Source organism: Eschrichtius robustus, chromosome 5 (genome assembly GCF_028021215.1).
Source record: "Eschrichtius robustus isolate mEscRob2 chromosome 5, mEscRob2.pri, whole genome shotgun sequence".
In the NCBI taxonomy this organism is placed as follows: Eukaryota; Metazoa; Chordata; class Mammalia; order Artiodactyla; family Eschrichtiidae; genus Eschrichtius; species Eschrichtius robustus.
Genome location: NC_090828.1, coordinates 56,165,626 through 56,453,983, shown reverse-complemented (window position 1 = coordinate 56,453,983; position 288,358 = coordinate 56,165,626). Strand labels below are relative to the sequence as shown.

At 37.1% G+C, this 288,358-nt stretch overlaps 2 protein-coding genes across 2 annotated transcripts; one reads left to right on the top strand and one right to left on the bottom strand.

Moving 5' to 3' along the window:
* Positions 1–134,483: 134,483 nt before the first annotated feature.
* AGPS (alkylglycerone phosphate synthase) lies at positions 134,484–278,373 on the top strand. The gene is made up of 20 exons (XM_068544862.1): positions 134,484–134,761; positions 170,076–170,165; positions 180,238–180,328; positions 182,171–182,291; positions 182,387–182,461; positions 187,227–187,298; positions 188,797–188,876; positions 190,070–190,150; positions 199,274–199,399; positions 201,945–202,053; positions 214,099–214,226; positions 224,206–224,257; positions 228,882–228,958; positions 230,823–230,935; positions 236,752–236,821; positions 237,671–237,732; positions 244,034–244,123; positions 254,834–254,933; positions 257,061–257,118; positions 272,731–278,373. Exons 1-20 carry the CDS (start codon positions 134,499–134,501, stop codon positions 272,850–272,852), a joined length of 1,980 nt encoding a protein of 659 aa, XP_068400963.1. The 5' UTR covers positions 134,484–134,498; the 3' UTR covers positions 272,853–278,373.
* Positions 278,374–285,673: 7,300 nt separating this feature from the next.
* LOC137764847 (intraflagellar transport protein 70B) lies at positions 285,674–287,683 on the bottom strand. The gene has a single exon (XM_068543894.1). It carries the CDS (start codon positions 287,681–287,683, stop codon positions 285,686–285,688), a length of 1,998 nt encoding a protein of 665 aa, XP_068399995.1. The 3' UTR covers positions 285,674–285,685.
* Positions 287,684–288,358: the final 675 nt, after the last annotated feature.

Here is a 288,358-nt window from a genome sequence, read left to right as displayed (position 1 = left end):
GGCATGTCTAGCACTGGGCCAGACCTAAAGCATCAGGTATAAATTTTATTTACATGTCAGCACCTTATTTTTGGAAGAGATTTAATAACCCAGTTTATTAATGATAATAATTATTTCATGTATTTTATAAACATTCCCTACAAATCATGGCGATGTGACTAGGCCCAATATTATAAATCAAAAGACTGCAAAACAATGAAATGAGTTGCTCATAGCTCAAGAAAATTATTTTATCTGAAACTGGCTGGATCTAAAGCCCAGGCTCTGTCCACTCTAGGTCAGGTCTGTGCAGAGTTCCTTGGCTGTGCTGTATTTACTGAGAGTACTCACAGCAGAGCTCCCTGAAGATTACATTGTTTCACATTTCATTCAATTAATTCCCCATAGATGGAATGAGAAAGTCTTTTTCACTAGAGAGAAAGCTTGCAAACAAATATGAGAACAGGATTTCTACATTTAAGAACCTCAAAGTGAAGTGTAAGGAGAAACTAAATGGGCTATTTGCAACTTCAGCCTCCCCACCTAATGACAAGGTTTTAATATTTCTGTTTTAATGAAAAGGTCTAAGAACAAGACTATAAGCTATTGTAACCCTTGTACTTCTTCCAATACATTAAATTTCTCTGGTTGTATGCTTCTAAAAAGCCTAACATGCAGGTAACTTCAATGTCAGTTTAGAGCCATCTCTCCTCATAAGATTCAGGTACCAGTTCATCACATTTTCTTTCTCCTGGTGAAAAATAGATTATTTCAGTCTTTGGAGTTCATAAACTTTCAAAAGTCTATGATGGTAAATGTACAAATTCACTTGCCTTTTTGAGTTTTGACTATGGGCCATGCACTGTATATGGATTACTCCATTTAATTCTCTCAGGAAACCAATGACATAGGTATATTATTACCCCCTTTAGAAATGAGGAAAATGAGGCTTAGAGAGGCTAGCTAATTTTACCTATGCTCAAGCAGTTAGCAAGTAGCTGAGCAGGTCACTCTGGATTTGAAGTTCTTAAGCATGAAGATTTGCTGTCTCCCATGGATGTTTAAAAAAAATGTCAAGGGTTAATTAATTAGGGAATTTGGGAAGAAATGTTTTCTGAAATGTTTTGCCAAAAATTATCCAAGTAATCCACTCATTTAAAAAATAACAGTTAAAAAAATAAATAAATAAAAATAAAAAATAACAGTTGATGAAGTGTACCATGCTGGGCGTTAGAGGGAAGACCAAGATGAGTTAAGCTTGGATCCTGCTCTCAAAGTCCTTATAGTCCCGTAATAAAACATTACAATTGACCATAGCCAAGAAGTGGTGAATGCCACAAGAAGGGCCGACAGTCAATCTACCGAACTTAACGGCAGACGGTCACAGTTGTCTCTTCAGTTTTAAAGAAAATTGACACAATGATTTTTGTAAAACAGCTTTACTGAGGTATAATTGACGTGTAAAAAATGGCATATATTTAAATATACAATTTGATAAGTTTTGATATATATGTGTGAAGCCATCAACACAATCAAGATAATGAACCCATCTATCATCCCCCAAAATTTGCTTGTGCCTCATTTAACTCCTGCTTCTCCCTGTCCGCCAACCCATCCCCAGGCAACCACTGATCTACTTTCTGTAACTATTAATTAGTTTGCATGTTCTAGAATATTGTAAATGGAATGAGACAATATGTACTCTTTTTTTAATCTGACCTCTTTCGCTCTGCATAATTGAGATTCATATATGTTGTTGCATGTAACAATAGCTAATTCCTTTTTATTGTAGAGTAGTATTCATCGTGGGGATATACCACAATTTGTTTATCCATTCATATGTTGATAGATATTGGGTTGTTTCCATTTTTTAAGTTGCTAAGCCTTCATGTATAAGTCTTTGTATGGATATACATTTCATTTCTTTTGGGTAAATATCTAGGAGTAGAATAGCTGGGTCATATGGTAGGAGTATGATTAACTTTAGAAGAATCTGCCAGACCTTTTTCTAAGTGTTTATACCATTTTACAGTCCCACCAGCAAACTATTAGAGTTTCAGTTCCTCCACATCCTTTCCAAGACTACTTGGTATAGTCATTCTAATATATATATATATATATATATATATCAATATATATCACTGTGGTTTTATTTTTCATTTAATTCACATCTCCTAATGACTAAAGATGCTGACTATCTTTACATGGCACAGCAATTTTAATGTGTAACATAATGTTTTTTATACGTTGACTGAGAGGAAGGGATACATCCCTACAGTATGCTTCATTGTTAGTAACTTTGCTGTCAGATAAATCAAAGAGTTATGGTAAGAAAATATCATTAACCATTGATTTAAATGACATTTAAAAATCCAGAAAATATAGAATATGCACCTTAATGCAAATTTGAGTTATTAAAAAATAAGCTACAGAATACTAAGATTTTACTTTCACCTGGTGCCTGAGAATTTCTTCCACTCACCATGCATTGATGGACCCACTCATGGTTCCTGAACTGCACTGAGAAGCAACAAGTATTATCGGTTTCTTTTTCCTCCTTGACTCCTCTCCTTTTGAAACGCTAGTTGTTACCATGAACAATTTTAACCAAATTGGTTAAAATCATCTATTAACCATCCTGAAAAGGCACTGCAGTTTCATTATTTTTTTTTTAAAAAAAGGAGTCCTAAACACCAAATAAATAGATATTTTGTGACAATACTGATTTATAAAATAGAGGAAGTTTTTCCTGCACACTATAGACTTCTCCTTAAAGGAACATTACAGAGACATTTTTTGCTAAAGTTTGTCCATTCTAGTCTCTTGGGGAAGTAAGACTGTATAGTCAGCAGCAAGAAATATGTCCTTTCAATTTCAATTGTCCACTCTAGGAAGAAGGACATATAATACCAACATTTAATCTCCTTATAATCAATTCAATAAAAAAAATCATTGTGTGTACTGTGTGAGGTGCCCCATGTGAGACTTGCACTGACTGAAAACATACTATGTATGAGGCTCTACTTCCAGACACCTTATATGTATTATTACTAATCTTTACAACAACCATTTTACAGGTGATAAATCTGAGCTCAATCTGGTACAGTAACTTGGCCGAGACACACAGTTCCATGATTCGGTAACTTGGCTGAGTTTCCACAGCAGAGTTTAGGTGAAATCCTAGGTTATTTTTATTTATTTATTTTTTGACCGCTCCTCGTGGCATGTGGGAACTTAGCTCCCCTACCAGAGGTCAAACCCGTGTCCCCAGCATAGGAAGCATGGAGTGCTGACCACTGGACTGCCAGGGAATTCCTTGAAATCCTAGGTTTAACTCATTCCAATACCTTTGTTCTTTTCACTGAGCCAAGCTAGTCCCAAGATACCACCCAATTCTTTGTGAATAATTAAACAGTGTAGGGACTATAAGCTATACTATAATTTTTGCCATGGACCTCATTTAAGTGTATGACATACTTTGAAGGGTGAACCATAATTTTATGCTACTGGGATATAATAAAGCCATGCCATAATTTTCACATTGAAATTCAATTTAAGGTTTCCATGTATTTGTTTTCCTTTCTTGATTGCTGCTTACCAACCCTCTATTATTGATCTAAGTCTGTAAATACATAAAAAAGAAATTATAAGGGCTCCTAGAAACCTGTATTTGATTACTAGTGGCTCATAGGTGGATATGAAGAACACCACTCTAAGGAATATGATTCAGATTTTATGGTTTGATGCCATGGCCCAAGGTCTTCAAAGCCAACTGCCAATCAGTGTCAGATTCGATCATGGGACTGTATCAAAATTCTCTTTTACTACAGATCACCTTCATGATTGCAATAGTCTCTATTCTGTTTTGAGTGAGTTATGCATTAGTCCAGGGGTCCCCAACCCCCAGGTCGTGGACCGATGCCGGTCCATGGCCTGTTAGGAACCGGGCTGCACAGCAGGAGGTAAGCACCATGCAAGCGAGCAAAGCTTCATCTGTATTTACAGCTGCTCCCCATCGCTCGCATTACCGCCTGAGCTCCTCCTCCAGTCAGCATTATGGTGAGTTGCATAATTATTTCATTATATATTACAATGTAATAATAATAGAAATAAAGGGCACAATAAATGTAATGTGCTTGGATCATCCTGAAACCATCCCCCCACCCTGGTCCGTGGAAAAATTGTCTTCCACAAAACCAGTCCCTGGTGCCAAAAAGGTTGGGGACTGCTGCATTAGTCACTCACTATAGAGTGAATGTCTTACTTCTCAGAAGGCTTAAGTTGAGGAGTGTACTTATGAGGAAGAGATTGACATCAACGTGGCTAACAGAAGAAAAATCAGATACCTCTTAATAAACGTAATAATAATATAAAATAAAAATATTGTAGGATCATTAAAAATATAGTAGATTTGATATGGGTATTCAAAAGATGTAGAGCAAAAAGTTCAAAAAAATGAAAGATAAGGCTATAGGAAAGTTCAAGGATAAAAAGGTAAAGGAATATAATGGGGAAAAAAGTAACTTTATTTAAACATTGATCATTTTAATGCGGAGTACTGTAATGATCGAAACTAACAATGACCCAGTGTAATTTCATGGTCTTCATGAACTGACATTAAGGTACCCAGAAGTACATTGTGTTTACCATTATAAAGTGCTTTTCTCTAAGAAATTCTCTGTGAAGCAGCGAAGGATTTAACAATCAAATAACAATCATGTACTCTTTTTTTTAAAAATAAATTTATTTTTATTTATTTATTTATTTTTGGCTGTATTGGGTCTTCCTTGCTGTCCGCAGGCTTTCTCTAGTTGCAGCGAGTGGGGGCTAGTCTTCGTTGTGGTGCGCGGGCTTCTTATCGTGGTGGCTTCTTTTTTGCGGAGCATGGGCTCTAGGCGTACAGGCTTCAGTAGTTGTAGCACGTGGGCTCAGTAGTTGTGGCTCTCGGGCTCTAGAGGGCAGGCTCAGTAGTTGTGGTGCATGGGCTTAGTTGCTCCGCGGCATGTGGGATTTTCCCGGACCAGGGCTTGAACCCATGTCCCCTGCACTGGCAGGTGAATTCTTAACCACTGAGCCACCAGGGAAGCCCTACTCTTTTTTTTTTTTAATTGAAGATAGTTGATGTACAATATTATATAAGTTACAGGTGTACAATATAGTGATTCACAATTTTTAAAGGTGATACTCCATATAGTTATTATAGTTATAAAATATTGGCTATGTTCCTCATGCTGTGCAATATACCTTGTAGCTTATTTCATACATAATAGTTCGTACCTAATCCCCTATCCCTATCTAGCCCCTCCCTCTTCCCTCTCCTCACTGGTAACCACTAGTTTGTTCTCTATACCTGTGAGTCTGCTTCCTTTTATTTTGCTATATTCACTAGTTTGTTGTATTTTTCAGATTCTACATATAAGTGATATCATACAGTATTTGTCTTGCTCTGACTTATTTCACTTAGCATAATACCCTCCAAGTGCATCCATGTTGCTGCAAATGGCAAAATTTCATTCTTTTTTGTGGCTGAGTAGTATTCCATTGTATGTATGTATGTATGTATGTATATATATATATATATGCCACATCTTCTTTAACAATCATATGTTCTGAAAGGATTAGTACAAATTACACTTTCTCTAGCCTATATTTTGACAAATCCTGCTGGGTACTATGACAGAGAGAATATAAGCACTAGAGACAGATAGATCTGAGTTTGCTTACTTACTAGCTGTGTGATCCTGGGAAAGTTGATTTATCTCACTGAATCCGTTTCCTCATTTGTGAAATGAAGGTTGTTGTGAGGTTAACTGGCATAATGTATATAAAGTTACTTGTGAAGATGAAGCAGTTAGATCCTCTGAAATGATAACCCCAAACCAAAAAATTAGGATGTGAAAAGCATTAAAGTAATAATAGACCACTGCCAATTCATAAATATAAATTGTTTAGTTCTTCTCATAAATGCTTGATATTTGGCATAATGAAAAGAACAACTGGTCTGAACTTGGAAGACCTAGAGATTCTTCAAAATGAAAATAAAGGGGTTGGCTTAGACATAAGCTCCTCAAGGGCCAGAGACTTTGTTATTTTGTTTTATCCCTATTGCTTTTTATTTAACTTGTTATGGGAGATTCTTGATAAATATTTGTTAAATGAATAAACGATTGCATGAATAGACTTGTTGATTTCTAAATTTTCTTCCAACATCAACACCCTGCTTTTATAAGAAGATGACAGGAAAGAGAGTGCATTGTATAAACACTATTTTGTTGTGTTGTATTAGGGCACATGCATTAAAAATATCAGCTGCTGGTTTGGCTAAGACCTTGGTATTTATGTTGTAAAAGGGAGGCTGTGTATGTCATTTTGTACATTTTTTGTTAATAGATATTCATTTTCTACTCATCAAGGAATTTTCTGAGTCAAAGGAACATGATCTTGAGGGAGACTGTAACATGAGGTTTGCTTTATTGTGATGAGGGAATGTCAGATTCCGAATAGAAAATATTTTAAATAATTTTTAATAATGGCAGTGGAAAATAAGGAATAATTCTTAGTGTTCTCTGCAACTCTTTATGTTTGTAATTTAGGAGCCACTGCTGGCTGAATTCTCTGGTACTATTGCCAAGAATTTGAAGACTGCATAAACATTTTCATTTGCTGAAACGTTAATGTCTTAATTTCAAAACCACATAATACTTAGTCCATTAGAGCTAATGACCCCTACCATTCACTTTTACATTGCTACCTAACTCAGAAATATTTTCCAGTCCCAATTCTACATATGGGATTGAATGTGCTATTTAAGCCTAGTGGCTCACTGTGAGCCTGCAGAAGGAGATCAATATTGATCTCAGCTGCTTATTTTTGGTCTAAGTGGATTTGGCACTGTCACAACTGCATGATTTCAGGGACTCAGAAAATAATGCTTTCCTTGCCTACTATATACTATTTAAAAAGTTTCCTACCTGCTTCTCAATGACTAAATTGTTGGCACTGGTTTTCTCTGAGTGGTAAGTTTAGGAGTAGGGGAATGTTTACTTCCTACCTTATGTATTTCTGAATTGTTTGATTTTTTTTTAACAAGCACTATTTATATATTAATATTTGAATAAGTAACATACGCTCATAACTCAAATATTTAAAAACTATAAAAGGTGAAAGTCTCTCTTCCTTCCCGATCTCACATTCATTAGATCTCCTCCCTTTTTCTCTTCCCAATCCACTGTTACTGGTTTCTTGGATATTATTTCAGAGTAGTTTATGTATATGCAAGCAAATACTTATATGTATTTTTTTTCTTTTTATCACACAAAATGTAGCAGATAGATAGTGCATACTGCTCTGCATCTTGCATTTTTCATTAAATATAGCTTGGAGATTTTTCCATGTTGGTACAATATATAGCACATCCTCACTATCTTCCTTTTTTATTTCTATCTTTTTTATGGCTGAATAATATTCCATTAGTATATATAAGTGCATCATGATTTATTTCACAGGTTTTGTATTGATGGTCATTGGATTGTTTCCAAACTTGCTATTACAAATAATGCTTTACTGAATAACCTGTACCTAGGTCATTTTATGTGTCAAATCTATTCATAGGATATATTCAGTTAGAAGGGATTGTTGGGTCAAAGGGTATGTGCATTCATAAGATTGATTGATCTTGCCAAATTAACCTCTATGGACTTATTCCAATTTACAATCATACAAAGATAAGCAAACTTTTAGATTTTTGAAAATCTGATATGTGAAAAATGATATATCAGCATAGCTTAAATTTGCATTTCTTATGTGAATATCTTTTCATATATTTATGAAATTTTCCATGAGTTGTTATGATATTGAGATTTATAATAAGAAATATATATTTGGTTTTCTGGCACAGAGCTCCTAAAACCCTTGGAATTTCCTAAGTGATGAGAGCAGTAAAGGTGTCTCATGTTAGGTTAACTTTTGGAAAGCACCTAAGGTTGAGGGCTGGTTGACAGGGGAGCCAACGATGTGATTAGAGGGTTGGAACTTTCAGTCCCACCACCACCTCTCCACCTCCAGAGAGGGGAGATGGGCTGGAGACTGAGTTCAATCACCAAAGGCCAACAATTTAATCAATTATGCCTGTGTAACGAAGCCTCCTTACAAACCCAAAGGAAGAGCTTCAGAGATCTTTTTGGGGTGGTGACACATGGAGATTTAGGGAGAGTAGCGAGCCCAGAGAAGGCTTGGAAGCTCCTTAACCTTTCCCCATACCTTGCCCTATGCATCTCTTCCATCTGGTCGTTCCTGAGTTATATACTTTTATAATAAACTGGTAATCCAGTAAGTAAAACATTTCTCTGAATTCTGTAAGCCGTTCTAGCAAATGAATCAAAACCAAAGAGGGGCGTCATTGGAAACTCCAATCTATAGCCCTTCTTTAGAAGTACAAGTGACAACCTGGACTTGCTACTGATCTTTGAAGTGGAGGGTGGGCAGTCTTGGACTGAACCCTTAACCTGTGGGATCTAATGGTATCTCTGGGTAGATAGTGTCAGAACTGAGTTGAATTGTAGGATAGCCAGCTTGTTGGTGTGGCAAAACTCCCCCAACCCCACACCAGAACTCTTTAGTTGTTTATTCATTTCCATTGCCCATTTTTCTATTGAGTTGTCAAAAAAAAATTTTTTTTGGTCTCTTATTTATTTCTAGTAGTGCTTTGTATTGATATATAAGGGATATTAGTACTTTGTAATATGAGTTGAAAATACTTTTCCTGGTTTGTCATTTATCTTTTAAGTTTAATTATATCTATATATCTATATAGATCTATATAGACCCATATAGATCTATATAGATATACATATCATCATATATATATATATCACCACACAGAAATTTTTTTGTTTTTACATAACTGAATTTATCAGTTTTCAAATGGCTTCTGGATTTTGAGTCACATTTATAAAGACCTTCCAAGGTTATAAAGAAATTCTTCCATAATTTTCTTCTAGTAATTTTAGTATGTTTTTTTACATTGAAATATATGATTTCTTTGTAATTTATTAGACAGTGTGAACTATGGATCCAGTTTTATTCCAGATGGCTATCCAGTTATACCAACACCATTTATTGAATAGTTACTCTTTTCTCTGGTGATTTGCAATGTCACCTTTTTTCTTTTTAATTTTATTTTTGGCTGCATTGGGTCTTCATTGCTGCATGCTGGCTTTCTCTAGCTGCGGTGAGCGGGGGCTACTCTTCATTGCAGTGTGCAGGTTTCTTATAGTGGTGGCTTTTCTTGTTGCAGAGTACGGGCTCTAGGCACGTGGGCTCAGTAGTTGTGGCTCTCAGGCTCTAAAGCGCAGGCAGTAGTTGTGGCGCAAGGGCTTAGTTGCTGTGCGGCATGTGGGATCTTCCCGGACCAGGGCTTGAACCCATGTCCCCTGCAATGGCAGGCGGATTCTTAACCACTGTGCCACCAGGGAAGCCCCGCAATGTCACTAATTCCTTTATCTACTTGGGTGTGTATCAGAACATTCTCATTGGTTCCATTCATCTGTATGTTCATTTATGGACTAGTCCCACATTGTTTTAATTACTGAGGCTCTATAATGTGTTTTAATATCTGGCAAGGCTAACCATACAACCTTTTCTCACAAACAGATGTACATATTTCTCTTCTTTTCAGAATTTTCCTGGCTATTCTACCCCTGTCTCCAATATAAATTTGAGGATTATCTTGTCAACTTCAAAAGGAAAAAATTCAGTATTTTTATTGGAATTGTGTTAAAATTTTAAATTAACTTTGAGATAAGTGACATTTTAACAATTTTTAATTTTCCTATCCAGTTATGTCTTCTACCTGTTAAAATCTATTTTGGGTCTTCTTTTTTTCCTTTTAAGTTTTCTACATATAGGGCTTGTGCATAGTTGTTAAATTTATTCCTAGGTATTTTCTCTTTTTCGTTGCTACTTTAAATAAGATCCTTCATCCTTCTATCTTCTAATAGGTTATTGTTTGTGTATATATGAGATCAATTAATTTTGCATCCTTCTAATTTACTGAATTCTCTTTTTTTTTAAAGTATTTATTGAATTTGTTGTTTTATGTTCTGGTTTTTTGGGCTGTGAGGCATGTGGGATCTTAGCTCCCTGACCAGAGATCAAACCCACACCCCCTGCATTGGAAGGTGAAGTCTTAACCATTGGACTGACAGGGAAGTCCCTCACTTATTGTTTTTTTGGTTTTGTTTCGTTTTGTTGTGTGTTTTTTGAATTTTTGAATTTTATTTTATTTATTTTTTTATACAGCAGGTTCTTATTAGTTATCTATTTTATACATATTAGTGTATACATGTCAATCCCAATCTCCCAATTCATCCCACCACTACCCACCCCCCGCCACTTTCCCCCCTTGGTGTCCATTCATTTGTTCTCTACATCTGTGTCTCTATTTCTGCCCTGCAAACCCTTTCTTATTGTTTATAGTGATTTTTCTTGGGCTTATAGAGATAAAATCTTATCATCTGTACATAGTGACTATTTTTTCTTCCTTTCCCATTTTTATACTTGAAGTCTTGATCATGTCTGATTATGATTGCTAGTATCTTCAGTAAAATTTTAACTAATAATGGTGATAGCAAAGCACTCCTGTTTTATTCCTGCCTCTAGCATTTCCTTGTCAAGCAGCATGCTGGTTTGGGGGGATGATATTGATGTATTTTATCACGTTAAAGAAGTATTCATCTGTTCCTATTTTGAGTGCTTTTTATCAAGTTGTTGAAACCATGAGCATTTTAATAAACGCCAACTACAGTAAAGTTATCCTTCTGACCTATCTGTCTTCCAACCTCCAATCTCTTGCTGATGTCTCCCATTGGCTGGTCCTAACAGAAGACAGAAACGAAGGGAGTCCTAAGGGTCAGCTTCCCAGAGCACAGAGCAGGGTAGAGAAGAAGGATTACGTTAATTAAGCCGTCTTAATGCTTCCTTTTCCCATCATCACTGAGGGTAGACCTGGAAGAGCAGACAGGGTATATCCCATACAGAAGCCAAAAACAGATAACAAAACAAAAAGAAAACAAAAGATTAATTTCACTCTCTTCATTAATTGAAAACAAAAAGATTATTATAGGTGGCTGAAGCAATTCTCTTGAAGCTAGTAGCATTACCTTTGTTTATTAAAAAAGTAAAAGAAAGGTGCTGGGTCTCAGTCTTAGGCATTTTTACATAGAAAGCTGCTGGTACTAACCTTTTCTAGGTCTAATGTTAGCAGGCCCAGGGATTGCATTTCCTAGTCAGGATTGAGCTTCCTGAATGTAGTTTCCCTCTATGTCTAGTACCTTATTTTTAAAACCTTGCCACTCCCTCCCCAGATCTAAAAATAATGTTCTAGTGTGATGGATATTAGATGGGTCAGTTGTCCGCACCGGAACCAGACACTGTATCTTCTGGGAAGGACCCAGCAGAACATGCCCTTTCTACCAGCACCTTGGCCAGGCTCCAGGGGTATTCCGTTCAGGCCTACCTCACAAGCCCCCGCACATCAGCAGGCCTGGCACTGGGGGGCAGAGATTTCACCTGACTGTACCACATGATGCCCTCTCTGATGGACTTGCTTCCCTTCTGCCAGACATCTGGAAACTGTTCCAAATTCTGCAGCAATCCCGACCTCCTGCTGCACAGGCTGCATGTTCAGGAGACATTGTGGGTCAGAGGGTTGCCAGATAAAATACCAGACGCCCAGTTAAATTTGAATTTCAGATAAACAATGAATAATTTTTAGTATATCACGAATATTGCAAGGGACATCCTTATACTAAACTAGAAAAAACATATTTTTTTATGTGAAATTCAGACTCAACTGGGTGCCCAATTTTTCTCTGCTCAATCTGGCAACCCTTATCACAAATAATCCTCCACTATGCTTCTTATCCCCTCCCCCAATTTCAAAATCCCTCCACTGGCATCAGGTTCACTAAAGTGTTAAGACAACCTAAGAGGGGTATTAATTATACAGGTCATAGTTAGGATTCACTTTTGAGGCCTTGGCCTCTGGCTTTAACTCCCATTAACAGTGACTAGTTTTTCTGATCAGTAAATTTGTAAATTTGTTATTTGGGCACTAAGAAAGACATTTCAGTGGTGGTCGAGAACAAGTGTGGGGCATGAAAAAAGTAGATCTCAGCAGGTGTGTGTAGGAATAGGGATGGGGGCAGGGGTGTCCAGGCATAGCTTAAGGCAATGCCCAGAGGAAAGAGAATGTTGAAGCGAACCTGTACCATCTGACAATTTTGCCTGACTGGGATCCTTGCATTATTCCTTTCTTGCTTCCCCCTTTCCTTCTCCTCTCATCCCCACACACTCATCCCCAGGTGCAGGGCATGAGCTAGAGGCTGCATCCCAGCAGAACAGAAAGCAGGAGTCCTGGTGAAGGAAACAGCTACCAAGCAACCAAGGGCTAGGGGCAAAATAGGCCAGGAGGAGAAGTAAAACCAAGAAATATTTAAAAATTAGATGCTTGACATTTAAGGAAAAAGTCCAAAGTTAGCCAAGAATAACTGCCTACTGCAGGATTCAAAACCTCTGAATGACAAAACTTCTGAAAGAGGAAGTGATGGTAGCACGGGGCACCCCGCTGACCCTTCTCCCTGCCTGACCACTTCTCCATTCCACCCTCCACGCAGCCACACGGAGCACGGAGCACAGACAAGATGCAGCGGCCCTCTCCTTGCAGCCTCTGTGAACTGCACGGCTGAGGCAGACCTAGTGGCCCTCTCTATGAAGTCAATAAAGCAGACCACAGCCTTATTTTCTGAGACTGACTCAATCCACCCGGCTTTCCCAAATGCAGTTGGCCCAAGAGGCTAAGAGTTCAGTCAGCCATGAGGCAGACACAACCTTACCACACATGGCTGCTTCCATGTGGCATCCAAGTTCATGCCTGGATACTGACCGTTCAGGGGAGCGAGCCAGGGCTAAACTGTGCCGTGTAAGTTTGTGCTGCTGTCATTTCTCCACCTGGGGTTTTTGAGCTGTACCAAGCAGCCGTGGGGCCTTTGCCATCAGGGCTTGCGCAAATCTGACTTGCCCAGAGAAGCAGAAGAGTTTGGGGCTCCCAAGCAAGCAGAGTGGTCAACTCGTCCTGGTTTGTCCAGGACTTTCCCAGTTTGAGCACTGCAAGTCTCACACCCCAGGAAACCCTTCGGTCCCAGGCAAAATGTGGTCATTCCACAATCAAGACACCAAAGCTTTGGCACCTGTATATCAGTTTCTACGGCTGTAAAATGCTGGGATTGGCCAATACAGCTTCTAACGTTCCTGCTGCACCTAATAGTCTACGATTCACCCTCACGCTCCTGACCTTACCCGTCAGCTCCAAACCAAATTCACTTGATCCAGGCCCCGAGTTCACGTAATCTGATGATAAACTAATCATCAGTGTGTTAACAGGGGAGGTTGAGAGGAGTTTAACAATGGTTCTAGGAGGAAGGCATGTGGTCATAGGTGAGTGGTTCCAGAGGTGGTAGTTCAGCTGCGGAGATGGGGTGTATGCCTCTGTGCCATCCTGAGAGGAAGATACATTTAGGCAGGCAGGTTTGGAGGCAGCCAGCCTGACAGAGCTGGTTTGATGGGCTGGTTTCAGCTTCACACCAAGAACAATAGCCACAGGCAGGGCAGTCTTGTCTGGCTCCAGCCAACTTTCACACTATGACGTGAGTAAAGTCAGTAGTTGAAACCTCAGACTGGAGAAGAAAGGAAGTCATCTACTGATAGCACTATTTATTTATTTTTGAATGCATTTGCTCAGAGCCCCAGCCTGCCATCTGATATACAGATATGCAGCTACCATTTTGGGGGTAGGTAAGAGTTCAAACTCTGGAATCACAGCCTACTAACTGGGCAAATATTAGGCTGAATCATATGAACTTGCTGATATTAGACTTTTTTGACCTGCAAAAAACAGGAATTCCACATGGCTCAGGTTCATAACATCTCTTTTCCTTGGTTTCCCCATGTGTGGAATGCAGATCAGCACCAACCTTGAGGGGACGCAGAGAGGGGACAGGGAGACGCTCAGATAGCCCCTGGCTCACACCCCTGGCTCAGCAACGTCCACTCTACCGCTGCCGCCGCCTCAGCCTCTGCCGCCACTGGTGAGGAAGAACTCGGGGTCCATCAGCTGAATCCAGGGGGACCCAGACTGTTTCTGGGACATGTGACACTGACAAACCAAAGCAGGTTGATCATCTTAGCTGAATGTGGACCTTCATTCTAATCCCAGGGTTAGGAAAGAAGAATAAGGTTCATACCACAGATTTTTCAGGTCATTCTGAGAACGGAAGATTTTGCCTTTCCTCTCAGTCCAGAACAATCAGTTCCAATACCTGGCAAAGGGCTTTTATGATGGGGTTTTGCTGTAACAAAACTGGGCCCCACCTTTAACCTTACATCTGTGTTTGTAGCAACCACACAACGCATCCATCTTATTCAATTTAATTATATAGGCACACAAACACACACATTGGGAAGCACATGCAAAACAAATGAGATAGCCTCATCATTATCAGAGTACAAAAAAGTTACACTGGATTTCTTCTCTCAGTAACTAACAGGAAGCAATAAAAAGAGAGGAAACAAAACATTTTGCTGTGGTATTATCATCATAATTCAATAAAATTTATTAACTTAAGCAAATTCACTTGGCTTTTTATAGCTCCAGGAATCTAGGAAATAGCTTCCTTGCATATAATGAGGAAGTGCATCTTTAGGTCTCTTAATATGTTTCTTCCCTGTAACACTCCTGTGTTTTGTCTGTTCTCTTCGAGTTCATTCCCTTGATGCTAAAGCAATCTGTTCACACAAGAACAGGGAACACTACAATTCTTAGGTCAAAGGATAGCTGGGGGAGACTTTGGATTCCAAAACCAGCGCTTCCCTACTCTGTAGATCCCATAGTTATGATGTCACACATCTAAGAAAGAGAAGAAAACAACCTTGGGCCTGGCTTGGTTTAAATTCTCTCTCAAGCAGGCCTCCTTTACATGTGAGAAAGTTCAACTCTCAACATGTATTAACAAAAGGTGTTTACAACAGAACGCCTGGTTGTGCCTTATAATGGCTTTTCTCTGTGAATTAATTCCTTTGTCCTTCCTGGTGACAAAGGTTGAGCTCTGGAACTTCTGGGTATGGCTAGGCAGGGCATTTTTGCTTGGCGTGGCTCTCTTAAATGGGTAGAAAAGGCTTGGTTGGGCACCTGGTATTTTGTGGCCAGTAATTATACAACAGTTGTTACTGTGCATTACCGAAACTTCAGTTTTTGACCAGAGGCCAGTTGCACTCTAAAACAAACATCTTTTGAAAGCCTAGTGTGTTTTGAAATGATTCTAAAATCCACTTTGCAAATAGGATTTGGTACAAGTCAGATTTTTTTTTACATGATGCTTTGCTTTAAGGCAGCATTTCTTTGCCTGTCAGTTGGTCTGACTTCTGCAGCTCTTACAAGTGATCTTTCCACTTAAGCCGTCTTAATGCTTCCTTTTCCCATCATCACTGTGGATGTACCATACAATGACATGTCCTCCTGGGAACAGACTACCACTATGGTGCATGCTCATAACTGAGGTAGGGGAAGTGATAAACATTTAAACACACAGAGAAACAAATCCCCTTTTCCACATTTAGAAGACTAGGGAATCATCTATAGACAGGCTTTCCCAGCTGTGGGTTTTCCTCTGAGAAGACCAGGTCTTCAGTTCTTAAGTGAAAACCTGATCACCAAGATTGTCAGATCAATCCTTTGTGGGTGGAGCCATAGGGGACAAGGTGGAGGAGGGGGAAGGGTACATTTAAAGGCCAATCAGGCAAGAAGGGGTCTAACCTGCTAGTTCCCAAATATAACAACTTCCATCAATGCCTCTTCCCCTCACTGTTAGTTGCAGGAAAATGACACAGAGACTTCACTTCACAAGGACCTGCTGAAGTTACATGTGATACACATGTGACTGAGAAATGTTTTTTTTCTTGGTATTCCCCGTCCCCACCTCCATGCCTTGGACAGCAGGCCCTTGTATCATTGCCTCAAGGTAGGGGAATGATGTGACAGGATAAAAAGCAAAACAAGGACGAGAAACTTCTCTGAGTTGTGTTTTGTGTTATAAATGCCCTCAGAGGACTGGAGAGGATTTGGAGTATAGCCAAAGTTATTCGGAGGAAAAAGGTTTGGGGAGAGTGGGTTTTCCCTGAAAGATGAGGAAACACTTCCCTTCACTGGGGTGGGAGGAGAGATGGATGAAAAATGAGAGAGCAGAGGCCTGGGTGGGTCCTTCCCTCCTCCCCTCCCCTCCTTCCTTGGAAAGGCACAAGCCTGGAGAGAAGAATGGCTGTGCGGTGTGGGCCTACGAAGCTTCCCAGACCCTGGAGTGGCCCCAAAGTAGCAGGGAGCTGCTGGACACACATGGGCCGTGTGCACAGGAAAGAGGCACAGATGCATCACTATCAGTGGGGAGACTAGAAGGAACTGTAGTCATCTGGGTTGGTGCCTTCTCAAAGAGCTGACCTGAGGAACACATGGATCCCCCAGCACCTTGGCACTAACCCCTGCACCCCCACCATGTCCCACCCCAAACCCAGACACGCCCTTGAAGGCAGAGAGATACTAAAATGATGGGACTCGTTGCTGACACCTTCCAAGAGACAGCAGGGGCTTAAAAGATAAATTAGGTTGATTTATAGTAGAATAAAAATATATTTCTTGCACACTTGGATCTGTGCCTAATCTAGTTTGAGCTTCTGGGGTAGACAGGGTGGTGTAGTGGAGAGACTGCCAACCTAAGAGAGAGCTCTGTCACCATAGTGTGTGACTTTGGACAAGTCATGTGACTACACTGGGTCTCGAGGTCCTCAATCTAGAAAATGTGTGGAATAACACCCGTCCTGACAACTCACAGTGCTGTTGCGAGGAATGGGATGTTGCACGTGGATGTCACAGAATACAGCGCAAAGCAAGGAGGCAGCCTAAATGGTATCAAATGCAAAGCATAATTAGAAGAAAAATACTACATAATAACTCACCCTGGAGAAACTTGCAGGAAAGACTAGCAAGACACCCATCAATTTCGTTTTCTCTTCCTGGCACACAAAAGACATTTCCTGGCTCCCTTGCAGTTAGGATGGGACCCTGTGATTGGGTTCTGCCAGTGGGATGTGGCAGAAGTAGTGGACGTAGCCACAGACTTTAACGTACTCCTTTCTCCCTCGGTGGCAACTGTTGAGGCCAAATGTTGAAGCTGATGGCATTTTTTGTTTGTTCGTTTTGTTTGTGTTTTAGGCCGCACCATGCGGCATGCGGGATCTTAGTTCTCCGACAAGGGATCAAAACCCATGCTCCCTGCATTGGGAGCACGGAGTCTCAACCACTGGACCCCCAGGGAATTCCCAAGCTGATGGCATTTTAAGATGTAAGGAGCCTGAATCCCAAAGTCACCACTTGGAGGAGTCACCCAGGAGAGCCCCCTACCTACACTGCATTGTGGTGTAAGATGTAAACTTGTATCATGTTAAGTCAATAATATTTGGGGGTTATGTGTTAATGCAGCCTATCTAGCCTCTCCTGACTGGCATAGTACTAGAATAATAGGATAATAATATAATGATTATTATATATATACACATATCACGTATAACATATATTATGAGATGTCTCAAGGCATGAAGAAGTGGCAAGTCTATATCTTTCCTTCCATATTATAAAGAACATAAAATTCAATCTGTGCTGTTCTTGGGCAAAGATGTCACAAGCACAAGTTACAATGACATTCAGTCTATGGCTTGCTCAGCAGAAGCACATTCACCAATAGACCTGGGGGAAATTTCTCACCTGGAGTTGACAGACCCCAGGCCCTCTGCATCACCTCATCACAGCTGCTGAGATTTTACCTGCATGATTGCTGCCCTGTCTTAGCTGGGAGACAGCCCCCCTCCCTCCTCGGCTCATGTTCTCCATGGACACTCAGCATTCGAACAGGGAGGACCCAGAAGATGCTCTTGGATCCAGGCAATGAGGAAACCCATTCTGTAGGGAGCACAGCTGTTACAAAACATCTCAAAGCAGTAGGTTTTGTTTGTTTGCTTATTGTCATCTCCATTCCCCAAACAGTTCCAACACGCGCACATTTGCAGCTTAACTCCTGCTCAAGTCACCAAAGCAGGTGGTACTATTGACCAAAATTTCCCTGCAGCCCTGGAGGCTGTCCAACTGCAGACAGCAGGACAGTCATGCTATCTCCAGAAACCACACTCTCTTTGTCCAGGACTGGCAAGAGAGCCCAGTTATCTTGGAAGGTCCTGGGCTTCAAATTTCCTCTGCCTCAGGTCTGGTCATCACCCCCTCTCTGCATAAGGCTTTATTCTAATGCCTTTGACCAGAGGGAAGGATCTTTAGGGAGGGCTGGTTCCTTCATTCCTTAACAAAGACTACCCTCCTTTGGACCAGTTAGCTGTCTTTGATCCATAGCAGAGAATCCTGCCCAGTGGGCATGCATACTTGGGCCATTGGTCACACAGGATGAATGAGGAACCATGAATACAATGGGAAATTTGTCAGCATAATAGAATGAAATCTCAATGCTCCTATCCTACTGAAGGCAGGTAAGTGCAACTGTACCATGATCTTTGAATAAATGGTACTGACCTTCAGCAAAAGAAAGCATTAATATACTTTCTCTAGGTATTATTATTATTGTTATTATTACTGATGTGCTGAGAATTGGTAACCTGAAGGGTAAAGATACTTTAACTGTTTTTCATTGTTGCTTTCTAAAATAAATGCTTTTAAAAAAACTAATATGTGCTTGTTGTGGTAAATTTGCTAAATACAGAAAGGTATACAAAATGTTTTAATAATGTCTATCAGCTTGTCTTGTGATACAGTGAGCTATGTACATGTCTATCTCCCTTCTACACTGTATAGTTCTTGAGGGAAGAAATCATAGATAGCATTTCTTCATCTTTGTGTAGCCCAGGACACCTGTTGGTGGAATGAGTGTCATTCAATGAATTTGGGAAAGTTGGTGTTCTCACCTACCTTTGTGGACCAGAGTCTCCACAGTTGAAAACAAAATAAAAAAAGATACCTGTAATAAAGACTACCTACACCCAGGTGGAGTGGTGCATGACTGTGGTCTCTGAAGTCAGACAGACATGGCCTGGAACCCATCTCTAATCTTACTAGCAGTGTGTCCCCCGGCAAGTTATTTCAATGCTCTGAGTCTCTTGTCTGATGAATTGCCCTCATTCCTGGACCCAAGCTGATGGAATGATCACTACTTGAAACATTAATGCCTGGAGGTGGCCCAATTTTAGCGCTTTAAATCCCACACCTTGGAAAATTCCTTAATTTCAGGCAACCAGGAAGGTTGGTCACCCTACGGAGAAGTAGGACAAATCACACACTGGCTCTTAAAGCTTTTGTGTAGAAGCAAAACACAACACTTCTGTTTATTTCAGTGACCCAAGCAAGTCACATGGCCACAGAGAACTCCAAGGGGTGGGGAAGTGCCATCCTACTATATTCCGGGGAGGAAACCTGGAAATATTTGATTGCCAGCTCTAACGACCACCATATCTGCTTCACCCTTCCCACTCCCTTCGCGGTTTATAGTCCCCTTAGGGTGACATTCAGCTCTAGCACCTGATTTTAGCACATTTATCATCAATGGATTTTTATTCCCCAGCTCCACTCCAAGAACGGCATTTGTGGTAAGTTGGGCCGTGGATGCCAAAAGACAGAATCAGCTTCTCCTTCAGTGACATCCATTCATTCATTTATTGATTAGTGGATTCACTGACTAGACAAAACGCTGATTGAACCCCTCTTTTGTTGGAGGTGTGCTATGTAATATGATGTGATCTTCAGTACAAAATGTTTAAGTACAAGAAATGGTGAGCTGGTAAAATTAGGTTTTTACTGTGCCGTTTACAGATCTCATTTCCCCTATTAAATTATTTTGTGGATAATTTGATATTTTCTCTCCTGCCTCTTCTCAGTGTTCGCTAAAGACTGAATTTGTAGGCTTAAAGTAAGTAACACTACTAAAGGGCTCAAACTAATAAGCTCATACCTGCTTAGCCAAAGAGCATTGCCCACCCATGGCTCTGCCTCCTGGGTTAGGTGCAGGGTTTGGGGAAGGGGACGGGACTTAAAATTGGGAAGTTGGGATGCTCCTACATATTCGTTAGTCCCTGCAGCTTGATTTTATGCTCTGTGCCATTAGCCATTCCCAGATGCAGGGGACTGCTTCCAAAGGTCTAGGTCACAGTGGTTTCAATCACCTGGGGAGCACTGAAAAACTCATGCCCAGGCCACATCCCAAACCAATTAGATCAGAATCCCCAGGGTGAGGTGAGACTCAGGCATTGGTATTTTTAATGTTTCCCAGGTGAAGCCATTGGCCTAGGACTGTGGTTCTAAATATTAAACATATATCAGAATCAGCTGGAGGGCTTGTTAAAACGTATCCACTGGGTCCCACCCACAGAATTTGTGATTCAGTAGGCCTGGGCTGTGGCCTGAGAATTTGCATTTCTAACAAGCTCCCAGATGATAATTATGCTGCCATCTGGCGACCACATTTTGAGAACCACTGTTGTAAGAGACCTTCAGCATCCTTAACAACTGAATGGAATGGGCATGGGCTAGTGGCAGTGAGGCCTATTCTAGATGTTTATTACCTCTGGTGACTCCGCTCAGGTTGCATTGCAGACTCAGGTCTGCTTGTGAGCAATCTCTATAAGAAAGAGGTGAAATAAAATGGCCTTGTAGAGAGTTGTGAGGTTTAAGTGAGATAAGGCATACCAAGCCCTTACTGCGAAAGTGGCCACAAAGTAAGCACTCAAACAATGCTAGCATGCAATGCTAAACCATTTTTCCCCAGAAACCCAGGAGTGAACAGGAACATTGGAGAAGGGGCTGAAACCTCCATACCTCCCATGAGTCTTTCTTCTTTTCTTGCCCATTCTCTTTTAAAATAATTTTTGAAAGGGCAATAAACATTTATGATTTAAAATACATAATCATACAAAAGGATGAGAAGTAATTTTGCCTCCCCCAGAAGATCTCTAATCTTCCAAATCTGCCCATTCTCTTTTAAAATAATTTTTGAAAGGGCAATAAACATTTATGATTTAAAATACATAATCATACAAAAGGATGAGAAGTAATTTTGCCTCCCCCAGAAGATCTCTAATCTTCCAATTCTGCCCACAGATATAAGCACTAGTTCCAGTTTCTTACATATGCCTCTAGGGGCATTTTTTTTTAGCTAAAACTACAAGTAAGTATGTGTGTGTCCACCTCTTTTTTAAAAGTATTAATGATAGAGGGCTTCCCTGGTGGCGCAATGGTTAAGAATCCACCCGCCAATGCAGGGTACACAGGTTCGAGCCCTGGGCCGGGAAGATCCCACATGCCGCGGAGCAACTAAGCCCGTGTGCCACAACTACATGCCGCGGAGCAACTAAGCCTGTGTGCCGCAACTACTGCACCTGTGCTCTAGAGCCAGAGAGCCACAACTACTGAAGCCCGCGTGCCACAACTACCGAAGCCCGCGTACCACAACTACTGAAGCCCACGTGCCTAGAGCTGTGCTTCGCAACAAGAGAAGCCACTGCAATGAGAAGCCCGCGCACTGCAACGAAGAGTAGCACCAGCTCGCCAAAACTAGAGAAAGCCCACATGCCGCAACGAAGACCCAACGCAGCCAAAAATAAATAAATAAATAAATTTATTTTAAAAAAGTGTTAATGATAGCATGTTATATACATTGCTTTTGCAATTTTTAAAAATATTTATTTGGCTGCATCTGGTCTTCATTGTGGCACGTGGGATCTTGGTTGCAGCACGCTGGCTCTCTAGTTGTGGTGCAGGGCTCTAGAGCGTGCGGGCTTAGTTGCCCCGCATCATGTGGGATCTTAGTTCCGACCAGGGATTGAACCGGCATACCCTGCATTGGAAGGCAGATTCTTAACCACTGGACCACCAGGGAAGTCCCTGCAATCTTTTTTTTAATATACATACTTGTGCAAGCTTTTTTTTTCACTTAAGACTACATCTTGGGGATAGCTTCATATTAATGCATATAAATCTACATTATTCTTTTTCATGAGTCTGCATCATCCCACTGCAACTATGTAGCATAAATTACTTAAACAGTCTTCTATAAATGGATGTTCAGCTGTTTTCCTGTTTGTTTGTTTTTGCCATTATAAGCATTCAAACAGCCAGTCAAACAGACCTATCAGATAAATTCATTAAGGTGAAATTGTTGCATCAAGATGACGTCCAATTTCCCTTTGGATCCAAACTGCCAAACTCCCTGGGAATTTCCAAGGGGTGGTATAGTAGCAAAGGTTCTGCTGCCAGGCTGCAAGCGTTCAGCCACTGGTTCAGCCACTTACTAGTTGTATAACCTGGAGCAAATGACTCTGCATTCCTGTGCCTCAGTTTCCTCATTCACAAAGTGATGAGAGTAACAGTTCTTTCCACAAAGTGATGAGAGAAGAGCTGTGAAACAACACAACAACTGACAAAGCAAGTCCTTGGTAACTCTGACACAAAACAGAAAATAAAAGGTCAGAACAAGACGAGTAGAATCCCTGAGACGACGGTGGGTAACCCAGATTATCCCATCTTGGGTGGGTCTCTGCTTCTATGTAGCACCAATAGTTCCCAATGACCCCATATTTGGGGTTCAAGTAGGCTGCACTGATAGGGCTTGTGTTAGAGGGCGTGACATGCCCAAGGGGTCAGGCAATTTCACAAGGACCAATGTGACTTCCCTGAGGATCAGGCCCCTGCCTTTGCTTTGGGTCCTGTCACGGCAACGAATACAACTAAGTGCGGGGTTCCAGCACTAGAGCTTCCAAGGGAGTGATGTGCCAAGAGTGAGATTTAACGCTGACGACAGGTGCAGGAGGCTTACTTGGGGAAACCAATACTGCAAGAAGTGAAGCGACTTGCCCAAGATTACACAAAAGGAATGATGAAGGTGGAATTAGCATAGTAGAAAGCATCGTCTCTCAATGGTGCAAAACGGTCTCCAGCTCTCTCTCTCTCTCTCATTTAAGGCATGGTGTTGGCCATGTAAAGAAATGATGGTGGTGATAACGATGATGCCTACGACAACAGCAGTTAACTAACATGGATTGAACACTATGGGCCGGGTGCTGTGCTAAGCATTTTATATGGATTATTTTACTTAATTCACTCAACCCTCCGGTTGAGTGTTCACTATGTGCCAGGTGTTCTTCTAAGCACTTTATACATTCAGATTCATTTCATTGTCACAACAATCTCATGAGGTAGGTACTAATACTATCTCATTTTACAGATGATGAGCTGAGGGATAGACAGGTTAGCTAACTTCCAAAAAGCTAGTGAATAGTGGATTTGCAGTTCTGACCCAGATATTCTGGCTGTTTTTTGTTTGTTTTTCAAAACTTCTGATGCAGGAGGTTGTATTAATCACACTCCATAGTCTATAGTACCCTCTCCTCATCGGTCTCTGCAATGCCCCCCTCTTGTCTTATCAATCAGTCAGTCATCTCACTTTACTTGGGTCTCCCCCCACCCTCCTCCTTTGGCCTAGAAGCAACCATTCTACTGTACTTAATGTGTACCTTGCTGTTTGTGTGAGTTGCAAAATCTGTGTTGTAACACAGGTCGTGTTATGTTGTGTGCAGTTTCTTATTCACTGTTCCAAGGGCAGCAAAAGCCTGTGTCATCATTATGTAAGACCGCTGCTGCTAGAGGATGCCCCCAAATGCTTGAACTACCATACTAGAAAAGTTAACTCACACACTGCCCTCTCTGCTGATGAGCCTGACCCAGCAAGTGAGTCTGAGAGCATGGAAATCATGTAGTCTTGGTTCCATTTTCAACTAACACATTTGAGTTACTATAGTTACAATACATCTGGAAAGGTCAGCAGGATGAAAGGATAAACTAGAGATCAATGGACATCCAAAGGTTGGTTGGGAGTCTGGCCCCCCTTACTTCCAACAGCTCCCCTAACCCCAGGTCACCCCAAATAACAACAAACCATATAAACATGATGGGCTTGCCATAAAACATGGCTTAGGGCAAATCCCCTAGCCTCCCACTTCCAACCAAATTATCACCCCAAGTCTCTGCAGAGGACTGGGTCCATCTACACTGGAACTTTAAGAAAGCACCCAACTCATATATCCAAGTCAATTCCTGATGGAAAAAAAATATTCTAAAGCTAGAGGTGTAATTAAATGTGTATAAACCAATACAGTCATCTCAAACTCAGACTCATTTGCGGCGAAAAGCACTTCCACCATTCTCTAGTGTTCAAAAATTCCACCTACATCTCTGCCACACTGACCAGCCCCCATTTCTCTCCTCCTCCCCCTACCTACACTACTTTCTTTCTTGCTATCAGGCCTTTTATTGGTTGAATTGTATCCTCCCAAAAAGGAATGTTGAAGTCCTAACCCTTAATACCTCAGAATGTGTCCTTATCCATAAATAGGGTCATTACAGATGTAATCAGTTAAGATAAGGTCATTAATCCAACATGACCGGTGTCCTTATAAGAAGAAGGCCATGTGAAGACACAGAGATACATGGAGAATGCTATGTGACAATGGAGACAGAGATTGGAGAGATGCATCTACAAGCCAAGGAACACCTAAGAATGCCAGTCATCACCAGAAGCTCGGAAACAGGCATGAAACAGATTCTTCTACACAGTCCTCAGAAGGAACCAACCTTGCAAACACCCTGATTTTGGACTTCTAACCTCCAGAACTGGAGGAGTATAAATTTCTTTTGTCTTAAACAAACCAGTTTGTGGTACTTTGTTATGGAACCCCTATAAAACCAAACCTGGACAGCCCTTTCTAAGCCTGAGATCCATAGGGAGACATTCTAGCAAGGCTTTGACCAGCATCCCTGGTTCCATCACTGCTGCCCTCCCTATGCAGCCGATCCTGCTGATCCCGACTCTGGATAGGACACACTGTCTAATTTCTCTGCTCCTGTCCACAGGCTATCAGGTGATAGTGAAATTTGATGAATTGGTTATGTTGCAGAGTCATTGTCACCCTTTCCCCAATATGAGTGTACCCCAAGGACTCACCCTTGGTCATCTTTTGCCACTCTTTCTACTCTCCCTTGGTAATTTAATCCAGTCTTCTGTTTCTCCGTCTACTGGTATAACTTTGCAGGTCATCTGAAAATCTTTCCAGTCCTGAGCTTTTCTCCCAAGGCCCACATTTCTAGCTGCCTCCTGGACATCACTGCCCAATTGTCTCACTACTTTAAAGGGTTTCATGAAGTCTTGATCCAGCACCTTGACAGGAAGCAGTCTACCTCTAAGTCGGCTACCTCTCTTCCTAGTCAGTTTGACTTGAATACAGCTGTGAGATGTATACCTAAGGTTCAAATCCCTGAAGTTTGGCTGCCATCTAGGTAGTTAGGAGGATCTGGTATAGTCCCTTCCAAGGAGGTTCAAGGGCATTCTATGTTCTTGGTGATTCCAAATCAGAAAAGGGGGAGAAAATTGGAAATGTAGCAAGATATTTGAGGAAACTACAAGACTTTAGAATCCAGACCAGTTTATAGGTATATAGCAAAACCTTAAAGACAATTAACAGAACTAGAATATAATAGCTGCAAAGGTGCAAACATAATTTTTCTCTCCACAATTTCCCCCATTAAAAAAAAGATAAAGTTAAACCAATTTGTTTGCATTAAACTTACAGTGACTGACCATATAAACTTTGGTCATATCTGAGTCCATGTATATCTCTCTCAAATATGACATTCCAGTCAAAGCCTTGGTAATATAGCCAATGTTTCCAATTGTGTCCTGTTACAGGAGAACTGATTCATACTGAACTTACGCAAATAGCTAACTCTATTGCTGTGGAAGAATACTCAAGAATTTTCTAATTATGGAGAGATCAGGTAGGGAGAAAAAGTAAATGTTTCATCTGTGTTTACAAAGGTATACTTTACCAAATTGCTGCATGTCATGTATAAATTAAGAGAAAAGGTTTCCTTAAATCTGGGAAAAAACCCATTAAGGAACCAGCAATGTTTCAAACAAAAAGTCATAAAAAATTATAGTCATCCTCCTCAGTTCATTCAGTCCCACGTAATTAACACTTATTTTGCTTGAATCCAGTTTTTCCATTAGTTCTGGAAGTTCTTACCCAGTTCAGTTTTATGATCTTAAAGTTACCAGAAACCTGTACTTGTCAAAGTCCTTTCCATGAATCTCCTTAAAGATGAAGCACTTTTGCAAGAACACTTTTGAAAAAGCATCAGAGTAAAACAATAACTCTGTAAATGATAAAAGACATAAAAAATGGACATGGTTAAAGGTCTAAAAAAGAAAAAAGAAGAAAAGAAAAAAAAGATCTGATGAGAGTTTTTTACAATTTAATTGACAAGGAAATTCGCTTATTTCTGTGACATACACATTTTAAGATAATAATTGTGACTGGTTACATTAGACGAGAACATATCAGATTTCCAAGAATTTCTCTCATTTTCTGGAACACTTGTAACATATATCTATACAAATACAACATAAAGAAGGCTTAATATTACTTCTTATTTGACAATGCTTCCCATGTAATTTAACATATCAAATAAGCCTAATTAGTTTAACCTCTCCCTTTTTATAAGGAGAAAGAACAAATCTTTTGTGATTTTCCAGGGACCCTCTGGGAAATCCTAAAGTTAGTTATAAATCAAAAAGAATTTATTTAGAATTTGATTTTGGGAAGTTTGTAAACAAATATCAAAAGATTTTAAAACAATTGGTCATATAGGATCATAGGTCACTGTGAAACAATACTTAGCCATTTAACCATAGTGACAAAGACTTTGAATGCAAATACAGAAGGTTACATAGTTCTGAGCAAAACTTAGCTCTTTTAATAGGAAGAAGACTAGGTTTACTCAAGTAATCAAAGACCTGATAAAAACAACAAACACAGGAAAGTATTTTGATAAGACACAGAATCTTTGCTCTCTAGGCAGATCACTTAAAAGGTAAAGAAAAACCTTTGTTTACAACGTCATATTAAGAGCAGACCAACAATCCAAAAAAAACCTGTCCTTTCAACAGTGAGAAAACCAAATTTTAATATTGTACCAGCTTACTTTTGATATTAAAACTCATTAACTTAAATAAATTCATTTTAATCTTAGCCAGCTTGACTACATGTAAAATTCTATCCCCAAGATTCCTTTTCCACAAACCTTTACAATTTTGTACTTGTTTTTCCTCTTTCTCGTTCTGAAATAACCAGTCTCACTTTAGGACAAAATTACTTTCTTTTTCCTCAACAAAAATGCATCTCTATTCCTTATACCTTCTTTTACTGAAAACATACATCCTACTTTCCTTGCAGATGGAGATGTTTCCCTTATTATTTCTAGTAGCTTTAATTATATATATATGTAAAAATATATAAATGTATGTATATATATATGTGTAAACAATTGTGAACTGTCTGATATTAGCATTCTAATGACAAATTTATAAATACTTTTTATAATTTCTAGAAACATACGCTTTCTCATAGTAAAGTTTTCAGTGTGGCGTGAAACATGTTTACTAATAAATCCAAGTATCTTTAGTTCCTCTGGGAAAGGAAGCAAAAGTAGAAAAGCCTGTGTTCAGCAACTAATGTTTTAGCATTTTATCTCATTTGGAAATGATCTAGATATATAATGACTATCCATCATTTAATTTAACTTAGCAAAACTTTAAGGTTTCAGCTTACCAAAAAGATTTGGGGAAACTATTTTAAAAGTTCACCTAAAAACTTTTATCCTGTTTATATCTATTAAATTCACTTACTCTGGATAATTATGTTTAGACTACCTGCAGAAATTTCATGAGACATTAGACAAAGTCAGCTGTCATCCCAAGCTATTTTTCTTGCTGACAAATTGTGTAACAAAGATTACATGAACTTGTTTGACCAAGAAACCCAAGTAGAATAAGTATGCCTGCATTATTTTAATGCTGATAATTCTGAAGACATACCTCTTTTAATTAATCCAACAACCTTAAACTAGCTTTTATTTACCAAAGATTATTTCAAATCATGTGAACTTGAAAAGCATTTGGATTAGTTTCCATTATATTTTTGAGAGTTTTAGGAATCCTTAATTCATATAAGTGCTTAATTCTCTTCAAGCCAAGTAGAGTTCTTTTACAAATTAATTTTGGTACTACCATCCAAAGGTAGAAAATACTACACATCTATTACACACACACACACACACACACACACACACACACACACACACGCAAACATATAGACAGATGAAAACAGAGATATTATAGCTTCTGTTTTAAAATTACTGCCATGGGTCAGGTATAATAATACAAAACTTACTAGTTATAAAAGAAGTTGTATCAATGTTTTCTGGTAGATGAAATAAGTTAAGGTTACCTGCTCAGATTGCTAGAGCTTTTTACTAATATTTGTGGAGAAGACATATAAGAGATTTGTCATTTGCTTAAGTTTAAAATGACCTCCCCTTCCACTTTTTTTGTTCTAATGAGAATTACCTCCCTGAAGTTTATATTTTAAAGAGATGACCTAGATAAGAGTTCTTGGAGCATTTCTGGTTTTGTAAAGATTCATAAGAAAAGAACAGTTGTTTTTAATTCTTCAAGGAATTGGGTTGCAACTTAAATGACATCATAGGTTGCTCCACCCATCTTTAGAAGGTTTTTCTTTTTCTTTGTGTACATAGTTTTACTTTAGCTTAGTGGAGGAGGCCTAAAAAAATTCCTATCAGGGTCTGAATATCAACTTTTAGACTGGCCAATTTCTGACCACAGAGCTGCTTAAAAATCCTTCTAAATATCTTGTCCATTTTCAGCCAGGACAAACAGTAAATATTTCTGGAAGTGCTAAACAACTCCTTTTTTGTCCCCAAAGAAGGTGCAAAAGATATTCTATTTTTCTCTCTCTATTGGGTACTGTAGACAGAGATCTGGGAGAGTGGGCTCTGGTAAGTATTCTCCCCCTTAGCCGGCTTCTGCCAGTTTTTCCAGGACCACATCTGCAGGCTCTGAGAGGAGTTTAAAGTAGAGAGTGTAGCTCCAGTATCTACCAGAATTTGGCAAGGTTTTCCACTGCTTTTAATTTTAGTTTCCCTTGGCTATTTAAGGGAATAACATTAACAGTTTACCAGAAAATCCCTCAGAGTCTCATCAACTCTGGGAGGGGCCCATACAGGGGCCCTCCTTTGAGGGTCGATATGAGGGCGCTCATACCTACAAATCTGTTGAAAATTATTCATAGGCTGTTTGAGGACATTATCTTTTCCAGAGTCCCAAGTGACTATACAACTGAGACATCAACCCCTGAGTCAGCATTTGAATGATAGACCCCCTTAGGAGACTGTGATGTAGGGGACCCAAGCATCCAAGCTGGCCTTGGAGCTGTTATAACTTTAAAGTCAATAGCTTTGGTGGATTTTTGTTTACAATCTTGTTCCAAAGTCCTTTCAAAGTATTCAGCTACGGTCACAAGTTCAGTCAAACAGGTAGCCAGCCTCCCATCCCATTTTTTTGTCTTTTTATTAATCCACTAACCTCAGGACATAATCCATCTAAAATAGGGTAGCTAGAGCAGGTTGGGTGACCTCATCTATTGTATGAAACCCAGAAAGCTGTAGGAAGAGCGCTTCCAGATGAGCTTTAAAGTCTGTCACAGATTCATCTTTCTTTTGTTTGCATGTCTGAATAATAGACCAAGGAAGACTCTAGGAACGACTCTTAAAAGATCAGTTTCTACTTTGAGAGCATTTTATGGTCCATAGGGGACCATGTTGAAGATTGAGGATCTCAAATTATCATCCTCAGCGTTTTGCATTTTGCTTCCTTCATTTTTGTGCTTCACCAGATTCTACCAGCATGTGCACGAGCTGATAAAGATCTGTCAGACCAGGGTCATAGGCCCGATAATGACTCTAAATTCTTCAAAAAACTTTTGAAGTGCTTGTTTTTTAATCCTCTCTGGGTTTAGCAAATTCTTTAAGTATGGCCCTTAGTTCAGTCTTTGACCAAGGAGTGAAAGATACCTGAGGAGAACTGCCTGCAACCTTGGATGGTTTTATTTTAAACTGCTTAATAGCCTCTTCAGAATGGAAAAGCAGTTCAGACAGAGAATTAGTGGAACGTGAATACTCAGGTAAATGAGGATAGAGAGGAGCAGTAGGGGCCATGTCAGTCTTACAGTCTTTTATTTCAGGTACCTCTTGTGTCTTGAATTTTTTATTAGCCTTTGCAATGAATCTTTCAATGAAGTTATTTTGGAATCATGAAGCCTTTTGGAGCCTTCTGCATACCCATTAAAATACGTATCTCATTCTGTTTAATTTGGGAACGCTTGCTTTCAAGTTCACTTCATTAGATCTTGTCTAACTGGAACATTCCCCGTAATGGCCACTGTAATCCTAGCTTGGTTTTAGTAAGATTTTGCCATTTTTGTAAAAATCTACAGCTTCCAGGTCAATTTACTTAGACATAAAATAAGCAGGTGTGCTGGAAGGTGGTGTGCTTAACTCTTTAGAATTTTAGAATTTAAGAGTTATTAATTAATTTTAAATTTTATTATTTTTTAATTATTTATTTATGTATTTATTTAGCTAAGCTTCTGGAGTCAAACTAATATTAAGAAGGGAATGTGCTCCTTGGTTGGGAATTGTGTGGTGTTTTACAGTGTACTTAATTGCATGCAAATTTTCTTGAGGTTGGCTGGTGACCTAGTGTCAACCTACCCATTCTATGGCCAACTTATCCTAACACAGGAGTGTTAGAGTTTGGTGGAAGTACTCTAATAGCTTTTAAGTGTTCAATCCATGCCCACCAATTTTTGTGGCTTTTAGGCTTCCAAGATCCTTGTCAATAATAGCCTTTCATACAAAACAAAACAAACAAACATGTGAACCTTAATATACCACGCAGTAACCAAAGAAATGTTACTGCAGACTGGCCAACAGAAGGCACTGTGCACACTGCCAGCCATTCCCAATGTGGAACGGGGGTTGGGGAAAGAATTGAAACAAGAGACCCCAAAGAATGGGGACTGCAAGCTGATTCCAAACAAATGGGAAACTGCAGACTAAATTGCCAACAGGTACCAGTGTGGAATCTGGTCACAGAACCAAGGGCTAAGATTTCCAATTAAATGGGGAATTGAAAACTGAACCAAGGGCTAGGGGTTAGTTCTGGGTGGAACTGTCTGCTAGCTTAAATCGACCTGCCCTGGACTGGAAAACCAATTAAATCAGGAGCTCAATCCAAAGAGAGTGCTCAGAACCAAGAGGAACTTACCCATGGCCTTCGGAAATGGCAGGAAGATAGAGAACTCAGTGGGTTTGTGGAATACCATGCCTGTGTTTCTTGTTGTCCTGAAGCCATCAGAAGTTCACTTCAGATCCCAGTGCTGCCACCAAATCTGTTAAAAAAACAATATTCAACTGAGTAAATTTTATAGATTTTATTGGCTTTGTTCAGTGATTCATGAATTGGGTAGCATCCCATGTAGCATATAGAAAGGAGCTGCACAAAATGGAAGGCTTTTATAAGCAGAAAGGGGCAGGACAAGGAAAGAGCAGATTACCTCATCTTTCTCTGGAGGATGGAAGGGGTCTAACAAGTGGATTACCTCACTAGTGCTGACCAGGAAATTCCAGACTGACCAGTTAAGATTATGTTCCTGGGGGAGGTTGAAACCACAATTAAGTTAGGTATTAAGTCCTGATTGGTGACATGGCTTAACACAAGTGACTCCATTTGGGGTCTGTTGTCTCTTTTTTTTAAATACTAACAATGAATGCTTTGCTCTGCCCTGCCCTCCTAAGAAGTTCCTGCTCTAGCCCCTGAGTTTTCATAGGTCTTTATATATACCTCTCTTATGACACTGAACATTTCCTTTGTGTATCAAAGTTATTGGTATTAATAATAATAAACATTCTTTATTAAAAATGTAATGCATTATTTCATTTTATCTTCCTAATGACTCTATATCCCCATTTTGCAAGTTAGGAAACTGAAGCATGAAAAGGTTAAATAACTTATCCAGGAATGTGTAAGTGGTGGAGTCCGGGTTCAAATGAATAGAGCCTGGAGCCTATACTTCTAACCACTGCTACACAAGACACTACTGTGGTTACTAGACTGGGAGCTCCTGGATGGCAAAAATCCTTGTATGCTCCATCTTTGCATCTCCCAAAGTACCTAATGCCATTCATTGCCCTTTAAAGTTGCTCAGTAAAAAGAAGCACATATTTGGTCAAATGTCCCCTTTCTCTCATCAATAGGTGGATAAATTAGTGGCTGTTACATGGTGTTTAATGCAAATACTGCAGTTTCATTTCCCCAATGCTCCCCCTCCCCCTTTCTCTCTTTTTTCTCCTTTTCTTCCCCCAGCCTGTGGAGAAGGTAATGTTGTTGGGAAGAGCAGAAGGGGCTTCTTTCTACTCTAAGGAGAGCTTGGAGGAGCTCTCTTAGGGACTAGACACTTCCTGAGTAATATTAAGGCAGCAGCCCTTTTTAGCTGGCAAATGCTCTACAGCTTGCAACCTCAGGTCATTCCAGAGAATGAACCTTTTGAAATAAACACAGAGGAAAGGGACCTTTTATTATCTCCAGATGGGACTGTGCAGGCTTGGAAGCTGTAGAAGTAGTTCTGCTATGCCGGGATCACACTTTTCTTATCTTCCAAAAGGAAAGTTCCTTTCACTGAGAAGTGGTAAATAGTGTTAATTAAAAAGCCAACTTGGATTAGATTCTGCAGATTGACCCCACCCTACCCAATCCATATTTTTCTGGTTTACATTTTATTTAACTTAGCATCCCTCTCATCTTTTTAAAATCTGATACTAGGTTGAGTTGAAAATACACACACACACACACACACACACACACGCACGCAAAACTGTTGTTTTTGAATAGTCGTTATCCAAGATTTAGATGTTATTTTATAGAACAAGGATGAAATCTGAAAGTGGAATGTCCTTTAGGGTATACTAGGAAAGGAAGTAGGTTAAAGCATATCTGTAGTATTTTTATTTTTCACTCTGTTAGTGGTGGCCAGCTGGGCAGCTTCCACATAGAAGATGCCCAATAAACATTTATTGAATGAACTCCATACTCAAAAATTTGGGGCTATAACATTATAAAATATAATTTCAAAATGGATGATGCCACCTATTGGTGAAGATAAAATGTAAAACGATCACTAACATAATAAGTTACTTTATGTTTCCCGATCATTTGTTACTTACTCCCATAGAGATTATAAGAATAATTGAGGAGCTGGAAGGAATAAATTTCTTGGTCCATACAGACATGAAGCACTAATGTTTTCAATTTGGTTGCTCTCTACTGGGTGCCTATTAAGTGCACAATACTTAGGAAGATGCTAGAGAAGTGAAGACATAGCCCCTGACTTCAAGGAGCATCTTATCTAGTTGGAAAGAAAAGACCTATCTCCTGAGAATAGTCAGCAAATAAAACAAAACAATAAATAACCTGACATTAAAATGCATGATGTTCATTCCATATATATGGTTATATTTTGTTCATTATATGCTAAACGTACTTTTGAGACTCACAGGGCAGAAATAAGTCTCTTTTGCTTATCACTTACCCCAGGACTAGCACATCACTTAGAAGACAATTGATAAACACTATTGAATAATTGAATAATTTAGGTCTCATGGTTAGATACATGTAGCTTAGAGAATATTTTAAATCCTGACTGGCAAAATAGATCAGAAAATACATGTGAACACAGGAAGTCATATGGAGGAAGTGGGGTTTGAGTTCTGGAAAATCCCTCAAGGGATTTATAACCTAATACAGATGAAGTCATCAGTGTAGGGAGATCTCTTGTAATCTTGGATTTGTGTTTGAACTGGAGATTTTTTGTGGCTTGCTGTGCCAACCCACGCTTTTTCCTCAGTCGATGACTGAGTTTTTGCTCAATCCTGGTGAAGTCCAAAAGCAAAGGAAAAGAAGAAGGCTGATAGTGGGTAGCTGCAAGGCTGTAAACATACATTTTACTCCTGAAGTCTTACGGGCATGTGGCCTAGAAAGGTTTTTTCTTTCTCTCTTCCTCCAGCCCAGCTATGTGCTTCAAAGTATTCCTATAATATTTGGTAATATATATCAAGAGTCTTAAAATGGTCGAACCTTTTGATCTAGTATTTCTCCTTCTAAGAAAGTATGCTAAGGATATAATCAGGAATGTGAACAAATGTTTTCTGGAACAAAGGGAAAAATCTATACTCAATGTGGAAGCAGTTAAGTTTTGCTACAGATTTAAGACAGTTCTCGCACGATATTAAAAAATATGACGCATGTAGGTTATCCCTGAATGCAAGGATTACAGGTTGCTTTGATTTTACTCTAGTGTTAAGAAAGTCTTTGAAATTTAGTGGATGAAATTTAGCTCATCCATTCTGGTTATTCTGCTTTCATTGTCTTTGACTAGACTACTTTACAACTCAGTAGAGAAAGAGGGTTAAGATTTAGAAAATTGATAGTAGTGCAAATGTTTTCTGTCCATAGCTATGTAAATGATTTCTATTAATGTAATGCAAATGAATTTTGCCTGGTAGATAATATAAGTCTCTGTATATCAAATCATTCGAACTGCCTATAACATCTTACTGGTTTCCTCAGTAATTGAGTTAAATAAAATCTTTAATGTGTGTTAATTTGATATTTACATGAGTCATGATTTTACCTTTTACCTAGCTTTTCAAAAGCTATCCTTTAACACTATATATTTCCTATATTCTAGATTTTCTACAATAAACATGTGTTGCTAATTTTTAAAAATATTTATTTATTTATTAATTAATTATTTTTGTCTGCGTCAGTCTTCGTTGCGGCATGCGGACTTCTCTCTAGTTGTGGCGGGCGGGCTACAGAGCGCGTGGGCTCTGTAGTTGCAGCAAGCGGGCTTAGTTGCCCCACGGCATGTGGGATCTTAGTTCCCCGACCAGAGATTGAACCCCTGTCCCCTGCATTGGAAGGCGGATTCTTAACCACTGGACCACCAGGGAAGTCCCTGTGTTGCCAACTTTTTAGTAAACTTTTAATTTAAGTACATTATACATGCATATCAAATTAAAACATGCATGTTTTAATGAAGTATGTATGCATGCATACATAAGTTTATAGCTCAACAAATTTTCACAAAATTAATACACGTATGTAACCAGTCTTCAGATCAAGGAACAGAACATTATTACCACCCCAGAAGTTGCCCTTGTGCCTCCCTCGTAGTCACTACTACTTCCCCACCAAAACAGACCTGACTTCTAACATCAGAGATTCATCTCCCCGAACAGGAATTGAACCTGGGGCCCCGGCAGTGAGAATGCAGAGTCCTAACCACTGGACCACCAGGGAATTCCCTGTTTAACTTTATATAAATGGAATCACATGGTGTATATTCATTTGTGCCTGGCTTCCTTACACCACCGTGTTCATGAGATTCATCCATGTTGTTGCATAAAGTTTTATTTCCTTCATTCTCTCTGCTGTGTAGTGCTCCATTATGTGAATAGATTATAATTTATCTATGGGCATTCAGATTGTTTCTGGTTTGGGGCTATTACAAATAGTGTTGCCATGAATATTTGTGTACATATTTTTTGGTGAAAATATGAATACATTTCTGCCAACTATCACATGTATTAATTTAAAATCTGAAAAAATAAACCTAAACTACAAAAAAAAATCAGTTTCCCTTTTTTCTCTACAGATCATTCCATCTAGATAAAATTCTTTTGATTAACAAATTCTTTTAACATGTAAATGTCTTCCAGAAGAATTAATCCTCATTTATGCCTTACTGTGAATTTCTATAATCCGATATTGAGATCAACAGCTAGTTGAGAAGTTTCCACTGGTGCTGAAGGGTGTAAGGAAATCTGGGGTGAGGAAGAGGGAGAGGGAGATTTGGGTCTTACAGAAGGCAGTGAGTGTTGGGCCAGGTGGGAAGATGCAGTGACTTTTCCATTCACTCGAGGTCTTGGCTGTTTCCCTTTGAAAAGAATTGCTACAATAATTGTTAACATGATTTATTTTTTAAAAATAGTTTACAGTTGGCAAAGTGCTTTTATATTCATTACCTTGTTTGATCTTGCTCTTACAAGAAGGTTGGTATTTTCATAACTGTTCTTGTTTTAGATGCTTATATCTTAAAATTGGATATCATGGTTGGAGTGGTAGGTTAGGATACATTTCTTCCCCACTGAGGCCAGGCTCCATAATCTAAGCACATCTAGTTCATGCTCTCCAGGTCAATTTGGTATTCTCCATTCAGTCCCCATCTCAGAAGTAAGGAAAGAAGGAGGAATTGAAAAGAAGGAAGAGCTGAAAATATGTCTTCACCATCCGTAAAGCAGAGCAGCAATCCTGCTGGTCAGATGACAGAGGAGGCGGCTATGGTGCAGGCCTCTGGTGCACGGAGGCGGAATGGGATTCACCTGAAAACTCCTGACAGATACTCTCCTGTGTCTTTTGCTTCAGTGCCCTGAGAAAGGATTAAGGCTGATCCATGCCAACCCCGTCAGTGGGCTCATCTAACTTGGCAAGCATATTGTTGTTGACAGCTTCCAGGTGTGTGCTTTCTTAGACATGGATTCCATGCAAGAAAAGTGCAATTCTTGTTGCCAAGGCATTTAACAAGTAAACAAGTTGCAAAATGTTAAAGGGGAACATAAAGATGTCTCCAGGCTTCCCACTGGCCTCATCAGGAACTGCTTGTCTGCCACTTCCCACACTAAACGGCCCAACAATTCTGCTGTAGATAGAGTGTGTTTTATCTTTTTTCTTAATAAATGTTTGAAAATTTATTCTTATACGTTAGGAGCCAGCACTGTATACCCAAAAGGCGTCTCCCATTTAATTTGTGGATTAAACAAATAGTATGATTCCCATTTTAAATCTATAAAAATAGAGTCCAGAAGATTAAATAAATTGTTCTGCATCACATAATAAGTTATTAAAACTGTATTCCTAACTTGTAGTTAGGTATCTATTCAAGTACCTATCCTCCACAGAGAACCCGTGGTCTTGAAGTCTCACTTTCTACAGATCAGAACCATTAACTGCAACCTGGTCAGGCTACCAGTTTTGGACACATTTCCACAGGGCTAGCCCTGCCTCGAGAGCAGGCAGCCTTCAGCTGCTTCTTATTCTCTACCTTTTAAGTATCCAAAGGATTTGGTTATTCCATAGGCCTCTGAGATAAATGCTTGATTATCCTTTCAGGATTTCGAAGTTGTTCTTCGGGGACAGCCTAACCCTGATTGCTCAATTTTGCAGGCAGAAACACAGATTAATCATCAGTATGTGAGTTCCTTTTTACACTATCTGAAGTTTCTTGGATGGCTTTTTAACTTACGTAATAAAGGGGTAGCCTATTTAATGTTTCTTCTGCAAATGGCATTTTCTAAGTGTATTTCAAATTCTAAAAAAAATTTTTTTTCTTACTGATGAATATAAATTTGAGTTTCTTAAAATTTAATGAAGCACTTTACACAAAGAAAAAGAAAAACAGTTGAAGGGCTAGTTATGAACAGCATTTGACACAGACTGGGATTGAGAGTTTTGTAAGGTAAAAAATTATGACGCTATGGTATCTTATCACTAAAAAGTGCTCCATGTGGGGCAGCAGGAGGGAATGAGATGGTTCTAAGAATAGAGTCATGAAATCTGGTTGCCTCTGTAAAAGACTAGGAGCCACTGGGTGCTCACCAGCCAGGTGAAGGTGGAATGAGAGCTACACGTTCTGTTAAAAAAACTTTTTTTAAATATAGTTGTCTTATTACAAAAGGAACACTTCCTCGTACTTCAAATAGAAAACATGACTAAGGAGAGAGGGGAAGAGAATAAAAAACATCTTAATACCACCACTGATTACTAATTTCTGCACTGGCTTTCCATAGTTTTGGGAATTAACTTCTAAATCAAGGGAGGAATGAGAATTACCCTTGAAAATACCTTACATCGTTCAGTGTCAGAATAGAATGTTGCTTCCTCAGTTGAGCCCTTATGAAGTAGTTGTGTTAATAAGCCATGTTATTTAAGTCTAAATAAACAAATAAAAATAAAAGAATCTGTTAATACTAGAATCACATTCATCATGACCAGATACTATAAATATGAACAGTGCACAGGACCAGAAATGGATCAAATTTACATCACCTTTTTCAGATTAACTTCCGGTTAAGTTCAAGCTAACTGACAGGCAGGTCAGGCAGAAATCATCACACCATTTAAAACATTCTCTCGTGTTCTCCTCCTCCTCCTCTCTTTCCTCCCTTTCCCTCTTTCCTTTATTCTTTCTCTTTTGCCTTCTACCTTTACCAAATTTAGGTGAATCCTCATGAAGCTAAATGCAAAATGGTGTGGTGCTGCTGTATTAATACATTTGTATTTATCCTTCAATAACTTTTAAAGTTACAAAAATACATACATACTAATTAAAAAATTCAACTAGTACAGAAAGTATAAAATAAAAAGTAAAAATCTTCTCTTCCCATTCTCGTGTCTCATTCCTTAGCTTTCCTTCCACTTGAAGAGATCTAGGCAAGACCCAGAGTTGGGTTGGGGGTGAAATCAGGGGGTGTTCCTTTTTGCACTTTTATAAACTGTGTCGTTTGTGAGTGGGTCTGACCTAAAATCATTTTAGTGGGATTTGGAGAGCAAGAGGAGATTAAATGCATGTGCACATTCTACCATTTTGAGTTAGAAGCCCTTTAAGGGCTTTTGAAACCACACTTACATTCACACATTTATTTATTTTACAAAATTGGAATCAATTGGTTGATTGGTCACCTGTGTTTGTCCTTAATAAATTTTAAAATCTTGTCATATGAATAAATATTTATCTATTACATTACTTTAAATATAAATAGTACACATTATATGGATGTATTTATTTAACTAAACCCATATTGTTGGTTGCTTAGGTTGCTTTTACTATTTCTGTATGATGAACATAGCTTGGATGATCTACCCAGTAGCTCAATCTTTGCATTTATGCTTGATTACTCCCTAAGGATAGAATTCTAAAATTGAAATTCCTCACCAAAAGATACATACATTTTTTCAGGCCTTTGAGTGTATGGGGGCACCTGCTGTTCTTACATTTTAACTGTGTAGTCTAGAAGTTAACAATGAATTTAGCTTGTTTTGTAGGGTGGGCCACTACTTCAAACTGCTTTCATGTCAAGATCTGCCTCATCTTTCTATGTGGGAGTTCCTACTATCAGGCTTATGGGGGTGGAAACATAATCCTCTCCTCCTATAAACTGGAGTGAGTCACTATCAGCTTTCCTTTCTCCACCCTTACTGAGTCTATACATATCCCTGCTTTTTTTTTTTTTTTTTAAGAGGTGGAATTCAGCCTAAGGGATACATTGGAGTGGAATTGGAAAAAAGCATCTGTTGTAGGTCATTCTTGCTTCCAGAATGGAATTTACCTCATCTCTTAAACAAAGCCATCTTAAGATAAGCTATTACCTTAAGAGCTAACTTTAAAAATCTTAACCAATATAACGAAGTAAAAAACATCTACACAAGTCTTTGAAACTATTAGCAGTAAAAATGGTTATTATTTTTTAAAAAGTAATGACATGAACTTGGGATGGACAGTTATTTTGTCAGTAAGATCAATGTGGACTCTCTGACACCTGGGTAGATTCCCTACCTGATTTGTGTTCCTTCCCATTTGCATACTAGATGGCTTTCACAGAACTTTTTGGAACATAAAGAAAACCCAGCACATGGGCATGCACACACACACCCCCACCACCTGCCCACACTCCTCTTTCTGTTTGTCTTGCTATTGCTACTATCACACCACCAGCACCAAAGTCTAGCAATGGTTTTAAAATGTGTAATGTGGTCATTATGGCTGGTCAGGGCACTTACTAGGTTAAAAAGCAAAGGAAATAGAAAAATGAATTTTCAAAATCTGTAGTGGCATATACTGCTTTAAACATAAAGCACTTTCACACATCCGATGCGATCTTATAATTCTCCTATTAAATAGTTATTAAGACCCCATTTCACAAATAACAAAATTGAGATGGATGGAGGTTTAAAAATTCCTCAAGACAAAGCTTGGAGTTATCTTCCATTTCAGTCCTCTCTCCTTCCTGCAGGTGCTATGCCCAGGGATCTCATCCTACCGAAATTGCTCTTAATCTAAGGAGGGAGCAACAAGATAAACTGATCACTCTCTAGGGTTAGGGATTTTATGTTTCCTCTTACAAAGCCATGACATTCTGCCTTCCATCAGGATCATGGACTGTTTGATCAGGCTCCTACATTTCGTGATTACTACATGACGAAATGGAGAAAATGGTGCCGATTTACTTTTCTCTAGGACTAAACTCGTGGTCACAGAAATCTAGGATGAAATGTTCCAGTAAAACTAGTTCCCACAGTAGATCATCTTACATTCAGCTAATTAGGGATTAATTTTCAGGAGATTCCAGATAAACAAGGGTAATTAGAACTTTCTAAAACACTGCTGTAAAGTCTTAAATGATCCCTACCAGAGATCTGTTTTCTCTGAAGTGGCTAGAGGCACTAATTTGCTCAAGTTGAGAACTGTTTTCAGGACAGAGACATCTACCTCATTCTGAAAGAGTAAAGAATAGAGAAAACACCAGACGTTCCACTTAAAATGGTCAGGTTTACAAGTTAAGGTACCCAAGAAATGCAAAGAATGTAACATGGTTCATAATCAAGGACTGTAGTCAGATTAGTTTACAAAATTGTTTTTTGGGGAACATGTACATATTTTTCCATAAAAACCTTATATTTAGTGACTAGGTACCAGATTCATCCATAAAATCTGTCAAAACTATATTGAGTCTACGGGACTTCCCTGGCAGTCCAGTGGTTGGGACTTCACCTTCCAGTGCAGGGGGTGCAGATTCGATCCCTGGTTGGGGAGCTAGGATCCCACATGCCTCGTGGCCAAAAGGCCAAAACATGAAACAGAAGCAATGTTGTAACAAATTCAATAAAGACTTTAAAAATGGTCCACATCAAAAAAATCTTTAAAAAAACAAACTATATTGAGTCTAAAATGGCACTTTCAATTTCCCAAAGATTCCATCCTTAGCCTAATCCCTGTGGAAGCGTGAGTGAACGCTGGGAAGTTGACACTTGAGACCCACTGAACCTTGAGGGGGACTGTGGGTGGAGGTGGGCCCCTCAGAAGGATCAGTAGTTCTCAGATGAGCATAAGAGGAAACATATGCTACTTCTGGGAGATGACCCAGATGAAAGGGCCATCAAAAACAACAATAGCTGTTCATACATCTGAGTCCCAATTGTCAAATCAATGGTTAGTGATTGAAGCACTTAGGTTTCTTTCTAATTAAGTTAAATTCTGTTTGTGTTTCCTATGAAAGGGACTCTTGTATTTCTTTCCTCCCTATCCCATTCAGTCATCAGAACTTGTGTTGGACACATAGCTGGTGCCTACAAATACTCGCTTCATAAATTGAATAAGAAGATTAACTAAGATGACTGGCAAACCTTGGTGTGATGGATCTTTGCAAAGAAAAATTCTGGAGGCAAGTGGAGATGATAATAAGAGGTTTGTCTAAGATCTGAGAGGCAAAGCAAGGGTGGGCAAATGGATTATTAATGAGCATTCACACGAAGAGTAAAGGGAATCAATCCACAGCAAAAGCTTCACCACTAATGAGAAGCGAGGGCTTTAGGCATGTTATCTAACCTCAATGTCCTCATTTATAAAATGTAGATAATAATAGCAATTATCATATAGGGTTATTATGGAAATTAAGTAGGACAATACATATAGAATAATTAGAAGAGTGCCTGGCAAATAAGAATTGGGAGAACCTAGGGGCAATTGCTGCCAGGTGCATCTATGCAGATGGTCAGATCTCTAGGGAACCCAGAAACAACAGAAGACTCCTAGACATAAGGGGGCCAGAGGACCCCTACAATGTATATCAGTCTTGGCCTTATCACTGTGAACTAATTAAGGACCAGCTAAAATACTCACCCTGTTCCAGAAGCCTTGGCACTATGTAAGATCCTGAAATTGTATAGCATGGCTTGGAAATGACCATTTCAGTATGACCTGAAATGACCAGTGTTACTTTCCTAAGGACCCAGAGATATAGGGACATGAAATAAAAATTGAGTTGAATAATAAAAAAGTCATATTTCACAACCCACTTCAGCTATTATTATTAGGGAATCAAAGGATATATCCAAATGTCAAAGGAAAGAGCAGGGATTCAGGCACAATGCAGTTGAGAAGAATTTTGCTCTAGATGCATTTTATTGTTCCAGGGGCCACCCTGTAATTTCTAGAGGAGGATCCTATACAGAGAAATCTGGTTGTAGGGAGTTTGTTTCAAAATCTCCTTTGTATAATACCTTACATCAGATTGAGGCATCAGTTGTTCCATATGAAAAAAATTGCCTGAAGTGGTTGTGCCTCTAAGTGGGGAGAGGTAGGGTGATGGAGCTTGTTTAACCCACCTAGGAGAACTCGCTTTTTCCTCAAGCCTTTTATTTACTTTTTCCAGTTTTACTGAGATATAATGACATATATCTGTACAGGTTTAAGGTGTACTGCATGATGGTTTGACTTACATATATTGTGAAATGATTACCACAATACGTTTAGTCAGCATGCATCATCTCATGTAGATACAATCAAGGGAAAAAGCAGAAAAAACCTTTTTTCCCTTGTGACACGAACTCTTAGAATTTACTCTCTTAACTATTTTCCTACATATTATACAGCAGGGTTAACTATAGTCATCATATTGTACATTACATCCCTCGTACTTATTTATCTTATAACTGAAAGTTTGTACCTTTTGACCACCTTCCTTAAATTTCTCCTCCCCCGGCTCAACCCGTTCTGGTAACCACAAGTCTGATCTCTTTTTCTAAGGGTTTTTTGTTTTTTAAGATTCCACATACAAGTGAGATCATACAGTTTTGTCTCTCTCTGACATATTTTACTTACCACAATGCCTTCAAGGTCCATATTATTGTACATGGCAGGATTTCCTCTTTCTTATGGCTGAATAGTATTCTGCTGTATATATATATATACACACACACACACACACACACATATATATAATATATCTCACAACTTCTTTATCCATTCATCCACCGATGGACGCTGAGGTTGTTTCCATGTCCTCAAGCCTTTTAGAACAATATTCCATACCTGACCACACTTTCTTAGATTGGATAATATAACTACAAATCTTTAAAAGTATTCTAACATTCACATTTACTCACCAAGTCTAACCTTGGGCTTCTTTTAATTTATTTGAAAGCAGATCAATTCTTGCTGTAAGTTTTGAAAAAGAACACAGTGCTCTTGCAAAAATGATGACATTCCAAGAGGTAGGGTAAGGAAGAAGAGGCAAAGCGAGTGCTTGAAGTGGACTGTTGCCATCAGGGAGGTGTGGAATCTGTAAAATCGCTATCACAGAAAGTCGTATTGAAAAGAGGTTCAGTAAAATTCACGGTTTGGAGCTCCATGTTTTACAGTATAAAAACTCACCTAGGTTAACTGTGTTAGATATGGCCTCTTGGCACTCAGCTTCATGTTCACCAGCTTCTATAGATACCCCATCCCCATGGCACAGCATTATAGGAGTTGGAAGGCTCAAAACTATATTTCCTACTTTTCATCATATACAGAAATCAGTATCAGATGAATTATAAATCTACATGTCAACAGTAAAACAAGCTTTCACAAGAAAACATAGGAGAATACCTTTATGACCTTGGAGTCAGCAGTCTTAAACTGGATACTCACAAAATAAATAGACCATAAAGGAAAACCTCTGATGAACTGAACTACATCAAAATTATGAACATCTTCATCAAAAGACACTATTAAAGGAGTGAAAAAACAAGCTGCAGAGAGGCAAAAGGTGTTTCCGATGCATACCCAACAAAAGAATCATATTCAGAATAAAGAACCACAAAGAACAAGAAAAAGTCAGACAAGCCAACAGAAAATTGGGCGAAAGACTTGGACAGGCACTTCATGGAAGAGGATATCCAAATGGCCAATAAATATAAGAAAAGGTGCTTCACTTGTTAGACATCAGGTAAATAAAAACTAAAACCACAATATGATTTCAACACATTGCATTAGCCTTTCAACAGAATGACTAAAATGTAAAAGATGGAAAATATAAATTTTGGTAAGGATGTGGCACATCCATTACTTTGGAAAATGGTTTGGCAATATCTACTTGAGCTAAGTGTGTGTATCTCCTATAACCCAGAAATTCTATTCTTATATATCTAACTGAAATGCATACATATGTTATTTTCATAGCAGCACTATTTGTAATAACCAAACTGGAAACAATCCAAATGTCCATCTGCAGTAGGATACATAAATGTTGTTATATTCATCCAATGGAACACAATACAGCAATGAAAATGAAGGTACAATTGCTACACGCAACATGGATAAATCTCACAGAAGTAATGCTGAGTGAAAAAGTCAGTTATAAAAGAGTACATATCATATTATTCCACTTTGTATAAGGTTCAAAAATAGGCAAAATTGCTCTATGATGTTAGAAGCCAAGATTGCAGTTAACTTCAGGGAGGATAACGCCTAGAAAAGAGCATAAGGGGTGCTTCTGGGTGCTAGGAATTTCCATCTCCTCATCTGGGTGCTGGTTACATGGGTATGTTCACTTTAGGAAAGTTCATCAAGCTGACTAATTGTGATTTGTGCATTTTTCTGTGTGTATGTTATACTTCAATAAATATTGACTTGTAGCTAAAAAACTATGACTATATAAACTAGATTTTGCCAATCAGATATACTGAAGTGAGATGTAGAAGGTAAAAGGAAGATGGGTGCTATTTCCCTGCCTGTTAGTTTTCCCTGTTAGTTGTTGATGTGTATGCTGTATTAGAAATAATTTTCAGTGGCTAGACTTTCTCTGTCTCCATGCTGTCACCACCTCCAGTGGTAAGAACTGGCTGTGGTATTGGCAGTGGTCTCCATAGCTTTCTTTTTTTTTTCTAATTTATTTTATTTTATTTTATTTTATCTTTGGCTGCGTTGGGTCTTTGTTGCGGTGCATGGGCTTTTCTCTGGTTGCGGTGAGCAGGGGCTACTCTTTGTTGTGGTGCACAGGCTTCTCATTGCGGTGGCTTCTCTTGTTGAGGAGCATGGGCTCTAGGCACGTGGGCTTCAGTAGTTGCGGCACGGGGGCTCAGTAGTTGTGGCTTGCGGGCTCTAAAGCGCAGGCTCAGTAGCTCAGTAGTTGTGGCGCATGGACTTAGTTGCTCCGCGGCATGTGGGATCCTCCCGGACCAGGGCTCAAACCTGTGTCCCCTGCACTGGCAGGTGGACTCTTAACCACTGTGCCACCAGCTGCCACTAGCTGTCCCTTTCTTTTGGTTATACTCCCAGGTTCACACTTGCTTATCTATCCAAAGCCCTGCACTGCTGACTCAAGTTTAGCTTATGGTCCAAGGCCAGTATCATGTTATTATTAGCCAAAATTTTCCATGGATTGAGGTAGACTTGTAGAAGATTGAAAAATAAAACTTTTCAGCCATAAGTAAGAGTTTTTACCTGGCCCTCCAATACACAACAATACCTAATACAACAGCTTATAAACAATGAGAATCAGCAACCTAAAGAAAAAAGAGCTAATAAGTGAAGAGAGATTATTGAATTGTGGAATTGTACAGTTAGAAGGGACTTAGAAATTGTCTATATATACCAGGAAACTGAAGCTCAGATATGTACCCAGGCTTCTAGTCAGGGCTTATTCCGAATACTCTTGCTGCTCAAGGTGTGGCCCTCAGACCGGCAGCATCAGCAGCACCTGGGAACCTGTTAGAAACGCAGACTCTCAGGCCTCAAGACCCAAGAAATCGGAATCTGCATTTTAACAAGACCCCCAGGTGATTTGTGTGCATGTTAAAATTTGAGGAGATACAGGCAAAAGCACCATGGGCTCTTGTTCTATTATTTAAAATCTTGCCTAAATTATATTGCATAGAAAAACCTGATCTCTTTTGGGCAAGACCTGTGTTATTATAGGTCTTGGTCTAATAGATTATTTTGAATAGCTGGATTAAAGAAAAAGACAAGCTCTCTCTAATGATTTCTGGAAGAAGAGGGCATCTATTTGAGCTGTGCTAAGTTTTTAATGTACCCATGCAGATTTTAATCCACTAGAAAAATTAATAGCCTATTTCGTAGTAGCATGTCCTGCAAAAATAAGTGCAATAAAATGAAAGTATTTAAATGGATATTTAAACTATGCAGTCATCAGTGATTTAGTTTTCAATTACACAAAGGTAATTACACTAGAATCTACCTCATTCACCCTTCCGTGAGAAAATGCTGGAGTGTTGTAATAAGCTGATGCTTTCAGACAATGAGTGATCTCCACTCCTTGTTGGCTAGGACCTGAATTCATTTACTGTAAGCAGTTTAGGGTGTATGCAAGAATATAAATGATGGAAACATCCTCTGTGACCCTTCTGACAAAGGAAGTCTCATCGCTATTAAGGGTGTATGTGAGGCCACAGGCTCTCAGATTGGGGAGGGCTCACACAGCACTCAGATTTGGCTCGTGAGAAAGGAGTGGGACTGTGGCAAAGGGGAGCTCCCCAGCTGGGCTCTTCCTATGACACTGGTTCTCAAAGTTCAAGTGCAGAGGGCTTCTGGGGTTCTGGTCATGTTTTATTTCTTGATCTGGGTGTTGGTTTCATGAGTGTCTTCAGTTTATGAAAATTCACTGAGCTGTTCACTTATAATAAATATACTTTGCTATGTGTATGTTATACTGCAATAAAAAATTCAAAAGTGCAGAAAGTTACAGTTACGTAAGAGTAGATTTCTCTCCTCTCTCCCTCCTATTCAGATGCAGGTGATCTATGTTCCTTACTTTGAGAAACACTGCCTAGAGCAATCCAGGGGCTACAATCAGGGAAAACTGATGACCAAGCTTCATTTACCCAACATATTCATAGAGGTGGATAAGTAAAACCAAACAAGTTATAATGCCTAGTGCAGGGTGTAATATTAATACATTCTTCTGGTCTTCATAACATCCTTGGGGGGACAATATTATCTCCACTGTACAGATGAGGCAAATGGCACCCATAGAGGAGGCTGAGCCAAGAGGCCATGTCAGGTCTACAAGACCAAAGCCTATCTTATTTTCACCAGCACCACTGCTGGGCAGCTTGAAAGAGTAAATAAGTCACAAGGACAGCCTGAGGGAGTGAGAGTGACAGAGAAAGAACACTGAATTCTTTGCCAAGGTAGTGGATAGTCATTAAGGGCAGACTGCAAATGGGAACCTCTGGTCTTTTTAGAATCTTCTGGTAAGTAGATGGCAGTTTCTCAGAGGCAATGCCCTAAGGCCACACTCATGGGATCTCTAATTACCTGGAGAGGGTCCTGAACCACGTCCCGGACCAAGTCCCAAACTTGGCTGAATATCAGAATCACCTTGGGAAGATTTGAAACATACAGATTCATCAGCTCTAGATCCAGATTCAGTACGTTTGGGATGAGGCCTAAAAAGCTCCTTAAAAACCACCCCAGAGGGGCTTCCCTGGTGGCGCAGTGGTTGAGAATCTGCCTGCTAATGCAGGGGACACGGGTTCAAGCCCTGGTCTGGGAAGATCCCACATGCCATGGAGCAACTAGGCCCATGAGCCGCAACTACTGAGCCTGTGCTCCGCAACGGGAGAGGCTGCGACAGTGAGAGGCCCGTGCACCGCGATGAAGAGTGGCCCCCACTTGCCGCAACTAGAGAAAGCCCTCGCACAGAAACGAAGACCCAACACAGCCAAAAATAAATATAAAAATAAATAAATAAATAAAAGATTACTATTAAAAAAACCAAAAAAACAAACAAAAAAAAACCGCCCCAGACAGTCCTGATGATCAGCTGGGCTTGGGAACCACTACTGTAGTCATGAATGACCACATACAGAGTTAGACCTGAACTGACCTTGGTAGTAGTTCATCACAAGCCAACCAGGGGAAAGCAAAGGGCCCATTATGGTTGCCCTCAAGCTGAATAAATGTAACCAAATGTCAGGCCAAAAAGCAAAGCAGAATAAAAGGAACCTTGCTATCATGAAATGGAAAAATGTGGCTAGTTTAGGCCTGCAAATAAAAGGCCTGCACCTGTTGTGTCCCAGGTATTACACTTAACCAGAATTCTTCCCCCTAGCCTGTTCACAAGGAGAGCATCTAAAGGTTTAAAAAAATATTTTAATTTTACCTTTTTAAAAAATTGAGATATAACTGACATATAATATTAGTATTTTTATACTATATTAGTTTTTAAAAGTATTATACAAAGGGAGTCAAAAGGTACAAACTTCCACTTATAAAATAAATTAGTCATGGGTATGTAATGTATAGCATGGTGACTATAGTTAATAATATTGGAAAAAAACCATAAAAGTAAAGCAATTTAATATCTGACCTCAATATGAAATACTTGGTCTAGGTTTTTACTTTAGAAATTTGAAAATTGTGAACAGAGTAAAAACAGACTTTGCAAAATTTCAGGAGACAGTATTGCAAAGGTGACAAGATCCAAGGGCACCTTCCCCCACCCCAGCAATCTGAACTGGTTTATTCTATATTTAAATTATGACCTTGAACAACCTAGACTTCCATTTGACCCCAGTGCTTACTGGTGAAAGTACAGAGGTGATTATGTGCAGTCAATAACTTCCCTATCTCATCTGTCAACCAGAATAAATAGCTAAAACTGATAAGTTGATAAAGTGCTTTTTTTTTTTTTATTGGAGAGTTAATAACTTACTCTAAAGTAGACTTTAATTACTGGACCTTGCTAACAACTGACATATGAATTAATTACTTTAAATCACTGCCAAGTTTAATCCCCATACAAGTTTAAAGGAGAACTTCACAGCACTCAAACCTAGGGGAAATATTAATGATATAAATGATAGAGTACAATTAAATCTATTATTGATTGCTATAAATGGGAACAAAATACAGTGAACAATAAAATAAGCCTACAATCAGAGCTAATCAGATTTATGAAAACCACCTCAATTCAAAACATGTTCTCATCCTAAATCCTTGTCTCATTTGAGGAAACAACCCTTGTTACTCATTTATGAGATTAGAGTCCCATGTTTTATTTCTTTCCACATGTGGAAGTGGGGTAGAGATCTTTTAGCCAAGAAATACATTCTGGGCCTGAACACTAGATAGCTGATTGACCGCTACGAATTTTATTAAAAAGTTAATATTACTCTTCTGGATAAAAGAAAAAAAAAGGAGGGCAAAAAGGGGGAAATTAGAACACGTACCCAAGAGATTAAGGGGATCCTTTGTGTGACCTCAGTTTCCCAGTTTATCTAGCTTTCTGTTTTCTATCTGGGTGAAATACCTCTAACGGGAAAGAATGTTTTAGCTGCAAGTAGAATTTTCTAAATGGCTCTAGGGGAACAAAACAATTGTTAAAATGCTTCTATTCTGAACTTTTTGATTTAAAAGTGTCATAGTAACCTGAGATGTGACCTATTACTTATCCTTTTAGAAAAGAAATTATAGGTATTAGGAAAAAAGGTATTTTAAAAACTCTTACACACACTTATGGTCAGTTGGTTTTTTTTAATTTTTATTTTTTATGGTCAGGTGGTTTTTTGACAAGGGTTCCAAGATAATCCAATGAGGAAAGAATAGTCTTTTCAACAAAAGGTTTGGGACAACTGGATATCACAGGCAAAAGGATATAATTAGACCTTTACCTCACACCAAATACAAAAATTAACCCCCCAAAAGCAAAGACTGAAATGTAAAAGCTAAACGTATAAAAGTTTAGAAGAAAACCCAGGCATAAATCTGTAACTTTAGTCAACGGCTCATTAGATACAACACCAAAAGTACAAGCAAAAAAAGAAAACAGATAAATTTGACTTCATCAAAATCAAAAACCTTTGTGTTTCAAAGGACACCAGCAAGAAACCTATAGAAGGCAAGAAAAGATTTGCAAATCATATATCTGATATGAGATTTGTATCTAGAATACATAAAAAAAATTTAAACACAACAATAAAAAGACAACCTAATTTAAGAACGGGCAAAAGATCTGAATATACATTTCTCCAAAGAAGATATACAAATGGCCAATAAGCACATGAAAAGATGCACAACATCATTAGCCTTCAGGAAAATGGCAATCACAATCACAGTGATTTCCCTCACACCCACTAGGATGGCTATAATAAAAAAGACAGATAATAACAAGTGTTGGTGAGGGACTGGAGAAATTCGAACCTTCATACATTGCTAGTGGAAATGTAAAATGTAGCCAATTAGGAAAACAGTCTGGTTTTCTCAAAAGGCTAAACATAGAGTTACCCTGTGATCCAACAATTCCCTTTTTAGGTATATAACCCAAGGTAAATGAAATCAAATGTCCACACAAAAACTTGTACACAAATGTTCATAATAGCACTATTCATAACATCTAAAAAGTAGAAACAGCTCAAGTTCCATCAACTGATAAATGGATAAATAAAATATGTTATATCCATACAATGGAATATTATTCAACAATAAAAAGGAAGTGCTGATACATACTGAAATATGAATGAACCTTGAAAACATTAAGCTAAGGGACTTCCCTGGTGGCGCAGTGGTTAAGAATCCTCCTGCCAATGCAGGGGACACGGGTTCAAGCCCTGGTCCGGGAAGATCCCACATGCCACAGAGCAACTAAGTCCATGCGCCACAACTACTGAGCCTGCGCTCTAAAGCCCTCAAGCCACAACTACTGAGCCCGCGTGCCACAACTACTGAAGCCCGCGTGCCACAACTACTGAAGCCCGCGTGCCTAGAGCCTGTGCTCTGCAACAAGAGAAGCCACCGCAATGAGAAGCCCACGCACCGCAACGAACAGTAGCCCCTGCTCGCCTCAACTAGAGAAAGCCCACGTGCAGCAACGAAGACCCAATGCAGCCAAAAATAAATAAATAAGTTAATTAATTAAAAAAAAGAAAAATTAGAGAAAGGGCTGAGGCTACCAAAACTTTTTAGAAATCCAGACAGGATTTTAAATGGATTTTTATTTTTCACCATCCTGGGATATGATTTGGACCTAACTAGATGTCAAATAAGCTTAGAATAATAATTCTGAAGAGCTGTTCTTCACAATGGGCAAATGATACATAGTTGGAGCCAGGACTACCCCTGACATTTGTGAAACCAAGGGAAAGTACAAATGGAGGTCTGTACTCCATGCCTAACTATGTAAAATTATAAATAAAATATGTTCTATTTTCCTAATTTGATAACTCTATCTTCCTAATGATCTGAAGACCAAGTCTGAATGTATAATTCTTGAACTCCTTGGAGTCCTGCAATAAGACATGGAGGCACGGGGTGAGCTGGACCCCAGGCTGAAGCTGCCCCTCTTCTCTTCCCACCCTTGGCTCTGATGGAGAAGGGCCCCTCCTGCAGAAGTGTACATGCCCCGGCCCAAACATCCACACTATGCACATCCCCTGGTGACCTTCAGGCTGAGGAGTGAGTGTACCAGTGGCATGGTCTGTCCTTGAGAGGATGGGACCGGGAAGGAAGTGTAGGCAGGCCTGGAAAGTGAGCTTGGGGCATTTGGGCAAGGAATTCTGAAATGGTCCAAGGTACCCAGAGTGTGGTCTAAAGGGAATCAGTGTGGGTTCTGAGAGGGGTACAGCCAGGGAGGGTTAGAGCAGGGCCCTCTAAAAGCTGAAAAGCTATATCAGCAGGAGTCCAGAGCATTCTGGAATGTGATAATTAGCCTAAAACATGGAATCCTGGCACATACCTCAGGCCTGCTTTAGCAGGAGGAGGGAGGCCAGATCAAGCTTGTTCAGACAGGGAAGATGGATCATGCCTCACTTGCCCTGGAGGGTTCACAGAAGCTTATTGATTCCTGGCAAAGCAGAACAGCCCAACCTGGGAAAGTCTGCCCAGATTTGAATGCTGGTTTAGTTAATGATTTAAAGGGGCATTCACCTTTTTATTTTATGGGGAGAATGTCTGGAAGATTCTGGTGTTATTTTTATCAGGGCCACTGAACTCTCTGTTTGTCCTCCTCGTAGTGAGCCCTGCTACCTCACCACCGCTGTTCTCATAGCACCAAGGACCCATCAGCCCTGCTTGTCTTCCTCTCAGCTTGTTACCAGTGTTGATGATTTCAGCAGTAATCCTGATAAGTGCCCTTATCCCCTTGGTCCTACAACCACTCCTATCTTTGTACTCTCCATGCCAAATGAAATCCACCACATGCTTTCTGTTTCTGCTGTAAAGCAGAAGATGTTGCTGCGGAAAATTTAGAAATCTGATCCAAGCCAATGTCAGCTGACTGTTCCAGCTGAGCCTTCACTACCAACTGGCAATTGTCTGATTTTTTCAATCAAGACAGGTGCTTTCCCACCACATTTTCTTCATCTTTCCTGCAGTCCCACCTCCTGCAATATCACTCCCATCTTGCTTGACGGAAGAGATCAAGATTCTACAATGTCAGCTTCCTCTTCCTGATTTTTCTCTGCTAAGAAATATTTAAACAAGATATTTCCTTTTCTCCTTCCCTCTCATTTCAGAGGAAGAAGGGAACCCTTTCCTTTCTAGGTTTGTTTTCTTCTTGGGTCCTGGAGTCTGTGGATTCCTACTCCCTGCAAACATACATGGTCCCTTCGCTGTTCTATATCCTTTGTTTCTTAGAATGCTGGTTTTCTCACTTACTCTTCACTACATCAAAACATCCAATTACTTGGCCTCTCTTCTACTCCTCCCCGCCCCCCGCAGTCTATCAGCGCCTTCCTGGCTCACTTCTATCACTATTGAGCCTAGGTGCCATTGCCCGTCGCTTTGAACGTTTTTTCATGGCATCATCAATCCCCTTGCCCCTTGGTCCTTCTGCCCCAGCAGATCTTCCCAGCAAATTCCAAGTCTTGGATCAATCTACCACCAATTTTCTCAGCTCTTACCATTAATAACCCAAGTTATTAAAGAAAATCATGCAATTATGTGGACTAGTGCCAACAGCAATTTTGGTCTGTTACTTCAGTTATACTCTCAAGAGGTAATAATTCTTATAGTTGTCCTTCCTTGCTTAATCCCCTCTCTTACTTCTCTTGGTAATAAATCTAATCCTATGGCATTCTCAATTCTACACTTTCACTCACTGTCTTCCAATCATTTCTTTCCTTCCCTTCCCTACCTCCCTTCCTCCCTTCCTTCCCTTCTTCCCTTCTTTCCTTCCTTCCTCTCACTTTCTCTTTCTTTCACATACACCAATACCTGGGATGTACCTTATATTCTTCTTTCTTTTCTCTTCTACCCCTATCTAATCAATAACCACATCCTGTTGATCTTCCCTCCAAAACATTTCCTAAACTCACCCTCTCCTCTTTATTTTGTCATTTTCTTAATTCAGGCCTTCACCATCTCTGCCTGGTCTTTTTCAATTGTCTCCTAAATGGCATTCACAGATACTAGCCTCATCTCTCTCCAATTCATACTGAATAGTCTTCTCAGAGGGATAGTTTCTTAGGGAAGGGAAGGGTGAGTTGTGGTGGGGGAGGAAGGAAGAGTCAAAGGAGAGCGAGACCCAAAATTTGGAAGCCAAAGAAGGACACTGAGGGGAAAATAGAAATGCTTGCATTCAAACCCTCTCCTCTGTCTCTTCATAAAAATTTCAGTCAAATCTACATTGCTTACCTCTTCTTTGTGGAGCTGACTTGCTTTTATCTGGGTTGTGTGTTCAATTATTCTTCATTCATTCGCTTATTTCTTATTTAACAATTATTTACTGAGCTCCTACCATATGCTAGGTGCTGGAGGGTGAACAGTGATCCAGACAGACACAGTCTTGCCTTAAAAGCACTTATAGTCTAGTGGGAGAGCAGACAAATAAAACAAACTAAAATGCGATAAGTGCTATGACATGAGAAGGTTATGGGAGTGCCTGGAAGGGACACATCAAAGTCAGGGGTAGGAGGGAGGTCAAAGAGGACTTCCCTAGGGAGGTGGCATTTAACTGGAGACCACAGGAATGTGGAGGAATTAGCCAGGTGTAGGGAAAAGATGGAGAAAATCTTCTAGGAATGTGAGAAAGTCCAGAGGCAAAAGAGGGGATGGTGAGCCCAAGGAACTGAAAGAAGAGGGGAAATTGTGGGAAATAAGGTGGGAGAGGTAAACTGGGGACAGAGCTTAACTTTAAGTCAAGTTTAAAAGTTTTACACTTTATTCTAAAGGCAATGGGAAGCTACAGATGGTCTTTTAGCAGGTGAATGACCTGATAAGATTTATGATTTTGAAAGAATATGTGACAGGATGATATGTGAAGTATTAATGGAATGTACTCTCTCTGCTCACCTCTCTCCTTGGGCTCTGAGCTACCAGCCTGCACCCTGCCACCTCACCAACACACACACACACACACACACACACACACACACACACCAGACTCTTTTGTTAGTAGAGTGAAAAGCACATTTGAGGAGGCAGTCTGCTGCTGAGAGAGACCCAGACTCTACACTACAAAATTCAAATACAAAAGGTTCTGCACTTTAATTCAGAGATTAAACTAATGAGATTAAACAATTCACACAAATGCATAAATGTGAATTGATTTTTTTCCCTCTGTGCTGGGAGGGGAGAAGAAATGACCTGGCTTGGAAAGGGGATGTGTTGGACAAAAGGAAGAAATGTTCCTGGATTGCTTGCTGGGGTTGCAGGAAAGTGGCTGAGCCTTTGAGGGCTGAAGCTACACGGGACCTGCATGTACACCCAGCCAACCCATCACCACCCATCAGAGCCAGCAGGGTCCAAAACCTAGAGGGCACAGGGGGCCCTGCCCATGTGGAGAGGATAGAAAACAGCAGCACTAGCAGCTGGCACCAGCATGAGGACCACCCCAGATGAGACTAAATGGGTAGTTCCCACTCCATCGCCATATGCAGTCAATCAGACATGAACCACCATCCCCTTCTCTACTTCCCTTGGGTAGTCAACCCAAGGAGACCCAAGAGTAAGAGGCAGGAAGAGGGGAAAGAAGGTCTGAAATTGAATTCTAAACTGAAATACTTATATAATCTCAGTTTCTGCCAAATCACTGAATTTACTTGAGAGAATCTAGATTAAGTCGTCTGCCAGGAAGAAGGCTGGAGGTTCAGATTCAGACATTAAATTGACTCTAGGAAAAAATGTTTCATTTTTGCATACCTGAGTGTTTGGAGATTCTTGTATCTGTGAAATTCCTTGCTTGTTACAATCACATGGCTACTGTGTGGGAAATGGTTTAAGAGGAAGAATAAAAACAGAGAGACCAGGGTTAGGTGAGGTGTGATGGTGGCAGAGAGGAAGGAGATCAGCAAAAGGATAAGGGAAATAGAATCAAGAGTTCATGGTGACACAGTTGTACATGAGAGGTGATGGAAAGAAAGTAGTCAGGATGATACACAAATTTCTGGCTGCATAAATGAGTTCAAGGTAGTGCTCGCCACTCAGGGGAAATTCAGGAGGAGATACGAGTTTGAAGAGGAAATTAGTTAAGTTTAAGATGCCCATGGAACTTGTAGGAGGGGCTGACTAAAAGGTAGCTATCTGGGTCTGAAGCTCAAGAGAAAGGTCTGGTGTAGATAGTCATATCTAGGACCATGTAGATAGTGTCACAGATGCCCAGGAAAGAGAAAGTATCCAGAAGGAGGATATGCCAGAGGCCGCTTAAGGTCAAATAAAGAGAGAACTGAAAAGTGTCCCTTGAATTTAGATGCATGGAGATCACTGCTTACCTTGGAGAAAGTGATTTTATAAAGTGAGTAGAGACAACTTCTACAAGAAGTTTAGCTGGCAAGGGGAAGAGAGGGCTGTGGATGGAGGGGAATGCGGCTTTTTTTAACCTGAGAAGGAAGGAGCCAATATGGAGGAAAAGGTTGACTATAAAGATAAGAGTGAGAAGGAATAACTGAGAGTGAGGTCAATGAGAAGTCAGGAGGAGATGGGATCCAGGGCACAGGTCAAGAGATCGGCCTTAGATGGGGAGGAGAACCTTTTTTATAATAAGAAGCAGGATGGGTAAAGATGCAAGTAAGTTTATAGGTTGCCATGGAAAACTGAGGCTGCTCACATCTGATAACTTTTATTTCCCCTCACCTTGATAAGTGGGAAATAAAATCACAAACAGAGAATGTAGAGAGGGCAGGCATGGAGGTTTGGAGAGAGGAGAATTCTTGACATAGCCCCTCTGGGGACTCAGAAAGAAAGAGTAAGCAGGTCAGGGGAATGTGATAGGATCACAGGCCACACCAAAGTCCCACCTGATGTTGCCTAACATGAATTTAGGGCGTCTATGTGAGTATGTGGCTTTCTCCAGCAGTGTCTAGCAGCCCAAAGGAATGGTCAAAGCAGACAACTGGATTCAAGGTATATGTTCTAAGTCTTGTCAGGCAGATGAAACAGAAGAGTAATGGAGCAATAGAGTTGAGGACACTGGTCAAAGGCTAACGGTATGAAGCATGGTCCTTCCTGGGTAGAGAAGAAAAAGTAGACAGCTAGTGGATGATAAATAAGGAGACAGAAAAAAACCAGAAAGATTCTACTTTTGGAAAACTGATAGAGTGAAAATAGCCAAGTGAGAAGAATTGGAGGAATAGAAAGTCATAGGTTCAGAGGTGCTGTGGTTTCTTTCTCTTTTTTTTGCTGTGCTGGGCAGCTTGCGGGGATCTTAGTTCCCTGACCAGGGATCGAACCCGGGCCATGGCAGTGAAAGCGCCAAGTCGTAACCACTGGACCACCAGGGAATTCTCAGTGCTGTGGTTTCTCGATGACAAAGTCTGGGAGTGACCATGGGATTGAGTGATTGAAACAGAATGGAAAATGTAATTGGAGATGGAATCAAGGAACTGAGAGGTCAAGAATGCCTCATGGACATACCAAATGGGCCAGATTGTTGGCAGAATTTGGAATGAAAAGGAATACTGTGGGCCCATTGCCAATGACTTCAATAAATAAAGGGTATGACCAGCCAGTCAGAAGATGACAGCTAGAGTACAGAGTGTGGCATAATGGCTATGTTGCCTGGGTCTCAGAGGGCAGAGAACTGAGACCCATGGAAATGGGTGTGTATGACAGAAAGGACCTGACCCGGCAGTCTCCACTTGTGAGGGCTGCAGAGGAAGCACTGTGCCTGGGGTAAAGCCAGCTTTCTAAGGGAAGAGGATGCGGGTATCAGGGGCTTTGTTGATGATGCAATGGGATTCCAGGGGTCACAGAGGAAAAATGAAGGAGAAAAGGAAGGAGTGGAACACGGAGTCAGGTATAAGGATGAGTGTTCCTAAGAGGATAACTCATTGAAAGGGCCCCTCTCTTGAGCACACATCAGGGATATCAGGGGTCTGAGGGATGGTGGTTTGGCAGCTGCATTGATGCAGGAGAATTAATAGGTCAGACCTCTCGGGATTCAGCTTTGTCCTGGTGTGTCACACCTCCAAGACTCATGGGTGTCTGGAAGGAATGAGTTGGGTCTTGACTCCAGAAAAAGGCTATAGTTGAGGGCTGCTGGTTGGCAGTTCTGGATGGTGTGGGATGGTATGACCCTTGTGACCTATGTAAGCCGGTGGCTGGGTGATACTCAACATCCCAGCTTCCTTCACTCCCTCATATTCTGCACTATCTATCTCAGTGCCTCTATGCCTGTTCATTTTAGGGCTTGGTTTTGTTTCTAAACTTAGAGCCCAAGGAAAAGCATTCAGTAACCTTAGAGCACCAGGAGATGTTTTGGGAAAAGCAGATAGCCTGACTCATCATAGCATTAACTAATTTCAACCCAAGGAGTATCAAAGAGTACTCCTTCAAGGAAAGATGCGGTGTTTAGAGTAATTTCCTAGAATGGTTGCTTTCATTAAAAAAAAAAAAGGAGATTTGTTCAAGATAGCGGAGTAGAAGGATGTGCACTCACTCCCTCTTGTGAGAGCACCAGAATCACAACTGCTGAACAATAATCGACAGGAAGACACTGGAACTCACCAAAAACGATACCCCACATCCAAAGACAAAGGAGAAGCCACAATGAGACGGTAGGAGGGGCGCAATCACAATAAAATCAAATCCCATAACTGCTGGGTGGGTGACTCACAAACTGGAGAACACTTATACCACAGAAGTCCACCCACTGGAGTAAAGGTTCTGAGCCCCACGTCAGGCTTCCCAACCTGACGGTCCAGCAATGGGAGGAGGAATTCCTAGAGAATCAGACTATGAAGCCTAATGGGATTTGATTGCAGGACTTCCACAGGACTGGGGGAAACAGAGACTTCACTCTTGGAGGGCACACAGAAAGTAGTGTGTGCATCGGGACCCAGGGGAAGGAGCAGTGACCCCATAGGAGACTGAACCAGACCTACCTGTTATGTTGGAGGGTCTCCTGCAGAGGTGGGGGGTGGCTGTGGCTCACCATGGGGACAAGGACATTGGCAGCAGAAGTTCTGGGAAGTACTCCTTGGCGTGAGCCTTCCCAGAGTCCGCCATTAGCCCCACCAAAGAGCCTGCAGGCTCCAGTGTTGGGTCGCCTCAGGCCAAACAACCAACAGGGAGGGAACCCAGCCCCACCCATCAGCAGACAAGCGGATTAAAGTTTTACTGAGCTCTGCCCACCAGAGCAACAGCCAGCTCTACCCACCACCAGTCCCTCCCATCAGGAAGCTTGCACAAGCCTCTTAGATAGCCTTATCCACCAGAGGGCAGACAGCAGAAGCAAGAAGAGCTACAATCCTGCAGCCTGTGGAAGGAAAACCACATTCACAGATAGACAAGATGAAAAGGCAGAGGGCTATGTACCAGATGAAGGAACAAGATAAAACCCCAGAAAAACAACTAAATTAAGTGGAGATAAGAAACCTTCCAGAAAGAGAATTCAGAATAATGATAGTGAAGATGATCAAGGACCTTGGAAAAAGAACGGAGGCAAAGATCGAGAAGCTGCAAGAAATGTTTAACAAAGACCTAGAAGAATTAAAGAACAAACACCTAGAAGAATTAAAGAACAAACAAACAGAGATGATCAATACAATAACTGAAATGAAAAATACACTAGAAGGAATCAATAGCAGAATAACTGAGGCAGAAGAACAGATAAGTGACCTGGAAGACAGAATGGTGGAATTCACTGCTATGGAACAGAATAAAGAAAAAAGAATGAAAAGAAATGAAGACAGCCTAAGAGACCTCTGGGACAACATTAAATGCAACAACATTCGCATTATAGGGGTCCCAGAAGGAGAAGAGAGAGAGAAAGGACCAGAGAAAATATTTGAAGAGATTATAGTCAAAAACTTCCCTAACATGGGAAAGGAAATAGCCACCCAAGTCCAGGAAGTGCAGAGAGTCCCAGGCAGGATAAACCCAAGGAGAAACACGCCGAGACACACAGTAATCAAACTGACAAAAATTAAAGACAAAGAAAAATTATTGAAAGCAACAAGGGAAAAATGACAAATAACATACAAGGGAACTCCCATAAGGTTAAAGAAGGGAGTGGCATGACATATTTAAAGTGATGAAAAGGAAAAACCTATAACCAAGGTTACTCTACCTGGCAAGGATCTCATTCAGATTCGAGGGAGAAATCAAAAGCTTTACAGACAAGCAAAAGCTAAGAGAATTCAGCACCACCAAACCAGCTCTTCAACAAATGCTAAAGGGACTTCTCTGAGAGGGAAACACAAGAGAAGAAAAGGACCTACAAAAGCAAACCCAAAGCAATTAAGAAAATGGTCATAGGAACATACATATCGATAATTACCTTAAATGTGAATGGATTAAATGCTCCAACCAAAAGACACAGGCTCGCTGAATGGATACAAAAACAAGACCCATATATATGCTGTCTACAAGAGACCCACTTCAGACCTAGGGACACATACAGACTGAACGTGAGGGGATGGAAAAAGATATTCCATGCAAATGGAAATCAAAAGAAAGCTGGAGTAGCAATACTCATATCAGATAAAATAGACTTTAAAATATAGAATGTTACAAGGGACAAGGAAGGACACTACATAATGATCAAGGGATCAATCCAAGAAGAAGATATAACAATTATAAATATGTATGCACCCACCATAGGAGCACCTCGATACATAAGGCAACTGCTAACAGCTATAAAAGAGGAAATCGACAATAACACAATAATAGTGGGGGACTTTAACACCTCACTTACACCAATGGACAGATCATCCAAAATGAAAATAAATAAGGAAACAGAAGCTTTAAATGACACAATAGACCAGATAGATTTAATTGATATTTATAGGACATTCCATCCCAAAACAGCAGATTACACTTTCTTCTCAAGTGCACATGGAACAGTCTCCAGGATAGATCACATCTTGGGTCAGAAATCAAGCCTCAGTAAATTTAAGAAAATTGAAATCATATCAAGCATCTTTTCTGACCACAATGCTATGAGATTAGAAATCAATTACAGGGAAAAAAACGTAAAAAACACAAACACATGGAGGCTAAACAATACATTACTAAATAGCCAAGAGATCACTGAAGAAACCAAAGAGGAAAACAAAAAATACCTAGAGACAAATTACAATGAAAACACGACGATCCAAAACCTGTGGGATGCAGCAAAAGCAGTTCTAAGAAGGAAGTTTATAGCTATCCAAGCCTACCTCAAGAAACAAGAAAAATCTCAAATAAACAATCTAACCTTACACCTAAAGGAACGAGTGAAAGAAGAACAAACAAAACCCAATGTTAGCAGAAGGAAAGAAATAAAGATCAGAGCAGAAATGAATGAAATAGAAACAAAGAAAACAATAGCAAACATCAATAAAACTAAAAGCTGGTTCTTTGAGAAGATAAACAAAATTGATCAACAATTAGCCAGACTCATCAAGGAAAAGAGGGAGAGGACTCAAATCAATAAAATGAGAAATGAAAAAGGAGAAGTTACCATAGACACTGCAGAAATACAAAGCATCCTATGAGACTACTACAAGCAACTCTATGCCAATAAAATGCACAACCTGGAAGAAATGGACATATTCTTAGAAAGATATAACCTTCCAAGACTGAACCAGGAAGAAATAGAAAATATGAACAGACCAATCACAAGTAATGAAATTGAAACTGTGATTAAAAATCTTCCAACAGGGCTTCCCTGGTGGCGCAGTGGTTAGGAATCTGCCTGCTAATGCAGGGGACACGGGTTCGAGCCCTGGTCTGGGAAGATCCCACATGCCACGGAGCAACTGGGCCCGTGAGCCACAGCTGCTGAGCCTGCGCGTCTGGAGCCTGTGCCCCGCAACGGGAGGGGCTGCGATAGTGAGAGGCCCGCGCACCGCGATGAAGAGTGGCCCCCACACCGCGATGAAGAGTGGCCCGCGCTTGCCGCAACTAGAGAAAGCCCTTGCATGAAATGAAGACCCAACACAGCCAAAAATAAAATAAATAAATAAAGTAGCTATTAATTAAAAAAAAAAGTAGCATCTTTAAAAAAAAAAAAAAAATCTTCCAACGAACAAAAGTCCAGGACCAGATGGCTTCACAGGTGAATTCTATCAAACATTTAGAGAAGAGCTAACACCCATCCTTCTCAAACTCTTCCAAAAAATTGCAGAGGAAGGAACACTCCCAAACGCATTCTATGAGGCCACCATCACCCTGATACCAAAACCACCCTGATACCAGATACTACAAAAAAAAGAAAATTACAGACCAATATCACTGATGAATATAGACACAAAAATCCTCAACAAAATACTAGCAAACAGAATCCAACAACACATTAAAAGGATCATACACTATGATCAAGTGGGATTTATCCCAGGGATGCAAGGATTCTTCAATATATGCAAATCAATCAATGTGATACACCATATTAACAAATTGAAGAATAGAAACCATATGATCATCTCAACAGATGAAGAAAGAGCTTTTGACAAAATTCAAAATTCAATTCAAAATGATAAAAACTCTTCAGAAAGTGGGCATAGAGGGAACCTACCTCAACATAATAAAGGCCATATATGACAAACCCACAGCAAACATCAATCTCAATGGTGAAAAACTGAAAGCATTTCCTGTAAGATCAGGAAGAAGACAAGGATGTCCACTCTCACCACTATTATTCAACATAGTTTTGGAAGTCCTAGCCACGACAATCAGAGAAGAAAAAGAAATAAAAGGAATACAAACTGGAAAAGAAGAAGTAGAACTGTCACTGTTTGCAGATGACATGATACTATACACAGAGAATCCTAAAACTGCCACCAGAAAACTATTAGAGCTAATCAATGAATTTGGTAAAGTTGCAGGATACAAAACTAATGCATAGAAATCTCTTGCATTGCTATACACTAATGATGAAAAATCTGAAAGAGAAATTAAGGAAACACTCCCATTTACCATTGCAACAAAAAGAATAAAATACCTAGGAATAAACCTACCAAGAGAGACAAAAGACCTGTATGCAAAAAAGTATAAGACACTGATGAAAGAATTAAAGATGATATAAACAGATGGAGAGATATACCATGTTCTTGGATTGGAAGAATCAACATTGTGAAAATGACTATACCACCCAAAACAATCTACAGATTCAATGCAATCCCTCTCAAATTACCAATGGCATTTTTTCCAGAACTAGAACAAAAAATTGCACAATTTGTATGGAGACACAAAAGCCCCCGAATAGCCAAAGCAGTCTTGAGGGAAAAAAACAGAGCTGGAGGAATCAGACTCCCTGACTTCAGACTATACTACAAAGTAATCAAGACAATATGGTACTGGCACAAAAACAGAAATATAGGTCAATGGAACAGGATAGAAAGCCCAGAGATAAACCCATGCTCTTATGGTCAACTAACCTATGACAAAGGAGGTAAGGATATACAATGGAGAAAAGACAGTCTCTTCAATAAGTGGTGCTGGGAGAACTGGACAGCTACATGTAAAAGAATGAAATTAGAACACTCCTTAACATGATACACAAAAATAAACTCAAAATGGATTAGAGACCTAAATGTAAGACTGGACACTATAAAACTCTTAGAGGAAAACATAGGAAGAACACCCTCTGACATCAGTCACAGAAAGATCTTTTTTGATCCACCTCCTGGAGTAATGGAAATAAAAACAAAAATAAACAAATGGGACCTAATGAAACTTACAAGTTTTTGCAAAGCAAAGGAAAGTACAAACAAGACGAAAAGACAACCCTCAGAATGGGAGAAAATATTTGCAAATGAATCAACGGACAAAGGATTAATCTCCAAAATATATAAACAGCTCATGCAGCTCAATATTAAAAAAACAAACAACCCAATCAAAAAATGGGCAGAAGACCTAAATAGACATTTCTCCAAAGAAGACATACAGATGGCCACGAAGCACATGAAAAGCTGCTCAACATCACTAATTATTAGAGAAATGCAAATCAAAAGTACAATGAGGTATTAACCTCACACCAGTTAGAATAGGCATCATCAGAAAATCTACAAACAACAAATGCTGGAGAGGGTGTGGAGAAAAGGGAACCCTCTTGCACTATTGGTGGGAATGTAAATTGATACAGCCACTATGGAGAACAGTATGGAGGTTCCTTAAAAAACTAAAAATAGAATTACCATATGACTCAGCAATCCCACTACGGGGCATATACCCTGAGAAAACCATAATTCAAAAAGACACATTCACCCCAATGTTCATTGCAGCACTATTTACAATAGCCAGGTCATGGAAGCAACCTAGATGCCCACTGACAGACGAATGGATAAAGAAGATGTGGTACATGTATACAATGGAATATTACTCAGCCATAAAAAGGAACAAAACTGGGTCATTTGTAGAGATGTGGATGGATCTAGAGACTGTCATACAGAGTGAAGTAAGTCAGAAAGAGAAAAACAAATATTGTATATTAATGCATATATGTGGAACCTAGAAAAGACATAAATACAGTAATATATATAAAATGGATAACTAATAAGAACCTGCTGTATAAAAAAATAAATAAAATAAAATTCAATAATTTCAAAAAAACAATGTAATTGTTGATATTGAATAATAAAATATGTCAATATTTGGAAAAAAGAAAGGTGAAAGAAAATTTATAAAGGACTCTGATCACTGCAAATCGATTTTTTCTTAAATATGAACCACAGTCCACTCTTGGCCTCAGGTTGGTTTATTTACACACTATATTTATTTTCACTCTCCATGGTGAGTTTTTTTGTTTGTTTAAAAGGCACAGGTCGCATTTTAGTGTGTGTCCAGTTCACTACACATGAACAATTTAGTGTTCTTTGGAGTACTCCTGAACCCTTGAAATGCCATAAGTTGAGGGCTTCATCTTCCTTACATTCTCTCTGTCAGCAGATTTTTTAGTGAACATCTTTCTGGTAGACTTCATTTTATTGTTTAATAAAGAGATTCAATGACCCCAGGAAAAGGGATGTTTTAAGAAAATCCTAGTGGGGCTTTGATATAAAGATCTTCTAAGTCTATTCCACTCCTTTTTTCTTGCCTTATTAAAGTAACTGTAACTTTCAGCTTTTAATGCAGTGTTCCCTTCATGCTAACTTCCTAAGCTCTAAGCTTGTGCAGCATCTGGTGACATGGCAATCACTTTACAGCACATTCAAAGCATCGGTTGACAAAAGAATCAGTAAAATAGCATTATTATGTATCTTAAATGAATCCAATACTTATAGCAAACCAAGTGGCTTGGAGTTTGGCTGTTTCACATGCCCAGTGTAATGACGCTTATATGCTTATATGGCAGGATGCATGACCTGCACATTGATGACATTAAGATACAGAAAACACAACTAGCATGGGAGAGACTCTGCTAAGTAGTCAGTTTCCTCACTCACTGATATCACTTTGTCATTAATTCTTTCCATCCTCATATACCTGTAAATCTATTTGAAAAAATTAAATGTCAACCATCATACCTCAGGTTCTGTGTTTATTTTTTTATGAAAAGGAAGGGTGAGCTGGGGGCAGGCTGTTGAGAGCTGTTTGCTGTGGTTGAGGCCAGACTGCTCTGAGGTTTTCTGGCATTTTTTCATCTGTGCTGCCATCTAGAGAAGAGAATGAGAAACACTCATAAACTGGAAAAATAAACTGGAAGTCCCAGGACGGAGTTATGGGAAAATGGACACTGTATACTGATTTGTAGAAAACTGTAAGAAACATCAGGGAGATTTGGTGGCGATAATTTTATGTTTTTCCCCCCTCTCTCTCCGTCCCTCCCAGATACAAATCAGAATTTGGATATCTGTTACCGGTGTTTATGACAGGCATTCCTGCGGAGCCATTTCCTGTATTCAAATTGAACTCTTCTTACATAAATAAAGTAAAATTGTGTTAACTTTCTGGGACCTCCAAAGTGGTGTAATTTTTCCATAGTTAAGATGTTGCTGGAAATGCTCATATTCTCAGTTCTGCAAGATTTGGAGATGAAATGGCAGGCGTGCGTGCGTGCGTGTGTGTGTGTGTGTGTGTGTGTGTTAACAAGATAAAGAGGTTCTTTGAAGACTGAGGGGCAGTTTCCTGAAGTCAGTGTGTTCCACAGAAGCTCCTAGCTCTGCAGAATGTTTATAGGTGAAACATCGGTCAAATAAATTTGGGGAATGCTAGGTAAAACCATTTTAAACAGTTTTCTTTATTACAGCCAGGACTTCTAACAGTCTTTAGTTTACCAATGTGCACTGTGAACTTGCAAGAGAGGAAAGTGCTGGGCAAAGTTTCCCAAACTTATTTGATCTTGAAACCCTGGGCTTTTCATAGGACCGGTGTTGTGTGGAGCAAGCTTTAGGAAATATTACAACAGGGAAAGGAAGTTGGCCTGCTGCATGCACGCCATGTGCAAACATACCAGTCCTCCATTCCTCTAGAAGGAATGTTATAGGAATGGAATTTGTTTGATAATTGCTACTTGCAGGTATGACAAAGTAAGTGTACCTATAACGTAGGCCAGATTTTCTCTCTCAGCTTACTTATCGAATAGCAAATAATAAGATATGGTCTTTTTACTTAGCACACATTTAGCATGCTCTAAATCTATGCAAGGTACCATTGGGCAGGGAGGATGGATAGTGAGAGTAAAACATGATTCTTGCTTTTGACAAACAAATAGGTGGAGTGGTAAGTTTAGATACAATATACTAAAAAATCCTTTAAACAATGGTCATACCAGGTTTATTCATCATAACTGAAATAACAGGCTTTGTTTCTGTGCAGCAAGGCCATGTTCACCCATGGAAGAAAATAGCCTTTAGAAATGCTTTTGCAGGGGCTTCCCTGGTGGCACAGTGGTTAAGAATCCGCCTGCCAAGGCAGGGGACATGGGTTCGAACCCAGGTCCCAGAGGATCCCACATGCCACAGAGCAACTAAGCCTGTGCACCACAACCACTGAGCCTGCGCTCTAGAGCTCGAGAGCCACAACTACTGAAGCCCGTGTGCCTAGGGCCCGTGCTCCGCAACAAGAGAAGCCACCGCAGTGAGAGGCCCGCGTGCCTGCCGCAGCTAGGGAAAACCCGTGCACAGCGATAAAGACCCAATGCAGGCAAAAATAAATAAAACAAAATAAATAAATTTAAAAAATTAAGAAATGCTTTTGTAATAGCAACCATTGTTGGAGGATTTTACCTTATTTTTTTTTTAAATTAAAATGTCAATGGCCATGAATATTTTCCTGCATTAATCCTGGAAAATGACATTCTTTGTGAAACTGAGTGAACAATATTAATGCTTCTCTTTTGATAATTTATCTGAACTTTAGGAAAAAGAATATATAATTCATGCTTTTGACTCAAGAAGTAATGTCTCTGTTTAGGAATTAATAAGGATAATGATAAAACATCATCTCTCCCAAAGGATAAATATTATTTTCATTTTATAGAAGCAACTGGGGCTTAGAGAAGTGAATCAGTTTGTCTAATAGCTTGTAAATGGTGGGACTGGGATTCAATTCCAGTCCTATCTGTTCCTAAATCTTTATTATTTATTTCCCTTATGGTGGGGGCAGAGTAATTTTAGAAAATGTTTGCATACTACCTGATTTCCACAATATCAAAATAAGACTTCCCAAAGTGAAATGCGGAAAACAGTTTTCCTGGGATTTAGAGAATTACTCACACACACACACACACACACACACACATATATAGGAGACCGTAAGCTTTATGAGAGCAGAAACCATAGGACCGCATCTGTTTTCTTTACCATACTAAACCTGGTGTTTAGTACATGCCTTGCACGTAGGTCCTCAATAAGGATTTGCTGAATGGAGTGCACTCAAATGATAATGTTTGGGATTAGGTGCTGGGCACACATCAAACCTTCAGTATTCTATTGCCATTTTTTGCAGTAGAATTCAGTTATAAATCGTAAAGTCTTCTCTCTTCATGAAATGGTTTGAACCTGGTCAAGGGCACTTTCGACATTTGCAAATGTGTTTTCCAGTCCAGTCTCAATAGTTAATCACATTGTGAGTCAATTTGTGGATGATTGAGAACCTTCGCCTGCATGGTTGTTTGGTCATTCTCTGCAAATTCATTCCTTGAAATGTGTTAAAAGAAGTAGGCTTGAAAGAAAACTAGACTTGAAGGCAAAGACTAAATATTTTTTATATTTGTATTCTTAGCACTCTGCTTCATAATAGGTGCATGGTACATGTTGAAAAAAGAAGGAAGAAAGAAAGGGGAGGGGAAAGGAAGAAAAATGAGAGTTAAGAATCTTGGACTTTAGCCTTGGGTTGGCTATGTAAACTTGGGCCAAGCATTTCTTTTTTGTTCCTCAGTTTCCTTTTCTGGAGCTAGGGATGTTGACCTACTTGATCACTGAGGCCCCTCCAGATTTTAAATGCCTGTGGAAGAGACTGGGGTCATTCTTGATACAAACAAGACCATGTTTGTTTGTTTCCACTAGGGGGTACTGTAGTACTAGTACAGTGGCCAATGTCTTCCAATTTATCCAATTCTGATTTTTTTTTCTGAATTTACTCCCCTGAAAGACATTCCTTTTTCTTTTTTTTTTTGAAGTATGTTTTTTAAAAAAAATTTTATTGGAGTATAGTTGATTTACAATGTTGTGTTAGTTTCTGCAGTACAGCAAAGTGAATCAGTTATACATATACCTATATCCACACTTTTTTAGATTCTTTTCCCATATCCGTCATTACAGAGTACTGAGTAGAGTTCCTAATGTCTCAGTTACCAAGAATGAATTGGCAGCAGGAGTTCCTCAGTGACTGGGTGATGCTGAAGGTCATCTCTGACCAGTCCTCAGAAGGCTTCAAAGGTCTTCCAAATGTTTTCTTAGCTCTCTCCAGTGACTCCTTAAGTCATGGCTAAGGCCTGGGTTGTATTAGATTGAGCAGGGACTGGACAAGAAATCCTGCACCAGGCACACAGTTAATGTAATTTCTTTTACTCAGAATTTTGCTATCTGTCCAATCTGGTTGTCCATTCTCTTTTTTCAGAGTTGGCATTCATAGTGGAAAGAACAAGTTAGGATGTCGCTCTTTTCTGAGTGATTCACACCATGTTTACCAAAGAGAGCAGTTGGTTTTTCCATTTCCTTTGACAATCTTCTGAATATTTTAACAATAGAACACCAAAATTATGTGAATAAATGGACATTCCTTACTTTTAACTTTCAAACTCAAATTTATACTACAAAGTATAAGATTTAATTCTATAATGGAAGCTGGATAAACCTAGGAAGAATTTCTAATAAAATTAGAAGACTTTCTCACACCATATACAAAAATAAACTCAAAATGGATTAAAGACCTAAATATAAGACTGGAAAGTATAAAACTCCCAGAAGAAAATGTAGGCAAGACATTCTCTGACACAAATCATAGGAATTTTTTTTGGATCAGTCTCCAAAGGCAAAGGAAACAAAAGAAAAAATAAACAAATGGGACTTAGCTAAATTTAAGAGCTTTTGCACAGCAAAGGAAACCACTGACAAAACGAAAAAACAACATACTGAATGAAAGAAAATATTTGCAAATGATATGACAAATAAGGGGTTAATATCCAAAATATATAAAGCGTTCATGCAACTCAATATTAGAAAAACCAACAACTCGATCAAAAAATGGGCAGAAGAACTGAATAGACATTTGTCCAAAGAAAACATACACATGGCCAACAGGCACATGAAAAGCTGCTCAACATTGCTAATCATCAGTGAAATGTAAATCAAAACCATGAGATATCACCTCACACCTGTCAGAAATGTTGGCGAGGATGTAGAGAAAAGGGAAGCCTAGTACATTGTTGGTAGGAAAGTAAATTGGTTCAGCCACTATAGAAAACAAATGGAGATTTCTCAAAAAACTAAAAGCAGAACTACCATATGCTCTAGCAATTCTAATCCTGGTATATATCTGAAGAAAATGAAAACACTAATTCAAAAAGACATGCACCCAGTGTTCATAGCAGCATTATTTACTATAGCCAAGATATGGAAGCAACCTAAGTGTCCATCAATAGATGAATGGATAAAGAAAATATGGTATATATATATATATAGACATACATACACACACACACACACAATAGAATATTACTCAGTGATAAAAAAGAACGAAATTTAGCAATTTGCAACCACATAGATGGACCTGGGAGGTATTATGCTTAGTGAAATAAGTCAGACAGAGAAAGACAAATACTGTATATTATCACTTATATGTGGAATCTAAAAAATAGATGAATGAGTACAACAAAACAGAAACAGACTCATATAGAGAATAAACTAGTGGTGAAGGTAAGGGAGGAGAGGCAAGATAGAGGAAGGGGATTAAGAGGTACAAACTACTATGTATGAACTAAATAAGCTACAAGGATATATTGTGCAGCACTGGGAATCTCACCAACATTTTATAATAACTTTAAATGGAGCATAATCTATAAAAATTTTGAAACACTATGTTGTACACCTAAAATTAACATAATATTGTAAGTCAACTATACTTCAATAAAAAATAAATAAATAAAATGCAAATTTTATCACATCAATTAAAAAAAAAAGAGTTACAGCTTTAAAATTGAAATGCTATATAGGAGAGAATTTGGAGAAGTTAGAGGACTCCCACCCCCAAACTCCACTAAGCCTCCTTTGCCAGCTGAAGCAGTATCTCCTTTTGCTTACAAGAGTGTTTCTCCTTTGTCTGAAGATACCGAAGGGAGTTACCTTATAAGAGGAGGCCAGTTCTCTTATGCCCTTTTCTCACCCTGCAGTATCTTCAGATCTTTAATCAGAGTCAAATTGTAGTATGCTTCAAGGGACCAATTACAAAGTGAAATTCAGGAATAGATGGCTTAAGCACCAAAGGAATTGAAGAACTTTGCTGATTAATCGTGGAATGTGGGTTAGAATAGACTTTAAGAATGTTGAATGAAAAAGAGAAGGACACAATTTTAGAGTGGGCTGATTTTACAGATTTCACAAGAGATTCTGGATTAACTGTTAGCTTGAGAAACTGGGCATAATTCTGTTTGTTCTGCTAACAGTTGATTTAAATCTGGACACAATGGTGACTCATGCAAAATGAAGTTGAGATGCAAATCTCTTTGGTAAAATGTAAAAGAACAAATTAAAAAATTTCAGGAGATAGGAATGCAGGAGAGGATTTATCATTTCTGACCCAAACATTCACCTCAACTGTGTCTTTCCAAAGGGTCCAGAAGATACTCTTCACAAAGGCTTTGAGAAACAAATCTACAAAGAGAAGTTCAGCATATTTTAAAGTGCTTTGGAGAATGTTCTCTTTAGACCAGGGATGATGATGAGAGAAGCTGGAGTTGAATTTGGCTTACAGAGTTACAAGAGGATCCCAGAGAGGCATGATCCGAGTAGCAGCATGTAACATTCATATGTGGTTAACTTGAAAGGTAGTAGGGTCAGTCTGAAAACCCAAATGGTCTGACCCGTAGGTTCTTTGAGGTGACTAGCTGGTCATGGAGTCCCTAGGACTGAAATAGCAGTGCAGCCCACTAAGGTCCTACTTGCTTTATTTATCAAAGAATCAAACAAACAAAAAACTTTCAGGGCTAGAAAAGAGAGACATTATCTAGTCTCCAGATACAAATCAGTTCTTAGACACAGTTTATGGAAATCTGAGTACTCTTGAGGCAGTGCCTACTTGAATCTTCCTTTCATCATGCAAAGGGACATGTGGCCATTTATTAGGATAATTGTTAATGATGAAGCAGAAATAGTTTGCTTTCATCTGATGAACAATAGCACACACAGTTTCACCTTCTTGCCACAGGATTATATTACCTTTCAGGCTCCGGGCCACAATCCAGCAGAAAACTTGCTATTTTCCTCATTACAGGACATCATATTGGCTCATTAGACTGTTAACACTACATAGATCGGGACAAAAGAGTAGAAAGTATATATATCCTTGAAACTTTGAAAAATGTTCAAGGGTTCAGTGGTGTAGAGAATATGTTTGGTCATGATTCTAAAGTAAGTGTTAAACATTGTACTTGAGCCCTTTCCCATGAAGAAGAGACACTATTTTGGTGGACCTCTTTGAATTTTAGTGGTTTACTACTGGGTCCAAGCGGAGCATCTAACCCTGGAACACCAAACAACTGCAATCCCACTTGCTTATCATGATCCAGGTGTTATCTGAGACTCCTACCTCAAGTTGAAAAGGTAAATATAGAACCAGGCCTGGACAGGTCCTGAAAGCAAGTAAGTTCAATGAACAAGTTACTCATATTCTCCTGTTGCCTATTCCTGTGAGCCTTGCTGTTCCTCTCCAACTTACATATATTGCCTCATGGGGGCTTTCACTATGACCAATTAACTTAGGAGGAAAAAATTAAAACCTGGGTTACAGATGTGTCTTACTGGCTTGGAGCAGACTGCTTTAGGATTTATAGCTCACTTAGAGACCAGATGGACGAGGGAAAAAGACAGTCCTTACAATGGGCAGATTTTGAACAAATATATCTCATTGTTCAATCTTCCTGGAATCAATAGTGGCTAATGATTTGGTAACTTGACGAGCAACTTGAAAGGGGTAAGATTAGTGACAAGGAAGTTTGAGAAAAAGGTATGTGAAAGGACCTTTAGGTATGGGCCAGAAGATGAGAATATCATATTGTATATTGTTGAAAAGTGGAGATGATTACATTTCCTGGTTACAGTATTTAAAATTTTAATTAGTTTTGGGGTTTACACTGAAGATTAATTTATAAAACAAATAAACTTGATCCTGCAGTGGTTGATTCTGGTGGAGTGTGTGTGTGTGTGACAAAAATTCTACTTATTTCCTTCTCACTCTTCCCTTATAAACCCGTAGGCTACTCAGAGTACGATTAAAGCTACTAATATAGTCCATCCTCATTTTAGAGATGAGAAAATGTTCAAAGAATTGACTTGACATGTTGCACGTCATACTGTTAGTGGCATAGCCAGGATGAAAACTCAAGTCTGCCTCGTAAACTAGTGCCCTCACCAGAATAGCATATTAGTTCTGTAACTGGGAATAAATGCCATTTAATGGTAACTCCACCCTTCCTTGTTATCTAATCCATAACTCATGATGACAGAAAAGTAGCACCATTTTCTGTCCTTCAAAACGTGGAAAAGAGAGTTGCAGGGATAGACACTAGAATAAAAAACATTAAATATTTGAATGTATATTTATAATCTGCATCATACATTTTCCCCTCAGACTTGGAATGGCCTTCGAGCTACAAGTGGTATACATTGTGCTCAGAGCGTTGTATTCATCGTGTAATTTAAGGGGAAGGCAGCATAAATCTCTGAAAGATGTTGCTGTCTCCAGCTGTGACTTTTATCTAAGGTTGCACTGTCCACATGAGGCTTTTGAGCACTTGAAATGTGGCTATTCTGAATTGAGATGTGCTGTATAAAATATACACCAGACTTTGAAGACTTAGTACGAAAAAATAATGTAACATATTTCATTAGAAATTTTAAAATACTGACTGTATGTTTAAGTGATAACATTCTGGAAATTTTTGGTTAAATAAAACATATTATTAAAATTAATTTTACCTGTTTTTTTACCTCAGCGTGGCTATTAGAAAGTGTAAAATGACATTTGTACTTTGCTTTCTATTTCCCTTAATCAGTGTTGATGAGAGAAAACCAAATCAAATTGAATGGAATTCGGACAAAGTTTCCTGTGGTTCATTAGAGCTGTCAAAATATTAAAGATGTCAGTTACTTCACAAGTCTATGAGCTGCTGAGTTTTTACTTTTGACAAAATCACCATCTGCAAATTGGAATTTTTCATTTTTCAGAAAATATTGGAATGGCAGTAAGCTGGGACTGTGTCTAATTCTGCTTTTAACACAGAACAAGTTACATTGATGGTATTTGATAATTTTGCTTTAGAAATCAGGTGGACAAAAGCAATTTAGCTCCCCAGGGAAAGTATAGTGAAAAAGGGCCTATTGGTTAGTTGCTTTGAACATAGAAATATTTACTTTGAAAATCTGAGGCTTATAAGGGGAGGTTGCTACTTTTGAAAAGCTGCTACACTTAAAGGTTGTTAAAATGAAATTACTTCCCTTAAAGAATGAAAAAAGAAAGAAAGAAAGAAAGAAAGAAAGAAAATCTGAGGCTTATATCACTTTATCATATTATTTCTAATTTTATTTCACTATAAAATTTTAATTCCTCTATAATGAGATGATGATATTCTTTTTGATATGTAAAATTTTAGGTTGGCTATAATCATTCTTTTACAATATTCATTAAATCAAACCAATAAATAAATAAAATATATCATTATATATATTACATATCTAATATATAAAACATATTATATTAGACTAATACACACCAGCATGACAAAACCACAACTGATGTCTTCCAAGTAGGAATGCTAACTTTCCATAACTTAATGATTTCCTTGGTGTCCTACATTACGGAGGCGTTCCAATAAAGTTCAAACAACCTTCCAAAATAGAATCATATTATGGCTGTCTTTGAAATGACAGAGACTGTGAGTGCTACATGGGGGCACAGCACCACACCTGCTAAAATGGACCATAAAGGTCAGTGGTGATGCTCAGTCAGATTAGTGTCTTCTTCTCAAATCTGTTCCTCCTCCTTCTCCGGTGTTGATGGTATCACCATCTATTCACAGTCCTTCTATATTTCCTCACTTTCATTCCATGTGTCCAAGTGGTCATTAAGTAGTGTCAAGTCTAACTTTGAAATGTCTCTTGAATTCTTCCCTCTCTCAACCATTTTCAGGATAACTTTCCTAGGTGAGTCACTCATCAACTTGGCCTCTGATACCTGGAATAGCCTTCAAATGATTAAGTTTCCAAAATGAGGACCTGTCTGCAACTTTTTCCCACTTTAACTGAAGGTCCATATTGCCACCACAATGACCTATCCAAATATCCTAAAGATATTTCCAACTGGATCCTTACACCTACAGGATAAAGTCCAAACTCCTTAACATAACCTTAAGGCTCTATATGTTCTAATCTCAATTTACTTTTCTAGACTTACGTCCTGCCTCTCCCACCACATCCTAGACTAGGAAACCTATGTTTAAAAGAAAAATCACATAATCAAAAATCCTTCAACATTCTGGATTTTTTATTGTTAATATTGGGGGAACTGAGGGGATTTATGTACTGTATAATAAAACAGACATTACTCAAATATAAATCTATTACTTATAGAAAATTTATTCTGTGTATTGCCCTTTGTCAATGAAGTGGGAATTCTTTTGATAGCAAGGGACAGAAATCAAATTTGAATTACCTTTGGCAAAATTAGAAATTATTGGCTTTCTGCAGGAATGCAGAATGACTGCAGGAACTCCACTGCCATCAAAATTCCTTTTGACAGTTGGCTCAGCTCCTCTCTGCATGTCGCCTACATCTGCTCTCACTGCAGACAGGATGTCCCCACAAAGCGGAAAACAAGGATAACAACAGTTCTTTGGGTCAGTGTTCTTTAATAACCATGTGGCTGCCTCTCTTTCTTGATTCCAACTTGAAAAATTCAGAGGAAAGCCTCTGACTGTACTGTCTTAGGCCAGGTGCCTACCCCTGGACCCAACAAGTGTTCCAGGGGAGTAGGGTCATGTAAGCAAGAAAAGTTCTGCCTACAACCATGTGGATTGTAGAGAGGGAGAGGGATACCACTTCTTAGGAAAGAGAGCTTTTAGGGAAGGCAGTATCACAGACAATCACTCAAGTAATTCTTAAATAATTTTAGTGATATTAGATAAAAACAGCTGCAAATTGTGTAATTTTTAATTATATTTAACTTCAATTTTAATTACTAATTGATCCAGGCCTGCTAACACTATAGCTGGCACCACTATAAGAGATTTTTAGGCCTGCTTGGCCTACAAATTTGTGCTCATAATTTGCTTTTTCTACTTAAGATTTTCTTGTTTGTTTTGTTTTAGGTTTCTAATGATATTGGTTCCAAATACTGTTAATTTAAGTTCCTAATAGTCATAACTCATATTTCTGTATTTGCTTATTTTATTGGCCAGAACTTCAAGAATCATGTAAAATAATCATTTGTATCATTGTAAAATTTTTAGATAAATGTATAAATAAAGGCTAGTAGGGTAAGGAAGCAGGAAAAGGGTACCTCAACTGATTGACTGTATAGGTTCCTGTTGGAGCTAGAAGGGAACTCAATGACAGTGAGGCTTATAACAAGTTGGGATGCAGAGTATGGCATTCTCAGTTTTTAAAATATTCGAACAATACTAAATGGGTTGGTAAGCTGGGGTTGACCTGAGATACTACCCTTCCTCCAGCTCTCCACAGTTCAACAACTAAAAGGTTAGATCTTGGCATAGTAGGGGTTGATTGTTTCCAACTGGTTGTTTAATATTTTGAGCACCAGTGATATTAAAACACAGTAACTTATGTAATTTGATTCCTAGTGGGATACACCCTCAGGACAAAAAAAAAAAAACTTACAAAAAAATCTTATGTCATCTTTGATCACCAAATTGTCAGTAAAAATTCTGAAAGTATTAAAGTAGTCTAAAAGAAGGGACCAAGATCTTTAGCAAAAAGAAATACAACTACAAAACCAAAGAAGCAAAACTTTGTACTCAAGTTTGTATTGAAAATATGAGTATGAACTCATAATGCATTTTTATCCTTAAACTTCTATTTTCCTAGTTCTGTTCACTGAAAAGGCTCAGAAACAGTGAACAACCTCAGAGAAATAAATACTACCACGGCCAAGACTGTGGTCTCTAGGGCTTAGAGAAACGGCTACTTTGAGATCTGGAGCAAGAAATGTATAAGATGAGCCTGGAAATACTGTCATATAAACAGTGAAGAAGCTTGATAGCTTCTTCTTTGATATGATTACTACATGTAAAAGGACTCAGGAGCTAACTTGAGAAGGTTCCCACAATTTGAGCATCAATAAGAATAACTGCAATTGATTAAACATATCAAGTATGTTAAAATCCATGAGATCATAATGGTATTTTTAAAAGAATTACATTGGTCACCTTTGGAGGTTGCTAGTAAACCAACTCATTACTCTGAAAACTGGTAAGTAAAGGGAAAGAATCAAGCATTTAGCCTGCCTTTCTCTTATGAGCTTTACCTCTTGGTAGGTAAATAGTTGAGGTCAGGGAAATTATACAAATAGATATTATAGAAATAGTATAGCTAATAAATGAAGAAGAAAAGATATAATTAGAATATTACCATTTTGCAAGCCCTTAATGGAAATAATGGAACTAGGCAATTATCACTGAGGGCTGTTAACATAAAAAGAAAAACACTAGATATCACTATCTCCTGATGGAAGAACTTATTACCACTTATGAAATGTTTTTGTTTTAAAAAAATGTTAAAGCTTAATAAGATCAAACCTCTAGATCTAACTGGAAGTTTGTAGATGATTAAAGCGGACAGAGAAACATGTTAATTGATGCCACAGGAATGCAATCAAGTCTAGATGTGGGGAAACTCTTTAGGGTGAATGACAATAGCTGACACTCAGAGCCTGGCAGGAATTTTTTTTAGGCTTTCTCCCCTAAACTAAAATGAAACTATGTACCCAGAAAAAAGAAGCAAATTGGAAAAAATGTAGTTGGAAGGGTGGGTCAGTCTCTTTATCATTCAGGCTGCAACCCAGTTCTTTGGAAAACTGGAAACAACTGTCTTTGCCTTGGAAATCTCTACAGGACCAGAGGTGTGGCTCTAGAAAGTGGTTCAAAGTTCACCTGTCCTTTTGCCAATCCCCAAACCTCGCCTATTCATCTCAAAATGCTTGTAGTCACTGGGACATTGAACTGTGCCTTTGTGATGCAGATTTTCTACCCCCATCTTCTCTAGGACCTAAGAGCCATTCTTTGAAATGCAAACTTTAGGGAGATGTTTCTCATCCAACAAAACAAAACAAAACAAAAAGAAGGGTGGAAATATTTGGAAATGGGGCAAATGAGAAATCTTAAAAATCTTATCTATAAATATTAGTAAAAAGGCTTTAGTAAAAAGTAAAAGTAATTTACTAAAAGTAAATTTAGTAAAAAGGGCTTCCCTGGTGGCGCAGTGGTTAAGAATCTGCCTGCCAATGCAGGGGACACGGGTTCGAGCCCTGGTCTGGGAAGATCCCACATGCCGCGGAGCAACTAAGCCCGTGAGCCACAACTACTGAGCCTGCGCGTCTGGAGCCTGTGCTCCGCAACGGGAGAGGCCGCGACAGTGAGAGGCCTGCGCACCGCGATGAAGAGTGGCCCCCGCTCGCCGCAACTGGAGAAAGCCCTCGCACAGAAATGAAGACCCAACACAGCCAAAAATAAATAAATAAATAAATAAATTTATTTAAAAAAAGGCTTTAGTCATCTGAACAGATGAACACAACTTTTTCCAACTGCCAAAACAAAATTTGAATCCAACTATTCTTTTATAAACTAGTGAGTTTTGTACTAGTGTACCTCCTTAATAAATTTTTTTAAAAATGAGAGCTATAAGTTTTCTGCATCTGCCCATATGTTTGTGTGTATCTGTATACATATGTTGTAGATGTGTGATATTTTTCTACCTTCGGATGGTATTGCAAGCAGATAGGGTATGGGATCCCTGGAGAAAGAGAACCAGGCATGGCTTTCTTGACATAAGAGAAGCTATTTTGTGGCTGAAAGACATAAACATGGACTTCCCTGGTGGCGCAGTGATTAAGAATCCGCCTGCCAATGCAGGAAACACGAGTTCAAGCCCTGGCCCAGGAAGATCCCACATGCCGCGGAGCAACTAAGCCCGTGTGCCACAACTACTGAGTCTGCGCTCTAGACCCTGCGAGCCACAACTACTGAAGTCCTTGCGCCTAGAGTCCGTGCTCCGCAACACAAGAGAAGCCACTGCAATGAGAAGCCCGCGCAACGCAACGAAGAGTATGCCCCGCTCCCGGAACTAGAGAAAAAGCCCGCGCACAGCAATGAAGACCCAACGCAGCCAAAAATAAATAAATTTATTAAAAAAAAAAAAAAAAAAAGACTTAAACATAAGACATGACATTATAAAACTCCTACAAGAGAACATAGGAAAAACGTTCTCTAATGTTTTGTACCAATGTTTTCTTAGGTCAGTCTCCCAAGGCAATAGAAATAAAAGCAAAAATAAACAAATGGGACCTAATCAAGCTTACAAGCTTTTGCACGGCAAAGGAAGCCATAAACAAACGAAAAGACAACCTATGGAATGGGAGAAATTTGCAAATGATGCGACCTACAAGGGCTTAATTTCCAAAATATACAAACAGCTCATACAACTCAACAAAAAAAAAACCAAACAACCCAATTGAAAAATGGGCAGAACTAAGTAGACATTTCTCCAAAGAAGACATACAGATGGCAAACAGGCACATGAAAAGATGCTCAACATCACTAATTATTAGATAAATGTAAATCAAAACTGAAATGAGGTACCACCTCAGGCCAGTCAGAATGTCCATCATTAAAGTCTACAAAATAACAAATGCTAGAGAGGGTGTGGAGAAAAGGCAACCCTCCTACACTGTTAGTGGGAATGTAAGTTGGTGCAGTCAACATGGAACACAGTATGCAGGTTCCTCAAAAACTAAAAATAGAGTTGCCATATGATCCAGCAATCCCACTCCTGGATATATATCCAGACAAAACTATAATTCAAAAAGATAACTGCACCCCTATGTCCACAGCAGCACTATTCACAATAGCCAAGACATGAAAACAACCTAAATGTCCATCAACGGATGAATGGATAAAGAAGATGTGGTACATATATACAATGGAATACTACTCAGCCATAAAAAAGAATGAAATAACGCCATTTACAACAAAACGAATGGAACTAGAGATTATCATACTAAGTGAAGTAAGTCAGAAAGAAAAGGACAAATACCACATGATATCACTTACATGTGGAATCTAAAATATGACACAAATGAACTTATCTACGAAACAGAGACAGACTCACAGACATAGGGAACAGATTTGTGGTTGCCAAGGGGGAGGGGAGGTGGGGGATGGAGGGAGTGGGAGTATGGGGTTAGTAGATGCAAACTATTATATATAGAATGGATAAACAACAAGGTCCTACTGTATAGCACAGGGACCTAGATTCAATATCCTGTGATAAACCATAATGGAAAAGAATATAAAAAAAGAATGAATATATGTGTATAACTGAATCACTTTACTGTACAGCATCAACTATACTTCAATTAAAAGAAAAAAAAGGAAGCCATTTTGACCTAAGCCATTTTGTGATCTAAGCCTGGCCACAATGCTTGCCCTTGAATAGGTCTCAGTAATTAATGATCTTAAAGGAAGTGAAGGAATGCAGGAACAAAGGAAAAGCAGTCAAGAAGCAATAGTACAGTGATAAAACAGAGCCCCAGTTCCTTCTCAAGGGATATAGGTAACAATCTGATATATATCTTTGAGTTCTGCAGGAACTAAGGCCCCAACCCACGTGGAGGATGAAATGATGATGTTGAACTTTTTTGGCCCTCGTGACTTCAATCAACTAAAACTGGGACTCTGTCAACCTTTGCCCCAATTCTATGCTGAATTATCCTCTGTTCTAGCCCCTTCACGAATATGCATGTACCCTTCACTTAAAACTTCCCCAGTTTTGCTGTTTGGGGAGATACTGCTTTGGGAAAGATCCCCAGTGTTCTCTTTACTTGTTGCAAGTAATAAATTCTTCCTTCTCCTGATTTTTGACTTGGTTGTGTTTTTTGACTTGACACCTACCAAGAGGCAAACCCAGTTTTCGGGTAACAATATTGCCAAAATTAATTTTAAAACATCTCTATTTAACTGGTTTAGAATTAAATACTTATAAATTCAGTATTCCTAAAGTTCTCAGAAATATGATGAAAACTAACCCAAATGTTTTTCAAGTTTCCATGATCTGGGAAAATACTGAGTATTAAAGTTAATTTAAACTTGTTGGTTTAATAAAAATAGACATGTCTTAGAGTTATTAGCATTAAATACAAAATTTTTATTCTACCTGGGTTTACTAATCAAATAAGCTCATTTTGAAACCCAGCAGGACCCTGTGGGGCTCCTGGGCACAGAAGCCTTTCTGTCCCGTTCTTGTTTGTAGGGAACAGACTCCAGCCTCATGACCTTCCCTGAATTCCAAAGGGCAGATTCAACTGGTTGCTAGTTGGGGAAGGGAGGGGATGCAGAGACAAGGGAGGAGGCAGACAAGAAACCACCTGAGGCAAGATTAAAGGAACCAGAGAAGCTCATCAAGATTAGGAGACCACCTGAGATGAGATTAAAGGGGTGCAGGCCCTTCACACACCCCAATCTTACCAGCAAACCCACCCTTGAACCATTGCTATAAAAACTCACCAATTCCTCCTGGGTTGGGACACACAGTGTTTCAGGGCAGGAGTCTGCTGTGTCCCTCTTTGCCTGGCAAAGAAATAAAGTTATTCTTTTCTACTTCACCCAAAACTCTGTCTGTGAGATTCGATTTGGCCCTGGTGCACAGAGGCTAAGGTTTTGGCATCAAATTTATCCTTGTTACAAAATTCGCTAGCAAAAAAAAAAATGTGGTATGACAAAATTTTCATATCACAACTGTTGAAAACTAATACATTAAATAGATATAAGATAAGAGTTTTTAGGTATAATAATTCTGTTTTTTTGTAGGTGTACTAAAAATAGCTTCCAGGGCTTCCCTGGTGGCGCAGTTGTTAAGAATCTGCCTGCCAACGCAGGGGACATGGATTCAAGCCTTGTTCCAAGAAGATCCCACATGCTGCAGAGCAACTAAGCCTGTGTGCCACAACTACTGAGCCTGCGCTCTAGAGCCTGCGAGCCACAACTACTGAAGCCTGCACATCACAACTACTGAAGCCTGTGCGCCTAGAGCCCGTGCTCTGCAACAAGAGAAGCCCCAGCAATGAGAAGCCCATGCACTGCAATGAAGAGTAGCCCCCACTCACCACAACTAGAGAAAGCCCACACGCAGCAATGAAGAACCAACCCAGCCAAAAATAAATAAATAAATTAATTAATTAAAAAAAAAAAACAGCTTCCAAAATCTTTTGGTAGCTTGAAACTGTACAGTTTTGCTAAGTTAAATTATATGATGTAAATTTATTAAATAGCTAGATCATTTCCAAATAAGACAAAGTATGGTACATTAATTATTGAACATAGGTTTATCTACTTTTGGCTTCCTATTACAAAGGAATTAAAAGATAAATTTGTGTTTGTTAGTAAACATGTCTTGTGCTTTGAAAAATGGTACAAGAAACATATTATGGAAATTATAAAAAAATATTAGTCTGCCAATTCACAAAAATGCTAATGTAAAAGACAGTTCATAATTGCTTACTTAGTTTTCATTAAAAATTAAGGTTTCTAAGGGTTAAGAATTCTAATTAATATATGTAATTAATATTACTAAAAATAATAAGGGAAACAATTATGTATGCAAGGAAAATAAAATGCATTTTTGGGTAAGAAAATTATGAGGTATGGAGATGCATTTTTATTGAGGGAAAACAAAGTGATTTTGCCCTAAAATATAGCTTGTATTCCAGAATGAGAAAGAGGAAAATAAAGGACAAACTCTGGACATAGAAAGTTGTAAAAGGTTTATGAAAAAAGAAATCTTGGAAAAGAAATTTTGTGTATGATCAAGCTGGATAAGATTGAATTGATTCACTATAAGGATTTTAGAAATAAGCTTTAACTTCAATAGTGTATTTATGTAAAACTAAAACCTAGATTTTTTTCTGCCAAAAAACCAAAAAATTTTTGAACTATTGGTCTGCTCCTGATAAGATGTTATGAAAATTTTTTGCCTAGAAAGCAAAGATTTTAGGTCTTACCAACTGTGCTTCACACTGTGTCCATCAGGTCTTTGTTTGCTTAAAATTGAATCTTCTTAATATTAATATTACAAGAGTTGAATTTTATTTACAATTATTTAACTTTTTGTATTTACTTACAATGTCTTTATTGTCACCTTGGTTAAATGGATATCTAAGTATTGTTTCATAGTGATCTATTTTCCTATTTGATCAAGTGTTTTAAAGCCTTTTAATATTTTTGACAAACTTCAATCAAATACTAGATGAGCTCGCTCTCTCTTTTTACCTTGAACTAACTTTAAAATTTCCTAGGGGGTCCCTGGGATTTGCTGGATTTGCTCTCTCTCTTTATAAAAGAGAGATATTAAACTAATTTGGCTTATTTGATATATTAAATTACATGAGGAGCCTTGTCAAATAAGAAGTAATACTAGGCCTTCTTTATGTTACGTGTGAATAGGCATATATTATAAATGTTCCAGAAATTATGTGAAATTCCTAAAAATCTGGTATGTTTCGTGTAATGTCATCATAATGTCAGTTGTTATCTTAAAATGTCGTACATCACAAAATAACTATACTTCCTTATCAAATGAACTCTAATAATGGGCATTTTAAGTCTTTTATTATTTATAGACAGTTATTGTCTTACTCAGATGTTTTTACAAAATCTGCCTGCAAATGTGTTTCATCTTCAGAAAAAATTATGGAAAGGAATCTAACAAGTACTCTAGAATAAAAGAATTTACAGAACCCTAATGGAGAAACTTATGGCTTCATAAACTTCTAACAAAAGATGAAGAGCCACAAGAATTAATCACATGGGAATGAATGAACTGACGAAGATGATTATAATTCTTTTTTTTTTTTTTTTAATTTATTTATTTGATTTTGGCTGCGTTGGGTCTTCGTTGCTGCACGTGGGCTTTCTCTAGTTGCGGCGAGCGGGGGCTACTCTTCGTTGCGGTGCGTGGACCATTCATTGCAGTGGCTTCTCTTGTTGCGGAGCATGGGCTCTAGGGCAGGAGCGCTCAATAGCTGTGGCTCGCGGGCTCTAGAGCGCAGGCTCAGGAGTCGTGGTGCACGGGCTTAGTTGCTCCGCGGCATGTGGGATCTTCCCGGACCAGGGCTCAAACCCCTGTTCCCTGCATTGGCAGGCGGATTCTTAACCACTTCGCCACCAGGGAAGTCCCGATTATAATTCTTTATGACTTTTTTGTTCGAAAGATTACTGATTTTTTAAAAAATGTTTGACTTTTCAGATTTAAGGAAATCTTTGTCTCATTTCTCTTAAGCTATCAACAATTTGGTAAGATATGCCTTTGTGAATAAAGATGAAACTTTTACTTTTTCTCCCAAACTGATTCCTCCAGAATTCAGAAACTCTCAGTAAGTATTCTTATTTCCATGGCAACTTAGCTATTTGCACAAGTTCAATAGGAATCTCTTCTCCTTGTAACAGAATACAATTGGAAACTGGTTATATTACCAAGGCTTTGACTGTAATGCCATATTTGAGAGAGTCATGGATAGACTCAGATTTGATCAGATGGCTTTAAGGAAATGAGAATTGACTTTATGGAGCCAATAAAGCACCTTTAAAAAACTACCTGCTATGTTGCTTACAGGGTTCTCAACAGCCTTAATGAGGTAATGAAGGTCACTTCCTGGCAGGTACAGGAACCTCAGGATATTTGGGGGATTTCAAGAAGAAAGAATTTCACCCAAATCTGTAGGTATTGTGTGCAAGTCTGAGGATATGTTCTTGGTTTGGCTTTCTAGACTTAAGAGGACTTTAAACATTCAGTCTGAGATTCCTTACAAAAAGTTCCAACAAAGCAGATTGAAAAGAGCCTATAAGAGCAATTGCTATTCTTGCTACGCTTATGTGATTATCAGGCCAAGTTTATTGAATCTAGACTTACTTTGCAAACAAATTACTCTTCATTTGAATTTCTTTGTAACAATGGGGGTAATTTTAAAGAGAAAAACTATGTTTCACTATGTTTCAATAATACACCTTTGTGGATATTAGATTCTAGTGCTGTTTATTTTTTTTTCTTTTTAAATTTTATTTTATTTTTTTATACTGCAGATTCTTATTAGTTATCAATTTTATACACATCAGTGTATACATGTCAATCCCAATCGCCCAATTCAGCACACAACCAAACCCACCCCCCCGTGGCTTTTCCCCCTTGGTGTCCATACGTCTGTTCTCTACATCTGTCTCTCAACTTCTGCCCTACAAACCAGTTCATCTATACCATTTTTCTAGGTTCCACATACATGCGTTAATATACGATATTTTTTTTTCTCTTTCTGACTTACTTCACTCTGTATGACAGTCTCTAGATCCATACACGTCTCAACAAATCACTCAATTTCGTTCCTTTTTATGGCTGAGTAATATTGCATTGTATATATGTGCCACATCTTCTTAATCCATTCATCTGTCGATGGGCATTTAGGTTGCTTCCGTGACCTAGCTATTGTAAATAGTATTTCAGTGAACATTGGGGTGCATGTGTCTTTTTGAATTATGGTTTTCTCTGGGTATATGCCCAGTAGTGGGACTGCTGGGTCATATGGTAATTCTATTTTTAGTTTTTAAGGAACCTCCATACTGTTCTCCATAGTGGCTCTATCAATTTACATTCCCACCAACAGTGCAAGAGGGTTCCCATTTCTCCACACCCTCTCCAGCATTTGTTGTTTGTAGATTTTCTGATGATGCCCATTCTAACTGGTGTGAGGTGATACCTCATTGTAGTTTTGATTTGCATTTCTCTAATAATTAGTGATGTTGAGCAGCTTTTCATGTGCTTCGTGGCCATCTGTATGTCTTCTTTGGAGAAATGTCTATTTAGGTCTTCTGCCCATTTTTTGATTGGGTTGTTTGTTTCTTTAACATTGAGCTGCATGAGCTGTTTATATATTTTGGAGATTAATCCTTTGTCCGTTGATTCGTTTGCAAATATTTTTCCCATTCTGACGGTTGTCTTTTCATCTTCTTATGGTTTCCTTTGCTGTGCAAAATCTTTGAAGTTTCATTAGGTCTCATTTGTTTATTTTTGTTTTTATTTCCATTACTCTAGGAGGTGGATCAAAAAAGATCTTGCTGTGATTGATGTCAAAGAGTGTTCTTCCTATGTTTTCCTCTAAGAGTTTTATAGTGTCCAGTCTTATATTTAGGTTTCAAACCCATTTTGAGATTATTTTTGTGTATGGTGTTAGGGAGTGTTCTAATTTCATTCTTTTACATGTAGCTGTCCAGTTTTCCCAGCCCCACTTATTGAACAGACTGTCTTTTCTCCATTGTATATCCGTGCCTCCTTTGTCATAGATTAGTTGACCAGAGGTGCGTGGGTTTATCTCTGGGCTTTCTATCTTGTTCCATAGATCTATGTTTCTCTTTTTCTGCCAGTACCATATTGTCTTGATTACTGTAGCTTTGTAGTATAGTCTGAGGTCAGGGAGTCTGATTCCTCCAGCTCCGTTTTTCTCCCTCAAGACTGCTTTGGCTATTTGGGGTCTTTTGTGTCTCCATACAAATTTTAAGAATTTTTGTTCTAGTTCTGTAAAAAATGCCATTGGTAATTTGATAGGGATTGCATTGAATCTGTAGATTGCTTTGGGTAGTATAGTCATTTTCACAATATTGAATCTTCCAATCCAAGAACATGGTATATCTCTCCATCTGTTGGTATCATCTTTAATTTCTTTCATCAGTGTCTTATAGTTTTCTGCATACAGGTCTTTTGTCTCCCTAGGTAGGTTTATTCCTAGGTATTTTATTCTTTTTCTTGCAATGGTAAATGGGAGTGTTTCCTTAATTTCTCTTTCAGATTTTTCATCATTAGTGTATAGGAATGCAAGAGATTTCTGTGCATTAATTTTGTATCCTGCAAGTTTACCATATTCATTAATTAGCTCTAGCAGTTTTCTGGTGGCAGTTTTAGGATTCTCTATGTATAGTATCATATCATCTGCAAACAGTGACAGTTTTACTTCTTCTTTACCAATTTGTATTCCTTTTATTTCTTTCTCTTCTCTGATTGCTGTGGCTAGGACTTCAAAAACTATGTTGAATAATAGTGGTGAGAGTGGACATCCTTGTCTTGTTCCTGATCCTGGAGGAAATGCTTTCAGTTTTTCACCATTGAGAATGATGTTTCCTGTGGGTTTGTCATATATAGCCACTATTATGTTGAGGTAGGTTCCCTCTATGCCCACTTTCTGGAGAGTTTTTATCATAAATGGGTGTTGAATTTTGTCTAAAGCTTTTGCTGCATCTATTGAGATGACCATATGGTTTTTATTCTTCAATTTGTTAATATGGTGTATCATATTGATTGATTTGCGTATTTTGAAGAATCCTTGCATCCCTGGGATAAATCCCACTTGATCATGGTGTATGATCCTTTTAATGTGTTGTTGGATTCTGTTTGCTAGTATTTTGTTGAGGATTTTTGTGTCTATATTCATCAGTGATATTGGTCTGTAATTTCCTTTGTTTGTAGTATCTTTGTCTGGTTTTGGTGTCAGGGTGATGGTGGCCTCATAGAATGAGTTTGGGAGTGTTCCTTCCTCTGCAATTTTTTGGAAGAGTTTGAGAAGGATGGGTGTTAGCTCTTCTCTAAATGTTTGATAGAATTCACCTGTGAAGCCATCTGGTCCTGGGCTTTTTGTTCGTTGGAAGATTTTTAATCACAGTTTCAATTCCATTACTTGTGATTGGTCTGTTCATATTTTCTATTTCTTCCTGGTTCAGCCTTGGAAGGTTATACCTTTCTAAGAATTTGTCCATTTCTTCCAGGTTGTCCATTTTGTTGGTATGGAGTTGCTTGTAGTAGTCTCTTAGGATGCTTTGTATTTCTGCAGTGTCTGTTGTAACTTCTCCTTTTTCATTTCTCATTTTATTGATTTGAGTCCTCTCCCTCTTTTTCTTGATGAGTCTGGCTAAGGGTTTAACAATTCTGTTTATCTTCTCAAAGAACCAGCTTTTAGTTTTACTGATCTTTGCTATTGTTTTCTTTGTTTCTATTTCATTCATTTCTGCTCTGATCTTTATTTCTTTCCTTCTGCTAACATTGGGTTTTGTTTGTTCTTCTTTCACTCGTTCCTTTAGGTGTAAGGTTAGATTGTTTATTTGAGATTTTTCTTGTTTCTTGAGGTAGGCTTGGATAGCTATAAACTTCCTTCTTAGAACTGCTTTTGCTGCATCCCATAGGTTTTGGATCATTGTGTTTTTGTTGTCATTTGTCTCTAGGTATTTTTTGATTTCCTCTTTGATTTCTTCAGTGATCTCTTGGTTATTTAGTAACGTATTGTTTAGCCTCCATGTGTTTGTGTTTTTTACGTTTTTTTCCCTGTAATTGATTTCTAATCTCATAGCGTTGTGGTCAGAAAAGATGCTTGATATGATTTCAATTTTCTTAAATTTACTGAGGCTTGATTTGTGACCCACGACGTGATCTATCCTGGAGAATGTTCCGTGCGCACTTGAGATGAAAGTGCAATCTGCTGTTTTTGGATGGAATGTCCTATAAATATCAATTAAATCTATCTGGTCTATTGTGTCATTTAAAGCTTCTGTTTCCTTATTTATTTTCATTTTGGATGATCTGTCCATTGGTGTAAGTGGGGTGTTAAAGTCCCCCACTATTATTGTGTTACTGTCGATTTCCTCTTTTATAGCTGTTAGCAGTTGCCTTATGTATTGAGGTGCTCCTATGGTGGGTGCATACATATTTATAATTGTTATATCTTCTTCTTGGATTGATCCCTTGATCATTATGTAGTGTCCTTCCTTGTCTCTTGTAACATTCTGTATTTTAAAGTCTATTTTATCTGATATGAGTATTGCTACTCCAGCTTTCTTTTGATTTCCATTTGCATGGAATATCTTTTTCCATCCCCTCACGTTCAGTCTGTATGTGTCCCTAGGTCTGAAGTGGGTCTCTTGTAGACAGCATATATATGGGTCTTGTTTTTGTATCCATTCAGCGAGCCTGTGTCTTTTGGTTGGCGCATTTAATCCATTCACATTTAAGGTAATTATCGATATGTATGTTCCTATGACCATTTTCTTAATTGTTTTGGGTTGGTTTTGTAGGTCCTTTTCTTCTCTTGTGTTTCCCTCTCAGAGAAGTCCCTTTAGCATTTGTTGAAGAGCTGGTTTGGTGGTGCTGAATTCTCTTAGCTTTTGCTTGTCTGTAAAGCTTTTGATTTCTCCATCAAATCTAAATGAGATCCTTGCCAGGTTGAGTAATCTTGGTTGTAGGTTCCTCCCTTTCATCACTTTAAGTATATCATGCCACTCCCTTCTGGCTTGTAGAGTTTCTGCTGAGAAATCAGCTGTTAACCTATGGGAGTTCCCTTGTATGTTATTTGTCGTTTTTCCCTTGCTGCTTTCAATAATTTTTGTCTTTAATTTTTGCCAATTTGATTACTATGTGTCTTGGTGTGTTTCTCCTTGGGTTTATCCTGTATGGGACTCTCTGCGCTTCCTGGACTTGGGTGGCTATTTCCTTTCCCATGTTAGGGAAGTTTTCGACTATAATCTCTTCAAATATTTTCTCTCGCCCTTTCTCTCTCTCTTCTCCTTCTGGGACCCCTATAATGCGAATGTTGTTGCGTTTAATGTTGTCCCAGAGGTCTCTTAGACTGTCTTTGTTTCTTTTCAATCTCTTTTCTTTATTCTGTTCCATAGCAGTGAATTCCACCATTCTGTCTTCCAGGTCACTTATCCGTTCTTCTGCCTCAGTTATTCTGCTATTGATTCCTTCTAGTGTAGTTTTCATTTAAGTTATTGTATTGTTCATCTCTGTTTGTTCTTTCATTCTTCTAGGTCTTTGTTAAACATTTCTTACATCTTCTCGATCTTTGCCTCCATTCTTTTTCTGAGGTCTTGGATCATCTTCATTATCATTATTCTGAATTCTTTTTCTGGAAGGTTGCCTATCTCCACTTCATTTAGTTGTTTTTCTGGGGTTTTATCTTGTTCCTTCATCTGGTACATAGCCCTCTGCCTTTTCATCTTGTCTATCGGTCTGTGAATGTGGTTTTTGTTCCACAGGCTGCAGGATTGTAGTTCTTACTTCTGCTGTCTGCCCTCTGGTGGATGAGGCTATCTAATCTAGTGCTGTTTATTGTCTTTTAAGACTTTTTCTTTTTTCCTACCTCTAAACTGGACTGGATCCTGAATTCTTCTAGCTTCCTCCACTATCTAGCTACAACTCTTGGAGCTAACATTTCTTAAATTTTCTCTCAACCTTCTGACTTGGAATCATAAAGGACTAAATTTGCCCTTTTTCTGAAGTCATGCAAGCTAAAGTTGGACAACTTGATATAAATTTCAGAGAAATCACAACAGCTCAAGTATAGACAATCTTCATGCCTGTTACTGTATGGGCCACTCAAAAAGATCACCAGAGACATTCAAACTGCAAACTAGAAAAATCTATCAGATTGTCATTGCCTGCCCTCATTCCAAGTAAAATTACTTTGAGCTGGACATCTAAAAATCTTCTTGACTGGTTGCCTTTAGAACTCAGAAACTGGGATTATGGTCTGCTCCAATCATTAACCATTGTTTTTATTTTGTTTCTATAGAAATGCCTCTTATTAAATACCTGATTACTTACACCATAGGCTTAACTTTGAGAAGCCCACCTGCATCACTGCCTTCTGAAATGAGTTTAACTGAACTGCCTTATTGTCAGGACTAAGACACTGGTTCAATGGGATGGAACAGTCTACCAACTCAACTTCTAGACTATGGAACTTCTTGGGGAAGTTTCAAAGTCAGGATTGTAGGGGAACAAACACTGCCACCCCAAAATGTGTCTCTTTAACTTGAGGATTATTTGGGGCTGATTATTTTTAAGAAACAGAAGACTCAGGATGTCTTTCTTTTTATTTCCCCCTTAACTGCCTAAAAGAATTTAGATAAAGCCTTGGTCCAGGAAAAGCACTATCACCAGAGATGTTTACAAAGAATATGGGCTAGGTGTGGTAGGGAAAAATCCTTGGCAGGGCCTAGAAATCAAAGTCTCTGTGTCCCATTGTCTCTGCATGGTATAACAAACAACTGTTTACCAAACATTTGTTTTTCTATCTCCCTGTGAATTGTCTTCCTCCCCTTTGAAGTCCCAAACCACTACCTACCCTCTCCTCTTTCTCTCAGATGGCATATAAGCCTCAATTGTCTATCTTGTCCTGGGGTCTCATTTTTCTCATGGGGCCCCCGTACATATGTAATTACGTTTGATTTTCCCCTGTTAATCTGTCTCATTTCAATTTACTTGTTAGACCAGCCAGAAGAACCTAGAAAGGGTAGAGGGAAATTTTTTCCTCCCCCAACAGAATCAACAATACAGCATGTTCGATTTATCAGCACACTATTTTTTTTCTTTTTTTTTTTTTTTTTGATATCAGTTTCATGCCCCTGGCATTTTAAACTTCTTGTCATCTGATTGAGAAAGAGCTGTGCAGCTTTAAACATGCACTATATCCTTATGTGTATTTATTGGCATTAGTTGTTTTTTATATATTTTTATAAGCTTTTCCTTTCTTTTTCTTCAGGAATTTTGGAAAACTTTCATAGGAATGAAAAAGAGAACAGGATGTTTCTATTATCTATACTTCTTCATGGAAGTCGGAGACAATACATGATGAAATTGATAAATGGAACTGATAAGACTAAAGGACTTTCCCTAGTCACTCTTGTACTACACCTATGGAAAAAATCAATTTAGTTTAATGAATGCTTAACATTGTGTTAGATGCTGAGATATAAAGATGATTCAGATAATATATCAGTTCAGTCCCTGTCCTCAGGGAGTTCAGTAGGTTAGGTAGATGGGTATCAAACAACTATGATAAAAAGCCAGAACATAACTGCCAAATGGGTAAAAGCAAAATGCTTTGGCAAGAGGAGAGAAACTCTGACAAGAACAGGCAGGCTGTCAGAGGGAAAGTGGCATGTGATTGGGCCCTTAAGGGATCTTACTTCAACTGACTGAGAATCAGTAGACTTGTCACCCAAAACTGTTGGTGGTTTCAGTATATAAAGGAAATGGGAAAGGACAGCATGTGTTCTGAAAACACTGGTGTGGCTGCAACTGCCAGCTGCAATTCTACCTGAGAGTTCCTTTTCACCTTTTGGAAATAAAATGTAAAAGCACAGAGGACAAAAATAAGCAAGCCAAATCAAAGTTAAAAGAATAATAGAACAGAGGATACAATAAGAACAGGATGGTTTCCCTATACTGCAGAATCAGTGTGTCAGGGGAAGGGGCTGTGTGCATCTCTAGAATGCAATTGTTGCCACTTGACAAATATTTAACACCCCCCCCACCCTCCGGCCCCCTCCACTTGTGCTGGGCATGGTGATAGATGCTGGGGATAAAACAGTGAACAAGACAGCCATGGTCTCTGACTTCACTAAGTTTATATTCTGACTTGGGAGACAGTCATTAAACAACTAATTACATAATTGCAACTGAAATAAGCATTGTGAAAGAGAAGTGTGAGATGCTAGGGGAACTTCTGATGGGGGACCTGGCTTAGTCTGGCATATTAGGTAAGTTGGCCTTAAGTGATATTTGAGCTGAGTTCTGAAGGAAAAGTAGGGGTGCAGGGGCTGGGGTTAGGGTTGAAGGCAGAAGAAACAAGGCTGGTGGTAGCACCAGTGTGGGTGGCCTGCATAGAGTGAGAAGGCTAAGGATGAGTGAAAGCCTCTTTGTGCACGGCCTTGTAGGCCTCATTGGTGATTTGAGTCTGTACCCTTGCACACAGGGAAGCAACATATTTTTTGTTGTTGTTGTTGTTTTAACATCTTTATTGGAGTATAATTGCTTTACAATGTTGTGTTGGTTTCTGCTGTGCAACAAAGTGAATCAGCTATATGTATACATATATCTCTATATCCTCTCCGTCTTGCATCTCCCTCCCACCGTCCCTATCCCACCCCTCGAGGTGGTCACAAAGCACCCAGCTGATCTCCCTGTGCTATATAGCTGCTTCCCACTAGTTATCTATTTTACATTTGGTAGTGTAGATATGTCAATGTTATTCTCTCACTTCATCCCAGCTTACCCTTCCCACTCCCCATGTCAAGTCCATTCTCTACATCTGCATCTTTATTCCTGCCCTGCCTCTAGGTTCATCAGAACCATTTGTTTTTAGATTCCATATATATGTGTTAGCATACGGTATTTGTTTTTCTCTTTCTGACTTACATCACTCTGTATGACAGTCTCTAGGTCCATCCACATCGCTACAGGTGACCCAATTTCATTACTTTTTATGGCTGAGTAATATTGCATTGCATATATGTACCACATCTTCTTTATCCATTCATCTGTCGATGGGCATTTAGATTGCTTCCATGACCTGGTTATTGTAAATAGTGCTGCAATGAACATTGGGGTGTATGTGTCTTTTTGAATTATGGTTTTCTCTGGGTATATGCCCAGTAGTGGGATTGCTGGGTCATATGGTAATTCTAGTTTTAGTTTTCTAAGGAACCTCCATATTGTTCTCCATAGTGGCTGTATCAACTTACATTCCCACCAACAGTGCAAGAGGGTTCCCTTTTCTCCACACCCTCTCCAGCATTTGTTGTTTGTAGATTTTCTGATGATGCCCATTCTAACTGGTGTGAGGTGATAACTCATTGTAGTTTTGATTTGCATTTCTCTAATGATTAGTGATATTAAGCAGCTTTTCATGTACATCTTGGCCATCTGTATGTCTTCTTTGGAGAAATGTCTATTTAGGTGTTCTGCCCATTTTTTGATTGGGTTTTTTTTTAATTGAGCTGCATGAGCTGTTTATATATTTTGGAGATTAATCCTTTGTCCATTGATAAGTTTGCAAATTCTGAGGGTTGTCTTTTCATCTTGTTTGTACTTTCCTTTGCTTTGCAAAAACTTGTAAGTTTCATTAGGTCCCATTTGTTTATTTTTGTTTTTATTTCCATTACTCTAGGAGGTGGGTCAAAAAAGATCTTGCTGTGATTTATGTCAAAGAGTGTTCTTCCTATGTTTTCCTCTAAGAGTTTTATATTGTCCAGTCTTACATTTAGGTCTCTAATCCATTTTGAGTTTATTTTTGTGTATCATGTTAGGGAGTGTTCTAATTTCATTCTTTTACATGTAGCTGTCCAGTTTTCCCAGACCATTATTGAAGAGACTGTCTTTTCTCCATTGTATATCCTTGTCTCCTTTGTCATAGATTAGTTGACCATAGGTGTGTGGGTGGGAAGCAACATATTTTTGAAGGGTCATTCTGAGGGCGGAATGGAGAAAGGATCAAAGTGAGACAAATATAGGTGTGGAAAGGCCAGTCAGCAGGTTATAGGCCTGCCTAGAGTTTGGGCAAAGAAATGAGGGTGACTTGCACTAGGGTAGAGACAGTGGGGCTGGAGAGAGTCCAGAAGAAAGGTTGGGAGGAGGAGGGCACAATCTGAAGAGAGAGCATGGGTTGACAAGATCACATGTGCGCCTGCATGCGCGTGTTCCATAGCAGTGAGAGGGATCAGATTATTTCTGTAAGCAGGAACTAGACATTATCTTAACAATTCTGCACCGTTTTTAGTTATACTCTCTTTTCCTTCACGCCATAATCCCCACACTCCCAAACCAGGCCCAAAGTCAGACCAGAACTTCAAGAATCATTCTTTTCCTTATCCCCATTTACAGAAACTGTGCAAGATTTGGCTTGTGGGGTCACACCCTCGGCTTTCTCACTCCCTTCCTAGAACCTTGTGCTCAACCTTAAACAGGGATAACAGTCAAGGATGCTAGGAAACTGTAAGGGGAAAGAGTAAACCTGTAATCAGCTAGAAAGAAAAGGAAGATGAGTAAATATGTGTTAATTGTACTGAGTCAGAAATATGTTTTGAAACAAGTCCCCCAGGCCTTCCTGTTTTGGGTGGAGATAAAGTCACTCTTTAGTTTGAGGCTCTTATCTGCTGGAAGAACACCTAGTACTAGGGTTTGGGCCTTGCAATCACTCAGTGAATATTTGTTGAATTGAATCATAATGAAGGGTAAGACAGGCTGTTCTAAGATCTGGAGGGCTCTATATTCTCAGCACAATTTAGAGTCTCCAACTTCTACCGTTTCGTTATGGAAAGGAGAAGGAAATAGGGAACAGATAGGGGCTTGGTTACTGCTGGAGAAACAGGAACTTTGTGGCATATGAAGTAAGTTCTGGGCCACGAGTTCTAGTAATAACTAGTTGACCCTTGACAAGTCTCTGTCTCTGTTTTCTGTTTTAAAATAGGGGGATTATTTAACATGGGCCCCAAGTGTAATTTTTAGTCTAGGGAAAGTAAAGTCTATGGAAAGTAAAGCCCAAAATCTTATATAGATTCAGGTGGAGAAAGAAAAGAAAGCAAGTCCATTACTGAAGGCAATTAGGGAGGCTTCTCTACTCCGTTTCAATCTTAAACTGAGACAGGATCCAAATGTGTATTCTTCTCTCTGGGCTTCTGACTAGGAAGTGATTCCTATCATGTTTTTATTCATAACAGCAGCTATTATTGTCTGAAACAAGTATTCTCCATTCACTAAAGTCCTCAGTTTCCCAGCAACTTTCTTCACAACATAGGAAGCCCAGCAGCCTTGCCAAGGACTTGGTTTCATCTAAGATTCTTCAACCCCAGCCTCCTAGGGTCCTTACCCAGGGTGGCCTCCTTTACAGGCCCCTTAATTTTTCATAGCTAAGGAAAAAGTTATTTTTTAAACCCTAGAAATAAATAAAAATTTATAACTTCTAATGAATTCTATTCTCTGCATGTGGCAATGAGGGTAGGTATGGCGAGGCTAGCTGGGATCTCCATGCATATCTGCTCTTGCAAACAGTGATCTCTGAAGCTTGTCGAGCTCACTGGGCTTTGGGCTACAAGTCACAGGTAACTGAGACCCTGGCAAGCTTAACCATTCCAAAAGGGGTAGGGGCAATGGTTGGAATCCCTTAATGTTTTAATCAGGATAGAAATTAAAGACCAGTGGTAACATCTTATCGTCTTAATTTACTTGAAACACTGATGTGCAAGCTTTTCCTTTATCTTTTCTTTTTTAAATAGAAACTCATATCAGAGGAGGGAGCAAGCATATTCTCAAAGAGGAATTTTTGACAAAGAGCCTTTAGATAAAAACATAATTATCAATAGACAAAATTTCAACAAAGGGCCTTTAGACACTGTATAAGTCTCCTTCCTTATAACAGATATTCAAGCTACTTCTTCAAAGGGCCTCAAAGGTCTTGCTTATGAACAACAGACAATAGTCATAGTCTCCTAATTCCATTAGTTAAAAAAAATTGTGATTTGAGGGAATCTTCGGTCATAGGAGATCTTTTCAAGGTATCCTGTAACAAGGCTTAACATAGAAACATGAAAAACTTCCAGTAGACACAAATTTAAGGAAAAAAAAGCATTGAGTTGGCATTATTTGGATCACTCTGAGGGACAGGCTCAGTTAAACTGCAATATGCTAGCTTGTCCTATGTTTCTCCAGTAGGGTTTCCATGGCAGTTCTGTAGATTTTCTGGTTTGTCAATAACAACTGTCTTTGCCTGGGCAACTAATATAATTACAATAGACCTGAAATTCTAAAGACATTCACCTTACTTGGATGAAGTTCCCTCGTCAGGTTCAGAATGGGGTATCTGGCACCCAACCAGCTTCCATAAAGAATCATCTAGAGCTGTTCTGCCTAAAATGATATCCGTTAGCCATATGAGGCTATTTAAATTTAAATTAATAAAAATTAAAAATTCAGTTTCTTAATCTCAAGTGCCATATTTCAAGCACTCAATAACCACATGGAGCTAGTGGCTACCTATTGGACAGTGTGATTATAGAGCATTTCCATCATCATAGAAGTTCTGTTGGAAAGCACTGATTTAGAAGAGTCATTTATTTATAAATATATCAATTACTAATTCAATTTCTAATTCATTTAAATTGAGACACCTCCCTAAATTCTTTCAGCCTCACTACAAAAAGCAGAAAAAAAGCAAGCAATCTTCTTTCTATTTCTTGAAATGATTCTTTGATATTACATTTCTTTTAAGGCTTGGGGTAATTGGGGTGGTCTTTCTGTAAGTTGTTAAAAAGTTAAAACTATGTTTAAATGTAGCTCCAAGTGGGGGGTGGGGGAAGAAAAGGTCCTTACTAGTGAATTTTGGGGACTGACCATATTAAAGACATAACCAACATTGTTCCTGAATTTGAAAGACTCTTGGACAAAGGCTCCCCATATCTGGTATGAATTTAGGGAACTGAAGAAAGTCCTTTTGTCTTACCTCTACATATACCTTCTCCACCTACTCAATGATATATGAAATTCCTTCAACAGGGAAAAAAACCCTTTTACTAAGCAATTACATACAAAAATTTAGTACAAATATCCTTGGAAGAAACACACTAAGCTGTAAATGACTCATATTTACCACTTTCCAATAAGTTTTCATAGGAAATGGAAGAGAAAGTTCAAAGTTGCTGAATTCCTAGATTAAGGTGGAACTGGTTGAGGAGAGGATCAGAGGAAAAAGGTTTGGAGTAAGGGTAGATTTTTACTACCCTATTTTGTGAAAGCCTGGCCTTTGGTAATATTTAGGGAATATATAATAACAATTGAATTGACAGAATATTCACCTCTGGTTTCTGTTATCTTTGAAAGTAGGGTTCTTCTAGACTCTCAATAAATTTACTGATTGTTCTTAGTGTGAGAATGGTCAGTATTGGTTCAGGGTGGTATCTTAAAGATGCACTTGACTTTTGGTGACACTATATTACAGAATTTTGGAGCTTGAGGAACTTTGAGTAGCATCTGGTCCATTCCACTAAACAAAGAATTAGAAAATTATCTTCCTTTAAATTTCAGGGGGCATCTCAGGGACATAACAAAATTTTACCTGAATTTCATTTTAAAGTTGCAAAACACACTAGATTACATTAGAAGCTTCCTGCCTGCCATCTCTGGCTTGCAGCACAGGGCAAAATACATTATAAAGTTTGCAGAACTGCTGAGCTGCAGGCCCCTATTTTAAAGATGAAGAAAATGAAGGCTAGAGAAGGAAAATGGTTTTCCCAAGGTCATGGAGTGAGGTAACAGTCAGACAGTACTAGGACAGAATCTTCTGTGCATTCTTTCCACTGCACTCGGCTGATTTCTCACAACAGCCTTCTTTCTTGGAATACTTAGTTCTGGAGGCTGGTACAGCTTCCCACAGTTCAACTGGATGCAATTATTGTTTCTCTTTTATTTTTGTGTTTTTTATTCATTTCTTGTCCACCTGTGCTGAAAGCATCAAATGACAGTATTTTTTCTTGTACTAAGCAAAGACAGTCTAGCATTAAAGAAAAAAAAATACTAGGAAGAAATACAAGAAAATACTCTCAGCACATCTTTCTTGGTGTGGAATTAGAAACTATTTTTAATTTTTTTCCTTATCTTTTTTGGTACATTCCAACTTTTCTACAATGAACATTAATTTAATTTTTTTAATTAAATTTTTTCTCATGAATTACTTTATAATCAGGAAAGAACATTTTATACCCTTTTAAAAAATGAACTTATTTACAAAACAGAAGTAGAGTCACAGATGTAGAAAACAAACTTACGGTTGCCAGGGCATAAGAGGGGGGAGGGATAAATTGGGAGATTGGGATTGACATATATACACTACTATATATAAAATAGATAACTAAAAAGAACCTGCTGTATAGCACAGGGAACTCTACTCAGTACCCTGTAATGGCCTATATGGGAAAAGAACCTAAAAGAAGAGTATATGTATATACGTATATGTATAACTGATTTACTTTGCTGTACACCTGAAACTAACACGACACTGTAAATCAACTATTCTCCAATAAAAATTAAAAAAAGAAAAGAACATTATATATATATATAAAACGTCCTTCTCCCCCTATTTCTAATGGTTGAAGGGATCCTGCCTTCATTTAAATAGAATGGAGCAGTGGGCTCCTGTGAATCAAGGTGAGGGGCACATTAATTATCCTGCAGATATTTGGGACAATCAAGGAGGACACTCACTTGTGCCACTCCATTTTCCACATTTTCAGCTGAAAGGGAAGACTGTTATCTGAAATGACTGCTGGTCTTTCAGCTGAAACAGCTCAGTCCCCTTTTTAATTTTTGGAAGGTGTCTTAGTTCTCTGTAAAGGGTAGCCTTGCTTCATTCTCACCCATCTATTGATTTTCATATATATATAATATATGGATAGTTTTTTTTTTTAAGGAAAAAACTCCCTCACTTACCCACATAATTCAAGCCAACAAGAAAGCGTAAACTATTAATCCTAGGGGTAGACTTTTTACTTCACTTGGCAGGTAAAAGGTTATTAATTTAAATTCCTTAATATTGCACCTAAACCTTCTTTCATAACACATAAGGAGGAGGAGTATAATCCTAAGTTTCTGTACATGAGAAACAAAATAAATTAAAAACAAGGTTCAGAAACTATTGAATATTAATGATGTGAGTGTATGTGTGTGTGTGTGTGAGAGAGAGAGAGGGAGAGAGAGAGAGAGAGAGAGAAAAGGAATGGGTCTTGTTCCTCTATGAGTCAGCCTGGGTATATATGTTTTAAGGTGTTTTTCTGGATCCACCAACCGCCAACCAAAAAACAAAAAATCGATGAAATCTCACAAAAGTTAAACTCTGAGGTTCTTCCAAACAGAGGAAATATGGAAAAATTAAATCTTTCAATACCTATTTGATGCATTTGTCTCCTTCCCTCTTTTCCTTTTCTGAACCCCAGCCACCCTCACCATACCAGTTCACCTACGCTGCTAACCAGAATAAGAAATCCGACAATGGCATCTGCTTTGCTACTTTTCATTAGCAATTCAAGTCCCAAGAAGCTGTGCCAATTTGCTAATTGACATTTTAAAATTTAATAGATAGGGAATATATATTGTAAAATACACATTTTCCCTAAGTGACTTAATAAAACAAAGATATTTCATTTAGTTTGAAAAAAATGCAACCATAAATATTTTCCCCCAAGTTGGGTCTCATTGAAAATAATGGCTCACCCTGAGTCAGATTATTTCCTTGCTCATTTAAATATTTTTTTATTTTTTGCCATCAAAACTGCCCTCTTTGGTATCTTTCTCCAGGGGCCATGTAGAAGACCAGAACCTATCCAAAACACAATGGATTAGTAGGTCATGATTTCGATGACCTCTTATGGAAAAAATCCCTTCTGAAAACCACCTCTTAGTAACTCTGATAAAGGGGGTTTCAGGAGGCCAAAGGAAGGCCTTCCTTCTCATCCTCCTTATTTCTCTGGATTCCCTTTGCCCCTTTCTCTCCATCTGCTCTGTCACCCTTCTTCCTTCTCTCTCTTCTTCCTCCTCATCTTTTCCCTACCCCCCTCCCTTTTTCTTTTTACTACATTTTTTTTCTCCTTGTCTCTCTCCCTGCCCTTTACTGAACTTAATGATGTACCAGATGGATGGGCCTTTTAATGCTCGCTAAGATCCTAGTACATAACCCTTGGGAATTATGCCATGAGACTGTGTGAAAATAAATTCCTCATATTTCCTGTTATTAATAATAATAACAATTATTACTATGACTAATAAAATTATTATAACTATAATGATACCTTATTTTTGTATCATGATAGTCACCTTATAAAATAATGTTCCCATCTAGTATCAATCTGGTTTGATTCAGTGCCACCATGTGAAGAAGGGCAGAAGGTATATTACTTCTATTTTTTAGATGAAGAAATAAGGCTCCAAGAGATTGACCTGTTTATGATAGCATAGGTAGCTAACAATGAGTTTGAGACTAGAATTTAAGAGTTCTGGTGGCTGTGTTCTCTTAGATGGAGTTGAAACTGGATTATGGTAGCTAATTTTAAGTTACAGCAAGTAGTGTCCAATAAAAAAGGTTTGTGCTCAGGGATAAGTGCAAATGTAGATAAAGTAAGTGGTCTCTAACCAGCAATTTGTTACGCACTTGGCAAATGTGATTGAGGTGGCTTTTGCCTAATCTGACTTCCAGGGGCTATTCCTAAAGCGTTCTTCTGTTGCTGCTGCACTTTTGAATTTTAAGATTCAAGCTCAGGATTTAACCAGACAGAAACATACACAGGGTTTGGAACTTATTACAAAACAGTAAAATAATTTTCTTTTACAAATTTGTTACTTTTGGGTTTCTTTACATTTAAAATAGATTTTAGGGTCAAGAGGGATATGTGAGACGACGTGAGTGAGACTGGGAGAGCATTGTACGCGAAGTTCAATGACGATAGCAGAGGACATCATGAAAAAAGTTAGAAGACAGCATTGGTGCCTTGGGGCCTTACCCAATCATCTTGGCCTAGCTATCGAACCCAGAATATTTTTGCTATAATTTCCTGTACGGCTGGATTCAGGCAAGCTTGTGAAAGAAGTTAACTTTGTTTTTGCAATTGCTCCAGGTGCCACTTCCCTCTGCATAATATTAAATCTTTCATATACCCCTTATGCAATCTCTCATTCACTTTAAAGGGCCATATCAGTGACTCTACCCACTCCATGCCCCACAAGTTACCAAGGTTTTTTTCTCCTCTTCCATCTTGGTCTCATTGCCGGAGAACTCTGCTCTGGTGCTTGGCAGTACCGTTATATTACTCTGATCATAGTCAGGTGGCCATAGTATCTTTCTGCCCTTTGTGATACTTTTTCACTCTCTCTGTGAGCCAGCAACTTGGTGTGTGAAATCTTGAACTATTATCTTTAGGTGATAACTTCCAAGTCCAAACATTTCCATGTGGTGAAACTGTAGGCATTTCAAAATCAACACATCTGAAAACTGAACTTACAGTTTTCCCCCAAGCTTGCTCTTCTTTTTGTGCTACGTCAGTTCATTTCTCAGGAAACCAGGCTTGAAATTTGCTCCGTTTTATACGGCAAGACCTAGTTTGAATTTCCCCCACACCCTCAGATTTCTCCAGTTCCCTCAATCAGAGCAAATCGCTCTGTACCCTGGCAGCCCTTTCTTATATCTATAGCAGAGAAAGCACCTTCAGTCTACGGGTGGTCACTTCTGAGGATGTGTGCGTCTCTTCTCAAAGAGCCTCCAAGTCTCAGCCTATCTTTTCCCTGTCTTCTTATCCAGGCTCCGGCATAGCAGGTGGGGGTGGGGTGGAGGTCACAAACCATAGGAACTGAAGCCTCTAATAGAGCACGCCCCTCAGCTTCGGCTATGCTCACTCACGTGCCCCTAGCTGGCTCTCTCCCATTCTTCTCCACAGCTACTCCAGTCGAGAGCGCCCCGTTCCTCAGCTCCCTTACCTTGCCACCACCCTGGCTCACTCTCAGGAAACAGCCGTACTGTCCACTTAATCCTGAACAATTGAGGACACTTAAAGAAGAACTTCCTCCCTAGAAAGTATTCATTAGGCAAGAGATCTTTTTTTTTTTTTTTACCTGACTCTGCATCCTGACTCCACTATGTGACAGGGTACTTACTCACTCCATACTGCAATTTCTTCCTCTGCAAAATTGGGATAATATTAGTGTGATGCTAAAGGGTTACTGTAAGGATTAAATGAGGCAACTTATATGTAAGCCACTTATGCCTGGCACAGAGTAGGTCCTCAATGAATATTCATGTTATTAATAACTTTCTCTCTCACCGCTTACAACTTTCTCTCTCCCTCAGCCTGTTTTGTCTTTTCTTTTTTTGCCCAGCAGAAAAGGTCACCCTTTTCCTGTCAGTGGCGAATTTCACCTCACCTGTGATTCGTCCCCTCCTCCCTGTTTCTCAGCTATCTAGCCTTAGGCTATCTAGCCTTATCTAGCCTCTATCAAGCACCTCTCACCCCTGATTCCCCATATCTTAACCTTTCCTACTTGGCTCTTTTCCCTTAGCATACGAAGAGGTTCATATCTTCTCATTGTAAAATAACACTCCTTCAACACTCTTACTCTCTTCTTATATTAATCCCAACCTTTCACAGCCAAATTTCTCAAAAGGCTAGTCTATACTTACTGTCTCTACTTCCTCACAGCCTCAGTCCACTGCAATCCCCCTTCCTTCCAATGTTCCCTTGATAACACTCTTGCCAATGTCCCTAATAACCACTTGATTGCTAAGTCTAGGGGACACTCTAATGTCTTCATGTGGGGCTTTGACGTTTCTGGCCAACCCTTCCTTGAAATTCTCTCCTCTCCCTCTGCTCCTGGTATTCCACTGTGTTTTGGGATGTTTCCACATCCCTGGCCAGTTCATCTTAATCTCCCTGTGGGCTACTCTGTATTAAATGTTGGTATTCTCCTTGACCTTGGCCCCAGCCCACTGTTCTCCTCTGTCAGTCCCTCAGTGACCTTATTCAGAAGGTTTCAACCACCACTTTTCTCTCGATAACTGGGAAATCTCTATCTCACACCTGGGGTTTCCCACAGGTTTCTTTACAGAGTTAGTGTGCTAATGGGCTTTGTGATTGACTCTTTGGGAAAGGAAGTGAGAGTGTCCAGGGTTTCCCACATTTACTTGACCATAGTCTTGTATTTTCTTTTTCATGGAGAATTTTTCAGGACAAGTGCTCTGGGAAACACACTTTGGACAATAATGTTCCCTTCCTTACTACTCCCAGTCTGATTTAGTTGTGTTCCCTCCGGGTGCCCATAAGCACCCACACATACTTCGATTCTAGTCCTCACCAAACTGGACTTGTCTGATTCTCCCACAAGCTCCTTCAAGACAAGGCTTACATCTCTTGTATCCATTGCACTGTGATTGGCATACAGAGTTTGCTTGAAAATGTCTGATGAGTAAATTAATACAGTAAGGTATGGTAACCTACATCTTCCAAGCATAGCACAGAATATTCTATGGCACATTTAAAGTATTAATAATTGGGGACTTCCCTGGTGGCACAGTGGTTAAGAATCCACCTGCCAATGCAGGGGACACGGGTTCGAGCCCTGGTCTGGGAAGATCCCACATGCCACGGAGCAACTAAGCCCGGGCACCACAACTACTGAGCCTGTGCTCTAGAGCCTGTGAGCCACAACTACTGAGACCGTGTGCCACAACTACTGAAGCCCTTGTGCCTAGAGCCTGTGTTCTGCAACAAGAGAAGCCACCGCAATGAGAAGCCCGCGCACTGCAAGGAAGAGTAGTCCCTGCTCGCTGCAACTAGAGAAAGCCTGCACACAGCAACCAAGACCCAATGCAGCCAAAAATAAATAAAATAAATTAATTAAAAAAATAAAGGATTAATAATTGGGTAGGATTTGACCCTGAGGATTGATCTTGAATAAGTCTTATGTTACAGCTATAGTAGCTGAAAAGAAACATGAGACACACTCTCCTCAAGGAAGACAAAATGAATTCAAATGAAACCACCTGGGAATACTTAAGTGTTAAGATGTATGGGCCTGACTATAAGTACTATGGGTACTCTGAGGTTACCAAGGTGTGGAGTAGTCAGATTTACTACAGGGTTTTATAAATGGTACTTTACTAAGATTATTCTGGCAGGAATGTATATAAGAGTAATTCAAAAGTGGGAACCTGGAGAAAGTTAGATTGGCCAGGAGTGAGGAGATTTGGCCTGGCATAGGCTATGGTAGTGGGAATAGTCAGGAAAAGGTGATTCCTTTTCGGGTGTAACTTGGTGATGGTTGAAATAGAAGTGGAAGGTCAGGAGACAAGTCAGGGAGAGCTTTCGGGTTTCTTTAGAGACTGGGAGAACAGTGGCAGCACCAGCAAATTTGAAGAAATTTGTTACTAGAGGTGCTACCAATACAAGCTCTTGGAAGTTACAACTCTAGAATATATTGGGAAGACTGTAAAACTAATTACTATGTAAGTTATAGACTATACAGACACTTTGATTGGAAATTTAAAGAATATATCTAACAAGTGAGCTGACATCACTGACTTGAGGACCCTTGTAGATAATAATGACTAAATAACTTGCATAAATTTCAGGCCAGGCTTGGTAAAAATGTTATGCCTGACAGACCATGAAAACAGTAACGAGAAGTTCGTGATTTCGCATGAGTGAGTAGTAAATCATTTTGTGATCCACTAATCCTGCTACGCTGTAGCAAGTCCTCTTTCTCCCCAGCCAAGGGAAAGGTAATAGAGCAAAACTTGTCTTTGACTGTACATGTCTTCAAAATATTTGGTCTTTCCACAATAATTCAGCACAATGAAACTTGCTGGCATTTCAAGTCAACACTTAACAGAGCTACTTGAGTAAATTACCTTAAGGAAACAAAATCAATATGCTTTAAAACCCAGTTTAAGAGTGATGTGAGAGCTGGTTTTGCAGGAATCTCAGGCATTAAGAATCCTGAATTGGACCTTATTAACTTTCTGACTTTGTGCTCTTCATCTAAGCTTCTTTATCATTATTTGCTGAACACCCCCAGGATGCTTACACCCACCCAGAACATGCCAAAGATGCAGTCCTAGAAGGTCACTTTCTAAACAAATGGACAAATGCACAAAGATGATTTTCTTCTTTTTCTGGACAAAAAAAGCTGAAAGAGGATAATGAGGATTATTCATGGAATTTAGGGTAGGAGATAATCTCTCCATTTTATACAAACATGACACTTTATCTGAACCCCATTCTGTCTATAATACTGTTGCTAATTCAAGTGGAATATCAAAGACAGAGCTGCTAATCTCATCCCCCACCATATACAACTGTCCTATCACAGCAAACATTATCCTCTCAAATAAGAACACAGGAATACATTTGGAAGTATCATGATACTTTCTGTGTGCTGAGATATTGTTAAATCCCTTCCTTTTCTTTTTACAACATTTTTCTAAATCTGCACCTCTTCCTTCATTGTAACTAAGAAACACTAGACTCTTTGTTTCTTCTACACCACTGTTTGTTGAATGTTTCAATATCGCTTGAATCCTTTTTCTTTCACCCAGGAAATTAGCAAACTCACAGACATTGGTCAACCATCTTGATTATGGCTTTAATGTATAAAAACATTGAATTTATATGTGTACATGTGAGGGTTTGTGTGTGCAATAAGCTTTCTAGGTTTGTCTAAAAGGCTCAATTCTGTACAATTGGCTGAACTTAACCTTATAGCTACGAAAAAAAGTTTTCATTACGTAGATTTAGTCTTAGTATCATCTTCAAATGTTAAGAATATGCTCCCATGACCGTCATCCAGGATGTTAATAATTTAAATTTTGGACCGACAACTTTGGCCCACCATTCACAAAATGATTCATCAATGATCATAGTGCTTTGGGTGCTGGCTTTGGTTATTCATATCTTGAGCACTTGCTCTGTAGGATCTTATAATTTAAGCCAACGCATCCCAAAGGGATATAAATAGGTGTTAGGGGAAAAGCATTCTGTGGCTTTCTCTGTAAAGCGCACTGTTACAAAGAATTTTCAGAACCTTTAATACGCTAATAGGTACTGTGACTTCAAGGGGGCAGAGTTATAGTGAGAAGTGTTTTCCAAATTTATGACAGCAGAACCGCAGAAACATGCCCGGCCCCCAGAAGAACTAGCATCTTACAGAATTTATATTGGGGACTCTCGAACTAGCTAAATTTCCGAAGTGGCAGATTTCTGCAATCCATATTCTTCTTTTCTCTTCTCCTCAAAGGAAAACTGCAGAATATTCCACAGGTCTCTGGAAAGTGCCCAATTGAATTTTGGGGTTAGAACAACTCTTGGTAGAACATCAGAACCAGATGTGCAGCTACCAGACTAACGTGTGGTCACTTAATGAGTCCTAGGGTAGAATGTAAGAATCCTGATCCTTAATGTAAACAGTTCTTCCTATTACATTACATTTGTTTTTTTGGTGTGTGTGTGTGTGTGTGTGTTTGTATGTGTTTGTGTACATACTTTACAACTGTACTGAAACTTCAATTTTAAAAAATATTTTATATTTAATTTCCCATTTATCACCCTAGATACCCCAACACTCCAGCTCAAGGCTAAAGCCAAGTTTTGCCTACACTGATAAGCGATTATTAGTCATAGAGAAAGAAATAGAATGTGAAACAGAGTGAAAGCTTTATTAGTTTGTCTCCAATCATATTAAATATTTGCGAGCATTTGAACTGTGGCTTGAAGCAGACTTACCTGTTATTTTTTCCTTATGTGGATGGTCTGTTATTATGTTATAAAATAAACTTATTTAGCATCATTACTCTTTAAGAAACCATATTAATTGCTATCTGAGCTGGGGATTGGTACTTTCCTAAAGAATTAATAATATTACTTTATTGATTTGTTTTAGTATTTTTATGTATATGAAAACTAAAGTAAATTGGGGTTGTCCTCTCCCTTCTTTTTAGCATTAGGTATTCCATTTAGCCTTTTGCTATCTTTTAAGAGGTTTTATTTCTCTTCCAAGGTGTAAAATAGAATGACAGGGAATTCCCTGGCAGTCCAGTGGTTAGAACTCAGTGCTTCCACTGCCAGGGCCTAGGCTCAATCCCTGATCAGGGAACTAAGATCCCACAAGCCACACAGTGCGGCCAAAAAAAAAAAAAAAAAAAAAAAATTGAATGACAAATGACAACATGTATTTAGGAATACTGGTATTTTTACAGGACTCAACTTTGAAAAGTACACTTATATGCATTATTTCATTTGACCCTAACAATATCTCAATAGGTGAACCAGGAATGAGACCTCTCCAAAGGTAAATAGGTATTAAGACCTCTACCCAAAGGGTAAACTAGGTGAACAAAGTTAAGGAAATGAAGAAATAGAACAAAAAAAAAAGTTTGCCTAAGGTCATATACTTTTTAAGCAGCACAAACAGAACTTCAATCCAGCTCTTCTGACTCACGATTTTGAGTTATTTCTATAAGAGCAGGAGGTTTTTCTCTCTCTCTCTAGTACAGGGAGGTATATCCCATTCAGGTCCTCATACTAAATATATTCAATAACTAAAAATATTTACCAGCCATTTCCATCCCTGACCCAATGTTTGGCTTTCTACTTTACTTCACCAAGACCAACTGTTTTTTTTTTTTTAATTCTACAGGACTTTGTTTTTTTTGATTTTTTATTTTATTTTTGGCTGTGTTGGGTCTTCGTTTCTGTGTGAGGGCTTTCTCTAGTTGTGGCAAGTGGGGGCCACTCTTCATCGCGGTGTGCGGGCCTCTCACTATCGCGGCCTCTCTTGTTGCGGAGCACAGGCTCCAGACGCACAGGCTCAGTAGTTGTGGCTCACGGGCCCAGTTGCTCCATGGTATGTGGGATCTTCCCAGACCAGGGCTCGAACCCATGTCCCCTGCATTGGCAGGCAGACTCTCAAGCACTGCGCCACCAGGGAAGTCCCAAGACCAACTGTTTTACCAAATAAATTATCTTATAAAATATGGGGATAAAACAACCACAACCTAGAAGCCATGAAAAAAAAAGGAAAACAAGAGAGGAACCAAGATGGCGGAGTAGAAGGACGTGCTCTCACTTCCTCTTGCGAGAACACCAGAATCACAACTAGCTGCTGGACAATCACTGACAGGAAGACACTGGAAGTCACCAAAGAAGATACCCCATATCCAAAGACAAAGGAGAAGCAACAATGAGACGGTAGGAGGGGCACAATCACAGTAAAATCAAATCCCATAACTGGTGGGTGGGTGACTCACAGGCTGGCGAACACTTATACGACAGAAGTCCACCCACTGGAGTGAAGGTTCTGAGCCTCATGTCAGGCTTCCTAACCTGGGGGTCCGGCAACGGGAGGAAGAATTCAGAGAATCAGACTTTGAAGCCTAGTGGGAATTGATTGCAGGACTTCGACAGGACTGGGGGAAACAGAGACCCCACTCTTGAAGGGCGCACACAAAATAGTGTGTGCATCAGGACCCAGGGGAAGGAGCAGTGATGCCGGGGGAGACTGAACCAGACCTACCTGCTAGTGTTGGAAGGTCTCCTGCAGAGGCGGGGGTGGCTCTGTTTCACCGTGGGGACAAGGACACTGGCAGCAGAAGTTCTGGGAAGTACCCCCTGGCGTGAGCTCTCCCAGAGTCTGTCATTAGCCCCACCAAAGAACCCAGGTAGGCTCCAGTGTTGGGTTGCCTCAGGCAAAACTACCAACAGGGAGGGAACGCAGCCCCACCCATCAACAGTCAAGTGGATTAAAGTTTTACTGAGCTCTGACCACCACAGCAACAATCAGTTCTACCCACCACCAGAGCCTCCCATCAAGCCTCTTAGATAGCCTCCACCACCAGAGGGCAGACAGCAGAAGCAAGAAAAACTACAATCCTGCAGCCTGTGGAACAAAAACCACATTCACAGAAAGACAGACAAGATGAAAAGGCAGAGGGCTATATACCAGATGAAGGAACAAGATAAAACCCCAGAAAAACAACTAAATGAAGTGGAGATAGGCAACCTTCCAGAAAAAGAATTCAGAATAATGATAGTGAAGATGATCCAGGACCTCGGAATAAGAATGGAGGCAAAGATCGAGAAGATGCAAGAAATGTTTAACAAAGACCTAGAAGAATTAAAGAACAAACAAACAGAGTTGAACAATACAATAACTTAAATGAAAACTACACTAGAAGGAATCAATAGCAGAATAACTGAGGCAGAAGAACAGATAAGTGACCTGGAAGACAGAATGGTGGAATTCACTGCTATGGAACAGAATAAAGAAAAAAGAAATGAAGACAGCCTAAGAGACCTCTGGGACAACATTAAACGCAACAACATTCGCATTATAGGGGTCCCAGAAGGAGAAGAAAGAGAGAAAGGGCGAGAGAAAATATTTGAAGAGATTATAGTCGAAAACTTCCCTAACATGGGAAAGGAAATAGCCACCCAAGTCCAGGAAGCGCAGAGAGTCCTATACAGGATAAACCCAAGGAGAAACACGCCGAGACAAATAGTAATCAAATTGGCAAAAATTAAAGACAAAGAAAAATTATTGAAAGCAGCAAGGGAAAAATGACAAATAACATACAAGGGAACTCCCATAAGGTTAACAGCTGATTTCTCAGCAGAAACTCTACAAGCCAGAAGGGAGTGGCATGATATACTTAAAGTGATGAAAGGGAGGAACCTACAACCAAGATTGCTCTACCCGGCAAGGATCTCATTTAGATTTGATGGAGAAATCAAAAGCTTTACAGACAAGCAAAAGCTAAGAGAATTCAGCACCACCAAACCAGCTCTACAACAAATGCTAAAGGAACTTCTCTAAGTGGGAAACACAAGAGAAGAAAAGGACCTACAAAACCAACCCAAAACAATTAAGAAAATGGTCATAGGAACATACATATCGATAATTACCTTAAATGTGAATGGATTAAATGTGCCAACCAAAAGACACAGGCTCGCTGAATGGATACAAAAACAAGACCCATCTATACGCTGTCTACAAGAGACCCATTTTAGACCTAGGGACACCTACAGACTGAAAGTGAGGGGATGGAAAAAGATATTCCATGCAAATGGAAATCAAAAGAAAGCTGGAGTAGCTATACTCATATCAGATAAAATAGACTTTAAAATATAGAATGTTACAAGAGACAAGGAAGGACACTACATAATGATCAAGGGATTAATCCAAGAAGAAGATATAACAATTATAAATATATATGCACCCACCATAGGAGCACCTCAATACATAAGGCAACTGCTAACAGCTATAAAAGAGGAAATCGACAGTAACACAATAATAGTGGGGGACTATAACACCTCACTTACACCAATGGACAGATCATCCAAAATGAAAATAAATAAGGAAACAGAAGCTTTAAATGACACAATAGACCAGATAGATTTAATTGATATTTATAAGACATTCCATCCACAAACAGCAGATCACACTTTCTTCTCAAGTGCGCACGGAACATTCTCCAGGATAGATCATGTTGTGGGTCACAAATCAAGCCTCAGTAAATTTAAGAAAATTGAAATCATATCAAGCATCTTTTCTGACCACAACGCTATGAGATTAGAAATCAATTACAGGGAAAAAAACGTAAAAAACACAAACACATGGAGGCTAAACAATACGTTACTAAATAACCAAGAGATCACTGAAGAAATCAAAGAGGAAATCAAAAAAAACCTAGAGACAAATGACAGTGAAAACACGACGATCCAAAACCTATGGGATGCAGCAAAAGCAGTTCTAAGAGGGAAGTTTATAGCTATACAAGCCTACCTAAAGAAACAAGAAAAATCTCAAGCAAACAATCTAACCTTACACCTAAAGCAACTAGAGAAACAAGAACAAACAAAACCCAAAGTTAGCAGAAGGAAAGAAATCATAAAGATCAGAGCAGAAATAAATGAAATAGAAACAAAGAAAACAATAGCAAAGATCAATAAAACTAAAAGCTGGTTCTTTGAGAAGATAAACAAAATTGATAAGCCATTAGTCAGACTCATCAAGAAAAAGAGGGAGAGGACTCAAATCAGTAAAATCAGAAATGAAAAGGGAGAAGCTACAACAGACACCGCAGAAATACAAAGCATCCTAAGAGACTACTACAAGCAACTCTATGCCAATAAAATGGACAACCTGGAAGAAATGGACAAATTCGTAGAGAGGTATAACCTTCCAAGACTGAACCAGGAAGAAACAGAAAATTTGAGCACACCAATCACAAGTAATGAAATTGAAACTGTGATTAAAAATCTTCCAACAAACAAAAGTCCAGGACCAGATGGCTTCACAGGTGAATTCTATCAAACATTTAGAGAAGAGCTAACACCCATCCTTCTCAAACTCTTCCAAAAAATTGCAGAGGAAGGAACACTCCCAAACTCATTCTATGAGGCCACCATCACCCTGATACCGATACCAGACAAAGATACTACAAAAAAAGAAAATTACAGACCAATATCACTGATGAATATAGATGCAAAAATCCTCAACAAAATACTAGCAAACAGAATCCAACAACACATTAAAAGGATCATACACCACGATCAAGTGGGATTTATCCCAGGGATGCAAGGATTCTTCAACATACGCAAATCAATGAATGTGATACACCATATTAACAAATTGAAGAATAAAAACCATATGATCATCTCAATAGATGCAGAAAAAGCTTTTGACAAAATTCAACACCCATTTCTGATAAAAACTCTCCAGAAAGTGGGCATAGAGGGAACTTACCTCAACATAATAAAGGCCACATATGACAAACCCACAGCCAACATCATTCTCAACGGTGAAAAACTGAAAGCATTTCCTTTAATATCAGGAAGGAGACAAGGATGTCCACTCTCACCACTATTATTCAGCATAGTTTTGGAAGTCCTAGCCACGGCAATCAGAGAAGAAAAAGAAATAAAAGGAATACAAATTGGAAAAGAAGAAGTAAAACCGTCACTGTTTGCAGATGATATGATACTATACATAGAGAATCCTAAAACTGCCACCAGAAAACTACTAGAGCTAATTAATGAATTTGGTAAAGTTGCAGGATACAAAATTAATGCACAGAAATCTCTTGCATTCCTATACACTAATGATGAAAAATCTGAAAGAGAAATTATGGAAACACTCCCATTTACCATTGCAACAAAAAGAATAAAATACCTAGGAATAAACCTACCTAGGGAGACAAAAGACCTGTATGCAGAAAACTATAAGACACTGATGAAAGAAATTAAAGATGATACCAACAGATGGAGAGATATACCATGTTCTTGGATTGGAAGAATCAATATTGTGAAAATGACTATACTACCCAAAGCAATCTACAGATTCAATGCAATCCCTATCAAATTACTAATGGCATTTTTTACGGAACAAATCATCTTAAAATTTGTATGGAGACACAAAAGACCCCAAATAGCCAAAGCAGTCTTGAGGGAAAAAAACGGAGCTGGAGGAATCAGACTCCCTGACTTCAGACTATACTACAAAGCTACAGCAATCAAGACAACATGGTACTGGCACAAAAACAGAAACACAGATCAATGGAATAAGATAGAAAGCCCAGAGATAAACCCACGCACCTATGGTCAACTAATCTATGACAAAGGAGGAAAAGATATACAATGGAGAAAAGACAGTCTGTTCAATAAGTGGTGCTGGGAAAACTGGACAGCTACATGTAAAAGAATGAAATTAGAATACTCCCTAACACCATACACAAAAATAAACTCAAAATGGATTCGAGACCTAAATGTAAGACTGGACACTATAAAACTCTTAGAGGAAAACATAGGAAGAACACTCTTTGACATCAATCACAGCAAGATGTTTTTTGATCCACCTCCTAGAGTAATGGAAATAAAAACAAAAATAAACAAATGGGACCTAATGAAACTTCAAAGCTTTTGCACAGCAAAGGAAACCATAAACAAGACGAGAAGACAACCCTTAGAATGGGAGAAAATATTTGCAAACGAATCAACGGACAAAGGATTAATCTCCAAAATATATAAACAGCTCATTCAGCTCAATATTAAAGAAAAAAACAACCCAATCCAAAAATGGGCAGAAGACCTAAATAGACATTTCTCCAAAGAAGACACACAGACGGCCAAGAAGCACATGAAAAGCTGCTCAACATCACTAATCATTAGAGAAATGCAAATCAAAACTACAATGAGGTATCACCTCACACCACTTAGAATGGGCATCATCAGAAAATCTACAAACAACAAATGCTGGAGAGGGTGTGGAGAAAAGGGAACCCTCTTGCACTGTTGGTGGGAATGTAAGTTGATACAGCCACTATGGAGAACAATATGGAGTTTCCTTAAAAAACTAAACATAGAATTACCATATGATCCAGCAATCCCACTACTGGGCATATACCCAGAGAAATCTGTAATTCAAAAAGACACATTCATCCCAATGTTCATTGCAGCACTATTTACAATAGCCAGGTCATGGAAGCAACCTAAATGCCCATCGACAGACGAATGGACAAAGAAGTTGTGGTACATATATACAATGGAATATTACTCAGCCATGAAAAGGAACGAAATTGAGTCATTTGTTGAGACGTGGATGGATCTAGAGACTGTCATACAGAGTGAAGTAAGTCAGAAAGAGAAAAACAAATATCGTATATTAACGCATGTATGTGGAACCTAGAAAAATGGTACAGATGAACTGGTTTGCAGGGCAGAAGTTGAGAGACAGATGTAGAGAACAAACGTATGGACACCAAGGGGGGAAAACCGTGGTGGGGTGGGGATGGTGGTGTGCTGAATTGGGCGATTGGGATTGACATGTATACACTGATGTGTATAAAATTGATGACTGATAAGAACCTGCAATACAAACAAACAAAAAAACAAACAAACAACTAATACTAAAAAAAAAGGAATGAAATACTGACACACACTACAGCATGGCTGAACCTTGAAAGCATGGTCTCACTGAAAGAAGCCAGACACGACAGGCCACATATTGAATGATTCCATTTCTATGAAATGACTCAAAGAGGTAAATCCATGGAGACAGAAAACAGCAGCGGTGACCAGGGACTGGGGTGACAGGAATGAAGAATGACTGCTTATGGGGGGGTGGGATTATCTCTTGTGTTGATGAAAATGTTCTAAAATTAGTTCTGGTGTTGGATGCACAAGTCTATGAATATACTAAAAACCATTGAATTGTGTACTTTAAATGGGAGAATTGTGTGATATATTATCTCAGTAACGTGGTTTATAAAAATAAATAAATAAAAATAAAATGGCAAAAAAAAAAAAAAAGGAAAACAATTATCTTTACATGGTCAATTGTAAGCACCTTCCTTTCCTGTTTGGGAGTATGTATAATATTTTCCTCTTTCTTTAATATGTATAATTGAAGAATGCTTTTCTGTTAAACTTTATATCCATTTTAGATTGCATCTCATTTCTTATTTATCTTTCTCTCATCTTTCCCTATAAAATGAAGACCATCCTTCATGTTACTCTTATGTAATTTAGCCTCAAGGAGTCTTGTCTGGATATCAGGGACAATTCCCTGGAACATGAGAGTAATTGTGAAATTAGTTTTTTTTAATGAAAAAATAAGGAAAAGCATTTTACTGAGTAGACAATAGTTTTGAAGTCATAAGGTGAAGGAATATTTGCATATATTCATTTTAATTTCGAAGGAAAATTTTAAAAATTCCAAATATTTGGAAGTCATTGGGGAGGTGTGGCCAGAGGCAGAACTTGGAGAGAAGGACAGATGACTAATCTTGGCTGTAGCTCTGTTCTGCCTGACCTCTCCTAACCCTCTTCCAGGTGCCTGTTTTCTTGTGGTGTCTCTATTCTTGGACTATCAAAACTTGCTCTTAGGAAAGAATCTGACATTAATCATTTATTCTTTGGTGAGAAATTATCTAGAGTATTTGAGGGTTCTATTACATGTTTGCATAAAACAAGATTTGTTTCCTACACTACCCTTGTTGCCCCTTACTTCACACACACAGGCAAAGCGTACAGAATAAACGTCTATCAGTGGCTGAGGCCAAGTCAGTCTGTGGGAGTTCTTCAAAAATAAACATATGAGAAAGGAATTAGACCTACTGCTGTGATCAACAACACTGTTTTTCCTGAGGAGAAAGTGTCTGTTAAAGCGAACCTAAAAAGAAAACCTACATAATTTGGCTGTATAAATATAATAACTCATAGAGAATGAACCAGAGAGGAGAGCCTCTTCATCCTAAACTATTTAATTCTCTGTTAAAGAATAAAATATTTTATTTTAATTTTGGTGGGGGAGGGGATGTAGTATAGATGCTTTATGCTTTAGACTGGAACCCAAAAAAATCTCCTTTGAAAAGGTAGCAATGAATTATCTTGACAAGGAGAAAATACCTGACAACAATATAGTTCGATATGTTCTGATAACAAGAGAGGGCTCAAAAAGCAATCTGCACCTCAGAATTGCAGGGTATTGAGAGTACTATTGGGTTGGAAGGAGATAATGATTAATAGTGACTATTAGACTCAGAATGGATGGTCATTGCATCAAACTCTTTTCACTGAAGAGAGTTAATTTATTATTCAACTAATTGTAAAAATGATTAAATCTCATTTTTACCAAAGAGTAAAATTATTATAAAGCCTATTTCTTCCATGATAGCTATTATGAAAGTGAAAAGATATCACTCATCTTTCCCTTTCCCTTCTACTATATCTGTATAACACTCTTTAGTTTCCACAGTTTACCAAGTATAGAGCTACTTTGGAGTATGTTGTTAGTCTCTATTTTTGATGAGACGATATCTGCTTGCCAGTAGATCACATGCCTTATTATAATCTGGTCAATATCACAGTTGAAAAAATATGATTCTCTGGATGGACTGTGGAATTTACTACTTCAATTGTTTACCCATATCAATTATTAAGTTATTGGGTCAAGTTATTTGCAATGCTGATTTGCATTCTGAAAGTACAGTAGGAAACCCTGAAATTACTATTTTTTAAAACTACTGGTGCTAGAAATCGATACATAGGTGTGGATTTAGAGAGGAATACAGAGAATGAGACTGAAGTATAACTTTTAATTTGGTATATATAAACTGAGGCCTAAGGATAGCTAGGGACTATCAGTTTATAAAGTTTCTCACGTTTTTTTCAAGGCCTCTAGTTGTGGGTATAGTGATTATTTTCTTCTTTTGTTGAGATTTTAAGTTGAAGGCAAAAATCATATGCTGCGTTTTCTTTCTCTTCTAACATGATTCTTTGGTTGGGATGGTTAAGACTAAGAATCAACAAGCAGCCAGGCTAGAACACTTATGCCAAGTCAGACTGAAGTCTGTCAGGAATGCAACCAGAAACTAGGGATTGAACTGTGGCAGAGGCATATGCATAACTGCATTTGGGAATAGAGGGGATAAAACAGACGTCAGCAGAAATTGCCACTGCTATTCTCTTCAGCTCTGAAGGCAGATAAAATTAGCACTCCTCTAGATTGTTTGATAGGGTACTCTGCTTTTGTACATGGAGATTTACAGCCTTAAGGTATTTTGAAAGTTTTAAATAACTGGAAGTTATTGTTTGGCTCCCTCTTTACTTCAGTAATATAACCATCCCAGATGGATTGGGGTCCAACTATACATCACTTCAAGACAACCCCTGCAAATCCATTTTTATATATCTTATCTCTAATATTTAAGGGTTATTTCTCTTCTTCTATCTTCCATGTAGTAGCCAACCTCCAAAATGGCCCCCAATGACTCCTGCCTCCTGGTACTCACATCCTTGTGTTTCCCCTCCCACGATATACTAGGGTTGGTCTGTATGACCAACAGAATAAGGCAGAAATGATGGTGTGTTACTTCTAGGACTAGATTATAAAAGACTGTGGCTTCTATCTTGGGCACTCTCACTTGGTGCTCTTTTCTTTCTCTTTCTTACTTTCTCTGATAACTTACTCTCTGGGAAACCAGTTGCCATGTCATGAGGACACTCAGGCAGCCTATGGAGAGACCCTTGTGGTGAGGAACTGAGGCTGGCTAATCTTGTGAGTAAACTTGGAAGTGGCTCTGAAGCTCTAGTTAAACCTTACGATGACTGCAGCTCTGGCCAACAACTTGATCGAAACTTGTTACAAGATCCTAAGCTAGAGCCACCTATGTAAGCCACTCCTGGATTCCTGACCCTCAGAAAAGGTGTGAGATGATAAATGTTTATTGTTTTAAGCTGCTAAATTTTGGCATGGTTTGTTAGCCAGCAAGAGATAACCAGTATATAACTGTATTGGAATATGAAATACTGGTTTTATGTTAGGTTGAAGAAATAACCTCTCTTGCTGTTTCTGCAGGTGGCAGTTAACTGCTCACCAGTGCGTTTTTCAAGGTACTTTGCAAAGCTATTGCAGACAGTAGTTGACCTGATGATGTCTTGGTTCCCTGGAAGAGTTCCTTCAAATCGTGGAGGATAAACACATTACTATAAGATATTTGTTCACTCACATTGGTTCACCAGTGGTCCTGACCTTGTAATTATCACAACTGCTGTGTGGTTAAGTAACACAATGTATTTTACAGGTGCTTTTATCATCTCTCACTTTCAGAAATGTGGGAAATACCAATTTCAGTCAATACTGGAAAAATCACGGCATTAAAGTTAAGGACTAGTTGAGGCTACTAGGATCAGTGATAAGCTTACATTTATGGAATGATATTATTATCATATTTGATTTTTGAATGTTGGGAAAGGTCATGCACGCTAAAATTTTTTTCTCCTTCTTTACACTTTACTATCCCATCTAGATGTTTTGCAATCGGCATTGTTTTTGAAAGAGTAATAAAAAAGATAAAGTTAAAAAATTTCAATATAATTCTTAAAGTTTTTATTGTGGAAAATTTGAAACATATACAAAAGCAGAGAGTATATGAATCCCTGTGTAGCCCTTAACACGGCCAATTTTGTTTGATCTGTTCTCCAGACCTCTTACTGCCTCCCCTGCTTGCCACCTGCATTGGCTTATTCGGATGCAAATCCAAAACATCATATTCCTCCATAAGACAAGGTAATTTTAATAATCTTATTTCAAATCTGCGAAGCAGAAGTTTACCTGTTGCTCTCATGGATTGGTTCTAAGGAAAATGTTATTTAGCAGAAATATGTTTTTATTCTAGGCAAGTTGCATAACTGGTCATCATCCTCTAGTGCATGATTTCTTCTAAGGTAAAACTGAATTTTCACACATTTTTGGGGTGATTTTATGTATTCATATGCTGAATTCTGAGTTTCTGCAATTTTTTCTTTGACATTTTAAGATCTGCTGGAGAGCTGGAAGATCTGTAGATTAGTTATAATAAACAAGCTCTCTCAGTGATGGAGTCTTAGAAAATTGTAGTTAGAACTTGGGATGGTGCTTCCCATGACTGCAAATGTACTTGTAGCTAAGGCACAAAAAAGGGCAGGTCGGTGCATAGCCACTGAAGGCTGATTTTCTTGACCCCTAGTGCTTTATAAGTAACACCCAGAACGAGCATGAAAAGTGGCTCATTCACTCAAATATATTCCCCTCCCTTTTGTAGAACCCCTGGCTGCAGTAGGGCCTAGATCTCTTCATGATTATTATTGCATCTGGTGTCATGTTTTTCCAGCTGGTGCACTGCTTCCCTGTAGGAGGCTTCTTGATGTTCACCCCTCTACCAGCCTCCTGCCTGCTCTATGGGGGCTCATCCTATGACCCTACGCTACACAGACAACCTCTGCTTCTAACCTGAACTGTGATTAAATGGATGGGTTTAAAAGCTGCTTATGGATCATATGGCTCATCACAAAAATAGCGTTAGAACTGACTATAATTAAAATTCCAGTTATATGAATTTCAACTCTGTCCTCCTCCTACCACATACAAGCAAATCAGAATATTATCAATACTTTTGATCCAATAGCTTTGGCATTTTTTTTAAGAAATAAGCAATGAATGTGCTGATAGTACCTGATATTTGAATGCCTTCAGAACAGAAATGAAAAATTATCTAATACTTCAGACACATCATTATTTTGCATACAAGCTTAAAGTAAGCTGGATCAAGGATCTATTCTGAGGTCTATATTCAGAGGGTCAGACAATGTCCTTGAAGAGCATATTTCAAAAAGACCCCCTTGAGCAGAATTAGTCAGCTTCCTAATGACCATCTTCACACTCCTGCTTTGTGGTCTGGCTATCAGTGGTTCTACGCAGGGGCTCTACTTTGAGGTGTGTTTCCTGCTTTGTCTTCTCCTAGGGGGACCTCTTGGCATTAGCCTTGGCTGTCTTCCTATGATTTTGTCTCTTGGCTCATGGATCAATTTTATTGCTCATTTTACTGACCCTGAATACTTACTTTTCTCACCTTTCTCTAGTCTTGCACTATATTGATCCAAGTGGAAAAAAACAGAAGAGAAATAGATAGGTTTAAAAGAAAGAAAAAATAGGAAGGGGAGGGGCTGTTAAAAAAATAAGGAAAAAAAAGTAAGAAGAGCATGAAGTAGCTACCATATATCTTGCCTGAAAAATAGTCATTTAAGATGTCAACATTTAAAAAAGTAGATTGCAAAAGAAAAAATAATCAAGTGTATCACTTTTATCATTTCTCAAATAAAAACAGTATTTTGCAACACTTTGATTCCATTTATCCCTCTGCCTTTTGCATTGTTGTTGTCATGTGTTTTAATTATACAAATACTGTTTAACTCAAAAAAAATAAATAAAAAAGTAGATTGCAAAACCAGATATTGCTACTCTAAATGGTAGATGTAGGGCTGCAGTGGAAACACTGCATGGGTGGTTAATAGGTCATGCTAAACACCTAATTCAGGGACTTCCCTGGTGGTCCAGTGGTTAAGACTCCGTGCTTCCACTGCAGGGGATCCTGGGTTCAATCCCTGGTCTGGGAACTAAGATCCTGCATGCCGCATGGTGCAGCCAAAAAAAAAACAACCCAAAACCCCCCACCTAATTCAAAGTAGCTTATATACCTCCTCAGGCTTCACGGAGATGTGATTGTTGGAGTAGTGGGAGGTAGTGCCATGGTTCAGTTAGACTGGAGAGAAAACTTCACTTTCTGTAAAAGCATAAGGATGGGATGACCATTAGAGGTGTGTATATACCCCAAATATACTCACAGTAGCTTCTTACACTATAACCCTCTAACCCAAATTAGTGGAGTCCCCTTTCAGAAATCAGTTTCTTATTTCAAAGAAAATAATGGGAAATGTAGAGTAGAGATAATGCTGAGGGCCACTTGGTAGGGTTAAGCAGGTAAATTACTTCCTTAGTAAGTTCTCCTGAATATGGAGTAGGGATATCTAAAAGAGTCTACCGTCCTGAAGCAGATTTAGCCAGATTTAGCATTTGGTATAGGCCCCTGGAGATCCCTGACCTATGCCACAATATCCTCAAACCTGGCTCTCTCTGGTGCTCTGGAGAAGTCCTAGTGCACTCAAAGATACTTCCTCTTCTTACCCCCAAAGCAAACTTCTGATCGATGGGAAGAAAACAATTCTGCTGGGAGATGTCCTGCATTAGCACAGAAGAGACTTGCCTCTGAGAATATCACTTGCTACTAGGAGCTCCACTGCTGCTGGCCCCACACATAAAGGGAATGACGAGTGGGGCTAAGGAACCTAGACGTATGAAAAGTCCAAATGCTAGGATTTGTGAATGAATAATTTCCAAACTCCCATCTCCAAAGCATTAAAAAAAATGACCTTGGGAACAACTGGCCCAGGACATCCTTCTAACTAATTTACCACTAATCTAAATGCAGTGATAAAAATAACATTGTAAGACTAACACTGGAGTGAGCCTGATTTTACAAAATAGCTTAAATCATGTTATGGCACAAAAGTCACAATAAATTCAGCTACCCCGTTTATAAGAATTAAGTTTCTGTTCATATATGAATTGGATTTGGAAATTTGATTTTTAAAGTGCAGGAATCAGGACTTCTCTGGTGGCGCAGTGGTTAAGAATCTGCCTGCCAATGCAGGGGACACGGGTTCGAGCCCTGGTCCGGGAAGATCCCACATGCCGCGGAGCAACTAAGCCCGTGCGCCACAACTACTGAGCCTGCACTCCGGAGCCCGCGAGCCACAACTACTGAAGCCCGTGCACCTAGAACCCATGCTTCGCAATAAGAGAAGCCACCGCAATAAGAAGCCCATGCACCACAATGAAGAGTAGCCCCCGCTCACCACAACTAGAGAAAGCCCGCATCATGCAGCAACAAAGACCCAGCAAGGCCAAAAACAAATAAATTAATTAATTAAAAAAAGTGCAGGAGTCACTTTCAAAATGTGATTGTACGAAATTTAAAAATATGTATTTCATATAGAATGTATCAAAATATGAAATTACACCTTAAATGTTTTTGACAACTTTGTTTTATCAATAGTGGCATTTCATACTACTTTGTGGCAAGAGCATTAGCTACTTTTAGCATTCAGTTGTCTAGAGCTTACCCAGCAAACGTTTTAGCAGACTTCTATAGAAATACTTTAGAGTAGCAGTTCTCAAGTTGTAGTATGGAAACCTTTGTTGAGTCCTCCAAACCCTTTCAGGGGGTCAGCAAGGTCAAAACTATTTTCATAATAAGACTAAGACATTATTTGTCTTTTTCACTCTGATTCTCTCATGAGCGTAACAGAGTTTTTCAGTAGTTACATGGCATGTAGTATCTCAACAGATTGAATTCAGAAGCAGATATGAGAATCCAACTGTCTTTTATTAAGCAAGACATTAAAGACTTTGCAAAAATGTAAATGAATGCCATTTTTCCCGTGTTTTCTTCCCCCCCAGAAAATATAGTCATTTTTAGTAAAATATTTTATTTCTATAAATATGTATGTTTCTCATTATTATTTTAAAATAAATTGATAAAGAAATACCTTAAATATTTTTAAATTTTAATTTCTAATATGGTATATTTAGGCAGGTAGGTAGATAAAAACATAAACAAAAGCTCTGGGGCGGAGTCAAGATGGCAGAGTAGGAGGACAGGGAGTTCACATGTCCTCAAAACTAGGGCACTTCCAGGCACTGGTGGGGGACCTCGGACACCTAAGGGGATGGAAGGAACCCCCGAGCAACTGGGTAGGACGTGGGGGGTAGCAAGGGGGGAGGAGAAGTGGAGGTGGGGCAGGACCAGTGACTTTGAGGGGCGGCTGGGGGAGGGGAGGGGTTCCCACATTGGGAGGGGCCCACCCACAGTGAGGGGATCAGTGGGGATGGGGAGAGGCCCTCAGAGGACTGGAGGAGCAGAAGGGAACGCGGCCAGCATTTCCCCCGCCCACTTGGGTCCCGGCAAGCCTACTGGGGTTCCAGGCCTAAACCTCCACACTCTGAGGCCCCCTCTGGCTGTGCTGAGCCTAAGCCCCACCCCCCACAGGGCCTTTTCCAGCTACACAGGTCCTGAGCCTAGGCCCCGCCCCTGCCTAAACCCCACCCTGCCTAAACCCCGCCCTGCCTAAGCCCCACTCCCACCTAACCTCTGCCACCACAGCCAAGGCCTTTTATTTATTTATTTATTTTTGCTATTGTGGCTCTGTATTACCTTGCTGTTGTTTCATTTATATTTTTACTAATATATCTTTTATTTTTCTAATTTTATTTTATTTTGTATTCTTTGTTATTGTTCTGCTCTTTTTTTTTTTTGCCATGCTGTGCAGCTTGTGAGATCTTGGTTTACAGGCTGAGGGTCGGGCCTGAGCTCCTGTGGTGGAAGCACTGAGTCCGAACAACTGGACTAACAGAGAACCTCAGATCACAGGGAATATTAATCGGAGTGAGGTCTCCCAGAGGTCCTCATCTCAGCGCCAACACCTGGCTCTACCCAACTGCCTCCAAACTCCAGTGTTGGAAGCCTCAGGCCAAACAACCAGTAAGACAGGAACACAGCCCCACCCATCAAAAAAAATGAGACGACAAAAAAATATGTTACAAAGGAGCAAGGTAAAAACCTACAAGACCAAATAAATGAAGAGGAAATAGGCAACCTACCTGAGAAAGAATTCAGAGTAATGATAGTAAAGATGATCCAAAATCTCAGAAATAGGATGGAGGCATGGATCGAGAAAACACAAGAAATGTTTAACAAAGACCTAGAAGAACTAAAGAACAAACAAGCAGTGGTGAACAACACAGTAACTGAAATGAAAAATACACTAGAAGGAGTCTATAGCAGAATAACTGAGGCAGAAGAATGAATAAGTGAGCCAGAAAATAGAATGGTGGAAATAACTGCTGAGGAGCAGAATAAAGAAAAAAGAGTGAAAAGAATTGAGGACAGTCTCAGAGACCTCTGGGACAACATCAAACACACCAACATTCGAATTATAGGGGTCCCAGAAGAAGAAGAGAAAAAGAAAGACTCTGAGAAAATACTTGAAGAGATTATACTCAAAAACTTCCTTAACATGGGAAAGGAAATAGCCACCCAAGTCCAGGAAGTGCAGAGAGTCCCATACAGGATAAACACTAGGAGAAACACACCAAGACACATATTAATCAAACTAACAAAAATTAAATTCAAAGAAAAAATATTAAAAGCAGCAAGGGAAAAGCAACAAATAACATACAAGGGAATCCCCATAAGGTTATCAGCTGATTTTTCAGCAGAAACTCTGCAGGCCAGGAGGGAGTGGTAGGATAAACTTAAAGAGAGGAAAGGGAAAATCTTACAACCAAGATTACTCTACCCAGCAAGGATCTCATTCAAACTTGACAGAAATCAAAAGCTTTACAGACAAGCAAGAGCTAAGAGAATTCAGCACCACCAAAACAGCTTTACATCAAATGCTAAAGGAACTTCTCTAGGTGGGAAACAAAGAGAAGAAAAAGACCCACAAAAACAAACCCAAAACAATTAAGAAAATGGTAATAGGAACATACATATTGATAATTACCTTGAATGTAAATGGATTAATGCTCCAACCAAAAGACACAGACTGGCTGAATGCATACAAAAACAAAACCCATATATATGTTGTCTACAAGAGACCCACTTCAGACCTAGGGACACATACAAAATGAAAGTGAGGGGATGGAAGAAGCTATTCCACGCAAATGGAAATCAAAAGAAAGCTGGAGTAGCAACACTCATATCAGACAAAATAGACTTTAAAATAAAGACTGTTATAAGAGATAAGGAAGGACCTACATAATAATCAAGGGAACAATCCAAGAAGAAGATATAACAATTATATATATTTATGCACCCAACATAGGAGCACCTCAATACATAAGGCAAATGCTAACAGCCATAAAAAGGGAAATTGACAGTAACACAATAATAGTGGGGGACTTTAACACCCCACTTACACCAATGGACAGATCATCCAGACAGAAAATAAATAAGGAAACACAAGCTTTAAATGACACAACAGACCAGATAGATTTAATTGGTATTTATAGGACATTCCACCCAAAAGTGGCAGAATACACTTTCTTCTCAAGTGCACACGGAACATTCTCCAGGATAGATAACATCTTGAGTCACAAATCAAGCCCCAGAAAACTTAAGAAAATTGAAATCATATCAAGCATCTTTTCCTATCACAATGCTATGAGATTAGAAATCAATTACAGGAAAAAAAACTGTAAAAAACACAAACACATGGAGGCTAAACAGTGCACTGCTAAATAACCAAGAGATCACTGCAGAAATCAAAGAGGAAATTAAAAAAAATACATAGAAACAAATGACAACGAAAACATGACAACCCAAAACCTATGGGATGCAGCAAAAGCAGTTCTAAGATGGAAGTATACAGCAATTCAATCTAACCTCAAGAAACAAGGAAAATCTCAAATAAACAATCTAACCTTACAGCTAAAGCAACTAGAGAAAGAAGAACAAAGAGAACCCAAAGTTAGTAGAAGGAAAGAAATCATAAAGATCAGAGCAGAAATAAATGAAATAGAAACAAAGAAAATAATAGCAAAGATCAATATAACTAAAAGTTGGTTCTTTGAGAAGATAAACAAAATTGATAAACCTTTAGCCAGACTCATCAATTAAAAGAGAGGACTCAAATCAATAAAATTAGAAATGAAAAAAGGGAAATTATAACTGACACTGCAGAAATACAAAGGATCGTAAGAGACTACTACAAGCAACTTTATGCCAATAAAATGGACAACCTGGAAGAAATGTACAAATTCTTGGAAAGGTACAACTTTCCAAGACTGAACCAGGAGGAATGAGAAAATATAAACAGACCAATCACAAGTAATGAAATTGAAACTGTAATTTAAAATTTTCGAAAAAACAAAAGCCAAGGACCAGATGGTTTCACAGGTGAATTCTATCAAACATTTAGAGAACAGCTAACACCTATCCTTTTTAAGCCCTTCCAAAAAATTGCAGATGGAGGAACCCTCCCAAACTCATTCTATGAGGCCACCATCACCCTGATACCAAAACCAGACAAAGATATCACAAAAAAAGAAAATCACAGACCAATATCACTGATGAGGATAACAAAATACTAGCAAACAGAATCCAACAGCACATTAAAAGGATCATATTCCATGATCAAGTGGAATTTATCCCGGGAATGCAAGGATTCTTCCGTATACACAAATCAATCAATATGATACACAATATTAACAAATTAAAAAATAAAAACCATACGATCATCCTAATAGATGTAGAAAAAGCTTCTGACAAAATTCAACACCCATTTATGATAAAAACTCTCCAGAAAGTGGGCAGAGGGAACCTACCTCAATATAATAAAGGTCATATACAACAAACCCACAGCAAACATCATTCTCAATGGTGAAAAACTGAAAGCATTTCCTCTAAGAACAGGAATAAGACAAAGATGTCTACTCTTGCCACTCTTATTCAACATAGTTTTGGAAGTCCTAGCCACGGCAATCAGAGAAGAAAAAGAAATAAAAGGAATCCAAACTGGAAAAGAAGAAGTAAACCTGTCACTGTTTGCAGATGACATGACACTATACATAGAAAATCCTAAAGATGCCACCAGAAAACTACTAGAGCTAATCAATGAATCTGGTAAAGTTGCAGGATACAAAATTAATGCACAGAAATCTCTTGCATTCCTATACACTAACAACAAAAGATCAGAAAGAGAGATTAAGGAAACAATCCCATTTACCATCACAACAAAAAGAATAAAATACCTAGGAATAAACCTACCTAAGGAGACAAAAGACCTGTACTCAGAAAACTATAAAACACTGATGAAAGAAATCAAAGATGACACAAACAGGTGGAGAAGTATACCATGTTCCTGGATTGGAAGAATCAATATTATGAAAATGACTATACTACCCAAAGTAATCTACAGATTCAATGCAATTCCTAACAAATTACCAATGGCATTCTTCACAGAATTAGAACAAGAAATTTTACAATTTGTATGGAAACACAAAAGACCCCGAATAGCCAAAACAATCTTGAGAAAGAAAAAACAGAGCTGGAGGAATCAGGCTCCCCAACTTCAGACTATACTTCAAAGCTCCAGTAATCAAGACAGTATGGTACTGGCACAAAAACAGAAATATAGATCAATAGTACAGGATAGAAACCCAGAGGTAAACCCATGCACCTATGGTCACCTAATCTATGACAAAGGGGACAAGAATAAACAATGGAGGAAAAACAGCCTCTTCAATAAGTGGTGCTGGCAGGGAGATCAGCTCGGTGTTTTGTGACCACCTTGGGGGGGATAGGGAGGGTGGGAGGGAGAAACAAGAGGGAGGAGATATGGGGATATATGTATATGTATAGCTGATTCACTTTGTTATAAAGCAGAAACTAACACACCATTGTAAAGCAATTATACTCCAATAAAGATGTTAAAAAAAAAAAAGTGGTGCTGGGAAAACTGAACAGCTACATGTAAAAGGATGGAATTAGAACAGTCCCTAACACCATACACAAAAATAAACTCCAAATGGATTAAAGACCTAAATTAAGACCAGACACTATAAAACTCTTAGAGGAAAACATAGGAAAAACACTCTTTGATAAACCACAGCAAGATCTTTTTTGACCCACTTCCTAGAGTAATGAAAAAAAAACAAAAATAAACAAATGGGACCTAATGAAACTTGAAAGTTTTGCACAGCGAAGGAAACCATAAACAAGATGAAAAGACAACCCTCAGTATGGGAGAAAATATTTGCAAACAAAGCAACGGACAAAGGATTAATCTCCAAAATATGTAAACAGCTCATGGAGCTCAATATCAAAAAAACAGCCCAATCAAAAAATGGGCAGAAGACCTAAATAGACATTTCTCCAAAGAAGACATACAGATGGCCAGGAGGCACATGAAAATATGCTCAACATCACTAATTATTAGAGAAATGCAAATCAAAACTACAATGAGGTATCACCTCACACTGGTCAGAATGGTCACCATCAAAAAATCTACAAACAGTAAATGCTGGAGAGGGTGCGGAGAAAAGGGAACCCTCTTGCACTGTTGGTGGGAATGTAAATTGATACAGCCACTATGGAGAACAGTATGGAGGTTCCTTAAAAAACTACAAATAGAACTACCGTATGACCCAGCAATCCCACTACTGGGCATATACCCTGAGAAAACCATAATTCAAAATGACACATGTACCCCAATATTCATTGCAGCGCTATTTACAATAGCCAGGACGTGGAAACAACCTAAATGTCCAATGACAGATGAATGGATAAAGAAGATGTGGTACATATATACGATGGAGTATTACTCAGGCATAAAAAGGAACGAAATTGGGTCATTTCTAGAGATGTGGCTGGACCTAGAGTTTGTCACACAGAGTGAAGTAAGTCAGAAAGAGAAAAATATCATATATTAATGCACATATGTGGAATCTAGAAAAATGGTACAGATGAACCTATTTTCAGGGCAGGAATAGAGACACAGATGTAGAGAAAGGACATGTGGACATAGCGGGGGCAGGGGTGTGGCGGGGAAGGGGAGGGTGGGACGAATTGGGAGATTAGAATTGACATATATACACTACCACGTGTGAAACAGATAGCTAGTGGGAACCTGCTGTATAGCACAGGGAGCTCATCTTGGTGCTCTGTGGTGACCGACATGGGTGGGATGGGGGTGGGGGTGGAAGGGAGGTCCAAGAGGGAGGGGATATATGTATACATATAGCTGATTCCCTTCATTGTACAGCAGAAACTAACAGAACATTGTAAAGCAATTATACTCCAATTAAAAAAAAAAAAAAGACACATGGGGGGAAAAAATAAATGAAAGCTCTTTAGGGGTTCTCAGTTTTTAAGATTGTAAAGAAGTCCTAGAGAGGAAAGAGTTTAAGTTTACCTAAAAGCAAAAGTTTAAAAGTTTACTGGTTTAGAGTATTAACTGATAAATAGCAAATCTTGATTTTATATGTTCTAAAGAAAATAATTATTTTAAAGTAACTTTTGACTTTGGTTTCCAAAGTCCTTGCACATTTATCATTTTGCAATAAATCTGAGAGGTAGGCAGGCCAGAAATTATTCTTACCTAAAGTACAAAGAAATGAAGAAACAGAGTTTTAGATTGCATAGCAAGTTAGTAGCAGAGCAGCAAAAAAACATAAAGTACTTTCAACTCCAGCCCAATAATTTTGCTAATTAATGCAGTTCCTCCTTACCCTACATAGGGTGATTGTGACATCCTGAAATAGAACGGTATTGCAATAGAATGCGTAACCACCTGTAACCACTTTAACATTAAACATCTTCACTTCTTGAGCTAACTCAGTGCCCTTTACTGGAGCAGACAGCTAAGCACAGTTCAATGCTTTCCGTTCATTCAAAAACATTACTAACTTCTTTTGTAGGAGTTCTTTTTTTTCCTGGCTGCATTGGGTCTTCATTGCTGCGCGCAGGCTTTCTTTAGTTGCGGGTAGTGGGGGCTACTCTTTGTTGTGGTGTGCGGGCTTCTCATTGCCGTGGCTTCTCTTGTTGTGGCTTCTCTTGTTGTGGAGCATGGGCCCTAGAGCAAAGGCTCAGTAGTTGTGGCGCACAGGCTTAGTTGCTCCGTGGCATGTGGGATCTTCCTGGACCAGGGATCGAACCCCTGTCCCCTGCATTGGCAGGCAGATTCTTAACCACCGCGCCACCAGGGAAGTCCCCGTAGTTCTTTATGTCGTCATCATTTGCTGGTAGAGCTTCTTTTTACAACTGTGGACAGCTTCTCAGGTACACCTGATAGGCTGACTTCCACTTGAGAATGAATTCCAAAGTAGTGGTCTTTCCAGGATTGTCATGATAATTCCCTGCTCAAGAACTTAAAATAACTTCCACCAGATCAAGTGTTTACTCTTCTGCTAAGTTTTCAATGCTCCCCAGATTTGGTCTCACATTTCTTGTTCAACCTTATTTCTTTTCCCTCTAACATGCATTATCTTATGCAGGAGGGCTGTCATCCTTATACCAGCCTCATTCCCACTTCCATAAGAGCAGTCAGAATTTACTATATTTTTGCTCATTAATCCTTTAATACCCCTGGGAATTAGCTATTACTATCCTAATTTTACAGACAAGGAGCTGAGCCCAAAGATATTAATGCGACAACCTTAAGACAACACATCTGATCAATGGTGGAGCCAATATTCAAACCCAAGTCTGTCTGGCAATGAGGCTAGTGCTCTTAGCCATTACACCAAATATATTGGTAAGTGAATTAAATTTAAATAGGCTAAATGATCCAAGATTTTGTGCTAATACTTCCTAAAAGAAAACAACTAAATGCTGTTTACAAGAGACACATCTAAAATATATGAATACAAAAAGATTAAAAGTCATAGGATAAGACCACCACTGCCCTGCACACACATACAAGTTGGTGTAGCTAAACTTTAAGACAAAAATCAGTATTAGAAAAAAGAGAGGGATATCTGATAATTATAAAATGTTCAATTCATCAGGAAAATATAATAATTTTGACATATCTGATATATAGCTTCAAAGTACAGAAAACAAAGATTAGCTGTACAAGGAAAAAGATATAAATCCATAATGATAGTGGGAGATCTTAACATACTTCAATAATTGATAAAATAATTAAATATCAGTTAGGATATAAAAGACTTGAACAATACAGTCATTAGGTCAAATTTGTATTTGGGGAACACTGTACCCCTAAACAAGAGAGAATACAAATTATTCTTTTCAAATACAAATGGAAACTATTTGGAACTGAACAATAATGAAAATAATGTTGTCGAAACTTGAAGTTAATTGCTTATAGAGAAATTTATAGTCCTAAATGTATATATCAGAAAAGAAACACAACAAAAGGCTGAGAAACCAATGAGCTAAGCATTCCCTTCCAAAAATTAGAAAAAAAAGTGGAAGATAGGAAATGATAAGCAATATTAGCAGAAATTAATAAAAAATAAAGCATACATATAATAGGATCAACGAAGTCAAAGGTTGGTCCTTTAAAAAAGTAATAATATTGCTAAATGCCTGGCAAACTGATTAAAAAAAAAAGCGAGATTTAGCAAAATAACCAATGTTGGGAATAAAAAAGTGGGACATTACCAAAGATCCTATAGACATTAAATGATAATAGAAGATACTACGAAAAACTCTGTCCATAAATTTGAAAATGTAAATGAAGTAGACAATGTGCTAGAAAAACACTGTTAAAAACTGAAACAAGCAGAAATACAAAATCTGAATAGCATTAAACTACTTAATCTTTTAATAAAAAACTTCCCATAAAGAAAACTTTAGGTTCAGATTGTTTCTTTGGTGAATGCTAGCAAACACTTAAGGAAGAAATAATGATCAATCTTACACAAACTCTTCCTGAGCCTAGAAAACAAATAAGTACTCACTAGCGTGTTTCATGAGGCCAGCAAAACCTGACATGTTTCTATTAGAAGAAGGAAAATAATAGACCAACCTTACTTGTAAATGTAGACACAAAATATTAAACAAAATTTTAATACTACTCTATATTCAGTAATACATAAAAAGGCCAATATGTCATGATTAGGTTGGGTTTATGCCAGCATTGCAAGATTGGCTGAACAGTGGAAAACCAATCCATGTAATTTACCATACTAACAGAATAAAAGAGAAAAATCCTATGATCATCTCAACCGGTGCAGAAAAAACATCTGATAAAACTCAATATCCAATCATGATAAAAACTCTCAGCAAACTAGGATTAGAAGGGGAATTCCTTAACCTGCTAAAACGTTTGTTAAAAAACAAAACAAAACAAAAACTCAGCAACCCACTTCAAACAATAGTGAAGTGTTGAGAGATTTCCCTTTGAAATCAGGAACAACATAAAGGTGCCACTACTACTTCTCTTCAACACTGTACTGGAGGTCCTAGCCAATTGGCTAAAGCAAGAAAAAGAAGTAACAAGGTATAAGGATGGAAAGGAAGAAATCAACTGTTATTATTCACAAATGATATAATTGTATGTAGAAGATCTAAAAGAATATACAGTAGCTAAGCCAGTGTGATACTGGCATAAGGTAGATAAATAGACCAATGGAATAGAATACAGAGCCCAGAAACAGACTAATGCTATATGGACACTTGATTTATGACAAAGGTGGCAATGTATTATAGAACAACATATTTTCAACAAGTGGTGCTGAAACAACTGGATAATCATATTGGAAAAAAAAAAAAAGAAACCTGATCTCTACACCATAAATAAAAATCAATTCCAGGTAAATTGTAGGTGTAAATGTGAAAGGACAAACTGTAAGGCTTCTAGAAGGTAATACAGGAGATCTACCTTTATTACACATTCACAAACGATGATATCCAAATGGCCAATAAACACACACAAAAAGGCACTTGATCTCATTAGTAATTAGGGAAACACAAATTAAAACCATAACAAAATAATAGTATATAATAGCTAAAACTAAATAGACTGACAATAACATGTCAGAACTCTCATATGGGAACTCTCCCATGCTGCTGGAATCGATTTTGTACAATCCCTTTGGAAAAGTTTGGCATTTCATTATCTATTAAATATATGCATACTTGATGACCTAGAAATTCCACTCTTAGATGGGTATGTTACAGAAATTCATCTACATGTCCACCTAGAGACATATTCAAGAACGTTTATAGCAACCTTATTCACAGTAGTCCCAAACTGGAAACAACTCCATTAATTGTAAGTAATGAAAGTAGTAAGATAAGTAATGAAAGTCAGTGCAATAAAGAAATTTGGTGCATGTTTCAGGAGTTAATTTCACTTTTTTGTGTGCCTTATATTAGAAGAGATGTTGTAAATGCAAATAAAGGCCACTCCATTTAAATTCCACATGTTATGGGTTCACACTTTGAATCTGTACTTATGGTCTCCTCTCCATGGGGATCTAGGTTATTAAGGGCCAAGTGTTCCAGGACTCAGAAGGAATAAGTTTGCAGAGATGGCCCTCCTGAATGTGATATCACTGAGGTTTTGCCTTTGGTGGGAATCTCAATGGACCACGCTTCATGTGAAACATTTGTTTCTCTTAGGTAGCATGAAACAAGTATCAGGGCACTCTGCTTGGGCTTTGTTCTTGTAAGGAGAGGGGTTAGGAAATCCTTCACCACGGTCACCTACATCACACTTATTCCACCTGATAGTATCACACAGTTTGTTCCCCATATATATTCTAACTCCTAACTAGCTAATTCTACCATGTAGATGAAGCATAGGCTTAAATACTTTTGCATCTCATACCACATGAGTTAGTTACATAATACGCTCTCAACAAGTGTTTTTACTGCCTACATGTGTTTCATTACCGTACACATATTTGAAATATATATAATCAGCCGTTTTTCCACAGCTATAATGGTTTATACCAAAACTGTAATTTTGGTTTACATCAAGTTTTTCATCACGCAGGAGAAAAGGCTTTTTGTTATTCTGTTGATATCGGCAAAATTTATAAATTTTGTCTCCTGAGAGTTGGCAAGAAGCATGTTCAACCTCAAAATGGAAAAGACTGTGTAAGTCAGTTAACTACATTTACATTTAAGGCATGCCAATAGTATTAGACTGAGCTCTCTGGGAATCAGGCAAAAATTAATAGCTCTGTCTTATTCCAAAAAGATTCTGAGGAAGTTGTTGCTTATACAGCATTTTGGCTAGAAATCTATGAATTTTACATGATTGCAAGCAAATGTGCTAGCTGGTGTTTCAATGTTGTTCTAGAAACATCTAGATACGGTGTGAGAAGCTCAAAGACTAGAGTTGCTTAACTCTCAGACTTGAGTTTTTTTCCTTAGACACTCAGCAATTTACTGCCCCCTTTTTTTCACTCCTAGTCTATCTGAAATAGCCAATGGTTTGAAGCAGCAGCTAAATAGGAGTGGGGCTCAGTGATTCTGTAGTTAGACTGGACGTTTAACATTGAACTCTCTCTTAAGATCTGGAGATCAGGCATACAAACCAAGTCCTCTTCACTGTTGCCTGAACTGTCTCAGAACTATTAAATAGTTCTTTTCTATCAGTCAAATAACTCCTGGAATATTTTAACTCTTTCACAGAGACTGTGTTAGCAAGAAGGTGGCTCTTCAGAAAGGAGGTGACTTCAATGGGCTTAGAATGCTTTCTCTTGCCATTCCCAAGACTTATCTTTTGCACATTATGCAAAAAGGAACTCTACTTCTGATGGCTGAGGTCTGCAAGGTGGCTTATAAAAGTGTATCTAGTCAACTGGCTGAAAACAATTGTGGAGCACTGTCCTATTGATATGCCCCTAATTTCACCAGGTGCCACTCTCCAAAAATGAAGTCAATTTGTAGATAAATGAGAAGTCTTAAGAGCACCTGTAGGGTAATTCTATCTCTAGCAACACAAAACTTTGGCGCCATTAGGGAAAGGAAGGGCGCAGCACCCAGTAACCACGGAAAGGGAACCTTAGGTTGAAACTCAGCATTAGCATGTACTAGCTGCACGCCCTCGGGCAACTTAGTGTCTCGAAGTCTCAGTTTTTTCATCTGTAAAATGGAGATTACTTACTTGAGATCTAGCATTAAGCACAGTGCCAGGCACGAAGTAAGCGACGAGAAAATGATAGCTATTTGCTCTAATGGTTATAGGCACGAATCAGTTTTGAGTTAGTTTAGTGACTCCGCAGGAAGGGGGAGCAGAGGTGGAGCAGCAGGAAAGGATGGCGTTGGTTCGCTCATCAGGTCCCCTGCACCGCCCATGTCTCCTGCTCCGAGGCGTTTACTCCCGAAAGCTACTCCAGAGGCTCAGGCCACACTCGAGGAGGCCACCCAGGGCACTAGGACACCTCGGGGGCGCTTGCGGTTTGGCTCCCGGTCTAGCCCATACCGGGCCGAACCAACCCCGGGACTGCTCGAACTCACCTGCTTGACAGGTGTCGGCGGTCTGGGGCGTGACCGCGGAGGCGGCGGGTGCGGTGGGCGGGAGCTGAGTCTATGAAGCTCCAGGCGCATGGCACCCGCCGCCCAGTCGCCGCGGTGGCTGCCGGGATGCGCCGCAGCGAATGGTCGCGCCGGGCGCAGCTCTGAGTGACCTTTCACCCGCGCCCAGCGGTCCCGGGCGGCGGCACAAGGCGGAAGCCATGGCGGAGGCGGCGGCTGCGGCTGCGGCGGGCGGGACGGGCACGGGCGCGGGCGCGGGCTCCGGCTCCGGTTCTGCAGCGGACAGGGAGCGGGACCGCGCCGGGCGGAGGCTGCGGGTTCTTTCGGGCCATCTGCTGGGCCGGCCCCAGGAGGCTTTGAGTACCAATGAGTGCAAAGCGCGGAGAGCGGCGGCGGCGGCCGCCACGGCGGCGCCCACTGCCACTCCCGCCGCGCAGGAGTCGGGCACCATCCCCAAGAAGCGGTGAGTAGCGGCTCTGTGGAGCCGGTGAGGGACCAGTCCGGGCCTGTGCTGCGGGAGGGCACCGGCGAGATGGGAAGGGAGGTGACACGGGTGGGCGGAAGGCATTCGGGTCCCTGAAAGTGCGGACCATCTCGCTTTTAAGAGAGCGTGGATGAGACCCTGGATTCTGTTAGGAAGGGGGAAGGATGAAATGGTGGATTTTCGTCACTATTTGAGAGTAGTAGACCTGAAGAACTGTTATTGGGGAAGGCTTTCAGGGGACCCTTTTTCTTGGATTCATAATGCGAGAAATTCATTCTCTGTATTGAATTAATAGTTTGGAAGCCAAGGTCTTGGAATAAATAGAAGGGGTTTTATTGTGATCCTCTAAAGAAATTTAGGTTCGTACCAAATGATGGATCTCTTCTAATTCGCTCAAGCTTGGGTGCGGGGAGAAGTGGTTCCTGGAAGAAGGTGCTGCTGACTGGTTTCTGTGGGGTAGATTTCTGCTTGCTTAGGGATATTGTCTTTGACTTTGAGGGAGGAAATCAAGGGGTGGGTTAGAAGCAATAAACAGCAGACACTGGTTAGTGATTTAGGGTGTGGTGGTAGCTACTGAGCTCTGCTGTAACCTGAAGGTGAAAGATCCTTGTCTGTGGTTGAGGTTGTTTGTAAGACATCTTGACTACGACTTTTTGGCGAAATGTTAAGCTCTGATGGAAGCCACAAGGAAAAGCTATTTTTTGAGATGTGGTTTTGTCAGCATGGATAAACTTTTAAAGTGGAAAAAAAAGTTGCTAATGTTTAATGTGTACTTTCAATGTACCAGAGATTGTGCTAAATCTGTGATTTCTTTTACTCCTCTCCAAACTATGAGGTAGGTGCAGTTATCTCTCATTTTACAGATGAAGAAATAAACAAGATTTAGAAGCCTGCTGCAGGATTGGCTGGTACACTGTGTGGCAAGTTAGATTTCGAAAGCGTGTCAAGTTGACTTTAGGTCCAAATTCTTAAGCTGTACTGCTTCCGATGAATTCATTCATTAATTCAACATTCATGAGTCCTTCCTTCACTACATGCTCACTGTACTAAGAATAGAGAGATTTAAAAATGCAGTATTTACTCATAAGGAACTGATAGCCTAGTAAAGTAATGTTATAACACAGTGAGATAAGAAACTTAGCTGATAACCATAGCAAATAGTCACTTAACCCGGATTTGGGTATTTATTTGTTAGGGCAAAGGCTTTCCAGAGTAAGGATTGCCTGAGTAAATCTTGAAGGTTGTATTGGAAGGAGCCTGCCAAAGGAGAAAACCTTTTTTTTTTTTTTGGCTGCGTTGGGTCTTTGTTGCTGCATGTGGGCTTTTCTCTAGTTGTGGCGAGAGGGCTACTCTTCTTGCAGCGCCCGGGCTTCTCATTGCGGTGGCTTCCCTTGTTGCGGAGCATGGGCTCTAGGCACGCGGGCTCAGTAGTTGTGGCGCGCGGGCTTTGTTGCTCCGCGATATGTGGGATCTTCCTGTACCAGAGATTGAACCTGTGTCCTCTGCATTGGCAGGCGGATTCTTAACCACTGCACCACCAGGGAAGTCCAGAGAAAAGCATTCTCGGTGGAAAAACTGTGTTCACAGGTAAAGCAGTGAGAGGTTGAATTGCTAAGAGTTAAGTGTTGCAGGAGGAGGTGAGAATGACTTGGGATGAGGGTTGGAGATGTGGTCTTGTTTGCAGGATTTTATGTGGGGTAAAACATGATTACATTTACCTTTTAGAAAAGTCACATTGAGGATTGAGTTGAAGGTTTAAGCAGCTGAACATATAGTTTCTGGAAACATAGATCTGAGTTTGAATTTCTCCTTCACAATTCCAGCTGCATGACTTGGGCAAGTCACTTAACCTCTCTCAGAGCTTTAGACCCCTCATCTTTGAAAATGAGGACAATAATTCCTGCTTTGCATTGTTGCTGTGAGAATTGGAAAATATAAAGTGATCAAGCGCTTAGTGCAATGCCTGTTTCATAACCCCTCAACAAATGGGAGATGCAGTTTTGATTGAGTCCAGAAACAGGGAGACCGTTTAGAAGACTATTATCCTAGTGAGAAATGCTGTGATTCTGAACTAGGGCATAATGTTTGAAAAAGTATTAGGAGGTAAATTTTCCATAACTTGGTTACTGAGTGGTGGGGGAGGAAGGAATCAAGGATCACATCTCGGCCTCTGGCTTCATTTGAAGTTATATTAGCTGTGACTGGATTTAAAACTTTTCATTTTTCTAATGGCTTAATGTACATTTATGTCCATTCATTTGTGTGCATCTGTGTGATTGTACATTTATATGCAGGTTCACACTCTCAGAACTAAGTAGGTAGGACAGGTGTTCCTTAAGGCTGGATTTAGGGGCCTTTGTCTACAGCATTTGGAGAAAAATAGTAATGTTTGGAAGGCACATTGGGGTAATGGATGAGGCTTCTCATGGCTGAAGGTGACTGGTCTGGGAGGCCTTCTGTGGCTGTTCCATGGACTGAAGGCCCAACTGTATGTAATCTATGCTATCAGTGGCTCTGGTCTTTAATTCAGGATTAGGTGTGGCTAGTGGTAAAATTTAATCCTGTACAACTGTTTTAAAGTTTGAATCAAAATATGAGGGAACACAAAAACTTGTATTCGATGGAACATCAAAAGCTTCTTCACAGAGTGATCTACTGCTTAGCTGGGGCTCAGTTTGCCAGCACCAGAGCTGAGCCTAAAGGGAAGGCAAGTGATGGAGCAGGAAGGAGCCAGTGTGTATATCTAGTAAAGAGTGAGTGTGACTGTATGTCATTATTTTGGAAGCATTTGGTGATGTGTGTTATTCATATAATTCCTTCTCTTTTATTACCTTGGATGATGTCATTGGTTGTAATTCTTTTATCTCATGGCTGATTATCATCATGGAATTGGAGGAGTAACTTCTTGAAACTCCATGCTTTCATTCCCCTTACAGAGTATCATGCGTGTTAATTTACTCAACATTTATAAAGTAGTTGCTTTATGACGGATACTGTCTTAGGTTCTTAGGTATTGGAGGTAAAGAGATGATAATAGTCCTTGGCTTCAAAGAATTCAGTATAGCAAGGGAGATGCAAATGCCAGAACATTTTGAGTAGAGTCAATGTAGATACAGGTATAGATGCAGCACAAAGGAACGAAAGAGTAATATACTTTATCTAGGGGGTCAGGGGAAGCTTTCTGAAGATGGTTTAAAAATATGGATGATAGTGTGGTAGGTTGATTGGAAGGTGAGGGGAGTTTGTATTCCAGACAGAAGTTATAGCATATGGCAAAGCAGGGGGCCATGAAAGTGCATCTTGTATTTAGGTAACTAAATAATTCAGTATTGGTAGAGGTGGGAGTAAAGTGAAAAGAGGAGGGCACAAGCAGGTCATGGAGGCCTTTGGCCTGTAGGTCATCAGTCCATTCATTCTTTCACTCGTTTATGTGTGAATGTTTGCTTACTATGCAACACGTAACTGAACAAAGACTGCCGTTATGGACTTACATTCTAATTGGAGTGGAGATAGTGAACAGACAAGTAACACAGTATGTCAGATGATGGTAAGTATGATGAGAAAAATGAAGCAATGTAGGAGGATAGATGATGGAGAGCCCTTGAAGGAATTAAGCCGGGAAGGGACATGATCAGATTGGGTTTGGGTTTGAGAGCAATCACTTTGGCTACAGTGTTCAGAATGGATTGGAGAAGGATGAGGATGGATATAGGAAGATCCATTCGGGGAAGCTGTTGTAGCAGAACAGGTGAGAAATAATGAAGGATTAAACCAAGATGATGGCAGTGAGAATAGAGAGGAAAGGATGGATTTGCATTTTGGAAGTTAGTGCATTAGGTGATATTTAAAACCTGTTACACTTGTCACATGGTCTCCTATGAGTTGGTTCTAATTACTTCTGTCCAGGAACATATATTCTCATTATTTGAAGTTGCAGAGTAGAGTTTTGAGGATGATGGTTTACTTTTGGACCTCTGTTTTCCTTTAAGTGCATGTTACTCCATGAACAATTTCTTTTTGCTCTTGCTTCTGAATGGAGTTTTAGATTCCTAAAAATCATAGTAAATGTCAACAATGTATGTGACATTTTTATGCCTTGGTTTTGGATTTTTTCAGTTTTTTTTTTAAGTTACGTAATGTTATGAAAAAGAGAAGGAAAAAAGCCCTTGTTCACATCTGTCCCTCTATACTGATAACCACTTCTCCAGTTGTAATTTTGGCTGCAAACTCTTTGTGGTTTGCGTTAGTCAAAACTGTTCTATGGCAGTTTTAACAGAGGTTATAAACTCTTATGGTTCAGATCAAAAGAATATCTGATTAAGGAAGCTATTAATTACTTAATTTACTTGCCCATACTGTTACTTATACACACCATTCTTTAAAAAATAATGTATTATTTAACACCTACCAGAAACCTTGGTAGATATTTTCCAGAAGGAAGAACCTGAGTTAACCTCTTGTAAATGTTTCCCAGGAGGACATCTGGAGCCTGTAAGAGCTGATGCATTTCTGCAACAAGGTTATTTGCACAAGTGACCTGACTTACGATTTAACGTCATTTGGCAAAATTAGAGCTTATTTTAGTAGTTATGCTGAATGAAATACTTAGCCTGCATTGAATTCCTAGCTAGGAATTCTAGTAATAGTAGTAATAGAAGTTTTAATTTGATTAAGTCCTAATATACCAGGTACCCTGCTGAGGCTTTATGTACATTATCTCATTTAATTTTCAGAGTAGCTCTGAAAAGGAGGTGACACTATATGTATGTTACAGGTGAGGAAGTAGAGGCTTAGAGTAGTTAATTTGTCTAAAGTCATGCAGTTAGGAAATAAAAGAGACAGCATTTCAACTTTGATCTGTCTTCCTCCAGAGGCTGCGTTTCTTCCCCTATGCAATATTACTGCACTTGATGTTGTTCTCTAGGGGAAATTACCTACTTGGTTGTCATCAAGCTATTTTCTTTGTCATCCAAGTTGCAAATCTTTTGTTATTGAATAGATCATGATCATATACGGTGTCATAATTAAGAGAACATTAGTTTATATTGTACTTATTATACGAATTATAAAATATATGATCCTGTCAAAATGAAAGTCATAATATATACAATGGAATATTACTCAGCCATAAAAAGAAACAAAATTGAGTTATTTGTAGTGAGGTGGATGGACCTAGAGTCTGTCATACAGAGTGAAGTAAGTCAGAAAGAGAAAAACAAATACCGGGTGCTAACACATATATATGGAATCTAAAAAAAAAAAATAGTTCTGAAGAACCTAGGGGCAGGACAGGAATAAAGACGCAGACATAGAGAATGGACTTGAGGACACAGGGCAGGGGAAGGGTAAGCTGGGACGAAGTGAGAGAGTGGCAGGGACATATATACACTACCAAATGTAAAATAGATAGCTAGTGGGAAGCAGCCACATAGCACAAGGAGATCAGCTCGGTGCTTTGTGACCACCTAGAGGGGTGGGATCGGGAGGGTGGGAGGGAGGCTCAAGAGGGAGGAGTTATGGGGATATATGTATATGTACAGCTGATTCACTTTGTTATAAAGCAGAAACTAACACACCATTATAAAGCAATTATACTTCAATAAAGATGTTTAAAAAAATATAATGCATTGTTTAAAAAGATAGACCAACCTGTTTCCTTTTGTGAGTGAATTTTGCTGCTTGACTTGTGAGAGAAAATGGTTTTGAGAATAAAAGGGAAAGAGGAGGAGGAGGACTGTGGAAGACGCCAGATCAGAGGAGAAAGGAAGACAGGAGAAGAAGTAATGGGGGATTTACTGCCTGGGTGTAAATTAACTATCTTTGGACTGTAAATGAATAAGAAACCCTAAAGACTTAATCTCCATGGTTATTTGGTATCATACTTCTCTTAGATTGGAAGTATCATTTTGAGATGGACCACATCTTCTGTAAATAGACTTCATTATGTCAGGAAGTTTCTACTATAGAGCCATCTACCTTCTGATCACTTAATAAAAATATCTAGTAATAAATTAAGTGATCTTTTTTTAGGATGCAGAGAAATGGAGTGCTGTTGTAGTCAGATGAGATACTTTATGGAACCGTTTAAAAGCGAGTGCTGGGGCTTCCCTGGTGGTGCAGTGGTTAAGAATTCACCTGCCAATGCAGGGGACTCAGTTTCGATCCCTGGTCCAGGAAGATCCCACATGCCGCGGAGCAACTAAGCCCGTGCGCCACAACTACTGAGCCTGTGCTCTAGAGCCCGTGTGCCACAACTACTGAAGCCCGCGCGCCTAGACCCTGTGCTCCGCAACAAGAGAAGCCACCACAATGAGAAGCCCGCGCGGTGCAATGAAGAGTAGCCCCTGCTCGCCCCAACTAGAGAAAGCCTGCGTGCAGCAAGGAAGACCCAACACAGCCAAAAATAAAAAATAAAAAATAAATAAACAAATAAATAAAAAGCAAGTGCTAAGCAAGTATTACTCCTTTTGGTTTTATTTTCTTATTACTGAAATAAGATACTACTAATAAACTGATCTTCAACAGATTATGTTAATTTCAAATCCAAACCAAATCAAGGGATTCTGAGTAGAGTTTACTCTCTTTATTTGTTGGGCTTTAGGGGTAATATTTAGTTATACCTCTGTCCCACATCTGAGTTCAGAATCGACTGAGAAGTAAGTGTCAGAATATAGACAGATGGAGTAAAAATGTCAGCTTTATTACCAATAAAGCTGGTTGGAGTATATGGCTTGGATCTGGGCTACCTAATATTTACCCTGAATTAGCTATGCTCAGTCACAGGTAGTGCTGGACCACAGATTTCCTCTGCAAGGGCAGAGTCAGCTCTGGGAAGCCTCATACGTGGCACTGAGAGACTAGAGTATAACCTCTCCATAGCCGATAGATTGGAGAGAGAGAAAAACAGCTGACCGCAGGTGCTTAATGCCTCCTCTCAGAAGCCACTAACCAGGTAAGTCACTCTTCCCATGAGAAAGAGTGAATGTGTGAGGGCTGGGGAGAGGCCAGGACTGTTACCTTTCTGAAGTCCCTCCACATTGGAAACTGGAGGCTGGAGAATGGAGGTTTTGCTGGAATGTTTTTGGAGAAATTAAGGGAAAGGGCTGAAAACTTTTTGGTAAATAAACAGTCTTCCATCTATATCATTTGCATGTATTATCCCTGTTGCCTACTGAATATATTATAGTTTCCTTGGTAGGGCAGTTAGCGTCCTCCAGGAGGATCTGTCTAAATCAGCCTTTCCAGGCTGTCTCTTATTTCCTTGATACCTACTGTGTACTCTAGCTACATACCAGAATTATTGCTGTTCCCAGAACATGGTCTTCCCTTCCCCTTTTCTTTTTTTGATATGTTAGTGTGTCTCAAAGTATAGTACACATAGCACTGATGGTCCTGAGATAATTTGGGGTGGTACAAACCTTATTTGGATAGTTATAAATGTTTGTATATATACTTATTTTTGTTAAACTTTATTGAATTCTTACAAATTTATTATAAAAGTAAATGCACAAATCTTAAGTTTACAGCTTACTTTTTAAAAAAAATTTATTTTTGGCTGCATTGGGTCTTCGTTGCTGCGCATGGGCTTTCCCTAGTTGCGGTGAGCGGGGTCTACTCTTTGTTGCGGTGCGTGGGCTTTGCATTGCAGTGGGTTCTCTTGCCGCGGATCATGGGCTCTAGGTGCGCGGGCTTCAGTAGTTGCAGCACGTGGGCTCAGTAGTTGTGGCACGTGGGCCCTAGAGCACGCAGGCTTCAGTAGTTGTGACGTGTGGGCTCAGTAGTTGTGTTATGTGGGCTCTAGGGTGCACAGGCTTCAGTAGTTGTGGCATGCGGGCTCAGTAGTTGTGGCTTGCAGGCTCTAGAGTGCAGGCTCAGTAGTTGTGGCGCACGGGCTTAGTTGCTCCACGGCATGTGGAATCTTCTCGGACCAGGGATTGAACCTGTGTCCCCTGCGTTGGCAGGCGGATTCTTAACCACTGTGCCACCAGGGAAGTCCCTTTGCTTAGCTTTCTTAAAAGAAAAACATTAACGTCTGACTTTGATTCTCTTCTCTTAAGCAGTCATGTGTTTAATTCTAGGTCTTTCTGTAGTTGAAATATGCTTACTCATTAAGGAAGGCTGTTACCATTCTAGGTAACTGCAGTTACTTTTGACAAGGGAGTTTTGCCTCTTGAGTGAGATCATCTTAACACTCACTAAGAAAAATACTGTGTTGTAAATAATATTTGGCCTTGCCAGCATATCTCAAGTTACTAACCAGAGATTTGGGCCAGGATGCTGACGAGATTCTTGTCAGTAACTTTACTGGGACTCTCCAAACTCTATTTATAGTTGCCATGTCAGCCACCTCATACCACCAAGTGGGGAGCGTTCATGTATCTCAGGACCTTGTAATCAAGTAATACGAATTATTTAATTTTTATATTCACAGTTTGCAACTCCCACTCAGATTGATTATGTGGTTGGATTTTGCATTTCTTCTAAAGACATTTGAACTTTATAGGAATCCAGCATCAGGGATATTAAAGTGACACCCACTTGAATTCTATTCTGCTGTCAACTCATATTTTATAAATTACTGTCCACTAGAGCTTTCTGTGATGATGGAAATGTTCTGTGGTCTGCACTGTCCAATACGGTAGCCACTAAGCACATGTGGCCATTATGCACTTGAAATTAAGGGGCCATTAAGCGGCTAGTGTGACTGAGGAGCTGAGTTTTAAATTTTGCATACTTTTAATTAATTTAAATTTAAGTAGGCACATATGGTTAGTGACACTATGTTAGCACAGCTATAGTTTGAAACTTAACTCATTATCTATCTTTTCATGTTCCCAAATGAAGTTACTGTTCTGAGTTTTCTTATTTCTCTAAGTATTAGCACCAGTTCTGTAGTCACATCCTTCAGCCCTTACTCTTGAACTTCTTTCCATTCTTTTTTTTTCTTTTTTCCAACTTTTAAAAATAGAAGGATAATTGACTTAACAATGCTATATTAGTTTCAGGTGTACAACGTAATGATTTGATATTTTTATGCATTACAAAATTATCACCACGTTAAGTCTACTTACCGTCTGTTACCATACAAAATTATTACAATATTACTGACTTATAATCCTTAATTGTACATTACATCTCCATAACTTAATTTTTTTTAATAACTGGAAGTTTGTATTTCTTAATCTCCCTCACCTATTTCACTCATCCCCCGCAACCCCCTTCCCTCTGGCAACCACTATCAGTTTGTTCTCTGCATTAATGAGTCTCATTTTTAAAATTTTATGTTTGTCGTTTGTTTTGTTTTTTAGATTCTACATATAAGTGAAATCATACAGTATTTGTCTTTCTCAGTCTGACTTATTTCATTTAGCATAATACCCTTTAGGTCCATCCATGTCGTCACAAGTGGCAAGATTTCATTCTTTTTTATGGCTAAGTAATATTCCATTGTGTGTGTGCCATATATTTTCTTTATCTGTTCACCTATTGATAGACACTTAGGTTGCTTCCATATCTTGGCTTTTGTAAATAATGCTGCAGTGAACATAGGGGTGCATATGTCTTGGATCATATGGTGGTTCAATTTTTAGTGTTTTGAGGAACCTCCATACTGCTTTCCATAGTGCTGCCCAATTTACATTCCCACCAACAATGCACAAGGGTTCCCTTTTCTCTGCATCCTCACCAGTGCTTGTTCATTGTCCTTTTGATAATAACCATTCTGACAGTTGTGATGTGATAACTCATTGTAGTTTTGATTTGCATTTCCCTCATGATTTGTGATGTTGAGCATCTTTTTATGTGTCTGTTGGACATCTGTATGTTTTCTTTGGAAAAATGTCTATTCAGGTTCTCTGCCAGTTTTTAAATTGGGTTGTTTGGGGCTTTTTGATGTTGAATTGTGAATTCTTTGTGTAGTTTGGATGTTGACCCCTTATTGGATATATTGTTTGCAGATATTTTCTACCATTCAGTAGGCAGCTGTTGATAGTTTCCTTCACTGTGCAAAAGCTTTTTAGTTTGATGTAGTCTCATTTGTTTATTTTTGCTTGTTTCTCTTGCCTGAGGACATATCCAAAAAAGTATTAAGACTGATGTCAAAGAGTGTACTGCCTATGTTTTTTTCTAGGAGTTTCATGGTTTGAGGTCTTAAATTTAAGTCTTTAACCCTTTTTGAGTTTATTTTTGTATGTGGTGTGAGAATATAGTCCAGGCAGATTCTTTTGCAAGTTGCTATTCAGTTTTCCCAGCACTGTTTATTGAAGGGACTGTCTTTTCTCGCCTCCTCTGTCATGGATTAATTGAACATATAAGTGTGGGTTCATTTCTGGGCTCTCTGTTCTGTTCCATTGATCCATGTGTATGTTTTTGTACCAGTACCGTGCTGTTTTGATTACTGCAGTTTGAAATCAAGGAGTGTAATATCTCTGGCTGTGTTCTTTCTCAAGTAGAGAAAGGTGCTTTTGGCTATTTGGGGTCTTTTGTGTTTCCATACAAATTTTAGAATTATTTGTTTTAGTGTGAAAAATGCAATTGGTATTTTGATAGGGATTGCATTGAATCTGTATATTGCATTGGGTAGTGTGATTGTTTTAACAGGATTCTTTCAATCCATGAGCACAGTGTATCTTTCCATTTGTTTGAGTCATCTTCAATTTTTTTCATCATTGTCTTATAGTTTTAAAGTACAAGTCTATTACCTCTTTTGTTAGGTTTATTCCTAGGTATTTATTCTTTTTGATGTATTTTTAAATGGGATTGTTTTCTTAATTTCTCTGATAGTTCATTATTAGTGTTTAGAAATGCAACATATTTCTGTATATTAATTTTGTATCCTGCAACTTTTCTGAATTTATTGATGATTTCTAGTAGTTTTTTGGTGGCATCTGTAGGATTTTCTATATGTAGTATCATGTTATCTGTAAACAGTGACAGTTTTACTTCTTCCTTTCCAATTTGGATTCTTTTTCTTGTCTGATTGCTGTGGCTAATACTTCCAATACTGTGTTGAATAAAAGTGGTGAGAGTGGGCATCCTTGTCCTGTTCCTGATCTTAGAGGATTGCTTTCAGCTTTTCACGGTTGAGTATGATGTTGGCTGTGGATTTGTCATTTGTGGCCTTTATTATGTTGAGGTATGTTCCCTCTATACCCACTTTTTGAGAATTTTTAATCATAAAAGGATATTGAATTTTGTCAATAGCTTTTTATGAATCTACTGAGATGATTGTGTGATTTTTATTCTTCAGTTTGTTAGTGTGGTGTATGTGGATAATCAACCATCCTTGCATCCCTGGGATAAATCCTTCTTGATCATGCTGTGTGATCCTTTTAATGTATTAATGTATTTGGTTTGCTAATATTTTGTTGAGGATTTTTGCATCTATGTTCATCAGTGATATTGGCCTGTAATTTTTGTTTGTTTGTTTGTGGTGTCTTTGTTTGGTTTTGGTGTCAGGGTGATTTTTTTTTTTTTTAATTGTCAGGGTGATTTTGACCTTGTAGAATGAGTTCAAAAGTGTTCCTTCCTCTTCAATTTTTTGGAATAGCTTCAGAAGGATAGGTATTACTATTCTTTAAATGTTGGGTAGAATTCACCTGTGAAGCTGTCTGGTCTTGGACTTTTGTTTGTTGGGAGGTTTTGTTTTGTTTTAATTACTGGTTCAATTTCATTACTAGTAACCAGTCTGTTCATATTTTCTATTTCTTCCTTATTCAGTCCTGGGAGATTGTGTTTCTAGAAGTTCATCTGTTTCTTCTAGGTTGGTCAATTTGTTGGTGAATAGTTGTTTGTAGTAAACTCTTTTTATCCTTTGTATTTCTGTGGTATTGGTTGTACCCTCTTCTTTTTCATTTCTCATTTTATTTAATTGGGCCATCTCTCTTTTTTTTTCTTGAGCCTGGCTAAAGGTTTATCAATTTTATCTTTTCAGAGAACCGGCTCTTAGTTTTATTGTTCTTTTCTATTGCTTTTTACTCTCTATTTCATTTACTTCCACTCTGATCTTTTTTTTTTAAATATTTTTTTTTATTTATTAATTTGGTTGCACCGGGTCTTATTTATTTATTTATTTTTATATTTATTTTTGGCTGTGTTGGGTCTTCGTTTCTGTGCGAGGGCTTTCTCCAGTTGCAGCAAGTGGGGGCCACTCATCATCGCGGTGCGCGGGCCCCTTCACTATCGCGGCCTCTCCTGTTGCGGGGCACAGGCTCCAGACGCGCAGGCTCAGTAGCTGTGGCTCACGGGCCCAGTTGCTCCGCGGCATGTGGGATCCTCCCAGACCAGGGCTCGAACCCGTGTCCCCTGCATTAGCAGGCAGATTCTCAACCACTGCGCCACGAGGGAAGCCCCCCACTCTGATCTTTATTATTTCTTTTGTTCTACTAACTTTGGGTTTTGTTCTTTTTCTAGTTCCTTTAGGTGTAAGGTTAGATTGTTTATTTGAGATTTTTCTTGTTTCCTGAGGTAAGCATGTATTGCTATAAATTTCCCTTTTAGAAATGTTTTTGCTGCATTCCATAGATTTTGGATCATTGTGTTTCCATTTTCACTTATCTCCAGGTATTTTTTGATTTCCCCTTTGAGTTCTTCAGTGACTCATTGATTGTTTGGTAGCATGTTGTTTATACTCCACATATTTGTGTTTTTTGCAGTTACTTTCTTGTAGCTGCTTTCTAGTCTCATACCATTGTGGTTGGAAAAGATGCTTCATATGATTTCAGTATTCTTAAATTTATTGAGACCTGTTTTGTGGCCTGGCATGTGATCTATCCTGGAAAATATTCTGTGTGCACTTGAAAAGAATCAGTATTCTGCTGTTTTGGATGGAATGTTCTGTATAGGTATTAATTCAGTCTGGTCTAATGTGTTGTTTAAGGCCAGTGTTTCCTTATTGATTGTTGGATGATCTGTCCATTGATGTAAGTGAGGTGTTAAAGTCACCTACTGTTATTGTGTTGCTGTCAATTTCTCTTTTTATGTCTATTAATATTTGCTTTATGTATTTAGGTGCTCCTATGTTGGGTGTATATATATTTACAACTGTTATTTTTTTGGTTGGATTGATCCCTTTATCGTTATGTAATATCCTTCTTTGTCTCTTGTTAGTTTTTGTTTTAAAATCTATTTTGTCTGTTATAAGTATTGCTACCCTGGCTTTCTTTTCATATTCATTTTCATGGAATGCCTTTTTCATACCCTCACTTTCAGTCTGTGTGTATCTTTAGATCTGAAGTGAGCCTCTTGTAGGCAGCATATATATGGGTCTTGGCTTTTTTTTCACTCAGACATTCTATATCTTTTGAACGGAGTATTTAAAGTAATTATTGATAGGTATGTACTTATTGCCATTTTGTTCATTGTTTTGGGGGTGTTTTTGGTGATTCTTTTTTTGTTTTTTTGTTTCTTCTTTTGCTCTTCTCCCTTGTGATCTGATGATTATCTTTAGTGTTATTTTGGATTCCTTTCTCTTTTTTGTGTGTGTATTTATTAAAGAGTTTTGGTTTGTGGTAACCATGAGGTTTATATATAGCAATCGTATATACTTGGTTATTTTAAGTTGTTGATCCCTGAAGTTCAAATGCATTTTAACAATCCTGCGTTTTTACAGCCTCCCCCATGTTCACTATTTGTGACATCATATATTACATTCTTTTGTGGATGCACGCTTATTGTGGATATAGATGATTTTTACTACTTTTGTTTTTTAACCTTCCTACTAGCTTTATAAGCGGTTGATCTATTACCTTTACTGTGTATTTTGCCTTTGCCAATGAGATTTTTCCTTTTGTACTTTTCTTTTTAAAAATGTATTTATTTATTTTTGGCTGTGTTGGGTTTTTGTTGCTGCGTGCTGGCTTTCTCTAGTTGCGGAGAGTGGGGGCTACTCTTTGTTGTGGTGCGCAGGCTTCTCATTGCAGTGGCTTCTCCTGTCGCAGAGCACGGGCACTAGGCGCGCGGGCTTCAGTAGTTGCATCACGCGGGCTCAGTAGTTGTGGCTTGTGGGCTGTAGCGCACAGGCTTAGTAGTTGTGGCAAACAGGCTTAGTTGCTCTGCGGCATGTGGGATCTTCTCGGACCAGGGCTTGAACCCGTGTCCCCTGCATTGGCAGTTGGATTCTTAACCACTGCGCCACTAGGGAAGCCCCTCCTTTTGTACTTTTCATATTTTTTTTCGTTTTTTCTTTCCTTTTTTTTTTTCTGGCTGTGCTGCATGGCATGCGGGATCTTAGTTCCCCAACCAGGGGTTGAACCCATGCAGTGGAAGCACAGAGTCTTAATCACTGCACCACCAGGGAAGTCCCAGTACTTTTCATATTTCTAGTTGTGGCCTTTTATTTTCTGCTTAGAGAAGTCCCTTTAATATTTCTTATAAAGGGGTCTCACGGTGCTGAACTCCTTTAGCTTTTGCTTGTTTGTAAAGTTTTTAGTCCCTCCTTCAAATCTGAATGAAATCCTTCCCAGGGAGGGTATTCTTGGTCTAGGTTTTTCCCTTTTATCTCTTTAAATATATCATGCCACTTCCTTCTGGCCTGCAGAGTTTCTGCTGAAAAGTCAGCTGATAGCATTATGGGAGTTCCTTTGTCAGTAATTTGTTGCTTTCCCCTAGCTGTTTTTCATATTCTCTCTTAATCTTTAATTTTAGCCATTTTAATTACAGTGTGTCTTGGTGTGGTCCTCTTTGGGTTGATCCTGTTTGGGACTATCTGTGCTTCCTGAGCCTGAATGTTTGTTTCCTTTCCCAGGTTAGGGAAGTTTTCAGCTATTATGTCTTCAACTATGTTCTCTGCCCCTTTCTCTCTTCTGGGACACCTATAATGAGATGTTAGCACACTTGATGTTATTCTAGAGGTCTCTTAAACTATACTCATTTTTTAAAAAATTATTTTTTCTTTTTTCTGTTAAGCTTGGGTGATTTCCACTGCTCTGTTTTCCAGTTTGCTGATCTGTTCCTCTGTATCATGTAATCTGCTGTGGATTTGAGTGTATTTTAAAATCTTGGTGATTGTGTTCTTCACCTCTGGTTCTTTATGTTTTCTATCTCTTTGTTAAACTTTTCACTGTGTTCATCCATTCAGATGGATGAGTGTTCATCCACTCAGAACTTCTCCTGAGTTCTTTGAGCATATATATGATCATTACCTTGGACTCTACTGGGGAGATTGCTTATTTCCACTTTGCTTAGTCCTTCTTCTGGGGTTTTGACTTGTTCCTTTGTTTGGAACATATTCCCTGTTTCCTTTTTCTGCCTCATTCCTGGTGTGGCTGGCTCTGTGGCCTGGAGAATCCTGGGGCTGGCGCCTGTCCACTGTGGGCGGGTCTGGGCCTGGTCTGGTGGTGGTAGTGGCCAGTTCCCTGGGCAGCTGACTGTGGGGCTGGGGGGGTCTTGGGTGCCTGCCCACTGGTGGGCGAATAATCCCCAAGTGCTAATGTGCTAGAGGGAGGACTCCAGAATGGCACTTTCCCATACCGTTGTCTTCATACTGTAGAATGAGCTCCCCAAAATGTCTGCACCAGTATCTGTCCCCAGGGGGAGTCCCAGTTGCCTCCTGCCTCTCCCAGGAGGCTTGCCAAGATCAACAAGCAGGTCTGACCCAGGCTCTTCTCAAATTACTGCCTGTGTGCTGGGACTAAGAGTGTGTGAGATTTTGCATGCACCCTTTGAGAGTGGAGTCTCTGTTTCCTCCAGCTCTCCCATATACAGGCCCCACTGGCTTTCAATGCCAGCCATTCTGGGGCGTCATCTTCCCAGTGCAGGACCCCAGGCTAGGAAGTCTGGTGTGGGCCTCAAACCCCTCACTCCTTGGGGAGAACTTCTCCATGGATTCTGTTATCGTTCTGTTTGTGGGTTGCCTATCTGAGGATGTGGGTTTTGAGTGTACCATGTCTCTGCCTGTTCTACCAATCATGTGGTTCCTTCTTTATATCTTTAGTTGTGGAAAACCTTTTCTGCATCTTCAGGTGATTCTCATAGATCGTCACTCTGTAAATAGTTATAATCTTGGTGTGCCTGTGGGAGGAGGTGAGCTCAGGGTCTTCCTACTCTGCCATCTTGGCCATGCCCCTCTTTTCATTCTTTTAACATTGAACTCTCTTTTGAATTATTCAAATTAATAATTAATTCTATGGTCCCTCTGCTGCTTTTGTACATGTTTGTCTTGTGTGTCTTGTTTGTCTTGTGTGTCTTGTCTTGTGTGATCCTCACAATCACCCATTTTATAGATCAGTAACTGAAGTTCATAGACACTTGCCAGGTAATAGTCACTTGTTACCTAGTAAGAGTTGAGCTTAGATTTGAGTCCAGACCTTTTCTCTCAAGTCTAGAGCTTTTTCCTTTATACTATACGGATATAACCAAGTCGTATTCATTTTTTCTTCACAATCTTTCTCACATTCATTTTGTGCACTAAACAGGTATTTATCAGTCATTTGTGTTCTAGGTGCTTAGGCTGTATCAGTGAACAAAATGGACAAAGATTTTGCCCTCATGGAGCTTATGTTCTAATGAGTGAAATGGGTAATTACTTATTTATTATGTTCAGTTAAATTGTTAAGTCTCTTAGAAGGTGGTAAGTGCTGTGGAAAAAAGAAAAAGTGGAGCAGAGTAAGGAGGTAGGTTCAGATTTTAAACAGGATGTTATTGGAGAAATGGCATTTGAACAAATATATGAAGATGACAGAATTTAGCTGTATTCATATCTAGTTAAAGTGAGTATTCCAGGCAGAAGAATAGTGTGTGCAGACCCCCTAAGGGGAGGCGTACATGTGTCATATTAGGAGAGTAACAATGAGACTAGTGTAGCTGGAGTGAAGTCATAACCTCCTACCCCCAACCACTGTTTAAAGTCTGTACCTTTAAAATCTCAGCTTCTAATTTACCTGTCTCTTCTGTTCTAGTCAAGGTCTCTTATTTACATCACATTTTCTAACTTTCACACCTTTTCTTGTGCCATTCTCTAAAAATCCTTTGCTTATTTGACACCAGGCTTCAGGGTTTATTGTTTTGGGGATCTTTTCTTTTTGTTCTTGAGAATTGAGGGGAGGGCACTCTGGGTCTGTTACCTCTTCCCTGTAATTTCTCATATTATGAACAGTAACTCTTAAAAGAAAAATACTGTTAAGTATCATGCAATGTAACATCTAGACCTGGAGCCTTACTTCATTTAAATCAGTTGGATATTCTTTAGCCATCTCCTCACCCTTTGAAACTTCACCTACCCAAGTTTGTTGGTGATTTATACAGTGTTTTCTATGTGCTAAGCGCTGAGGAGGATTAGAACATAGTTTTTGCCTTCTGGGACTTGCAGTTCGACTAAGGAAGAGTGATGTGTATTTTATTACTGCAAGGTGCTAAGTGCTATAACAGATGTATGAGAGGAAAATGGTGACTGGTACAGCAATGGAAGGGCAGCTTCATTTCAAAGAAACATAGATTCGAAGAGTTGGAAGAGTATTATTCTATGTCACGATGGAAAAATTCTTATGTCTGAGGGTGAAAACATTGATGAGAAGATTTGGATGATCATAGAATATATTCCCAGTTTTGCCCAATTTTAAAGAATGCTATGATAACCTTTTTACAGTTAAATCCTTAAGAATTTTTTTAAGGCACATTTTTAAAAAGGGCTTAGCATTGGAATACATGATTCATTTACTTTGTTGGCAGAGCCAGAAATAAAGGACAACTGCTTGTTTGGACTTAATTTTGACCAAAAATAAAGAATTGGACATGATTGGAATCCTAGGAGAAATACTGCTGTTGTATTTGAGCTGATTTCTATCGTATAATTTAAGAAAGCAGCTTTCTAGAAATTCAGATAAAAGGAAATTATATATTTTGGCCTGAGTTGCTAATGGGAAACCAAATAATGACCATAGGAAGCCTAGGAAAATGTTCTTTACCCTGCCTGGGCCTCTGAGGTGATGAAAAGGAGAGAGAGCTGAGGCAACTGGCTTAGATACGCCAATTTAAACTGCTTATTGTTATCAGTAAATAATGTATACTCCACACTTACTCAGTTGGCTCATACTGTTTGAACAAATCCCTCTATATGAGGTGATACACTTTAAGGATTATAGTCTTAGCAGTTTCCTTTTTCTCCCAACATATTATTTTGAAAACATTTAAACATATTGCAAAATTGAAATCATAGCTTGATGGTTAAGGAGTGTTGGAGCCAGAAGACCAAGATTTAAATCCTAGTTGTATCGTGTGCCTGGACAAGTTACTGACTCTCAACCTGTTTTCTCATGATTTAATTAGAGATAATAACACGTATATCACTGGATTGATGTGAGAAGTAAATGAGATAATGATTGGAAAATGCTTAGCTTTACAGCATTATGCAACACTGTTACTATTGCAGTAAACTGTGTAGAAAGGAGTAATAAGAATCCTGTGCTGAAATAGTTTCTGAAGGTGGAAGCACGGCAAGAAGTGGGAAGTCGTCAGTGGAAACCATGGCATTTTAATAGCAAGAACAAACTTCTAATAAATATCACCTTATGCATTAGAGAGGAAAGGAAGAACCGGAAGAGTAAAGAGCATCAGCAGTTTCATATACTACATAGTAGGCTGCTGGTCAGTATCGTGCACATGTTGGTCACCCTTATGTTATTTCTCATTTTGCAACTCTTCTCAGTTGCTCTTAGGAGTCGTGGCCCACTGCTGCCTCTACTTGGTATGTGGCCTTGGTGACCACATATATTGGAATGTGAATAAACATATTATTGTCCGAAAGACAAATTATTTGATAAGTCGTTCTCTTAATTTTTATGCTTTGTAAATGTATTAACTAGGAAATTTCCATAACAGGTCAACTTTCCAAAATTTGGATCAGAAAATATTGTCTCCGTGTAGCTCTTGTTCCCCCCTTCCAGGATAATCCTTTGTAAAATTTGGTTATAGATCTGTCCACCTCCTCTGTCATGTAACCAAATCTTCATTTCCTGTTATCCCTTTCCTCTCTCTTCCACAAGGTGAGTGCCCCCACTTTTTCTTCTTGCTGCCCTGTTCTGTTACAAAACTCTACTCAGGCCAGTCCTCTCCTATAGTGCAGTGAGTTTAAAATTTTAATTTTTTTCCCCTTCCTTCATTTCCAGTCCCTCCTGATTTTGATAGAGTTTGGGTGAGAGCAACTTGATTTTAAATCATTTACATTATTGTTGACTATATTCCCCACACTGTACGTTTCATACCTGTGACTCATTTATTTTGTAACTAGAAGTTTGTACCTCTTAATCTCCCTCATCTTTTTCTCTCATCCCTCCATCCACCTCCCCTCTGACAACCACCTGTTTGTTCTCTGTACCTGTGACTCTGTTGCTATGACTTTGTTCATTTGTTTTGTCTTTTAGATTCCCGCATGTAAGTGAAATCATACAGTATTTGTCTTTCTCTGTCTTACTTATTTCACTTAGTATAATACCCTCTAGGTCCGTACATGTTGTCGCAAATGACAAGATTTCATTCTTCTTTGTGGCTGAGTTATATTCCGTTATACATGTGTCAGTCACATCTTTGTAGGTTGCTTCCATATTTGGCTATTGTAAATAATGGTGCAGTGAACATAGGGGTGCATCTCTCTTTTCAAATTAGTGTTTTCATTTTCTTTGGATAAATACCCAGGAGTGGAATAGCTGGAGCATATGGTAGTTCTATTTTTAATTTTTTGAGGAACTTCCACACTGTTTTCCACCAACACTGCATGAGGGTTCCCTTTTCTCCACATCAGGACTCTGCTTTTAAAGTGAGCACCCAGGGCTTCCCTGGTGGCGCATTGGTTAAGGATCCGCCTGCCAATGCAGGGGACACAGGTTTGAGCCCTGGTCCGGGAAGATCCCACATGCCACGGAGCAGCTAAGCCCTTGCACCACAACTACTGAGCCTGTGCTCTAGAGCCCGTGAGCCACAACTATTGAGCCTGCGTACCACAACTACTGAAGCCCGTGCTCCGCAACAAGAGAAGCTACTGCGATGAGAAGCCTGCGCACCTCAACAAAGAGTAGACCCTGCTCGCCACAACTAGAGAAAGCCTGTGTGCAGCAATGAAGACCCAACATGACCAAAAATAAATTTTAAAAAATAAATTAAAGTGAGCACCCAAGGTGATATTTATACTCCCAAGAAGTTTGAGAACCTCTGTGGTTGTGATTGGGTCCTGATTTTAATATTTCCTTTTCTCTCCCCCCAAACTTTGTGGGGTTCATTTTTTTCTGTGAGTTTTCCAGAAGCAAAGGTAATAATCCCAACTACCTGTCATTTAAAGTAGAAGTGGCTGCTGCTTATTATTATTGTTATTATTTTAAGTAAAAAAACATTTGTTACAGCTGGAATGCTATGTATATCAAACAGACGTGGACTTCAGTCTTAGCCTTTTTAGGGTCTTGTCAAGAGTATTGAGTTGTCCCCTGGAGGACAACTTGTTCCCTAAGAAAGGGAATTCAGAGGCTTGGTTTTCATGGTAAAATGACATACAGATTTTTAGAGACATTCACATTCTCTTGTTCAGTTTTATAGTTTTTACAAAAATGGAAGACTGTATCAGAAATGGCCTTTGGTCGCTTACAGGTTGGTCAGTAGCTTGTGATAAAGTTCCTCTGCCAATTACTAGCAAGTAGGAGGGAGCAATGAAAGTTAAGTAACATTTTCACGGTTGTAGAGAAATTCTGGAATTGATTACCTAAATTGCCACATTGATTAGTTTACAGGTGGACAGTGGAGAAAACAAATTATGAAATTTAAAGTATAATTCAGGGAGCACACATGGTCAAGGGAAGTATACATTCTTGTTCTTTGTCTTTTGCTAAGACAACTCCCTGATACTGATTTGGGCTGTTTTCCTTATTACATAGACCAGCACATGAGGGTGAACAATAGAATGGTTGTGCCTTTCCAGGTCTTCAGAATGGCAGATACCAAGTTTGTGTGAGTGTGTGCGTGCGTACATGCCTACCATAGCACAAAATACTTGCAATATGTATGACTATAAGTATGAATGACCAATAGTCTGTATTTCCATTTTCAAAGAGATTATTCAAACAATAATGAATTTCCAATTGGTAGAATTTGGTAGGGTGTAAGGCAAATTTGGGGGTCAGGGAACGTCCCCGAGGAGCCTGCAGTGAGTAGTGAGTGCCAGATTATTCTGCCAAGGGGTAAGGCTGGCCTTGCTTTATTTACCCCAGTCCTCCCTTCTTTTCCAACTCTTTGTGCCTCTGTCTATAAGATTTTTTCCCCCATACCTGTATATTTCTTTTTTTTCCATTCATTAATTCATTGTGAGTATAATAGGAATTGGACCTTGGGGGACACAACTTTTGACCCTTGATTTCAGGTTTTAAAAAGTTTCTTCACAGTACCAGATTCTTGTAAACTATAAAGAGTTGACTGTAGGAAATTAAATATGTGTTTGATTTGCTGTATGTTTGAAGCTGACTCATTTGTAATGGAATTCTATCATTTTAAAAAAACCCAACAACTTGTAGAGATTGCTAAGTAACCCAACAATAGGTTTTATAACGAACCATCGTGGAATTTCTGTATGTATGTGAAAGAAACAATTGTCCTCTTGGAACAGAGAGAAACTGCCCTGAGACTTAAGGGCTGAGCAGCGTATTTGCTTCAAGTTCAGAGTTGTGGTAATCACAGCCCTTTAGTTCATGGCATTTGCCTATGAACAGATGTGAGGCCTCTTTTATTTATTTCCTCAATCTCTGATTTCTAATCCCATCTCCCCCTGCCCCACCATGGGCAACCATGAATGTTCTTAAATATATGTGTATGTGTTTTATAAAATATGCAGTATTATTTAGTGTGTGTATTTTTATTTGCTTAAATTGTATTATGGCATATAGATCATATTGTTTCTCCTTTTGTGTTCACTACTATTTAAAGAAGTCTCTTCATGTTTCTGTATATATATCTATCTCCCTCTCTGCTTCTGATTGCTGCATAGTATGTCAGGGAATTTACTTACCACTCATCCAATCCTTTAGTGATGCCTCCAGCTACTCTTACAAATAATTCTCCAGAGAATATATCACACATGTTTCCTTATGGAACTGTGTGTGAATTCCTCCCAAATGTATACCCAGGAGCTGTATAGTTGGGCCATAGAAATGCCATTACTTATGAAAAGTTAGCATACCATTGCTCTGTGGAGTGGTTTACCAGTAATGCTTTTCTGTTCCTCTTTTCCATGTTCTTGCTGACAACTTTCTGTGTCTAAAGTCTTATATTTTATCCATTTTACACTATCACATTGGATAAAATTAGAAAATTGATTGACTTATTACATGGAAGGGCCAAATTTTTATTATGGCAACTAGAGTTTTAATTTAGGGGATATTGAGGGAAGATTGAAATTCCTGTTGAAGTTCACAGGATTGCATGATAATGTCCAGGTTTTGCAAGGAGAAGCACACTGTTGTCCTGTTGGGCACGGATGTTATCTTGTTGACCTGTCCAGAAACCTGATCTTGTTAGGGTCCCGGAATCAATCGTAGTTAAGTAGTTTGACTTGTGTTAGCTACCTTCACTAGTGACCAAAGTTAGAGTGCCAATAGACAAACTCATGATGAAAAAATAAAATTGTCAAGCCCCCTGGACATTTCAGTTGGCCAGTTTTTCTCTGTAGGAAATAAAGTATAGTTAGAAGAGTTAGTGAGTTTTATATCAGGGCAAGAGGAAATATTCTGATTCAGATGTTTGATAGTGTCAAGCTTTCAGAGCCTGATGGCATTTATCTTTTTTCTAAGTCAAATTTTTTAACAGTCTTAGAACTGCAAGATTTGTTGTAGCAGTGTAAATTAAGTGGTGATTATCTATCCATGTCTTCTGTTTGAGTTTTTATATTCTTTTTTTTGTAAAGGGGCTTTCTTTTATAGTATGCATAAATTATTACACTTATAACTAAGCTACTTGGATTAACAACTAACTATTTGAAAGGGGATTAGTTGCACTGTTAGATTGAGACAATAAGCATTGTAAATAGTTGTATGGGAGTTTTGCTATTTAGTTTTTAGAAATAATTTTGTAGGACCTGTAGACTAGATGTGACCATGGTTTTAAATGTGTTTTAAAGCATATACATTTTAAATTAAATTTAGAATTAAACAGTATTCTGCAGATTTCTCTCCTCATTAGGCCTTTATATTGCTAATGGGAACTCAGCTTCAATTTATTTATTTATTTATTTATTTATTTATTTATTTATTTATTTATTTATTTATTTGGCTGTGTTGGATCTTCGTTTCTATGGGAGGGCTTTCTCTAGTTGTGGCAAGTGGGGGCCACTCTTCATCGCGGTGCGTGGGCCTTTCACTGTCGCGGCCTCTCTTGTTGCGGGGCACAGGCTCCAGACGCGCAGGCTCAGTAGTTGTGGCTCACGGGCCTAGTTGCTCCACGGCATGTGGGATCTTCCCAGACCAGGGCTTGAACCCATGTACCCTGCATTGGCAGGCAGATTCTCAACCACTGCGCCACCAGGGAAGCCCCTCAATTTTTTAAAATAAAAGAAGCTAGTAGGAAGATTGTTTCATTCATAGGTATTTTTTGGTAGCATATCTTTTCAGGGAAATATTTATTTTATTTATCAGATCTTGGTGTCTTTCTCATCACTTTTATTTTTTACTTCACTTTTGTGATTTCCTTTGGATTATTTGGGTCTTAAAGTAATTAAACACATTACCAGATAATGAGGATTTTAATTAGCACCAAAAACTCCTTGAAAGATCAAAAAAAAATTTTTTTAACTTCTACAGATTATAATACATATGGAATTAATTTGAATTTAACTGATACTGAGCTTTGTTAGTAGAAATCCAGCATTGGGGCTTAAGTTTCATACTTCAGTTTTTATTTTTCAAAAGCTCTGAGATCATATGATCTCTTTCTCATTGTTTAAATTAGAAAATATAGATAATAATTTGGTTTTTTATCTGAACTGAGCAGTGAAGTATCTTGTATTAGAATTTTGATTTTTGGAATTATATTGGAAAAATATTTTTTTTTTAGTTATCAGCTAGCTGAACTTTTTTTATTGCTAACCTCAAATAAAAGTAGCTCAAAGCATATTTTCCTTTTCTTTATTTTCCAGTGAAAACTATCATGATTAGAAATAGTAATGATAGGAACTATGCATTTATATCGGGATGCTTGCAACCTGTAATAGTGCTTAGAAAAATATTGATGTGATGAAGAAGAGGTTCCTTTAAATCACTAGTAGAGGAATAGTAATCTGACTTAATCTATGTTTGTACAGAGACATAAAAATGAAAATTTCCCATTTTAAGAATAAAGAAAGGAACGCTATGGTTTTGATAAAGATAATGTTAAATCTAAAATTTCAGTTAAAAATTGTGCAAAAATCAGCACTGGGAAATGCAGAATAGTGAGTATGTATAGCATGGGAGAATACTGCCACCTTGTGTACGTGTGGTGCTATTTTAATGTCTCCTTTTTCTTTTGTTATGCCAGCTAATATAATGTGCTTTTTCACTATTTGATACTGTGGTCAGATGTGTAAATGTGTAAAACATGGACTTGTGTGTGTGTGTGTGTGTAGTAAAATCAATCCAGCTTTTCTTGTTTCTTGGCGGGGGGGGGAGGGGAGTCTTATATCTTGAAGACATTAAATTTGTAGTTAGCTCTAAGAAGTGGAAAGTGTGAGAGATCAGTCTGGTTAGTTGATTTCTATGGTTAGTTGAGAATTGAATTCTTTTATTCGAATCTTATGGAAAGTTGGTGATTCTTTGATCATTCTTCATTTCGGGAGTGCTTTGGAATCATTATGATGAATGGCAGAATTCATTATCCTCTAGATAAAGGGAGTATAAGTCATTGGGTATCCTAATACAACCAGATTCCTTGATTCTTAAATGTTTTCCTTTAGGTCAAGTGCAGAATAATGATTATAATAATAACATGTAATAGTGCTTAGAAAAATACTAATGCGATGAAGAAGAGGTTCCTTTAAATCATTTTAGTTACCTGAGAGCATGACTTAGTGGGTTTTGAATATTACCTCTCTGAAGAGAAAGAATGACAAGATTGGGAGTTCACTTTCTGACACTCACAACTAACTTAACTGTGTAATCATGAGTACTTCTCTGGGCACACATTTCTTCATCTGAAAAATGAGCAGTTGAACTGGATGGTTTCTAAGGACCTTTTTAGTTTTAGAATTCTATGACCGTGTAAAGTTTTACTCTAATTTTTTAAATGTTAATGCTATAAAATGCCTTTCAGTGTACTCATTACATTCTTCTATATAAGAAGTTATTTTAAAGTTTAATGTAATCACATAGTTAAGTTTAACTGTCATAGAAAATATTAGTAATTTGAAGGGATACATGTATATAAAAGTTTAAAACCAGAAGCCTAGGAAATTTGCCTATGTTTTATTTAATATGTGGGGTACTTTGAACATAACAGAAAATTGGTTTGGGGGTAATCTAGATTTTAATTACATACTACTTAAGCAACATAACATTGTTTTTTTAAGGCACAAATGCATTACAAATGCCTGTATTTCAACTTCCGGGAAGCTTCCAAAAGTTGGTATAAGTATGGTAAGGCCTATATCATAGGCAGAATTTTCTGATTGAGATGACAAGAAAGAAAAAGGTACCTTAGCCTACAGTTAAAAACTTGGAGGTTCTTTAAGATATTACCCAACTGAAAATTTAAGTTCCAGAGTCTTGAGTATGTAAATCTCTTCATTTTTCAGTGTACAGCAGCAGATATTTCCTGCTTATTTCCTTGATTCAGTTTTCTCATGAAGTGTTAAGAGTGAGCACATGTAATCACATTTACTTTGAGGCCATCTGGGAATAATTTTTTAAAATTCTAAGCATAATTTTAAGGAAAATGATTCTCATTGTTAAGCTATGTAAACCTGCCAAATTCAACATCTGTACTGAAATAATTTCCCGTGCTTAGTGATTGTAATACCAAGGCAAAATGACTATATTGGTATTTTTGCATTTATTTTGTATAATATGAAACTATTCTTTTATAGAGTACAGATTTCATGACAAATGTTTAAATTCACTAATAAAATTCATTGCATATACAAAAATATATGCACATATTATAAAATATTAAGTAAAGATGTTAACTAAAATGTACATATTCTCATGTAAATTATTATGGAAACATAATAAAAATAAAATATTAAGTAAATTATATTCAGAAAAGTTAAGAGAATACAATCATGAAAAAAGCAAAGTGGACAATAACCTAATCTGTTTTTACAAAGTGTAAACTTAAGAAAACAAGTGCAGGCCTCTATAAAAACCCAAAAGGACGGGGTTTGGAGAACTCCCAGGTGAGTGAACACGTGGAGATTTGGTCAGAGTTTTGGGCCTGGAGAGAGCATGGACGCTCCGTGCCCCTCCCCCCATGCCTTGCCTTATGCATCTCTTCCATTGGATGTTCACCTGTATCCTTTATCATAACTTGTAATAAACTGCTAAAAGAAAAATAGGACAGCAATAATAACAACAACAGAGAAACATTCTGCATGATAAAAAGCCATCTCTTGGCTGGCAAAGACCCAAATAGTCTACCCCTGGGAAGCCTGTTTTGCATTTGCAGCAAGGGGGCATTGAGGTAAGAATACTATACAGGCCAGAGGGAGGGGGGGAAAGTTTAGGAGTTGAGCAAAGAAGATTAAAGAGCATGAGGAGATCTCAGAGACCAGTGGAATAAAGGCCTTTTGCATATGAAGATCAGGTGACAAGTTAACTGGCTGCCAGCCTCCAAATCAAGATGCTCTTTCATGCCGTGTGGCTCACAGGGTCTTGGTGCTCTGGCCGGGTGTGAGGCCTGAGCCTCTACGGTGGGAGAGCCAAGTTCAGGACAGTGGTCCACCAGAGACCTCCCAGCCCCCTGTAATATCAAACAGTGAAAACTCTCCCAGAGATCTCCATCTCAACACTAAGACCCAGCTCCACTCAACGACCAGCCAGCTACAGTGCTGGACACCCTATGCCAAACAACTAGCAAGACAGGAACACAACCCTACCCATTAGCAGAAAGGCTGCCTAAAATCATAATAAGTTTAGAGACACCCCAAAACACACCACCGGATGTGGTGCTGGCCACTAGAAGGACAAGATCCAGCCTCATCCACCAGAAGACAGGCACCAGTCCCCTCCACCAGGAAGCCTACACAACCCACTGGACCAACCTTACCCACTGGGGACAGACACCAAAAACAACGGGAACTACGAACCTGCAGCCTGCGAAAAGGAGACCCCAAACACAGTAAGTTAAGCAAAATGAGAAGACAGAGAAATACACAGCAGATGAAGGAGCAAGCCCACCAGACCAAACAAATGAAGAGGAAATAGGCAGTCTACATGAAAAAGAATTCAGAGAAATGATAGTAAAGATGATCCAAAATCTTGGAAATAGAATGGAGAAAATACAAAAAACGTTTAACAAGGACCTCGAAGAACTAAAGAGCAAACAAACAATGATGAACAACACAATAAATGAAATTAAAAATGCTCTAGAAGGAATCAATAGCAGAATAACTGAGGCAGAAGAACGGAGAAGTGACCTGGAAGATAAAGTAGTGGAAATAACTACCACAGGGCAGAATAAAGAAAAAAGAATGAAAAGAATTGAGGACAGTCTCAGAGACCTCTGGGACAACATTAAATGCACCAACATTCGAATTATAGAGGTCCCAGAAGAAGAAGAGGAAAAAAAAGGGACTGAGAAAATATTTGAAAAGATTATAGTTGAAAACTTTCCTAATATGGGAAAGGAAATGGTCCATCAAGTCCAGGAAGTGCAGAGTCCCATACAGGATAAATTCAAGGAGAAACACGCCAAGACACATATTAATCAAACTATCAAAAATTAAACACAATGGAAAAATATTAAAAGCAGCAAGGGAAAAGCAACAAACAACATACAAGGGAATCCCCAAGGTTAACAGCTGATCTTTCAGGGGAAACTCTGCAAGCCAGAAGGGAGTGGCAGGACATATTTAAAGTGATGAAAGGGAAAAACCTACAACCAAGATTACTCTACCCAGCAAGGATCTCATTCAGATTTGATGGAGAAATTAAAACCTTTACAGACAAGCAAAAGCTAAGAGAATTCAGCAGCACCAAACCAGCTTTACAACAAATGCTAAAGGAACTTCTCTAGGCAGGAAGCACAAGAGAAGGAAAAGACCTTCAATAACAAACTCAAAACAATTAAGAAAATGGTAATAGGAACATACATATGGATAATTACCTTAAATGTAAATGGATTAAATGCTCCAACCAAAAGACATAGACTGGCTGAATGGATACAAAAACAAGACCCATATATATGCTGTCTACAAGAGACCCACTTCAGACCTAGGGACACATACAGACTGAAAGTGAGGGGATGGAAAAAGATATTCCATGCAAATGGAAATCAAAAGAAAGCTGGAGTAGCAATTCTCATATCAGACAAAATAGACTTTAAAATAAAGATTATTACAAGAGACAAAGAAGGACACTACATAATGATCAAGGGATCAATCCAAGAAGAAGATATAACAATTGTAAATATTTATGCACCCAACACAGGAGCACCTCAATACATAAGGCAAATGCTAACAGCCATAAAAGGGGAAATTGACAGTAACACAATCATAGTGGGGGAGTTTAACACCCCACTTTCACCAATGGACTGATCATCCAAAATGAAAATAAGGAAACACAAGCTTTAAATGACACATTAAACAAGATGGACTTAATTGATACTTACAGGACATTGCATCCAAAAACAACGAATACACTTCCTTCTTGAGTGCTCATGGAACATTCTCCAGGATAGATCATATGTGGGTCACAAATCAAGCCTTGGTAAATTTAAGAAAATTGAAATCGTATCAAGTATCTTTTCTGACCACAATGCTATGAGACTAGATATCAATTACAGGAAAAAAATCTGTAAAAAATACAAACACATGGAGGCTAAACAGTACACTACTAAATAACCAAGAGATCACTGAAGAAACCAAAAAATACCTAGTAACAAATGACAATGAAAACACGACGACCCAAAACCTATGGGATGCAGCAAAAGCAGTTCTAAGAGGGAAGTTTACAGCAGTACAATCCTACCTCAAGAAACAAGAAACATCTAAAATAAACAACCTAACCTTACACCTAAAGCAATTAGAGAAAGAAGAACAAAAAAACCCCAAAGTTAGCAGAAGTAAAGAAATTATAAAGATCAGAGCAGAAACAAATGAAATAGAAATGAAGGCAATGATAGCAAAGATCAATAAAACTAAAATCTGGTTCTTTGAGAAGATAAACAAAATTGATAAACCATTAGCCAGACTCATAAAGAAAACAAGGGAAAAGACTCAAATCAATAGAATTAGAAATGAAAAAGGAGAAGTAACAACAGACACTGCCGAAATACAAAGGATCATGAGAGATTACTACAAGCAACCATATGCCAATAAAATGGAGAACGTGGAAGAAATGGACAGATCTTTAGAAAAGCACAACCTTCTGAGACTGAACCAGGAAAAAATAGAAAAGATAAACAGACCAATCAGAAGCACTGAAATTGATACTGTGATTAAAAATCTTCCAAAAAATAAAGCCCCAGGACCAGATGGCTTCACAGGTGAATTCTATCAAACATTTAAACAAGAGCTAACACCTATCCTTCTTAAGCTCTTCTAAAATATAGCAGAGGGTGGAACATTCCGAAACTCATTCTATGAGGTCACCATCAACCTGATGCCAAAACCAGACAAAGATGTCACAAAAAAAGAAAACTACAGGCCAGTATCACTGATGAACATAGATGCAAAAATTCTCAACAAAATACTCGCAAACAGAATCCAACAGCATATTAAAAGGATCATACATCATGATCAAGTAGGGTTTATCCCAGGAATGCAGGGATTGTTCAATATATGCAAATCAGTCAATGTGATACACCATATTAACAAATTAAAGGAGAAAAACCATATGATCATCTCAATAGATACAGAAAAAGCTTTTGACAAAATTCAACACCCATTTATGATAAAGACCCTCCAGAAAGTAGGCAGAGAGGGAACTTACCTCAACATAATAAAGGCCATATATGACAAACCAACAGCCAACGTCCTCCTCAGTGGTGAAAAACTGAAATCATTTCCACTAAGATCAGGAACAAGACAAAGTTGCCCACTCTCACCACTATTATTCAAAAACTATTATAGTTTTGGAAGTTTTAGCCACAGCAATCAGAGGAGAAAAAGATATAAAAGGAATCCAAATCGGAAAAGAAGAAGTAAAGTTGTCACTGTTTGCAGATGACATGATACTATACATAGAGAATCCCAAAGATGCTACCAGAAAACTACTAGAGCTAATCGTGAACTTGGTAAAGTAGCAGGATACAAAATTAATGCACAGAAATCTCTTGCATTCCTATGCACTAATGATGAAAAATCTGAAAGAGAAATTAAGGAAACACTCCCATTTACCACTGCAACAAAAAGAATAAAATACCTAGGAATAAACCTACCTAGGGAGACAAAAGACCTGTATGCAGAAAACTATAAGACACGGATGAAAGAAATTAATGACAATACAAACAGATGGAGAGATATACCATGTTCTTGTATTGGAAGAATCAACATTGTGAAAATGACTATACTACCCAAAACAATCTACAGATTCAGTGCAATCTCTATCAAACTACCAATGGCATTTTTCACAGAACTAGAACAAAACCTTTCACAGTTTGTATGAAAACACAAAAGACCCCGAGAAAGAAACACAAAGCTGGAGGAATCAGGCTCCCTGACTTCAGACTATACTACAAAGCTACAGTAATCAAGGCAGTATGGTACTGGCACAAAAACAGAAATATAGATCAATGGAACAGGAGAGAAAGCCCAGAGATAAACCCACGCACATACAGTCACCTTATCTTTGATAAAGGAGGCAAGAGTATACAATGGGCACAGTGTATACTTTTTTTTTGTTTTTTTAATTAATTGATTTATTTATGGCTGTGTTGGGTCTTTGTTGCTGTGCGTGGGCTTTTTCTAGTTGTGGCAAGCGGGGGCTACTCTTTGTTGTGGTGCACGGGCTTCTCATTGTGTTGGCTTCTCTTTGTTGTGGAGCATGGGCTTGAGGTGTGCGGGCTTAGTAGTTGTGACTTGCCGGCTCTAGAGCGCAGGCTCAGTAGTTGTGGCGCAGGGCTTAGTTGCTCCGCGGCATGTGGGATCTTCCCGGACCAGGGCTCGAACCCATATCCCCTGCATTGGCAGGTGGATTCTTAACCACTGCGTCTCCAGTATACAATGGAGAAAAGACAGCCTCTTCAATAAGTGGTGCTGGGGAAACTGGACAGCTGCATGTAAAAGAATGAAATTAGAACACTGCCTAACACCATACACAAAAATAAACTCAAAATGGATTAAAGACCTAAATGTAAGGCCAGAGACTATAAAACTCTTAGAGGAAAACATAGGCAGAACACTCTATGACATAAATCACAGCAAGATCCTTTTTGACCCACCTCCTTGAGAAATGGAAATAAAAACAAAAATAAACAAATGGGACTTAATGAAGCTTAAAAGCTTTTGCACAGCAAAGGAGACCATAAACAAGACCAAAAGAAAACCCTCAGAATGGGAGAAAATATTTGCAAATGAAGCAGCTGACAAAGGATTAATCTCCAAAATACACAAGCAGCTCATGCAGCTCAATATCAAAAAACCAAACAACCCAATCCAAAAATGGGCAGAAGACCTAAATAGACATTTTTCCAAAGAAGATATACAGATTGCCAATAAACACATGAAAGGATGCTCAACATCACTAATAATTAGAGAAATGGAAATCAAAAGTACAATGAGGTATCACCTCACACCAGTCATAATGGCCATCATCAAAAAATCTACAGACAATAAATGCTGGAGAGGGTGTGGAGAAAAGGGAACCCTCTTGCACTGTTGGTGGGAATGTAAATTGATACAACCACTATGGAGAGCTGTATGGAGGTTCCTTAAAAAACTAAAAATAGAGCTACCATACGACCCAGCAATCCCACTGCTGGGCATATACCTTGAGAAAACCATAATTCAAAGAGTCATGTGCCACAATGTTCATTGCAACTCCATTTACAGTAGCCAGGACATGGAAGCAACCTAAGTGTCCATCTACAGATGAATGGATAAAGAAGAGTGGCATATATATACAATGGAATATTACTCAGCTATATAAAGAAACGAAATTGAGTTATTTGTAGTGAGGTGGATGGACCTAGAGTTTGTCATACAGAGTGAAGTAAGTCAGAAAGAGGAAAACATACCATATGCTAACACATATATATGGAATCTAAAAAAAAAAAAGGTTCTGATGAACCTAGGGGAAGGACAGGAATAAAGACACAGACGTAGAGAGTGGACTTTAGGACATGGGGAGGGGGAAGGGTAAGCTGGGATGAAGTGAGAGAGTAGCATTGACATATATACACTACCAAATGTAAAAATAGATAGCTAGTGGGAAGCAGCTGCATAGCAAAGGGAGATCAGCTTGGTGCTTTGTGTCCACCTAAAGGGGTGGGATAGGGAGTAGGGAAGGTGGGAAGGAGACACAAGAGGGAGGAGGTATGGGGATACATGTATACATATAGCTGATTCACTTTGTTATACAGCAGCAAGTAACACAGCATTGTAATGCAATTATACTCCAATAAAGACGTGGAAAAAAAAAATAAAACAAGTGGATTAGTGACATGTCATTAGTCATGAGATTTTTCTGTAGAGAGTTTTTCCAGAAGCTCTCTTTTGAAACCTCCCTCTACAGTGAGGTAGAATTGTGAAATAAGAAAATATTGAATGATAGTTTATAACAGGCTCATCTACAAATCTAATCTCTGGATTTGTTACTCTTTAAGATGTTTTTGAGGGCTTCACTGGTGGCTCAGTTGTTAACAATCTGCCTGCCAATGCAGGGGATACGAGTTCAATCCCTGGTCCGGGAAGATCCTACATGTGGCAGAGCAACTAAGCCTGTGTGCCACATCTACTCAGCCCGTGCGTCACAAGTACTGAAGCCTGCACGCCCTAGAGCACGTGCTCCACAACAAGGGAAGCCACCGCAATGAGAAGCCCACGCACCGCAACGAAAAGTAGCCCCCGCTCACCGCAACTAGAGAGAGCCCGCATGCAGCAACAAAGACCCAGTGTGGCAATAAATAAATAGATAGATAGATAGATGGATCGTGATGTTTTTGAACAGTATGTGTTTGTATAGGAAATTTAGTTTTTATTGTTAGCAAACTCTCATTTTAAAGAGAGTATTCCTAGTTTCTTTTTTCTTAATTTTATGTATAGATGGGGATTTCATTACATAATTAATGACTGTATTTGGTTCATTTGTATCGTGTTAGTGTTCTACTTGTTTGAAAAGCCCTTGAACCGGAAGAAGAATTATGGTTGTAATAAAAAATTTGCATGCTTGTCAGTAGTCATTTTCTTCCTATTTTCTTCCTTGAGAATTATGGAGAATTAGAACACTTTTTATTTTTTATTTATTCAGTTGTTTTTTTGGCTGTGTTGGGTCTTCGTTGCTGCATGTGGGCTTTCTCTGGTTGAGGTGAGCAGGGGCTACTCTTCATTGTGGTGCACGGGCTTCTCACTGCGGTGGCTTCTCTTGTTGCCGAGCTCTGGCTCTAGGCATGCGGGCTTCAGTAGTTGTGGCACGTGGGCTCAGTAGTTGTGGCTCGCAGGCTCTAGAGCACAGGCTCAGTAGTTTTGGCGCACAGACTTAGTTGCTCCGCGGCATGTGGGATCTTACCGGACCAGGGCTCCAACCTGTGTCCTCTGCATTGGCAGGCGGATTTTTAACGACTGTGCCACCAGGGAATCCCTAGAACACTTTTTAATAGTACGTCTTTGTTTATTTTGAAATTTCATTAAAAAATTGAGGTAAAATTGACGTGTAACATTATACTAGTTTTAGGTGTACAGCTTAGTGATTCGATATTTGTGTATATTGTGAATTTATCACTGTAATAAGTCTAGTTAACATTCATCACCACACATAGTTACAGAGTTCTTTCTTACGATGTATTTTCAAGTATTTTCATCATAAACTACATCATTGAATTTGCAGTAAGAAGATTCACCATCAGTTTATTTCAGTGGCCCAAGTGTGCTAGGGCACCATGCTAAAATATGTATTAAATGCTGACACAGTAGTTCGGTGTGGTTGCTTTTTGTGTTCTGCATGGGTCCAAACCAATCTAATTCTTTTGTAATGTGTAAAATTGAATGAGTGAGTGATTGATTTTGATGAAAACAATTTTTTTTTTTGGCTGTGTTGGGTGTTCGTTTCTGTGCGAGGGCTTTCTCCAGTTGTGGCAAGCGGGGGCCACTCTTCATCGCGGTGCGCGGGCCTCTCACTATCGTGGACTCTCTTGTTGCGGAGCACAGGCTCCAGACGTGCAGGCTCAGTAGTTGTGGCTCACAGGCCTAGTTGCTCCGCGGCATGTGGGATCTTCCCAGACCAGGGCTCAAACCCGTGTCCCCTGCATCTGCAGGCAGATTCTCAACCACTGCGCCACCAGGGAAGCCCTGAAAACGATTTTTAAAACTATGAAATACTGGCATTTTGGAAATTAAAGATAACATTGTTTTGGAACATTGAAAACTGGTATGGTCATTAACTGTTATGTTAATGTTAATATGTAGATTAAGGTAGATGTTGGCATTTACATAGAAGTTGAAGGATTTAGAATGTTTGTAAACCCAGTGTTCAGATTTTTAAGCTACTTTATTGAAAGTGCCTGCTGCTGGTAGTGTCAGGGCTAGTGAACCTACTTTGTAAATTGGTCTTTTTCATTCTAGCAGAAGATTAATAATTGCGATTTTTCTAATATATGAAAAATCTTGTTTCCTGTTAAGTAAATTTTATTTTAGTTGCAAAATATTTCAGGCCGTCATATAATATAAACTCAATAATGTGCAAAATGAAGCATATTTATACTCTAAGAATATTTTTCTCCTTCTCCTTCCTTTTTCCTTTGAATGCGTTAAATTTAGTGGTTGTAGCCCTTTGTGAAGCAGGTGCTGCTCATCAGAGTGATTCTATATTTAGAAATATTAATGTATAGACATTTTAATATATATTCATTTTATTTAAAGCAACATAATATTAGTGGAATAAGGTCTTCTGTTAAATGATTGTGAAAGTTAATAGTCAATGATGCAGTGTTCAGTTTTGAGATGTTTAGTATAGATCTCATTTATGTATATTTTTCTGATTATTAGGCAAGAAGTTATGAAATGGAATGGATGGGGATATAATGATTCCAGGTTCTTCTTCAATAAGAAAGGACAAGTTGAGTTGACTGGGAAAAGGTAACTGGTTTTTTCTTTGTTTTATTCCTTTTATTTCTCTTTCTCTGAAAAATTTTAAACATAAATAACAAATATAATGTGAAATAATAGACATACATAAAAAATAGGATAATAGAATGACTCCCCCCTTGTTTTAAAGGTTATTAACATTTTACCATAATTGCTTTTCTTTTTCTGTTATGTATCAAATTCTGACATTGTCATGTCACTTCTAAATATTTATATATGTATCCCTTTAAAAAATAAGGACCTAATATAACCAATCATATAATACTATTATCATACTCCCCCAAATAACAGAAATTTTGTAATATCTGGTTATTCACATTCACATTTCTCTGTCTAAAAAATATCATTCTGTAGGTAGTTTGAATCAGGATCCAAAAAGGTTTGCAGTTACCCACCATCTAATCTGCACGACATCAGCTTGTTCAAAGTAACTCTTTGTTTAAGACTGGAAATATAATTTTGGTTGGGTTATTATGGAAGGTGAACATTATGGAAGGTCCTTGTGAATATAGTATTTTTAAAATTAGTTTTCTGAGGTATATTAGGGAAGAAGTGATGAAGAAAGATCAGTCATTTGTGTGGTAACTTTCACATTCTGAAATACTTTTGGTAATAATGTTGATAAGAATTCTAAAGAATATTTGTATTGTTACTGTTATAGATGTAGACAGAATTGTAAAATGAGTTCTTAATTGATTTTAAGCAACATTGACCCTGCCGAAGCTGGTGTTTTGGGTTTGTCTATTGAATTTTGATATAACTTGGAAGGACAGTGAGTACAAATACAAAATATTTAAATGTGGCTCTGAAAATAATTAAAAATTGAGACTAGGTAAAAAATTGGATTACGTATATCATGAATCTGTTCCAGTATTGCACTTTGACTTCATATCTATTGGGCATTAATATACTTGTTTTTAGAACAAGTATATGGTATATCAGTATATTGAAATATCAGCAAGAAAAGTTTTCTCTGGAGAAATTCTTTTTCTTTACAACATAACCATTCCATTTTTGTTTTTAACTTAAACGTACTTCGTACCTGAAACAAAACCTCAGGAATGGTAATTAGTAACTAATTTTAATGAAGGTGTGAAGATGTACACTTTACATTTGCTTTTTAATAGGAAAAATAATTATCTGCATTCTCATTCCCATTCTTTAGTGTGACTGGACAGCATGTTGGTGGAGGCTTAGTTGAGAAATTGTGTAATTCAGGTAGAAGGAATTTCTGGTTAAAATTAAATTTACCAGTGTTCTAAACATTGAGTGTTTTATGTTTTAAATAGAATAATGTCTAATACAGTAGAAACTTGTCATGTAGAGATTGGCTTTACAGAATCTTCAGGGGGGAAAAAGTGAATCTTCTGAACTTAGAAAACCAACTTCCTCTCTTCTTAGATACTGTCTTCATTTCTCTCTTTCTCTCTCTCTGGACCTTGAAGTTATAGCATCTTTGTTTTATGTGAGGGGGCAAATAGGCACTTGTGCACTGTGCCATTGAAAGCATAAGATACCTACTGTCTTCTGTAGTGTACTGTAGGCTATGCATTGGTTTATGTTAGCAGTGTATGTGTGTGAAGTGAATGATTAGTCATAGGAAGTGTCAGAATTATTTATACCTTAGTGTATGAACCCTCATACCCATGGGTTTAGAATCTGGCTCTTATTTTGGGTGTTCTGGCACTTGGCTTGCCAGTTTTCCCAGAGAGGATCAGATTGTAGGTGGCTGATACATGTGCGACACTCATAAGATACTAAAAAAAAAATTAGAGCCCCAGTGTGTTCACTTATGATTAGATTATTTCTTTTTCAGGATGTAGAATACTTGTTAATGCCCTTCCTGATATTAAGATATGTAGAAAACAAAATTTGTAATTTATATATTATTTGGAGAGCATAAATTCAGAGCAAAGGGAATTCAGTGGTCTTGAGAGAGATTTTTATCCAGGTTGTAGTAGAATTAGAGAATTTTTCCGTTGACTTCAGAAGATTACTGCTGCTGCCCCTCCAACCAGAATGGACTTCTTAAAGGCCTCATTTCTTTGCACTGTTGACTCCTGAGTCCAAGTCCAGTGGGGGAGAGGGGAAGAGAACAAGGGTACATCTGACTGGCAGAGCCTGCAAGGGTAACCTTTGCTTCCTACTGAATTATCCATTATCCAGAGGGTAATTCTGCAAACACAGAAATGGAATTTAAATGTTCTAGGATTAAATATGTTATACATAAACTATTTAATAACTGAAACCAAATAACTAAATAATATTCAGGTCTCATTTTGGTGCTTCCAGAAGCACCATTATCTTGCCACAGACAAGGTAATAAACTGGATTGAATTGGATCATAGCTTTCTCTGTATCTAGTCTAGTTTCCTAGGGCTAATGATTGAACTAGTAGATTTCTCTGATTTTTTTTTATCAGAAAACATTTAGAAACATTATTTAAGATAATAATAGCTATTACTTATTGAGTGCCTACTGAGTTAACTTAAAATAACCCTAAGTGGGTAGTGATATGTTCTTAGAAATAATTAGGAGATTGAGTAAGAGAGAGGTTAAATAGCTTACTTGAGGTCAGCTGCACAGTGGGAAATTGTGATTAAAAAACAAGTGTTTTAAGCTTCATTTTTGTGCTCGTTCTATTATACTGTGCTAATGAGGTACCATACTCATCCACTGTATTGATTTTATTCTCTTTCCAGTCTCTGGAAGCACTTTACAGGAGCCTTCTACACTCTATACACCAGTACAGTAGAGTTAGTCATATTGTAAAAAGTTATCCTATGACAAAAGTTCCTGTTGCTCCACAGGAGCGTGACGGACAGAAGCGTAAGAAGGTTGTGATATTCCTAAAAGAGAAAATGGAATTTGTGACTAGAAAGGATGAGTACAAGAAAACAATATCAATTCACCATTTTGTATTAATAATATTAGGTTTTAAGGCCAATTTTTGAAATTCTTTGTAAAGACTTTCTATTCCGGCATTGTAGTTGACTGAACAAATATAGACCCTTTGCCCTCTATAACCAGGTAGAAAACATGGATAAAATACCACAAGAAAGAAATAATAACAGAGCTGGAAAGAAAGAAAGGGAAATCCTTAGGTGCCAGAAACTAAGAGTGACTCTCAGTGAAAATTTATGGGGGGTTCCCCTATTTCTGATCCACAGAACATTGAAAAGGTAGAAAATTTTTATGAGTAAATGTGGTTGGTTGTCTGTATATATTTTGGGGAGGGTAACTTTGACATTTCAAACCCAACCATTAAATTAGAAGCAACTTTAAGCTATTACAGATGTCAGGGAAAAATCATAAGTTTTTCCCTGAGCACAGTCTGTTTTCTGAACAGACTTGTAATTTGTCAGTTTATAAATCCCTAGGTTTATAATCTTGCGATGCTTATTCCTCCTAGATATAGATGAATTGAGTCCTCCTAGGTTTAAGCAGCAGAAGGCAGTACTTCAGAGCTAATGCTATATAGATTTCTATAAACTAAAAATTTTGAAAAGTGTCATTATTCTTTGACTTTAAAAGCGTTATACATTAATTGGTGCTTTCAAGGCACAAGTTAGTGATCAAGTAGAGAGAATTTGTTTGGGTTTGTTGTACTTTGTATTTTCAGTGGCATAATTTTTAAAGTTTTACCTCCTATAAAAAGCTATTAAATTGGTTAGCAGTTGTGGAACTCACTGAGAATAGATGGTTGCGTCTACTAATATTTTGCTGCCTCTGTGCACTACCCCAGGGTGAGAGTCACCTTATCTTCAGTCACCTTAAGTCCTGATGTGCACTTGCTTCTTGGATATTTATGTCCATAGAGTTTTCTTTCCATTATACAGTGATTTCATTGGTTTTGAAAGTTTGCTCTGGTTCTGTATCTTCTACGATGTAGTCTACTTTGATCTTAAGGAAAGGTGGTAAATTGACCTCACCTTATATTTTACAACAAAAACCATTTCTTAAAGTTCTCAAACCAGTCTTCAGTTGTGGTAAAGATCTATTCAGTGGTCACCTTGTTTCAACAGTTGGTATGGGCATTTGGCTTTCTGGTAGAAGTTGCATGTTTCCTGCCCATATGTTCACCATACAAATTAAATGTCTTTGTAGCTTTGACTAAACGAGGTTGTAAGTTTCTTAAGAACAGGAGTCATATTGTAATACCAATTCTGTGTGTCCTGCAATGCTTAGTACAGTCTTATGAGTGTTAAATAAATGCTTATTTATAGTTCTGGATGTAAATCCAAATTATTTTGCTGTAAGAATCAAGTCATTCCAAAGCTGTTTCTTATGTTAAATACCTCTAATTCCTTTAACTTTTCTTATGTTTCTTTTCCATTCATTTACTTTTTTGATTTCAGAGTTTTCTCCTTTACCTCATGATATTTTATGAGATTTTTGGGGCCCTTGGCAGTATGCTAGGCTTTATGATTATTAAGTCAAGCTTCTTTTACTGTTTTTCAAATCCCAGGGCATTAGGTGCAAGAAAAAGTACAATTGAAAAGCTTTCATTCTTACATGGAACTCTTTTTGAACTGTGTTAAGTTTTATGCGGGAATTATAGATAATGGAGCAAAGTCTTAAATCCAAGGTTCTGCCAAATAAGATATTTCTTCAGAGTCTGAAATATTGTGCATTCAGCTGTAGAAGTATATTCTGGTTATCTTAATAGTAGAATGTAGTTTTTTTGCACATGACAGTAATACCAACCTTGTATCTTTTGGTTCAAGTGTCTTGAAGGGGGTTACCTTTTTATTTTATGGGTAATGTTACTTGTGAATTAAGGGATTCACAAAGGTCCGAATATTATCCTGCCGTGAAGATCAGGAGTCTCCTATATATTACGAGACCCAAAGTAATTGTATGGTTAAAATATAAGGGCCCAGGATTAAAACCTAATATTTCCAAATTGGCCTTTTTGTAGGACATTATAACACATAGTAGCATATGTGTTATAACCAATTTCCCAGAATTTATACTTTTACTCTCAGGTAAGATGAAGAAAATTTTATATGCTGAATGTCTTAAGTTGTTTTAGCTGTGAGTCTTATACTTTCTTTCATTCCAATTTCTTTAAATTTATGAAAAAAGTATTATTATATAATACTTTAAATATCCCATTTTAGTTTGAATGTTAGCACTTGTGATTTTTTAATATAAAAAAGGAACTTGTTGATTAAAACATATTTGTTTATTTTTTTCATTCTACTATTATTTTTGTTTTGCTAACCTTTATGTAAAGATTTATTTGAGAATTTTAGATGGTGTTTTTGTTATATAATATGAAGTCATCATAAGAGGTGACGTCCTCTCAGCCAATGCTGTGTAAGTGTTAAAATTACATGACAAAATGAGTGCTTTTTGTCACTTCCAATTAAAAATTCCTTTGGATAGGGCCCACCACTGGCTCCTTTAATATTGAATTCTGTATTATAAACATATATTTAATTTCAGTACAGAATTTATATATTACACACTGATTCCCCACCCCCCCCACCCCTCCCCCTTTGGCTGTCTTTGTGAAGTCAAAGTAAACTTCTGAGGCTAGTTGCTAAAAGCTTTTGCAGTTATTCAAGCTCTGATGAAATGAGTGAGAAATAATCTTGAGCAAAAGTGTTACACTTTGAACATTTTATTTAATTTAATTTTATTTTATTTTGGCTGTGTTGGGTCTTTGTTACTGTGTGCGGGCTTTCTCTAGTTGTGGCGAGTGGGGACTACTCTTTGATGCAGTGCGCGGGCTTCTCATTGCAGTGGCTTCTCTTGTTGTGGAGCATGGGCTCTAGGTGCGCAGGCTTCAGTACCTGTGGCACGTGGGCTCAGTAGTTGTGGCTCACGGGCTCCAGAGCACAGGCTCAATAGTTGTGGCGCACAGGCTTAGTTGCTCCGCAGCATGTGGGATCTTCCCGGACCAGGGCTCGAACCTGTGTCCCCTGCATTGGCAGGCAGATTCTTAACCACTGCGCTTCCAGGGAAGTCCCTTGAACATTTTAAATAGCTTGTACAACATAGATGTTAAGACCAATATATAGTCTATTCTGGTTTGTTTTCAGTATTGGTTTAATTGTTCTTTGATCTGGAATAGATAGTGACTACTAGAGTATCTCTTCTTTTCTTCATTTAAACACACACTTTTCTCCATTAAACACAAAAATAAAAATAGCTTTGAGGACTTAAATGGCCATCTTGGAAAAAAATAACTTCTGACCTTACTTCATACCAAATACAGAGATCAATTCCAGATAGGTTATAGACCTAAATACATAAGCTAAAACTATAAAATTGCTAAAAGAATATACAGAATGTCTTTCTGAATTTGAGGCAGGCAAAAAGCAGAGAACTAAAAGCATTAATATAAGGAAAAAATGAATCAGACAGCATTAAAATACAGAACTTCTTTTCATCAAAAGACTCCTTTAAGAGAGTGAAAAGACAAATCACAGAGTGAGAGAAAATATTTAATACATACATCCTTGATTTCAGAATATATAGAGAATTCTTATACATCAATAAAAACATAATAATAAATGAGTAAAAGATGAACTGGCATTGAAAACAGGATATCCAGATGGACAATAGTTATATATGAAAAGAAGTTCAGTTTCTTGAGTAATCAGTGAAATTCAAATTAATATTGTCAAGAGATTACCAATAGAATGTCTCATAATGAAAATAACTACAATACCAGGTGTGGAGAGGATGTGGAACAAGTAGAACTCTTTATACATTGCTGGCTGTTAACATCTTGGAAAGCTATCTGCCAGCACCTCCTAAAGCTAAACATATGCATAGACTGTGGCCTAGGAACTCCACCCTAGTTATATAGCTTTCTGAAACATGTGATATGTGATCTTAAGAAAACAAGTTTAAGAACGTCCCTGCACATACCAAAAACTGTAAACAACTCTATTTTCTGTCACCAATACAATGGATAAAGTAATTATGCTATACTCACACAGCGGAATTAAGCCATGGAAATGAATGGACTGCAACTACGTACACAAACATAGATGACTCTCACAAATATAATATTGAACAAAAGAAAGCAGATACAAAAAGTACATTTTATATGATTTCATTTATATAACGTTAACAAGATAGTTGTTCCTTTGGTGTGGGGAAAGGTGATAATGCCTGGAAAGGGGCAAGGAGAGGGATATTTCTGGGGTGCTGGTAATGTTCTATTTCTGGATCTGCATGCTGATTACATGGGAGGTTTACTTTGTAAAAATTCATTCAGCTGTACACTTACTTTTTGTATACATGTTATACTTCAATATTTTGTAAATAAAATATTTATAAAATTAAACAAAGCTAAAACAGCCATAATATAGTATAGTTTTATTTGGCTGTTCTGTCATCATGGTGGGGAGAGGGAAGTAGAGAAGTTGCAAGAACATTATAGTGAAAAAAATTACCGAATACAGCTACTGTGACTTTATAAATATTCATTAATAAAGAATTTTAGAATAATGATCTCACTTGGAATGATGGTAAGGGAAGAATCAGACTAGAGGCAGCATCATATAGTATTTAAGAGCACAGACTTATTTATTACTTATTTTACCTTATTTATTACCTGGTTCATATCCTGGTTTTGTAACTTACTAGCTGTGTGACCTTGAGTAAGTTACTTAACATACCTAACATCTTAAGTTGTTTAACTTCTCTGTGCCTTAGCTTCCTCATTCATAAAATGGGGTAATAGTATCAACCTCATAACATTATTATAAGTTAATATACATAACAAACTTAGAACAATGCCTGACACATAATAACGCTTTATGTTTACTTAAATAAAAATTTGAGTACCATTTTAAAATATACATTTTGAAATTTGTTTTGGTCTTTTCTGAAAGTTATTTTATTACTGCTACAGTAACACATTGGAATATTATTGTTTGCATATCAGCCTTCTTCACTACACTGATCTAGGGTAGGATATTTATTTTATCTCTTTATTTCTAGCACTTATTGCTATTTAATATCTTGCCATCTCTGACAAGTATTTCCAAAACTGAAAAGTTGCCTCTCTAAGCACTTGAGTTTTCTGCACCAATATTCTCATATATATACAATTTAGGATTTCTTGTATATATGAAATAATGTTTATATTTCATATAAGCTCATTTAAATAGAGTTTGGGATAGAAGATATAGGAAACGAAATTTGAGTAGCAAATCTAGTTTTTTCATAGTATTCCTGCTCTATAGAGCTCTTTAGTGTGTTTTAAATTTATTGTAGCACTTCGTGTAAAATATAAGCACCTTGCAAATCTGGTTTATTTACCATTCCCTGTTCTTTTTCTAGTTGTCACATCATAAACTCCATGATACAGTATTATAATTTTTAAGTCATATATACTTTAAAGAAATTAAGAAAAATAGTCAATTATATTTACTCACATATTTACTCTTTCTGTCATTATTTATTCCGTTGTGAAGATTTCACTGTACATTTAGTGTTATATTTCCCTTCAGCCTATAGAAGTTCCTGTGGAATTTCTTGTAGTGTAGGTGTGCTGGCTCCAAGTTCTCTTAGTTTTCATCTGAAAATGTCTTTATTTTACTTTTGTTCTTGAAGGATATTTTCACCAGATACAAAATTCTAGGTTGGCATTCTTTTCCTTTCAGCACTTTAAAAATGTTGTTCTGTTGTTTTCTGGACTTCATTGTTTCTGATGAGAAGTCAGTCATAATTTTTGTTGTTATTATATTATAGGTAATATGTCATTTTTCTCTAGATGCTTTTAAGATTTCTTTCTCTTCTTTCTCTCTTTCTTTTTTAAGTTGCAATTTGACTATGATGTGCCTAGTGTGAGTTTCTTTGCATTTATCTTCTTAGAGTTCTCTGACCTTCTTTAATTTGCGAACTTATGTCTTTCATCAAATTTGGAAACTTTCTGTTATTATTTCTTCAAATACTTTTTTTTACTCCTTTCCCTCTTTCCTCTTCTTCTTAGGTCTCCATTTATATGTATGTTAGTATTTTTCTGTTGTTCCATAGGTCTCTGTAGCTCTTTATTTTTTCAATCTTCTTCTCTGTTCTTCAGATTAAAAATGATTTATTGCTCTATCTGTAAGTTCACTGATGTCTCCAGTCTGCTCTTGAGTTCCTCCAATGAATTTTTATTTCAATTTTAATTATAGAATTTCTATTTTGTTCTTTTTATAATTTCTATTTCTCTGCTGAGATTTATTTTCTGTTATTCACTGGGAACATATTTCCCCTTTTGTCCTTTAGTGTAGTTATAGCTGTTTTAAAATCCTTGTGTGCTATTTCCAGTATCTTGGATCATCTTGGGGTTCTTATTAATTGCCTTTTATCTTGATTATGGATCACACTTTCTTGTTTGTTTATGTCTGGTAATTTTGAAGTGTATCTTGGACATTGTTAATGGTATGTTGTAGAAACTCTGGGTTCTGTTACATTCTTCTGAAGAGGCTTTTTGTTGTTGTTGTTGTTGTTTTTAAACCAAGCAATTAACTTGACTCATCTCAAGTTTCCTTCTTTGGTGGTGAGCAGCTGAATTATCTGTTCTGTTCTTTTAAGCTTAGCTGGGCTGCTTAGTGTCTGCTCCATACATGTATAATTCAAGATCAGCCAGACATTTGGACAGAGTTTATACATAGGTCCCTCTGACTGACTCCTGGATTTGTGTGATTTTTCTGTACTCTTCCCAGATGCTGTGTTCACTGTGAGCACTGTCCTCTCATTCTTTCAGCCAGGAAGACTGTAGGTTTTCTGCATTCTTCTTTCTTTCTGTGGTACTAGCTGGGGCTTTCCCTCAGGCTAAAGCCTGTTTAAAAAATAAAACAAAACTGGAAACTCATGTAGTGCTGTTTTCTTCTTACTCCCTTACCACCTATTTTTCCCTGGTTTGGGGCTATCTATACTGCCCTCAAATAGTTGGGTTTTGTTTGTTTTGTTTTTGTCCAGAGCTTATCATTATATGTGGGAGGGTTGGTTCAATAGGAACTACCTGACCATTACTAGAAACAGAATCTAAGATTTGAACTTAAATGAAGATACTTTACTCTAATGTTTTACCTTCTTTGTACCTTAGGTACCCTCTTAGTGGCATGATTTTGCCAACTTTTAAAGAGTGGATCCAAAATACACTTGGAGTAAGTCTGGAGCATAAAACTACCTCTAAAGTAAGCAAATAAGAATGATTAATAATATTGTTAACTGAGTGTGTGTGTGTTTAATCCCAAATTAATTAGACTTATCTTAGTAATTTGTTATAGTTATTTAATATATTTGTTATTTTTTTGTTAAGAAGTTTACTAGTCATATTGGCCTTGTTGGGCTTTCTAGGGGTGATTTTTTTAAAAATTTTTTTTTAGCATCACAGATATAGAGCCTAATCTCAGCATTTATCTGAGATTTATCTGGCAAATCTGTAATCCTCTCTGAGCCTCAGAGTTGTAACTGTCTGTCCTGTGTGTCACAAGTAGTAGTGAAGTTCAAATGAATGAATTCTGTGAGAGAACTTTGTTACAAAAATATAAGGTGCTGTTATTTTTAGGTTTTGTAATGAACTGACAGTAATCTAGGATTAATATAGAATAATTTAAAATAAAAATATAATGTTACATTTACTAACAAAACATTTAGAATATTTGAAGATTGAAAAAAGTAAAGTAAAAGTTTGATTAAGATATGAGTGATAGAGAATTTTAGTTTGCTCATGTGGTATCACTTTTCTGACGGGGGTGGTTAGAATCCTTTAAACTATATACGTATTAAGCTAATGAAATAGTTAACATTTCTTTGTATAATTATAATCTTTATTATTTATTAGTATTATTCGCTATGACATGGTATTCTGCGTCCCTCTAACTGAGTATAACTTCGATAAGTGCAGGGGCTATGGCTTACACTATATTATCCACTATATCCAACATATTATTAAGGACTGTAGGTATTCAGTGAGTGCTTGTTTGGTTTATTTATAAATCCACAGTTACATTTTATTCTAGTATTAAATTAGGCTAAACAGCTAATTCCTATCCCTCTCAAACCAAATTCTTTTAACTTTTCTTTAAAGATCTCTTCTATTTCCTTTTTTGACTATTTGTGATTACTTTTTTGACACTGATGCAATCTATATACCATATTCAGAAATTTCACCAGTTTTACATGCACTTCTTTTTTCTGTTTTGAGCCCTTTCAGTTTTCAATAACTTAACAAAATAGTAATCTGTATGATGGTATCTGTATGATGGTGATAATCTCATTTAACAGATGAAGAAGCCAAGGCTTGCAGAAGTTGGGTGACTTGCCCAATGTCACATAGCTTTAAAGTTGAAGATTTACTTTTCAAGTTACCTGTTAGTTGAAATTAAGTATCAAGTTTATGATTATGTTGTGAGTTTTAAAGCAGTCCTGTAAAAATGGGTTTATTACTTATCGGGAGGCTTTTTGCTGATCATTTAAAAATAATAAAAGGAAATGATAAATTTTATCTACAGGTGAAAATGTAGTTAATGCAAAAGTTAACTATCTTTCCCCCAGTGTCCCTAGTCTAAAATCAAAGATTTGAGACTTTGCTATCTTCCTTGTTCTTAATTGTAATCTTTATTTTTATTTTATTTTATTTATTTATTTTTTGACCACGCCACACAGCATGCAGGATCTTAGTTCCCTGACCAGGGATGGAACCCTGGCCGCCTGCGGTGGAAGCAGGGAGTCTTAACCACTGGACCGAAGTCCCCTTAACTGTAATCTTTAGAAATAATGAAAAGGTGGGCCATAGAAGCAAAAGAGAAAACATAGGCTTTTATAACTTATGTTACAGAATGTGATTAACCAGAGCATTTGTAATTGGTTACTGTCACAGAGTTGGTTTCCATATGTATTATTTGTTATTTTCCTATGCTTCTGTCTTAGTTTGGATGTAAAAAAATTTACATTTTGTAGTCACTCTCTGTAACATAGGTATTCAAATTTTATTTTCTAGAAATAAGTCAAAGAAAACCAATTTTATTTTCTAGGCATCCTTAAATCCTAGTGATACACCTCCTTCTATTGTAAATGAAGATTTTCTTCATGACCTTAAAGAAACTAATATTTCATATTCACAAGAAGCAGATGATCGAGTATTTAGAGCTCATGGTAAGCAACTTTATGTAAGTGCTATTTATTTTTAATTTGTAAATTTCCTATAATTTAAGATGTTTTTGCATTTTCTTTTTTAAACCTCAAAACAGGTCATTGTCTTCATGAGATATTTTTGCTCAGGGAAGGAATGTTTCAGCGAATTCCTGATATAGTTTTATGGCCAAGTAAGTTCTTGTTATTCTTTGTATTATTAATTTAGTATTGTTAAATTTTAAGTAAATTTAGTATTGGAAATACGTACTTTTAAACATGAGCTATAAAAAATATAGATTGCTATATTTTTAGAGTTTACTAAAGGTCATATTCTTAATATGATCATCCTGAATGGTTGTTTTTAATGATTAATTTTGTTGATGATTAAATCTTCATTTAGTATGTACATATCCTTTTGTGAGGTAAGTAGAAAAATGTATTTTGGGCTAATTTGACAGCTTAATGAAATTATTATCAATCAGTGATATATTCAGATGTATAGAAACTCTTAACATAACTGATTACTGCAACTAATAATAGTAGTTTGTTGATGTTAACTTGTGGGCTAAAAAATATGGTATTCAAATGATGAAACAAGTTGTTTAATATGGATATTGTCTTTGATATAAATAATTAAATTTTGAGAAATTAATTTCATTTAGGGATTTGGCTTGAGGTGGAAGATGGATGAGCTTTCTGTTATTATTTTGCTCTTGCTGATGCTTAGGCACTATATTTATATATATGTTTTTTTTTTTTTAAACATCTTTATTGAAGTATAATTGCTTCACAATGGTGTGTTAGTTTCTGCTTTATAACAAAGTGAATCAACTACACATATACACACGTTCCCATATCTCCTCCCTCCTGCATCTCCCTCCCTCCCACCCTCCCCATCCCACCCCCCCAGGCGGTCACAGAGCACTGAGCTGATCTCCCTGTGCTATGTGGCTGCTTCCCACTAGCTATCTATTTTACATTTGGTAGTGTATATATATATGGTTTTTATATCCACGTCTTGTAGCAGAAACTTTAAGCAGAATAGGTATACTGCTCCTTACTGTCCATACTTACCTTTTAAGAAGTTCTACTGATCTTCTGATCCTTTTTTCTTTTCAGACTCCATAAAAGGATTATATAGAATGTTTTATTTTTCAAAAAATTGCCTCATTCATGGACTCTCGGTTCTTAGATGTGATCCTTTTCCTTTTCAGGGAGTATCTGAGGGAAAATTCCTACTTTAATTTGGGGATAGGAAGGAGGGTGACATATATAGGGAGAAAAGAATCTATTTGAATAGTGTATTGGTGCCCAAACCAAGTCTAAAATTTTGTTCTGTTGAATCTTCCAGTGTAAGAACTTCTTGGAAATAGTTTGTTTCCCAACAGGTTGTCAGTTAACTGTGGCCTTTATTTAACTTTAATGTAAATTTCCTTTTGGTAATAAAGTTCACGTTTTTCTTTGCATGAGGGTAAGTTTTGAGACAATATGGCAATTTGAGACAATGTGGTATTCCATAGAGTGGAGGTGGCTTTCTCATCTTGCAGTTTAAATATCTACACACCATATCTGTATATATACATATGTACACATACCTAGGAAGTCTGTCGTTGTGGATGTCTTTAAGTCTGTCTGTAATTGGAGTCTGAATTCTACATGTTGCTTTAATAGGATGTCTAGGGCTTATCTAAGAGTAAGAACTTGTAATATATGGAACTTTCCTGATTTGGAGTCATACTTAAACCAGGATTTGTCACCATTGTGACCTGTACACAGTGTAGCTATTTCTACCTTTCATTTAGTTTGGACAAGTAGTTAGTTACTTATACATTGTATGTTGTCTGTGGTAAGTATACTTATAAAAATAAAGTTTCCTTTAGCAATATTTATTCAATTTATGCATTATTTTCAGCAGTCTAAATATTGAAACTTTAGGCCTGTGAAAATATGTGCTAGGTACTGTTCTAGGTATTGAAGATAAGACACTGAACAAAACACAAATCCCTATTCTCAGGTGCTATACAATTAAGTGGGGGTGGGAGGAGACAGAACAATAAACAAATATTTAATGTAGTGAAGGGTGGTAAATGTTATAAAGAAAAACAAGGCACAGTAAAAAGATAGAGAATAAATTGGGTGGGCAGTGGGATGAGGGAGTGCTGTGTCAAATAACATTGTAAAGGAAAGCTTCTGATTTGGTGACAATCCTTGAAATAGTTTTGCCTTATTAAAGGTTTTTTAACAGACATCTTTGGGTATTTTATTAATTATTGATGAACTAGTATTCCATTTATTAAAAATTTTTACCACAGATAGTGAGCTTTATAGGCTTAATCTGAAAGCTTGAAAATAGATTTTTATTAAATTTGGAATGATGCAAATGACATATTCCTAGCTTTAAGAAAACCTGGGAAATGATAATCATAACTTTTATAGAACAGTATTTTTACTTTCATAAATGGATATTAATTTGTATATTTTCATTTGTATCCTTATTTCCCTTTCAGGTCCTAAGCAAGTGATACTCAATTTTTGCATGGTTTCCTTGCTTCAAATCTCTTTTTCCTCCATGCCATTACATAATTTATCAGGAGATTGATCTTTCTAAAACACTCTCTTTGCCATGTTGTTCCCCTCCTTAATTCCCTTTTGCTAGTCAAATTGAGTCTTAGCACCTCTTGTTTGGTGTTTAAAGTCTTCTGCCTTCAGGATTTTAATACTTAACTTTTACACTGAAAAGTACCCTTTGGTGTGTACAGTAGAAAGGAGTTCGTATGCAGTATGTCATGTATAATGTTTAAAGTTTTGTTTAAAGAACAATAAAGAATCATCAATCGATGCAAAAATTAGTGGGCAAAAGTATGAAACATTTATGTAATCAAAGTATTTCCTCACGAGATATTTATTAATTATAATTTTTTAAAATAAATTTACTTATTTGTTTTTATTTTTGGCTGTATTGGGTCTTTGTTGCTGTGCGCGCGCTTCCTCTAGTTGCGGCACGCAGGGGCTACTCTTCGTTGTGGTGCACGGGCTTCTCATTGTCGTGGCTTCTCTTGTTGCGGAGCACGGGCTCTAGGCGCGCGGGCTTCAGTAGTTGTGGCACGTGGGCTCAGTAGTTGTGGCTTACGGTTTCTAGAGCGCAGGCTCAGTAGTTGTGACAGGGGGGCTCAGTTGCTCTGTGGCATGTGGGATATTCCCAGACCAGGGTTCGAAGCCCTGTCCCCTGCATTGGCAGGTGGATTCTTAACCACTGCGCCACCAGGGAAGCCCTATAGTGTTTTTATATGGAGAAACCTAACAGTTGGCCCTTCTGATCCAAGGGTTCCGCATCTGTAGGTTCAACCAATGCTGTTCAAAAGTATTTGGAAAAAAAATTACATAAAGGCAACATGCCAGCAACTATTTATATAGCATTTACATTGTATTTACAACTATTTGCATAGCATTTACATTGTATTAGGTATTATAAGTAATCTAGAGATGATTTAAAGTATACAGAAGGATGTGCTGTAGGTTATGTGCAAATACTATGTCATTTTCTTTTTTTTTTTAACATCTTTATTGGAGTATAATTGCTTACAATGGTGTGTTAATTTCTGCTTTATAACAAAGTGAATCAGTTATACATATACATATGTTCCCATATCTCTTCCCTCTTGCGTCTGCCTCCCTCCCACCCTCCCTATCCCACCCCTGTAGGTGGTCACAGGGCACCGAGCTGATCTCCCTGTGCTATGAGGCTGCTTCCCACTAGCTAGCTATATAACGTTTGGTAGTGTATATATGTCCATGCCACTCTCTCACTTTGTCCCAGCTTACCCTTCCCCCTCCCCATATCATCAAGTCCATTCTCTAGTAGGTCTGTGTCTTTATTCCCGTCTTGCCCCTAGGTTTTCATGACCACTTTTTTTTTTTTCTTAGATTCCATATATATGTGTTAGCATACGGTATTTGTTTTTCTCTTTCTGACTTACTTCACTCTGTATGTATGTCATTTTCTTTAAGGGACCTGAGCTTCCCAGATTTTGGTGTCTGTAGGGGTCCTGGAACCTATCCCCTGTGGATACTGAGGGACTACTGTACTGTGTTACTAAATGATGAAAGTTAACATTACCAGCAATGAGACTTATCTACATCATGCGCCTCCAGTTATAATGCACTGAGAAAGGCACAGCATCACTTCTGTGGAATTCCTGCCAAAATGTATAAACTGAATTTAATCCTAAGGAAATAAGCAAACCGAAATTGAGGGACATTCTATGAAATAACTGACCAGTGCTCTTCAAAACTGTCAAGGTCAAAGTAGATTGAGGAACTATTTCAGAGTAAAGAAGACTAAGGAGATAGTCTTGGTTGCAACAGAGGCAGAGAATGAGGACTCGCGGGTGGAAGTTAGAGGGGCAAATGGGAAGAACTTTCTAACAGTCTGAGCTGTCCATCAATGGAACAGGCTTGAGAAATTTTGAGCTTCTGGTGCCTGGAAGTTTGGAGTCAGGGGGCTCAAAGGTCTTTAAAAAAAAAAAAAAAAAGACTAAGGAGATGTGACAACTAAAATGCAGTATGTGATCCTGGTCCAGAAAAGAGGACATTAGTGGAACAGCTGGCAAATTTTGAATAAGGTCTCTTGATTAATTAATAGTATTGTATCAGTGTCAATTGCTTGGTTTTTATAGTTTTTATAGTTATATAAGATGTTAGTATTTGCAGCTACTGGGTGAAGGAAATCTTTGTACCATTTTTGCAACTTTTTTGTAAGTATAAAATTATTAAAAAATGAAAAGTTAAAAAAGAGAAAAAACAGTTTTTTTTTAATATAGTGATTTAATGTGTCAATGAGTGAATAAATGAAGGAAAAGTTTAGACACTGAAGAACTCTACAGACCCTTGTTTTGTAGGGTTACCCAGATTTTGTTCATGCCCTTGTGATTAATTTATTTTCCCTTTTTTCAACAGCGTGTCATGATGATGTAGTTAAGATTGTGAATCTAGCGTGCAAATATAACCTTTGTATCATACCAATTGGTGGTAGGTATTGTGTGTTTTGAATTTTAATGTGATGTAAATTTGTTCTATTTTAAATATTTGTGCCATCCCACTGAAAACATTCTTATAATTATGAAATGGTTATTTTGAAAAATTGGTTTATGGTGTTTATTGGTTATGCTGGTTTATTTCTGTTCTGAGTAAATCTACCTGAACTGTTTGAGACATGATTTACCCTTAGTTCATGGCTTCTTTCCCATATGGATCCTAATTGAAGCTGTGGCTTACTGCCTAAATAAGAAAATGTTCCTGCTTTAGTAGTTACTTTCTAACCTTTATCTTAATAGAGAGAATATTATTTTTCAAAGGCTAACTATACCCAACATAAATCTTTGAGAAGAAGGGATATGCAACCAGGACAGTGATAACCAAATCAGTAATATCTTTTAATACTGAAAACTAACATTATTTTACATTTTAAGACAAATTTAATCTCTCTTGATCATTCACCAACCACGTCATTTTAACAGCTTACACAAGCCAAAGGAAATTGCCTTCACTGACTGAATTGGCATTGATGGAATGGAAATGGGACCTCTGCAAATCAGAAGTTCCAGATACCTTCTTCAGCTGATACTTTGCGTTGAATTCATGCAAAAAAGGCATTACACTGCCACTCTTAATGAAATATTTTTCTGATTTCAAATGACTTTGACAAGAAATAGTGGTTACTAATCACAGACATGTTCTTAACATTGTTTCACTGTGTAGATCAATACCCCCTGTACTTGCATCAAGGTGACTTCCACTTATATTCTGTCCAAAAGATATGAAAGTACCAATTCAAACTTTATTCTGCTATATGATGGTACAGATCTGGTTAAGAACTGAGAACACCGTATTGTTCCGTATTGTTATCAAGAAAGCATTTTTCCTTTGACAACAAATGTTAAGTAGGAGTACATTGTTTAAATTCTTCTATGTATTAATTATTCTATATTAAAATCACTTTTTCACCAAAGAACATATAAATTTGTTTTTGAATATCATATAATCTGGGCAGTTTTAACTTTATATTCTAATTTATTAAAGCCTTTTTGCCTGGGTGTATAAGATAATGTTTTAAGTGATAAGTGAATCTCATAAATATGGCAGAAAGGAGATAATGGTGTCTCTAGTTGTATAGGATGGTTATTTTTTCTTCTACGCTATCTCTCCACAGTAATCATTAGCTTAGAACTTTTCTAATCATGTTTTTGGAGTTCCACAAATTGCTAGGGGCTTCACTTGAGTGTGCCCAGGGGATGGAGCCATATCCCATTACTTTCAGCTCCATAATATTTCTTCATTTTGGCATGCACCATAAAATTAAGGTGAGTTTGCTTATAGTGTGTTAGCATTTGCAAATTACATTTTGCAAAGTAGAAATAGGTATTATTTCCTAGAGGGCCTATCTGTATACTTTGTCTTAGGGATTTACCCTAGAAATGTAGCTAAAAGTAAAATATTTAAGCATAGCTGTTGTTTCCTATTTTGGCAGGAGGAACAAGTGTTTCATATGGCCTGATGTGTCCTGCAGATGAGACAAGAACAATAATTTCTTTGGACACTTCACAAATGGTATATGATAATTCAAGATGTATTTGAAGATAGTGTTTGGTTTTAAAGTTGTCTTTATGGCTCAGTCTTAGTTATTTTTAAAAAGGTATATTGTCCATTTTGTTTAAAATTTTTTTCATCATTATATTTTACCTTTGTCTTCAGACCTCTAAAAGCTAAGTTCACTCTTACTCTAAGTCATATATCTTGATGGATTCTACCAAATTGACATGTGAAATTGACAATTTGAGAAGCATGGATTGGAATAGTGATACAATAGATGACCTGATTTGTATTGTTAAAAAACAAATAATATTTGTTAATGTTAATTTGAATCATCAAAACTTAGTTGTTCCCCAAAGTTTTACTAATGCTATTGCATTTTTGCTTTTGGAAGAATAGAAGAGCTAATTAATTTTAAAATTAACTTAAAATTAATAAAGGTGCTAATAAACTTTAGGATTATTTTGTGAAATTTTGGTTCATTATGGTCCAAGAGTTGGCCATTGTGCTATGTTAAAGTTTTAGTTTGCGTATGAACTTAATCTTTGTATAGTCAACAATATTCCTGTTTATATAATCTTTTATTATAATTAAAAATTTAATATTATTTTATTGAAGTTTTTCAAGCATCCAAGTAGAGAGAATAGTATTTCTAGTCTCTAGATTAAATAAGTATTTACATATATTGGCTTTATCTTTTTTCCTCTACTATTTTTAAAGCAAATCCTGATAATATGCTACTTTATACCAAATATTTCTGTGTATTTCTTTGAAAAAGGACATTTTCTCACTATATTATTATCACTTCTGGCAAAATTAAAAGTAATTCCTTATATCATTTAATATCCAGTCCACATTCATTTTCCAGTTGTCTCAAAATTGTCTTTATTTTATAGTTCATTTCATTGTTCGAATGGGGATTCAGACAAGGCCCGCATTAGCTTTTGGTGGTTTCTTTTAGTCTCATTTTATCTGAAACCCTCTTCCTCACTTTCTGAATGTCTATGTTTTAAACCAACTCCTGTGCAATATACTGCCTGTGTTACTATGTCTGTCATGTTGTATAGTCAGGAACAAGTGGAGCTTTCTAGTGTGGGTAACCCTACTTGCTTAATTTCTATCTTGTCACTTGCTGCTTTCAGTTAGGAAGTAATATTTCCTGAGAAAGTGTCTGTTCCTGGAGATGAAACTTCTTTCTTCTTTTGCAACAGAATCGAATCCTCTGGGTTGATGAGAACAATCTGACAGCTCATGTAGAGGCTGGCATAACAGGACAAGAGTTGGAAAGACAGGTATGTTATTTAAAATTTTCAAAACTGCTGTGTATCCCCTCTATGAATAAAGTACCTTTCACAATATATTCACTGAACAAGCTTTCTCTGTTTCTGTTGTGGCTCAGATATTGAGCTAGATGCTATGAACACAGTAGTGAATAAGACACCCATCTCCTACCCTACGAAAGCTTACGTTATATTATGACAGAAAGTTAGGTAAATAGACAATATGACTCAGTGAGAATTGCTAGGTGAAGGCTAAATGTGGGGTGTTAAGGCTTATCAAATGGGGTTCGAAGAGAAGTTGAACAAAGATGGTATCACAGAGGACTCGGCATTTAAAATGAGGATTAAATTAGGATGAGTGAGAGTGAAAAGGAAATGGGGTTGGGGAGAACAATCCAGTCAGGGGAAGCAGCATGTGCGGAAGATTTACAGGCAGCTGTTGCTTTGGGGGATCTGCAGATAGCTGAATATGGCTGAGATCTAGTCTGTGTATATGGGAGAACACATATTCTTGGTGTTTGTATTTTGGGTGAGTGTACGTATAGTAGTGGTAAAGGGTGAAGCCAGGAAAACATGAAGAGGTCAGATCATAAAGCCGCAAAAGTTTGAACTTTACCTTTGTACTTAGTTTTCGTGAGCTACTGTGTGGAGGATGGATGGGCATGTAAAGGTGGATTAAGTGGCTGCTGCAATAATTTGGACAAGAGCTGATAGTGACTTGAGACAGAGTAGCAAGAATGGAGCGAAACAGAACAAGTTGGACACAGAAGTCTCAGAAATTAATGATAAATTTGATCAATTTGGGTAGATGTTGGTATTTGCTATTCATTGAAATTTTCAAAGCATAATTTTATTGAAAACTGCTCATCTCATGAATAAGTGGAACTCCTGGAGTCCTTATAGCACTTTTTTGGGATCCTAATGAATTTTACGAAACTTGAGGTTCTGTTCATGGATTCTAAGCCATTAATTATTAAAATGGATTGGTTTCTTCAGCCCTTTCAAATATGGTCAAGATGACTGTAACTCAGCTTTTGTAAACAAAAGTTAGAAAGTCCAGTTCGCTGGTGATGAACTGACCATTTTGTTCAATTTGGGTTACAGAGACCCCTCTTTCCTACCTTTTTTTTTTTTTTTTTTTCTTCCTACCTTTTAACAACACAGAAATGTGACATGCTTGTTGATCTTTTTTTTATTATCTTTTTCCATATTTCATGGTAAAGAGTTGAATGAAGTTGGTATGCTGGTGACCAATTCTGGATGAAAGGCTTTGAAAAACATTATTAAACTTTTATCTTTATTTTTGAGTTAATGCACTAAGATACAGAGAACTAGAATAAAATTGAACATATTCATTGAGGCATTAAAGATCTTCAGTAAGTCAAGGTTTTATATAATTCAAGGTAATTAGGTTTGTTAATTATTATAGTTTATAATGAACTTTGTGGGTTGAATAATAGTATTTAATGAAAAAAACCTGTAAAAAGGCCTGTATTAGTATTCTGTTATGCTGAGAGGCATTATCAACACAGTGATTTTTTTTTTTTTATAACAAAGGATGGCCTTTCATGTCTATAATTTTTATATCCTTTATTATACCATTTGATGTAGTATTTTAATCTTTCCAAGTTGTTTTTTTTTTTAAAGATTAGAATTAAAATTCAAGGAACATATTTCCTTGAAATTTAAATGACATTTTCCTAGACTAGGAACTTCTGATATTTTACCTACTAGTTTATTTCCCTAAATGCGAATATAGAACATTTCTTTTTGCCTCTAGTAGACTCTAATATAGTTTCTACAGCTGTATTGATCCCAGTTCAAGTTCTTCCTCATTATGCTTCTGTATTCTTCAGTTTCTTCTTCAGCTGAGGTAACCAACTTAAAACTTCCTGCTTTTTCATTCTAGAAGTTTTAAAATGACACAAATATATTAGTTGGGTAGCACAAATTTTCATCTTTTTAACTTGTAGATTACATTTTTTAATATGTATGAAATTTAAGGGAGGTCATTAAATGTTAACTTTGGATTTTGGGAATCTGTTTCTAGGTGTATTAAATATTTGGCTACTTAATTTCATTAGTTAATAGTCTGGGGATATGTGACTTATGATTTCCCCCCACTAGGAATGCATTTCTCAATGCCTCAGTTTCTTTATCTATAAAATGGAGATAATACCTACTTCATAAAGTTTTTGTTAGGAGGAAATAAGTTAATAATGTAAAGTACTTAGAACTTTTATTCATTCCACTGATTTTTATTGAGTACTATCTGCTTCATTCAAACACAGCTGACTTTAAATATTTCTTCTATATGCCAAAGACTCCTAAATTTGTATCACCTCAGACTTCTTTCTTGAACTCTAAACTTGCATATCCACTTGCCTAGTTGACGTCTCCACTTGTATATCTAATACACATTTCAAACTTAACATTTAAAAAAATTGAATTTCAATTTTCTCTCCACAATTTGCTTATTCTGCAGACTTCTCATTCCCAGTTGGTGGAAATTCAGTTCTTTGGGAAGCTTGAGCCAAAATCCTGAGTCTTTTTTTTTCTTTTTAGTATTTCTAAAAGGTCTTTTTATTTTTAAAAATATTTATTTATTTGACTGCATTGGGTCTTAGTTGCGGCATGTAGGCTGTTTGTTGCAGTGCATGGGCTTCTCTCCAGTTGTGATGCTCAGGCTCTAGAGCATGCGGGCTCAGTAGTTGTGGCATGCAAGCTCTCTAGTTGTGGGACGTGGGCTTCAGAGCGCATGGGCTCAGTAGTTGTGGTGTGCAGGCTCTCTAGTTGTGGTGCATGGGCTCAGTAGTTGCAGTGCAGGGGCTTAGTTGACCCGCAGCATGTGGGATCTTAGTTCCCCGACCAGGGATCAAATCCGCGTACCCTGCATTGGAAGGCGGATTCTTAACCACTGGACCACCAGGGAAGTCCCTGCTTTTGTTGCGTTTATAATAGTTTCATTGAGATATAATTGTCATACAATACTGTAAACTGCAGTCATTTAAAGTGCACAACTTGATAAGGTTTGGTATATGAATACAACCATGAAACCATCACCACAATCAAGATATAGAACACATGCACCAATCCCAAAAGTTTCCTTTGGCCTCTTTATAGTTCTCTCCATCCCACCTTTTCCATGTCCCTGGCAATCACTGATATGCTCTCTGTCACTGTAGATTTGTTTGAATGTCCTACAGTTTTATTAAAATGAAATCACATACTCTTTTTTTACAAGGGTGGGGCGAGGGTTGGCTTCTTTCACTAGGCATAATTATTTTGAGATTCATCACTAGGCATAATTATTTTGAGATTCATGCATATTGTTGCATGTATCATTATTTTATTCCTTTTTGTTGCTCAGTAGTATTCAGTTGTATAGATATACCACTGTTTGTTTATCCATTCACTTGTTGAATGCTTGGATTACTTCCAATTTTGGGCTATTACAAATAAAGCTGCTTTGAACATTCATGTGTAAGTCTTTGTTTGGACATATACCTTCCTTTCTCTTGGGTAAGTATCTAGAAATGAAATGGCTAAATCATTTGGTAGATATATATTTACCTTTTTGAAAAACCACCAAACGTTTTCCCAGAGTGATTGCATCATTTGATATTCACACTAGCACTGTATGAGTTTCTCTACACCCTTGCCAATATTTGTTATTGTTAGTCTTTTAAAGTTTAGTTGTTCTAGTAGGTTTGTTATGGTATCTTATTGTGGTTTTAATTTGCATTTCTCTAATGACTAATGATGTTGGAGGTCTTTTCAAGCGCTGTTTGCCATCCATATATCTTCTTTGGTGAAGTGTCTCTTCAAGTTGCTTGCCCAATTTTAAAATTGGATTGTTTTCTTTTTATTGGGTTTTGAGAATTTTTTTTAACATATTCTGGACATAAGTTCTTTTCTAGATATATACTTTGCAAATATTTTCTCCCAGTCTGCGGCTTGTCTTTTCATTCTCTTAACAGAGTCTTTTGAAGAGTAGATGGTTTTTAATTTTGATGAAGTACAGCATACTTAATTTTTTACTTTATATATCATGCTTCTACTGTCATATCTAGAAACTTTTGCTTCACCTGAAGTTACAAAGATTTTCTCCCATTTAAGTATCATAGTTTTTAGTTTCTATTCAAGTCTGATGAGTTTTGAAGATTTTGAGTTAATGTTCATGTATGGCGTGAGGGATAGGTTGAAGTTCATTTTTTTTGCATATGGGTAATCAGTTGTTCCAGCACCATTTGTTGAAAATACTATCCTTTCTTCACTGAATTGACTTTGCACCATCATAAAACATGTCTGTTGTCATTTTTATATAATATGTAATATATAATAATGTGCATCTAGTCTGGACTCTGTTTTGTTCCATTGATCTATTGTATATCTTTATGCCAGTACCACACTATTTGGATTCTTGTGGCTTTATCATAAATCTTTTTCAAAGTTGTTTTGGTGATTCTGGGTTCTTTGTATTTTTATATGATATTTATAATCACCTTGTCAATTTCTATTAAAAAAAGTAGCCTGTTGGGGTTTTGATTGGGATTACATCAACTCTATACATCAATTTGGGGAGAACTGACATCTTAATGTTGAATCTTCTGACCCATGAACATGGTATAACTTTAGTTTTTTTAAGGTCTGTTAATTTCTCTCAGCTGTGTCTTGTGGTTTTTAGTGTACAAATATTTCATATTTTTAATAGATTTGTCCTTAAGTATTATATATTTTTATAAATGGTATTTTTAAAAGTTTTCAATTTCTGAGTGTTCTTTATTAGTATATAGAAATAAAATTGATTTTTGTGTATAGCTCTTATATCTAGCAATCTTACTAAATTCACTAATTAGTTTTAAAAGTTTTAGCTCCCGTTAGATCTACTACATTTATGATCAGGTCCTTTGTGAATAAAGACAATTTTACTTCTTCCTTTCCAATCAGTATGCCTTTATTTCTTTTTCTCACCTGATTGCACTGACTAGAACCTCCAATGCACTGTTGAAAAGAAAAAGTAGACACCCTTATCTTGTTCCTGATTTAAGAGAGATGCATTCAGTTCTTCACCATTAAGTATGATGTTAATACTTAATGTATAGGGGTTTTTTTTGTAGATGCCCTTAATCAAGTTGAGGAAGTTCCTTCTACCTTAGTTTGTAGAGTGTTTTTATTAGGAGTGGATTTTGGATTTTGTCAAATGCTTTGTGTCTTAAGGTGGAAGATGAGGTGATTTATTTGAGGCCTTTCTTCTTTTTTAATATAGGTTTTCAGTACTATAAATTTCCTCCAACTATTGCTTTAGTGGTATCCTACAAATTTTGATATGTCTGCTCAATTTCATTCATTTCAAAATATTTTCTACTTCCCTTTTGATTCTTTCTTTGACCTATAGGTACTTACAAGTTGTTATTTCATTTCCACTTACTGGGGGATTTTTCTAAACATCTTTCTGTTACTGATTTCTATGTTAATTCCATTGTGTTCAGAAAACATTCTTTATATGACTTAAATCCTATCAAATTAATTGATACTTGTTTTATGGCCTACAGTATGGTCTGTCTTGTAAATGTTCCATGTACACTTGAAAAGAATTTGTCCTCTGCTGCTGTTGGTTGGAGTGGTCTATACATGTCTGTTAGGTCAAATTGATTTATAGTGTTGTTCAGGTCTTCTGTATTTAAAAAAAATTTCTATCTACTTGTTCTATCAATTATTGATGGAAGGGAATTACAGTCTCCAACTATTATAGATCTATTTTTTCTTGCCGTTCTATCAGTTTTCACTTCATATATTTAAAGCTCTGTTATTGGGGGAATAAATACTGAGGATTGTTATTGTTTCTTGACTAATGAACAATTTTGTTACTGTGAAATGACCTTCCTTCTTCCTGATAGTATTTTTTGCTCTGAGATCTACTTCATCTGATGTTAAAACAGCCATTCCAGTTTTATTTTGACTGTTGTTAGCATGGTATATCTTTTTCTTTTTTCCATTTTTAAATTTTTTACTAATTTATATTTTTATATTTCAAGTGTTTTTCTTATAGACAGCATACAATTGGGTCTTTCCTTTTTATCTAACATGACAGTCTCTACCTTTTAATTGGGGTGGTTAGACCTTTTACCTTCAATGTGGTTTATTGATGTGGTTCAGTTTAAGTCTGTCATCTTGCAATTTGTTTTCTATCTTTCCTATCTGTGTTTTCTCCTTTTCCACTTTTACTGCCTTTTCTTAGATTGAATATTTTTTTTAATGATACCATTTTATCTTTTTTCTTTCTTCATTAGCTATAACTTTTTGTTTTGTTCTTTTAAGGGTTTCAGGTTCTATAGTGTATATCTTTAACTTAAAATAGTCTGCTTTAAGGTGATAATGTATATAACACTTAGAGTTTAGCATAAGAACCATAAAATATTATACTTCCCTTTCCCCTTGTCTCTCCTTTGTGCTGTTGTCATACATTCTACTTTTACATATATTGTAAAACCTATAGTATATTGTTATAATTTTTGTTGAAATAGTAAGTTATCTTTTAAAGATATTTAAACAGTAAGAAAACATCTTTTATATTTACCCATCTAGTTACCCTTTATGGTGCCTTTTAATTCAATCTGATGATATTTTCCTTCTGCTTGAAGTACTTGTTTTAAATATCTTTAGTGTGAGTCTGCTGTTGATGATTTTTTTTTGCTTTTGTTTGTCTGAAAATATCTTTGTTTCATATTTTTTTAACGCTTTATTTTTTAGAGCAATGTTAGGTTTAAAACAAAATTGAGAGGGAGGTACAGAGATTTCCCACATGCCCCTGCCCCCATGCATGCATAGCCTCCCCCATTATCAACATCACTGGAAGTTTGTACCCCTTGACCACTATCTTCCCATTTCCCCCACCCCCTCATCCTCTGATAACCACCAATCTATGCTTCTATGAGTTCAACTTTTTTAGATTCCACATAAAGTGATATAATGACATTGAGATTTCTTTTACCAAGGGTGAACCTACATTGGCACATCATAATTACAAAAAGTCCATAGTTTATTTTAGGGTTCACTTATGGTGGTGTATATTCTGTGGGTTTGGACAGATGTATAAATAATCACTGAGTAGCCTTCATTATAATATTAGAGTATTTTCACTGCTCTACATTCTCTGTGCTCTCCCTGTTCATTTTCTCACCCCCCAACCCCTGGCAACCACTGATCTTTTTATTGTTTCCATAGTTTTGTCTTTTCCAGAATGTCATATAGTTGGGATCACAGAATATGTGGCCTTTTCAGATTGGCTACTTTCATTTAGTAATATACGTTTAAGTTTCCTCCATGTCTTTTCATGGCTTGATAGCTTATTTCTTTTCAGCACTGAATAATATTCGATTGTCTGGATGTACCACAGTTTATTTATCCATTCACCAATCTTGGTTGCTTCCGAGTTTTGGGAATTATGAATAAAGCTGCTTTAAACATTTATGTGCAGGTTTTTATGTGGACATAAGTTTTCAACTCCTTTGAGTAAATACAAGGAGTATGATTACTGAATTGTATGGTAAGAGTATGTTTAGTTTTGTAAGAAATTGCCAGATAGTCTTCCAAATTACCATTTTGCATTCCCACCAGCACTGAGAGTTTCTCTTGCTCCACATCCTCTCTAGCATTTGGTGTTGTCAGTGTTCTGGATTTGGGCCATTCATATAGATGTGTAGTAGTATCTCATTGTTATTTTAATTTGTGTTTCCCTGATGACATATGATGTGGAACATCTTTTCATATGATCATTTGCTATCTTCAGTGAGGTATCTGTTAAGGTCTTTGGTCCATTTTTTAATTGGTTTTTTTCTTATTGTTGAGTTTTAAAAGTTTTAAGAGTTCTTTGTGTGTGTATGTGCATGTGCGCATGTGTGTGTATTACTTTCAGAAAAATTGAAAGGTATTAGTCTTTTGAGAGTAAATAATATGAATATAGATTGTTTGGGAATTAAGGAAGGAATATCATGGTCTGATAATCTTCATTTTAGCTTTCAGTCTTGTATTTAAGCTACTTATTTGTGAGTGGTTATTAACCTCTTAAAATTAAATAAATGTATTGAATGTTTAGTGAAAAAATTCTATTGTGTAATAATTGATGTCTTTTAAAATCTTGTTTTCCTAGCAGCAAAATTAGACATGATAAATAATTTGCATTGCTTGTGTGCAAAAGCTAACAAATTGTATTCAACCTATAGGTTCTCAAGTTCTGGATTACAGCTTTCATACCATACTTAAATACACAGATATAAACATAGCTGACATACTCTATATCTCTGCATGGCTTACTTGAAAAACAGAAACAGTTGCTTAAATGGATGACTATCAAAATGGTCAACACAGATTGATGGGCTTGAGTGCAGTAGACAGTGGGTATGCAGATGGTAGTGTCTGTACCATTTGACATGAGATGGCTGAGTCTTTAAAATGATTTTAGTGGAATGGCTTTGGTGTTGTTGCAGTAAAGGGCATCCATCCAACCTCAGGTGCTGTGCAGATGGCAAAGCCACGCTAATATAGAAAAATGAGAAACAAGTGACTATTTAATGTACAGGAATGCATGATCTGTGTCACAAATACATGATGGTATTACATGCAGGAAACCTAGCCAGATGGCTGTACATTAAAACACATGACTCCTTGAGAGAATTAAGTACAGGCAATTTGCTCAGATTTTCTGCAGGCCTGCTGCAGATTATATTAGGGTAGGGAGCATAAGAGATTAAGTGCTTTATTTATTGAAAGTGTTTAGATGAAGTTGGCAATTATTTAAGCATAATCTGATCTCCATAAGTAGTTAAATTGTCTCTGTGGAAAAAAAAAAAGAAGGGAGGGTAGTTGGCTTTAACATAAAAGAATGTAAGGAGTAAGATTGGCTGGTGAACCTGTGGAAAATACAACTGTCTTTTGGCCCATATTTTTCCACTAGGCAAAAGCTTAAAAATATTTTTAGACAAGTATGATAAACGTATTTCTTTTTCTATATAGGTTTTAATGAGTCCAAATAGCAATGACATGGAAATTTTAATGTGGAAAGAGTTAATGTGTTGAGTGCTGTGTTAAACGGGGCCACTTTCACTGGTAAAATATTACATTTTTGTTTTTCAGCTTAAAGAAAGTGGTTATTGTACAGGTCATGAACCAGATTCCCTGGAATTCAGCACTGTGGGAGGATGGGTATCTACTCGGGCATCGGGCATGAAGAAGAATATCTATGGCAATATTGAGGACTTGGTAAATTTTTTCCTATTTATTATACAATAATTAATTAGTCTATAGAGATTATTATAAAGTTGTTAAGCCTTTAAAAATTGAGTTGGAGAGTCCCCCACAAAAGTATACCCTTTTTAATTATAGTAATGTTGATTATGTGTAACACAAATGGTTAAAAGACACAACTGTGGTCATTATTTAAGAGTGCTTCTTTTCGAGTAACTGATATTTAAGTTTTGTAGATGTCTCATAGTATCTGACTTATAAATGTATCTAAATATTATTTTGCAAGCCTTGGAGTCTTGGTCTTCAACTCTACCAAGATTTTAGTCTTTATTTAGGTGATCTTGTCATTACTACTGTTTTGCCTTAGGAGATTTTATATTTATTTTTCTGAAAAAAATTTTCTGTATAGAATTAAAGAGCCCAATTAAAAATGTTCTAGTTAATGTAATGTTTTATGTGGCCATCATTTTGTTTTAGTTGATCTGGTGTCATTGCTCTTAAGAGTTAGTGCAATAGTGTAACTATAGGCATCTTGGCTAGGAATTAGGTATCATTTGTTCCATTTGTAGCTTTTCCAGTGATTAATTGTGTGACCTTGTGCAAATTGGTTTACCTTTCTAAACTTCAATTTCCTACTGTATAAAATAGAATAGTGTTATTTGTTACATAGAATTATTATAAGGAATAAAGGACATAAAATGAAAACTCTTAGAGGAATCACTGGTATGTAATAGGTACTTCATACATGTTAGTTCCCTTTATCATCAATATTTTGATAACAATTTAAAAGAATAGTTTATGAGACTATTAAAGTGGTGTTCCTAACATTATTCCTAGAGCTATTTAGGTTTGTTTTTCAGATCTAGCGTTTCAACATTTTCATCAATGTCTTCGTTGATAGGAATATCAAATTGTTGATGAAATATATTGGTTTTTTATAGTTAACACCCAACAGTTTAAGACTTTAAGTGTCTATATTATGAACACTTTTTAAATGTTTGCATTATCTTTTTTTTTAATTGAAGATATTTTAGAAATCACATTTTTCTTTTTGCAATTAAGATAACATAAATTCAGTTTCAGAAAAGAGAATTTGATCCTTTTGCTATTGGATTATTAAAATATTTATCAGAGTTAAGCATATTTGATAGACTACCACATTTAGTACTGCTAAAGCATGTAATTTATTTTAATCCTTTTTGGGGTTACTTAAGGGCCACAAATTGTAAGTATACATTTTAATGTACTTATTTGCATGTGTATATCTAGTTTTTAATCTAAAAAAGCATCATACTGTGTTTAATCTCCTCTTTAAACTGTTATCAATATATTAACATGTCAATGAGCATAGGTTTGCACCATTATTTTTTAAAAGTGCATATAATTCTCTTTTATTGATAATTTGTGATGTAGTAATTCCCTATTAAAGAATATTTAAATTATTTTTATTTCAAAATTATAGAAGTAAATAAAGGGAAAAATATCCTCTGTAGTAATTTTTTAGCATACCTCTTTGATCATTTTCTTTGGGTAAGTTCGTAGAGCTTGGATTGTTGGGTCAAGCATGTTTTTAGGTCCTTGGACCCTTACAGCCAAATTGCTCTATAAAAATTTTGTGCCAGTTGACATTCTTACTAGCACTATGAGAATCTTTATTTTACTGGACCTTTTATTTATATTATGTTCCTAAAATTTTATATTTCTTTATTTGTTAGTGAATGTAAACTTTTAAAATGTCCTCATTAGCAATTTTTATCTTTTTATTTTGCGAATTCTTTATTTATGTCCTCTGCTCATTTCCTTCAACAATAGACTATTTTTATTTATCTGTCAAAAAATTATTCTGAAAATGTGTTGGGTTTTTATACCTAACCATTTCTGAGTCAGATCTGAGGAATTTTTTTGATTGACCCTCTCCCTACAACATACTTACTTTCTCACATGTGTGAGACATACCTCACACATATCTTTCTTCATCTTTTTAACTCAATCACCACATCTCCCTCTTCATCCCAATTTTGATGTGATCAAAATAAATACTTCATTCTTTTCACTCTTTTCTACTGAGTGGGCAAAGTAGATAAGTTGAAGGTGGGGATGAGGCAAGAATAATTTTTTTCTTAGAATTCTAAGCATCTAGAATAGTGCCTAACATGAATAATAGTGCTTCATAAATATTGTTAAATAAATGAAAGAATGAACCTATTAAAATGTGATCATTGCATATTTTTTCCATCCTTTAGTTCTTTACCACATGGACAACCCTAGACTAGCTTTGGTTTAAAGAAATGTGTTTTTCAGTTTTTAAAATGATGAATATACCTAGGCCAATAACAATCTTAGAATAATTTTTCCCTGTTTTATTTAAAGTTACATACAATTTATTTTTAGTCTAAGAACTACTAAAAGATATTAGAATTCTGAAGGGAATCACCATTTATCACTTAAACCAATATTTTTAAAATAGTGTTTTATATAAATATATATGGGTGTGTATATCCAAACACACAACATTCACTGACAGATATCTAGAATTTACATCATGCATTGTATTAAACAGGTGGTTCATATAAAAGTGGTAACACCTAGAGGTATAATAGAAAAAAGCTGTCAAGGACCTCGAATGTCAACAGGCCCTGATATCCATCACTTCATCATGGGATCTGAAGGTAAATATAACTGCAAATTTATTATGAAAAAATACAGGTTAGTGATTCAGTTTTGTGAAAATCTATGATATTGTGATATCAGATTTTTGAAAGAAAGATGTGTTTTATATATTTAAATTATTTTTTTTTAAGTTTTATGACTTTAGTACTTCATAAAGTTTTTATTATAAGAACATCTTATTAAACTTTCTCTTGAATTTTGCTTTTTTATGTTTTCAGAGCCAGCTTAGTCCTTTTGGTGTTATTTTATTTTTCTTTTAGAGTTTTTAATCAATTTCAGGAAGAGTAGCTGTTAGGGTTTAAAATGGTTTGCTTTTACATTTATTGGTATGGTATTTTCTAATCTCTGAATTATCAGGAGGAAAGGACTAATAACGTATTATCTTATTGCCTTGTGTTTCTATAATTATATCTTGTTATTTGCTACTTGGTTTTTGAAGAAGTGGAATTTAAAATTCTATTGATTCACATATCTTTTAAAACTTATGTTGGTCTTTTATTTTTTCACTACTTGAGTCATCTCCTTTGCTTGGTTGTTCTTCATCTTATGCAAAACATTTAATTTCTGTACCTATGAGGGGGAAAAAAACCACTAACCTTCCTTCTAGTTTGCAAACTAACTGTTATGTAGGCACTGTGAATTTTATGGGTAAGGTGAAGGTGGGCATATTTTTCAATTCTTAGCATGGTAGAGAGGGATAGTTATCCTTTAAATTCAGAGAAATGAAAGTGTTTCCAAGTTACCAGAGGAACTCATTACTAAGTCAGAAGGTGGTGCAAGCTGTGAAAAGATTTTCAAAACATCTAGCTATATTCATGGATAAAAGTGCACTTATGATAAACTAGGATGTTAGGGCATAAATTCTAACTTTTGATGGTAACATCAAGGAAAAAGTAAATTATGTGTCTTAGTGATGTACTAGAGGTCAACTCTTAAATTGATGACCAGTGGTATAGCTTAGATATTTTTCATGATAATTAGTGACAAACCTCTGTCAAGGTGTTTCACCAATTTACTCTCTTATTCCTTTTCTGATCAGTGTACTCTTCTGTGGACAAACAGAACTATACTTTTAATGAGAAAAATAAAATGTTAAATTCCTTTAAAATAATATAGTTCTCTAAAAAATATTATTTTGGAACTTCTTGTATTAATGCATCATCCAAGAGTTAACTGAAAGAATATAACTTTTTCCAGTCAAATGTCAAATTGAATAACAAATAGGTATTAAAACTGATAATTATTGATTTTACTATTGGTATATACATAGTTGGAGTCAACTCTGTAAATTATCTTTTCAAGTGGCTACATCAGACATTTTTTTCTCCCATCAATTAGCGTTTAAAAAATTCTGGTTGCTAGGTACTGTGCTGGCCCACTCAAGGACACAGGTAATAATTGACCATTATAAGGTAAATTCTATGATAGAAGTAAATGAAGGAGAAATACAAAGGTCATGTTGATGGGTGCTTAGGAAGACTTCTGCAGAGGGGTTGTGCCTAAAGTGGTCCTTCAAGGATGATAATGAGAAAATAATTCTAGGCAGAGTTGAGGGAATAAGGTGGGGAGGGAGTTGCCCTACAGAGAGAACTAACTGCATATGAACAGGCTTAGAAGTGAGAAAGAGCTGTGACTGCCTCGTGAAGGTGCCAGTCTTTCAGTGTGACTGGACCTTAAGATTTAATTGTAGAGTGGAATTGACAGCAGGTCAGGGTGTGGAGTAGTAAGGGTTACAGGATGGCTGGAGAGATAATTTGGTCTTTTATCCCTTTTATAATAGTTTGAACTTTATCCAAAAGACTGGAGTACCTCCTTCAATAAGTAAATTATTGTACGAATTTAAGGAAGGCAAACTCATTATTATAATAAAGTAAGCAAAGAAATACAGGTTATTAGAAACATATGTACAAGGGTAAGTTACTGTATTTAAATGAGATTTTATTATAAATATCCATGCAAAATGCCATACTGATTTAAGAGCATGAACCTTGAAATCTTTCAGATCTGGATTTCAATCCTGGTTTTACCACTTATATTTCTGTGACTGTGTAAATCAGGTAGTTCTCTATGCCCAATGTCCTCAGCTGTAAAATGGGGATAATAAAAGTATCTATATTCAAAAGCTTTTTGAGAGGGTCAAACGAAATTATGCTAAACAGTTTATAAGCACGTAGTAAGTACTCAACAAATGTTAAACTGTTGTGGCTGTGTATTATTTTGGCATCAGTGATCTTTATAAGTATATTTATGGTCCCTAATCCCCATTTCTGTATGTATGTGGATATAGAGTAATCTTAATATAGGCCAGGAGACAGCATGACTGAGAGAGTAAATTTATGTGAAATCATATTCTTTTATAATATGTATTTTCTCTTCTGTTTTGAACTATCTAAATAATAACCTCCTGCCTTAAATATGAATCACAAACTTTTCCTTGAGCTTTAGAACATACTTTCTTTTGTTATAGTTAAATCATTTGATGACAACCTTGAAAGCATCACCATTATAAAAAAACCTATTATCCCCCATCCTGCTAAGTTCCACATGTGATTAACCAAGTTAAGTTTAATGTTTTTATCTTGTTTTGTGTTATGAATTTTTCATAATGGTTATTTTGACAAGCAGGTTCCTCCCATTTTAGATGTTATAGTATCATGATCAATTAATGAAAACCGTAATAAATAAAGCATTTGAAATGTTTTATAACTGATTTGCTCTTTTATTTGAAAAATAGCTAAAAGTACATTTTTTTTTTAACTCGTTACCCACCCTTGTTTTAGCCTTTGCTCTAAAATGAAATAGATGAAAAGCTTACTATCAGTCCTTCTGTGTAGTTTTACTTCATCTTTTGGTTAAATAAAGCTCATCCTGTAGTAGATTCCTCAGGAAAGGCACATTCGTATATCCCATGAGTTCTGGAATGTTCTAAACTATTTTTCTATGACCTTGATACCTGCAGGACAGCTTGAGTGGCTTTAATATTCATGGGTCACACTTTTTTTCCTTGTTTTTTGAAAATACTATTCCACTGTTGCTTTGGTTTTGTATGTTGTTTTAAAGAAATCTAATGCCAATTCTCTTGACTTTTTGCCTGGAGGCAGTGAGGATTTTTTTTTCTTTATCATTAAAGTTTACTTTTACAACTCAGAGTTGATTGTTGTGGGTCATTTTGCTCTGGTACCCAGTGGACCCTTTCTCTGTGTATATGCTGGTCTTCTTTTATTTCTGTAAAGCTTTTCTTTGGATTGTAGTGTTAAATATTAGGGTTTTGGATTCCCTTCCCCCTGCTGTTTTGATTTTTCTTCTTCAGGGACACCAATTATACATTTGTCTGACTTTCTTTGCTTATTTTCCATTTCAACCATGATTTCTCTTTTTTTCTCAACTTCTTTCTTTATTTTATTTTCATTCTCTTGGTTATTTTCTTGCTTTTCTTCAATGCCCTGTATTAAATTTTCATTTGAATCTATTCTCTCTTCTCCTTTGGATACTTGTAACCCAGCCTTCATTTTTTTTATGTTCTGTTGTTCTATTTCTTCCCTGAGTTTGGTCATCTTTTATTTAATTTTATCTTGTTTTTTGTCCATTTATGTTTTTAGTGTTTATATTTCTAATTCAGCTATTTTTTCATATCCCCAAATGCTTGTTTGACAGTATTTAATTGAGTTTGAAATGTTGTTTTTACAGTTTACTTCAGGATCATGGTTGGTTTTGTGGGGGATACTTTTCATCAGCAGAAAAGCTATTATTTCCATTTTCTGATGTTTTGCAGTAGTTTTGTATGGATTTGGTCTGCTTTTTTCTGTTCCTGTTTATTACTTGGAAAGGGTTCCTAGTTTGAGAGTGTTCTTTTCTGTCACTTCTACCCTCTTTTGTGCTATTTGCTTTATAGATGGTGGTGTTTTTGGTGGGAGAAGCCATGGCATGTCCTGTTTCTCTTTCATTTCTATCAGATCTTTAATTTTCCTCCTAATTTTATTCTTCCCCTCCACTGCCTTGTCTCCAAGGAGTACCACACTCCTCTAATTTAATGCTTCTTTGAAGATACTTCCCTTACTTCTCCAAGGGTGTCATTTCTGGTTCCTTCCATTTTCAAACCCCTCCTCATAGCCAGGGTTATGGATTACCAAGTCTTACACAGTATTTGGAGTTTATTGTTGCACTTTTGCTTTCTGGGGTTGATTTTGTCTTTGCTTACTTTTAGTCCTCTGCTACCCTCTACTCTTTCCTAGGGAGTCTTTTAAACCCCGCCTTACTCACTTTCTGCCCTTATAAACTTGTAGCAGCTGGAAGGCTGTAGAAGGTCTGTTGGAGTTTTTTCTTTTTATCTGTACTTACGGGTAATTAGAAAGTCATAGTGTTTTCTTATCTCCTTTTAATACTAAAGTGTATGTCCTGTGTGGTTTTATTTGTTTTCCTTGTTGATTTTCATGTTTGGGGGGAGGGGGGTAGAGGGAGAGGGAGGATTCAGAATCAAATGATTACCTTTCTTCTCAGTCCTGAGGTCACCTGAACATATATTTTCAAATTATGAAAGATTTTATGTATGTCAAGGAAATACTTGCATTTTGTATTAGCTAGTAGTTGAAGCTTTCAGTTTTCTTAAGAACACTATATTTGAAATTATAAAACAGAAAATTCTAAAATTTACAGCAACATATTTTTAATGAAACGGAAAGAAAAGTGAATGACATATAAGCCTCTATGATGTCACATTGCCATGGAGTTGTTTACAAACAATTATATAAACTGGATATAAAATATTGGTATAATGTGCATATAATCAAGTGATAAGTAATCTAAGTAGTTTTATATCACTCCACTGACATAAAGTTCCCAGAGCAAAAGAATCAATAAATATAATAAAGCCCAACGGAAGTGAGCCTTTCAATGAAGTGAATTTAGATGTAAACATTTATGATTGGATGAATTTGAATATAAGTCTGGATGGAAGAACTGCCTTGTGCCAGACTGCATTTGGGACTTGGATGGAGTTTCCTTTTACAGTGCAGACACCCCCAACCCCTAACCCCTGCTGCAGAACTCATAGCTGGATAGTTGCACAGACTTGCCTTGGTCATTTCATTAACCTTGCAACAATGCAAAGTCTCATTTTACTAATTTTTATTTTTTAACCTTACTTATAGTGTTATGGTGGGTTTTACCACTTTAGAATGCCTGCTATATGTATGAGGCAATATGGGTGTACAGAAATTTAAGGCATGGTCACTTCTTACTAGTACCTTAGAATTTGGGTGTAGAATTAGAACTTTAAGGAAAGTTTGCCAATGTTTTATACACATATATTTTAAAATAAACTTTTTGAGTAAGTAATTACATGTACAAAGTTAAAATAGGTATATAAATGTACAAAATTCAAAAGGTACAAAAGATGTATAGGGAAAAATCTGCCTTCTATCCCTGTCTTTTAGGCATCTCCCTTGCCCAGAGTAAACACTTTTGCTGGTTTATAAGCATATATGTATGTGTTTTTAAAAACACAAATGGGAGTTTACTACTCTTTGATTTATACTTAATTTTATAACACTCACTTCAAATCATCACATTTAGAACCACTTCATTCTTTTTTGGCAGCTACCTGATATTCCATTGGTATGTACTCTGTTCTATTTAAGCAGACCCTCATTGACTGGCTTTTAAATGGTTTCTAATTTTTTCTTTGGATTATATTTAGGTTATATTATATGCGGTAATTTATAGAAATATTTTCAAATGGCTTTATTTCTGAGATGTAAAGAAATATTTCAGAAAAAGTCAGGAACTTGGAGTTTAATTTTATTTATTTTTTATTTTATTTTGTTTAAAGATTCATTTTTTTTTTTTAATTTTTTCAAAATTTACTTACTTATTTTTGGCTGCATTGGTTCTTCCTTGCTGCGTGTGGGCTTTCTCTAGTTGCGATGAGTGGGGGCTACTCTTCGTTGTGGTGTGCGGGCTTCTCCTTGTGGTGGCTTCTCTTGTTGTGGAGCATGAGCTCTAGGCACACAGGCTTCAGTAGTTGTGGCACACGGGCTCAGTAGTTGTGGCTTGTGGGCTCTAGAGCACAGGCTCAGTATTTGGGGCGCACGGGCTTAGTTGCTCCGTGGCATGTGGGATCTTCCTTCCTGGACCAGGGCTCGAATCCTTGTCCCCTGCCTTGGCAGGCAGATTCTTAACCACTGCGCCACCAGGGAAGTCCCTGGAGTTTAATTTAAATCGAGAAATTTTCCTGTCTAAAATCAAGGCTTATACTAACCTTCTTTTCTTTTCACAGTTTTCCCACTTGAGTTTATTTATTTATTTACTTTTTTATTGGAGAAAAATTGCTTTACAGTGTTGTGTTAGTTTCCGCTCTACAATGAAGTGAATCAGCTATATGTATACATGTATCCCCTCCCTCTTGGACCTCCCTCCCACCCCCACCCCCAACTTTCTTTTCCTTAATGAATTTCAACCTGGTGACTTTTGAGTTTAAACAAGTATTTATTAAAGTTTTCTGTAATCTGCGGAGAGATTAGAATAAATAGAAAAGATGATTCATGCCTTTAGGAGCTTATGCCTGACAAATTTCAGTTTGTTTGTAGAAACAACTTTCAGCATGAGGTGTTAACTCTAAGACTACGAGGAGCTTCGAAAAATGTTGAAAAGAGAAGAAAAAAATTACAAATAAGCTTAGGGATGGTGTCAGTATAGTGGCAGAAGAATTAGCAACTTTAAAAATTAAAGTGATACTACTTGTCTTGGTAAGAAAGAATAGGTGCAATAGATAATTCTGTGTTGGTGGATGAGAAGGCAGCATAGTCTGTCAGCCTTATGCCTCTTTCTGGCAAAGGTTTAGAGTTCTTTTAGACTCTTTCTGTAGCCTAAGATACCTGTTTCTAACAATACCCCTATTTCTAAAATGTATGGCTCATAGCTCCTTGTTTAAGAAGATAACTCTGAAGTTTCCTTTGTTTTATTGAGATATAATTTACATATCCTAAAATTCACCTATTTAAAATGTATCCCTTAGAAAGGATAGTTCCTAGGGTTATTGTTTGAGATTTTTTGTGAGCTTAAGAGGGGTCCTCCCCACTGTTCCCCCCTACCCTAGTTTTATTGAGCAATAATTGACATACATCCCTGTATAAGTTTAAGGTGTACAGCATGATGGTTTGATTTACATATATTGTGAGATGATTACCACAATGTGTTTAGTTAACATCCATCATCTCATATAGATACAATAAAAAAAAAAAATGAAAAAAATTTCTTCTTGTGATGAGAACTCTGAGGATCTACTCTCTTAACAACTTTCTTGTATATCATACAGCAGTGTTAACAGTAGTCATCATGTTGTACATTACATCCCTGATACTTATTTATCTTATCACTGAAAGTTTGTACCTTTTGACCACCTTCCTCCCCCTACCCTCTGCCTTTGGTAACCACAAATCTGATGTCTTTTTCTGTGAGTTTGGTGTATTTTTATTGCTTGTTTATTTTTATTAGATTCCACATAAAAGTGAAATCATGTAATACTTGTCTTCCTCTATCTGACTTATTTAACTTACATAATGCCTTCAAGGTCTATCCATCTTGTCACAAATGGTGGGTGACATTTTTTCCTCATTTTTTTCCTCATTTTTTTTAATGCCTGAATAATACTCCATTGTATGTATATACCACAACTTCTTTATCCATTCATTCATCGATGAACACTTAGGTTGTTTCTGTAGTTGGCTATTGTAAATAATGCTGCTATGAACATGGGGGGTGCAAATATCTTTTTGAGTTAGTGTTTTTGTTTCTTTCAGATGTATTCCCAGAAGTGGAATTGCTGGATCATATGGTAGTTCCATGTTTAATTTTTTTAGGAACCTTCATACTGTTTTCCATAGTGGCTGCACCGATTTATAATCCTACCAACAGTGCACAAGGGTTCCCTTTTCTCCATATCCATGCCAGCGTTTGTTATTTCTTATCTTTTTGATAATGGCCATTCTGGAAGGTGTGAGGTGATATCTCTTTGTGGTTTCAATTTGCCTTCCCCGAATGACTAGCGATGTTGAACATCTTTCCATGTACCTGTTGGCCATTTGTATATCTTCTTTGGAAAAATGTCTATTCAGGTCTTTTGCCTGTTTTTTTAATTGAATTATTTGTTTTTTGCTATTGAGTTGTATGAGTTCCTTATATATTTTAGATATTAACTTCTTATCAGATAAATAGTTTGCATATGTTTTTTCCAATTCTGTAGGTTGTCTTTTCACTTTGTTTACGGTTTCTTTTGCTGTGCAGAAAGAATCTTTTTAGTTTGATGTAGTCCCACTTATTTGTTTTTTATTTTGTTGCTTGTGCTTTAGGTGTGATTTCCAAAAAATCATTACCAATACATATGTCAGAGAACTTTTCCCCTATGTTTTCTTCGGGGAGCTTCATGGTTTCAGATATTACATACAAGCCTTTAAACATTTGAGTTAATTTTTTTGAGTGGTGTAAGATAGGGGTCAGGTTTCATTCTTTTGCATGTCAATGTCCAGTTTTCCCAGCACCATTTATTAAAGAGACTGTGTTTTCTCCTTTGAGTACTATCAGCTCCTTTGTCAAATATTATATGACTGTATATGCTTGGGTTTATTTCTGGGCTCTTGATTCTGTTCCATTGATTGTTTTTATTCCAGTACCATACTCTTTTAACTACTATAGCTTTAGAGTATAGCTTGAAATCAGTAAGTGTGATGCCTCCTGCTTTTTCTTTCTCAGGATTTCTTTGGCTATTTGGAGTCTTTTGTGGTTCCATATAAGTTTTAGGAGTGTTTTTTTTTTTTTTTTTTCTGTAAAAAATGCCATTGGAATCTTGATGGGAATTGCATTGAGTCTATAGATGTCTTTTGGTAGTACTGACATTTTAACAATACTAAGTTTTTCAACCCATGAATGAACACAGGATACCTTTCCATTTACTTGTGTCTTCAATTTTTTTTTTTTTTTCATCAGTGTCTTAGTTTTCAGAGTAGAGATCTTTTACCTCCCTGGCTAAACTTATTCCTAAGTATTTTATTGCTTTTGATGTTCTTGTAAATGGGATCAATTTCTTTATCTCTCTTTCAGAAAATTCACTGTTAATGTGTAGAAACGCTTCTGATTTTTGTATGTTAATTTTGTGTCCTGCAACTGTACTGAATTTGCTGATTAGTTTGAATAGTTTTTTGGTTGACTCTAGGGTTTTCTCTATAGTTGTTCCTCAGTATCTGCAGGGGATTGCTTCCAGAAACCCCTGCAGATACCAGAATTTGCAGATGTTTATCTCTTATATAAAATGGCATAGTATAGCCAACCGTATATAAAATCATGTCGTCTACAAATAGAGACAGTTTTACTTCTTCCTTTCCAGTTTTTATGCCTTTTATTTTTTTCTCTTGCCTGATCGCTGTACCTAGGACTTCCAGTATCCCCAGGTTTCTACCACGCAACAGCTGGCCTGCAATTTTGCCTATATCTCCAGTAAATTTACCTATGTCTTCCCAATTACCTTTTACCACATCCTCCACTGTTTTCAAGAGTATTCTTGAAACTTCTTGAACTTCTTGAACTTCTTCATGCTCTGTTGCAAATAATCTTCGAAAAAAAGATTGGGAGCTGTTTGATGGCTTATTTCTTCCTCTGGCAAAATCTCTGAGCTAAGGCTGTGGAGGTGGGTGTGGGGACAGTGGCATGTTTTTCTCTGAGGACACCCTTACTTTAGAAACTAAGTGCTGGGGAGAAGGAGGAAGGAAAGTAGATCTTGGTTTGCTTCTCCTGGCAAGATACCAGCCCTTTACAAGCCAGGGCAAAGGGTTGGGACCATAGACTTAGTGCATCACTCAAAGTAGAGCCTCTGTCTCACCAATTTAGGCTGGGTGCAAGAAGTGAGCCTCTCCTCACCTCTTAGCTGCACTTGCCTAGAACTTAGTCTCAGGAAAGGTACCTGAGGTAGAGTGTTACATGGAATAGGGTCAAAGGTTTTTCTGAAATTAAGAAAGTCTTCATGTATCTATCCAAGAGAAAGGAAAACATATATACAAACTTGTACACCTATATTTGTAGTAGTATTATTCATAGTAGCCAAAATATGGAAAACTGTGGAACTTTCAGCCTCACCCCCTGACCTCTAGGGAGGGGAGGGGAGAGGAAAGGAGAGGAGAGGAGCAGCTGGAAGTGGAATTAGTCGCCCATGATCAGTGGTTTAGTCATCATGGCTGTGTAATGAAGCCTACATAAAAATCCCTAAATTATGAGTTTCAGAGGACTACTGGGTTGGTAACCACATGGAGGTGCTGGGAGGGTGGTGTATCTGGAGAGGGCATGGGAACTCTGCACCATTTCCCCCATACTTTGTTCTGTGCATCTCTTCTGTTTGATTGTTCCTGAGTTGTTTCCTTTTATAACAAGCTGGTAATCGAGTTTAAAAAAAAAAAAAAAGTAGAAACCCAAATGTCCATACCATACAATAGAATAATATTCAGCAATTAAAAGGAATGAAGTACTTAGTACATGCTACAACATAGATGAACCTTGAAAACATTTAAGTGAAAGTAGTCAGTCACAAAAAGGCCACATATTGTAAGATTCTATTTATATGAAATGCTCAATAGGCAAATTCCTAGAGACAAAATATACTGGTGTTTGTCTAGGGCTGAGGTGTGTGTGGGGAAAATGGGTATGGGATTTATTTTTGGGGGGTGATGAAAATGTTGTAAACTTAGATTGTAGTGATAGTTGCATATATCTGTAAATAGTTTAAAACCATTGAATTTTACATTTTAAATGGGTGAATTTTATGGTCTGTGAATTGTATCTCAATAAAGATGCTAAAATAAAAGAGAAAGTCTAGTCACTCTTACTATCTTTTAAAATGTACAAGACATATCTATCTTTTTATTCAAATATTAGTCAGGCCAACTTTGCAGAGCTTTTGTGATTTTACAAATCATAATAGGGTTGTATTTGCTATCTAAGTAGGAAATCATTTGTATATGTGACAAACATTGTGATATAATGTAGTTTACTCTTTGTGGACTCGTAGTTTTTAATCTTCTACAGTATTATGTATTAACATTTTATTTTAGGTATATTATAAATTTATTGGAAGCATTGATTTTTGTGATACTTTTAACTTATTTCTAGTGTTGTAATTAAGTTCTATAATTTCGGATTTCCCTTTTGTTCTTTTTTTCATGATTCTCAGAAAATTTACTTAATAGTATTAATAATAATTCATATCATTTGTACATTAGAAAGCACTGATTTTGAAAGCTTGGCTTTTTGAATACAATTATTTTTAACCATGTCTCTTCAGATATTTTAGCATAGCTATTTAGATCATGTAGTTATATTTAACTTGCATTTTTCCTCTGTGATTTGTCCTCCACTACTCCTCCATGTAATAAAGAAAAGGATATTTGTTTCATTGATGGTCCTCTTCTGCTAGCTATTTGTAACTATTTTGTCTCTGAAATATCTGTTTTCTTTTTTCTTCTAAGGGCATCTTAATATTGCCTTTGTCTTTTCTTCGTGTGAATTCTTAAGAAAAAAGGCGAAGTGTAATAGTCTCTCTAATTTCTTCTGTCAACTTAAATTCTCATAGAAAATTAGATTCTTTTTGCCCCAATAAATTGTTGTCATAGTAAAAATAGGTTCAACTATCAAAATATACTTTTGTTTGAATGCATATGAGATATAAAAACCTGTTGTTTTTCAGATTTAAATTTTAATAAGTTGTAATACTTTAAAAACTATTTAAAATTAACCTCTTTGGAGAAAGGTTACCTTAAAAATGTTTTAAAATATTTATACATAACTAAGAAAAATGTATTCCAAAAACTTTTTTTAGAAATTATAAAATTTGCTTAGATGTTTTTCTAGAAGGACTTGAGTAGCCATTATTCCCCACATAGAATAGATTAAATAGATTTAAATATGATTAATAGAATAAATTAGTAGAATAAATAGATAAAGTAGATTTAAATATGATTTAGAAAATTGGCATGTGATATATTGGATTATTCCCCCTTCTTTTTCAGGAACTCTTGGTGTGATAACAGAAGCTACAATAAAAATCAGACCAATCCCTGAATACCAAAAGTATGGCTCAGTAGCTTTCCCTAATTTTGAACGAGGAGTAGCCTGTTTAAGAGAAATTGCAAAACAGGTAAAAACAAAAACAAAAACCCACCCATATATATTTTTAAAATTCTGCTGCATAATTGATTTTGATATGTCACATATAGTCTTCATATTTAGTTGTGTTATATTTGTGATTTTTACCCAGTTCTATATGAAAAGGTAATGTTGTAAAATCATCCCTTTAAGTTCAGTTGCTATTTCTTTGAGTAATTATACACCTATTTCTTGGTTTAAAGAATGCTGTACAATTTTAAGACAAGGTAAGGTATGTACCTGAGTTGATGGCTTCAAATGTCTCTGCCTTTTATTGAATGTTTTCTTAAGTTATTTTTGGGTAAGATATTTTGTGATTAATTGCAGTAATATTGCATTTTTCTTAAGATATTTATTGAAATTAAAATAATTGGCTGAATATCAGTGGCCCCAAAATACAGAAATTAAATATAAGTAATCAAACTTTATCAATTCTTAGAATGTGCTGCTACTAGGCCTTACTTGTTTTTTAATATTTCCTAAGCTATATGTTAAATTAAGTAATATAATATAGTGTAACATAATACAAGATATTTAGATATAAGCTAAGAAGAATTCCCACTTTCCCCTTCTTTAAAAAAAGGGATATATTGTCAAGGGTTTTAAAAAGACTAAATAATGCCAAGTAATTTTATTTCTGTGTTAGTTATGTGTATCAGTGTGGGAATTCTTGGGTTTCTTTAGACATTTGGTTCATTGTTCGAATTATAATGGTTTGTGAAAAAATTCTTATTTCAACATTTCCCAGCAGGGAGGAAGTCAAGGGAATATACTCCAGTCTCTCTCTTCTTGCTTCCTCCAAACTCAGAGTTCTTTAATACTTCCCATCAGCTATACCCAATTTGAATCTTGAGTGCAAGGGAGCTTTCTGATGTGACCCATATAGATCAGCTTCTGGGTATTCAGAATAGGGTGGAGGGAGGATCTGATAAGGAAAAAGAGTGGTATCTAGCAAGTACTCCGTGTTCATTGTGGTCTTTGTAAGGTACTGAGTCTTATCTTCATACCATTCCAAGAGAACCAAACCACTATTAATGTTTTAAAAAAATATAAAATGAGTAAAAAAAAATGTTATATTTGCCCACATATTTACCATTTCCAGTGCTCTTTATTCCATACACTCAGTCTTGCTTTCTGAGACACTCATTCTTTCTTACAGTTTCTCACTTTTAAAAAGTCCAACTATATGATCACCTAATCTAACAGTTGAGGAGGGTAATTTTTATAATTTCCAAGTAGCTTCAGTTACTTATCATTAGATTGATTCTTCCCCCATCAAGATTTAGCCATAGGCTCCTTAATCTTGGTTGTCTTACTCCTAGGTAAAGGGAGAGTTTTAAAAGACGTATAGTCCTGGAATGAACATTCTTGAACTTGTGGCAGGTTACTTTGGTGGTGTTAACGCAGAAGTGAATGTTGTTGAAATCCTTAAGAGCTCCTAATTCACTTGAACTTTGAGGATATTATGTTACGGTTAAAGAGCTAGTATTATGCTATGTTTGCTAATATAACGAGATGGCAGTAATATTTAAAAGTAGAATTATTGAGTAAAGGAGTGGAGATAAGTTTTAGATGTAAATATTTGGGCACCGAGCGGTAAAGTTCACGTGTGTTCTGATAACTTGTTGCTAAACCCTTCCATCACTTAAAGGCCAAGGAAGTAACTTCGAATTTAAGATACCTCAGGTATTAAAAAACAAAAGAAGTACTTGAAGAGCCTTATGGTTTTGCCTGTGAATTCATTCCTAGAAGAATGGGAAACTAGGTTTTTTTGTTCTTTTTAAGAAAATAACTGTAAATTCATCAATTAAAAATCAAAATAAAACCAAATATTTTCCATAAATAGATTATATTTTCTGATTAATTTCAAATCTTCCTTAATGATATTTTTTTTATTCTAGTGTTTTCACTTTGTATTGTAGTTCATTCTTTGTGTTAAGTATTTTATTTTTATTTACTTTTCATCTTTGTCAAGCTTGACTATATCCCCTCCAAGAAAAGCTTTATTATTAAAGATACAGTTTATATTGTCCCTCTTGTTCAAGTTTTGAATGACATGTTTTTAGTTGACCATGATTGCCTCCATTTTTTTATGGCAAAATAAACATGAATGCCAAATTAGATTTTTTTTAAAAATTTATTTATTTATTTATTTTTGGCTGTGTTGGGTCTTCATTTCTGTGCAAGGGCTTTCTCTAGTTGCGGCAAGTGCGGGCCACTCTTCATTGCGGTGCGCAGGCCTCTCACTATCGCGGCCTCTCTTGTTGTGGAGCACAGGCTCCAGACGCGCAGGCTCAGTAATTGTGGCTCATGGGCCTAGTTGCTCCACGGCATGTGGGATCTTCCCAAACCAGGGCTTGAACCCGTGTCCCCTGCATTGGCAGGCAGATTCTCAACCACTGCGCCACCAGGGAAGCCCCCAAATTAGATTTTTAAAATAATTATAGAATTTATAAAACTAGTCTGATTTGTATGTATTTTTAACAAAAGATCTTAATGAGTACACACTCAGTCTATGTTGGCCAAATCTGCCCCTTCACAATACCTCCACTCTGTTGAACACAGATTTAGTAGACTTGTTAAAAAGTGTTGTTATATGATCTTTGGAATAGAAGTAGACATATTTTATTCTTTCCTGAGTGCTCCATCTGCTTTTCCGCATTAAAAATACTCACATGTAAATCTGTCTTAGGTTTCATTAATGAGAAATGGTGTACAAATATGTCAAAATCCTAAATTTATAATTTCACTAAAATTGGAAATATTGAATTGAAACATAAATAGTTGGTGCAATTTGATGCAGTTTTTGTTACAATTTAATATGCTCCTGATAGAAAGTAACAGATAAGAGCTACTTGTGATAATGAAAGGCAGGTGGTAACATTTTTCTTCATCTTTGCATAAGTCAATAAAAGTTTGTTTTTTTTTTAATTATTTGGATATTTACAATATGACCATAATCTAAATTCACTACACAAAACTATATTGAATATATATATCTTGGGATAAATAAAGGTGATGATTGATAGAAAGTGCCACCCTGTGGTTAAAAACCAGGTCAAAAAGAAAGCTCCTTTCTAATCTATAGCTTTAATAATTTGGTTCTCTGTAATTAGTAATAGATAATTTTTAGAGACATAAATACCATGTAACTGGAAAGCTTGCCTTACTTGAAACTGATTGAAAAGTCTAGATAGATAATATTTCATTCTCAAATGTTGCTCTTACGAATGAAACAGTTGCTAAGAATAGTTACTGGGATTTGGAAATATTCCACTGTTTGGGGAACCTGCATTTTTTACTCTTGTTATACTTCACATATAGAGGGGCATTCCCTTTCCTGGAAATGGGTAAATGTATTATGTTTAGGGACATTTATATATTAGTTTATAGAGTATACAAATCTCATGTGTCAAGAATGGTACTGTATATGCTGCCCTGCTTTATAACAGTATTCTCAAGCAGAAAAATTTAGAAAATTATCAGGTTTTGGCACCAGTCATTGTTCAATTTGTGATTTGGAATTTCATTTGATAGCAAGAAAATTAAGATCCATTAAAATAGATGGTACATGGTTTACGATTATGCCAAATTCTTGATTGAGTAATGAGTTGGCTGCTTGTAATTCCTCACTGTCATTTCATAGCACTTCCATTTTTGCACTATTTTCAGACTCAAGTTGCTTTTGGATGAGTATCTTTTGGAAAGGAGCAGACATGATTGTTCACAGATAGCTAAGTGGGCTCTGTGTATATTTTTATCACTATTCTTACTGAAGGAAATAAATAAAGCAACTTTATACTGGCAGCAGAAGGATTCTACTAAGGTCACTCATCTGATCTTTGTCCATGTGAGGAATTGTCCTCTTTCAGTACTTCACTGCCTTGTGAGGAGCTAGAAAGGAAGATTTAGTGGAAGATTAATGTGATTCTATCTCATAAGTGGCAGTCCAGTAGAATCTCCAGCTTTACTCAGTAGATGGGTAAGTGGCTTTTAAGATTTTCTCAGAGACTAGATTTCCTACTGTAGCCTCTCAAGAGGGGGGAAAATTGTGTTTTTTAATCAGAATATCAGTGTCAGATATAATATTTTATTTTTCTCTTTTATTGTTTGTTTTAAAATGGCAAGTATGTTTTTACAAGGGTTGAAGGGAACATGGAGTGTTGAAACAAGTTCAAAAGCAATTTTTAAAGTTTGGGATCTTCCCCCACCATTTGCCAATAAAAACTTAGGAGTTATGCCTTGTGGTATTGAGAGAGGACCAATTTGTTCCATTATGAGGAAACATTGACTGTCTGTATGTGTACTACAGACTGTCTGTATGTCTGTAGTACAAATTCCTCTGAAAACTGTATTTCTCAGTATCAGAACTAGGTTTTTAGAATTACAGATTAAAAGGCAGCTTTTTCTTTTGACAAGGGATGGCCCTTTCTACCTACCATCACTTTTATTTTAAACAATTTTAAACTGATAGGGTATTTTTTTCTAGTGAGTTTAGACCATAATTTCGGAAGATATACATAGTTCATGTCTGACAATTCAGACTGTTATATCTCAATTCTGAATTGTTCTGTTTTCAACTTGATTTATCCTGTAGGGGTTCAAATAAATTGAAAGGAGTTAGGTTTAGCACTTATATTGTAAAACGTTTAAAGTTTATTTATATTAAGTGATAATTCTTGGAGATAATTTGTTACGTATAGAAAATGGAATTGTTATTTTAAATCATTTTTTGATGTCATGTTTTTCACACTCTGAAGCAGAGAGAATAACCTAGCCAAATGTTTGGTTAATTGGATTCTTTACTGTGTGATCCAGCAAAATGTATCAAGCTTGAGGACAGTTATGAGACATGCTCTAGTCATTACACCTTTACTAAAGTGAAAATGTACAATTTTGACCAGGAGACTGTTTGGCATTAACTTTTGCCCCTTCCCTTAACATAAGCGGAGGGAAATATCTACCCTGTATTATGTATTTGTTTCATTCTTTAAAACCAAGAGATAATTCTCTTGCTAAAAAAGTTCTTGTTTACAATGTAGATTCCTGGCTGTAAGCCAGTATATCCTTTCTAATAGGATTAACCAGTTTACCAGTAGCCTTAAATATTGCATGATTTCATCCGTGGTGTCAATTGTGATTTATTATTAGAGGAAAAACTAATTCTGTCTACATTTTAAGCTTTTATACCTAGAAATTTGTATTTAACAGAATTCTTTTACATATCCTTTTTTTGAACTTTTAAAATTAATTTATTAATTAAATTAATATCAGTTATTTTATTGTGCTTTTTATGTGAGAGAGTATGCTTTTAACTTTATATCCAACAAAGTGCAGTTGATATTATGTAAATTAAATAGACATGGTTTCTGTCTTCTAACAGTCACCAAAGATACTGCATATCATGATAAAATTTTCTGTGCTTAAATTTTTGTATAGCCGTGTACAAGGGGTTTGGTATTGAAGCATTAGCTTCTGATACAGTATGTTAGTAGACTATCTCCAGAATAGTTTTAAGGCTCAGGAACTAGGGCCATTCCAGAGTCTATACTGAAAGTTTGATTTACTCCTTGAAGAAACAAACCTTTTCAATTCAAAGGTTATTCATTTTTTAACCAAGATACCAGAGATATAGGACTGCCACTCAGTGCTTATATTTTATAGTTTATCCTTATGAAGCTAGAAGAAATCATGCAGACGTATGAAACATGTTAATATTGAATTTCTTTCGCCAGTAGCTAGTAAACTTAGATACTTCCTCGAACAAAGTGTCTCATCTGAAGTGCGAGTTCTGGTTTTCCCTGTGACAAGAAAGCAATATGACTTAGTTCCATAAAAACAAATTTTGCAGAAATCTTTTGATGTGTTTCTTATAGGGACTATTTTGTTTTGGAGAAAATGGTTAGATTGGGAAAGAGGTTGCTTTTTAAGTTAGTGCCGAGAATTCTACTAAGTAAATAAGACTAATTAGAGTGGTGTTTTTTTTATTTTTCAGGTTATGTATTCAAGTAAATTCCTGGTTGTAGCATCATTAAAGGGAAGAAATTGGCAGCAATTTGACTTAGTCAATCTTATACCCATGCTTTGAGGTCACTGGTTTATTTATTTCTTCTTTGCTCAGATAAAACAAAGATACTGATATTTATTTATTAGTCCATAATGAGTTTCTCATATGATTTTTTTAGACTATTTACTAAAGTATAAAGTACAAGCAGGTGACCTGAGCGATTTTAGTCAGAGTGCATTTATCATAATAAAAACAAAATCAGTTATTTCATTAACTCCACTTCAAGTAAGCAATTTTTGTTTGAGTGTTCCTTAAATACCCTGAATGTATCATTAACCCATTAAAATTTCTAGGTAAAAATATCCCCTCTCAGGTTAGTTCTGATCACATACCACCAGGGGTCACTTTATCTCAAGGACCCTTTTCCCCTTTCCTCATCTATGGAATACTCTAGCAGAGCATAATTGTATAGCATGGGATTGAATTTAGTGCTCAAATTCTCAGAATTTGTGATGTCTTTAACTTTTAAAGGAGTTATTTTGAATTTTTTTAACTTACCAAGGTAGTTTTATAGCATTAAAATATAACCTAATCTTATAGTAACCTAGTTTGAATGTTGTTTTTTAAGAATAGTAATATTATTTTGGTTTTTTGGTTATAAGGACTCCTATTTAATTAAGTGTCATGACTTCTGATTTAAAATTCTAAGAAACTTTTCCTCCTTTGTATTTTTAGAATGATGCATAGTGATTTACAGATTATTTGCTGTAGAATCTAAAGCAGTCTTGATGCTGTGCTTTGCTTATGAGAATTTACTTGTGACAATAACTGAAAAACTCCATTCACTGACTTTTTAAAAAATGTGGCACTATTAAAACATGAGACTTACTAAAGCTGTTGGTTTTATTTTGATAATTTTTAAAAGTCAGTGTTGAAAATGAATTTAATATTTATAATCTAGATACAAAAAGATTTCTATAGCTTTTAATTCTTTTTTCGATGTATTAGTATGTAATCATCAACTCTGCCTCAGTATAAATAGGAACAGTGGATGACTGACTAGTTTATGTAACTCAGCTGTCAAGTTAAAATCATGTTCAATATAATTGAATATCAGTTGCTGTATGTAGCAAGTGCCCTGAAGCAAGTTTCTCACTTATTTTTTCAACTTTTATTTGAAAATTCTAAGCATACAGAAACTTTGAAAGAATAGTACAGTGGTCACCTGTATATTCATCTTGTATATGCAAAAATTACTAACTTTTTGCTGTTTGTTTTACATATTTGTGTATTTTTCCGTGACCATTTGAAATTAAGTTGCATTATAACATTTGACTTCCAAATACTTCAGTATACATCCTCTGAAAATTAAGGTGTTCTTTTTTATAGCCACAATATCATTATCATGTCTAAGAAAATCAGTACTTTTTTCCCTGTATTTCTTTTTTTAATTAATTTTCAAATTTTTATACAATTTTTAAAGATTACTTTCCAATTATAATTACAAAATATTGGCTGTATTCCCTGTGTTGTACAATACATCCTTGAGCCTGTCTTACACCCAATAGTTTGTACCTCCCACTTCTCCATCCCTATATCCCCCCCCCACTCCAGCTGATAACCACTAGTTTGTTCTCTATATCTGTCAGTCCAGCAGTAATTTCTTAATGCCATCTAGTATTCATTCTATAATCAATTATTCCAGTTGTCCCCAAAATGTATTTTGTGGATAGTCTTTCAAACTAAGATCTTATCAAGGCCTACATATTGTATTTTAGTTGTTTCAGAGATTGAATTCCACTAGAAATTAACTATAAATGTAATATACTTTTTTTCCATTTTCTGTTATATGTGTGCCTATGTAGGTTTTCATTAGTAACACCTGCTATAGATACAGGTGAAGTAGAATCTGAGTGGCAGTAAGAGATGGAATTTACAAGTTGTTGGTAGGAATTTAAAAGTTTTTTTTCTAATAACGACAGAATGGCTCTGAATTCTTTCTCATATTTTACTGGTGTGCTTAAGCCCAAACATATAAATACATATGTTATATGATATTCTGTTTATTTTATGAAGAAAAGAAACTTGGTCTACTCAGGCTTTATTTGTTTTATTTGAAGTTGATGTGCCTGTTTTAATAAAAATGTTTCAGGAAAATTGATTTTCGTTTAGTATTTTGGAAACTGGTAATGTTTTTAGAAGCGTTAACCCAACTACAAAGATACCTTTATACCAAGATTTGAAAGTACTCAGGTTGTAGATTTTTTATTTTATTTTATAAATATACTTTTAATAACACTGCAAAATAGCAAGTAAGAGGGTTTTCATGTAATTTTTGTTTCAAATGTGACTTGAAAGCTCTGTGTGTGTAAGTATGTGTGTGTCTTTTGTGATTTTTAATTTTTTTATATTTTTGAGGCTGTGTGGCGTATTTGAAATATCGTTCATCTAGCTGTCAGGATATCTTGGTCCTAGTTCTGTCTTTTCTGTTTTACAGTCATCTGACCTCAGGCATGTCTTTTAGTCTCTCTGGTTCTTACATCCTCATCTGTAAAATGGGGATAATACCAGTTCTGCTACCCCGACAAAGTTGTTTCTTATATTAAATAAAGACATATGAAAACAGCTTGTACACAATAGGATTCTATAAAATGTAAGGCAATAGGTTATTGTTAAGTATATAAATTACCTAATATTGTTCTTCAGATTTGGCAATGGCTTTTTAAAAATATAGATTGTATTATCTCACCTTTAGTATCAAAGATGAGGAAATAAATTATACAGTGTTCAAAATAAGAATCTAACCAGTCATTTTGTTGGGTAAAATAAAGTATGTATTACGAGTGGTTTTATAAAATTAAGTATTTGTTCAATTAAAAGCACATAATAGCAAAAATGTTATAACACACAGTTAAGGTATATATTTATAAGTTTTGTTCTTTTGAGTGATTCTATTTTCATAAATCTCAACATTGTGTTGATAAAGATTTTATTGATAAATGTTATTCAGAAGATAAATGTTTAAAAAGTTTATGACAGTCAAAATTTTGTGGTCTGAAAGCAGCTTCTTGGTGGAAGTTTAACCATGTTAAAAAGTTGCATAGAATATAAAAATCCCATTTAGGGTAAAGCTCACTTAAATTCTTTGGAAAAACTGTAGCTAACTTAAACCTTGCTAGTGTTTGTATGGTAGTGTTGTAGCATCACAAAGTTAATTTGAATATTTGCTTTCTTCATTTTTCTTTCCTTGCAGCTTTTAGTGTGTGCCTAGATAAATATAACACAGGTGCAGTTTTAGATGTTTTAGATACATAATGTTATGCTTCAAGTTTTGTTGCTGTTTTCATACAAGTAACCTTGAAAGATCTTAGAATTCTGCACATCGACTGATAGTTTTTCTGTTTAAAATGGATTATGAGAAGGAATGAAAAGAAAGAACAAGTCCTTATCTATGAAGACATCTCAGTTAAATTTTTAAAGTGTTTTGGCCCACAAAAATGCCACCATCATCTTCCTCATTTTAAAAGAGTATGAGCCCAGTGACACTTTATAGTTCATCAGTGGCATAATGCTCTAGGCATTGATTTTAGTTTATAAGTTTTCTACTTTGTTTTAAAATAATCTACTTTGAGGCCTAATATTTCCTTTAGGTATTTCCACAGGTCTTTGCTAGGCATTAAGCAGATCTTGTTGCAGATAAATTAAAGATCTGGCAACATGTGTATGTATATATGTATTATGTACATAGATTTCTCCTCTCCAGATACTATTTTATAGAAGCCACTGATGTTTTATTTGTTGTCATAAAACTGTATAAAAAGTTAAGATTTTTTTTTCCTGTATGTATCCTTAGGAACTAAGCTCTTAATCTCAAATACAGAAAGATGACATTCATTTTCTACCTGTCTAGCTTCTTTACCGTATTAAATTTGTATCACTTTTTTTTTTTTTCTTTTTAAAACAGAGATGTGCCCCTGCATCTATTCGCCTCATGGACAACCAGCAATTTCAGTTTGGTAAGTAAGGAATGGTACTTTAAAAATCTGCTCACTAAGCCACAAAAACTTATGAAACACCAGTTATGTGCCAGGAAGAGTACTGAGTACAGAGCTAGAAAGATAAATGTCATAGCTCCTGTCCTTCAGGAAGTTCTCAATCTAATGAGGACAGACAATTGTATAAATGAATGAGTGCTGGAGTGTTAGAGGTGATGTGAAAGAAGACTGCACTGGATACCCTGGTGCAGATGAAGGAGGGGTTGATCCTACTTGATTTTGCCTGAGATTGAGGCAGAGCGTGGGGAAAGGCTTCTTGAAGGAGTGTTGCTTAGACAAAATCTTAAAAGGTGAATAGAAGTTTGCCTGAGACAGTCTCTTCTTTCCTACCAAATTTTTGTTCGCTTATCAGCAAAAAATATGAAATTGTAAAACCTTAATGGCGTGTTTGAACTTCTTCAGATAGTTCTGTGTGGCTCAAATAGACTGTAGGGTGAAAGTGGTAACAAGAGATAAAGCTGGATGGGTGGACTAGGGCTTTGCAGGATAGATTTGGGTTTTATCTTGTCAGCAGAGGGATATCTTTGTAGAGGGAATACAGTAACTCAGCTTTATAGAAAGCTCATTCTGCTAGCATTATGCAGGATGGATTAGGATGGTGCAAGCATGGAGGAGGAGTTGAAATGGTTAAAGAGGCAAATACTGGGGGCCTTGTTCAAGGCAGCAGCAGTGGAGATAGAGAGTAAAGAATAGATTTTCCAAAGAACAGTTTGCCAACTGGATGTGGAAGGTTAAATAAAGGGAAGAGTTTAGGGCAACTCCTGATGTCTGATTGATTGACTGGTGGATTGAATAACAGTCTAGAAGAAGAGATGATTTTGGGGAAAAAACATTACAAATGGGTTGTGTTTAAGTTGACCATGGAATATTCAGGTGGAGAATTCAGTAACAGTTAACCATGTTTCTTTTTCTTCCTATTTTGCTTAAAGTATTAAACTTTCTGACACGATTTATCATCTTATCAATTCTAGTTTTATTGCTTCTGAATTTTTCCATATGCTGAAATTTAGTTTGGGATTTAAGTTTATAGACTTTAAGTACCCTCAAAATAGTCCCAGAATGATTGCTCAATAATAAATACTAAAGGCCAAGTTAGGCAGGCTTTTCTTTGGTGTACGAGTAGCTTAGATTTTAATTTAGGGAAGAATGATTATCATAATTATATAGAAATTGAACTAAGGAACTCAGGTTGATAACATATCAAGGGTTCTTTTTTTTTTTTTTTTTTTTTATTTATTTATTTATTTATGGCTGTGTTGGGTCTTCGTTTCTGTGCGAGGGCTTTCTCCAGTTGCGGCAAGCGGGGGCCACTCTTCATCGCGGTGCGCGGGCCTCTCACCGTCGCGGCCTCTCCTGCTGCGGAGCACAGGCTCCAGACGCGCAGGCTCAGCAATTGTGGCTCACGGGCCCAGTTGCTCCGTGGCACGCGGGATCTTCCCAGACCAGGGCTCGAACCCGCGTCCCCTGCGTTGGCAGGCAGATTCTCAACCACTGCGCCACCAGGGAAGCCCCAAGGGTTCGTTTTAAAATTAGATTTTTCTAAGTCACAGCTTTTATTTCTTTAAGTAAATTACTTTCAGAATACTATACTACTGATAAAAGTTTAAGATAAATGTGTCCGATAAATGATGAAATAGTTAAATCAAATGAAAACCAAGCCTCCTGTGTGTTTTGGCCTGCATTCAGAGATCTAGGTCTGAAGAGAGCCATGTATCTGATTAATAAGACTGTGTTATCCATTTATATGCTATAATGTAGTAAACTATGTTGGACATAGACACCTATGTAAAACTAATTATGATATGGCCAGATTTTATTTATAACTGGGATCTATAACAATTTAAATGTAGGTTCAAAGACAGATCCTTTTGGTTATCTGTCATCCTTGTTCCACATTCTCATTACTGTACCTACGAACATGCTCTAATGTTGGTTCTACTCTCGCTAGTCTTTAGTGTGTCTCCTCTCCTTCTGCCCTTTACTTGGCCACCAAAGTGGTCCTTTAGGCGTACAGATCTGATCATGCTTCTTGGCTGTCTGTAACCTTTTTGATTTCTCAGTATTCACTGAAGCTTTCCCACCTATATATCCTGCCATGACTTCATGATCAACCAACTAAATAACTCTTAGCACAGCAAGTGGTGCCCGGGACCTTGTACCAACTGTATGGCTGATTGGTCAATGTTTGTACCGTATCGGTTGTTAACAAAGCACAAGCCTTATTATTAGTTGTTAATATTTTTATTATCACCCCTCCCCTTGACACAACTCTTAATATATTATACTGAAATGATACCTTTTCAGTATATTGAAAAGTTATATATCATTGAGTACATTGAAATGATCTACATATTTTCCCTGTGAACTAACGTCTATCAAATTTGGGAGATGTTTCTTATTCATTTTTATGTGTCCTGCACCTGTCACATAACAGACACTTACATGTTGATTGACTTAATCATCAAATTAGCAAAAGAGGGTAAACAAATCTTGAATAGCATATAGGGTAGTGCTAAGCACATTATCAGTAGCACACAACCATTCCTCAAGGTTGTATTTCCAATTTATAAACAATTCAAAGGTTAAATATTTTGGCCAAAGTCCACAAGTTATATGTGGAGCTGGGGTTGAACCCAAATCTGTCTGACCCCAAAGCCCGACTTTTTCCAGTGCTTTGGAGCACTTCCTTGAAACATAAGAATTTATGGAATCCTTTAAAATTATTTAATTAACACTGTAACAATAACAAAATTCACTAATCAAACTGTCCAGCTAGTAAATTTAGGAACTAGTTCCTTTGTTTTCTATATAAAATAAAACACAATAGCTGGAATATATTTACAGTGTAATTAGTTCAGTAGGCAACATTAATTTAAGAATAAGTAAAAGATAATAATATCCTCTTAATTAATACTAATACTTGACCCACTTAAAAGTTAGTATCACTTTTGCAGTAATTATGCTTGAAGCATATTCCATCAAGCTATCACGTCAACTCAGTATTAGGGATATATGTGACTAACTCACAGTAGTGTTAATAGAAGTTGTGCATTTAAATTTCAGTGTGATAAGATGAACATATACCCTTAAGGATTATTCCATATCAGAGTAGTAACGTTTGGAATCTTCATACATTGTGTAAAAATATGTGGACCAGAAGTCTTTTATGAGGATCAGATACACACACTCACACATTTATGTTTATATATTTGTTTCCGGTTGCTGTTAAAGTAGGATGAATTCCATTTGGGACAGCGAGTGAATATTTTGATGATGTGTTACCTTTAACTTTATACATGCTAGAAATGGAATCTTTTAAAAACACTGGTTATGCTAGAGAACATCTCTGACGGGTTACAATGAAAGAAAAAAAAAATCCCCAAACAAACCTCTTGTGATCCAGGATCTCAAAAAGATTGCTAGGTTCATCTCTATGTAATCTGCTCTTTATTTTTTGTTTGTTTTTTGCTTTGTTTGGTTATAGCATGGTTACCTAACTCTTAACTTCTGGTTAAGATTTATGTTACTTGGTCTTTTATGTAATATAGTTTCTTATTATAATCTGTAAGAATGTAATAAATATTACAGATTCAGATTCTCACTTTAAAAAAATAAATGAATGGGAAAAAAAGACTGCAAGTCATCATTTTTCCTCCAGAAATATTTCTCTCCACCCCACCTTTTTTCCTTCACAAAAGCTAGTTTGAACCTATTTTAAAAGAAGGGATCTACACTTTAAAAATAAACAAAATCCCAAAACCTTAAAGCCTTTTTTAAAAATAAATGTTTTATTTGGAGATAATTTTAGATTTACTAGAGTCTTTAAAAGTCTTTATAAAAATTCTATATAAATGGTATGCCAAATTTTTCTGAATTGGACTCAGAGTACTAAGGCCAGATGCATGACTCTTAAATGTTATAGTCATGGGAGTTAAGAAGTTGCTACTCTGAAAACAATGAGAAAATAGTAAAAGACTTTTACTCAATTAAACTTAATCCGCAGGCAACGATGTTAATTTAACAGACTCTGAGACACCATTTATGTTTTTTTGGCAATTTTAACTCTCTGGGTATAATTAAGGAAGCAATTACTAGTTTTATGCCAAGAATTCTGGGTGAATTAAGAATTAATTAAGAAACAATCTTAAACTTGGCATTGACTCCATATTTGGTTATAGTTCTCAATGGTTTCTGCATAATTAAAAAAAATAAAAGTAGAACTAGCCATCATTGGGTGTTCCTAATGAAATAAAAATTAATGAAGTGATTTTACTATGTATAAACTATACCATTGAAAGATAACCTAAACTATGTGTAGTAGTAATTACATATAGTAATTAGAGTTAAAAAAAAAACCCAAGAAGGAGTTTGGTAAACAAAAAGTTGTTTGTGACTTTTTAAAAGATGTAGATCTTAATACCAATATGTTATATATATATAACATAAGGAGATTTTAAAAACTAAAGTCATGGAAATATTCACTTTCTTTTAGGATACTAAATTAAAGTAGCCTCTTGCTCTTATGAAAAACATAGATAAATTAATTTGCTATTAACTTAAAATATGAACTTTTTTTTCTTCTTAGGTCATGCTCTTAAACCTCAGGTTTCCTCTATTTTTACATCATTTTTGGATGGGTTAAAAAAGTTTTATATTACAAAGGTAAGAATTTTTTTTAATGCTTAGGATATTAATTTTGTTTCCTGCCTTCTCTTCCTCACACACACACCTATGTTCTTCCATGTTGCTGTGTACATTTCATAATTGTTATTTTTTATGTTGGAGTAAATATTTAATCAAGTAAATCAATTATACATTCAATTTCAGAAAATATAAAAGCTTTCCTGAATTTGAAGTTCCTAAAAATAACACTACATTGAACAGTTTTATGCATGTAACATTTTTTATAGTTTGAATTTTTTCCTTCATAGTAGATATCTAGAAGTGGAATAAAAGTATTAGTTTTTTAAAACTTTTGACACATGACAATGCATATGTACCATTTTTGGATTTCATCCTTGCTATTACATATGGGATTTTTTGTTTTGTTTTGTTTTGTTTTAAATTTAGTAAATCCAGGGGGGAAATAGTATTTTATTTTAGTTGATATTTCTTGAAATTCTAATGAGACTGACCATTTCCCTGTATTTCCTAGATGTAATTTTTTGTGAATTAGTTGAATGTGGTTATTTTGCTAGGGGTAGCAACTTCAGGGGTTTTTCTTTTTGTTTTTTTTGGGGGGGGGGCGGGGGGAATGGTTTAATGCCTTGCTGTGTGCCTTTTGAAAAGTGGAATTATTAGATGCCTTTTTCATAAATGTTGTAAATAATTTTTCCAGTCAGTTGACTCCTTTTTAATAAGGTTTCTTTCTTTTCTTTTTTTTTTTTTTTTATGGTGCAAAGGTTCTAATTTTTATATCTTTCCTGTGATTATTTAATTACTTTTAAGCTTAGAAAAGCCTATCTTCCTCCAGAACTATGATTAGGACCATTTTCGTCTCTCTCTCACTTATTTGTTAAAAAGGAATTTTAAAACTTTTTGTCTTTATTACTGTTTGACTTTATTTCAATTTTATGATGTGAGATAAAAAACTAAGTTAATCTTCACCTCTTGCTCTCCTGATTGCTAACTAGTTGTGACAGCACCATTAACTAACCTGTCCTTGCTTTTCTTATATTGATTTGCCATGTCTAAGACATTTTCTCATATACTTATGTAAGAAAAAGACATTTTTATGTAATAGCTTTTGTTCTTGAAAAGAGCTTTTGTTCTTGAAAAATTAAATGGATTTAATTGCTGTAGATCTAGTTCTTCCTCTTATTTTTCAGAATTTTCCTTGTTATCACCATTATCTACCTGTTCATTATCCTGGAAAATTTTTAGAAACTCTTCATCATTTTAGGAAGCTCATTGAGGTTTTTATTAAAATTGGAATAAACTAGTATATTAATTTGGGCAAAAGTCGACCGATTTATAATACTTAGTTTATGCATTTGGAAACATACGTTTCTCTCATCTTTTTTTAAGACATGTTTTCCTAATGAAGTTATGTATTTCCTTTTAAGATTATTCTTAGATGTTTTATATTGTTTTATACATAAGGTCTCCTTTGAAAATATTACTTAATAAGAAGTTATTGGTGGTATGTAAGGGTGCTGCTGGTTTTTACTCCCCCCCAACATCCTGCTACTTTATTATGTTCTATCATTTTGGTAGTTTTATTTGATTCTTTGGTACAGTTATAATTCTTACAAGTTAATTTGTTGTATTTCCATACCAGTATGTCATTATAATTGATACCTTGGCATACTTTAAAATGAAGTGTTTTTCCTGAGTGCTATTCTATTGTAATGACCTAAATAGGTACATTAAGCATTCTTTTTGATTGATGTGTAAAGTTCCAAAGCTCAAATTTTGAAGAGCTGGTATGTTTGAGCTCAGATCAGAAGAAAAAAAGAGCAAAATGTATTTTGATTTACTATTTTGTAGGCTAAGACTTATCTGTAATAATAATATTCTTTTGTAGTTTAAAGGATTTGATCCAAATCAGCTAAGTGTCGCTACATTACTGTTTGAGGGGGACCGTGAGAAGGTTCTTCAACATGAAAAACAAGTGTATGACATTGCTGCAAAATTTGGGTATGGCTTTCAGTTCGTAATGCCAAGAGAAAGTTAAGCTAAAATTCTGATATCTCCCAGCAGTTGTTAATGTACACTTTTCAGTATTAAATTTATGGTAATATATGGTAGTCAACTTGAAATATTATGTTGGTTTACTTCTAAAGTTTGTAGAAGGCTAGACTGGTATGTTGCTCTTACTTGTCTAATCGTATATGTGACATAGTGAATCTTTTTATTGTATTTTTTCATTAATGATAATTTTATAATATTTTGTTTGTTGTGCTAAGTGAAATGGAAAAAAATTCATAGTCATGTTGCTATTTAGTGGTAATAGTATATATAAAACATGCTATAAGTATGTTTTTAAAAGGAAATTGTGTTTAATCAAAAGTATTTGATAAATTATCTACACTCCACTTCCTGTCACTTACTGTTTTGTGCTGGTATGAAGAAACTGAAAACATTTCACATCTGTAACCAACTGAATAATGGTTGGGTGGTTTCTGTCTGTCCACTTGATGGATTATAAGATTGATCGATGAGAAGAACTATAGTGAAAGCACCATTTATCAGGACTACATTTTTTTCCTTTCCTTTTTAAGTACGTAATAAACAGTTTTCTGGATACCAGTCTTTTTTTTTTTTTTTTTAATTTCAGAGCTTAAAATATATCATACACATTATCCTTAATCTGGGTTCTTTGTAAATATTTACTTTTATTTCTTTTTTTCCCCTTTCTTGCTGTTCTTTATGAGAACAAATGCACGCTTAATTTGGAGCCATATGTCTTAGAATGCTCCACTTTTATGTGTTTTCCTCATATATAATGTTCAGCCCTTTGTTTTTAGGATTTTCTGAACTTAGTATTAAAGTGCAGTATTCTTAGAAAAAGATCTAATCTTGGGCTTAATTTTTACTTTACCTTTGTACTGTTTTTGAGCACTGCAAAATAATCTCTCAGTTTTATTTTTACCCTATTCTGAAATTGGCAAGTGGAATTATAATTTTTTTAGTAAAAGGTGAAATTCATTAATCTTTCACTTTTTCTTCTCCACAGTACCTTTTTGGGAATTATTGATGTTTTAGCTAAATTAGTTAAGAGTGCTGTAAGGATTCATTTAATGAGTGGATGGGTTGGATATAAGGTTATCTCTGAAATTTTTTGAAATGTTCATGTACATATTTTTTAGTTTCTAAGTTACGTGGAGTACATATATAATTTGATTTAAAAACTTTTTAAACCCATGATATTAGTGAGAAACAAACAGTAAAGGAGTTTTAAATGAAAACCTTTTACATCTAAATTAAGTCTTTTATATCTACTTAGCCTTAAATATTAGAGACTGAAACTTTTAAAAGTTATTTCTTTATATATTTAAATATTTATTTGGGATTTCAAAAATTTCCAGAGTCATTTGTAGGGAAATGGATGCTATAATATTTTAATCACTGTATGTAAGGTTAAATTTGCTTAATTTCACCTCACTACTCCCCACCCCCACCTTCAACACACACACACACATACACACACCCAGAGATTGCACTTTGTGAGATCTATAATTATAATTCCAATTCAGAGTAGCCAGCAAATCATTACTAGTTAGTAACATGCCGCATTTCCTGTTAGACTGGGATAGGATGATGACAAAAGGCCTTTTTGTCCTAACGCACACATACTTTTTATAGGGCATGATCTGTCTCTTTTGGGGCATCACCATTGATGCCTGGTATATACTAGATGCTTGATTAAATATTTATTGAAAGGATTTATGAAACTGAATATTTTTCCCTGACATCTTTTATTCTACTTTATTTATGCCTAATTACTGTGCCACCCTTGAAACAGTATATTTTAATCTTTAGGTATTTATCAGAACCATGTTGTCAGTTTTATTTAATTTGAGCCACCAACTGTCGAGAACTGGCTTTTCATGTAATGCCAGTTTTGTTTTTCTCATGTAACACCAGCCATTTACAACTTGAAAGTAATAGTGAATCTTTCTTAAAGTGAATCCAGATTTCTTTGGATACTGATAACGAGGCCCCAGAATTATTGATTTAATTCCAGCAATTTGCTTAAACTAAACAACAAACTTATATCAAATTCATCCATTAAAAATAGGTTATATTAAATGAGGTATCTATTTAAAGCAAGGGTAAAGCATTAAAATCTTAGACCCTGATTGGAGTGTCATTTTTTTTGCTATTATTATTTGCTACTTCTTAGTTATGTTTATAATAAATTTCTTAATATACTTTCATCTGGCGCCCTTCATTTAGATGCAGAAATCTGTGTTGAACAACCCTAGGCTATCACTAGGCAGGTGACTTAGGGCTCTTTTGATTTTTTGATACTTGGAAGTATATCTTTGCGTGGTTTTCCAGCAGTAGTCCCGGTTTTTCCCCAGTTCTCTCTAGGCACTAGTTCTTTGTTCTAACCACTGAAAGATTCAAGGATATTTTTCATAAGATGCTACCCTGCCAACCCTCATTCCTCAATAATTTCTCCTGCATAGCTAGCTGGAGGAAAGCATCACTAAGTTTCTTTCTAATAAAGTTTTCGTAAGTTAATTTAGCTCATGTATTTTATTTCGAATTAGGGTATTGTTAATCTATTCTTTATTTTCTGTTCTTTTGTTTTATCCTGTTTCCACCACCTCACTGGCTTTATTTATTTATTTATGTATGTATTTATTTATTTATGTTTTAGAATTTATTATTTATTTATTGGCTGCGTTGGGTCTTTGTTGCTGCGCGTGGGCTTTCTCTAGTTGTGGCGAGCGGGGGCTACTCTTCATTGCGGTGCGCGGGCTTCTCATTGCGGTGGCTTCTCTTGTTGCGGAGCACGGGCTCTAGGCGCAGGGGCTTCAGTAGCTGTGGCTCACGGGCTCTAGAGCGCAGGCTCAGTAGTTGTGGCACATGGGCTTAGTTGCTCCATGGCATGTGGGATCTTCCCAGCCCAGAGCTCGAACCCGTGTCCCCTGCATTGGCAGGCGGATTCTTATCCACTGCACCACCAGGGAAGCCCATCTCATTGGCTTTAAATTGATTGTTTTTAATGAAGTACTCCCAACAGTTGAGAACATTTTTGTGAGTTATCTTAGCCATTTTTCCTTTTTGCCTTCCACTCCCACGCAAACACTGTTAAATACCTTTGAACATATATGATCCAATAGAATATAATAGCCAAATGTTGAATAATCATACTTTGGTTGTTTATCTGTGGTTGCTAGTAATGTACTTTAACTTCTCTAAGAGCTAAGCAGAGTAAACATTACCTGTCACCAATCATGACAGATGCGTTGACATTTACCATAGAACTTAAGGTAATATGCTATTGTTATTTTTAAAGGGTTATATTTAAAGTATTAAAGTGCTTAAATTGTTTAATGTAATTCAACATGAGGGTGATTAGGTTCACCAGTTGGTTCTTTTATATAAAAAGATTATCTCTCATTCCTCTTTCAGTAGTCTTCCCAGTCCTTCCTCATGTAACAGCTTTAAGTTTCTTTAAGAACCTTGTTAATTGATATTTTAAGGAAGTAGGGGATGGATGTTGCTACTTTAACATAAGGCAGTTGAATTTAAGTATAGTTTTTTGGAGTGGCTGCAAAAGTGGCAAGTTAGAAGCATTTAATTTCTAAGCCCTACTATTGTTTATATATTGTATCTTAAAGTAATTTTGGCTAGAAGACTAGATAGTTCTGAAAGCTAAAAAAAGAGAGGTTCCAAGAAGCTAAATTTGCAGGGAAACCTGTGATTCAGAAAAGCGAACCCAGAATGACTTTTATTCTTTTGGGGGGTTTATGAATTTAGAATGGACATCCAGTTTCTTCCTGCTTTGGGTAAGAAAATGCATATTTCTCTGTGGTTTGTCACACTAGATTCCAAGTGGAACAGATCTTTTTTTTCCCCTTGGCCAGATATTAGAAGAGGGTCTAAAGAAAAATGGCTTGACCTGGGACTTCAGAGTTGGACTTTTTCTCATCCTGATATATTAGGATGCTATATCTTATATCAGTAGGCCTGATATAGGAGAGACAGGCCTACTTAACGTTCATACCTGTTACTTCTCACCAAGTACATACTCAGAATGCACCTGAGTGTGATTCCCAGCAATGGTCTCTTGCACCCTTTCCTAGTCTTCATGCTCCTTTCCTTTCCTTCTACCTGTAGGCCTAGCATGAACTGTGTCTTTCCTAGATCAGTAGGGTTTTTTCTCTCTTGGAGTTAGTGTCTGACTCAGATTCATATCTACCTGAGGTTTGGGTTCATCTATTTTCCTCCAGGCACCTGCCACAGCAATTTTCTGACTAGTTTACTTTTTGTTTTGGAACTTTGACTCCCTACCCCAACGTCACATCCATACACATCTAACCCAGAATTGTCTTCTGTTTCTTCTTACTTTTCAATCTTAGCTGCTTGACCTAAGTTGTTTTCTTTGCTCATTAACATTCTAGTAACAGATGCCCCCCTTCATTTCATTATACCCTTTCCCCATGTAGTCCTAGACTAGAGCTGCTCCTGTCAAGTCTTTGCCACTCCTTCTGGATGACACTAATTCGTGTATATCCAACTATAATACAAAGTCAGGAAATCTGATTTAGCCCATACGTCCTAGCTGAAAATTGCCTTACAGTATTTGTGTAGAGCAAGGGTACATCTACATTGTATTACTTACTTACTGCCAAATTCAGGCAAAACATCGGGGAAAGAAAGGATTTAACTGTAAGGCGTTAACTGAATTCATAAGAGAAATGAGAAGAGGCTCAAATCACAGAGATTCAAAACCTGAGTCTTAAGCAACACCATGGTTAAGGGCTCAGCATCCTGAGACCAAGAAGGTACAGTTAGGGTATTACGAAGAGAGACATAAAAATTAGCCATCAATCATGACTCAAGGAAGCCACAAGAAAAGATATTTTTCCTTTTATTCGTTTTTATTGAGGGATTTTTAGTGGGTACTTTGAGAATTTGGGATAAGTTTTATTTAGTTGACTAAGACTACTTAAAATTTAATTTCTGCCCAATGATGGAAAAAAGCAAAATTAAAAACTCTCTACTGAAGGTAGTGGAAATCAGTAATCATTCATAGTCTTTTAAAATTAGAATGACTTTAACAAAGCAGAGTACTTGGACTGAAATATATGTTATATGGGATTGATTCTAACTAGATCACCAAATACAGCTACTTTCCAATTGAAATGGATGTGTTCATGCTGTTGCTCTTGTACTTGCCTGTATGTTGCTTCATAAATTTTAATGTATCTGTGTAAGTATGTTTTGTCTGTCTTTTAAATCATAAATCCCATAAAGTAAACACCATGTCTAGTACTCCAAATACTATGTGCTCAAGTATTCAAGAAACTTCTCGGTGTTTGGAAGATCCTAGTCAGTCATTGCAAATCTTTATATATGAATAAGACTATAATACATGAATATACAGGTAAAAATATGAGTATAAAATAAGAGTATTTTAAGTATCTTGTTATGCTTGTGACGATTATTTAAGCTTGTTTCTTGTGGCTAATTCTCTGTTCTTTTGACAGTATGAGTAGAAGCAGTTGAGTTCATATCAGTCAGTTTTACTAGTTTGGTAGATATAAAATTAATTACCAAACTGAATATTAAAAATATTTTTGTTATCCAAGACTAATCTCTTGACAGCTCATTGATACATTTATGATAAATGAGATTGAAATAAAAATGAGATGTAAAGTAACATATGTTAATATGTTAAGCAGTTATCTTGAGGTATTGTATCAGTTTGGTTAGTTTTATATATTTTTAATAGTTCATTTGAAATGTATTGACAGTTTGTTCTTTAATTACAGTGGATTGGCAGCTGGAGAAGATAATGGACAGAGAGGTTATTTGCTGACCTATGTCATTGCATACATTCGAGTAAGTTATCTCACATTTCCTTTATCACTTTATGTTGCAAACAATACTTTTTCTATAAGTGAATAAAATTATTTTCTTTATTTTCTTAAATTTTAACCTACTGTAATTTAGCACATCATTGTACTCATATGAGTCCAGGATTTTTCTACCTTATAAAATTGTCTTTCATACCTTTATACTTCTGTGGTGGCTTATGAATTGCTCTTTCCAGTTTTGATACTAAAACAGAATTGTACTGAGTAAAAAATTTAGTATTATAAGTTACTTATCATATAAGCATTATATCTTGTACGCTATAAAATATATTTTCCTAGCTGAAGTGGTTCCAGATAGTCTATCTATTTAGTCACTACAAAGAGAGACACTCTATTTTCTAATTTATTTTTAAAGAAAAGTTGACTTTAAAGGATATCTTTTCCTTTCTCTAGTCCCTCCTCCCCCAACTTCCCTATCTCCCTGCTCCTTTGATCCTGATGATCACTTTTTGGTATTGGTTAATTTGCTCTTTAGGCCACTAAAAATCTGTCCTGCTAGTATTCTCTGCATGTACATAGACAGTTTCTGGATAGAGACTCCATTCATTAGGAAATATTTGAGTTCCTTCCGTGTGTCAGACACTCTGCCTGGTGCCAAGGGCACAGAGGAAAACAAGACAAAGTTTCTGTCCTTCTGGAGATTATGTCTCACACTTGGGGCCACTTTCCCATGCTCTTTTGAGGAAGATAGTAAAGAGCCCAGGAGGTTGAATTAGAAACATGAAATACTAATAATGAACATGAAATACTACTAATATTATGGACTCTTCTGCATCTGTTGTAATTTCTTAATTTTGTGTATATGTCTTAACAGGATTTGGGTTTGGAATACTATGTATTAGGGGAATCTTTTGAGACTTCTGCTCCTTGGGACAGGTAAAATGAAATAAAATGCCTGATATTATTAAAATATGCTATACAATTGCTGAAGTAATTTATTGTGTGTGAATATGTAAACTTTTAAAGTTTTGTAAGGAAACGTTGAAACAAGGTAATCACTTTTATTTAACTTAATATCTTCATCAGAATGTCATATTTGCAAACCATTTTTAAAATTTTAGACAGATTTGTCCATGTCCCATAGAAGGAAGTTATTACCGCAGTTCACATTTTAAAGAATTTTACTGAACACTAAATGTCACTATGTGGTTTTACTTAGCTTTGATTTAAATTCTTAAATGGTTAATATGCTTAAATGTTCTCTAAAAAGTCCCCCCAAAATATAACCTTCTTTTGTAGTATTTCATTTAGCTTTTGATATTTGTATGTACACTGTTAAGCAAGATCTTCACTTGAAATTAAGTGATTTCTGAAAGAAACCCAATTTAAGAAATTATGTATAATTTCTGTTTTTAAATTATACACATATATACATACAAATATTGGTTAGGGAATTAATAATAAAAACTGATTAGGAAATGTGAAGTGTTTTTTTTTTTTTTTTTTTTTATAGACCTCCATGGTAAAAACCTAGGGCTATTTCCAGTCTCAACAAATGAGATCAAAGAGAATTACAGCCAATGGCATTTCACTTGCACTTACATGGGCAAATGACCTTAAACAAGGTCATTTGCTACTTTCCTAGCAATGCCCTCTCGCAGATAAAGAAAAAAATATTACGAACTATCAATTAGACCCTAGGTAATTCTAAATTTGAATTCAGAATTTCCTGAAATGATGGGCCAATTACTTAGTATCTGGAAGAGACTAATATAGATACAAATGTGTAAACAGGCTAATGTAAGGTCTTGGTTTCAACTTCATGCTATGAATAATTTCTTTTTTCCTGGATATCCATGTATTCCTACCAGATACTACTTTCTCTGCAACCAGGATGGCTAGTTTTGCTTGTCTCAAATTAATATTTCATGCACTTTAGAAACAGTATTCCAAAACTAATCTGTGCACAGACACCTTAATTCTATAAGTCATCAAAGCAGGAAATTCAGATGTGTGCTCCAAAATGAGGTTACCCTCAATTATTTAGGCACTTTACCTGGGGGAGTTACTGACTTATTGTTTATGTAAACAATCAAAGCAGTGCTTCCAATAATAAGAATCATACAAACAAAAGGCTATGAGACATAGATCATTTTAATTCTGGCAGAAGTTATAAATAATATCACCTCTACCTCAGACGGAATACAGATCAGTCTCAGTTCCTTGGCAAGAGCAGTGATGGACAATCTAGATTTCCTGTTCACTAGTCACGACAGTACCTGTGCAATTGCTAATAGTTCTTGCTATACTTGGCTCAATGAAACAGGTAAGGTAGAAAAGGCTATCTATCACTTTAAGGAAAAAGCTACTTGGCTCACCAAGGCTGATCTTTATGACCTGTGGGATTGTTCTCTTAGCCTTGGTTGGATAATTGGGGTTCTTGGTTCTGAAGCATCTTTTTTTTTTTTTCACACACACACACTGTATTTTATTTTTACAAGAGATAAATAGACTGACACCAAGCATTGTACATGGATGACCACAACAAAAGCAACAATGATTGCAATTACCAAACATGAAACACACTCATACTATGTCATAATATTGACATTCAGTCCAGTAATCCTCCACTGTAACAGCTCCTTTACTTTGCAGTGAAAATTGATTTGTATATTCTTTGCCTCTGAGTCCTTGTGGGATTTTTTTTTTTAATTCAGACAGAAAGTCACAAAAATTATACTCATCCTTATCAGTTCACTCAGTCCCATGTAATTAATTTTTTTTTCATCTTGATCTTTTGTTAGCACTTTTATGAGCTCATCAGTTTTTCATTAGAGTTCTGAAAATGCTTATTCATTCAGTTCAGCAGTACAGTCAGTTACCAGAAACCTGTACTTGTCAGAGTCTTTTCCATGACTTTCTTGAAGATGAAACCCTTTTATAGGAACATATTTGCAAAATCATCAGAGTACACCCAGAACTGTCTGTAAATGACAAAAGACTTAAAAATGACCACGGTTAAAGATTTGATGAAAGTTCATAATAATGCAGTTGACAAGAAAATTAGTTATTTCTGAGATATACATTTTAAAGTAATAACTAGGATTATTACTTATAACATTATACCAGGACATATAAGATTTTTAGAAATTTCATGTAATGTCTGAAACATTTATATTAACATATTTCCATATAAATACAAATATAAGATTTTTAGAAATTTCATGTAATGTCTGAAACATTTATATTAACATATTTCCATACAAATAGCCCAATGAAAGTTTAGTATTAGTTGTTTGTTTTTTTATACTGCAGGTTCTTATTAGGCATCAATTTTATACACATCAGTGTATACATTTCAATCCCAATCGCCCAATTCAGCACACCACCATCCCCACCCCACCGCAGTTTTCCCCCCTTGGTGTCCATATGTCCATTCTCTACATCTGTGTCTCAACCTCTGCCCTGCAAACTGGCTCATCTGTACCATTTTTCTAGGTTCCACATACATGCATTAATATACGATATTTGTTTTTCTCTTTCTGACTTACTTCACTCTGTATGACAGTCTCTAGATCCATCCACGTCTCAACAAATGACTCAATTTCGTTCCTTTTTATGGCTGAGTAATATTCCATTGTATATATGTACCACAACTTCTTTATCCATTCGTCTGTTGATGGGCATTTAGGTTGCTTCCATGACCTGGCTATTGTAAATAGTGCTGCAATGAACATTCGGGTGCATGTGTCTTTTTGAATTACGGTTTTCTCTGGGTATATGCCCAGTAGTGGGATTGCTGGGTCATATGGTAATTCTATTTTTAGTTTTTTAAGGAACCTCCATATTGTTCTCCATAGTGGCTATATCAATTTACATTCCCACCAAGAGTGCAAGAGGTTTCCCTTTTCTCCACACCCTCTCCAGCATTTGTTGTTTGTAGATTTTCTGATGATGCCCATTGTGAAGTGTTTTTATTAAAGATAGACTTGTGAGTTAACTCAGTAATAAAAAATTCTTGAGGTTGTTAGTACGTTTTTATTCTAGTATACCTTACATTTTACTTTTTCTTCATAAAATTTACTATTTTAAATCTATAATAAAGTATATAGGATATAACAAATCCCCCTGAATATACCTGTTAGATGTTACTTATCTTAACATTTTTGTTCTACCCTAACCTCTTTTTTTCCTCCCCCAGAAAACTTTTTACTTTTCTACATTGTCTTCATCTACTGTGGGTTTTGACTTTTGCTGTATTTATGCTCACAGTCCGTGCCTTGTAAGACAGCAATCAAATTTATTTATAGTATCAATATTTTATTCACAGCATTCAATTTTTGATGCTAAATTTTAATAAGGGGAATAAATCTTATAAATAAAAAAAATTATCACTTCATCAACATCTGACATGTTTGAACAGCAGATATAGTTTGGGAGCTGTTCATAGATGTCTCAGAGACCATTTTAGTCTTTAATACCTTTTCTTGCTGGGGAAAGTGGGTTAGTGTAGTGTTACTTCTTCAGTAGTATGAATTTCCTTGTCATCAATTACTACTTACCTATGATCGCCATTTTGTCTTTAAATTCTTCCAACTGTGGAAGCTAGTCATGCACTATCTTTTCATTTTTCTTTATACTTTCCTTGAATATTCTTAAATACTTTTTTGACCCACTGACTATATCTGTTTTATACAGGGTTACGTACTTGGTTTTCATTTAAAACAACGTCTTCAACTGAAGTTTTAATAAATAAAATTAAGGGAAAGCAGCTGTATTCCTGACATAAAATTTACTTGTTACCATTTAGTAACTTGCTTTCTCTTACAAACCTTTAGCTAGGTAGAGACCTTGTTTAGCAGCAACCCATGGGATCAGGGTCTTCAACCCTCACACATTATTAGGTTGCTTGGCCTTTTCATGCATAAGTTTCTTAAGGGATTATTGGTCTTACTTATTTTTATGTATTCCTCTCTGGCCCTAGCACAATGACTGCACCTATTAGGTGCTCAGTGAATATTCTGCATAGAGTCCTGTGAATGAACTATGGAATAGTGTAAGAATGTAGCCTATAAAAATAGCTGCCTAAGAGGTCCGAGTTGGAGATTTGAAGATTTTAGAGACATCAGCTTGAGATTTGTGATTAAAACCAAAGGAGATATACAAACACTTAACAGGTAAATGGATGAAGAGAAAAGAAAGAAGGCCTGAGAAAGAAGTCCAAGGAGCCCCAACATTTAAGGGATACAAACAAAGGATTCATTTAAGTTGTACAAATAAGCGCTAGCAAAGGAGATTGGGGAATAAAATCTAGAATATTTGGAGGAAAACCAGTGCTGTGAGAGGAGCTGAGGGAAATTTTTTTCAAGGAGGAAATGGTCAATAGTGTTAAATTTGCTAATAGGTCAGGTAAGAATTTAAAAGTATACACAGTATGGGACTTCCCTGGTGGTCCAGTGGTTAAGACTCCTTGCTTCCAGCGCGAGAGGCTCGGGTTCGAGCCCTGGTCAGGGAACTAAGATCCTGCATGCCACACAGCCAAAAGAAAAAAAGGTATACACAGTTTTGTTTACTTCCTATGTAGTGACTGGTCCAAATGGACTGCATTGACCTTTGCATGAGTTCTGTGAGAATATACTTTCAGAACTCCATACAAATAATTTCTAGAAAGTACCTCATTCAAGTAGCACTTGAATTCTGTTTTCTAGAGTCATGATAAAGAACTTGTTACTTTTATAAATTTGTGATATTCATGAACTCCTGTAGATATTAAAGTTTAGTAGATTTTATTTATATTTAAAATTTTATTTATTTATCTGGTTGTGCCGGGTCCCAGTTGCGGCATGCGGGCTCCTTAGTTGCAGCATGCGAACTCCCAGCTGCAGCATGCATGTGGGATCCAGTTCCCCGACCAGGGATCAAACCCAGGCCCCCTGCACTGGGAGCGCGGAGTCCCATCCACTGCACCACCAGGGAAGTCCCTTTATTTATATTTAAAGTATCTGTTTTGTAAGTTGGATTTTCAAATTAAAGACATTAAATTTCAATAATCTAAATACTTTATGAAAGATTTTTAAGAAACACATATCCTTACCATTCTATAAATAAGGCATAGATAACATTGATAAATTGTATCTGCCTGCAACTCTCGCAGAATAAAGCAGAACTTAACTTGAGTGCTGTTTTGTAAAGTCAGATTTTATAAAACTTTCAGACACTATAAAAGTAAAAATTGACGTGCTAATAAAACACTAAAACCTTTTTCAAATTTATATTTTAATCATTTATTCTTTGTTCTTATTGGAAATATAGATAACTTTAATGTGTTCATTCAATAAAGCATAATACATTTAAATGTTATTGTTTTTATCTAATTGGGCCAACCTTTTAAGTTTCTTTGGTATCTTTTCCTTTCTCATGATTCTAAACAGACCAAGGTTTAAAACGCAGAATCAGTGTCAATATGTAGCCAGGATATTTATTGGAGAATAAAATGGCTGATATATACTTTAAGAGTTTTATTTTCCAGATGAAACAGAATATATGGTTGTAACAATGTGTTACAGCTCACATTAAAAAACAGATTAATATTGTTAAATATTATCAATCTTCCCTCCCCTTTAAGAACTATGCCTCACTTGTCTGTTTTCATTGTTCATATTGAACATATTAAACAGTCTAGCATAACTTTACACATAGTTCATGTCCAGTAAGTGTTTGTTGAGCTGGATTTTAGCTTAGTGCTTGAAAATAGGCTGTTGAACATTTGGTATAGCACTATGATTATTAATTAAATTATTTTTAAATTAAGGAAAACTTCTTAGATGGGATATAGGTTGGTATTCCTATAACCCAGAATTGAATTTTCATTAACATTTTCTTTAGAGCTTTTTAAAAAGCTTTTTTTTTTTTTTTTTAAAAAGCTTTTAGAATCTTGTAATTAAATTTATTTTGAAATTGGATTTTCCTTAGCTTAGGAAACTGCCTTCAGGAGACTTGAGTATGCTCCTCTGACTTCTTTCTTTCCTGTGACAAAAAGGGAAAGGACTTTGCTCCCTTGAAGTTATGAATGGAAGGCCAGTTTGAATGATCAGAACTCTTGTTCATTCTTGAAGGAATGAGTATGAAAGTTTTAGTTAAGAGAATTTCTGACTTGAATATGCTGATAAACCAGCAATAATTAGATTTTTTATAATTATGTGAAAACTTAATATTGTATTCAATTATTTTTTTCTAGGGTTGTAGATCTCTGTAGAAATGTAAAAGAAAGAATAACAAAGGAATGCAAAGAGAAAGGTGTTCAATTTGCTCCTCTTGCTACATGCAGGTGAGTTTTTTGTTGTTGTTGTTCTTATACTACTTCTTCTGAAAAAAAAAAACTGTTTTTTTTTAATTAATGGAGAAGTGTAATTTGTGAGCTGAGGAAAAGCTTCAGTCTGTTCCACTTAGCAAGCTTTCCTAAACTTCACTTGCCACCTTGTTAGGACTGTGCCACTAGGATTTTTACAGTAGTCCTGAGCCCGATAGGAGTATAACACCCTTTCCTAGGAGTAGAACACCCTTCCATGAGTGAGCCTTCTACCCTGTCTGGACAGCATGATGGTAAAGAGCCAAATGTCTGAGCTGCTGGAGTAAGAGAAGGACTCCTTCATTCACTGAAACTAAATTACATATGTGGTCAAGAAACTATAAATTACACACACATTCAATGTAGCTCTTTCTTTAACAGAGAAAAGGCACTTTAACCACCTTGTCAGTTGTTGATTAAATCAGTGGGTATGCAATATAGTAATGAGTGGAGCCAGAAGATCCAAATGAAGATTAACTTGTTGCTTTCTAATAGATCTTTCTGTGAAAATAGAAATGTTCTGTATCTGCCCTATCCAGTATGATAGCCACAGCCACATGTGGCTGTTTAGCTGTTGAAATGTGGCTAGTATGACTGTGGAACTGAATTTTAAATTGTATTAATTTCAAATGATTTAAATTTAAAATGCCACATGTGGCTAGTATCTTCCATATGGGACAGTCATGATCCATACTGGAGCACAGTTAACTGATGATTTTGTCGTCTCTTAGTTAAATAGCAGAAGCCCCAAAGGAGGTTTTCTTAAGAAGGGGCACTTTGTGTTCAATCTTTTGATATTAATTTTCTGTGTGAACACCGGAAGATTAAATGTATAAATATTGAATTGAGCATTTGACTTCTCTACAAAAGTTGTCAAATTAATTAGAATAGAGAATAAAGGGAAATTAGGACAGATCATGAGAAGGGGAACCTTATAGTAAATGATACAGTACTAATCTAGCACTTTAAAATTTATTGAACATTCTGTATTATATAACTGCTTCTCTTTTTTTCGCTGTGTGTGTGTGTGTGTGTGGTTTTCAGGAATATAACTCCAATATTTAGAAACAAACAAAAAACTTACAATATAAGCATGAATAAAAGTTAGGTAATTTTGGAATTAATGTAGTATCTTTATTGTTAAGTGCTGGACCCTGAAACAGCAGTTGTGCTTCAGCACAACAGCATTTCTGTATATTTCTATTCATGATGATTGTTCTTTTGATTAGCCTGGAACCACTTGATATCAGCCTAGGAAGGCAGACCTGGGCCTTCCTGCCTACTGCATCACCATGGCAACTTCTTAGTTTTTAAATTTCTTTATTTTGTAACATTGCATGTGTCTAAAGAGTAAAAGCACTGTTCTGCTATTTATTAGGAATTTAATCTCTTGGAGCTCTAAGTTTATCATTAGTAAAGTAGTGGTAGTATATCTCCTTGAAGGGACTGTTGTAAGAATGAAATGAGAAAGCATATAAAGGGCTATATAAATGCCATTGTATATATTATTGTGACATAGTTACATGAAGGTTGAGGTAGACAATCCATACTAGTATTAGTATGGAAAATTTGGATATTTGCTTTTCTTCCTTAATGACAAATTCTCATGAAGGCATGTAATTGTTAGGCCCTCTTGATATGTTGACAGAGCATGATAATTTCTGTATATTTGCTTTGCAAGACTAGAAATACTTCTGTGCTCTTTAAACTGGAATCTCTTCTGTGATTTTTTTTTTGCTTTTTTTACATCCTCCCATCTTCTACTTTCCTATTACCATATTATGTTTCTTAATTCTACTTGTTGCCCCATAGGGACAGATATCTTTTACAATTGGGTAGATGGTACTTTCTTTTTTTTTTTTTAATACTGAATTTTTTTTTTAATTTTTAAATTTTATTTTATTTATTTTTTTATACAGCAGGTTCTTATTAGTCATCAGTTTTATACACATCAGTGTATGCATGTCATTCCCAATCGCCCATTTCATCACACCACCACCCCCACCCCCTGCCACTTTCCCCCCTTGGTGTCCATACGTTTGTTCTCTACATCTGTGTCTCAATTTCTGCCCTGCAAACTGGTTCATCTGTACCATTTTTCTAGGTTCCACATACATGCGTTAATATACGATATTTGTTTTTCTCTTTCTGACTTACTTCACTCTGTATGACAGTCTCTAGATCCATCCGCGTCTCAACAAATGACCCAATTTCGTTCCTTTTTATGGCTGAGTAATATTCCATTGTCTATATGTACCACATCTTCTTTATCCATTTGTCTGTCGATGGGCATTTAGGTTGCTTCCGTGACCTAGCTATTGTAAATAGTGCTGCAGTGAACATTGGGGTGCATGTGTCTTTTTGAATTATGGTTTTCTCTGGGTATATGCCCAGTATTAGGATTGCTGGATCATATGGTAATTTTATTTTTAGTTTTGGAAGGAACCTCCATACTGTTCTCCATAGTGGCTGTATCAATTTACATTCCCACCAACAGTGCAAGAGGGTTCCCTTTTCTCCACACCCTCTCCAGCATTTGTTGTTTGCAGATTTTGTGATGACGCCCATTCTAACTGGTGTGAGGTGGTACCTCATTGTAGTTTTGATTTGCATTTCTCTAATAATTAGTGATGTTGAGCAGCTTCTCATGTGCTTCTTGGCCATCTGTATGTCTTCTTTGGAGAAATGTCTATTTAGGTCTTCTGCCCATTTTTGGATTGGGTTGTTTGTTTTTTTAATATTGAGCTGCATGAGCTGTTTATATATTTTGGAGATTAATCCTTTGTCCATTGATTCGTTTGCAAATATTTTCTCCCATTCTGAGGGTTGTCTTTTCGTCTTTATGGTTTCCTTTGCTGTGCAAAAGCCTTTACGTTTCATTAGGTCCCATTTGTTTGTTTTTGTTTTTATTTCCATTACTCTAGGAGGTGGATCAAGAAAGATCTTGCTGTGATTTATGTCAAAGAGTGTTCTTCCTATGTTTTCCTCTAAGAGTTTTATAGTGTCTGGTCTTACATTTAGGTCTCTAATCCATTTTGAGTTTATTTTTGTGTATGGTGTTAGGGAGTGTTCTAATTTCATTCTTTTTCATGTAGCTGTCCAGTTTTCCCAGCCCCACTTATTGAAGAGGCTGTCTTTTCTCCATTGTATATCCTTGCCTCCTTTGTCATAGATTAGTTGACCGTAGGTGCATAGGTTTATCTCTGGGCTTTCTATCTTGTTCCATTGATCTATGTTTCTGTTTTTGTGCCAGTACCATATTGTCTTGATGACTGTAGTTTTGTAGTATAGTCTGAGGTCAGGGAGTCTGATTACTCCAGCTCCGTTTTTTTCCCTCAAGACTGCTTTGGCTATTCGGGGTCTTTTGTGTCTCCATACAAATTTTAAGATTTTTTGTTCTAGTTCCGTAAAAAATGCCATTGGTAATTTGATAGGGATTGCACTGAATCTGTAGATTGCTTTGGGTAGTGTAGTCATTTTCACAATATTGATTCTTCCAATCCAAGAACATGGTATATCTCTCCATCTGTTGGTATCATCTTTAATTTCTTTCATCAGTGTCTTATAGTTTTCTGCATACAGGTCTTTTGTCTCCCTAGGTAGGTTTATTCCTAGGTATTTTATTCTTTTTGTTGCAGTGGTAAATGGGAGGGTTTCCTTAATTTCTCTTTCAGATTTTTCATCATTGGTGTATAGGAATGCAAGAGATTTCTGTGCATTAATTTTGTATCCTGCAACTTAACCAAATTCATTGATTAGCTCTAGTAGTTTTCTGGTGGCATCTTTAGGATTCTCTATATATAGTATCATGTCATCTGCAAACAGTGACAGTTTTACTTCTTCTTTTCCAATTTGTATTCCTTTTATTTCTTTTTCTTCTCTGATTGCCGTGGCTAGGACTTCCAAAACTTTGTTGAATAATAGTGGTGAGAGTGGATAACCTTGTCTTGTTCCTGATCTTAGAGGAAATGCTTTCAGTTTTTCACCATTGAGAATGATGTTTGCTGTGGCTTTGTCGTATATGGCCTTTATTATGTTGAGGTAGGTTCCCTCTATGCCCACTTTCTGGAGAGTTTTTATCATAAATGGGTGTTGAATTTTGTCAAAAGCTTTTTCTGCGTCTATTGAGATGATCATATGGTTTTTATTCTTCAGTTTGTTAATATGGTGTATCACATTGATTGATTTGCATATATTGAAGAATCCTTGCATCCCTGGGATAAATCCCACTTAATCATGGTGTGTGATCCCTTTAATGTGTTGTTGGATTCTGTTTGCTAGTATTTTGTTGAGGATTTTTGCATCGGTATTCATCAGTGATATTGGTCTGTAATTTTCTTTTTTTGTAGTATCTTTGTCTTGTTTTGGTATCAGGGTGATGGTGGCCTCATAGAATGAGTTTGGGAGTGTTCCTTCCTCTGCAATTTTTTGTAAGAGTTTGAGAAGGATGGGTGTTAGCTCTTCTCTAAATGTTTGATAGAATTCACCTGTGAAGCCATCTGGTCCTGGACTTTTGTTTGTTGGAAGATTTTTAATCACAGTTTCAATTTCATTACTTGTGATTGGTCTGTTCATATTTTCTATTTCTTCCTGGTTCAGTCTTGGAAGGTTATACCTTTCTAAGAATTTGTCCATTTCTTCCAGGTTGTCCATTTTGTTGGCATGGAGTTGCTTGTAGTAGTCTCTTAGGATGCTTTGTATTTCTGCAGTGTCTGTTTTAACTTCTCCTTTTTCATTTCTAATTTTATTGATTTGAGTCCTCTCCCTCTTTTTCTTGATGAGTCTGGCTAATGGTTTATCAATTTTGTTTATCTTCTCAAAGAACCAGCTTTTAGTTTTATTGATCTTTGCTATTGTTTTCTTTGTTTCTATTTCATTTATTTCCGCTCTGATCTTTATGATTTCTTTCCTTCTACTAACTTTGGGTTTTGTTTGTTCTTGTTTCTCTAGTTGCTTTAGATGTAAGGTTAGATTGTTTATTTGAGATTTTTCTTGTTTCTTGAGGTAGGCTTGTATAGCTATAAATTGCCCTCTTAGAACTGCTTTTGCTGCATCCCATAGGTTTTGGATCATCGTGTTTTCATTGTCATTTGTTTCTAGGTATTTTTTGATTTCCTCTTTGATTTCTTCAGTGATCTCTTGGTTATTTAGTAACGTATAGTTTAGCCTCCATTTGTTTGTGTTTTTTATGTTTTTTTCCCTGTAATTGATCTCTAATCTCATAGCATTGTGGTTAGAAAAGATGCTTGATATGATTTCAATTTTCTTAAATTTACTGAGGCTTGATTTCTGACCCACGATGTGATCTTTCCTGGAGAATGTTCTGTGCGCACTTGATAAGAAAGTGTAATCTGCTGTTTTTGGATGGAATGTCCTATAAATAGCAGTTAAATCTATCTGGTCTGTTGTGTCATTTAAAGCTTCTGTTTCCTTATTTATTTTCATTTTGCATGATCTGTCCATTGGTGTAAGTGAGGTGTTAAAGTCCCCCACTATTATTGTGTTACTGTCAACTTCCTCTTTTATAGCTGTTAGCAGTTGCCTTATGTATTGAGGTGCTCCTATGGTGGGTGCATATATATTTATAATTGTTATATCTTCTTCTTGGATTGATCCCTTGATCATTATGTAGTGTCCTTCCTTGTCCCTTGTAACATTCTATATTTTAAAGTCTATTTTATCTGATATGAGTATAGCTACTCCAGCTTTCTTTTGATTTCCATTTGCTTGGAATATATTTTTCCATCCCCTCACCTTCAGTCTGTAGGTGTCCCTAGGTCTGAAGTGGGTCTCTTGTAGACAGTATATATATGGGTCTTGTTTTTGTATCCGTTCAGCAAACCTGTGTCTTTTGGTTGGAGCATTTAATCCATTTACGTTTAAGGTAGTTATCGATATGTACGTTCCTGTGACCATTTTCTTAATTGTTTTGGGTTTGTTTTTGTAGGTCGTTTTCTTCTCTTTTGTTTCCCACTTAGAGAAGTTCCTTTAGCATTTGTTGTAGAGCTGGTTTGGTGGTGCTGAATTCTCTTAGCTTTTGCTTGTCTGTAAAGCTTTGATTTCTCCATTGAATCTGAATGAGATCCTTGCCGGGTAAAGTAATATTGGTTGTAGGTTCTTCCCTTTCATCGCTTTAAGTATATCATGCTACCCCTTCTGGCTTGTAGAGTTTCTGCTGAGAAATCAGCTGTTAACCTTACGGGAGTTCCCTTGTATGTTATTTGTCATTTTTCCCTTGCTGCTTTCAATAATTTTTCTTTGTCTTTAATTTTTGCCAATTTGATTACTATGTGTCTCGGCGTGTTTCTCCTTGGGTTTATCCTGTATGGGACTCTCTGCGCTTCCTGGACCTGGGTGGCTATTTCCTTTCCCATGTTAGGGATGTTTTCCACTATAATCTCTTCAAGTATTTTCTCTGGTCCTTTCTCTATTTCTTCTCCTTCTGGGACCCGTATAATGCGAATGTTGTTGTGTTTTATGTTGTCGCAGAGGTCTCTTAGGCTGTCTTCATTTCTTTTCATTCTTTTTTTTTTTTAAATTTTTGTTTATTTATTTATTTTTGGCTGCATTGGGTCTTCGTTGCTGCACGTGGGCTTTTCTCTAGTTGCGGCAAGTGGGGGCCACTCCTCGCTGCGGTGCACAGGCCTCTCATCGCGGCGGCCCCTGTTGTTGCGGAGCACAGGCTCCAGGCACATTGGCTTCAGCAGTTGTGGCACGTGGGCTCAGTAGTTGTGGCTCGAGGGCTCTAGAGTGCAGGCTTAGTAGTTGTGGCACGCGGGCCCAGTTGCTCCGCAGCATGTGGGATCCTCCCGGACCAGGGCCTGAACTCGCGTCCCCTGCATTGGCAGGCAGACTCCCAACCACTGTGCCACCAGGGAAGCCCCTGTTTTCATTCTTTTATCTTTATTCTGTTCCTCAGCAGTGAATTCCACCATTCCGTCTTCCAGATCACTTATCCGTTCTTCTGCCTCAGTTATTCTGCTATTGATTCCTTCTAGTGTAGTTTTTTTTTTTTTAATTTTATTTATTTATTTATGGCTGTGTTGGGTCTTCGTTTCTGTGCGAGGGCTTTCTCTAGTTGCGGCAAGTGGGGACCACTCTTCATCGCGGTGCGCGGGCTTCTCACTATCGCGGTCTCTCTTGTTGCGGAGCACAGGCTCCAGACGCGCAGGCTCAGCAATTGTGGCTCACGGGCCTAGTCGCTCCGCGGCATGTGGGATCTTCCCAGACCAGGGCTCGAACCCGTGTCCCCTGCATTGGCAGGCAGATTCTCAACCACTGCGCCACCAGGGAAGCCCCCCTTCTAGTGTAGTTTTCATTTCACTTATTGTATTGTTCATCTCTGTTTGTTCTTTAATTCTTCTTGGTCTTTGTTAAACATTTCTTGCATCTTCTCGATCTTTGTCTCCATTCTTTTTCCGAGGTCCTGGTTCATCTTCACTATCATTATTTTGAAGTCTTTTTCTGGAATGTTGCCTATCTCCACTTCATTTAGTTGTTTTTCTGGGGTTTTATCTTGTTCCGTCATCTGGTACATAGCCCTCTGCCTTTTCTTCTTGTCTATCTTTCTGTGAATGTTAGATTGTGCTTTTGCTGGGTACGACAATAAAATTTTTACATGAGATGTGAGGAAAACATCTTTCTTATACCGTAACTGTTCACGTCAGTCAGAAGAGTATCCTTGAAATAGTCTTTTATGCTTCTTTGTGGGAGAGACACGGTTTGAAGAACATTTCAGGAAGTACTAAGTCAAGTGTGTGTATTAACATCTGTTAGAACAAGTATATTTGGGGTGGAATGTGAAGGCTTAAAATGTGGATTTTAGAGATGTTTGGCTGGACATTCGATATATCTGAGGTAGGGGAGAAAGGGGCCTTGTTCTGTTTAATAAAAAACTTATAACATGGTAACGCTACTGGTAGCTTAGTGACTGATCTTGGTGAGAACCTTTCCAAATTAAAGGAGTAAAAATGTACCTGTTCTTTTTTTTTTTTTTTTTTAATTTGGACGTATCTTTAAAAACCGCGGTGGGGTGGGGATGGTGGTGTGCTGAATTGGGCGATTGGGATTGACATATATACACTGATGTGTATAAAATTGATGACTGATTAAAAAAAAATGAACCTTTTATCTTAAAGTTCTTAAACCGCAAGAAAAAAAAGTGTATTTATTTATATTATCAACCTAAGTTGATACTTAGTTCTTCTCTTGAGAATCTAGTCTGTCAAGCCTCTTATTATTATAAAACTGAAAACAAACAGGCCCAATAATCCGAAAGTCATTTGTTAACAGTAAAATCTGAAACATTTAAAATAATAGAATCTATTTCTGTGTAGTTGAGGATTTTTTATTCTTTTGCTTTGTCAAGTGGCAGCTTAACAGATACTCTCCTCTCTTCCTTCTTCTGCCTTACCTCTCTCTTCAGCATCCCTTGAGACTTCTCCCCCTTCATTATGAAAATACCATTGTGATATACCACTACTTACTGAAAGTTATTGGGAAGTAAAATATTCTGCCTTAGGACACCTTCTGTAACAATACTTAAGTCTTGGTTCTTTAGAAGGTACTTACTTATAAGGCCTAAGGATCTTCATTATGTATTGTATTGCAGGTAGATAGAATTGGTATACATATTCTGAATTGATATGTCATTTATTACATAGCTGTTGTTTTAAGAAGGATTTTCTGGTAAAAGCTGAACGCTCAGCTTCTGTGATCATCTTATAAAACCAAAGTTTAGAATGTGCAAAGTCTAAGTTAATTGAATGATTTTGCTAAATAGGAGTTTTAAATATAGTTTTTATAGCACATACTTGATTAAGGCTTAACTATAGTTTGATTTTACTTTAGTTTGATTTGAGCTGATTAACAGTGGCTAAGGAGATTATTCTGTGTTGAGTGTAAATGTTGAATGTGTGAGATGTAATTTTTAAACCAGTTTTTTAAAAAGCTATTCTGAAATTAATTTAAAATAGTTATAGATCTCATTGAAATCAAAGATCCCAAGGAAAAGAATTCAGCTGTAGGATGCATTTATTAAGTTCATTTATTTCATTTCTGTCTTTTAAAAGGTACTTTGTATATTGGAATAGGAATTCTAACCCTAAATTTTCTGAGGAAGTTTTGTGGGAAGGACTTCCTAACCAGTGAGTCTAACACAAGTACAGTACTCCAAAAAGTATATAGCACAAAAATTTTTTAGAAATTAAAGAATAATATAATGACTTTGGCAGCCACACTTTCTCTTGTCCAGATGATTTTGGAAGACATTAGTGTTTACGTGTCTTAAATGATAGAATTGATCTATTAAAAGGTATTAGTTCTGTCACTTTCTGAAATGGCCCCAGATTAAGGTTTTCCCAAAAATGTTATTTTTACTTTGTTTGAGATACTGATCACTCAAGCTTTGTTGTAATTTTAGAAGCCTCCTTATCTACTGAAAACTGAATTGTGTAATATAGCTCTTGGATTTGTTGGAAGGTGGCAATGTTCTATTAATATTTAGTTATATTTTCTATTTATTGATATTAATGATTCTCATATGAGTGATGTATATTTTACTAATTGCTGTAAACTCATTTCATTCATGTATCCTTTAAATTTATTTAGATTTGGTTATTCGTAGTGATAGTGCCCTTGCAGTTAACATGGTTTTCCAATTTTTCTTCAACTTTGTAAATCTGGTAGTTAAAATGTAAACATTCAAGGGATCTTTTTTATGGGTGAATTAACACTAGAAGAAAAACACAGCTGGCAAATTGACAGTAGCATTGTTAAACAGTTCATTTCTTCTGTTCTGAGGCACCTAACATTTGGCCTAAAAGGCCATTAAAATTTTAGATTAGATTCTGTTTGTATTGTGTAGTAAAAAAAGTATTTCCTCTGTATTTGCTCTTTCTGTTAAGTTAAATTCTTTGTGGGAACCTTTGTAAATTGCATTCAGAGATTTGACTGTGATTACCTTAGCTCCCTTTTAAATGCTTCACCTAATTACATTTTGAAAGCCCAGATATATATCATGTATATGATTTATTAATCTAACATTCTTGATATCTTTTGCAAATACATATACAACATGCACACATATGGGACCTAGAGTGTAAAACCTTCAGAGATACTATCTTAAGGCCATGTCATTCAATTTGTTTTCAAAGTTGTTACTAATAATGTGAACTTGGTGAAGGTGCTGTGTTTTACCCAGTCTGATCATTTTTAGTATTTGAACATTTTTCTTGTTTTCTAGTTTTAAGTTCTCATATGTATTTCTGTTAACTTTGAGGAAGCTTAGAAGACTTATAATGGATTACCAAGTTCCATGTAGTCTGTTTTGGGGCTGTCTATAACTGCAGTATACTTTGTTAAAAAAGAAAAAAAAACCCTTCTGAGGAATTGGAATTTTGTTTATTTCAGGCCAGTTGGAGAAATATTTACATTATCTTAAAATTAAAAAAATTTTTTGGGGTAATAGTCCAGACTTACCAAAAAAGTTATAAAAATAGTACAAGTAGTTCTTAGATATCCTTTATCCAGCAAATCTATTTTCGGTCCACGGAGTAAGAGGGTGGGTAGAGAATGAGATTATGGCTTAAGCAAATCATTCAGACAATCTTGTCTTTAAGTTTCTAGATGTTAAATCTGATTTCACTTAACTTAAAGCCTTGTGGGGAATTTTGTCTGTTTGTTTTTTAGGGTGACTCAGACTTATGATGCAGGTGCATGTATCTATTTCTACTTTGCCTTTAACTACAGGGGAATCAGTGACCCACTGACTGTGTTTGAACAAACTGAGGTAATTTTGCATACCTGAATATAGCTCTTACATTCTTTTATTAATTTAAGTAAACTTTACTATCAGTTTATGAATTTTAGTTTGACTGTCTTTAATAACTTGTGGTTTACCTGGTTGATAGCCCATAGAAATGAGAAACATAATTTTTACACTGGATGGAATACTGAATTAGAAGTCTAAAATTCATATTCCCTATACATATTACAATTAATATTCTAAAATTAATATTCTGTAGCCTGTGATTCTTTGGATGTTACTTATAGTATATAATACCTGATTAAATTAAATAACAGAAGACTATAGGGATCCTTGATATCACTTTGGCAGCCCGCCCAGCTCCATATGGTGACTGCTTCTGAGGTCAGCGGCTCTAAAGCTCTTGGTCTATGTTGCTGTAATTTCCTCATTCTAGGTTTATAATTTTTTTGTTTGCTTAAGTTATATGTAGGCCTTTGAGGTTCATTTGCCAGCAGTTTCTATTACATTTCTTAAATGACCTTAAGTGTCTAATTTTTATAACGTCTTCTGTTTGATAGTCAATATTTCTGATGACAAGTATGCCTAGAGTTGAAGAAACAGACTAGACTGTGGAGGAAGCAGGAGGAGACTGGGGTTTGTTAAAGCCTCAGGTGTCCTAGTGTTAACTCTGTTGCCTGCCAAAGGTAGTACCACAAGATGATTTTCACTGGCACAGTTTTAGACCCAAACCACAGGGTATGGTTGGCTCCCTCTTATGCCTCCTTTTTTTTTTTTTTTTCTTTTTTTTTAAAAAAAACAGCTTTTCTGAAGTATAATTAAGATATAGTAAACTGCACATAATATGTACAGTCTCATGGGTTTTGACATATGTATGCACCTGTGAAATTGTAACCCCAATCAAAATAATGAACATATCCATCATCCTCAAAAGTTTGAGTCGTTTCCTGTCACCTTAGCCTTTTAGTGTTTTGGTATTGCCCTCTGGCTACCCAAAGGCCCCTTCCCCATAGTACTACAAAAATGAAAGTGTTCCTTCTTTCCCAAGCCAAACTGCCATTCTCTAAGTGCTGATGGTTTCAAGTAGTTATTGCTTTACTTAAAATAATTTGTTAGAAGACATAATCTCTTAGAGTAGAGCTAGCATATGTATGATTCATTTGAAAAACCCTAAATCCTCAGTGATGAGGGTTCTTATAAATTACTTTGCAATGAGATGTGGTCCATCTGTCCCTCCTGAAGGGAGGGCCTCTTCTACTGTGGCCTACCTCTGATGGTTTATACACACCCAAGTAATTCTGGGAGGTTCAGGCACTGTAGGGATTTTACCTCATATCTGTTATATGCTCATGAATTGAATGTCATTCCAGTTTCTCTAACCCTTCTTTCACCCTGTACTTCAGTCATTCTATATATTGCTTGAAGTGTTTATCTTTCTAACCTTATTGCTCTATAAGGAGCCTAGTTGGAGCCTAACATGTTAAGAGGATAAAACAAGGTTTTTTTTTTTCACACTTAGATACCCATAAGCCTGAGAAGTAATTTGTCCCAAGGCATTGACCTAAGAAATGTTCTCCATAAGGGTTTTTATCATTAATCCCTGATAGCTTTGTAAGTGATCTTGAGTCTTAATGCCCACTGTATGATATTAGGCGAGTAATTTAACCATCTAAGCCTCATTTTCTTTATCTGTGAAATAGGAGTAATTGAAATTATTCCATAAGGCTTTAGTGAAAATAACTGAGTTATTCCAGGTAAATTGCTTAGTACTTTTCTGGACATACCATATACAGTCAATTAATGTTTGTTGGTATAGTGAGATATTTACTACAGAGTAGGACCTGACTCCTCACAAAACTATTTTTTTATTGTTATTAATCATTTAGTGCTGATGAATTGATCATTGTTCCTTCTTTTTCTTTTCTAGAATCTTGATGTAACAATTGTAGACACTGTGACTGTTCACTAGAAAAAAACTTATAAAGCTAGGCTGCATGTTTTAATTGTTCTTTAAATACAGTTAACCTAAGAGAAAGGAAAATTAGGCTTCTCGTTTATTATTTAGCCCAGAAAGTATGTATCTCCTTTGGGAGTTGGGTCTTACTCTTTCACCTCAAAGTGATCTATTTGTTGTTTTGTTTCCAAATACAGGCAGCTGCTAGAGAAGAAATCCTCGCTAATGGAGGGAGCCTGTCGCATCACCACGGAGGTATTCTTTTTTGGGGGTAGAATTTCTAATATTCCTACTGTTTAAAATATTTGGTTTGATACAGTGCTGGGGGGGTCATAATATGAGTAATTTGAGAGCTCTAGGGCTCTCTTTGAGGTTGTTATGTCTGTCACTGAGGTTACCTGTGCTGTGGTAGTAACTGACAGAAGCTTGATCTGACAAGCCTGCCTAGATAACAGAAGCTAGACAGCCTTCTGAGTTCTCAGGAACTTCATGTCACCCAAGATAGCCCTGCAAGCCTGGGAGGTATTTGACCATTAGAGCAAAAATTTTTAAAGGGAGAAAAAGAACCTACTTAAATGTTTTTTGGTTTTTTAATAAATTTATTTATTTTATTTATTTTTATTTTTGGCTGCGCTGGGTCTTCGTTGCTGTGCGCGGGCTCTCTCCGTTTGCGGCGAGCAGGGGCCACTCTTCTTTGCGGTGCGCAGGCCTCCCATTGCAGCGGCCTCTCCTATTGCGGAGCACAGGCCCCAGGGGCGCAGGCTTCAGTAGTTGTGGCTCGCGGGCTCCAGAGCGCAGGCTCAGCAGTTGTGGCGCACAGGCTTAGCTGCTCCGCAGCATGTGGGATCCTCCCAGGCCAGGGCCCGAACCCACGTCCCCTGCACTGGCAGGCAGACTCCCAACCACTGTGCCACCAGGGAAGCCCTACCTAGATGTTTTTCAGCCACTATTGGAATGTAGCTAAAGTCAGTTGTACTATATATTGAATAGCTGTTTGTTCTGCCCACCCAAAATTCAGCAAATTAATCAAGGCGGGATATGACAAAATCTTTTTTCAAGATTTTAATGCTGTTTTAGTATTCCTTTTTGATCATTGTAGTATTTTTATTGGAGAGTTGATCACACCAGTAATAAAAATTATGATATATCTACCTATGTTATATCTACCTAGACATATCTACCAGTGTTTTTAATATATCCCTCAATATAAATTGGTGCCTAGAAGATAGATGTGTGTAGATTTTTTTAATTAAAGAAATTTTTTTAGGGAAGTGCATGAAGATAAATGACCACTGAATTTAAAAATTTCAGCTTATACTCCTACTCTGGATTCTCTGTATCCCTGTTTCCCTGTTTGATTTTCCATCATAGCATTTAGCATTATCTAACATGCTATATATTTATACTTCTTGAGATTAGCTATCTCCTCCTACTGGTAAGTAGGATCCATAAGGACAGGGACTTCTGTTTCATTTCTGTGTACCAGCACCTAGAACAGTGCTTGGCCCCAGTCAGCCCTCCATACATTTTGTAGGATGATTGAAAGAATTTTGGTAGAAAACAGAGTGGGCTGTGGAGGATCTGTGTTCATATGACATTATTGCAGCCAGGCCTGAAGAAGATTGCTAATGTGGATGAATGAAATAGAAAGACAATTCCCAGCATCATTGTATCAATTTAATCTTTTGCATTCCCTCTACTTTTTCTTAACCTCCACAAATAAATTTCTAACTTAGCTGACTGATCAGCATTAAAGTGAATGAATTTGTTCTTTTCCTCCTTTTCCTGTTTATTACCTTTTGATGGAGATTCTAATGAATGTTAGAACAACAGAAATGAAGGGAAGAAACTGGATATTAGAAACCTCTCAAATGAAATTAAAAACTTTTGATTAATCTAAAAGTCTAAACCTAATTTTGGAACTGTAAACATGAGGTATTTCATAAAGGTGCTTAGGATTTTAGCACCTTCCTTTAAAATGTTCAGAAAGCTATATACTTTATTTTAAATGTTTTTTGTATATTTTAGGATGCCACTATATTACTATGTTTTACGTAGTAATTACATAATATCATTAAGTAATATGTCCTTCATTCTAAATTGATTGCATGGAGGGAGGAAACAGAATAATTTAGCTATAATTACTTATTTGAAGAAAAAAAGAATTTTCCTTTCCATAGCCAACAATTTTGCGTTTTGGTACATGTCAGCAGCCAACAAGTGCACTTTTTCCTTTAAGGTCAGGAACTGTAGGAGCCATGTTTGTGATAGTAAATATGAGAGAGATGTGATTCTGCAAGAGGGTGAGAATAGCCAAATCTTGTACTAAATAGAAAGAAATAGAGGCTTAATTGTTATTTAGATAACTGGGTTAGGTGAACTTATTTCCTTAATTGTGAGAGGATGTTCTTCGTTTACTTAAGCTTTACAGTGCGATAAATTCTACAGAAGTTATGGAAGTGACCAAATGACCTGCAACATTGTGGAGGAAAGCCAAACCAACGCTTTTTTTTCTTGCCAATGACACTTTACTCCTTTAGGATCTATGAGGATATTCAGGTCCCGCCAATAGTGTCTATATGTGAGATGCTGAAAGTCTAGTATGGCAGAAGTGTTGACAATACTTATTCAGGTACACCCCAGACACTGAGAGCTTCTTAGCAGGCTCTAACAGAACCTACATAAACATACTTGAAATAATGTATGTGTGAAGCTGTCATTACAGGAAAAAAAAAAAATACACACAAATTTAAAATAATAAAGAGTTAAGTAATTCTAGTACAAATTTATTTGAGACTTAGACTTTATTTGTGAAAGCTATGGTTAATAATCTGTTTTATTATTCAATAAACACAAATAGAAATTAATTAAAAGAATAGTTGAAAAGATATAAACCTTAATTAACCAAAACATCATGATTATTCAATTCTTGATTCCAAAGCAAAAAATATAAATAGCTCCTGGGATATTTTTGGTACCAAGTATGCCTAATGCTTTTTAATATTGTTGTATAATATGTTTTCCACATTATAAATATTACTGGTCCACTAGGCAATAGGATTTCAAAGAATGGTAGTCCTTCCCTTGAAGGATCTTACAGTCCAGTAAAGTAAAATATTATAGCATTTCAAAAGGCTGCTGATCAAAACTGGTAAGATTATGATATCATCATATTTTAACCAAGATAAGAGTCTCCCATTTTCTTTGAAAAGCACTCAAAAGGTGACTTTAATAAACATGTAAATGCTATAGATGTTAAAACATCAAAGAGAAGGAAGATAAAATAGGGAAAGGAATTAACATTTATAAAGCTGTAAATATTTGCTAGGTGCTCTGCATGACAGTCTCCTTTAATCCTGATCAGAATGCTGTGGAGTAGATATTGTTCCTGTCTTTCAGATGAAGATACATTAAGCCTCTGAGTGTACAGTAACTTACTCCAAAGTATCAGCAATAATTGTTAGTGCCAGAATTTGAGTTTGAACTCAGGTCATCCTGCTTCAGGGTCCTTGTCCTCTGACTTAAGAACATAAAATAGTGAAAATAGGCCAAAAGCTAAAAAGATTGAAATTGAAAGCCTTTGAAAAGAGGCACATGCATTTAAAAGTATATGAGAAGAAATACTAAACATTAGTCTTTCCCTTTTAAAATATAAAACCTCTGTTTCTTTAATTTTGACACTAAGTTAGTTGCTTGTCCTGCTTTAGATGTTAAAACAGAAATGAATGAACATTTTAATTTCCTCCTCATAGCTATTTCATTGTTTTCTCAGTTCTTGCATGTAAGTCAGTTTGACTTTCTGGTTGTTTTTATACTTCCTGATTATAGGTTTCTAACATGTCAGCAGTATCAGGTAATAAAACAAATGCAGGTCAGATCATGTTACAATAAAACTCCTTGTATAATTTATGTGCATTTTCAGGTTCTAGGCTTATAAGCCTTTTTTTGTTGAAGACTCCAAGGTTGATGAAATAATTTAATTTTAGAAATTATTAACTTGAATGTAGCAAGGTTTGATTGCATATTAATTTATTGAGAGGTTCTGCCTCATTTAAATAGGAATCTTTTATTTCTATCACATTTCTCATATTTTTTATTTTCATGCAGTCAAAAATATGACTGTGTGGAAACAAATTCTAAACCACTTGGATTCCTCTATGGCTTAGAAAAAGAAACTAGGTAAGCCTGAACACAAAATATATTTCATATGTGCTAGTAAAATGAAGATGCTTTCCCTTTGCTAGGTTGTCTTCTAAACCGCTTTATAAACACTGGCGTGCTCCAGGGCTCAGCCCAGAGCCAGTTCGTTCCTCCGTGTTTCCTCACTCCCTCAATGATTACTTTAGTCCCAGGACTTAAAACACCATCCTTTTGCTCATGACTCCCAAATACCAGAAGGCATCACCACCACCACCCTAGTTCAAATCACTGTTTTTTCCTGCAGGGACGATTGCAGCCTCTTAATTGGTCTGTCCACCTTCACTCCTGTTCCCCTGCTGTCATTTCTCTTGCTGCCCAAGTAATCTTTTTAAAACTCAGTATTTTCTCCTCACATTCAGAATAAAATCCAAAGTCCTTATCAGGTTCTTCAAGGATATACATTGTGTGTATTTATCTCCCTGTCTTCATCTCTTACTACTTTTCCCCTCCAGCAGTAGTGTCCTTCTTGCTATTTCTCAGGCATATCAACCCTCTTCCCCCTTCAAGGCGTTTGCTATTTATTCCATCTCTTCCTGATGTTCTTTCTCTTGTTTTTTTCCCCCCAGATATTTGCATGGCTCACTTTCCCATCATGAAGGTCTCTGATAAAAATGTCACCTTCTTAGAGGCGTCTTCCCTATTCTCTTGTGTAGTTTATGGGTTCCTCATTCGAATAAGTTCAGTGAGGTTACTGACTGTATCTTGTCCGTCACTGTGTTCCCCAGTCCCTAGAACAGTGACTGGCTGTTCCACATAGAAGTAGATGCTCAATGAATATGTTACGTGCGTAGTTAAGTGCCCAAGCGCTCACAGAACTTTGGGCAATTTTGCAAATTCTCAGACATCTCTGAATTTTTCATGTTAGAATGGCATTAGTCTCCTTGCTAATTTAGCTTCAAACGTTTAATAATCAGGCCTTGTTTGAATATAGGGTCATGTTTAATCATGAAAAGGCTCAGTTTATTCCATAATATTTCTGAGAATGTGTATTAGCAGAGTCAGTTATTCAGTGGAAAAGTAGGGTAAAATAATGTGCCTTTCTCTACAACTGCCCAACACCAGCCATTTTAGTGTTCTTCCGTAGATGCATTATATATGTAAGATTCCATTTAAGCTTTATCTTAAAACAAATGCAAGTTTGAGAGCCTTACAAACAGAGGGGAAAAAAACGTAGGCTTTGGAATCAAATCTGTGTTTGACTCTTGGCTCTGTACTTAACTACCTGTGTGACCTTAGGGAAATAACTTTTCTGAGCTGCAGGTTTCTCATCTGCAAAATGGGAATAGTACCTACCTCAGATTATTGTAAGACTTGAGTGTGATAATGTATGTAAAGCATCAGAAGTGTCCTGCATATAGTAGGTGCTTAAGAAACAGTAGTCTTCTAAAAAAATAAAAGCAGTAGACAGCACCAAGTGAAACTCTGGTTTGTATTCTTAACCCCCTACTCTAACCATTGAAGAAAGGGTTATAGTTTATTTGAAAAAGACCCATATATTCAAGGAATATAATTCAACAATTGTCTTAACATTTTCATCTATAACCTGCAGTTAGTCTCACCGTATAGGAGGTTCTGTTACAATCTGTATGAAAGAGCAGCACAATTGGCAACAAAATTTGCTATAAAAAATGTCTATTTTCATACATGCTTCTCTGCTTAAAGTTAATCATCTAATTTGTAAATTTCAAATATCCTGTGCTATTCAGTATAGTTTCATAAAGCAGAAACCTTTCCATATAAATTTTAAATAGAATGGGTTTAATTATCCTTCTAAAGTTAATAATAGAGCTCTCAAAAGATTGCTTTTTATATGTGTAGAAAAGATTTTCCTTAATTTGCATCCTGAACTTAAAACTCAAGGCAACCTCATAGGAGCATCTTTAGTTACTGACCTTCAGGCAGTATCATGACGTTCTCAGTACCATTTTTGAGTTCAGATGTGGAAGGGCTGGGGGTTGGGAGAGTATTGATGCAGTTTCTCTTAGAGGGTTTGGCCTGTAATTGTGATTAATAACAGTTGCTTTCACTATCTGGAAACAGACAGGCTGGTTTGTCTGCCTACAATCATGCTGTGATAAATGGAGCTATTTTAACTCTGGTTTTGTGTATCAAAGAAAACAGATGTAGTCTGGAACTGGAGGCTATAGGAAATATAAAGCCTGCTTAACTTAATCTTCATAGTGCTTGTTTTTGTAACTGACGAGCTGGTCAGTTTAAACAGCAGTGTTTATGTCAGCCATATATTTAATTTCAATTTATGACTTAAGTTTTTAAGTTGTTCATTTGCTAAAATTATACCTAAGGCCTTGTCAGGAAGTAAAAAACCTTGATTAAATATAACCAGTCTTAGTTTAAATATTGATGTCTTTACCTAACCAAAATTATTTCCTATTGTTCAGAGAATAATTATGGGGTAGCTGCTCTTAACAGTTTTTGTGGTCTTAACATAATCCAATAGTATCAGGAACTTTAAAAGTAAAAAGAGACTACTCAAAATAATGAGCAAAAGATCAGCTTTGTTAAAAACCTATAGTGTGAAATAAAAGACACACAGATTGGAAAGGATGAATGAAACTATCACTGTTTATAGATGACATGATTGTCTTTGTAGAAAATCCCCCCCCCCAAAAAAATCTACTAGAACAAGATCAGCAAGATTGCAGAATACAAGAGCACACACCAAGATCAATTACATTTCTGTATATTAACAACAAGCATATAGAAACTGAAATTTAAAATGCAAGTACCATTTACATATGCTCCAAATAAGACATTTAAATTAACAAAATATGTACATGCCTATGCATAAATCTAATAAAATATATACAGGATCTGTGTTCTGAAAATAACAAAATGCTGATGAAAAAAATCAAAGACCTAAATAAATGGAGAGATGTGTTCATGGATTGGTAGAAAACTGGACATGGTATAAAGATGTCAATTCTCCCTAGATTGATCTACCTATTTAATACAATTCCTTTCAAAATTTCAGAAAGATTTTTAGTAGATATAGAAAAGATTATTCTCAAATTTATATGGTAAGGCAAAGGAACTAGATGGCTAAAACAATTCTGAAAACAGAAGAACAGAATCATAGGAATCAATTTACCTGATTTCAAGACTTATACAGTCATCAAGACTGTGTGGTATTGGAGGAGTGACATATTGATCAATGGAACAGAATAGAGAGCTCAGAAATAGACCCACACGAATATGTCCAACCAATTTTGACAAAGGTATAAAGCAGTCCAGTGGAGGAAGTATATAGCTTTTTCACCAAATGGTGCTGGAACAATTGGACATTGCTAGGTTAAAAAAAAAAAAAAAAAAAGAATCTTGATCTGAACCTCACACCTTACGCCAAAATTAACTCAACACAGATAATATACTTAAACGTAAAACATAAAATAATAAAACTTTCAGAACAAAAACAAGAGAAAATATTCAAGATCTAGAGTTGGGCAAAGAGTTCTCAGACTGTTCCCCAAAAGTACAATCCATTACAGGAAAAACTGATAAATTGGATCTCATCAAAATTAAAAATGTTTGCTCTATGAAAGACTCTGTTAAGAGGATGAAAAGTTAGGCTACAGAGTAAGAGAAAATATGTGCAAACCACATATCCAATAAAAGACCTATGTCTATAATATATAAAGAACTCTCAAAACTCAATAGTAAAATACAAACAATTCAATTAGAAAATGGGCAAAAGACATGAAGAATCATTTCACTGAAGAGGATATACAAATGACAAATAGTTACATGAAAAGATGTTCAACATCAATAACCATTAGGGAAATGCAAATTAAAACCACAAGAGAAACCACTATACACCTATCAGAAAGCTAAAATAAAAAAATAGTGGCAGTGTCAAATGCTGGCAAGGATGTAGAGAAATTAGATCAATCATACATTACTGGTTGGAACATAACATGGTACAGTCATTCTGTAAAAACAGTTGGCAGTTTCTTATAAAATCAAACATGTAACTACCATTCAACCCAACAGTTATACTCTTGGGCATTTATACCAGAGAATTGAAAACATAAACCTGTATATGTATATTCAGAGCAGATTTACTCATAGTAGTCCCAGACTGGAGTCAGCTCAGATGTTCTTCAACCATTAAATGGCTAAACAAACTGTGGTACGTCTATACCATGGAATACGGCTCAGCAGTAAGGGGAAACGAACCATTAACGCATGTAACAACTTGGATGAATCTCCAGGAAATTATGCTGAGTGAAAAAAAACCAATTCTGAAAGGTTGCATTCTGTGTGATAGTATTTCTATAACATTTTTGAAATGACAAAATTAGAGAAATAGAGAACAGATTGGTGGTTTCCAGGAGTTGGGTGTGGGGCGGGGATGACTATAAATAGGCAACACAAGGATCCTTGGGGGATGGAAATGTTCTGTATCTTGACTATATCAGTGTCAATATGCTGGTTGTGATTTTGGTCTTTTGATAGCTACCAGATGAGTATAGCCTTTCCAATATTGAATCTTTATCAGATTACCATAAGATAGCAGAAAGTTTGTTTTACTCTTAACTTTTTTTCCTTCAGTTTCTTCTTTGTGATTGGCTTTTTCTCACAAAACTTAAAGTTGATTATAATATTTTTCCACTGAAGCAATGTTGTAAATAGTGAGATTCTAAGACCAGACTGTAAAATCCAATTTAATCCATGATGTAATTGAACATTTAACTATTTCAGCTATGTCATAGGATGAACAGACTTGAGAGCTGACAGAAAATCTGTTGTAAGAATGTATTGATCCCTGCGCCTTCCTACCCTTGCAATTACAGATGCCCAGTCCCAGACAAAGGGCAGGGACAACGTTGTGTTTGCCATCTCTTACCTTGTGCTATATATTCCTGTAGTAACTTCCAGCTTCAGGTGTATTTTCTCAGCCACTAGGAGAGAATAGGTGGCTTGGATAATACCACTTCTCTTTGGACCTCTAAAGAGAACTTTTTCTCCCTAGCAATTTTATGACCAAGATTCTTCTAAGTACTAGATGTTAGTCTCAGAATACCTCTACTACATTATTATATTGTTACAGAATAATTAACTTTTTATAGTCAGTTTCAGGTGATTAGCAGACAGTTAATCCTAATAGATATTTTCAAGTGTAAGATCTGTTAAAAGTAACTTTAGGTAAAGTTAATTTTTAATGTTCTGTCTTTGTTGTCTAACACAGAGACCACTAGGGTACTTGTGGCTATTTAAATTTAAATTAATTAAAATGAAATAAAAATTTATTTCCTCATTTGCGGTAGCCACCTTTCAAGTGCTTGATATCCACATGTGGCTAGGGGCTACTGTGTTAAATACTGCAGATACAGAACATTTCTGTCGACACAGGAAGTTCTACCGGACAGTGCTGTGAAGCTTTATTTCATATATATTTTCACACATTGGCTGGGAAAATGGCCCAAAAATATGGCTTAAAAGTTTTTTTCAGTAGACATTAGATTCAAGTCTTTAGGAGTTACGTTCTGAAATAAACTAGCATTTGTCATTAATAGTACGTTTTCTCAGAGTATAACTTCTGTCTACCACTTTTTCCAGAATTTCTTTCAGTTTGGTCAGTAGCCTCAAATTTAGAACAAGGTCACCTTGCTATAGTAAAAGCCATTCACTGCTAATCTAGTTGGTTGTAGCAGTGAAGGTATGTTGCTTTTATGGAAATTGTTTGGGCTCCTAGGAGACAGACCTTTGGAAGCATATAGCCCGAGATTTCTTGGTCTTGTCACTGTTGACATTTTTGACTAGATTCTTTGTGTGGGGGCCGTCCTGTGCATTCTAGTATGTTTAGCAGCATCCCTGGTCTCTGCCCACTAGATGCTGGTAACATAGCCCCAGTTATGACAACCAAAAACTTCTCTAGACATTGCTTAGTGTCCCTTAGGGTGCAGAATTGCCTCTGTTGAGAGCTATTGATATAGTCCAAAGACTCCTAGAGATTTGAAGGAAAAGAGAGTTAGGTTCTGTGATGTACCTTCTCCTATCTTAGCTAATATAGAATAGCTCTGAGTATATCCAAGAAGTAATGTCAGAATATAGGGAATGCAAGGCAGATAAAACCAAAGGAAATTAAGGAAACCCAGATTGCCTTTCCCTGGATATTTGCATCCCTACATCTTATCTAAAATGGCTTATAGATAACTGGTTCAACATTTATTTTTTAACTAACATTTTTTGAATTCTTACTCTGTGGCATACACTATATTATGCAACAGGACTACAAAAATGAATAAAACATGGCCCTAGTCTTCAGGAGCATATGATGTTTACTGTCCTTTTCTGTCCTTATCTATTTCATGTTATTTGGCCTGTTTACTTGCTTTCAGCTCTGTCGTATAGGCATTAATTGCCACTTGGTTTAAACTTTGAGCGTGTCAAGCCATCTTTTGGGGATGTATAGCAGAATTAGCACTTGATTGTGTTCTGAAGACAGATTGAATCCAGCTCTTGTGATCTGTTATTATCTTGATAATTCAGGCTTTTTTTTTCTGTTTCATAATCTCTAAAGACCTATTCAAGGATCTGTAAGATCTTAGAGCTGCTATATAAACTGCACAGATAAAACCTTAACATAAAGAAAACTGACATTTAAAAATGTTTAATAAGAGAAAAATCTTATAATACCAGATTTTAATTATCTATGAATCTTTCATCTTGATGTCAGAAGTTTCATTAGTAGTGGAAAATACGTCAGATGACTTAATAAATCAAACGTGACTTTAAGTATCCACTAAGCATTACATTAGACTCCGCGATAGTCATAGTCCCATCTCATGTGTCTTTAAAAGCTGGATATTCGCATCCCTCAGCTGGAAACCTGTTGGCTTCAGCATGTACCTCCACCAAAGCCAGACACACACACACAGATGCCTTATAGCACAAACCGACGGACAAGTAAATCCTCTTTGCAGGTTGAACGCTCTACCCCACACACAAGTGCCTTATAGCACAGACAGATGGACAACTAAATCCTCTTTTCAGGTTGAACGCTCTACCCCACGCCACTCCCTCCCAAAGAAACATCATCATAGTCAGATCACCAGATACCAGAAAGAGTGGAAATTGTCCATTGTCCTTCTCTGTTCTCTTCAGTACAGATCAAGTTGCATGGGGCCAGAACCTCATCTGACAAGAGGTTGGTGTCCCTGTAGCGCTAGTTCCTTAGATAATCCACCAGTAGTTTAGTTGGATTAATTAAATCTTGAAATACAAAGTCAGTGCTCAGATCACTCATACAAGAAGCTAAATCTAGATTTTCTTTTTTAAATCTGACCTGTAGAATAGTGTTAAAAAGGTATTCAGGAGGCCCAAAGTAGAACTTTCAAAATACTGTTATTTTAATAATGGTTAGGTGCTTTTAACTTTGGCTAAATTCTCCTTCTGAGCTTCAGCTTCAGTAATCTTCTAAACGTACAGCCCATTTCATAATTTGTTTTTAATTTTTTTTATAAATTCATTTTATTTATTTTTATTTGTGGCTGAGTTGGGTCTTCGTTGTTGCGTGCGGGCTTTCTCTAGTCGCAGTGAGCAGGGGCTATTCTTCGTTGCGGTGCACAGGCTTCTCATTGCAGTGGCTTCTCTTGTTGCAGAGCATGGGCTCTAGAGCGCAGCCTCAGTAGTTGTGGTGCACAGGCTTAGCTGCTCCATGGCATGTGGGATCTTCCCGGACCAGGGCTCGAATCCATGTCCCCTGCATTGGCAGGCGGATCCTTAACCACTGCGCCACCAGGGAAGCCCATGATTTGTTTTTTAAATAAGTATATAATAAGTCTTTTCAGCCTTGTAATCAAATTCATAATTCAGAGAGTTTTTAATTTAGCTAAAAAGAACTCTGGCTAGCAGACCCTAGATGTGTCCCTTTTAAGATGAGATTATTAGGTAGTTTCTGCTAAGTCTTCAGTCCCTTAGACCACAAAGATTAGTTCCAGATAATTTTTGGTGGCTAGGCTGGCCAACATGTTCACATTTTCCACACACAAGACTCCCATTACCCATCCCTCTTATATACATGTCTGTTCATTCTTTGCTGTTGATCTTCCCACAAAATGTATTCTTTCTTGGAGCTGTTAGCATCCAAAGGGGACTGTTGAGCCTGTGATTTCAAAAAGCTTCTATTTTCTCTGTTCCGAAGTATATTTTTTTTTTAAGATTTTTTTTTTGATATGGACCATTTTTAAAGTCTTTATTGAATTCGTTACACTATTGCTTCTGTTTTATGTTTTGGCTTTTGGGCCGCAAGGCACGTGGGATCTTAGTTGCCCAACCAGGGATCAAACCACACACCCCCTGCGTTGGAAGGCGAAGTCTTAACCACTGGACCACCAGGGAAGTCCCCAAAGTATAATTTTTAAATGTACTGTATATTATGTAAAAAACACAAAATACTTATTTTATTCTGTCTGTATATACAGTATAAGAAATTAAATTGTAAAAAAGCGAGCTCCACTTTTAATTTAAGCAGACAAAGAATTTCCTCCATTAGTTTTCTGTAATGTTTAGTATTTGGCTGGCCTATGATTTTTGTACCTTTAAAAATACATCTAAGACTCTTAAATACCTGGCTTAAGTATTTTGAGCATTGAATATGTAGAAAAAATGAGAATTATGGAATACGGGGTCTCTTTCTTATTTTCAGAAATGGTGGATTTGGCTTTTTGTAGCTCTAGTGTTGGTTCTCAAGCTAAGTTTACACTTCTAGAGGATCAGAAGTCACAGGAGTGTAGTTGAGTCAGTAGTCATGAATATCCCACATCAGATAATCCAGGTCTGGAAAGAGGAGTAAGCTTCATGTGGTATGAAGGCACACATGACTTTTCATGGATAACTGTACATACAAGGAATGTTGAAGTAGTCTTTGGCCACCTGTTATTTGCTGTTTTCATTCATCCATTCTCCCCTTTAGGATGGCATGCTTCCTTTTCTGAAAATGAGTCTACAGATATGTAAGCAGCTACTATATAGTTGTGCACACACATGTGTTACACATGTCCAGATCAGTATAATCAGCTAATTTCTAAAATGCCTAGCAGTGCAAATAAAGATTGTACAAATGGCATTATTATTGTTGTTGTTTAACTCTAGAATAAAAGTCTTCTACTTTGAAATATGATCCCATCTTTGGGATTAGGGCCTTTGATGTTTCATTGTAGTTTTTTTAATTTATCAATTCATCTGATGCAGCCAGAGAAGGTTCTCTAGAATTTTATGAAGACTATTTCCAATAATCTCATATTATAAACGCTTATTAAGCATTTTTGCTTAAACTCTCTTTTCTATGTGTACATTTATCCTGTAATGTAGTTGACTTAAATTGTTAAGCAAATCCAAAAAGATTTCTAGTCCCTTTAATTGCATAAACTGTGATTTCTGACGTCAGTTCAAATTCTGTTATCACTAACAGAAGAAGCTTACAGACCTCTGCCATCAGGCCATCCAGGGGTTAAATTATTTTATCAGATATGTTTTTGAGGGGCCACAGCTATGCTGCCTGTACTGCCTTTTATTTTTTTAACTTTCTAGTTCACTAATCAAATGTATGTTAGATTGATTATTGTAAAAGTATAAACCATAGAAAATTTGACAAGATAGATGTGTAAATTATCCTTCTGACAGAACTAATGATGCACTTCAAGCACCTTCTGTTTTCCAGCGCTTGGTGAGCGACTTCATTAAATATGCAGTGGCTGTTGGGTGGCTTCTCAGAGGATGGTTCAGCTCCTTGTGGAATTGGATTATTACTAGAGGTGTAAAACCAGGCAGACGAGCTAGCTGTTGGGCATCCTGCTGAGGTTCTAATGTGCTCCATCTTGTCAGAGCAGTTGTTTGCAGTCTTTTCAGGACAATTACATCCATAACCACAGGACACATTCAGTGAAACTATATTACAGATAACAGTGGAGACTGGCATTGGCTGCTTTTCATCCCACTCTCTTGAGTTGCCTCTGTCGGTAGCTTATATAATATTGCCACTTCTACCATTCAGAGAGTAGTTTTTTTTTTTCTTTTAATACCTTGGAGCAAATCTGGAAACAACTGATTTGTAACTTTTTCTAAGTGCAAAAATCGTAGGATATTTGGAGTGAAAAGATTCTGTAGCTTCTAATCCCTTTGCATATGAGAAAACTAAGGCTGAGGCATTGTGGTGAGTTGTCCCTTAGGGAGATAGTATGAGGACCTGGTAGAACATCTTTTAGGTGGTAGAGATTGCATGAATAGCAGTTTGTACTGTTTGGCTTCTGGTTTTAGAGCTCTTTTAAACAGAATTTTTCTTTTGAATTTAAGATTTTTTTTTTCCTGCTGTAGAGCATTTTCCCTCTTCTTAATACCAGTAATGCTTTTTTATTTCTAGAAGCCAAGCAGAAATATTTTGCTTTCTGAGAATGTCATGCTATTTATTATTTTAATGACAACTGGTGGTTTCCTGGAGTACTGGACACAAAAGACGGTTTGAGTTGAGCTTAAAATGGTATTTAAGTTTTCCAAAAGGCAGATGCTATGGTGGATCACTGAAGCCTGATAAATGAGAGTGCATTTTAGAATAACAGGCTGAATACTTTAATGAAAGAAGGCTTCCCATTTTAGTTGGCCAATTAAATCGCTGCTGATGACTTTGGATCATTAATGAACATTTGTGGAAAATGACCATTTGAATTCAATTATTGCAATAATACATTTGAAAAGTACTAACCACAAATAATCCTACCCGTAAATAAGATTTATCCATTTTCCCATAGATGAATCAGCATCCTGCTTTGCTTTTTAATGCCAAAGCAAATTGACATTTCAGAATTCTTTTATAGATTAAGTGCATATCCTTTCTTATAAAAGTTCTGCTTAGAAAAGGTTACATTTTCATTGAATGCCTTTTAAAATATAATTTATGCTGCTAACGATTATATTCGTTATTCTCAGAATAAATTAGCAAGACTTAGAAACAAAGAAGGGGAACATGATACAGTGTATAAAAGCAGATAATTAAATTTAAGATGGTTTAGGTATTTGATTTATTTAGTGCCTAAAAAAACTCTAATTCTGGAAAAATAATAGGAAGAAAATAACAATTATTTGAACATGCAAATTTATTTTAAAGTCATATGAAAAGAAAATGCAAATGGAAAGCTCATAACCAAATTTTTTTCTTAAGCCCGAAGTTCAGATTTTCTCAATTTTTTAAAAGTTTTTGTTCTCAAAATATTTTATGGATATATATAGCTTGTCAATTTTTGCTGTAGTATACCCAGCAAATTCATCTGGATATGTTTTCTTTAGTTAACTTTATTTTCTCTGAAACTGTGGCATGTTCTGGTAAAGACAGGAGGCGGGTTCTTTTGAAATGCATGTTTTTCTCATTTTATTATTTGTAAAATGGGCCATAATCTCAGCGCAGGCTCCCTTCATCTCCATTTTACAGTTTACAAAGAAAGGAGACACTGTGGAGCACAGGCTCCCCTGGGAGTACACTGAGCTTAATGAGCTTGATAGTCTGGTGGGCTCAATAAATCAAATACAGCAAAACATTTCTCATTTTTGAATAAAAGCATTTATCACACAGTGTTTGTTCATTCACGTTCATAAGATTGATTGGTTCCCAGCATCATAGTGTATACTGAAGCATTTTTGATTTTGTTTTTCCAGTGGGCAAGTTACGGAAGCAGTGGCTAAAGGAAAGTATCTCTGATGTCGGCTTTGGGATGCTGAAGTCTGTCAAGGAATATGTGGACCCCAATAACATCTTTGGAAACAGAAACCTTTTATAAATCCATTACTGTTGTTAAGAAAAATGTCACTTTTTTTTTAAAGTCTTTAACTGTGGTTATACCAGTAATCAAATACATCATGGACTTTATTTCAGCTACCTTTGTTTGTTGGTTTAAAATAAGTTTGTTTCATTCTGTAGTTTGTTTTGTTTCTACATCTATGGATTGACAGATGGTATTCCTAAATCTCTCTCATTGTAGGTGTATCAGTTTACAGCCAACTGGTTGTCATTTCAAATTTCAGTCAGGCAGCACAAGGCTGCCAGTGGTTAATTTCAGAAGAAGATGCTGCCAGCTGTTTTGTATTGATGCTTCTTCTTAGGAACAAAGCCAGATTTTGGTGTCATCTATTGTTTCTCTAGCCTCTTTTTTAAAAGAACGTTTCTGGGAAGCAGCTATCTAGGGAAGGATTCCACTGAGGAGTGATATACATGTATGTTTTTTTAAGAGTGCATTCTAGTGTGAATAGGTCATTAAGGGAGAATACCCATGAAAGAATATAGGCAACCTCTTATTTAGGATGCCTTCAGTTCTGTAAGGTGCTTGGCCTACATTTTTCTTTGAAATTAGTACACAGTTATAAAACCTTAAATCATTAGTATGCTTAAATCATTAGTATGTTTTTGTTCTCCATGTTTCTGTTTCTGCTGAGGTATGAGTTGTATTTGTATCACTGAGATAACATATTGTTATATCGTAATTCATTCATAATATGTTTTATAAGAAAAGCTGACTTATCACTCATTGTACGTGAAGAACAGGTTTACCATGGAAGGAATGTCTTTATTCAACTTAGAGTTCTAATGTTTCTCATTTCACATTCTTGTTGCTGAGATACAGAAGAAGCTACAACAGGAGCAGAAGAGGGAAGACTTCTTACACGGAATGTCTCCAGTTCAAAGAACTGTTTTGGCTAAAGAAACAGTCATCATTCAGCTACTGAATTTGAAAACCTCAACGGTTTGAATGACAAAAAACCTTTTTAAAAAAAATTAACCCAAACAACATGAAAAATTTCCATATAAAAGTAAAGTTTCTTTTCCTAAAGTAAAATTTAGTTTTTAATAATGGTTTAATGCCTTTTTTGAATTACTGGTTTAACCTAAATTAAAAAAATAATAATGTATTAATACACATCCCATAATCAAAAGTTTGAAATATCATATTTCTTAAACAATAGGGAGAACATTAACCACATTTAGCAAACATTTTTACATTCAAACCTGGATATTAAAATAAATGAAATGATTACTTTGAATCACTGTCTGTCAAGGTTCATGGTTCACATTTTGAGACAGATTCTTTTCTTAATGCAATACCTAACTTTTGATAATTTTTTTAGAATTAATATTTGATCAGCTAATATGAGTCAAAATGCAGACTATCCTTTAAAAGGACACACTGTCTGTCTGTGTAGCAACAGCTCCAAAGTATTTTTGGGCAGTTTGATACCTTTTATATCTGAAGTAGCCTTAACCAGAAAATCTAAAATTGATTCACAAAATGATATTTTTAAGACTTCAAAATGATAAATAATTTTTAACAAATAAAATTGGCCTCAAACTAATAAACTTAAAATCTGTAAGCAAATCAAAATGAAACATTAGTTTAACAACAAAAACTAAATATTTATTTATTAGAAGCTGCCTCTCTTCATTGGTGATTTATTTTTAATTATAAAATTTCCAGCAGATCTTTGCTTCAAGCCCTTGATATTTGAAATAGTTGGATACTTGATGAGGAAATTACACTTGCTTCTAGAATTATAAAAATCTCAGCTTTATGAAATGCATCTATTCATGAAAGTAATTTCTCTAATTGGTGATCAAAATGTAAAATTTAATACGATACTAATATCTCACTGGAGTGTATATATGTTTCTGAGTAATTTTTTAAAAATAAAACTTACAGATTCATAAGCAGATCCATTCCTTTGCACGTGATTGTTATAACGTTCTTTCCTAGGGAGTTCAGATTTCAATAACCTCAGAATTAGGAAATGTAACACCTGAAATTGTTCACTATTCTACATGAACCTTATGGAAATTAGTGATTTATGCGTTTGTTTTCTTCCATGCATGCATGACTCTCCAACCTTGATTTTGTAGTGATGACTACATTTTGTAGTTAGAATCATTTCTACAGGGATCAGTTTGAAACACATAAACACTCATCAGAACTGTTTCACTCTGATTTAGTAAATCAGAAAGGCTTTCCCTGCTTCCACGTGCCCACCTCTGAGAGGTGCCTCAGCATATACTTAGTGTCTGTGGAGAGCTGAGTTCCTGAATATACACAGAAGCACTTAAAACCTTGCCTCCTGTTTCTGAAATATCTGAAAATGACTTCATAAAAATTAAAGCCAGGGGAATTTATGTGAGGCTTGAATAAGTTTATTTATTTAGCCTATTTGGTTTTCAGTACTGCATAACACCGACTTGTCTTTCTTAAATTAGTCATATTTCTCATATTTTATTTGATGATGTCACATTTGGGTTGACATTTTAGTGGGAATGGGAACTTGCTGCTAGTGAGAAATGGCATTGAATACTAGAGTCAGTATGAACAGGCTTTACTGACCCCTAGAGAAACAGCTGCCTTAATGTTTGGTGCACTTTACAGTGTATAAGTGAGTTTATTAGTCTTATGCTAAGTAACGTGAGCTTTTTTAGTTTAGTAAGAATTGCAGAAGCCACATGTTTATTGTGCCCAGCATTTTACCACAAAGAAAGAGGATTAAATTCTTTCCTCTCTTGAGGAATTGGGAGTTTTCTTCCTAAATGCTTACATACTACAGTACTATTACTTAAAAGCTGTTTATGAAGCTGGAAGCATTCTAGTATACATAGCTGTGTTGATGTATTTTGGAAAACAAAAATGCAGTGAAGGATGAACTTCCATCAGTGTGTGTATTAAACCAGATACAGATGGTTGCAAGAAAACCTCTTTTTCAGAATATTCTCTTAGTGACTGCTGAGTCCTAGCTTGCAGTTTTGAAAATGACTTTTGCATGTTGGCTTCAGAGGTTTTCCATTGTCATATTTTTTTATAGCTGCAACTTCTTAACTATAGCTGATCAGAGAAGCCCTGTGGTCCCAAGCTGAAGTCTGTAACCTTGGCTGTTCAAATGGGCTGAGTTTGGTTGAACATCTATTCTATGTAAACGTAGAACACAAACATTTATTATGCATTGATGCACAAACTGCACATGCTGGTGCCTGAAGCAGCCAAGGTGGAATTCTGTGGAAAGCATATCTACATTTTGAGAAGCACTGAGACAGGAGTTAAGGACAGCTTTAATAGCTTTTTGTTACCAGTTAATCTTTGGCGATTTCGATTTTAATTAGGGTTTTAGCTCGTGGTGGGAGAAAAGCCGAAAATAACAAGTGCCAGGATAGGATTGAAGAATCCAGAATCACCTTTGGCTTTATGAAAGCTTGCCTTTGCTCAAGGCTTCACGTTCCCGAATGAGCCACCTGTCAATATATACATTTAATCCTCATTAATTTCATATAGTACATTGATGCGGAAATCCAGAAGGTGTAAAAGATTGTTTTAAACTATTGAAATAACAGTGTGTAACATGAAGGATGTAAGTTACTCAGCTTTCTGCTCCCTAAAGCAAACAGTGTTTGTCTTTAGTGTGAAATTTAACTGTAAAAACTACCTGTAATGTCAACAGATCATAGAAACTTATATTATTAATAAAATGGACCTGGGTTTAAGAGATTTTTTTCTTCAGAGGGGGTGTGAAGCTGTTCATTCTTCTGTTTGCGTCTGGGTTTGTCTTTCGGTTTTAGTTTTTCATCTTCATATTTCCTCTGATTTGAAAACAAAATTAATTTTTATCATTTTATTGATGAAGCATGACAAGTGCAGCCTAAATATCACTAAATCCTTTTGGATTTATAGATGAGTATATTGTTAGCTAGGTTTTATTACTCTCTAATTATTTTAAATCAATGTTATATTCCTAGGAGGTGTGTAGTCTCCTGTGAACCTGAAGCATTCCCATTTGAACCTTGGAAGATCCTCAAAGAATGAGCGCTCTTGTGCTCTCCTAACCACAAGAATTCCTTAACAAACGTGAGTAAGGGCCACGGAAGCCAAAGAACCATCACAGAATTAAGTAACTTTAGTTCTGTGAACATAAAAAGGTTTCTTTTTTGGTTCCCAAAGGAGATTATTTTATACTTTTTTTTTTCCACAAGGAACAAAAATAACACATTAAGTATCATTAAGAGCATTTTTCAAAGACTCTGAACTTCCAAATCAGCGAGAAAGAGAGAGAAGGAAAAAAAGTATTTTAGTGTGGATTTCTAAGCAGCATATATACATGTTTTTAAGGCATCTTATTGTTGGCAGTGTTTTTTGTAAGCACCCTATGAAACATGTTGTTTAACCCCTAAAGCAATCTTGTTCACATATCCAAAAAGGGCATGAAACGCTTGTGCTGGTATAAAGTTTCTCTAAATAATTATTTTTTGAGCTATTTAAAGAATGTCCCCAAAAGCTCCCAGTGGCTTGTTGGGATTTTTTTTTTCCATGAAATAGCCATTATTTAAAATGAGTGGGAGAGGATAAGTCTTTAAGGCCAGAGCTTGTGTAGCAGTTCAAGGCTATTCCTCTTCAAGAACACGTCAGGAATGAAGTAGTTGTGTGTGGAAACACAGAAGAGCCTTTCCACAGTGTTGGTTTCAATCACCTATTCTAGCATATTTAACTAATTGTGTGGTGGACCTGTACTCTCACATATACCTATTCAGTCAGTGGGATTTACATGTACTTTCTTTGTTGCATTTTCATTCCTTTTGTCCCAACTTAGTAGCCCTAAGGTGTGGCTTGGTGGATGTGGCATACTCAGTCCTGGAGACACCCACTACATGTTTTGGGTGTTTGCTCACACAGCTCCCTGAGGAGCAGAGCCTGGAGGAGAGGAGGGGGGTGGGTTCCTATTCCTTATGTTAGGTGTCAGTCCTTTTTGTGTGTGATGGTGCCTTCAGAATAATGAATGTTTCTGTTTCTGAACAATGATAAATCTTCTGAGAAATATGTGCAGGTTATATTTCTTAATTTTTGTCCCTTTTCGCTAAGCCTGTGAAATACTTTGGCTCTGATACAACTTGACTTGAATAATATCTTATCCTGAGTCTTCCTCTAAGGCAGTGCATATTCCTGCCAGTACTGTAGTCATCTTTTGGGAACTACATGTGGGTAAGCACTTGTATGTAAGCCATTATACTGCTGTAACTAATGCATACAAACAATTCTTCTCTTTACATTAATAGTCTTAAAAGTGGATATGTAGTGGGAAGGAAAATTCTTAAGGGAGTCCAGCATAGCTTTGTCAATTCAGACTGAGCCATACTGTTTTCCAAAGGGCTCAACACGTAGTCTATATACTGTGCTTTCAGTGTATGTTTGGATCTCCTTTTACTGCTTTTCCTAGAATGTACTGTTCTATAAGCAAATGCCCATGTGTGGTTTTTAAGATGTGCTGGGAAAAAAATAAAACAATACCAAAACCACTCATTGTTACAGAAATTGTTGCTTTTTTTCATGTTGATTCCATCTAATCTTTACAGTCTGTTCCCATAAGTAGCCTCTCTAGTAGTGAATGACAAGTGCACAGATACTGATTTTGTCCCTGCCTGTGGCTCCCACACTGGAGGGAAGGTTGTAGTTGTCTGGCCTCTGAAATAACTGAAGATTGGACCTGTCGAACACAGTCTTACTTGATACATTTAAATAATAACTTGCCATACTAAGAGTTTAGCTCTTATATAATAAGTTAGTTATAGTTAGTTAAAGAAAGCAGTTTTCTACCAGGCTCATATAAGGCTCAGACTGAATCAACCTTAGAAATCACCTCATCTTTTTCCCAAACACAATTGGTATCTGACCTCCCTACCCCTCAGGCCACAAATAGATCACCAGTTTTTCTGAACATGTGCTGTGACCGCATGGGAACTGCTTTTCCAGCAAGGCTTTTCTGAAATCTTCCGGTATTAAGAGGTTTTTACTTATAAGACTGAAATCTGTCTCCCTCTTCTATCCATTAACGTAACTTCTGTCTTGTGTAGTCATGAAGAATTGCCCAGTTGCTCTGTTGAAGGGCAGCTCTGCAGGTATTTAAAGACAGCTCACATTCCCCCAGATCTTCTCCAGCCAGCTGTTGCTCCTGTCAGTTCTAGACCCTTCGTCATCCTAATCTCTCTCCATATGTGCCCTTTTGATGTTCTTAAAGTGAGGTGTCGAGTTCTGAATGTTCCAGAATAGGACCAATGATTCCCTTATTCCAATATTCTTTAGTCACTCTTGCATTTTTGGTGGACGGTGGATATTGCACTGTCATCTCACACTGAACTTGAATTTAACAGTTTGTCTTTTCTGCATGTGCCATTTTGGCCACATCTCCGTGGAGGCTGAGTTTTTATTTTATATTCATTTTTATTGGAGAATAGTTGCTTTACAATGTTATATTAGTTTCTGTTGTACAAGGTGAATCAGTTATAAATATATCCCCTGTTTTTTAGATTTCCTTCCCATTTAGGTCACCACAAAGCATTGAGTAGAGTTCCCTGTGCTAAACAGTAGGTTCTCATTAGTTATCTATTTTATACATAGTAGATACCTGTGTCAATCCCAGTCTCCCAGTTCATCCCACCCCCGGCTTCCCCCATCGCCTCGGTATTCATAAATTTGTTCTCTACGTCTGTGTCTCTATTTCTGCTTTGCAAATAAGTTCATCTGTACCATTTTTCTAGATTCCACATATAAGCGATATTATACGATATTTGTTTTTCTCTTTCTTACTTCACTCTGTATGACAGTTTCTGGGTCTATCCACGTCTCTGCAAATGGCACTGTTTTGTTCCTTTTTATGGCTGAGTAATATTCCATTGTATGTATGTACCACATCTTCTTTATCCATTCCTCTGTGGATGGACATTTAGGTTGCTTCCATGTCCTGGCTATTGTAAATAGTGCTGCAATGAACATAGGGTTGCATGTATCTTTTTGAATTATGGTTTTCTCTGGGTATATGCCCAGGAGTGGGATTGCTGGGTCATAACGGTAGTTCTGTTTTTAGTTTTTTAAGGGACCTCCATACTGTTCTCGATACTGGCTGTACCAATTTACATTCCCACCAACAGTGCAAGAGGGTTCCCTTTTCTCCACACCCTCTCCAGCATTTATTGTTTGTAGATTTTTTGATGATAGCCATTCTGACCAGTGTGAGGTGATACCTCATTGTAGTTTTGATTTTCATTTCTCTGGTAATTAGTGATGTTGAGCATCTTTTAATGTGTTTGTTGGCCATCTGTAGGTCTTCTTTGGAGAAATGTCTATTTAGATCTTCCCCCCCATTTTTTGATTGGGTTATTTGTTTTTTTGATATTGAGCTGCCTGAGCTGTTTGTATATTTTGGAGATTAATCCCTGAGGCTGATTTTTTAAAGCCTCATTACTTATATTTATTCTTACTAAAATTTGTATCTTACTGTATTTAGTTCCAGATTTTCAAAATTTTAGAATCTTGACTCTTACCCAGAGTATTTTTTGTCCCATCCAGCTTTGGGACATCAATAGAATTGAGACATGTACTGTCTGGATTCTCAACCAAGTAATGGCAGGCATCTGCAACACACAACAAGGGCCTGCCCAGTAACACATCCAGGAAAGAGCATTGAGGGTTCAGCTAGCGCACATTTCCACTTGACATGCTCTTGTTCACCTCATATTTTTACATTTTGTCAACAAATAGGCCTTTTTTCAATGAATCAACGTTTATGCCAGACAAACATTAAACATGCAAATGACGTCTACTTGGATTTAACATTGCCAGCTGCCAGACTGAAATCCTTTGCTAAAGCTTGCTGCTCCAATTTCCTGTGCTACCCTATCAGAAAAACAAATGAAGTCTTTAACTGCCAGCACATTTACTTTTGCCCGTGTTTGCCTTCAGGGGCATGTCTCTTTCTTTTTCAATATACTCGTAAACTCATCTTGTGCTGCATTTTCTGATGTGATCTGTTGATTGGGCGTAGTATTGACTGATGGACAACATCTAAATCCATTCTTGCATAGTTCTGTCACATCCTTTGTACCTCATTGTGTCCACATTAGATCTGGAAAGATAATTTTTTTAAATGACTGAAATTTGCCACTGTAGAGCTGTAAAAGAACAGGAGAAGGTGGAGTTCTGAGTCTTGAGAACACAGTGAAAAGGGTTCTGTTCTGGAAATTTTGCAGATGCTCCATTTTTCTCTACCAAACTACTAGTCACTTTTCCTATTTGGGCCTACTATCTTTTGTAAAATGAAAAACTCTGAGGTCCCTTCTAAGTCAGTCTCAGTGATTCTGCTGAGTCCCTGTATTTTTGCCAAACACTGCCCTAGAATTGATTATTGCATTAATAATTTATTTTTTAATTTAACCGTTATTAGCCAGACACTGCTGGGCACTTAACCCTAGACAGGAGGTTCTGATTGTTACCACAACAACCCTGTGAAATGTATGGTATCGTCCCCTTTTTTTCCGGTGAAATAACTGAGATTTAGCGATGCTGGATAACACACACTGTTAGTAGCTGGGAAGTGGCATTGCCAGGAGATGGAGCCAGGTCTGACAAAATCCAGCCTCTGTGCTGGCTGCTTCACTGCTCTAGGCTGCTTGTGCTGGGTAGTAAGTCTGATGTATACAGAATTTCTGCTTTTTAAAGTAGATTGTTAGTCCTTGCCCTCCACAGAAGGGCACAAGTACAGAGGGGAAACAGCTGTCTTCGTGACTACATGCCATAGAAATACCAGGAAGCCTTTTGTCCCAGATGCTGTCATGCTCTGTAAGTGTTTAATCCCTGCAAAGATGCCTTTATAGAAACTCATGAAAGGAAGTGCTGTGTTTGATGGACTTAATAAATTTGCATTTTTATAACTTTAATATTGTATTCCTTTGAGCTGTACTTAAAAATGTAAGAGTAACCTGTTACTATAAGTTATACATATTCCTGTAGAGAGACTAGAAATTGAAAACTATTTAAGATTAAAGAAATGTTTTATTATAATCTAAGACCAATCTAGGTTCTTTGGAAAGTCACAGTTCCTTAAAACTGCTAATTTAAGAATTAAGGTTGCTGCTGAAGGATTAGGGTACTCAAAAAGTTGCATACATTTTATAATTAGGATGAAGGTATAAGTATAGCGCTTGATGGTTACAGTCATGGTGATTATGTGGTTGGACAACCAAGAACCCAGAGTTACTGGCACATCACAAAATGTGCTATTTAACTAATACTAAGGGTATATAGCCTAATAAGTGGAAACGAAAGCCCCAAATGCCACATTAGTCCCAGTGGTAGGTCAGCAGGGGATAAGAGGCAGTTAGTGAATGGTGGATAGTGAGCTGCAAGTCACACCATTGGTAGGAAGCTGCTCAGTGTGGCAGAGAATACCCTCAGGAAAGCACAACCTCCCAGATGTTTCCAGATCACCAATAGTCATTAAAAAAAAAAAAAAAGACAAAGGAACATAAGACCAAAGATTGTATTTAAAAATGCTGATGTTCACCAGAAATGAAAGGTTTGTCTTTGGTGATGTTATCCTTTTAAAATCAGTTAGTGTAGATAACCATATTCTGCTTACCTGAACAGACTTCCAGCACTGCTAACCCTCCGAATGCCAGTGTGGAAATGAGCCCAAGCAAGGATTATAGGATAGAAGGGTCGGAAAGTTACTCTCTTAACGCTTCCCCTCCAAGCCATTTGCCCTTTCTTTAAAAAAAATTTTTTTTTTTCTCATTTGCCCTTCCTTATCTCACTAGAAGCTTATTTACTTGGGCATCTACCCCATAGCCCTCAACAAACACACAAATTGTTCTAACCTCAGGCCAAACCTATCACTGACAATTCTGTTTGGATTCCACCTGAGGTGCTCCTCTGAGGTCTGAGAGGCCATACCTCTGTGTTCCTATATCACCCCTTTGGGAGGGAGTGTCATCTTCTATGATTACAGCTGTCTCATTGCTCGATGATCTCTGCCATCCCCGCAGTTTTCCCAATTCCCAGTTGTCTGCTTCTCATGAATGGGTCAGAGTTAGCCACTGTACACCTGACCTTCACAGATGACATTAGTGTCAATATCCATGCCACAGCTGAGGGCAAATTCAAAGAGGGGCTGTCGTGAGAAATATGAATCCTTTTGTAGGCATGTCATGTCACTGATCAAACGAGTCTGCTTGGTGGTTCTGCACAGAACAAGTTTTTGTTCATGTCTGAGAAAATGGAAATAACTACTTGGGTACAACAAACACATGCGTATATTCTGAACATTTGTGTGGAGATGGGTTGACTAAGTTTATGAAATAATGGATTTAATATTTGATCTTTTAAAAATACACTATGCAGATATTATGAAGAAATCTTAAAGGAGCAAAGGCTTGAGAAATATAGGGAAATCTTTTTTTGTCAAGAAAAGTGCTTTTAGCACTGAGTACATGAAGTTCTAGGAGCATAGAACAAAGCTTTTCATCAGAGCTTTAGGGATGAAAGCCTTCATTCAAATGGCAATGTGGAGTCATCATAAAGTCACTTGCCTATTAGTATCAGTAAGCAGAGGTGAGTACTTTGAAGGTGAGTTTAAAAGAAGTATATCCTAAAAATAAAGGACAATAAGTGCCTGGGGAGTTAGACCCTTCCCCAGTCTCCTCCAGGGCTCTGATGGCTGGCCAGTTTTGTAGGCTTGGTTCATGAGTCTTTGCTGTCGCCAGGCAGCAATCTGTCAATCCTGGTGGGTGCCTCTCTGGAGAGCCAGTGTAAGGAAGGGGACAAATGCCACCATGATTGACCTTTATTCCTTTACTCAGTGGTAAGAGCAGTCAGGATTTCCTGATGCATTACTAACCAGGAAATCCCAACTGCCCAGCAGCGAGGGGTTAAAAACTGTTCTGAAAAGCTTTTTATGTTCTGAAAAGCTAAATTACACATACATGCAAACCACAGACACACAGCACCTGGGTAAATAAAGTGTGGTTGAATAAAGGCTGGGCTATTTGCAAAAGGGAATCTGGAAAACATTTGCTTTTGGGTGGTTAACATTACTTACATTTTATGCTTTTTTTTTTTTTTAAGAAAAAAAGAGGAAATGTACAAAAAAAAATTTTTTTTAAACATGGCTTAAAAAATAAGATTTCAGTTCATTTACTTTCCAAATCTTAAGGGGCTATGAAGATTGAGAGTGCACAGAGCTACTGCACAAAGAAGCAGCAACACTTTTAGTACAAAAGTTGTTAAAGAACATTTCCCAGTGATGGAATCGTGCTAAGGGATGCACTGAAGAGGTCATTAAACACTGATTGTCCTCCCAGTGTGGGCTCTAAAACATCAATGGTAAATGGTATCAGCTTACATAATTAAGATGAAACGTGCTATAAATTCAAAACCATTGGACTTCATAATAAGCCACATTTTCTGATAGATCTAATAGAATTTGAGCACCCAGGAGGTCATGCTACAGAGGGTTTATGCTGAGTACCTATGTGAGTCCCTGTCTGGGTACCTATGTGGCTAAGTGATTTCTCCTTGAAGGAAAGAGATCATCATCTCATCATGGCAGGGGTTCACTATCTTTCAGTAGAATGCTATTAGGTTGAACCATAAAAAAATGCTAGTTTTGTAGTTCAAACACTTCCAAAATCAGCAATTTCATATAATTCAAGCTACTTTGTTTTTCTCTAAGTCAGGTCGAGTTGGGGTTGATTTATGGAGAGAAAAGGGGTGGGGAAACAAATAGTAAAGCTCTTGTATGCTTCAGAAAATAAAAATGCCTAAGCAGAATGAGTGGGGTTTTCATTGGAAGGGTTGTGGGCATGCCCTAGCGTTATGAATCTACCAGATGAGGTTTCAGAATCGACCTTTTCATCTGTGATGGAGGTGGCAGAGAAGTTTGGTGGGGTCATGGGAATAGTCTAGATTTTTCCTTACCTGAGAGGCCACCACACAGAAACAACTCCAGCATTAACATATCCTAAATTGCAAACACAAAGGTAGGAATTAAGAAGAGAGTTCTCACAATACCTCTGCTATTCTTCATTGTTAAATGAGAGCACAGTTATGAAAAAACAGTAAATATATCTTGTTCATGTATTCAAATTATTAACAAATGGAACAAAAGAAAACCATGTAAAATTCTTGCTTTGACAATTGTTTATTGTCTCTAAACCACAGCACCATAATTTTGTTAAGGGCAAAGATCTCCCAGTGACTCTTGCATGTTTGAAAAAAAAAAACACCAAACATTTATAATGTATTTTGGTTACATAAAGCATTACATTTATATTGAAAACCCCTGACAAAACACCCTAAATGCTATATAATATGTATTCATTAAAATTAATATAATAATGAGGGTAGGCTGTGAGAATAGGACACACAATCCCTGAGGTTATTATTAAAAGCCTAGAAATCCTATACCTTAACTACTGAGTTCTGGGCCTGATAGTGCCAAGTCCCTGGATAACATAATCCTTGTGTAGGGGACTTTCAAAATGCACAAAGTACAAATGATAACAAAGGAGACGGAACATAGGTGCTAACAATTTCTAATAGAAATAGTGTCCCCATGCAGTTTTGAATTCTTCATAAGTCTTTCTAGGTGTCAAAGTTCTTATATTTCACTTTGTGAAGATTTTAAAAACAAAATATTGGTTATTTTTATAATTTTAAAGTGTACAAAGTTCAACATGTAATAAATATAAAGAGGCCAATAGCTAACTACAGATACAACAGAGTGAAAAACAGATGTAAAGCCATTATGATAAGGCCGCTGTCAGACATTACTACATATTCCATCCTATAATCTCATAAATCAAAGCTTTTAATTGTCTGGATTCATAAGTGACTGTATTCTTTCCAATATGCATTCTTTCTTCTTCCAGGGGTTGTTCAATAACAGCAGGTATGTTCCTGCCATAAAGTTCACAGTGTTCTAGAAACTGGACACATTCTTGAATAACACTGTCACGAAGCATGATGGTGTGTTTTGACATGTTTTCTAGTAATGACAGGAAGCACCTTTTAGCATAATACCAGGTATCAGTTCCCAGTTTTTTATTATAAGGTTCCAAGCTTTTGATAACCCGAGAAATACCAAAGTCATAATTTCCTTTGGCACAATAAAGCGTCCCTATCACCAAATTCACAATGCAGAGATGGTAGATTTTCTTCTCTGGGTCCTCATAGGAGAGCTGCTCTTCCTCCTTTTCAATCTTCCTCATCAACTCCTCGGCTTCTTCGTTTTGACTTGTCATAATATATGAAACACACAGGTTAGCCAGCACAATAGCACTGACATTCAGGATGTTGTCATAATGCTTCTTGACTATGGGCTCATAAAAACCTATGGCTTCTGTGTATTTGTTTTCCTGCATGAACAGAACATGAGCCACATTCAGCTTCCACACATCATGGTCATTACAGAATTCCACAGATTGGCGGAAGATCTTTTCCACCATTGGATAATTGTCAAGGTTCCAGTAGATTTTGGCCTGGGCCATCAGCACGGGAATATACTTCTCAAGGGTGTCATCATATTCATTCACTGCCTTTTTGACAGCTTCATCATCTCTGTTGTGTCTTGCTTCCTGCACTTGTTTGGTGAGTTTCCGGAGCTGTTCAGTCAGCATCCCTGCTAGCCCATCAAGCTTAATGAAAGCCTCTTCAGGAGCTGTCTGGCAAGTGATCATGGCATCCAAGAAGTCATAGAGATAGGGTGTGAGGAACCTGTAAGTCAAATGGGCATTCTCTGCCAGGACATCTGCTGCCAGGTCAAAATACTCATATTTACAGTAGAGCAGCAACAGGTTGCCAAAGGTCTCTGGGGGAAAGGGATTCTGTTGGAGCAAAAACTGTAGCTTCTCAAACCCTTCTGTAGGCCTGGCATCCATGTTCATTAGCGCCTGGTTGTGCAGGGTCACAGGGTCTAACTCTTCCTCTGCCCTCGGAGGCATATCCGTGAGGGCTTCCTGGGCCGCCTCAGAGTTTCTCAGTTGGTATTCTATGGCGGCCTTGAGGTTGAAGGCTTCCACCAGAGCGGTCTGGTGAAGGACTAAGGTGTTGCCAACACTTCGAACATCAATGCCCTCAGTGGTCATGCCCACACCCAGCTCTGGGTGCTGGCGGATGCCACGCTCAATAATGTCGGCAATATGCTTCAGCGCCGGGGCATAGTGCCGGCTGCTGTAATAGGCCAAAGCCAGGTTGTAGGAAAGGTCAGGCCGGTAGCCCGAAGCCTGCAAGGCAGCAGAGAACTTGGAACATGCGGCTTCATAATGTCCCTCCTTGTAGAGCAAACAGCCCAGGTTGACCTGGCCATCGAGCTCGTTCTCGCCCCCGCTGTCTTCTCCTCCTTCCCCACTCAGTAGCTGCTCCACCAGGCTCCTGGCCCCGGGCAGATCGCCCTCGCTGTACTTGATCGCGGCTTGGAGACGGAGGGCCCCGTTATGGTAGGCGGGGTTGTCCAGGAGGAGGAAGGCGACGCGGGTGGCCTCTGGGTAAAGGCAGGCCTTGTACAGGGCCTGGGCCTGGTACAGGCGGTACTGCTCCAGCTCCGGGTGCAGCTGGCCCAGCTGCTCATAGCACTCGGCGGCCAGCGCGAACTCCTGCAGGCGATAGTAGCAGTAGCCCAGCAGCGACAGGCCGGCGCGGCTCCTCGGGCTCCGCTGGAGCTCTCCGCCCAGCAGCTGCACGGCCTCGGCGTAGCGGGCATCCCGGATGAGCCGGTACACGACCGCGGTGAACTCCCCGTCGGGGATCTGCGCACCGCCCAGCCCTGCCATAACCGCTGCGGTGGTTGTGTGTGCTCGTTACCACGGCAACAAGCCAACCGGAAAAGAACTGCAAAGAATGTTGGCGGTTTTGTGGGGTTTTTTTTGTTTGTTTGTTTGCGTGCTCCCAAAGTTACTTTGCAGCGGAACGACCAACCTGGGATTTAAAACTGTCACGAATATGAGCGTGCCTATTACTGGCCCGGCCTCTGAAGACTGCAGAGTGTGAGCGGCGTTAGAGGAGAGAGGAAACGTCTCCGAGCCGTTCAGAAACGAAAAAACTCTACTTCCCGGCATACACCGGTCCGATGGCGCCGGCGTCGGGACGTGGCCGTGCTGCATGCTGGGAGGCGTAGTCTCTGCCGCATGGACCCTCGGGTGAGGTCGCGCGGTCGCCTTCCCTTCTTATGGTAAATGAGGGTTGTTGTGTCACCTCGGTCCCTGGCGCTGGGGAGGAAGGTTTATGGTCCGAAGTCCCTTCCTTTTTTGAGCCTTATGCACTGTGCAATGCATACAAATATTGTCGTTCCACGTTATTTTAGTGAAAGAAACGGGAATGGGTAAAGAGGAATGTCAGCTTCGTATTCTCCCAGAATTAGAGTAGAGCTTCTGTCTTTGAGCCGCTCCGAGGGCACACTTTCTAAGAACAAAATAGTCCAGCGACCAGGAGTTCTTATTTTGTCGTTT

Excerpts from the sequence above, each read along its gene's own strand:
- LOC137764847 (XM_068543894.1), bottom strand. The coding sequence starts at position 287,683 with ATGGCAGGGCTGGGCGGTGCGCAGATCCCCGACGGGGAGTTCACCGCG.
- AGPS (XM_068544862.1), top strand. The coding sequence starts at position 134,499 with ATGGCGGAGGCGGCGGCTGCGGCTGCGGCGGGCGGGACGGGCACGGGC. Across the intron at positions 182,462-187,226 it reads TGATATAGTTTTATGGCCAA|CGTGTCATGATGATGTAGTT; the intron begins GTAAGTTCTTGT and ends TTTTTTCAACAG. Across the intron at positions 202,054-214,098 it reads CTTCATCATGGGATCTGAAG|GAACTCTTGGTGTGATAACA; the intron begins GTAAATATAACT and ends CTTCTTTTTCAG.